Consider the following 230,520-nt stretch of genomic DNA (forward strand, 5'->3'; position numbering starts at 1 on the left):
AAGGACTGGAGAGCTGTGAGCTCCCTGCATTGTGCGCAGATCCCATTCTACGTGATCCACGGTTTTCTGTATGTGTCAGTGCCACCTGAGCTCTATTCACTGCGGCTGAGCAGGGGACAATGCCATGTGTACAAGCCCTTATGAGGCGACATTATGTTCTAAGCTTCGTGTTCTGGAAGAGACGCGTCTGGGAGTGATGGCTTCCTCATTGTGTACCCAAGTAGGCAAGAATAAAATGTGCTGCAGGGAGGGTGCATGTGTCACTCCGATTCCAATAATTAACATCACATATATGTAATTATTCTAAATAGGCTGGTTATATTCAGTGTGTGCTGCCCTGGATTATAAGAATGGATTAATATAGACTCCAGGGAACGTCCATACGAGATGTAGTTTTCCACAGCTGAACTACTACTACTGTAATATCTGCATGTGTCACATATGGATTTGCGACGGGATTCACCCTATTTATTGGAAAGGGTTAAAATCCACAACATAAATTGGCATATTCCAGATCTGAAACCAAATCCACCCAGCAGCTCAATTTCTGTACAGGTTTATTTCCTTTGCATCATGTGGATGAGATTTAAATCCCCTCCACTTGGCCTGTAGCGTAATATACGGTGCACTTTCTGAACGCAAACCTGCCCATATATGTCACATGGAAGCCTATCCTAAAGGGAGCTTCCACCTAAAGGCACTTGTGCCAGATGTCCTGGTTCCCTAAACAAGGAGGGTAGATGCATCCTTAAAGCGATCCGCCAGTCCTGGAGAAACAAAGATGGCTGCACCAGCCTCTCTGACTGGTATAGACTGTGCATTAGTATGCATCATTAGTAAAGATGAGCGAGCGTACTCGGAAAAGGACTACTCGGTCGAGTAATTTGCTTTATCCGAGTATTGCTGTGCTCGGGTCTGAAGATTCGGGTGCCGCTGCGGCTGACAGGTGAGTCACAGCGGGGAGCAGGGGAGAGCGGGCGGGAGAGAGGGAGAGAAAGATCTCCCCTCCGTTCCTCCCCGCTCTCCCCTGCAGCTCCCCGCTCCGTGCCGGCACCCGAATCTTCAGGGACGAGCACAGCGATACTCGGATAAAGCAAATTACTCGAGCGAGTGGTGGCAAATCTATGGCACGCGTGCCAGAAGCGGCACACAGAGCCTACCCTGCTGGCACGCGCTGCTATCGCCGCTCACCACTAGTGAATACCGGCAGGGGCCGCGGCTTCCCTGCTGGTATTCACTCACAGCGCTGCTAGCCGTGCTGATCCAGATGCACACTGTGACGTCAGTATGCAGCCTGGATCCTCCCCCGGCAACTCCTCCAAGTTTTTCTTCCCCACTTCTGCCCTAATCAGCAATTCCAGCAACCTGATTGGTTGTTTGGGGAAAGAAAAAGTTAGGGATCATCGCTGAGCAGAAGAGAAGCTGAGCTTCCAGGAGGAGTAGGGGGTCACTATTACCGCTGGGGCCGCTGTGGGGGTCACAATTATCGCTGGGATGGGTGTCACTATTATCGCTGGGGCTGCTGGGGGGGGGGGTCACTATTATCACTTGGGCCGCTGGGGGGTGTCACTATTATCGCTGGGGGGAAGGGTCACTATTACTGCTGAGGTATGTTTACACATGGTGTAAATGGGCAGGGCTGTTTCAAAATAGACAGGGTACAAATTTTGACAGTTTTTTTGGATGCGGAAATACTGCAGAATTTTTTGCCGAAATTTCCGCTGAGGACATTCTGCAGTATTCCCGCATCCAAAAAGCAGTCACAATCTGCACTCTGTCTATTTTGAAGCGGCCCTGTCCTTTTTAGAACGACGGGGGTAAAATCGTACGTTGTGATAAGCCCCGCCCCCTGACGTGTTGGCACTTTGCCATAAATATGTGGGTTTTGGGTTGCAGTTTGGGCACTCAGTCTCTAAAAGGTTTGCCATCACTCATTTAGTGACTCCTGCACTGAGCAGGGGGTTGGACCCGATGACCCTGGAGGTCCATTCCAACTCTAACATTCTAGGATTCCACAGTCTTCTCAGCGCAATGTATTTGCGCAGTGAATGAGGTTGATTTGCATACATATCGGCGAATAGAACTGTACGTTTTTGCGCACACAGGGCCTGTTCATATGTGTGCATGACACTCTCGTGGCCTGATTTAAAAGGCTATTTAGCCTAATGAGGACCAGATGCATTCTAGACTTAACGGAATTGCCCTCTATGGAGGCCTTTGGTGTGCAAATCACTGGGAAGATGGAGCAGGCACTATTTTTTTTCTTTTTTTTTGTGCACAACCGAAATATGCCCCCCAAAAATGTTAATGAGAACGAACCTATTGACTTCAATGGGTTCTATTCTCTGTGTATTGCGCGCGCTATTTCCGAGCATGCAATGAGTGGCGCGAATATGCTGGTGTGAAGCCGCCCTAGGGGTGTATTCATACATGGCATTTTTTGCTACGATTTTCAACCACTATTAAAATCCACATTAAAAAAACGCATGCTTTATGATGTGTTTTTTAATTGCGATTGAAAACCACAACTAGTAATGCCCTGTGTGAGCGCAGACTGCCAATGCCTGCTATGTACAGTGTGCATCCAGTAGTCAAAAAAGTGGTTCTCCAGTCCCAGAGGGTCGCTGTAAACGTGCCTTCACATGTGCTGGAATATTCTACACGATGCTGCGGTTACACGGTCATGTGGAAAAATCCGCGTGTGTAATGTGGATTTTGACGCAAATTTGAAGATTGCAGAATTCTACCAGGAGTCCCACTTCAAAATCTGCATTCAGACATGCAGATTTTGACAGTAGCATATTCTCTTACGTGTGAAGGCACAGTATCAGAGCAAAAGGATCATTTATTGCGGAAAACTGACCCCTTGAATAGAGGATCTACCGTCGTACCTTGTTGTACCGCCTCGAGCTTGTATACAAGATATGATACGGGTAGCCATGGAGGCTCTAGTACCCTGTTGTACTTCCTATAGCTTGAATACAAGATGTGATACAGGTGGGCATGAAGGCTCTAGTACCCTTTTGGGCCACCTCTAGTTTGGGTTCAAGATGTGATATGAGCTGCATGGAGGCTCTAGTACCCTGTTGTTCCGCCACTACTTGGATACAAGATGTGATACGGGTGGACATCGAGGTTATAGTACCCTGTTGCGTCACCGAGCGGGCATGGAGGCTCTAGTATCCTATTGGGCCACCTCTAATGTGGATACAAGATGTGATACGGATGGACATGGAGGGTTCTAGTACCCTGTTGGGCCACTTCTAGCTTGGATACAAGATGTGATATGAGCAGGCATGGAGGCATACATGTTCTGTATGGTATCCTGCGGCTGATCGCTCAACATTCGTGCAAACTTGTGGGCTGTCGGAAGTTGCCATCCCAGATGGTCCAACACTATTGCTGATAAGTCTGGTGACCGGACGCCCACAGAAGTGTGACAATGTTGTGGGGACATTCCCGTGACCCCCTTGTGTGTGGGACCGATCATTATCCTGCTGGGAAATGCCTCTTGGAAGCCGCCATGAGAGGAACACATGTGGCTGCAGGATGTCCTGAACATATCGCTGAGCTGTCATTGTCCCTCGTACCACTACTAGGGGGGACCAACTGTTGTATATGATGGCCCCCAAGATCACCACACCAGCAGGGGACAGTGTGCCTTTCCACAGCAAAGGCAGGATTGACAGCTGTCGTCAGTGACCAAACTAAACCTGGATTCATTGCTGAAGACAACCTGGTTCCACTCTGTAGCATCCAGTTTCATCGTTCACGACACCACTGCAAATGGAGGTGATAGTGGTTGGGTGTCAAAGGCAGTACAGGAAATGGGTGATGTTATATCAAGTGTCCTTCAGGCAAGTGCCTGGAAATGGTCCAACAGAACGGGCCTCTAACATTTGATGCCAATTTACTTTGAAGAGCAGACAACTAAACAGTTGGACTATCAGACACCCCTCTCTACTGGTGGTCTGTCGGAGGGTCCTGGGCCTGATCACCCTGTGTGCTGCCTTCATGCATCCACTGGTCCCAACACCTCCTAACAGTCCGGTCATAATGGCGGCAATTCGTCGATACGACCATCCAGATTCTTGTGTCCCAATAATGCCCCCCTCTCAAACTGGGTGAAATCTTTTGGATTGTGTCATAGAGGCGTCTAGTGGTCAATAAGCTCTACACAAGCGGAAGAAGAGGTCAAGGGGGAAACCAGATTTAGGGCCTCAGATGGCAAGACCGTTCATCTAATCACCCCACAACTCTAATCATAAACATATCTGCCTGAGATGTAACTGCATACCAAGTCTTGCAGAAAAACGACAACTTCTGGGGGCTGGATGTTTTTTGACAAGAGTATATTTATGCCAAACAGTCCTCACGCTAGGGCCAGCTGATGCCTACATCCTGTTCCCACCTTGAGACTATTCCCACTTCTGTGCCCATCATGCAATTTAGCCCAAATAAAACACATACCATTGTGCCTACCAATTTCATAGCAGTGCCCGTAAGATTCTTACAGCTATGACGGTGCTCATCTAAAAAGTGCCAATTATTTTGTTACTCTATGGCTGTCTCAATTTCTGGGCACTTACTTGGCATGGGGTTGGGAAGTCATAAACTGCATATATGGTTCCCTAGCCACATTGCTGCCAACCTAGACAATGAACTATACAGTCATATAATGAGTTGGCACCATCTAGTGTGATGACATCATTATGCCTCTATTGAAATGGTGGGGTGCCACTTTGTGGACCATCTTTGGTGGGATCACACAGGCCACTTGACCTCCACAGACGACGGGCTTATGGCTGCACATTGGAGTGTGATTACCGCTGGCAGTAAATACATATTTCACAGGAGAGGCCTGATATACATGGACTCTGCGCTTCCTGTTGCAGAAACCAGGAATGCACTGAATAATTGATGTGACATGTTGGAATCAATTAACTCAGCTTCGGTTGGCGGAATAGTAAAACGTGGGAAAAACAAGTGTAGACATTGTGATGCTAGTTAGTATATCTGCGGGCATTTAAGGGCGCATTCACACAGGTGGTTTTTCCGTCCGTGTGCTGTCCGTGTATTTCTGGGCCAGCACACTGACCCATTGGGGTCGTTCACACGGGACTGAAATCTTGCGGAATGACCTTACGGAAATACCGCAAGGACGCGGTTTTTGTAGCAGCTTCGCTGCCACAGAGAGGAGGAAGGCCGCCGTGGAAACGGGGAAAGAATTGACATGCCGCATCTTTGATTTCCGCGCATGTCAATTTTAGCGCGGCTTGGCCGCAGCATGTGGACGAGATTTTTGCAAATCTTGCCCACTTTACTGGTTAATCCCAGAGTAAAAAGTCGCAGGCGCAATGTCCGTGCTGAAAGTCCGCACGGACATTCTGCGGCAATTACACCCCATGTGAACCCAGCCTTAGAACCCAATTAAGTTATTCAGATGGGCATTTTCACACTGGTCCGAAAAAATGGAAGCATGGCGTATTCTGGTTCGTATCACAGACCAAAATCGGATGTGCAATGTCCTCTGGCCATGGGTATCGGGCAACAGACGGATGTGTCCGTGTGTCGTCAATGCAAAGTGTGCCAAGAGTATCTGGCGCAACTCGCGCACACCCATGTGAATGCGCCCTAAATGTGGGAAATAAATGGATCCCACATTGTGGCAATCATCACCACTGACGGCGGGCAATGCCAGGGGTAAAACAACTAAAGTGGGGCAGCTCCTATGGCCTCAAATATTGAGAAAGTTTTATTCCTAAGGCTGAATTCACAGGAGCGTAAGCATATTTGCGCTTGTTTTGGCGGAATGGACATTGCAAATTCGCGCACGCGAATAATAGCCTATTTCAATGTAGGCTTTTGTGCACACGCAAAAAGTCCAGTAAAACACACGTGTGCGCACAAATATGCAACACCTATTGCGCAAATGTGCGGTGTAAATGCGCTTATGTCTGTGTGACACTGGCCTAACCCAGGTTCGTGACAAGATGGCTGTTTGCTGGAAGGCCTTCTGAATCACAGCCCCATTTTTATAGGGATTTTTGTTTTGTCTGTGCTTGTTGCAGGGGAATGTAGCTGCAGGTTTCTGTGCCCATGGCAAAGGCTTTTATTTATGACACCCACTAATCGCAGGGTGTGACACAACACCCGCTTTTCAGCTGGGATTCCGTTCATGCCTATGACAATTGCAGACTGTTAGGCCTCATTTATCAAAACTGTCTTTGTTGCCCATAGCAACCAATCACAGCGCAGCTTTCAGTTCTGAGGTAAAATGAAAGCTGCACTGTGATTGATTGGTTGCTATGGGCTTGCACTAGGAACTGATGTTGGATGACAACCACTAATGCCAGTCAGTCCAGTAGCCTGCAGGGACTGCCACCCAGCTTTCCACAGCCTATGAGTGACAGGACCCATTCATGCGGGCAGCTTTCCTGTCTGTGTGCTTCACGGACTGCTCACCAAATAGGCTGCTCACACAGGCATTTCCCTACATGGAGATAGCCTGTGTGAAGAAAGATGCGCTATTCTGGCCGGTATCACGTACGAGAATGGCCAGCCAATGCCCACTGCCCGCAAAGGTCGGACGGCAAGCGGACGGCAGTCGTCCGTGTGAATGGGCTCTTAGGGCCCTTTTATGCGGGACGACTGAGCCTCCCAGTGATAATCCTGCGCCTTCACACAGGAGCGAGGATCACACGGAATACGGAGTACTAAAACTCCATTGATTTGTATTGGGTGTCCAGACGTGTTTTTCATACGTTTATGCGTGTGAAGAGACTCGCGGCAGGACCTATTTTGATCCGTATTATGAAATGGCCCATTAAAGTGGGATTGTGCAAATACGCGGTGAATATACCCGATTACTGCGCATTCACAGTGTATTTACACAGAAAATGAAGGCTAATCTCACACAGGCGAGTGCGTTATCGGGGTGTGAAACTCGACCCGATATTGCGCTCAGGAACACGCGAGGCGTTTTCATGTCAAAAACACCTTGCATCACTTCAGGGAAGTAGCGAACCTCCGGCACGGCGGCATATGTTTCCCATTGAAAGCAATGCGAAACACTGCATCGCATTCGCGGACAATGTTTTTGCCGGCCCTTTTGAAAACAATGGGTGAGGCCCAAAGATGGGGCATGACACGATTTTTTTTTTTCCCCACACCACGATGCAATGTGGGGAAAAAACCGCTCATGTATATGACCCCATGTAAAAGAATGGCGTTCACATCAGTGCGGATTTGTGCATCTCGCAACATGTAAATCTCACGTGATTTTCTCGGTCGGGGGAAAGCGGCCTAATGGGGACTACCTGCGTTTTTTTTACGCTCGCAAAAATAAATACGCACTGTTTCGGTCAATGAAAACATGCATATTTCATAGACTGAGACGAAATCCCCCCATGTGAATGTGCCCTCGCACCGAACGATCAATCATTCAGATTGCGGCGATCCAGTGAGAATCTGAACGAATTATTATTCACTATACAAGGGCCCTTAAGCAGTTACACCCGCCACATTCTCTCTGTATGTGTGTCAGTCTTCACTGTACTTCTGGCATTCCATTCATGAATCAGGATGAGGATTAGGATGAACCAGGTCTGGGTCAGGCAGGAGAATATCATAAGGGCATGACACGGACAGTGACGATGTTGGGTGGGCTAGATGAGCCTGTTGGTATCCGCCTGTGCCGCTGTGTACTGCCGGCCATGTGGCACTGTCGGGTCACATCGCTGCACACAAGGACGGTGTTATATAACAGCACAGGTATTATAATACACACAATCCTCCTGGGGAATGATGTCATGGAATTTCACACCGAACATCCAGCTGCTCTGCGCCCAGGTGTTATTTCCCAATCACAAGGTGTACCCAGGATACCAGCTCAGCGACAGGTGCCCGCCTCGGGCCTGGTTACACCTCGTCCCTGATCTTCTACAGAGATGAGGGGCCCTGGGACGGCAAAAATCATTGTAGGATGTTTATAGCAAACATCGCTGGAACGCCACGTTGTACTGAGACCTCATGCGGTGGCACACGAGGCAGAGGGGAGTCTCCACGTACCGCCATACTGGCTCCATGTACACTGCTCTGATCTCTGCATGCCAACTTAAAGGGATTGCTCCATGAAAAGCATTCCAACTGGGTCCTAAGTGTCCCTGCACACTTCAGCTCCATTCATTTAAAGAGAACCTATCATCACTTTTGAGCTCCATTATGGGACTCAAAGATGAGCGAATGGGGAGTCCGTAGAGCGTGTTTTATACTCGCCAGGCTCAGCAGAAAGAGTCAAGCTGCTGGCGGGCGCCAACTTCGCGGGGGACACAGTGCTGAAATGGGGCGCTCTGTGAATATTAAACATAACTTCCTTGACGCCGTGTTTCCGCACCTTTGACTCCATAATGTAGTTTACGGGGCTCAAAGGTGATGACAGGTTCCCTTTAAGTGGTAGTGCCAGAGATAGCGGGGCGCTTGTACTCCGCTATAACTGGCAGTCTCATAATAATGAATGGCATGGTTGTGCTCACAAGGGACCATCGCTCCATTCATTCAGGGATGCTTGGAACTCCGTTTTCTAGACTGGTGGGGGTCCCAAAGGTTTATACCTCCACCAATCAGATACTTATCCTGTGGGGAGGGGTAGGTTCTTTTTGTGGACAACCCCTTTAAGCCCTTAGTGATGCGGCCTATTTTAGAACTAAGGGCGCAATGATTTTTTGAGGATTGTCATCTTTGCTTTTCAAAAGCCATGACTTTTTATTTTTCCATTGACATGGCGGTATGAGGGCTTGTTTTTTTGCGTAGTGAGCGGTAGTTTTTAATGGTACAATTTTTAGAAACGTATTGTATAGCTTTTATTTTTTTTGGAGGGCAAGTAGAAAAAAAACACAAAAAAGTCGGAAAACCTAAAGAAAACGAAAACTTTTCTTTTGGAAATTTTTTTTTTTTTTTGCATCGCAGCATTTCAAGTCCCATAACTTTTTACTTTTCCATTGATGGAGCTCTGAAAGTATTTGTTTTTCTTTTTGGCAAGCTGCAGTTTTTATTGGTACCATTTTGGGGAACATATGGCTTTTTCAATTACTTTTATTACATTTTTTGGGGAGGCGGAATGAACAAAAAAATGCATTTTTTTATAGTGTTTGCTGAGAAGGATAAAAAGTGTGTTCAGTTTATTGGTTGTTACGGAAGTGACAATACCAAACATGATTTTATTATTTTAATTTCAAAGTTTTTTTGTTTTGTTTTGTTTTTTTAATAGATTTTTAAACTATTCTTATTTTTTTAATGTCCCTCTTTGGGATCTGAACCTGCGAACTTATGATTGCTAATGATAATACATTACAGTACTTCTATACTGCAGTGCATTATCGCTATTCATAGCAATCATAGGCCATGGCAGCACTGGACACTAGACCAAACCTGGATGGCATTGTCTGGCGTCCGGTTGCCATAGCAACCCATCAGCCCTCTGCGATTTTCATAGAGGTAGGGCCCTCCCTCTGTGAACACTTTACATGCCGTCCCCCAAAGACAGTCCACTGACTGTACCCCAGAGATTTCCCACCTGGTAAGGGGCAGATAATCTGATACCTTAAGGGCCCATTCACACGGGCTGTCCATGTATTCCACGAACAGCACGCGGCGCCATTCTAGCCTATCAGGCGATTCACAGGCCTGATTTTTCATATGGAACGATAATCTGTGTGAAAACAAAATCTCTGTGTGTCCTATATTCACAAACAATAAAAGGACGTGAAAATCTGCAGCATCCGTGGAGATCAGTGGGACCAAAATATTAAACAATCGATTAGTTGCTCTGGCGCAAATCTTATGTGGCCATATGAGTCCATGAAGGACCACCAGCGATCAGACACTTGTCGCCTACCCCAAGGACAACCTCCTAGCCACCTATGTAGAAATCTATGGGCTATTTCACACTGATGTTTTTGCTTTTCGTCCAGCTGTTCCGTCACGGGAGCAGCATAACCCCCAAAAACCGTTTCCGCTGTCCCACCCATAGACATGCAATGAAACTGAAGACCTTTAGTTTCAATCCTTTTCTCGTTTTTTTTTTTTTATTTTTATTTTTTACACTGGATCAAAAGCGCACTTTTGTTTCCAGTTGAAAAAAAACGGAACACAAATGGATCCAAGAATAATTTGCATTAATTTGCTTTTTACTTCCATTTTATTAATTTATGTATCTTGCCAAACATGATTTGCTTAAATCCCAATATCGCGGATGCATGAGATACATACAATCCCGTTAATACACCCATTTTCTGCACGCGCAATTCCTGCGTGTGGTAAATCTGCATAAGACCCTGACAGATGTTGACAGGTGATTAAGTGAGTGCGAACAATTCAGCACTGTAGTAATCTGGCGTTACGTTTTTCGGTTCCGCTGAGGATATATTCACACGGGTGTTATTTTTTCGGTCCTACAAATTTTAATTGGATTTACATGCATTTTTTTTTCCTTTTCTGTGATTTCTCTGCACGTTTTATCTGATTTTGCATCCGATTTTTAATTTAATTTAAAAAAAAAAGAGAAACCGCATGATGGGTTCTGCATACTTTTTTTTCTAAGGTTACCATGGTTACATGCAATAAAAATGGATCGCAATCGCATTAAACAAGTGGAATCTGTTTTTTTTAAACTCACCCACAGAACTGAATAAACTGTTTTCAATCAAAAATCGTTATAAAATGCCCTGTTTTCCCTAAAATAAGACATATCCTGAAAATAAGCCCTACCTTGATTTTTCAGGGAGCTTGAAATATAAGCCCTATCCAAAAATAAGCCCTAGCTATATTACATTAAAAAAAGGAATACATTACCTAGCAGGGTCGGTCCAGGTCTCTCCCGCTGCTGTGTGGAGCTCTTATGCGCTTCTTGCAGTCCTCGGCCGCAGAAGATCACTTCCTTGTTCCGGGATTCATAAATCCCACCTCTAGGCAGCGATGGCTCTGATTGGTTCTTGAGCATTGTTCAGCCAATCAATGCAGTGCTCGATGAACCAATACAATGCTAGTGATTGGTTCATCGAGCGCTGCATTGATTGGCTGAGCAGCTGTCGAAGAAACATCAGATTTTGGATTTACGAATTGGCCAATCAATGTGACAGCTCAGCCAATTCATAAATTCCACCTCCACAACATGATAGCTGTGATTGGTTCTTTGACTGCTGCTCACCCAATAAATGCAGCGCTCGATAAACCAATCACCGCCATCGCATTGGTTCTCGAGCGATGCTCAGCCAATCAATGCAGCACTCAATGAACCAATCGGAGCAATTGCTTTCTGGAGGCGGGATTTATGAATTCAGCGACTAGGAAGTGAACACAGTAGAACATGCTGCATTTTGGGTTTTTTGTTTTGCTCGGATGGTTCATCTGATTAAAAAATTACACGTGTGAATATAACCATTTAAAATTAATCATCTTATTTATCAAGAAAAGCATAATTTGCGCACGTTTTATACTAGTTCCCTACAGGTGTAATCTGTGATATATTTATGAAATTCGTAAACTGTGCATGTAAATGTGGTGAATTTTTAGAAGTGCCAAAAGTTTTGAAATGCATCAAAGTTTGAGAAGTTTAAGAAAGAGACGCACGCAGGGGAGGAAACCGTGACTAGAAGAGGCATAAAAAGTCGGGATGCACCACAATTTATGCTAGGTGCGCTACAATTCACATACATGTGACAAAATGGGAATTTGTTTGACTTGGCTCAAAATTTACCTCAGAGCGCCGGCTGAGGTGATTGTTACACTGGGTGGCTGAGCGTCTGGATTCACAGCCACATAAAGAGTGTTAGGCTACCTACTAGAGATGAGCGAGCATACTCGCTAAGGGCAATTACTCGAGCGAGCACTGTCCTTAGCGAGTACCTGCCCACTCTGAAGAAAAGATTCGGGTGCCGTCGGGGGGCGGTGAGCGGCGGTGGAAGGCAGGGGGGAACGGGCAGGTACTCGCTAAGGACAATGCTCGCTCGAGTAATTGTCCTTAGCGAGTATACTCGCTCATCTCTACTACCTACACAACGGCGAGCGCGGTATCGGGCTGTGACACTCAACCCAATGTCGTGCTCGCCAACGTGCAATTCACCCATGGATGTGAGGCGATTTTTCTGTCAAAACCGCCTCCCATCACTTCAGTAAAGTTCCGATCCCCTGGTGCGGCTCTCAGCCTGGTCAGAGGATCGTCATTGTTTTCAGTGGGAACCCCCGCATGGCACGCCGTGAGATGTCTTACTGCCCCATTGAAAACAATGGGCGATGCGTTCCGAGGTACGCAAAAAGACAGGTCATGCGTCGCTCATGTATATGACTGCGTTCAAAAGAATGGGATTCACGCACAAATTGCGCACAAGTTTCTCAGTCCCGTGATTTCACATCTGCATTGGAACCTCCGGAGGTACCTTCGCCGATTTCAACACAAGATACCGGAAGAAAGAGTGATGCGTGCAGCGCTTTCCTTTCCGGCTAAAAACTGGGCAGCTGTGGGGAAAGCGAAGGACTGCGTTATGGTTAATGGCGCCAGTTTGGCGCTGTTCAATTCCGCCCTAAGATAGAGCCGTTCGGTCACAGGGATTCCCCTTTCCTTCTTCCCAAACAGAGCAGGAAAGCGGACCGGCCGACACAGATGTGAAGCAGCTTGTGCCATTAAGTAAGAAAAAACGTTTGAAGAGTTTATAAAAACAACAGCAATCTGAGCGCCGAAATGACGAGAAATGCGCCAAAAATAATGCTTAGCTGCACTAAATACCAGACAGATGCGCCCGAATGATATGGCTTTTCTGACCGCGCTCTAAATTTACCACAGAGGCTGATAGATTCCGCAGTAGAACTGCATCATCCTCAGCCTAAAATGTGCCAACGCATCGCCTGTGCTACTGCGCTCACTTTTTGCGCGTTCAGCTTCATAAATCCGTTGTAAACATGCGACGCACCGCGGCACACGGAACACAAAAATAAACGGGCTGAGACGTTTATAATTTTTAATTCGTTTAGGCGCAATTCAGTTGTAAATATGTCGTAAAAATAGTACAACGGTTTGAGGCGCAAATTACGCCCCCGATTTGTCGGACGAGGCTTCATTAACGAGCCCCTATAGGCTTTATATAGTTTTTTCATTCGATTTTGGCCCAATTATTAAGGGCAGCACATTTGTGGATGTGAATCTACGGAGATCCAGAATTCCAGGTACCATTTCTAGGGGAATGCTGGGATCGTCCTCCTCCCTTCATCCCCCATTTGTGTGCTCATCACCCCACATCACATCCACAGGCTGCTCCCTCCTCGGCCCCCTCCTCCCTGCTCCCTCCTCTCGCTCCTCCTTTTTCTCCCAGCCTCCCTATCTCAGTATCCTGCAGTCTATCGGATGGAGGTGCCGCTGGATTCCCATTCTCGCCCGCTGGACGCCCGTAGCTCAGCCTCCAGGCCCCCTTCAGCAGCGCGGTGATCCCATCCCTGCCCTCCGCGGCTCTCCCGGGACGATCGCCTTTGGATCTGCTGCACCTTGCAAGCGACACTAAAGCGGATTACTGCTCTGCTGCAAAAATGATGGCCCCCAGGACAGGCGAGGGCCACTGGCACTGACCCCCTCGGCTTGCATTTGGAGGAGGAGGGGGCATTACTGAGGAGCTTCTGTTATTACCAAGCATGGAGCATGATGGAGAGCACTGGCTGAGGACATGATGAGCAAGTGCTGAGCCCAACACAGCTTCTTCCAGCTACCAGCCTGCAGGCACTGATGAAGATGGAGGGGGACCCTCATGTGACTGCCTGGGGTGTCATGAGGGGGCAAGCTCTGGATCTGATCACCCCCCAGCAGGTAGTGGGGGGCTTGTTTCTCATGAATGCAGAGGAGAAGGCTTGCATTGCACTGCAGCCTAGGCTAGAAATACTGGATGAGCAGGGTGAGCTCATGTCTGCTCCCCACCCTCTCCTGTCCCAGCATGATGAGTCCTTTCTGGGGGCAGGAGAGGGGCAGCAGCTGGGGGCTGGGTGCTGCCAGTCTCGGTCGGTCACCGCTGAGCCCTGGACTGGAGAGGAGGATGGTAGGCTCACTCTTTGCACTTTGAATTTATTACCCCCAGACTCCGCACAGAATCCCCCGTCTCTTATTTATAAACCCTCTATGGACGATCAGATACCTCCGCTTATTATTGTACCATCTGAAAATGCCCACCTGCCCCTGTGCCCGTCTCCCTTCAGCCAGGAATCGGAGCATAATCTGGAAGTTAACATTCCCCATAGCGATCCCTTGTCAGCTGATTACTTCCTAGATGTCCACTCCTTACTTCTTCCTGACCAAGACGCTTGCAGTGACTCCCTGGCATCTGCCTTTGATTCTCGTCTGATTCCGGTGCCCATGAATAGTTTATCATCAGATTTGGAGCAGATCCTGCAGTTTACAAGCAATGGGCACCAAGGTAGCGAGGTACCACTAGCAAATGACCAAATTACCCCCCTGGAGTCTTGTCTACCTCCTAAAACTGACCAGCCCTCTTTCGTTGGACCCTTGTTAGACCATGATATAGAATTGTTGCCCCAGTGTAACGGTAATCTTTATTTGCCCCAGTTAGAACCCGGTTTGGAACAATTGCCTGTGTCTGAAACATTGGTGGACGTGCGGAATACTGAGACTGAACAATTGCCCCAGCCTGAATTTCAATTGGCTGCTGTTTTTGACCAATTGCCCCAATCTGAGTCTTTGCAATTGCCCCACTATACTCCTTGTTTGGCCCCTAATCCTAATCTGTTACCCTGTTCTGAAACCTATGTGGAACCTGACACTAAACATTTGCCCCTAGCTCATATAGTTCAAATAAATTCATGTTTGGTTCTCGATGAATTGCCCCAGACTGAATTAAATTTGGACCCTGACCAATTGCCTTCATCTAGGTCCATTGTGCACAGAGAAGAGTCAGCCGATCCCTTTTTGGATCCTGATGCTAATCAGTTGCCCCAGTATGATTCCCAACTGGACATTAACCCCCACCAACTACCCCTGTCTGAATTCTCTGTGGTCACTAAAGAGATGGCCCAGTCCATATCCCATTTAGACCCTGACGTTGAGAAGGTGGCAGAGTCTGAACCCAATTTTGACCCTGTAACTGACTATTTACCCCAGTCTGAAATTGAATCGTGCTTGGCCCCCGACCATGACCTCCCTCATCCCTCTGAGACCTCTGTTGACTGCTGTGTAGATACAGTCGAGCCTGAATCGTTGCCTTCACCTGATATCTCTCTGACGTCTGGTGTGTTGGCCCATTCCATATCCTCTTTGGAACCCAGCACTAGCCCGTTGTCCCTCTGTGAGAAATTTTTCAATCATGAGGATTTACTCCATTCCCAATCCCTTAGAGACTGTGAAGCCGACACATTAGCATATTTATGCCCCGAGATACCCCAGACCAAATCCCTTTTAGATACCAATGAACTTTTTGAATGTGAGTTGAACCCTCCTATTGACAAATCGCATGACTGTTTAGATTCGGACATTGAAATTTTCAATCTAGCTGAATCCTTCATCGCCCATGATGCAGAGCAGTCAATAGAGTCTTTGTCCTCTTTCGACCTTAGCACTGACCAACTGACTCAGCCAGAATTGTTTTTGGACTCTAACCAACCTACATTAAACCCTGACAGCATACATCTACAAGAGTTACCCTATCCTGAGTCCAACGAGGTTCCCAGCGGTGATCCGTTGCCCCACTTTGACCTATTTTTGAATATTGACCAAATTTCTAATTCAGAATCTATTTTGGACCATGATCCGGACCAGTTGCCTTGGTTTGGACATTCTCTGTGCTCCAATACTGCCCTTTTGCCTTTCTCTACACACAATGTGAGTGAGGGAGAGTCATCAATGGCCCATGAGGCTGATGAATTGTCCCTTTGTGACCCTTTCCTGGCCCCTGATCATTATGAGTTATTTGTATCTAAATCTACAACCTCCATCGCTGACCAGTTGACTTTAGGTGATACGTCTGGTGATAGACAGCCATATACATGTGTGCCGCCTACTGACATGGACCATAAACCTGACACACAACATGTCATTCAGTCTGAATCCATATTGGACCTTGACTCTGACCCACTGACTGAATCCTGTTTAGAAAATGACCAGTTGCCAAAGGTTGAAAACGTTTTGGATTCTGACTATGTACCCGTACCTGCACCCTCTGGGACTCTTGACGTCGAACAGTTGCCTGGGCTTGAATCTGATTCGGTCAACAGTTCAGACCAGTTGCAGCTATATGTTTCTTGTGCGGACCCTTTTACTGACCAGTTGTTACTGGTCAAGTCATGTGCGGAAATGAATGGTAGACCTGAGTTTGAGTCTTGTGTGACCACAGATGATGATTTGTTCTTTCTGTCTGAAACTTTTTTGGCTCATGAAATGGACCAAATTTCTGTACTTCATGACTCCATGACTCCAGAAAATAACCAGTTACCTTTGTCTGAACCATGTTTGAAACTAGAAGATGACCATACTGAACCTTGTAGGCTCCATGATCATGACCAATTGCACCAACCGGAAACCTGCCTAAGTGAACATAATGACCAGCTGACCTTACCTCATAATGACCAGTTGACCGTGTCTGAATGTCCTTTGATTCCCCATAATGATCTGTTACCTAAATCCTATTCAGACCCCAGTATGAATCCGTTGACTGCATCTTGTATGTACACTAAAAGTACGTTGCTCCAGTGTGAATCCCTATTAAGTCTCGATGACCAGTTGGCTCAATCTAAACCCTGTTTGAATGCTAATGATGACCTCTTGACTGAGTTGGAACCCTGTTTGAGGACAGATATTGACCAGTTGCCACAAGTAGAATCCTGTTTGTGCCAAGAAAATGAACAGTTGCCCCATTTTGAACCCAATCTGGGTCCAGGTGATGATAGTTTGTCCTCTTCTGATGCTTGTTTGGGCTCTGATAATGATCTAACATCCCATTTTGAGTGTCCATTGTATTTCAGTAGTGACCAGTTACCCCAGACTGAACCTCATTTGGGGCAAAAGATCACCATTGGGGACCATCTCGAAACCCATTTAGACCTTGAGGGCAATGAAGTGTCCCATTGTGAATCTCATTGTGAACGCTCACATTCAGTTCCTTATACTGACCCAATGAGCCAGTATGGGGAGTTTCCTCTTCCCGAATGCCTACAAGCCCCCAACACAACTGAATCCAATGTTTATGAATCAAATGGTACCCCTGACCAGAACCATTTAGCTCCTTTCTGCCCCAGCACTGATGTTTTATCTTTGGCGCATAACCCTGACCCTTTCTATAGTATTGAGAGCACATTAGTTAAATCCCATCTGACACAGGATATTGACAAATTGCCTTTGTCCAAATCCTTTGTGACACCAAGTTTAGATATGCCACCTGTAACTGACCCTACTGGAGAAATTCTCTTCCCTAAATCTTCATTATCATCCAGCATTGATGACTCTGAGTTGTTAGAATCCTCTGTGCCACCTAATAATACCCAATCACTACTGCTCGAACCCTCTGAGCCACATAGCACTGTGCATTTGTCCCTGTTTGAACAGTTAAATTTTTCTGAACCCTCTGAGTCGCCCACAACACCCCATTTTCCTCCATCTGAACCCCCTGGGACACTCAACAGCACCAATGTGTCCTTGTGTGATTCCACTGTAATGCTCAGTGCATTATCTAACACAAATTTGCCCAGTAGTACTCCAGAGGAATTCGAGTTTCCTTGGGACTGGACATTAAATTTGCACCCGGTGAATCTGTCGGAGGTGAGCCTTTGCGATGAGCCTCAGCAAACGTCTACTAAGCAATACAATGAACCCGAGGATTGTTTTTCAATATTTGGTTTAGATACCCCTCCAGACTCTAGCCATGTGATCTCTGAACCTGAACTCGCCCTATCAGATGACTTATTGTCCCTTTGTGATGTTTTTTCACATTTACAAACCAATGATATAAAATATTCACAAAGTGACCAGTCTCCCATTTCCACCAATGATCAGACAGACTATCAGATTGTAGGCGACCAATTCCTTAATGCCAATTTCCAAAAAGAGCTTGAATCTGACCCACCTTCCAAACCATATACCCTTCATAATGTCAGCCTACCCTTCGACCATGATCTCCTCAATTCTGAGAGTGATCCTTTGGACTCTTATTGCTTGGATTTATTGTTTGAGCACTCCAGGGAGCACAATGAAGTGGAAAGGTTTGCCAATGAGCCACTTCAACCTAATCCAGGGGCATCTACTGAAAGTGTGTTGAACTCCACCAATTCAACTAATCCTTCATGGTTGTACTCCGAATCACAAATGTGCAGGGATGGGTCGCCTTTTATGGAAAAATCCCTTACTATAAACAATTCGGATGAGTCCTTGTTGTCTGATTCTCCACTTATGTCAAACCAGCTTTGCCAGTCCAGCTCACCGTTGGTCACTGACATTTGTTCTTCAAGTTTTGAACCACTGAGTGAGAGTACGCAGTTGCCCATGATTGTGGTAACAGATTCTGTGGAGTTGCTGAATGACTCTGTTGACCAGACGGATAATATTTTGGCTACAAATGCTTTACCATCGGACATTTCTACGTCGATGGAACTTGAAACAGATGCCCATCTTGAGGTTGTGGAGGTGCCATCATGTGATGTAGAAGATCTACCTGAATTCAAGCCGGACATGTCTGAAGTTAACCAGTTGCCTACAGAGTGTCCGGACTCCTCTGACTTGTCCTTATGTGATGATCCTGCCCTGCCGCATCAACCTCAGTCGGACTCCATTCTTGGGACTACTTTGCCCTCCTTTCTATCCACTGGAGAGCTGCCATTAACATGTACAGGTTCACCTTTTGAAGGTATCAAGCTGAGATCACGTGACTCCCAGGATTCAACCTCTGCCCTCATGCCATTCGCGGATGGCGATCCACTCTTGGCATTTTCTCTGGACAATGACTCTTCTTGTGCTGGGGACGAGCTGGCCCGTCTCCGAGCGGTATTTGATGCCTTGGATAGAGATAAAGATGGCTTTGTGAAAATGGAGGACTTTGTTCAGTTTGCCACAGTATATGGGGCGGAGCAGGTAAGACGAAATGGTTCTATAAGTAGTGTATGACTATGGATATTCGTGTATTTCCTGAATTAGTGGTAGTTCTCATGCATGGATTCTGTAGAGGGGTACTTGTAATTCCTATGGTGTGTATTATGGAACCATGGGTGCTGCCTATGGCGTCGCTGGCGTTCCTTAAGGAGCCACGCTTTTAGCGTCACATGACTCCTGAACTCATGTAACGATAATCTTTCAGTGTGAATGCTGTCAGCGACTGAACGACAAATGCTAATTCATTCACTTCTTGTTCGTCATTCAATTTGTGCAGGCATGAAAATCAAACAATGATTTTCCCGAGTAAACAGGCAGTCGTTCATCTATGAATGACTGCCTGTTCACTGTGAATGGAGGCGGGCAGCCAGAGGAGATCTCTGGCCTGATCTGACTCCGTTTACTGAGCAATCATAGCTTCTGTATGAAAGCGCAAGAGTCGTTATCGCTGGGACGACTATCCAGCACTTAAGAGCTGTGTGTTTATAGAAGAATTTTTTTTTTTTAATGGAAGGCCATGGGATCAAACAAAAAAAGTGGGTATACTCCTCTGTCTTCGGCCTCCTGAGTTCCCACGCCTCTGCACCCAGAGCAGACGCCCTCTGGAAGTCAGGTGACCGCTGTGGCCAATCGGAGGCTACAGTGTCACCCACCAAACTCCTAGCATCATGGCGCCCAGGATATGAGTGCTGATGCCAAGAGTTTGTACGGTAACACTGTCCTCTGATTGGCCCAGTGGTCACTTTGCTTCTGAAGGATGACGGAGTCATGGGAGCCACTGGGCTATGTCCGAAAACAAGTGAGTATGCCCTCTTCTGTAATTGAAAAAAGTTTTTTCTTTTTTTTTTTTTTGTAATTGCACAACCCCTTTAAGCTCCGGACAGCCATCCCATGTAAAAGGACCTTTAGGGTATGTCCTCAATATCAGATCAGTGCAGGTCTAATGCCTAGCACCATGGGCCCCCACCAGTCTGTAATTGGTTATCCTAAGTATTGGTCATCCATATAAAAGTCCCAGATAACCCTTTATGGGCTCATGCACAGCTGCATATTACTGGCTGATTTTTTGGGATGAAAAGCATGGAGTGGCGGCAGCACACGGACTGTCATTGCTGCCTGACGTCGCTGTTGGAGGGAGAAGCATCACTGCAGTGACATAAGAGGGGGACACGGGATCCCCGCTATCAGTGGGGGGTCTCAGCGGCCAAACACCAACAATAGGCCTCTCTCATAAGGCGCTTTTTATCGCAATTAACACGGCATTTTGAACACTGCGTTAATTGCGGTAAAAAGCTTCCATTGGAATCAATGGGGCCTCGAAGACATGCGTTCAATCGTGGTGCTGCGATTTTCGAGCGCTGTCTGCTCTATTTTGGCTGTTTAGCACACGTCATCACCCATCACAAAGATGAGGTGCGCTAAAACATGCTGTCAGCCGCAGGGAGCTGCGGCCAAAAGCAAAATCGTGGCAAGACGTTCATTGTGAGAGGACCCCAAGACTTATATCACCTACTCTATGTATAGGTGATAAGTCTAATTGGGTAAAACCCCTTTAACGAGGGAGACCAGCCACGGCTCTTGCTGGAATGTAAGAGACCCGTTCACCCATGACACAAGGTGGCCATACACATTAAATATGTATTGGCGGACCGGCCGACCGCCTGATGCCATGTTTACATTGTCATCCTGGTCAGAATTTTTTTTTTCTTATAATGGTACAAATAAAAGGAACAAATCTAAATGAAAAACAGGCAAATCGACACAATATGGGACAAAAATGGGGCAAATTTTTAAAACTTAATTTCTTCAAAAATAGGAGTGGATTCAAAAAAGAGAAGTATAAGGTTTCTTTCACACGCCAGAACTTCATTGCAGATTTTGCACTCAAATATATGTCACAATTAGAGATGAGCGAGCATACTTGCTAAGGCATGTTACTCGAGCGAGTAGTGCCTTAGCCGAGTATCTCCCCGCTCGTCTCTAAAAATTCGGGGGCCGGCGGGGGGCGGGGAGGAACTCCCTCCCCCCCCCCACTCCCCGCCGCAACTCTCCTGTCACCCGCGCCGGCCCCTGAATCTTTAGAGACGAGCGGGAAGATACTCGGCTAAGGCACTACTCGGTCGAGTAATGTGCCTTAGCGAGTATACTCGCTCATCTCTAGTCACAATCCATGCCATGCGTCATAGTTCATGCGGTGTGTCCTGTCCGCATGTGGATTCTGAAGTCCGTGTTGGTGAAAGAACTGACATGGCCCTTCTTGCTGCGGTTTCATGTGAAGCCCGCGTCGGGCAGCTGAGCTTTGGATCTGCCCCACTGACTGATGCCAAACCAGTGAGTGAATCCGCATGACCATCTTCAGCAGAACCCCGAGGTGCCGCCCTTTGAGTTCTACCATGGATTAAGTGTCAGATCCGTGTGTGACACATACAGTGATTGCGTGAACAAAGCCTAATGGCCCTTTTACACAGGCCGACAGTCTGGTAAACGACTCCACAAGTGCTGACGTTACCGCTAAGGTCATTCGCCCTCGTGCAGAGCGTTTACACTGACAGACGTCATCGCTGGATTGCGGGATTCTCACTTGCCTTCTATGTGAAGCGCTGAGCGGGAAGTGTGTCCATGAACCGGCAGAGCCGCGATCCAGCGACTAGTTTTTAAGCTGACTGAAAGTCAGCGGTAAAAACCTGTGAATGAAAAGTGAGCAATTTTGTTTTTTTGTGCACTTACACGGCACGAATATCGGTCAGATTTGTTTATTTAAACGAATTTTGAGAGACAATCATCCCGTGTAAGTGGCCCATTAGGTTATGTTCACACGGAGGGGTACATGTTGGATTGTAATTTGTAATACATGAATCAGTAAATCATTTAAATATGACGTATCGCTAGAAAAGGCCGTATATTTTCTATTGAATTAGGGCCCTTTTTAGATGAGCCAATTTATCGTCTGAACGAGCGAATGACATCATCGCTGGCTCGTCCGCGCGGGCAGCCAGGGTTAGACGGGCGGCTGCGTCGCTGGCTCGTCCGCGCGGGCAGCCAGGCTTAGACGGGCGGCTGCGTCGCTGGCTCGTCCGCGCGGGCAGCCAGGCTTAGACGGGCGGCTGCGTCGCTGGCTCGTCCGCGCGGGCAGCCTGCTTAGATGGGCGGCTACATCGCTGGCTCGTCCGCGCGGGCAGCCAGGTTTAGATGGGCGGCTACATCGCTGGCTCGTCCGCGCGGGCAGCCAGGCTTAGACGGGCGGCTACGTCGCTGGCTCATTCAAACAAGAAATCATTCTGAATTGTTCAGTCGTTCACATTCGCTGTATAAGTGACTGATAATGACTGAACGATCAGTATTTAAATCGAAGGATTAACGAACGAGCCAACGATGATTTTTATGCCTACATAAAATGAATGAAAAGTGAAGGATGATCACTCGGTCGTCGGCTGCGTTTAGACTGAACAATTATCATTCACATTCACTCGTTTGAACGATAATCATTCCGTGTAAAGGACCTTTACTGCAATCTCCTCCAATCCCAGCCCGTCCTCTGCAGTCCCCGGACCAGCCATGCTTGGGTGCTTGGCTTCAGCAGTGTTTGTGTGCTGTTTGGTCTTATCAGCTTGTACCATGGAGAACAATGGAGTAATGTTTACCCACGCTTGCGCTTGTTTGCATACCACATTGACTCGCTCTGTTCTGTGGCGCTTGTTGGCTTTTTTTGTTTTTCCTGTCGCACCACTCATTACTATTTATGACATCTTGCCAAATAATTGGTAATTGATGGTGATTGCTCGGGGTACCATGACGCCTTATGACCTTACCACACATCTATTAGAGAGCGGCATCATATAGTGCCCGTCACACACGATCACAGTGATATATCTGCTGTGTGAATCTGTGCAGTAGTTTGGGAGAAACTTGCCTTATATCCGTGGCAGCACATGCATAACCGCACCGTACAGAACCGTTCTAGTCCATGGGTTCCATTCAATGTCGTTCAGGTCTCGCCGGTGCCGGATCCAGCACTTCTGCCTTTGCCAACTGTGAACGAGTCCTGTGCGGCCAAGCAGGTTTTTCAAGCGGCCATTATCCTGCATAGTATCAATGCTCAACAAATGGCAGATAAAGTGATGTCATCAGGGCAGCCGGCGGTAGTGGGGGAGGGGGTGCTATTATCATCATCGATGATGGCTATAGCATCATCCTATTCTGTAGCGAGGTACAAAATAACAGTGAGACGATACCATTCAGTGATCTGCCCTTTGTTTTAGCTGGAAAGTCTTTGAACTGACGTCTTGTATCGTGGCTGGATCAACACTTACGTCTTCGAAGAAAACCTCTAGTCTTAAGGCTATAAAGCCTGTGAAGAAAAGCTAATTATAGCTGCTGTTACTTCTGCAAGTGGGAAGAGGGTGGATATTCTGCATTTATACAGTGCGCTGCTGCGACGGCTGGAGAACATCAAATACTCATCGCCGCCCTGCCAGGCAGAGGATGGCATGGAATGATGGGCAGTGAATGCCACCAGAGCTGAACCAGCTGTAAAGTGGCAGTCAGGAAGCCTTTCCTGTTCTTGGTAGCCTGGGCTGTGAGGGCTATACGGGGTTAATGACACTCAGATTTGTCAATTTGGCATTAATGGAAACCGCAACTCAAAAATGTTTTCCCCATAAGTTGTTGAAAATGGCGGGGAAGTGGGAGGTAAGGAGGGTGGGAGCGCTCCATCCTGTTGGAGGATGAAACCTGGGATTTCCTGCGGCAGAAGCCATATCTGCAGCGTCCGGTATGGATTCCCCAGGATTGTTTCCTTCAGAGAAGGGGTCGTACGCTTTCCTGCATCCACCTGACATTATCACAACTCTCGGCGCTCAGACCCCCCCCGTCCGCATGCTGCGCGATGCGTGGGAGACCGCATATCTGCATGTTCCATTCTCCTGGAAGACGCATGCGGTAATAGAACATACGTAAATACATGTAAATACAAGCACTGCAAATAATAGGTTGTATTTTCGTGCGCATTTTGTGCGTCTCACAATAAAACGCTCTCCTGTCGTTGGCAGCCATTTTGTCTCATGTCCCACTAGCAACAACTACAGCACAATAAAACTTTTTGGGCCCCATTTAGCAAAACTGCCCACAATTGAGACGGTCTTTGCTGCCCCTAGCAACCAATCACAGCGCAGCGGCAGCCCCCCCCCCCCCCCCCCGACCCACGCATGCGCAGAAGAGCTGTAGCGGGGAGCACACTGAAGCGGCTCGTGCTGAATGGAGAAGACCGGACTGCGCAAGCGCGTCTAAAAAAGCAAGCTGCCGGCGAATTTAGACGGAACCATGGAGACGAGGACGCTAGCAACGGAGCAGGTAAGTGGAATAACTTCTGTATGGCTCATATTTAATGCACGATGTATATTACAAAGTGCATTAATATGGCCATACGGAAGTGTATAACCCCACTTGGTTTCGCGAGACCACCCCTTTAATGTAATTAAGGGGGCTTTCTGTGGAAATACTATTGATGAGCTATCATCAGGATGGGTCAATAGTTGATTGGCTGGGGTCTGTTGCTAGACCGATCAGCTGAGCAAGCGCATGCTATCGGTGCTGCCATAACAGAGGTCGCAGTGGAAGCAGCGGAAGTCTCCACGCCGACCTCTGTGCAGTGGCCAGCGCTTGTAACTATAGGCACGGCTCGCGTTGATTTCAATGCGAGCCGTGCCTGCAGTTACAAGGGCCGGTCACTACACTGAGGTCGGCGCAGGGGCTTCCACTCCAACCTGTGTGTTATTGCGGCGCTGACAGCATGCGCCCACTCAGCTGATTGGTTGAGGTCCTGAGCGATGGACCCCGCCCATCAACTATTGATGATCCTGATGATGGCTCATCGATAGTATTTCCACGGAAAACCCCTTTAAACAGGAGTTATGAGGGATAAAAATGGGGAAGCTCATTTGTAATAACTGTGTATATAGCGTGTGACCCTGCCAAATGTATGAGGGGGCTTATATGGGAACATTACGGGGTGACCAGAGCTCCGTGCGGCCCCCATCCCGCGGGTCAGTGCCACAACAGTGCTGCTGTCCTGTAGGAGGGGATCACCTCATATGGTAGCCATCTGTCTTATTGACTATAATGGTGTCCATTGGATATCCACTTGGCTGTCCGGCATTTTCGCGCCTTTTCTTCCGGTATTTTGTGCTGGATCTGCAACAGAACAGCGCTGATGTGAAATCTGGAAGGTTTTTGGGTCTCTTTCTTAATAATGACTTATCTACAGGATAGGTCAGCACTTGTAGATCGGCTGGGGTTCACCTCTTGAACAAGCTCATCAGCTGTTTGGGCGCCCGCTGTCGCTGGCAAAACACAGATAACGGAGCGGAGGCAGATGGCTGCGCCCCCTGTGTGGTGGCGGGCGCTGGTAATGTGAGACAGAGCTGTAATTGATTGAGCTGCGCCTGCGGTTACCAGCGCCGAACACTACATAGGGGGCGGAGCCATCTGCTTCCTCTTCATACCTGGTGGTTTTGGCGGGCGCCTGCATACCTTATCAGAGCATTGGATCACAGCCGACCAATTATTGATAACCTACCCTAATAAGGATAAAAATACTCCGGAAATACACTTTAGGGTGCGTTCAGATGTGGATCAACACCAAAAACCACATCAAAATCCGCACCATTTGGCCTCATGTCTACAGTTGTTTTCCACTGCGTATTTCGCGTGCGATGCACAGCCATGTGATATGCAGTGAATGGAGTCAGTGAAAGTGAATAGACTTTCATTGATACATGCGCATGTAGATACGCGCAATAAATAGATCGCAGCATGCTCTATTTCACGGCATGCCACGCTGTCCATACATAACACATTGTATATGGGCGGCCATTCATATGCAAACCCCGCTATGAAACAGAGCGGGGAATTAAAGAAATTATATTAGGTTTCATTGTACGGTATATGCGGGGGGCGGCCATTGGTATGTGTACCCCGTGTGGAAGCCAGTCGGGGTTACTACTAGCCGTGATGGCCTTGGCACCCAGTCCCGCCATCTTGGCATACTATGGTTTATTGACTGGCGATGGTATTTGGGCACCCTCTGGTATACCGGTGTATTATTTGGCACTCCTGTTGCTGCAAAACTACAACTCCCAGCATGTCCTGGCAGGCAGGGCACACTGCTATTATCGAGTCCCCTGTCTGGCGTCGGACAGCGGGACATGACATTCGTAACATCCCTGTCTGTACAGGTGAGTTTCCTCTCAGTGCGGCAGCACAGCGCTGTTCTTGGTGCGCCGCCCTGCGACGGGCAGCTTTTCAGCATGTCATTGGCTTTTGTCTCCACAGAATGGTTTTTGTCCTGACGGAATGTAGCCATTTATTTTCTATCCCCCGTACAATAAGTTGTTTGCGGCCTCCTGTCGCCTTTGTGACTCCTAACAATGGTGTCCTGTAGTTCAGCATTTCCTGCTGAGAGCACGCAAGTCGTTTTTTTTTTTTGCCATCAATAAGAAAAAACTTTTTTTTATACACTTTGTTTTCCCCTTTTTATACTTTTTTTCAGATTTTTGTTGTCATTCATGTCCTGTTTGTCTAGGTGACGTGGCCAGCGCCAGACGATGGGAGTGATGACAGCAGCAGTACATGAGTGTGGGCTGCTGGTGGAGGAGGCAGCGACCGATCCCCCTCATGTCATTGCCTGAATAATCGCTGGAAACGGCAAATTCGGGCAATAGTCGTTCTGTGTACACACGGCCACCTAAAAACCATCAACTTTTGTAAACAGGCAGTCATTCATCTATGAACTACTGCCTGTTTACTGTGAATGCAGGAGCGCGCCTCCATTTTCTGAACGACTATCTCCTGTATGAGATAGCGATAGTCGGTGGGACGGCTTTCGGGGGCTTATGCGCTTAACAGTCGTCCCATGTAATGTGGCCTTAAGGGACCAGTATTGTAATGTGATGGATAGGAGTGGAGCAGACAAATAGTGGAAGGAGCAGGTTCCTCAGTAAGGTTGGCTGCACACGGGCGGATTTGCATTGCGGAATCCTAAGCGGGCGTTACGGAAAAAACGCTTTTTCCTCCACAGTAGTGGAAATCAAGCACTTGCGAAGGAAAAATCGCAGCATGTTCTACTTTTGCGTGGAAGCCATCCAATCCGCAGCCCTTCCACAATGACAATGCGAAAAGATCGCTAGGTGATGATGCGGGAAAAGGAGGAGTTAAAAAAACTGGACTGTGCATGACAGACGACTCAGCGTGCGGACCATCCGCAGTACAGAAAAAGAAAAGAGAAAGCGGGTACGTGCAGACGCCGCCGCCAGAGCCGGATTACGCTATGGAAGTTTGAATGCGAATCAACCCGCCCGGTGGCAGCCGGCGAACACGGAGTATTTCAGGAGAAAACTGGGCTGATGCGGTGTGAAGTATGATTTAATCAGGTCAGGGATGTGTGACGCGGTCGCACAACCTGACGTATGTAAATCATTGCGGTCAGTGCCGAGCAAACCGGAAGAGTCCAGACATGTTTCAGGTGGAACTTTGCTAAAAGTTTGGTTTGGCACAAACCAGAATCTTGGGTGGTTCATTTTGGCCAAACCCGCTAAAATTCGTCTTCTTCTTTTCCTTCTTCTTGCTCATACGCAATAGGCTCTCTTGCACGTAATATGCGGCAATGCAGAACATGCGTTCTTTTTTGCGCTCGCACATTACGCAATTCTTACTCTCAAATGTGAGCAAACTAGCTTAAGGCAATGCATTTGATTGCCTGCGAATTACCACGTATCACACCGCGTAATATGCGATTGACTTGCTGTTGTGTGAGCCCGGCCGAAGGCAAGTTTCTCACAGGCGAGTGCAATATCGGGCAATGAAACTCGTCCCCATATGGCTCTCGCCAACATGCCATGTCCCCACGGATGCGAGGTGTCTTTAGCTGCAGTGGATGATAGCGAAGTGTTTCCCATTGCTTTCAATGGGAAATGTCGTATCGCACTCTTGCTTACCTCGCGCGCCATGCGATGCTTTGCTGGCCCCATTGAAAACAATGGGCGACGCAAGGCATTCCGAAGGAACTCCCAAAGATAGGACATACCGCGATATTTCCCGTGCTGCAGTGTGATGTAGGGAAAAAAAATCGGCATATGTATGACCCAATTCCTAAGAATGTGGCTCATATTCGTGCGGGATTTTTCGGCTCCGTCCTTTTTCCTGCTGTTTCTTCCTCCTTCTTTCCATGTCGTCTTCTTCTTCTTTTTTTTTTCTTCATTAGCTTTAAAAACCACTCAGAAGTCCTTCAGATACCCTCCTAGGTGCCCCCGAGTATTAGAGGGGCTTTTATGGCTCTTAGATAGTGTTATACACCAGTTTCGGGGATATTGGTGAAGTTCGGTTCAAACTAATTTGGACTGCAATCAAACTGTTTGCTGATATTCGTTGAACCAACCAAACAGAACTTTTCAAAAGTTTCCCTCATCACGAACGGTGGATTTGCGGTGAGATCCATGCGGGACCTTTACTGCTGCGTATGGACGTACCTAAAGGGGAATGGAAGTAGAAGCTCTTTCCACAGTCGCTCCATTGTGTTGCTGTGAACACCTGGGGGGACACCTACCTGCAGGTACAATGGCCATGGCCATATGCAGACTATTTTCCTAGACTATATTGGGTGTCGGGCATTGGCCAACACTACGTGATGTTGGTGGTACATAACCGGCATGCGGGCGTCTGCATGTACTGCTGTTGGCTCTGACTCCAGGTGAACGGGCGGACAGGATATAATCACAGGGATCGCTGGTCTCCAAGGTAAACGTTCTGCGTGTAACACAATGCAATGTGTAGAGACCCGCATTGTGCCTGTTGCTGCGGTAATTGTTGATGGGACCCCATAATTACAGACCTGATGGAAGACCTATGTATGGAGGTGACACCAAGCTGTCCCTTATTATCATACTCTCTATAACAACAGACCCAATTTTCCGCCTCCGAGGCCAAAGGTTTTCGGTGGGACAGTACCGCGTGACAGGTATAGGGGGCGCAAGCGCTGCTTATTGGTAACAGTTGTGTCCCTACTAGTGTTTAACCCTTTCCAATCCACTGTCTGACGTCTGAAGACATTATATTTCAGGCTGTACAGCTCCGATGTTGGAAGACGTCCGTCGGGGTTCTCTTACTGTATATTGCCAGCCTCTCTGCTGTCGGAGCCTATCCAACGTGTCACCTCATGCAGTACTGGCTTTAGCCAGCAGATAGCGCCATTGTATAATGGCAGAAAAAGAGTAAGCCCCCTAGGAAAACCAGGATACAAATTGGATTGGAAAGGGTTAATTGTATCTGTGTTGCTGACTGGGGACACTTAAAGGGCTTGTATCAGATTAGACCTTTGTCACCTTTTTACAGGACCTCCGCCAATCCTGTGAACAGTGTCTCCTCGTCACTGCGGGGTCGTGGCACCGCCCACAGTGGCTTCACATTGAACGGCGCCATGGTTGTGTGTGCGCATTGCCGCTCCATTCATTTCACACTATATGGCTAGATATATACAGGGTGGGCTATGGATAAGTAGCTGGTCCCGGCCCCACACTCTTATGAAAGCTGCCTAAAAGAAAATGTCATAGTTGCCCATAGCAGCCAATCACAGCGCAGCTCTCATTTACCTCAGCAGTATAGGAAATGAAAGCTGCGCTCTGATTGGTTGCTATGGGCAACTAAAATGGATTTTCTTTTAGCCAGCTTTCATAAGAGTGTGGAGCTGGGATCAGAGGTGGGCTACTTTTCCATGGCCCCCCCTGAACTACTGATATCACATCTTTTATGCTGACATGTATGCTTTTTCGTTCTGGTGATGACCAAATGTATCTCTTAGGGGTTATCTGGGCAGCCCTGTAATGACAAAATTGGATGCCATGGACCCCTACGTAAGAGCTTAATCCGGCCCCCCACCTGCTATGTGCCATTTATAATACTGCTGTCATCTTAGGTGGCAGAGGGGTTTGGGCATCGGAGCTGCGACTGCTACCTCTGCACCCCCTGTAGCTACGCCTCTGGCTACACCAGGATATAAGTACATTCTAGGCAGTCAGTCCTTCCGTGGATTTATAACCATGGTGGCCATGTTGGTAGCCCACTAACTTTTTCAGACCCGATAGATATAGCTACGTTTTCCTTCCCCCTTTGTGTTGCATGGAGCAATTTGCACTTGTCATAAGCAGTGACGGGGTTAAATGGCGTGAAAAGGTCTCCTCTCAGCTTCTCTTATGGGACTCAGTTAAATCTATACCATTTTCCGCTGGGTATCAGTATTGTATGGTTAATGCCCAGAGGAATTCTGGGAGGTAATGAGATCCCAGTGGGAGAAGATCCGATTTCTACGCTATTGTCACCGTTCGCACGTTGGTGTCTTGCACATTACTGTGCTAGGCAGCTAGCGAAGGAGAACGTATTAAACCATGTGACTAGTAAAGAGCAAACGTTATTCGGAAGATCACCGGTTTATAGGGTACTCCTTACTGCAAAGCGGTCCCATCTGTCACTCATTGGGCAGCTTTCTTTATCATCTCTTAAAAGACAATGGACTCACTTCTGTAGCTTGACAGCGCCACGACAAAGGCAACTTTTCAGGTAGATGTATTGACCCCAGAAATGTTCTTTTTAATTTCGTGTTGTGACGTTCCTCTGTTGTTCCTCCTGGAAATGGATGAATAAATTGACAGCTGCTAGATAAAGCAATCCTCTTTTCCCAGGACAACTTTTTGTGCTGGGACCTAATGGGGGAGGCGTATTATTTGCTCTACATTCCCTGTCCTGGTGTCCCTCATATTTGATGGATCCAGGGGCCGTTTTCGTTTTTTTCGGTCACACTGTGTATCAGTAGTCTGAGACCCTCATGTTGCTCTTAGATTGGTCAGCACTAGAGATGAGCGAACGTACTCAGATAGGCACTACTCGTCCGAGTAATGTGCCTTATCCGAGTACCGCTGTACTCGTGCTGAAAGATTCGGCACGTGCTGCGGAGCGGGGAGCTGCAGGGGAGAGCGGGGAGGAACGGAGGGGAGATCTTTCTCTCCTTCTCTCCCGCCCGCTCTGCCCCGCTCCCCGCTGCGACTCACCTGTCAGCAGCGGAGCGCCCCGAATCTTTCAGCACGAACACAGCGGTACTCGGATAAGGCACATTACTCGGACGAGTAGTGCCTATCCGAGTACGTTCGCTCATCTCTAGTCAGCACTGATCTAGAGAGCAGCATTGACCAATTGGAGAGCATGCTTATAGCATCTGTAGACTAAAGGCCCATTTACACACAAAGAGAATCTTTCAAATGATTGGAAATTTTAACGATCGTTTTGCATAAAGTGTTAATGGACACTAATGTCTATTAGCACTTTATTATCTTCATTTGCGTGTAAATGGGCCAATGGAGCTGTTTGCAGAACACCGCATTTGGGCTGGGCTCTGCAGAAGCTGCATTGTTTTAATAGGGGCTGCTGGCAGAATACAATGTAATCTGACTGCTGTGGAGAACACAGCATGTGGTCTGTTGAAAGAATACGTAACAATTATCACTCATATGCGGTAGTTTGAACAACTTTTGAGCAATAATTGTTGCATGTAAATGGGCCTTTAAACTGCTAGTAAAAATGCATGTCTAAATACACAAATTGACAAAATAGTGTTACATGCTGTCCGTAAAAAACATGGATGCAATACGGACAGAAAATATGCTTACATCCACGAGGCCTAACACATTACTAATGTACAGCTTTCATTAAAGGGGTTGTCTCGCGGCAGCAAGTGGGGTTAAGCACTTCTGTATGGCCATATTAATGCACTTTGTAATATACATCGTGCATTAAATATGAGCCATACAGAAGTTATTCACTTACCTGCTCCGTTGCTGGCGTCCCCGTTGCCATGGATCCGTCTAACTTCGGTGTCTTCTTGCTTTTTTAGACGCGCTTGCGCAGATCTATCTTCTCCATTCGGCTCGTCTCGGCATCACCGGCATTTTGGCTCCGCCCCCTTGTACGCGTCATCGCGACGCTCCGCCCCCGTCACATGTGCCGATTCCAGCCAATCAGAGGCTGGAATCGGCACATGTGACGGGGGCGGAGCGTCGCGATGACGCGTACAAGGGGGCGGAGCCAAAATGCCGGTGATGCCGAGACGAGCCGAATGGAGAAGATAGATCTGCGCAAGCGCGTCTAAAAAAGCAAGAAGACACCGAAGTTAGACGGATCCATGGCAACGGGGACGCCAGCAACGGAGCAGGTAAGTGAATAACTTCTGTATGGCTCATATTTAATGCACGATGTATATTACAAAGTGCATTAATATGGCCATACAGAAGTGCTTAACCCCACTTGCTTTCGCGAGACAACCCCTTTAAGTAGTCAGAAGGTTATGGAAGCCAACGTGAAAGACCGAAAACGGGGCTCGAAACCAGTAGACCTAAGGGGCAACGGTGCGGAGGATGGACAGCAGATAATATAACTTCCCCCTCCGATTCCAACAGACAAGAAGTTTGTCGCAGGACTGGACAGTCGCGTTTACATTTGGCATTTCAATAGGCTGTGTCCGTAGAGTCTGACACTGTCAGCACTAATTGCATAGTGTCCGTAGGACAGGACACTACACACTGTGCTGACAGGGGGAATGATGGAACCAAGCTGTCAATGCATGCATACAGTTCCAGGAAGAATAATAGAGGAACGACATAATGCTGAATTCTAAGAAAAAAATGCCCCACTATTCCCATTTCAGCCGGAATGCAAGTATTTAGGGAAGCAGCCGTGCCAGGAGGTCGGAGCTCTCCTCCGCTCCACCGCGGCTCGCTGGGTTATTATTTTCAGAACTTGAAAGTGTTGGGATTATACTTGTATTATAAGTGATGACTCCGAAAAAAAAAAGATCTGAGCGCTGGTTTTTTAATCTTGCAGCAATTACGGAAGAGCGAATCCAAAGATCATTAATAAGCAAAGTCAGGATCAGCGGCATTAACAGAAGAGCTGAGATACAGTACTAACATACTGTCATATAGGCAAGATGTCTGGCGGGGACCCAAGGGCCCGTTGTCATTTAAAGGGGCTGTCCAATAAGATTTAGCTTATTAAGATCAGAGCCAAAAGGGTTAAAACAAACAGAAAAAAAGGGCACTTACCTGAATTCTGACCCAGAGATCCATCACTGCAGCCCTCTGGTCTCTGTTGATAGCAGAAGTCAGGTGATCGCTGCCTACCAATCAGAGACCACAGCGTCACCGCCCGTTCTTCTGGCATCAGCGCTCACATCCTGGGCACCATGATGCCAGGAGTTTGGGTTGGTCACACTTTGGCCTCTGATTGGTAGGCAGTGGTCATATGACTTCCACTGTCAAATGTTGTTTTTAACCCTTTTGGCTCTGATTTTAAAAAAGTTCCTTCTAACTGGACAATGCCCTTTAAGCTTGTTTTAGACTCCTTCATCCTATGGAAACCCTTCTTTTGGTGCTGAAGTTGCTCCTCTGGAACCTATTAGACATTTACTTGACTGGTAATCCTCAAAATGATGTGATCTTGGAAACCTCTCCCGTAGCAAGAAGGAGCATTGCAATGATATCTCAAATTCACTAAGGCTGCCCTGAGGAAGCAGACGCCAGATTGTATAGGAGACAGAGGCTGTTCTGACATGCTGACGGGCACTGCGCCAATTTGTGCCAGCACCGCATTGTCGGAATACAAGCAGATTTGAGGCCCGCTTGTCTTGGATATCTTAGTGTACATATTTATGGAAAGATGTATCAATCGTTCGGCTAGCTCTGAAAGTGCTGCTCCAAAACTAGGAACCCTAGTTAGAGAATGGGTCTATGATATGCATGGTCACAGTCCAGGCCTGGTCATAGGGATGAATGAGCGACTACTGGGTTCATGGCCGACCTTAGCTACACGCGACCCATGCAGTTACACAGGATGCCGTCCACCAGCCTGGGGTAGGGCACCAGGTGGATGTAAGCTGCGGCAATAGCCCCCCCCCCTTAGGTCAGGTGATCTTTCTCCTCCATGCTGCAGTCTTGTGGAGCTACATGAATCATTCTCCTCCTGGCTCTGTCCCCATCCCTCTGATGTTCTGGTGTGCCACTGTCTGCCCAGCCACACCCCCTGCAACATCATTGCTTAGTTTTGCTACTGTATTTATGTTTTTGAGCTTGGTTCTGGTGCTATATTTATATTATGAGCTTGGTTCAAATGCTGTATTTATGCTATGAGTTTGCACTTGGTGCTGTATTTATGTTTGGAGCTTGCTTTTGGTGCTGTATTTATATTTGGAGCTTGCTTCTGGTGCTGTATTTATGTTATGAGCTTGCTTCTGGTGCTGTATTTATGTTATGAGCTTGGTTTTGGTGCTGTATTTATATTATGAGCTTGGTTTAAATGCTGTATTTATGCTATGAGGTTGCGTCTGGTGCTGTATTTATGTTTGGAGCTTGCTTTTGGTGCTGTATTTTTATTCTGAGCTTGCTTTTGGTGCTGTATTTTTATTCTGAGCTTGCTTCTGGTGCTGTATTTATGTTTGGAGCTTGCTTCTGGTGCTGTAATTATGCACTGAGCTTGCTTCTGGTACAGTATTTTTTTCACTGAGCTGTTCTGGTGTGGGAACTCTATCTTTGTTTTCTGCACTTCCTAGCAGTGCAATATATATTGTTTCCTTCTTATGACGAGGCGATGCAAAAAAAATATAAAATTCTGCACAAGGTGCTGTCTAACTTGATGCCAGCACTGACTGGGTTAATGTGCAAGGCCGGACTGAATGAGGTCAGTGTTTGCGTGAGGTGTAGTATCACCTAGCATGAGAATATACCGTACTCTTATGACAATGACCCCTCTGTACATGGGGGAAAAAAACCTATGAATCCATCTTTTTCATGCACCGCTGGGCTTGGGAGCGGCTATATTTATCCTTCCTCTTTCTCCGGTAATAGCAGTTCTGGGTTGCGTTGCACTCGTCTGCGCTGAATGAATGTGGCATTGAAACAGGTCGGGGCTAAATGTAGCATTGGATTAAAGAGGACGGTCGGCTCTCAGAAAGTAACAATGCCGAAGCAGATTCTCTTATAAGTCTGCATTGTGATGTTCCTTTGTTACTCCTCCTGGAAATGTGGGAATAAATTAACAATAAGTGGACAATGCCGCTCACTTTGTAAGTAAAGTGTGTCCATACGTACTATAATGGATGCTGATAGTGTCAGATAGAGTAGGTATAGGCCTCATTGACAAGGCGCTAAAGGTACCATTACAGAGAGCGATTATCACCTAAATAATTAATTGGCGCTGCAATTTTCGGCGATAGTCAGTTTGACAGAGCGCTTAGCGAGAAAACGCTCAGTAGTTGCTTCGATTCAGCTGGCTGAAATTAAGCGACTATCGAGCGACTCTTCGCTAGGTGTAAATAGGGGCCCGAAAATCTTTGAGCAACTGTTTGTAGTGAATGAAGGTTGGTGGCCGGAAGAGATCTCTGGCGCTCCGCCTGCATTCTCTGAGTGATTATTGCTCCTGCGTGAGAGCAGAGGAGCGGCTGTCATTGGGACAGTATTTGGGCACGTATGCACTCGGTAGGTGCCCCGGGTAAGGATACCTTAAGTTTAGGGTACCACGTAGGGGTGAGACGCGGCTAGGTACTGGGCGCCTTGCCACAAAGCGTTCCGCTGCCATGCAGGTCTGTGTAGTTTGCAAATGGATTGTGTTATCTGAATTGGGCCCCATTCACATTCAGAGCCTCTGGTCCCGGTCTGCTACAGATCTGCAACAAAATCCACAGCCAATCAGCGAAGTGTCTCGTACAAAAGCAGGACCTGACGGGTACTAGGCAATAAATCGCTCATTAGTCGCTAGTCACTTAGTTTCAGCTCACTGTAACGAAGCGACTAATGAGTGACTTCTTGCTCTGTGTAAACAGGCAGTCGTTCGTCTATAAATGGAGGCGGCCAGCCGGAAGAGAGATCTCCTATGTAAAAGCACAGAAACAATAATCATTGGCACAACCATTGGACACTGTTAGATAAACATGGCTGCTTTCTTCCAAACACAGCGCCACCCTTGTCCGTGGGCTGTGTCTGATATTACAGCTCAACGCCCATACACTTCAATGGAGCTGAGCTGCAATACCACACACAACCCACGGACAATGGTGGCGCTGTATTTGGAGGAAAGCAGCCATGCTTTTCTAACTATGAGCAACCCCTTTAAATGCCATGTAAAAGCACTTAGGGGTTAAATTTTCGCACGCAATACACAGAGAATAGAACCCATTGATTCACATTTTTGCGCATGCAAAAAAAATAAGTGTCCCCATAGAAGTCTATGGGAGGTATGCAATGCGCAGATGCGTGAAACACTGCGCAATTCTGTGAAAAAAAGGACAACTCTGGAACTCATTAGGCTAAATAGCCATTTAAATCGGGGTGTGTGAGGGAACCCTTAATCTGTGCAGCTGGTAAGTCAACACCGGCTGCTACATGGTCCCTACCCTAATTTTTAATAGATTTCCAGGAGGGGTAAAAGAGGAACTGCGCCATGCAGAGCTATCAGAAAAGATCGTCTAGAATGTTATCACATGGGGAACACAAGTATTTAGTGAATGAGACCTATCAATAGGGCGAACTACTACAGGCGGAGTGATAAACCTGGTGATCATTAAAATGGGATTGATCGTCTATGTCTTCCGCCGACTAATAATAATATTGCGGTTATCATCTCGCAGGTTTCCATGATGTGATTATAGCTACAGATCTGCGATCCTTTGGGTAGGCTTAGTATAAATGGGCCTTTAATGAGGAGATGGATTGTGAGCGGCGCCCTTCTTGTTGCCTGCGTCCCGTCAGGTTTAACGCGCATTATGTTAAGATGTTTTCTTCCTCCTCTTCTCGGCAGAAGCTGCAGACGAGCCGCTCGCACAGGAGGTGTTCGCCATCAGAGCCGTGTCTCTCGCTGACTGTGTTGCTAGGCTGCGGCGCTGTGTGGGATAAAGACACTGATTTCTTTACCGCACATGTCCCTGACAGGACTAGGTCAATGACAAACCGCTTGACTCATCAATTCATTCCCCAAATTCCCCTTTTCTTTGCCTTGACGGCCATTTTTTTTAGTTTAATCCACTGAAACTCCCCTGGCAGTGACTACGGCGCTCCTCTTCCACCATTCTCCTGTCAGACTATATTCCAGTCAGGGGCATCTGTGGCCAGTCACAAGGGAAGCGGCCATTTTGTGGGTTTATGAATTGGGCCTCACATATATCGCCCTGTACCGGCCGTGTTGCCTGTAGCAACCATTTAGAATTCATCATTTAAACTGCGTTGAAGAAAGGAGATGGGAATTGGTTGCTATGGGCAACATGATCGCTTTTACCCGTAGGGATCTTTCACAGGGGACGGAATATTCCGCAACCGCCTTGTGGAATGTCGTGACTGAAATCCACAATAAAAGCCACATAAAAACTGCTGATTTTGACACAGAATTGTCATCCGGATTCTGCCGTTTTCCTCTCCGCACACAAACGCGCAGATTTTGGCGCTAATTATTCCACAGGCGGACATATTCCATAACGCTATTGCAGAATATTCCGTCCTGGGTGAAAGGTGCCTTTGGGTCCTGCTAGACGATTGTTTTGAACGAGCGAGTGACATCCTCGTTCCCTCCCTGTTTAGACCTGCGGATACGTCACGCGAGAAATCGTTCGGACTCGCCCTGTCTGTTACATTCGCTGTATAAGTGAATGACAGGAACTGAACGAGCGCTGGTTAAACCGAATGAGAAGTGAACGAGCCAACCGTGATTTTAATGCCTGCATAAGCTAAACAGTGAACGATTATTGCTTGTCTTTGGCGCACGTTTAGACCGAACGATAATCGTTCCGTCTAAAAACCCCTTAAGATGTCTATGGCTGTCTATAGGGTAGGTGATAGAGGATTGATCAGTGAACAGAGCAGCGGTGCGCATGGGTGACCCTATTCACGGTCTCCAGTGCTTAGCTTACCTCCCTCGGGGCTCATTCACACAGGCGTAAATATCCTGTATTATACACGTATTTCTAACGTGAGTGATACAGGGTGCTGAATCCCCATTCATTTACATTGGAGTAATCATACCTGTGTTTTTCATGCACATAACCCCCCCCCCCCCCAAAACGTAACAAGTCCCATTTTAGTCCGTATTACGACTCAAATCATTGGCATATGTGAACGCGCATGATACATCCGTATTCACTACGTATTTACGCATTAACTCAAAGGAACTGCTTACATTTTATTTTTTTGGCGTACGTAAACTAAAAAAGCCCCATAAGCGGGGCCAGAGATGTAGGAAATACACGGTCTATGAAAGTGCTGCGTATTCACGGACCGGAAGCTGCATACGCCTGCGTGAATGAGCCCTCAGTCCCGTAGAAGTGAATGGAGTGTTAGTCACACATGCTCCGTTGATTAGGTGGTATGCCGTTCTCGTGGTCCTTGGGAGACCCTAGCAGTCGACCATTTATCTGCAGTCCTGTGGATAGATGCTAAATGTTGGTGGGGCAACAGTGCCACACCTGTCCGCAGGTTGCATCTGGTTTTGCAGCCCAGTTCATTGAAATGAATAGGGATGAGCTGCAATAACACACACAGCCTGTAGGCACGTGTGGCGCTGTTTTATAGAAGAAAGCAGTCATGTTTTTCAAATGCTATATAAAGCCTTTAAAGGGGAAATACTATCCGCCAGATAGATCATCAAAATAATTCATCGGCTGGGGTCACCTGCTGATTGGGCGTTAGCGCCACAACACATGGGTACGGAGCGGATGCGGTTAGCTCCGACTCTTGTCTAGTGGCTGCTGCTCGTTACTGCAGACATGGCCGTCATTGAAGGTAATGAGGATAGGTTTGTCCAGAAAACCCGTTTAAAACTATTTGCTATGTAGTTAACTCTTTATATGTTACTTTCATGGTGTTATATCAGCGCTAGATGCGGTGAATATGGCTTTATCAGATATAGGTCTATACGAGCGACAATATTGATAGACCCCTCCCCCTCCATTTATTAGACATTTTGATGGGATTTTCCGTCAGTCTAATGTATGGGAGGAGAGAATTGCTATCGGGACACCAGGATTAGACAACGTGTACCTGTCTGGGAGATAAGCAGCGCTAGGACGACAGCTTGTCTCCATCCCTCCGTAGAAATTCCGTACATGTTTATAGGACAGTTGGGGAACAATATGGCTGTCAGTCAGACGATTGTTCAGGCATCAACTAGCCAATGTTTACGGCCATTTCCTCAAACGAAAGCTCCCCATATGGCCATTATTCACTTGAGTATATAATGTTATGATGCCATCCTGGGAGCTTGCAGTGCAGATTGATCACCCGCTGTGTGTGGGTGGGTGCCAGCCTGAGCATGGCATGTAAGAAATTGCATCATGATTACTCTGCTAGTGCTGAAGACCTGCAAGCGCGGGGTTAATCTGTTCCGTCTCAATGACAACCCGTGACTCTGCCTTTGGAGCTCCCACATGGGTTGTCACCCAGCTGTCAGATTCTGATGCGTCAAGTCACTGATGTACTTGCTATTCTGGAGTATGGGACGCTTGCATGACGAGCCATGGCAGCGATCACCCAACTTTACCAAGAGGTGAAGGAGTCATGTGAAGGGTTAATTCCGAGGGAGCCAGGATGTATCTGCTCTGTACATCAGATCTTCTGGAGGCATATAGGAATCGTTGTCTTGCCTCGCCCGGGTTATCTGGTTTTGAAAGCACATATTCAGATTGTAGAAATGTATGCGGACATCGATATGGCGGTGGTACAGGCTGAATGTATTTATCAGCCCTAACCTATACGTACATTCAGCTTAGGGTACTTCACGTCTGAGTTCGGAGGCTCCGTCGGAGATCCGACATAAGCTGTCAGGTGAAAAAGTCCTGCGTGCATTCGTCTCTTAAAACCCCGGACAGCTGAACAGCAACCAAACTGACCCCTTTATAGTCATTGGGCTCTGTTGGGGGAAGTTCAGTTCCATCGTAAAGCAAATCCATTTGGCCGGGGGATTCCCCTTTCTTACTTTCATTCTGGAGCAGGAAAATGGAATCCCTTAGCACATGTGTGAATATAGCCTAAGCAGAACGTGCAAGTTCGGGTTAATAGAGTGGGGATAAGCGGCTACTGGGCACCTCTCCATCACTCATCTCCTATCAATGGATCCATTAAAAAAATGAAACTAATAGCAAAACAGATTTATAACTAAAACAAACGAAAATGATAGTTTGCAGTTTTGGGGTTTTTTTGTACCAGAACTGGTAAAAAAAAAAAAAAAAAAAAAAAGGGCCATTTCTATCAGTTTGTTTTTGTTTTGTTTACTTCCATTTTTGATGTATCCATTTTGTCTTTTCTTCTTCGCACACGCTCATTTAAAAACTGAACGGACAACAAAAGCGGAGCCAAACAGAACCTTTTTCTGTTAAGGCTCATTTACACGCAAAGACAGTCTTTCAAACGATTAACAGTTCTAGCGAGCATTTTGCATAAAGTACTAATGGGCACTAATGCCTATTAGCACTTGATCAGCTCCATTTGCATGTAAACGAGCCTCCAGCAGCTGTTTGCAAATCCCAGCATGTGGTCTGGACTTTGCACTCAGCTGCATTGTCTTTGCAAGGGCTGCTACAGGCTGTCGGCTGAATACAATGTAATCCGCTACTCTCGTGGAGAACATAGCATGCTGGGGGCCCCCTGCTATCTTTCCGGCTCAACGATGGATTTTATGCTCACCTAAAAATCATCGTTCAGCCGAAGAGTTTGGATGAATTTTAAGCGTTAATCGTTGCATGTAAATGGGGCTTTAGTTGTGTCATCCATTGAAGGAATAAAAAAAAAGCAGAAGAGTCCTTTTCGTTTTCTTTCAGTTTTTTTTTTTTTCTGTAAAAAAAATAAAGTGCTGCATTCTGCGCTAATTTTTTCTGTTACAAAAATGGGGAGCAGATGGAATGGTACCAAACTGAGCAGAACTGACGCTACGAAAAGCCCATTGAAAGCAATGGGAACTAAAACTAAAACATTTTTCTCCGTTTTGCTATTCTGCTGATGGAACAGCAGAACAGAAAACAAAGACCCCGATGTAAACGAGTCCTGATAGTGTCTGACCGGATACTTTTAGTTCTCCTGATCATAAACGGGTATCTAGCAGCCGCTTATCTCCTGATGTTCTATGCACAATCCAATAATCAGATGTGTGAGCGGCTTTAGATTTGTAATCTCAGATCTGCTTTAATCCCTGTAATTCCATTTTCTTTCTCCTAACAGGTTAAATATCTCACTGGTTACCTGGATCCAGCTGGCCTGGGGGTTATTAATTTTCGTGACTTTTATCGAGGCATCTCTGAAATCCAGAGTGAAGGTGCGTACTGCCATATTTGTCATAACATGCTGCTCTCTGGGGTCCGGGTTTCAGGAAATGTGGCTATTTTCTAACATACTTTGGGGCTTATTTACTATTGAAAATGTGACAGTTTTCTGGTGCAAATTGCAGTAGGAAACTGTCCCAACATGCTTTGTGCCACATTTACTATGTGTAATAGACACTTTTGGACATTTTGTTTTTAAATTTGTGGTGTCTGACGAAGGGGTGTTCCTTCATAAGAAAAGGTGGGCATGGCCTAAATTGTGCAAAATTGCACCAAAATTTTGGTGTAATTTTTGGCGCAAACTAAGCCAACTAAAATGTGGTCTACTTAGAGCTGCACGGTCTTGAAATTCACCAAGTTTATCATTCAGCAGAGCTGCTATGATGAATCTGGCGCATTTAACACTGTCTCGTGTAAAGGCTCTTTTACACGGGGCAACTATATCATTAACATTCTCGCTGGATCGCGGCATCTGAATGATAATTGCCGAGTGTAAATGCTGCCAGCGACTAAATGACAAGTGATAAGTCGTTCGCTTACCTTTATTGTTCAGATCGTGCAGGCATAAAAGTGAAACGACGATTGACCTGTATAAACAGGCAGTCGTTCATCAATGAACGACTGCCTTTTTATTGTTAATGGAAGTGATTTCCAGCGTGCTCCGCCTCATTCATGGAGTGATCATCGCTCCTGTGTAGAGATGAGTGAGCATACTCGCTAAGGGCAAATACTTGAGCAAGTATTGCCTTTTGCGAGTACCTGCCCGCTCGTCTCAAAAGATTTGGGTGCCGGAGGGGGTGAGTTTCGGGAGTGAGCAGGGGGGAGTGTGGGGGGGGAGAGAGAGAGAGAGAGATCCCCCCCCCCCTTCCCCTGTTCCTCCCCGCCGCCACCCGAATCTTTTGAGATGAGCGGGCAGGTACTCGCAAACGGCAATACTCGTTCGAGTATTTGCCCTCAGTGAGTACGCTCGCTCATCTCTAATCCTGTGTAAAAGCATCAGTGTGATTATCGTTGAGACAGCTGAAGCGTGTACCGTAACAGTCATCTGTTTTTTTAAAGGGCCATGAGGCTGGGTTCCCATGGGACGGAAATATTACAGAATGTCTGCAGCGGGACCGCATTGAAATTCCGCAAGTTTTCCGCAGCGGAAAGGCTGTTTCAAAACCTGTGCTATTTGGCGTGGGTTTAAAGTGGCTCTTCCGCCTGCATTCCACTGCAGAAGTCTCTCCTCGTAGAGAGCCCGCAGCGGAAACGGTAATACAATTGACATGTCGCGGATTAGAATTCTGCGCAGCTTGTCCTCAGTGGGCTGTCTGCAGTGTGTGAACTAGATTTTTGCAAATCTCGTCCACTTTGCTGCTTAGTCTCAGGTTTAAAAATGCCTGCGGAATTTCCGTGCGGAACCCAGCCGTAGGGTGCATTCAGACAACCATATATCGGCCGGGTTTTCACGCTCAGCCGATATACGGCGTCTCTCTCTGCAGGGGGAGGAGGCTGGAAGAGCCAGGAGCAGTGCTCTGAGCTTCCGCCCCCTCTCTGCCTCCTCTCCACCCCCTCTCTGCCCCTCTGCACTATTTGCAATGAGAGGAGGCGGAACAGGGGCGGGGCTAAGTTTCGGGAATTAGCTCTGCCCCCTTCCCGCCTTTCCATTGCTTATATCATGAGGAGGAGGAAAATCATGTGATGATCACACAGATACAAATATCAGAACTTGTAGCAAGCCATCAATCTGTGTGAGGGTGCCTTCACACTTGTGATCGCGATATCACTGCGTTTTTTTTAACACAAATGTCAAGAGGACTTTCTGATGTTAAAAACACATCACACAAACATCGCAGGTTTGTGCTTTGCGATTTTTGTGCGATGCATTTTTAACATAAGAAAGTCCTCTTGACATTTGTGTTAAAAAAAACCTGCAGCGATATCGCGATCGGCAGTGTGAAGGCACCCTGATCGCTACATGACCTGAATGAAATTTCAACTTTGGCAAGTATTGAAGATCCTAATTCAATGCCGGCAAGCAGAGATCTTGAACACTGCGAGGAGCTGATATATAAAGTATAAAAATAACAAATTGCTTCATTTTTCATTTTATAATCAATAATTTGTATTTGCTGAAACTGGTAAACTGGCCGCCATTTTTGCATATAAATAAATTTTCATGGCTAGTATAGGTTGAAATACGAAACAGTATTATTCTATCAGGATGATACAACCAAGATAGAACATTTGGTGCATTGTAAGACATCTGACCATGTGTAACTGTAACTAGCTGGTGTTTCAAATTGTGCTGAGATTTCCCACTCTGAGAGAGGCAGATAGAGCTGCTTGGAGAGAGAACTGCACATGAACGATGATATGATGGCTTCTAATAATTTTTGTCTCCTTCTGGACACTAGCCAGAATACAACTGCTCATGTTTATAGCCATCAGCCTGTTTTCAAAGGCCCTGACTAGTGGCAGATAGAGTAGCATCTAGAATTGGATGGATAGAAAAGACTGAGGACTTCTTTAGAGTTCATTGGAATGAAAATAGGTGCAGCCATTTCCATACTAAACTCTTGAGCCAGAAATATTTGCCTGTTCCTCGCCCCATCCTCATCCCCACGTGTACATGAGGCAGATCCATTAACCATTAGCGGCTGAAATTTGCATTTGGAAAGTAGCAGTGAACAAGTCAGTGGTTTGTTGTAAGACTGATATGATCAGCGAGCTGGGAGACCGGTTTCCTATACACTCCCATGCCTGTAGGAAACCTGAAAAGGCGTATAAACTGCTCTGAGAATGGGTGGGTCATCTTCCACGGCTGCCAAGGCAGTTGTTCCTCTTCATGTTTAGCCCTTCAGAGGACCTTACTTCAGAAGAATCGCATGGTTTGATTTCCAGTCCGAGGAGGAGCATTGAGACAAAGACCTAAAATGGGCTTTTGGATCCTGACTGATTCGTGACTGATTGGGTATAGATTGTACATTATATTGTTCATAGGCCACAAGAAGATAGATTAACCCCTAAACGATGCTGTCCGCTGTTTTTTTTTTTCGTTTTGGTTTCTCCTCCCCATGTTCAAAAAATGATACCTCTCTTCTATTATTCCGCCGTTTTAGCTATCTGAGAGCTCATTTTTTGCAGGACAGGTTTTATTTTCCAATGGTACTATTTAATATACCGTATGATGTGCAGAAAACCTTTTAACATTTTGGAGTACATACAACTTTTTGATCGTTTTTTATTAGATTTTTTCTTGGGGACGAGGTGATCAAAAAAGCGCAATTCTATCGTTCTGTATTTTTTTTTTATTATAATGCTGTTTCCTGTGTGAGATAAATAATGTGTTACTTTGATAAACTGAACATTTACAGACATGATGATGCCAAATATATATTTTTATACATACAGGGAAAGGTTGTTTTTTTTTTTGTTTTTTTTTACTTTTAGTATCTTTTATTATTTACAATAACCAAAGAACTTTTGTCACTTATTTTCACGTTTTTTGTTTTTTAGGTCCTCTAAGGGGACTTTAATTTGTGATTGTTTGATTACTTATGCCATATACCGAAATACTTCAGGATTGCAGTATATGGTATTGTATTAACACATGTTGCAGGCAAGTCTAAACAGGCAGAAATTCATGGCAGCCCTAGGGGACTTCAGAAGAAGACAATGGCATTTAAAAGGTTAAGAGCCGTGATCAGCATAAACATTGATTTGCAGTTGTTGCGGTTGGATGTCGGCTTTCAAACACCTTTTGGCTCCCGATCTCGCTCCATACAAACCCCACACACCCAGGACATACGTATACGTAAAGACATATAGTTTATGATAACGTATCATTTTATCTTCATTATTGCAGTGGCCCTAGTAGTAATAGTACCTCCTCTCAGTGGCCCCAGAATTAATGGTGCCCCCTTTAGTGGTCCCAGAAGTAATGGTGCCCCTTTAGAGGTCCCAGAAGTAATAGTGGCCCTTTTAGTGGATACAGTAGTAGTAGTGCCCCCTTTTAGTGGCTACATCGGTAATGGTGCCTTCTTTTAGTGGCTGAAGCAATAATAGGGCCCCCCTTAGTGGTCCTAGTAGTAACAGGGTCCCCTCTAAGTTCCCTCCCCACCCGAGCCTCCAGTGGGACAGCAGCTGCATCATCAATCAATGTAATTCACTCTGACATTTCTGTTGGGACACCGCTACAGCCCTCAGAAACCATCCTCATTCCACCCCCTGGCATCTGCGCTGAGTACGGTACATGCGAGAACGCAGATGGCGGGGGGAAGGAATGATTAACTTCTCTGAACGCTACAGCAGCGGAGGCGTCCTGACGGAAACTTCAGAGTGAGTTGATGATATGGTTGCTTGCCGGCCAGAGGTGCTCACACCGCATAATTATTTTTTATCGGCTTTTAATATGGCCGGTAAAAGATAAATACCGGCATTGACCTCCAGAATAAATTACCGGCCAAGTGGCAACGCTATGTACAGAGCTGTTTTTTTTGTCTCTGTATGTTGGTATTGTTTGAGCACTGTATGGCGGTGCCCTGATTATAGTTCTCAGAGAGGAGTTAAAAGGAGGGCAGCACCTTGAAGGAGACCCCTATATAACTAGAATTTCTAAAACCTTGCTCCATGTCAACTGGGTGGGGATGAAAAGCCACAAGAAGGCTTAACTCCTTGCCGTACATAGCATTTAAGGTTGTATTTATGACGGAAACCACCTCAGACCTGGCAGCGGTTACCTCATCTTTATGACTTGAAGTTTCCTTTAAAGCCAGCATTAGAGCGCCTGGAGACTGTATATCATAAAATATTATTTCTGGCCTCCAGCTTGGAAATTTAGGTAGATCAGAATGTTCTATTCTCCAGCTTCAAAAAAAAAATCCTACATTTTAGTAAATTCTCTTCACGTTTTCCTTAGCCTGTAATAACACAATTATAGGACTGTATAGTGGGGCATATTAGGAAGGGTTTGCCTGGAATCGGGTAATTTTCATCTCTGCAGGTTTAATAGACCCGCCAGGCAAATGTTTCCTTTTGTTAGAATGCTTCCCCATGATAAGCGGGTAAGAGTGACCTTCTGCTGGGTTCTCCTTCAAACATGTGCAAACTGCAGGGTGACCTGGCAGTAGAAGCGCAGTTTTCCTGCAGCACCTCCGCTGGAGAAAGGAAGTATTACAGATTCCCGATAGAAATCCACATTCAGATATGTAATGAACTGACATATTGTCTTCCAGAGCGAGAAGCTCTATGTGTAGCTGTTCTCGCTAATAGTTGAGGGTCCTAAATTCTCCCATTTTTTCCACATTCCAAATTTAGGTCTGTGATAAATGCCCAGTGAGTACGCAGTTTCGGTCTGTGAAAACGCTTCATGTTTCACGGACCAAAACTGCATACTTCTGTGTGAAATGATCCCTCTTTAACATGGCTATGGAGCTTTATGCACTATGATGCTGTTTTTCCCCTTCGACCTCTTCAGCACGAATTTTCCTACCTTGGAGGGTAGCTAGGGTGCCCGGTTATAGCTGGCAGAGTTGTGCCACCACCTGTGTGGTGGTGTAAGGAGCACGCCACAGGTCAGAATCCAAGATGGCACCTGCTGCCTGTGCTGGCATCGTGCTGGCTATGTCCTGTAGGGAAAGTGGAGAACCAGTTCTTCTGCCCTGGACTTCGCGGGCCACATAAAATGATATGGTGGTCTGGATTCCACCCGCGGGCATTGAGTTTGACGTGCTTTAGAGTAAGTGGTGGCAGTACTGAATCCTGTTTCATTTGATATTATCTGATTAGCAGATTTCCTTATTAATGATAACAATCTCATTCTAATTCCGATTTATTCCACAGATTTGGACATGCAGCTGTATGACATGGGATACCCTTCTGAGGAGGAACCAGCCTGCTCTGTTGATTTTGATGACCTGGCAGCATTTGAGGTTAGTTTTTCTGGCTGCTCGTCTGGCCTTAGGTGCATTACATCTAAAAATCCTCTACATCCTGTATTATACTCCAGAGCTGCACTCACTATCCTGTTGGTGGAATCACTGTGTACATACATTACTTATCCTGTACTGATCCTGAGTTACATTCTGTATTATACTCCAGAGCTGCACTCACTATCCTGTTGGTGGAATCACTGTGTACATACATTACTTATCCTGTACTGATCCTGAGTTACATCCTGCATTATACTCCAGAGCTGCACTCACTAGTCTGCTGGCGGAGTCACTGTGCACATACATTACTTATCCTGTACTGATCCTGAGTTACATCCTGTATTATACTCCAGAGCTGCACTCACTATTCTGCTGGTGGAGTCACTGTGTACATACATTACCTATCCTGTACTGATCCTGAGTTACATCCTGTATTATACTCCAGAGCTGTACTTACTATTCTGCTGGTGGAGTCACTGTGTACATGCATTACTTATCCTGTATTGATCCTGGGTTACATCCTGTATTATACTCCAGAGCTGCACTCACTATTCTGCTGGTGGAGTCACTGTGTACATACATTACTTATCCTGTACTGATCCTGAGTTACATCCTGTATTATACTCCAGAGCTGCACTCACTATTCTGCTGGTGGAGTCACTGTGTACATACATTACTTATCCTGTACTGATCGTGAGTTACATCCTGTATTATACTCCAGGGCTGCACTCACTATTCTGCTGGTGGTGTCATTGATGCATCCATACCAGCTGAGCTTCTATCTAATGGAATATACATATTTCTGGGTGATTTCAGATCTGCAGCCTGCACGCCGCTCTGAGATATAATCCGGGCTGCAGCTGCTGTATTAATGAGCACAGCGCAGATGATGGACTGTCTCCTGTTTGTTGTTACACCGCAGGTTGTTCAGTGACTATATTTATACAACAACTACAGATGTTTTGGCTCTTTCAGGCTGTGTTCACATGCACATATGTTGCACATCTACAACAAATCTGCTCCCTGCGGGTTCTTGATGTGGATCTGCAGTGGATTTCACTCCTACAATTGAACCTGGCACTTTGTGTGCATTTCTTCCACCGTGTAAACTCCTCATCAGATCTGCCCGGTGTGAGCGCCCCCCCAGAGAACTAATACATTTGTAGTTGCAGACTTGAAGTGAACGCACCATAAGGGCTCTTTCCCACGAGCGTATATCGGCCGTCGTTTTCACGGTCGGCAGATATACGCCATCATCTGCGGCGTAGAAGCTTGTGAACGGGGGCACAAATGTAATGTTTGTGCGCCCGTTCGAACGGCATGGGGTCTGGTGCATATGCGCCAAGGTCACCATTCCGTCACCACTTCCCCTCCCTCCCCATCACAGGCTCACCTCTGTTATCCTCCCCGCTCGTTCTTTGCAATGGGGGTGGGGGCAGAACTAAGCACTGCCCTGTCCCACCTCCTCCCATTGATGGCTATGCACAAGGGGCGGGAGAGGGCCGTCACTTAGCTCCGCCCCCTCCCATTGCAAAGAACGAGCAGGGAGGAGAGCAGAGGTGAGCCTGCACAGGGGAGGAGAGCAGAGGGAGGAAGTTAAGCAGCCACGCTGCTAAACTCCCTCCGGCCACTGTCAGGGGCTCGCAAAGAAGCCCATGCAGTGGTTGACGTATTCCGGCCCAAAAGATAGTTCCGGGACTATCTTTTGGACCCGACGTAAAAACGCCCGGAGCTATATTGGCCGGCTGGGTGCTTTTACTTCTCAGGAATACGGCCATGTGATCTGATGCATTAGAATCCAGTGCATCAGGTCACAGCGTAAAACGTCCGGACGATATACGCTAGTGGGAAGATCCTTTAGGCTGCCCATAGACACTTATGTCCCCTGACATCTGCTGTTGGAGGAGACCCCCATACACGCAAGATGGTCTGCCAAAATTGGTGGCTTCAGCTGATATACACCTAATACGTATGACCAGCTTTTAGCATGATGTGGACACCACACCGTAAAGGCTTTTGCCTGTCTCCTTTTTCAGAAACCGCGCCACTCCTGTTCATATTTGGTATTGCAGCTTATCTCTATTCCAGTGAATACTAGCTGCAATACCAAGCACAGCCATGGGACGGACGTGGTACTGTTTTACATTTTGGACAGTCCCTTTTAGATCTATGTGACATGATGGCTCCTGACGCATCACTGTGCCCTGCAGGAGCGCTTGTGTGATTATTGCATGGACTCCCGCCAGGCCTTCATAAATCAAGAGGCTGGGCGGTATCATTGCATTGCAGTCACCTATGGCCTCCCTTCTGATATCTACTATTCTCCATCGCTGTGTTGATATGCTGAATACATTGAGTATATACCCTGGAAGTTTGCTGCCAGTATTTCATCTTGATTAGCAGGTAAATAGTCCTGTCCATCACATCTATACGCTCCATACTGAACTCTTAGTGTTTACCTCTGCTGCCCTCTGCTGTCCTGAAGTGGAGTTGTATGATAAGTGACCCCATTCTATAATTGTGTGCCCCTAGAGAGAGCAGGCAGACCAGGCATGATCGGCTGACAATAATACAATGTAGTTTCTGAAAGCTAACAGCTCTGGGTACAGCAAGCAACAGGTTAACATTTAAGCCTTTTATAATAGGATTTTCCCTAGAATTAATTGTGTTTCCGTGTTATTTCCTCTTTCCATAATGCTGTTTGCTTTGCTGCAGCCTTTACAAGTAATGCAGCTTCTACACTGAACGATTCTTGCCTGCACGAGAGAGCGGCGTCCCCACCAGCTTGTTCGCTCTCGTGCAGCTTCATCGTTAACTCGTTCACCGAGAATCGTTAATAGAGATGAGCGAACGTACTCGTTTAGGGCGATTTCGCACTCGAGCACCGCTTTTTTTGAGTAACTGACTACTCGGGCGAAAAGATTCGAGGGGCGCCGGGGGTGAGCGGGGGGTTGCAGAGGGGAGTGGGGGGGGGGGGGGAGAGAGAGAGCTTCCCCTGTTCCCCACTGCTATCCCCCGCTCCACAACCCCGCCCCCGGCGCCCCCCGAATATTTTCGCCCAAGTAGTCAGTTACTCGAAAAAAGCGGTGCTCGAGTGCGAAATCGCCCTAAACGAGTACGTTCGCTCATCTCTAATTGTTAACTATCGTTCAGTGTTTCTCATTTGCTGTGTAAGTGAATGTGAAACGCTGAATGATTAGTGTTTGAAGTGAACGAGGTAACAATGATTATTACGCCTGCAGAAAATGAACAAGGAGCAAACGATTCTCGTTCATCGCTGGCTCGTGTTTAGACCAAACGATAATCGTTCACTTTCGCTTTTTTTGTAAACAATAATCATTCCGTCTAATAGCAGCTTTAAAGATAACCCGGTAATAAGTTGAGTAAATTGGGTCCCACTGCGGAGACCACTACATGATCAACTGTTAAGGCCCTTTTACATGCAACGATTATCGCTCAAAAATGAGCGATACTTGTTACTTAAAATCCATCATTCAGCGGCTGAAAGACTGAGCAAATACATTCCATTTGAATGCTTTTGCTCATTTTTCAAAAGGCTGCAGGATGTTATCCTCGCGGCAAGTTTACACTAGCTGTGAGGAGAACAATGCAATCTGCTGGCTGTTTAAACAGCCAAATGTGTTTAAACACAGGCTGTGCTCAGCAAACAACTCATAGAGGTCTTTTTACATGCAAATGAAGATGGTAAAGTGTTAATAGCTATTAACACTTTATGAAATAGATAGCTAAATCTTTCAGTCGTTTCAAAGATTATCTTTGCGTGTAAAAGGGCCTTCAGCAGGAAACCCAGAATCTGTAGTTTGTGTCCCCATGACAAAACTTCCTGTTTGCATTTTAGGCTTTCTATAGAGCTGCACATCATCCTCTAGAGGAAGAGGACATAGGTGTGGAAGGTGATAAAGACGCATACAATGCCCTGTCTACAGCAATAATTACCACAATAGAAACTACCAGTGTTAACTTATGCACATGCATAGGGTTTCACAAGAAGGTGGAAATCCCCATCAATTACACTGGTAATTAGGGAGACAGACACCTTTTTATAAAGGTAATTAAGTGTAAGAAAACATCAGAGACCAACATATATATATTTTTTTGCTAGTGAAAACCCCTAAGTATCTGAATCAAAGTGGAGCAACCTTCACAAATACTCCTTGTAAAGGCCCATTTCCACTGAAAGATAATCGCTCAAACGACAGTTTGAGTGACAGTTTTGAGCGATCATCTTTGCATAACTCTAATTAGCTACTTAAGAGTTAATGCAGGCCGAGCGGGACACCACCGCGATAGCTGCGAAAATAAAGCAGCTGTTTTGTATATGCAAACAGCTGCATTGTACTCAGAACTTTTAGCTGGTGTCCCGCTGAGAACTGCCAGCGGCATACCAGCTGAAAGAATACTACCGTGTTTCGACGAAAATAGGGTCCTCCCCCAATAATAAGACCTATAGAGTTTCAGGGGTGGCTTAAAATAAAAGGCCGCCTTCCCCAAAATAAAAAATAGGACCTAGCTCAGGTGCCCCACAAAAAACCCCACAATACTCACCTGCTCTGCGGCGTCCCGATGGTCTTCGGCGGCGCTGCTGTAAGCTGCGACCTCCTCTTCTCACAGCGGAGCTTCTGCTGGTGACGGGGCTTTGAATACCCCGCCTCCAGCAAAGCGAGTGCTGTGATTGGCTAATTGGAGTACCGACAGCCAATCACAGCCGGCGCTCGATGAGCCAATCTCAGCCATTCAGTGATGTCATTTACTGAATGGCTATGATTGGCTGATTGAGTGCCGGCAGCCAATCACAGCCGGCGCTCGATGAGCCAATCACAGCCGAAAATAAGACACACTGCCCTTTTTGGGGCAAAAAATAATATAAGACAGTGGCAGCGCGTTTACACAGAACAATTATCTTTGAGCGATAATCGTTGTGTCTAAATGGGCCTTTAATCCGCTAAGTAATTTTCTAGTATACTGCACCCTATATAGAATATAATTCCTATAATACTGCCCCCTATGTACAAGAATATAACTACTATAATACTGCCCTCTATGTAAAAGAATAGAACTCCTATAATACTGCCCCCTATGTACAAGAATATAACTACTATAATACTGCCCTCTATGTAAAAGAATAGAACTACTATAATACTGCCCCCTATGTACAAGAATATAACTACTATAATACTGCCCCCTATGTACAAGAATATAACTACTATAATACTGCCCTCTATGTACAAGAATATAACTACTATAACACTGCCTCCTATGTACAAGAATATACCTACTATAATACTGCCTCCTATGTACAAGAATATAACTACTAAAATACTGCCTCCTATGTACAAGAATATAACTACTATAATACTGCTCCTATGTACAAGAATATAACTACTATAATACTGCCCCCTATGTACAAGAATATAACTACTATAATACTGCCCCTATGTACAAGAATATAACTACTATAATTCTGCCCCTATGTACAAGAATATAATTACTATAATACTGCTCCCCATGTACAAGAATATAACTACTATAATACTGCCCCCTATGTACAAGAATATAACTACTATAATACTGCCCTCTATGTACAAGAATATAACTACTATAATACTGCCCCTATGTACAAGAATATAACTACTATAATACTGCCCCTATGTACAAGAATATAACTACTATAATACTGCTCCTATTTACAAGAATGTAACTACTATAATACTGCCCCTATGTACAAGAATATAACTACTATAATACTGCCCCTATGTACAAGAATGTAACTACTATAATACTGCTCCCTATGCACAAGAATATAACTACTATAATACTGCTTCCTACGTACAAGAATATAACTACTATAATACTGCCCCTATGTACAAGAATATAACTACTATAATACTGCCCTCTATGTACAAGAATGTAACTACTATAATACTGCTCCTATGTACAAGAATATAACTACTATAATACTGCCCCTATGTACAAGAATATAATTACTATAATACTGCTCCCCATGTACAAGAATGTAACTACTATAATACTGCTCCCCATGTACAAGAATATAACTACTATAATACTGCCCCTATGTACAAGAATATAACTACTATAATACTGCCCTCTATGTACAAGAATGTAACTACTATAATACTGCTCCTATGTACAAGAATATAACTACTATAATACTGCCCTCTATGTACAAGAATATAACTACTATAATACTGCTCCTATTTACAAGAACGTAACTACTATAATACTGCTCCTATTTACAAGAATGTAACTACTATAATACTGCTCCCTATGTACAAGAATATAACTACTATAATACTGTCCCCTATGTACCAGAATATAAGTAGTATAATACTGCTTCCTATGTACAAGAATAGAACTACTATAATACTGCTCCTATATACAAGAATGTAACTACTATAATACTGCTCCTATGTACAAGAACATAACTACTATAATACTGCCCCCTATGTACAAAAGTATAACTACTATAATACTGTCCCTATGTACAAGAGTATAACTACTATAATACTGCCCCTATGTACAAGAGGATAACTACTATAATATTGCCCCTATGTACAAGAACATAACTACTATAATACTGCCCCTATGTACAAGAATATAACTACTGTAATACTGCCCCCTATGTACAAGAATATAACTACTATAATACTGCCTCCTATGTACAAGAATATAACTACTATAATACTGCCCCTATGTACAAGAATATAACTACTATAATACTGCCCCTATGTACAAGAGTATAACTACTATAATACTGCCCCTATGTACAAGAATATAACTACTGTAATACTGCCCCCTATGTACAAGAATATAACTACTATAATACTGCCCCCTATGTACAAGAATATAACTACTATAATACTGCCCCCTATGTACAAGAATATAACTACTATAATACTGCCCTCTATGTACAAGAATATAACTACTATAATACTGCTCCTATTTACAAGAATGTAACTACTATAATACTGCCCTCTATGTACAAGAATATAACTACTATAATACTGCTCCTATTTACAAGAATGTAACTACTATAATACTGCCCCCTATGTACAAGAATATAACTACTATAATACTGCCCTCTATGTACAAGAATATAACTATTATAATACTGCCCCCTATGTACAAGAATATAACTACTATAATACTGGCCCTATGTACAAGAATATAACTACTATAATACTGCCTCCTATGTACAAGAATGTAACTACTATAATACTGCTCCTATATACAAGAATATAACTACTATAATACTGCCTCCTATGTACAAGAATATAACTACTATAATACTGCCCCCTATGTACAAGAATATAACTACTATAATACTGCCCCCTATGTACAAGAATATAACTACTATAATACTGCCCCCTATGTACAAGAATATAACTACTATAATACTGCTCCCTATGTACAAGAATATAACTACTATAATACTGCTCGCCTATATACAAGAATATTACCACTATAATACTGTCCCCTATGTACAAGAATATAACTACTATAATACTGCCCTCTATGTACAAGAATATAACTACTATAATACTGCTCCTATGTACAAGAATGTAACTACTATAATACTGCTCCTATATACAAGAATATAACTACTATAATACTGCTCCTATATACAAGAATATAACTACTATAATACTGCTCGCCTATGTACAAGAATATTACCACTATAATACTGTCCCCTATGCACAAGAATATAACTACTATAATACTGCTTCCTATGTACAAGAGTATAACTACTATAATACTGCCTCCTATGTACAAGAATATAACTACTATAATACTGCCCCCTATGTACAAGAATATAACTACTATAATACTGCCTCCTATGTACAAGAATATAACTACTATAATACTGCCCCCTATGTACAAGAATATAACTACTATAATACTGTCCTATTTACAAGAATATAACTACTATAATACTGCCCCCTATGTACAAGAATATAAGTACTATAATACTGCTGCTATGCACAAGAATATAACTACTATAATACTGCCTCCTCTGTACAAGAATAGAATTACTATAATACTGCTCCTATATACAAGAATGTAACTACTATAATACTGCTCCTATGTACAAGAATGGAATTACTATAATACTGCCCCCTATCTACAAAAGTATAACTACTATAATACTGCCCCCTATGTGCAAAAGTATAACTACTATAATACTGTCCCTATGTACTAGAGTATAACTACTATAATATTGCCCCTATGTACAAGAACATAACTACTATAATACTGCCCCTATGTACAAGAATATAACTACTGTAATACTGCCCCCTATGTACAAGAATATAACTACTATAATACTGCTCCCCATGTACAAGAATATAACTACTATAATACTGCCCCCTATGTACAAGAATATAACTACTATAATACTGCCCCCTATGTACAAGAATATAACTGTTATAATACTGCCCCCTATGTACAAGAATATAACTACTATAATACTGCCCCTATGTACAAGAGTATAACTACTATAATACTGCCCCCTATGTACAAGACTATAACTACTATAATATTGTCTCCTATGTACAAGAATATAACTACTATAATACTGCCTCCTATGTACAAGAATATAACTACTATAATACTGCCTCCTATGTACAAGAATATAACTACTATAATACTGCCGCTATGTACAAGAGTATAACTACTATAATACTGCCCCCTATGTACAAGAATATAACTACTATAATACTGTCTCCTATGTACAAGAATATAACTACTATAATACTGCCTCCTATGTACAAGAATATAACTAGTATAATACTGCCCCCTATGTACAAGACTATAACTACTATAATACTGTCTCCTATGTACAAGAATATAACTACTATAATACTGCCTCCTATGTACAAGAATATAACTAGTATAATACTGCCCCCTATGTACAAGAATATAACTACTATAATACTGCCCCTATGTACAAGAATATAACTACTATAATACTGCTCCCTATGTACAAGACTATAACTACTATAATACTGCCTCCTATGTACAAGAATATAACTACTATAATACTGCCCCCTATGTACAAGAATATAACTACTATAATACTGCCTCCTATGTACAAGAATATAACTACTATAATACTGCTCCTATGTACAAGAATATAACTACTATAATACTGCCTCCTATGTACAAGAATATAACTACTATAATACTGCTCCTATGTACAAGAATATAACTACTATAATACTGTCTCCTATGTACAAGAATATAACTACTATAATACTGCTCCCCTATGTACAAGACTATAACTACTATAATACTGTCTCCTATGTACAAGAATATAACTACTATAATACTGCCTCCTATGTACAAGAATATAACTACTATAATACTGTCTCCTATGTACAAGAATATAACTACTATAATACTGTCCCCTATGTACAAGACTATAACTACTATAATACTGCCCCCTATGTACAAAAATATAACTACTATAATACTGCCCCCTATGTACAAGAATATAACTACTATAATACTGTCTCCTATGTACAAGGATATAACTACTATAATACTGCCCCCTATGTACAAGAATATAACTACTATAATACTGCCCCTATGTACAAGAATATAACTACTATAATACTGCTCCTATGTACAAGAATATAACTACTATAATACTGTCTCCTATGTACAAGAATATAACTACTATAATACTGCCCCTTATGTAGATGAATATAACTACTATAATACTGCTCCCCTATGTACAAGACTATAACTACTATAATACTGTCTCCTATGTACAAGAATATAACTACTATAATACTGCCTCCTATGTACAAGAATATAACTATTATAATACTGTCTCCTATGTACAAGAATATAACTACTATAATACTGTCCCCTATGTACAAGACTATAACTACTATAATACTGCCCCCTATGTACAAAAATATAACTACTATAATACTGCCCCCTATGTACAAGAATATAACTACTATAATACTGCTCCCTATGTACAAGAATATAACTACTATAATACTGCCTCCTACGTACAAGAATATAACTACTATAATACTGCTCCTATGTACAAGAATATAACTACTATAATACTGCCCCCTATGTACAAGAATATAACTACTATAATACTGCTCCTATGTACAAGAATATAACTACTATAATACTGCCCCCTATGTACAAGAATATAACTACTATAATACTGCCCCCTATATACAAGAATATAACTACTATAATACTGCCCCCTATGTACGAGAATATAACTACTATAATACTGCTCCTGTGTACAAGAATATAACTACTATAATGCTGCCCCCTATGTACAAGAATATAACTACTATAGTACCGCCCCCTAATAAGTGTTGGCCTGTTGTCTTGCTGCTATTTCCGCTGTCTCCTTTTCCTCTTTACGGGAAGGTTGAGCTGCACACGTCTGGCTGGGAGCAGCTTGTATTTTCTGCAATCCTTTCCCCTTTCGCCGCCTGAGGTACAATGTAAACACTGCAGAGACGTACGAGGAATTTGGCTTGTATTCACTTATTGCAGTTCTTTGGTAACAGAAAGTCTATACAAGGAGCTCCGCTGTGTTCCACCTTGGTCAAGTCATACTTATATTTTTCATGCTTTTCTCAAGGCTCTTGGGTTTCCCCTATTGAGGTAAATTGGGGGGAGAAGATAGTTGCGGTTTGGAAATAAACGCCGTGGGCCCTATAAACCATGATGTTACCTAAAAACCATTGTGCTAATGACGAGAATTCTGCTCCCTTGATTGTGATGTAGTGGCTGCTGTGCGTGAAGGCTATAGATGAAGGTTCACCAACGGGGTAGGGTCCACCGTGTATGGGGTCCATAGTGACTAGAGAATCGTAAATCTGATCTACTGAATCAGTTATTGTATAAGAAAAGTTTTTGCAACTTTGTAATATAGTTCAGTGTTCATTTCTTCGTGGTCTTAAAGAGTTCTGTTTGCTTTCAGTGAATGGAAATGTAATTGTTTGCTTTCATGGATAAAAAAATCTGTATAGCTTCCTAGGTTTTTTTTTCCAGAAGTCGCTGTGTCAATCTACTGATTGATGTGGGTTTTGGTTCCTGGAACCCCGGATGACCAGTTGTGGTTGCGGGGGTGGGGGGGATTGCCACTGCAGGGTGTAGTTGTATGTGGCATTTATTCAATGAGCCACACCTAGTCCTCTAGAAGAGGAACCATTCTCCATTCTGGCTAAGGGTCTATTCACGCTCCCTCTGATGGATGTTTCCACATATGCAATTTGAAGGGATACGTTTAGCGTATGCGCTGGGAGCTTTACACAAAGGGAACACTGCAAATTCAGTGTGAATAGACCAAAATAGTGGGGTCCTGAGAGCTCCCTTCTAGTAATTCACAGCTGAGGGTCTCTTAAAGGGGTTTTCCAACCTCGGAGACTTTACAGCATAACTACAGGACATAAGACCCTGATGGGTATGGGTCCCACCTGTGGGATCCGCATCCATGTTAAGTTTTGTCCTCCCTTACAGTATATGCAGTGGTTGAGATTACAGAAACAGCCAATCAGGTTGTGTTACATTTTTTCCGCAACTCCCATAGAAGTCTATGGGAGTCACCAAAACAGCATAGCAGAACGAGCTGCGCTTTTCCACAGTGTGCGAGTTACGGAAATGTTGTAAGATAGCCCGCTTATACTCAGACGGAGAAACATTCCTATTCTGACCATGATTGGCCAAGATTAACATTGCCTTTTTTGTGACTTGCTGTAGAGAGTAAGGCTCCAGCGAATCCCGTTAGTCAAGTGATCGCATCGTTCATGTGCTGCCGACAGCGATGATTTTAGGTGCCCTCAGCATTGGAACAGTATGGCGGAATGAACGATCGCTCATCACTGATGCATCTTGAATCTGCCATGCGAAAATGGAAACATTAGCGCCAATCAAGCCGTGTAAATGGAGCCTTAACAGCCTAGACTCCAGCTTGATACATTGTAGCAAACCCTTAGATATGAGAGTTACTATGTTTTATCCTCTGATAGCAAACGGAGGTGAGGAATTGAAACACAAAGTTTGTAAGAAAGTTTTGGAACTTTTCATTGTACGATACGAGGATGGTTGTATCCGTGGTGCTATATATCTATATACTCAGGAGGCTGCGGTCTGTCCAGCAGGTATCGCTCTGTACTGGAGGAGTTAAGTACAGGAGGAGTGTACCTGGGTGCACGTGACACCGGACAGGTTTGTCCCCTCCCAGTTCAAAGAGACGCTGCTCCAAGTTGCAAGGTCAGAAACAGCAGCCACTTTCTTCTCCACAGTCGCTTCCTGGCCTTCCGAGCTGTTAGTCATCCTTCCCAATTAGTCTCTCCAGCACAGCGGATAGTTCTGTTCTGCCCGGGAATGCCATGCTGGTACAAGAAGGGCAGGCACTTGGCCCTGTGAGGATGGCACTACAGGTGAGTCACCCAGGAAGGGGCACCTGCGCTGTTTCGTATACACAGCTGTTGCCGGTATAGTATAGATGCGCGCACATAGCACCAGTCGTGTGTAAATACGTTTTTTTGTTACTCTGTATCAGCCTGGGTATGTGACATAACATTTACATAGGCTGTCTGTATTCAGTATTACACATAACAAATTCAGCTCTGCTACATCTTTATCATTTCTCCAACATAATGTAATACGCTTGACGAAAGTCCTATGTAAATCCATAGGCAACATCCTGTGAAATCGCATAATCAACTCTGCTACATCTGCATGCACAGTAATTTGTGGGGGCTTGCATCTAAAAACTTTAACCCTTGACCAGGCTCACGATTATTGTATTGGGGAATGTTCACATGGCAGAATCTGATTTGGATTTCGCCTCTATAAACGGCGGCAGAAATGTGTAGCTGAGCCGTGGATTTCTCCCGTGGCTATGGAAGTCCACGGCTGCGGATCAGCATGTGGATGTAGCCTTTTTCAATGAGCGTGTTCATGCATGGATTTCCCAACGGGGATTCTGTATGGAATCTGCGTCAAGAAGTGACATCAATTTTTTTTTTCCGCACGTGGGCTTCAAATCCTGCGCCAAAACAATCAAGCGTGGTTTAGCTGCAGCAACGGGTATTGATGTTGGTCCCTGCTGCCTGCATAGCACCATGTGCATGTATGTGCCCCCTACTGTGCAGGTAGCTGGGACAAACGCTGCGCCTTGCTGCTATCATTGAACCAGCAGTGGAGGCATGACTGCCCCCTGGTGGGCTCTCATTGGGGTAAAGGGGTTCTCTGGTCAACAGACGATTTTTACTTTTTTTTTTTAATTATAGGTGCAAATGGGTTAAAATAAGAAAAGTAGTGATACTTGCCCATCCTCTGCCCCGGCGATCTAGCACTACAGCCCCGTGGTCCTCTCAGTCTTTGTTGTGGAATGACTACCACTTGTTGCTGCAGCCAATCAGAGGCCGCAGTGGAGGTGTGTTGCAGTTCTCATGGCATCATGGCTCGCAGCATCTCAGTAGTGATGCCAGGAGAACGGCACCTGACCGCTGGGGCCTCTGATTGGCTGCAGAGGTCATGTGGTAGCTGTTCCATAACAAAGACCACGATGACCACGTGGTTGCAGCGCTGGATTACCAGGAGAGAGGACGGGTAAGTAACACTGCTTGTGCTATTTTAACACATTTGCACCTAGAATTAAAAACAAAGAAAATTCTCCGGCAACCGGACAACCGCTTTATGTAACTTTAAGATGACACTCTGGCAGTGACGGTTGTGGGGGGGATGGTTTTATGCTGGCACTGTGGGGGGTAATGTGGTGGTGATGGTTGTGGGGGCACTTTGGCAGTCAGGGGGAACTGTGGCAGCTCAGGGTTTGTGTGTTGGGGTATTGTGGCAATAATGATTGGGGGCCACTATGGTGGTCTGGGTTTTGTGGGGGTCACAGTGGCAGGTTGGGGTTTGCCTGTGGAGGGCAGTTAAGGTTTTGTAGGGTGCTGTGGCAGTCACTGTTGTATGCTCAATGGGAATGGTTTGGGGGTCACATCCTATACTTTAAGGAGCAAGGACACCATACATATTATATAAGACAAGTATGAGCTATTTAAAATGGGGGAATCTGCATTGTCCGGGCTGATCAGTACCCCAAGACGCTGTCAGGTTGTGGTTGGGGGAAGCATCACACAGCAGTATTAGTGTTATTGTGTCCGCTGCTGGGAGAAGATCTGGTTGCACTGGGATTAAATGTCTCGTAGAAAACTCCTCTAGCAAATGTTCAGAGATCTGTGGATTACCTCACTGCTCAGAGATCAGTGGCCAGTCTATAGTCCTGGATGTATACAGGTATATGCTGCGCACCACTGTGCGGCCATCTTTCCCCCTGAAGCGCTCGCGTCCAGAAATGCTTGTGAGGGTTATCACTATATGCCACCAGCGGTCAGTTCTTCGCTCGTAAGACAAGTGACAATGGAGTATGGACATTGCTGTTGTCACTTGTTACCAGGGGCATTTGTAGGTAAGGGACACGCCGGGCATTATATGCTGATGGGCACCATAATGAATAGTTGCTATGGGGGATTCTGGGTTCTTTAATGCAGTTTCCTTTTAAGGACCTCCTCAGTAGATTACAAACACTGAAATGACATAATAAATGAGCAGCTTCTCACTCAGTGTAAACAGGCAGTTGTTCATCTTTGAAGGACTGCCTGTTCACAATGAAGGGAGGCGGCCGGAAGAGATCTGAACGACTATCGCTCCTGCGTGAAAGCACAGGAACGATAAGTCTTGGGATGGCTAAAACTCTGCCCATCGGCAGCAGCCAATGGCCGCACAGTGTTTCCAGAATTATCTGCAAGATCATGCGGCCATTGGCTGCAGCAGGTGGGCAGAGTTTCCTTTTAGGGTTTCTCTCTGCAGTGGCCTGGTATGGTATTGCCTGGATACTTCCCATTCACTACAATGGAGGCTAGGCCATCGATCGTTAAAAGCTGAACAAGCCCTTTAAATGGTCTTTCTGAAACTGTTCATGGGATAGGTCATTAATGTTAGATCAGTGAGGATCCTGATTCTCAGGACTCCCAACTGATCAGCTGACTGAAGGGAATGAGACTGAGCTGCAGTACCAGGCACAGCCCCTACAAAAGTTACAGCGCTATGCCTGCTAAATAGTGAAGGAAATATGGCTCACGCCAGAGCACTAACCCACTTCAGTTAATTGATTCATTAGGATGCTGTAAGTCAGCCCCCACCAATCTGATATGGATGTTCTATCCTTATCATAGGTCATCAATATCAAAGTGCCAGAAAGCACCTTTAAATGGCAGTTGTATACATTTGTCTTCAGGAAGCTCCCTCTAGTGGTGGCTGCAGGTGGAAAATATTTTATCATCTAATGCAGGGAATTTGAAGGGAATACATCAGAAAAATGTATTTCACTATCAGAGATGGGGATTGGAGTTGTGTTACTTTTTCATCCCACAAGTAACACGATAGTTGGGCACACGCAAACAATATGAGTCTTATCCCTGAGGTTGGAGGTCCCTCTGTAATATACCGCCTTCCTATAGTATTGTGTATAGGTTATGGAGGTTTTGACTAGTGGACAGGGTATCGTTGTCTCCTCCTGAGCACTGAACTTTGTTCTGATAAGGTTTACGCTGAGTAAGAGCATCCTACAAGGCCAGGAAGGGCAGCGAGAGCCTTATCCTTCCGAGCGCTTGTTGCCGTTCCGCTGACTGAGGACACAGACCTCTCGCTGCTCGGGGAACTATTAACAAGCCTCCGGCACAAAATGTTTTAATAGTAAACCCAACTCTGTTAATCCCATTACCTATAAAGACTCTACAGGAGTTGGGAAGAAGACTTGTTGTACCAGACTAGCGGAAATCAACTCTTTCATTGCCTGGGAGTTAATGAGATGTCTTTCCCCTTCGGTAAGGTAGGAAGAGTCAGTGGGAGAGGATCAGGGCAATGTGTTACATTAGTAGTTGCGGTGACAGATTTCTCCTGTGTTTCCTGACAGGTTACGGAGGTGACGGACAGCGCCTATGTGGGTTCAGAGAGCGCCTACAGCGAGTGTGAGACCTTCACTGATGAAGATACCGGAGGCTTAGCTGCGCAGGAAGACCCTGAGACTGAAGGAGATGGGGCAGGGTCTCGTGGACATGCACCAGCCACGTAAGAGCAATTACACATTTAAAAAAAAAAAAATTGCGCTCAGAAGGATTTGGTGAAAATTATGGTTTTGTAGCAAAGAAACGTCTGCAGAACTAGTGACGGAATGTTTACTGTGGATTCTCGCTAAAAGGGCTCATTCACATGTGCGTATTTGCGCAGTGTATTACTTCCACAATACGCTGTACAGGATCCCCATTGATTTACATTGGGGTATTCAGACAAGCATATTTTTCATGCTACTCTTCCAATTTTAGTGCTTTTTACGGGCAAAATAGACCATTGAGGTCAATGGACCTGCGTAAATACACAGTGAATGCGCAGGAAGCCCGAGGATTTTAACATCTAAACAATGGGCCCTTCTGCTGGTTTTTTTTTTTGTGCGCGTAAAAACGCTGCGCATTTATGTGCGCAAAAAGTACGCAGAGAAGCCTAAAAGCACAGGAAATATACAGCTTTTGGCCACATAAATGCCTTGTGTATTACGCGCCCGAAAGCCGCATAGGCTTGTATGAATGAGCCCTAAGGGTCCAGCCATGCGGAGTGCAGATTCTACCACAGTTTTTGTTGTATCTGCAGCAAAATGTACATGAAAATGCACTGCAACTAATTGGCATCCTAAGGGTGTGTTCACATGGTGTAATTGACGATGCGGAAAATGCACGGATACGCATCAAAATACGCGTCCAACCTGGCGTCGCATATTGTGAGGTTTTTTTTTTTTAGTCCCATTGGTTGCAAAGCCAAAATCAAAGATAAGCTATCATATGTACAATCATTCATCACCCATGCATTCTCAATCAGCTTTTGTGAAGGACAGGTAAACGGATGCCAATCTCATTGATCAGTGCTAGTCATCCAGCTGAAGTCAAGCCATGTAAAACTACCCTTGGTGCTAGTACGCCGCAGCGCTTCCCTGCCACAAAACTCGGGCAAAGCTCCGCTGTTTGCGCCTGACTCCTAGACTCCTCATGTTGTTTGAATTGACAAGCCTAGGTTCCGGCCTCAATCAGCGTTTCTCCGCCTGTGTTTTGCGGCGTAAAAACACTGTGTGTGCTAGCAAACTGTGCAAATTGTTCCACTTAAAGAGGTTTTCCAGGAAAATACCATTAACGGCGTATCCTAAATAGTTGATCACTGAGATCCGCCACTCGAGACCCCGGCTGATCGAGTGCCCGCAATCAGCACCACGATACACAGGGATCAGAGTGGAAGCCGCTGCTCCGAACCCTGCTTTAGTGGTCTGCGCTTGTAACTGCAGGCGTAGCTTCCATTAAAATCAGTGAGCGCTTCACTTGCAAATAGCAGCACAGCTACTACATAGGGGCCGGGGCAGCAACTTCCGCTCTGACCCCTGTGTATTGCGATGCTGACAGCAGGCGCCTAATCAACCAGAGACTTGAGTGGTGGACCGCAGCCAATCAACTATTGATGACCTGCCATTATAATATATAAAGCATTCGATAGTGGGCAGTGAGCGTACCTTTAGGCACCGATGAAGGCAAAGGGGGTAGGGCCGAAATAGCTATCCTGGGTTAAACTTCTGTATACCACTCCCAAGGCTTGTATCCTGGTAAATGGGAGATTGACACCAGAATTACAACTAGGTAGAGGCAGGGATGCCCATTTTCACCACTGCTATTTGGTGATAGAACCACTGGTGATCCAGATAAGGTCCCATGAGGGCATTTGGGGATTGAAACGTGAGCTTTCAGAGAAGATAATCACATTATATGCTGACTACATGCTTCCCTTCTGGAGTACTCCTGTAAGGTGTCGGAGCCCCCTATTATGGTTAGAACTTACAATTAACTGGGCTAGTCAGTTGTTATGCTAGTTGATATAGTAGAACTAGACCTTACTAGCCTCCAGGTTCCTTGGATGGTTTCCTCCTCCTTTAAATATTGGGTTGACAAGGGTCATCCTGTATTCTGGAAATCTATATATCTTGCCACTTCTTCCCAAATTCCAACAGATATGAGATGTATGGTGTAAATTGCCCTTGTCTGCAGTGGGGAGAGCAAATCTAATCAAAATGGTGTGGATGCCATCGTTCTATTATTTACACATTTCACAGATTAGCAGACCACAGCGGATGTTCTACAAGGTTAACAGTCTTATTTTAGAGAGCTTATTTGAGACAAACAAACCTCCTCGGATAAAGTTGGAAACACTACAACTGCCAAAAGTTGAAGGTGCTTTAGCAGTTCCCAACCCCTATTTATACTATCTAGCCTCCCAACTGCAGCATGTAAGGGTCGGATTGAATAGATGGAGTTTTAATTTACTTAATTTAGTTATTTTAATTTACTTAAATACTAAATAAACGCCATTCATTTATTTGAGGCATTAAAGGCTGGTAAGTTTAAATGTGCTCACCACAGATTGGCCACTCTACACCTTACTATATGGGGGAAGGTAAGGATGATGATGATGGGGGGATGGGATATACACCAATTTGGGGAGTCCCTTGGTTAGCTGAACCTAACCGGCTTTGATCTGCGGAGTAGGGCTGGCCTAGAACGCCTTGTGCAATTAGTATGGGCAGAAAGTATTAGATCACTTGATCAGCTCCAAGTTTGAGCTTCCGCATCCGCAGTTCTATGAAGATCTGCAATTTATGCTTTTTGAGCAAAGACCCTTATCATGCCATTTTCAGGTGACATGATTGACCCCAGCAGAACTCGTATATAATGCAAGTTCAGCAGCAGGATGATATAATCATCTGCTGAATACATTTATTGAAGCGTCGCCCTCTGCTTCGAAAAAAAAAAGTGGGAGGGGAACATGGGTCCTACTAATAGTGATAACTTGGGAATATACTGCAGGAGTTCTACATGAGGCACACCGTGTATCCTATCTCTATATGATCCATAGGGTATATAGAACTCCAGGAGTTTTATATGACACTGGGGTGCGAGATACCATTATGTAATTGTGGGAAAATACATGCTGCGGGCCTTCTTCATATGTTGTGGATGTGTCCCAAGTCAGGGTGCTTTCACAGCTTCGCTGGGGATTCCGCTTTCCTGTTCCATTCGAGGAGCAGGAAAGGGGAATCCCCATGGCCGAATGGTTTCATCTCTGGACAGAAGCGAATAACGCCGGGTGGACCCCAATGACTATAATCGTGGGACTGGCGTGCTTAGCTCTGGTTAGAGAGAGAGTAGGACTGGGCTGAGTGGGAGCGCTGCGCTAGTTGCACTGACTGCACATACAGCATCGGGTCTGTTAACCCTTTCCAATCCACTGTCTGACATCTAAAGACATTCTGATTGAAGGCTGTACAGCTCCGACGTCGGAAGACATCCGGCAGGGTATTCTTACTGTATATTGCTGGCCGCTCTGTTGTCGGAGGCCTCTCCAGCAGGTCACATACCACAGTACTGGCTCTAGCCAGCAGATGGCGCCATTGTGTACTGGCAGAAAGAGAAAGCCCCCTAGGAAACCCTGAATCCAAGATTGGATTGCAAAGGGTTAATGGTGTCTATAATATATGCAGGATATTTTTGGAGTATAAGATGTGGGGCACGGCTGCGGAGATAAAGGACAAACACAACAGGAGTGCATAGAAAGTGGATTTCAAGCCTTTTATTGAGTATCTGTAGAGCAGCTTTTCATCCTATGTGTATTGATGGGGTAATAGGATACCATAAAACACTTGAGGCGGGGGGGGGGGGGGGGGTGTTTTGGTTTGGTTAATTATATGTTCATTGAAAGAGCCATAAAAAAAATATTCAAGCAAAAACAAATACTATTGCTGACCTATTTAAAGGATCCGTCAGCAGTAATATATTTGATACTAGAGCTACTGTCAGTACTTTGACAATAGATTATAATGGCCAACGCTTACAAGGCTGAAGCCTGTCGCTGAGGAGCAACTAACTACATTTTTGCTGCTATTTGACAAATGGCTATACTGGACTGATTGAGAATGATGCTTACGGCGCCCCCTCTCTTGTGCACCCCTTCTGTATTGTCTGTTGCAGCCCTGAGGGATTGGAGCTGTCCCTGTGTGACATCTCGGGGGTCGCAGTCACTGGACAGGAGGAACAGTTTGAAGATTTTGGCGAAGGAGCAGAGCCGGACCTGTTCAACAGCCACTGTGAGGAAGAGCAGGAGAGCTTCACCCAGACGACAAACGCCTCCCAGCGTCTCCCCTCCAGGTGCGGTTATAGCCATTAATAACTCAGAGGACGTTACAAGTTCTGAAGACCGCGCAGGAACTTGCCGCAGCTTGTCAGATTCTGGCACAGTCTGTTCTACTACAGCACATATATCAAACACAAGGCCCGCAGGCCGAATCCGGCCCACCGCATCATTTTATGTGTCCCACTTGCCGTGTATTAAACCTTAAAAGGGTTATCCAGGATGCGCTGGGGTCAGAGCGGAAGCGCTGCTCCGACTCCTGTGTGGTGGCCGGCGCTTGTAAGTGCAGTCACAGCTCTCATTGAAATTAATAGGACACCAGCCTGCAGTTACAAGCACAGGTCCCATTGATTTCAGTGAGAGCTGCACTTGAAATTCCGAGTGCCGGCCGCTACACAGGTCAGAGCAGCACTTCCACTCTGACTCCCATGTATATCGGTGGGCGCTGCCTGGATAACCCCTTTTAAAGAATTCTACTCACCCCACCTGCAGCTCCAGGTTAGCAGCGCAGTGCAGAGTTTATGAGCGCTGTTGACTGCACCAATGTGAGAGGTCAGTGGTCGCAGACTCGGCAGCGGCTAGATCCAGAACTGCAGGCAGGGTGACTGTAAAATCTGTAAGCTTGCTGTATGGCCAGAGGCCAATAGGAAGGTTGCTATTGGCTTCTGGCCTGGCAGCATCATTGAGGCTACTATGAGGGTCACTGTTACTACTGGGGATTATAGGGGACACTTACTTCTGGGACCACTATGGAGGTCTCTCTCACTATTGAGGCCACTATGGGGTCACTATTACTAGTGGAACCACTATGGAGGTCACTGTTACTACTGAGGCCACTATAGGGTCACTGTTACTACTGGGACCACTATGAGGTCACTGTTACTACTGGACCACTGTGGGGTCACTGTTACTACTACGGCCACTGTGGGAGTCATTATTACTACTGGGACCACTATCGGGGCATTGTTACTACTGGGCTACAAAAATACTAAAATTTAGGAAGGCAAAGTTCAAACCGCTTAGAAGTGCCCTTGACCTTTTTGGCTGGGACCATCTTAAATACTTAGTGAGCGGTTCATACCCCGGAATAAAGGGTTAGGAATAGGAGAAAACCAATGCTGCTTAATAAAGACGTAAAGGGGGCAATAAACAAAAAGAAAGTGTTTAAATTACCAAAAGAAGGCAGTGTAGAAGCGCTAACAACCTTTAATCCTTTCCAATCCACTGTCTGACATCTGAAGACATTCTGATTAAAGTCTGTACAGCTCTGATGTCGGAAAACGTCCGGCAGGGTAATCTTACTGTATATCACTGGCCCCTCTGTTGTCAGGGGGCCTCTCCAGCATGTCCCACACCGCGGTACTGGCTCTTCTCAGCAGATAGCGTCATTGTATAATGGCAAAAAGAGAAAGCTCCCCTAGGAAACCCTGAATCCACAATTGGATTGCAAAGGGTTAAGGAAAAATATAAATGATGTAAAAAGCAAATAAAAGCATCAAATTGGTGACAAAGAGACTCATTGCCAAAGTGAGTAAAACTAACTCTAAACTGTTCAACAACTATATAAATGGAAATACTGAAAATGTTGGCCCTTTAAAAAATAATGTAGAAAGAGGATGAGGAGAAAGCAAATCGGCATTAAGTAGGCTTTTCCCCAGCGTATTCACAGAGAAAAATAAAATGTCAGGTGAAATGCAGTGTGATAAAGTAAACTCTACACTAAATGTCTCCAGTCTAATGTCCCATTTAGATGGGACAACAGTTGTCTAAACAACTGCATGAGTGCTGACGTCACCGCTAGGTTGTTAGCGCTTGTGCAGAGTATTTAGACCAGCAGATCGCCACTGGGTTCTTGCTGGCGTCTCGCTCAGCACTTCACATTCTTTGTTAAGCGCTGAGTGGAGAGCGTTTACACTCAGCGAGAAGTAAGCGATTCAGCAGTGATTTTAATGCTGGCTGAAAGTGAGTGACCAACAAACTGTAAATGAATAGTACACGATGACTGTATATTTCGACTAATGATTATCGTTGAAATTCATTCTTTTGATCGAATTTTGCCCAATTAATCATCCCGTGTAAATGTCCCTTAACCCAGGGGTAAGTGCAGAGCCGCCTTAAAAGAATTACAAAAGACAAATCGATGGGTCCTGATGGCATACACTTCTGGGTTTTTGAGGAATTAAAGGGGTTGTCCCGCGGCAGCAAGTGGGTCTATACACTTCTGTATGGCCATATTAATGCACTTTGTAATGTACATTGTGCATTAATTATGAGCCATACAGAAGTTATCAGAAGTTATTCACTTACCTGTTTCGTTGCTAGCGTCCTCGTTTCCATGGAGCCGACTAATTTTTGGCGTCTAATGGCCAAATTAGCCGCGTTTGCGCAGTCCGGGTCTTCTTCTTTTCTCAATGGGGCCGCTCGTGCAGGATGCCGGCTCCGTGTAGCTCCGCCCCGTCACGTGCCGATTCCAGCCAATCAGGAGGCTGGAATCGGCAATGGACCGCACAGAAGCCCTGCGGTCCACCGAGGGAGAAGATCCCGGCGGCCATCTTCAACCGGTAAGTAAGAAGTCACCGGAGCGCGGGGATTCAGGTAAGTGCTGTGCGTTTTTTTTTTTTAAGTCCCTGCATCGGGGATGTCTCGCGCCGAACGGGGGGGGGGTTGGAAAAAAAAAACCACGTTTCGGCGTGGGACAACCCCTTTAGGTAATGTGATAGACAGACCCTTGTTTCTTATACTTAAAGGGGTTTTCCCATGACTTAAATTTGCTTCACAGCCACTCTGTAATTCCTGGTGGTTGCTGACCAGGCCATGTGACTTCTGCAGCCAATCACTGCCTATAGAAGGTCACTGCTGTGGCCAATGATTGACTGCAGCAGTCACAGGTCCTGGTCAGCAGCAACCAGGAACCCCTTTAAGGGGGCAGAAGTCTGTTCCATTGGATTGGCGCATAGCAAATGTGTTGCCAATATTCAAAAAGGGGTCAAAAAGCGAACCTGAAAACTACAGGCCGGTAAGTCTTACTTCTACTGTCGGTAAAATGTTTCAGGTGTTTCTAAGAGAAAAGTAAACTAATATGTGATATGATGAGTGAGTAACCTTTTGTATGTGATCTGTGTCCATTGAATAATATATAGCATTCCTTGTGATTTACATAACCTTTACATCCCCTATAGTGGTGCACCTGTGTCAGAGCGCCAACTTTTGGCACCACCACCTTGCCCAGGCCTAGGGGGGCTGTACTGCAGCCAGTGTCACAAACATATCAACCGTCTGGAAGATCTGTCCACCCGTCTTCGATACCTCGAGATGGACAGGTGACATTGCACGCCCGTTACCCACAAGGGACAGGGGAAGGTGTTATATTAATGGAGACTCTTATACAAGGATGTGTTCTAAACTCACTACTAGGATCCAGTCCAACAAAATGGCCTATTCAAGCTGCTTGGATGGATCTTCTGGTCAGGATAGAAGATCTCTATCACACATTTGATATGAAGGAAGGGAAGTGACAGACACTTTGAGTACCCTCTAACGGCACTCAAGGGGTTGCCATTTCTTTAGTCCCCTGCCATTGATTTAAGTGAATCCCCTCCCAAAAAATCTCATTAGCTCTTCCTGGTGGAGCTGCATGATAACCAATATGGCTGATTCTGTAGGGTTTTCAGCCATTTTTCACAGAGCAATCCACAATAAAGCAAGGGGTAAAATATCATTGCAATCCCCAAAACGTAAGGGTTTTTCCATGTAAATACTAATGATCCTCAGGATAGGTCATCAATAGTTGATCGTCTGGGGTTCGTGGCTTGGAACCAGGACGATCAGCTGATTGGAGTCCGCTGGCAGCGCCACAACACACTGGGTACGGAGATAGCTCCAACTCCTGTTTAGTGGCCGGCACTAGTAATTGAAGGCACAGCTGTCATTTAAATTCAGTGACAGCTATGCCTGTGTATTGTGGCGCTGTCAGCGGGCGCCCAATCAGCTGATCGGCCAAGGTCCCAAGTAGCGGGCCCCAGCCGATCAACTATTGATAAGCTATCTTCAGGATAGGTCATCAGTAGCATTTGCATGGAAAGCCCCATTTAAATCTTTCTGCTTATAAGAAAATTGGGTGACAACCAATATAGCTCCTCTAGTGATTGCCACACAGCTTTCCCAGAATCCAATTTCCCAGAGATCAGACTCCAATATTGCTTTATAGTTAAGAGAAATTTAATTTTCAGGGTTATGGAAAAAGCTGGGTGATGACCATTGTACAGGCTATAGTGGCTGCCATATTGGTTGTCACTCACTTTTATTAGTAACAGACAAAATCAGAGAGTCCCCCACATATCCCTCTAGTTTTGAGAGATGTCCCTCTTGTAAAGGGTCTCCATGGCACCTCTCCCTGTCCCGTCTTGGCTGGGCTTGCTGTGCATGTATGTAACATTGCATGTGGAGCGGTTTTGCTTTGTTAGCTTCATCACCTGAGATGTAGGGGGCGCTATACTCACTATAGGTGATGCATATGATGTGGTTTAGGACGGTCCTTCACCAACCCTATATAATTCTTGCTGGCTCCCAGTGCAAGAGATGACAACATAATGGACAGTGGAGCTGGGGGTGCGGGGCAGCGCTGTGGTTGGACATACTTCTCTCTTGTTATTTCCTGGGGCAGGAAGCTAGAATCACCCCAGCTCTCCTGATAGAGAGATCCCAGAGCTCATTAACCCTCGCCTCTCCCCAGCTATCTGCAATATCAGCATTTTCCCTTCCACCTGTCACTCAGCATTTCCTCTCCCGATGCACTAACCCGCCGTGCACAGGACATCCGTGTTGCATTCGCGACTCTGGGCTTTGCATGCTATTGGTGTTTCAGTTCATTCTTGCTTCCATGTGTGAAGTGTTATCGCTGGGGTTTCCCTCCCCTTTTTTTCTTAATACTTCCCTTCTAGTCGTATTTTCCACTCTCACTTATTTCGATTTGTCTTTTGTTTGCATTGCAGCCCAGACAAGAGGACTTCAAGCAGAAAGGAGGCACGGTGAGTGATACATCAAATGCTCTAATGTTAATGTCGCATGCTGGCGCAGTAATGTGGATGTAAATGGAGGAGTCCTAGAGTGAGTCACTAGTTATGTGGGGGTAAGTGGAGCAATGCTCTGCAGGACGTGAGCTTATGGTGGTTGTGTCAGAAGAAAACTGCGCAGAGAAGAAAGCTGCGTCCGAAGAACTGGAATATTTTACAACAAGGCAACTGGTTGCAGATCAGAAAATACGGACATTTGGCGGGATGTGTGTTATCTCCATATATTAGTATTTATTCTTGTCTTTTGTCTCTAGGAGGCTTCATCACACTGGATTTCTAGAAGACCAAGGAGAACAGCCGCTCACAAACATGTCTTGCGATGACACTGATCTCATTGATAAGGTAGTACAATCATTTCAAGACTGTCTTAAAGCGACCCTGGAAAAACAAAGATGGCCACACCGGTTCTCTGACTGACTGTTGCACTATGGGAATAGTATGCATTGGCAGTCTAAGACACTACACGCTGTTCTCACCGGCCAGTGCTGCTCAGATGGGCAGAACTGATTAATCAAAGTAGGTGTAGCGTCTAATGACATAGTGTACATCAGTCAGAGAAGTGAAACATCCATCTTTATTTCGAATGGCGTGGAGGGTCACTTTAAAGGAAGTCTGTCAAGTCCATTTAACACATGCAAGTTACCAATACATGTGATGTGCCAGTAGCAGATGAATCTAACTCTATCTTTATCGTGCTCAGTGCTTTCATTCACCGAAAATACGGTTTTCCACGTTTCCAACGTAGTATGGAAATCACTCGAACCGTCCAATAGGCGGCTCCGGCTCAACTGCATAACTTGTCTGGACTGATTTCCCCTCCATACAGTCAACGATGCCAACACTGCTGTTGATTGAAGTTCCTAGCTGCCATAAGCTGGTGGCGCCATGCATAACTGAAAGATTGCGCCAACACCGCACTTCCTGCTTTGGCACATGCACGGTGATGTCCGTTTGTCTCTTCTGTCGACTTCATGATGTCACGCATGTGTGCAGAAGCAGAAAGTGCGCACATTTTTCATTTTACTCGCAGGATTTGCAGCTCAAGGGAGATGAAGATGTCAGTCAACAGCATTGGGGCGAGGTTGAGCGCATGGAGGAGGAGAGAACCTGGTCAAGTCACGCGTGAAGCGTGGAAAAAATTATTTTGGGGAAAATAAAAGCAATGCGCAAGATAAAAAAGAAGGGTGAGGGTATTTTTACACTGAAAAAAATCGCTGAAATTAGTGATTTTTACCAATAGCTGTCCCCTGCAAAAATAGGACCTGACAGGGTGCTGAGCAAGAAATCGCTCATTAGTCGCTAGTCTCTTTATTTCAGCTTACTGAAACAAAATGACTTGTGATCTAATTCTCAGGCAGTGTAAACAGGCAGTCATTCATTCATGAAGACTGCCTGTTTTTTTTTTACGGAATCCCATTTTTATTGAAATTTTCAACAGGCACGAATAACCGGTATGGTTCCACTCACGTGAATACAGAGGAAGTAATGAAAGAGAACACAATACATGCTGGTTGATAAAAAAGGATCATTGCAATCGACATAAGAGAAAGTTACCAATCAGAGACAAAAGTACCAAGCCCTGCTAGTACTTGATATCCTTTAACCCAAAGTAGGCAGGAAAAAATCCTTGCAAGACGTTCCCCTTCACAAGACACTATGCCAAAAAACATATAAGTAAAAAATGGCATCAAACTACCTCGTAATACTGAACATAAGAGGTAACTGCGCTGGGAATTGTGGAGCGACACAAGAGGAGGGGCAGAAAGCAAGATGGAATAGTAGGAAAACTATTGAGAGAGAGAGTGAAGAGGAAAAAAAAAAAGGAGGGGGGTAGGTAGTAGGATAAAAGTACCCATCATTGCCGCATGAGCTGGCCCGCGATATAACTAGCTGCAATGAGGTGGTGATCCTGAATCGGCTCTTAGTGTAATTAGCTGAAGTGAGATATTGATCCAATTCTACATTTGAACTGGAAGCGATCCGACGGGAACACGTGCCATAAAACTGTTCGTGTTTATCATTATCTTCTGCTGTAAGTTCTTCCATTAGCATCAGATAATTAAGTTCAGAAGCTTGGGAGAGTCTGTGAGGTCCTCCAGTATCTAGGGATAATGGAACGGGCTGCAGTCAGGAAATATATCGGAGACCTTTCTTTGCCACTGAAATCGGACCAGGGATAGCAGAGAATAAAGCAAGTTGAGGCGAACTGATCATTTCCCTCCTGTAACTCAAATGTATAGTGCAAAGATAGCTTTCCAGAGGGCAACTTCACCAAATGTGAGATTTATTGCCCAGAAGAGATATAGAGGAGTGCCGGTACCCTGTACCAGTAAAGCCCCATTTACACAGCCCAATGATCGCTCAAAGATCACTCAAACGACAGCTCTAGTGACAGCTTTGAGCGATCATTTTGTATAAATTGGTAAGTAGCTACTCAACTACTTAAGAGCAATTAAGTGTGCAGATGAAGCCTTAGCTGAACGCAGTTAAAGGGGTTCTGTCAGCAAAATAAAAAAAATTATACTCCCCTCTATCCTGCCCTGCATCACTTTACAGTCTAAGAAAAGTTGAAAAAAAGCAAAGCATACTCGCCTAATGCCGTTGTTCTTGGTGCCTCCATTGCGAAGGGGCCGAGTGCAGGGTCATCTTCAGCGGCGCATGCGCGCTCCCGCCGTCCTGGCCACGTCTAACCCCTGCCATCCACGGAGAATTGACGGTGAGTGCGCATGCGCGCCGGGAAGGGGGACGCATGCGCACTCGCGTTGACTCTCCCAAGGACAGCAGACGTTAGATGCAGCCTGGCCAATCAGTGGGCGACGCGTCACTTGTGACACGTCGACCACGGTCCCGGGCGGCAGTACTTGCTGTCCGGCAGTGGTCGGAACAGAGGCGGAAGCTGGCACTTTGCCAGTTTCTGCCCTGTGATCGGACGGCTGCCGGAGGGAGAGGAGAAGACCTGCAGGATCCCGGTAACCAGACCTGTACAGCACAGGTGAGTATAATTTTTTTAATTTTTCTAACAGAACCCCTTTAATAGCCCGAGGGCTCTTATCTGCATTCAGATCCTTTGTTCTCCACTTGGAAACAGGGAAAGCAATGCTATCAGCTCGCCCTGTGGAGGACTGCTGATAAGGCTGAAGGATGATTTTTAGGTTGGACTGAATTTAACGATCAGCCAGCATTGCACGAAACATGCACGATGGGCGCACATTTAGACACAACGATTATCGCTAAAACAATCGCCTTTTAGCGTTTTTTTTTGGGGGGGGGGGGTTTAATCGCTCTGTGTAGATAGGCCTCTAGGAAGAATCTTATAATTTTGTTTTTCTTATGCTAAGCCCAATTCTTTCTCTCTAGAATTTGTGAAATGGGGAGAGCACTGATAGAGGATTGTTGGAGAACGGAATATAGTTGAGAGAGAACCTGTCGTAAAGGGACATCCAGAACCAGCAGCTCTTCAAAAGAGGTTTTAGGATAATGTAATTTAGCAGAGTTATGTACAAGCTTAGCGAATGACCGTAGTTGCATGTAAGCAAACTACTCAACTGGACACTCTGGGCAGGACTCGCGCATCTTCCCAAAAGATTTAAGGCTCCTTTAACGTATAACGAGTGTCCGGCAAACGATGCCCGACACTCATCCCCATGTATATTAGCTGCCTAGCTGTTATTGCTGGATTGCTCACAGGGCAGCCAGCAGGGGGCTGGGGCGGCTGGAGGAGAGTTCTCTGCCTGCTCTCCCTTGCCCCTCTCCATTCACTGTAAGCAGCGTCCGTTCACTACTACTGCTGTTTACACCAAATGATGTGGTGTTTGGATTTTAAGCTGCTTTAAAGTGAACGACAGGACAATTCTCGTTCAGTTTCTGCATGCTTTTACATGGGACGATTATCGTTTAAAACCCCACAGGAGCACAGGGGGTTTTGAACAACCAGAACGATAATCGTCTTGTGTAAAAGGGCCTTTAGTCACTCCTGTAAAGGAGATAACCTGATTCAGAAAAGGGAGCTCATCAATGGTGTATTTAAAAAACAAAAGCAACAAAAAAACGGTTTACCAAATGCGGGCATAAAATCGGTGTTATCAGACGAGGGGTGGGTTGATGGGCCTAGAGTATTAGAATTTTTTGTGAAAATCTTTCCCCCATACATCTAAAGTATATCTAGTTAGATCTGGCAAATCAGAGTTCCTAGGGGACAATCCACACCATGTCCAATTAAGAGAGCGCAGTGCCTTTGGAGCAATAGAGGCCCGTCCCACCCCCTAATTTAGGCCTCTGAAGGATCTCCACTGTTATTCGTGGTCTAGTGTTACCCAAAACAAATTTGCTGATGTGAGTTGTTTAAAAAAAGCATGCTGGGAATAAAATTGAGACAGCTTGAAATATGTACAAAACTCGCTGGAGAATGTCCATTTTGATAAACATTAATCTGCCCAAACTGGGATAAAACTCTACGGTCATAGGATTTCAAATCTGATATTATCTGATTCAATAACTGGATGTAGTCGGATGCGTAGAGGTTAGTGGCCGGGCTCGTCATCTAATCCCCCAGGTATTTAACAGATGTGGAGATCCATTTAATAGAGAATCCATTTAATAGAGAGGCCCTGAATGATGTGTCTGGATAACGAAACAATCAGGGCTTCTGTTTTAGAGTAATTTAGTTTGAAATATTGCTTAAATTCTTTAATCAAGATTGGGAAGGAAATGCTAGGATCAGAAATATATAGAAGATCGTCAGCATACCATGCTAATTTATATTGATGCCCCCCCCCCCCATGTTTATACTGTGAAAATGGGTTGATCAGGGAAATACGGTGTATATAGTGTATCTTAACTTTAGTAAAGCATTTGACAAAGTATCTCATACCATACTTATTGAAAAAATGACCAAATATGGGATTGACAAGGCAACTGTTAGGTGGATTCACAACTGGCAGATCGTACTTAAAGAGTGGTCATAAATGGCTGCACATCCAAATGGAAGAATGTATCAAGTGGGATACCGCAAGACTTCATCCTAGGCCCAGTGTTGTTCAACATTTTTAGAAATGATCTTGAGAAGGAAATTGATGGGAAACTGATCAAATTTGCCGATGACACAAAGCTAGGAGAGATAGCTAACACTAGCGAAAAGAGAGTATTCAAAAAGATCTAGAAAAGCTTGCATGGTGGAAAGCGACTAACAATGGTATTTAACAAGGAGGAATGCAAAGTTTTACATTTGGGCAAGAAAAATGAAGAAAGCACATACAGAATGGGAGGACTTGGGCTAAGCAGCACATGTGAAAAAGACTTGGGTATACTAATAGATCATAGACTGAACATGAGTCAACAATGTGATGCAGCAGCCAAAAAGGTAAACACAATTCTGGGATGTATTAAGAGAAGCAAAGAGTCTAGATCACGTGAGGCAATTATCCCCCTCTACTCTTCCTTAGTCAGACCTCATCTGGAATACTGTGTCCAGTTCTGGGCACCCCACTTTAAAAAAGACACAGACAAACTGGAGCAAGTTTGGAGAAGAGCTACCAAGATGGTGAGCGGTCTGCAAATCATGTCCTATAAGGAACAGTTAGAGGATCTGGAAATGTCTAGCTTGCAAAAAAGAAAGCTGAGAGGAGACTTAATAGCTGTCTACAAATATCTGAAGGGCTGTCACAGTGCAGAGGGATCAGCGCTATTGTCATTTGCACAAGGAAAGACTAGAAGCAATGGGATGAAACTGAGAGGGAGTAGACAAACATTAGATATTAGACAGAGTGGTCCGATCAATGAGTTGAACGGGTTACCACAGGAGGTGGTGAGTTCTCCTTCAATGGAAGTGTTCAAACAAAAGCTGGACAAACATCTCCCTGGGATGATTTAGTGAATCCTGCATTGAGCTGAGTGTTGGACCCGATGACCCTGGAGGTCCCTTCCGACTTTACCATTCTATGAAAATCTGGGTTATTTCGCATAGCATTAGTGAGGTGTTCTATAGCAATGCCGTATATTAATGCGGAGGGTTGGCAGCCTTGTCTGGTGCCATTTACATATCTGCGAGGGTTCCGAAACAATCCCATTGACTCTCACCCTGGCAGTAGGGGTTCTGTGTAAGGAAAAGATCTGTTAAAGCATGAAAGGGGCTATTCCCATTTGTCACAAGGCACTCTGTAAGAATGACCAGTTGACCCTGTCAAACTTTTCAGCATCCATAGATACAAGGGCTGCGGAATATGTTGGCGCTATACAACTAAAGATTATTATTCTAATTTCTAGGCAAGTGGGGAGATTCTTCTTTTGAATCTAGTGTAACAACAGCAAAGTTTTGTTGGTATTATCTCTAGCTTTTCGGCGTTTGACAAAGCCAACCTGGTCGTCAGAAATATATTTGGGTAGTTTAAAGATGCCAGACACAACGCTAACAGTTTTGAGAAGATTTTGCTATCCATATTAATCAATTATAAGATGGGCTTATAATTGGAACAATAAGAAGGGTCTTTCCCAGGTTTGGGGAGAACAGTACTGTGTGCCTCCAAGGAGGGTGTGTGAACACCTTGGTATCAGAAATGGAATGAAAGCTCTAGTTAGAAACGGCGTCAATTGAGGAGTAAAGGTTTTGTAAAACCTATTAGAGTCGTCAGGCCCAGGACTCTTACTAGGGGGAAAGATTGGATGGCTTCTTCAACTTCAGACTCGTTGAAAGGAAGTTCTAATGAGTCTATATTATTCTGCTTAAGCACAATAATGGAGGTGGACTCAACATAAGAGTATCCATTTAGATGAATCACTGGTAGTCATACCATGTAAAGGGCCCTTTAGTTGTTAGAGAGACGTATAATATCACCTGAATTCTTCTATTATTTGCAATGGATCATGAATATCTATATTGTTGCACCCCTTTATCTTAGATATATACACTGCTGGCGCCCTCAGGTGTATAAAATCTGCCAAGGACCTCCCAGATTTATTTGCAAATTCATAGCTGTGCTTCCTACCAATCTCACAGCGGCACATAGCTCTTAACCCTTTATGGATGCGGAGCTTTTTTTTTGTTTTTTCCTCCCCATATTTAAAAAAAAAGAAAAGCAAAACTCTTATTTATCCACCGACGTCGCTGTCAGCGCTTGTTTTTTGCAGGATGAGTTGTATTTTTCAATGGTACTATATAATGTACAAAAAAAGAAAAATTACGCCATCTTTTGGAGAGTCTTGTTTCTACGGCGTACACACTGCAGCAAAAATGACATAACTCTGTCAGTACGATTACTACAATACAAAATTATTTATATAGTTTTTGAGTCTTTTTGCTATACCTCTTTTAAAAAAATAAAAGATCTTTGGGAAAACAAATAAAATTATTTTCTGCTGCTTTCTTCTGACACCCATAACTTAAAACAAAAAATTGACATAGTTGTATGATGGCTCATTGTCTGCGGGACGTCCTGTAGTTTCTATTCCTATCATTTTGGAGTACATATGACTTTTTGATCGCTTTTTCTTACATTTCTACTTTGAGACGGGCTCGCCAGAAAAGCAGGGTAAATAATGCGTTACTTTGATAGGTCTGACTTTTATGACTGCAGCAATACTAAATTATGTTTTGGGGATTTTATTTAGTTTTTTAAATCTAAATATGGTAAAAGGATGGGGGGCTAACTTTTATTACCTTTTTTATTTATCCTTTTTTTTTTAGTAATTAATAGAAACTTTTTAAAATGGATTTTTGCCATTTTTTTTTTGTAGTCCCCATAGGGGACATGAACATGTGATGGTACCATATTATTACATCATACCGTGATCTTACAGGTACTGTATCAATCCATGCCACAGGCATGGCTGTATAGGCAACCTGCAGTGGCAGCCCTAGGGCTTACAGAAGGGCCTCTGAACTGCAATCAGGGCATTTAAATGCTGCTGTCAGAATTGAAGGCAGGATTTAAAGAGTTAACAACCGCAATCCGCTGGAGTGCTAATCGCTGCTGTTGTGGGCCAAAGTCATCTGTTAAAAAAAAAAAAAGACACCGCATTGTATGGAGCGGGATCGACTCCCGATCACCTTCCATACAAACCCCAAACCTCCATGACGTAACTGTACATCATGGAGCATTAATGGGTTAAGCGGCAACAATCTAAATTTCCCTTCTTGTTTCCTCCAGACCACTGGATTAATACAACATTTATGGAGGGATTACATTTCTGTAATCTTTTGGGAAAATCTAGTAATTTGAAAAGCCTGCTCCTTCTTGAGGTGAACAACTGCCTGTTCACAGTGAACGGAGGTGGGCAGGCAGAAGAGGTCTTCTTCGTTCTTCGCTTCCATTTACTAAACGACTATCACTCCTGTGTGATGCAAGAGGACCAACACTTGTCCCGTCTAAAAGTACCCTTCGATACATATATTAGTACATCGTATGTAGTGATGACTTGGAGATGCTAAAAGGACATAGCCGACTTCCTTTAGAGAATTTTGTGGGCAGAGACATTTAGGCTGGGTTCCCACGGGATGGAAATCTCATGGAATGTCCGCAGCGGAACCGCCTGAACATTCTGCAGCAGAAAGGCTGCTTCAAAACCTACGCCATTTGGTGCGGGTTTGAGGTTGCTTGTCCGCTTGTATTCCGTTGCGGGAATCAATGCCCATAGAGAGAGCCCGCGGCAGAAATGGCGATACAATTGACATGTTGTGGATTTGAATTCCGCACCACATGTCAGTTTCCACTTTGCTGCTTTGTTTCAGGCTTAAGAATGTGTGCAGAATTTCCATGTTGAAATTCTGCCCCGTGTGAGCCCAGCCTTAGTCTGCTATCATAGTTATTCATTCTTAGTTTGTTAGGCTTCCTTCTCATGGGTGTACAGAAGAGACCCTTTTTAGCGGATTCTTTATTCTGTACATCATATACCCTACAGGTTCTGTACCTGGAACAGCGGGTGAGTGAACTCGAGAGAGACGCTGCCATGACCGGGGAACAGCAAAATCGCCTTAGACAGGAGAACCTGCATCTATTACATAGGTGAGCTACTTAACATAGGAGCCTCTGCCTCTAGCAATCGGCCATCCCCATTTTTGACACTTTATGTTCTTTCTTGACTTCTTTCTTTCTTATGAACAGGGCCCACGCACTTGAGGAGCAGCTGAAAGATCAGGAAGTACGATCAGATGAGGTGCAGAGTGAGGAGACACGAAAACACAGAGATGAGCTTCGAAAGATGGAGCGTGACCGAGGCTTCCGCTTGAGCAGTTTGAAGGCCAGGTACACATTAAGAGGGGTTTTAAAAAAACTGCAAAGTTGGTTCAGATAACAGCACAAGGCGATCATAAGAAGTATTTATAACTTGGCTGATCCATTGGATAATGAATGGGCAAAGGGCAAAAGTATCATTTAAAGGGGTTGCCCAGGATTAGGCAAACATGGCTGCTTTTATTCGGGAACATCAAAACACCTGTCCACAAGTTGTGTGTGGTATTGTAGCCGTCTGCAGTATCCCATATTACCTGCGGACGGGTGCTGTGCTGTTCCTGGAAGGAAGCAGCCATGTTAGTCTAATCTGTTAACTTAGTTAAGACAACATGTTGTAAATGTGCGGAATGTGGTCCTGGTCTTTAATCCCATGCCATTGTAGATGTACGGTGTGGAGTTAAAGCTCCTGCAGTCTAGCAGGAGTAGGTCAGGTTCTCGCTGTCTGAGACTGAAGTAGTTTACAACTGCTTCCGTAACTTTTGATAAGTCTCATTAGACCCGGTGATCATGGTGTCCGCTGGCATGGCAGAGCTGTTAGTAGACCCAGATCTCCTTTGTCAGTGACTAATGTCACCACAGGGGGCTGTTTTTCCATATGCAAGTTACAGTGGAAAGCGGCAAAATAAAAAAAAACATTAATAAAGTGCTCATCTGGTTCCAAGATGAACTTCTGTCCAGGAAATGGAGGGGGCGGGGGGCATTTGTCCTCTGCGCCAAGAAAACTATTGAAATCTGCTTCTATATTTGCGCTGCAAATAAGTTATGTACCCCTAACCACACCTAATACCAAATGCAGTATTTACCACATAAAAAAAGGGCCTCATACAGCTACGTTAGTGGAAAAAATAAAAACCGTAATAGCTGCTGAAATGCAGAGGCACAAAAACAAAAAAAAAAGGTCATTAAGGGGTTAACACTGGTATGTTCATCATATCCCAGCCAAATCTTTGGCTCCTTAGAAGCCATTCACACAGGAACAATTATAGCTCAAAATTCGTTCGATTGAACGAAATTGAGCAGTAATCGTTTACTATTTGTTCACGTCTCATTATCGCCGACTTTCAGTCAGCATAAAAAAATGGCGCTGGATTGCGGGATTCTCGCTCAGTAAACGCTCCCTGCTCAGTGCTTCACATAGAAGTTGTAGCGTTGAGCGAGAAGCCCACGATCCAGCAGTGATCTGCCTGTCTAAACGCTTTGCACGAGTAACTTCAGCGCTCGTGCAGTCGTTTAGACAACTCATCCCGTCTAAATGGGACATTGGCCTCCTTTGGTGAGATGGCCATCTACAGTGGACTAATGATCTTTTTGTGTTCCTCAGACTTCAAGAATTGGAGAATGAGAACGTGGAACTTCGCTCTCAGCTGCCCAGCGCAAAGGCAGCAACACAGAGACTGGAAGAGGTGAGCATCATCTAATGAATGACCGTTACTGTGTATCACTGGATGCAAACAAGAATGTTTCCATTCACTGACTGTGGGCAGGGGCAGGGGTGCACTTTTTTAATAAACATTTTGAAAAGCGCAAATAATTGCATACTACAGAACCAGTGCCTTTATGGACAACCCCTTTAAGAGCGTCTGGCTTATTTAATTGTGTCTGTAGGAGAAACATAAACTGTTGGATCAAGTGGAAGAATTGCAGCGCCAGCTTAAGGATCACCAGGAGCAGAACAAGAAGCTGGGAGGGAAGCTGAGCAAGGAGAAGCATAAACAACAGAGTGAGAAGGAGCGGTGCCAAGAGGTAAGAGTGACCACACTGTGTGCCAGTGTCCCTGAGTGATCCTGGCCTGATTTCTCTCTTTATGCCGCCTGAAGCATTTTACTTATTTCTGAGAGAGATGAGAAAGATGTCAAAATAAAACGAGGGAGTTATCAGACCAGTAGGCAACGGTGTGCAAAGACAAGCAGCAGCTTATCTCCAGCATAAACAAAAAGGTTAAATGTGTGACAAAAGCTAGATACTTCAAACAGTTTATTACAGGACAATGTTCTCTTGTTTTCTCTGCTATCTGCCAAATTAACAAAAGAATATAGTGTTCTTCATTCTATATGCACTGATGTGCCAAAACTCATGGGATAGAGGTATGTCAATTGATGATGCAGTGGTGTTACCTTAGGGGACGGCTCGGGAACACCCCACCTGTATAAGTTGTGTGGTTGAACACTGGCCAAACATGTTCATGGCGAGGGAACGTGAATTATCAGAGTTATAAGTGGTGTGATAAAGGACGTCAGATGAATGGGATATTACATTTCTGATGTTGTGCGGGCATTTAACGTTCCTTGATCCACAGTGTCACGTGTACCGGGAAAATGTCATTGAAGACATTGCCGCCCACAGTGGACAGCGCAGTGGTATTCCAAGGGTGCTTAATGATTACAACTGGTGGTGTCTCTAGAGTTATCCATGCGAACAGACAGGTGACTCCAGCAAAAATCACATCAGCGTTCAGTGCAGGAGCCTAACACATATCCCACAGGTCAGCGCAGCGCTCTTTAGCTTCCATGGCATATGAGAGCAGAAGACCCACCAGAGAGCCTCTGTTATCACAAGCACACCTCATCTGGGCTCATCAGGTTAACTGTAGCCTAGAGGAGTGGGAACACATGGCGTTGTCCGATGAGCCACAGTGCCAGTTGTCTTGAGCTGATGGTAGGGTTTGTGTGTGGCAAAGACCTCATGAAGCCATGGACCCCCATTGTCAACAAGGCTCTGTGCAGGCTGGTGGCAGTTCCATACTGGTGTGGGGTGGGTTGTCATGGCATGGGTTGGGTCCACTGGTCCACCTAAACACGTCATTGGCTGATTTCTGCTACACTTCACTGCTTGGTGACTATTTGCAGCCCTCCATGGACTTTATGTTCCCCCACAATGATAGGATATTCCAGCAGGATAATGCACCGTGCCATCAGACCCAAGGAGCATTCTGGATAGTTCCTATGAATAGTGTGACCTACATGTTTAGCCAACATGAGCCCAGTAGAGCATTTATAGGATGTGGCAGTGAGGTCCATTCCGACCAGAGATCCTAAACCTACAAATACCACAGAGCTGTGGGTGACTATCCAGATGGCTCAACATCCCTCCAGACATCTTCTGTCCACTTTGAGGAATGGATGCCATGTCGCGTTGCTGTACCTACCCAGGCTAGAAGGGTCCTATACAATATTAGTTCCTGTCCCATGACTTTTGGCATGTCAATGTATATCGGGTAATGCTAATCCTATATCCTTCTCTTGTAATTCCAGGTAATAGAGGAGCTCCGGCGGGAGCTAGAACAGACACAGCTGCTGCGGCTTGAAATGGAACAGAGAATGGGACTGGGAAATAGCGCTGCCCTTCAGGAGTACAACAGCCGCACCAGAGAGGCTGAGCTGGAGCATGAAGTCCGGAGACTTAAACAGGTAATGCTATGGCATCCTAGCTATGAGTTTATGTACAGTACATGCAAATCCAGTAGATCTAGAGTGCCAGCAGTGGCGGAGGAAAATTTGGATAGATGGGGACATTGAATCTGTCACCTGTGGAGGAGGGATGCGGAAGATGGTGATAAAATAATGGCTGCACAGTAATGGTCTATATAGTGATTGATGTTTATGGCTTTTATGTCTCTCGTCTTGTATTGTCTGGTGGGGGGGGTCTGTGATGATAAATGACAACTCTATTATATGAATCTTTCCATTGTAGGAGCAACGACTTCTCAAGGAACAGAATGAAGAACTGAACGGTCAGATCATTAATCTCAGCATCCAGGGAGCCAAGAACCTGTTCTCCACCACATTCTCCGACTCGCTGGCTGCTGAAATCAGCAGCGTTTCTAGAGATGAGGTAAGTGAAAGACGAGTAATTATATACATCAACTAGTAACATCCATTTGGATTTGGTTGAGCTGCAATACCAGACATGGACAGGAGTGGCGCTGTTTCGGGGAGAAGCACTTTTTTTTTCTAAGCGTGGACACTTAAGTAACTTAATTTAGTTCAGTCACCACATATGGTGATCGCAGCCTCACACAAGGCAGTCTGTTCTGGAAGGACCTTGCTGACTTTTACATTATATAGTCCATCTGAGGCTTTCTCCATAGACTACATATGAATGTAAACCAGGACAACGGGTGCCTATAAGCACACATTTCTTATTGCATCACCTTTTTTTTTGCAGCTGATGGAGGCTATTCAGAAGCAGGAGGAAATTAACCTTCGATTACAGGATTATATTGACCGGATCATCGTGGCAATTATGGAGACCAACCCAGCCATATTGGAAGTGAAGTGAGTTTAGATAGCATGCATATATGATAATGTCTAGGGTGGGCCCCCTGTCACCCTGCCCGTAACACAATCTCAGGCCACCAGTAGATTGCCATGGCTAGCTGGGGTCTAAAGAAGACCTATAGGTCTGCGATGTAGGTCCCTTCACTAAGGGTATAGAATCATAGAATGGCAGAGTTGGAAGGGACCTCCAAGATCATCGGGTCCAACCCCCGGCTCAGTGCAGGATTTTACTAAATCATCCCAGACAGATGGCTGTCCAGCCTTTGTTTGAACACTTTGAAGGAGAACTCACCACCTCCCGTGGTAACCTGTTCCACTCATTGATCACCCTCACTGTCTAACTTCTAATCTGTGTCTCCTCCCTTTCAGTTTCCTCCCATTGCTTCTAGTCTTTCCTTGTACAAATGACAATAGGGCTGATCCCTCTGCACTGTGACAGCCCTTCAGATATTTGTAGACAGCTATTAAGTCTCCTCTCAGCCTTCTTTTTTGCAAGCTAAACATTCCCAGATCCTTTAACTGTTCCTCATAGGACATGGTTTGCAGACCGCTCACCATCTTGGTTACTCTTCTCTGAACTTGCTCCAGTTTGTCTATGTCTTTTATAAATTGGGGTGCCCAGAACTGGGCACAGTTTTTCAGATGAGGTCTGACTAAGGAAGAGTACGCAATTAGGCTGGGTTCACGCGGGACAGAATTGCCGTGGAATGTCCGCATGGCAATTCCACCCACTGCTCCTAATCCCGGGATTAGCCAGCGTAAATATTGTCCACACGCTGCGGCCAAGCCGCACTGAAATTGCCATGCTGCGCGGAAAACAAAGCCGCGGCATGTTAATTCTTTTTTTCATTTCCGCAGCTGCTCTCTTCTCTCTATGGGGAGAGATGGCCGCAGCGGATCGCAGTCGGCGAAGCAGTTTCAAAACCCGTGGCTAAAGGTTTTGAAGCTGTGCTTATCCTGCGGAAATCTCATGGTTTTTCGGTGCGGTCATTCCGCGAGATTTCCGCCCTGTGAGAACCCAGCCTTACGTTGCTAAGAGACAATAGAAGGAAAGTTTTTTTAAAAACAAAAAAAAGATGAAACCAGGAATCCGTGCGTGAGAGTCATGTATGCGATCACAAACTAGGTGACCGCAGTTCCACACGCTGGTAAAACGCTGCGTTTTTTATGCAGCATTTTACCATACGGTCGTTGAGCCAGGCCTCAAGGGTTAAAAGTTATACACTCTTGAAAGCAATTCTTTTTATTGCTCCAAAGATTCTAAAATAAAAAATAAAGTAATTTTACATACGGTCTTAATTAAAAAATCTCCTACTGTTTTATGTCTGCAGCTCCTATGCAGATCTGTGTCTCCTTGTAACACATTACAAATAAACTCTGTATGTCTGATCCTGTGGTCACATTACCTTCTAGCTGTCTCCTACTTTGGAAGGGAGTGTCACTGCAGGATCAGACTACATAGCTTGTTTGTATTCTGTTACCATGGAGACAAATGGGTCTGCATAGGAGCTGTAACAGAAACGCATGCCTCAGCACTCATGCACATGTATGGAGGCAGATGAGACCTGCTGAGGCTGAAGGGGCGCATAAGTCATGGCTGTGCCAAATGCAGTAACAGAAACATGAGCCTCAGCTCTCACACACATTTAATATCTGAATGAAATTGTACAACTGCATAAAAATGTGGGGTTCTATTGGATTGGTGGAGCATTCTATTTACCCATATGTCTCAGCTGAGAGTAGATAGCCTGGTATCCAGCTTTTCCTTTCATTTGGAGGCTTTTTTGCCCAAAAAGAGGTGTCTTTAGAGCTAGGAACCCAGTTTTGCCTGGACGTGGATGATGGGCCTGCATGTTTTGATCAGAATGTGCTCTAAGAACCTTGCATTTGTATGTTTTAGTATATTTTATTCAGATATTAAATGTGTAGGAGTGCTGAAGCTACTGTGACTTGATCTTTGGGAGCAGCATATTGGGGTAACGCAACCTCTATCCAGTTGGGGGACTCTTAAAAAAAAAAAAAAAAAAGGGGGGGGGGGGGTGTTAGCCCCTACAGCATTAGTGTAGCTTAGGGAGGCCTGAGAACAAAGAGCTGGTTCGCCAACCTTCAGTTTTGATGAGCCTGCTTTCCAGGTATGGTGGGCTTTACACAGCGGCAGGGTCTTAGAGCAGACTTTTACGGAGACCCATATATATATATTTTTTTTTTTTAATTCTTTCTTGCAGGATACATTAATCCCACAAGTCAGTCCACAAGTAGAAGCAGCTCTGCCCATGATCCAGAAAGCAGAGGAGGCAGATGAGACCTTGACCACTGGGCACTCGGGCTGATCAGCTCTGGCGTGTGAACCTTCCGGGCTTCCATGGAGATAGCTGTTGTGCGTCAGAAAGTCGTCTTTGTCTTACACTTGTGTCTGAAAGAATGCAAGAAGAGACCCTGGGGCTGAGCAGTGCCTTTTGGAGTCATCAGGACTGAACCTACGGTAGACCTCCCGCATCTCTTAAGGAACATCTTGAATCTGGTTCACCTTGAAGACCCTGGCTCACTGCTTAAACGCCACCATATCAGAATGTATAACTGTCCACCATTGTGGGCTCGGCTTATGAGATTCCTATGAATGTGGATTCTTGGACCACAGACTTATAGGCCATGAATGATTGTGTATATATTGTTGTGTCAATGCACAAATGTATATAGGCGTCATATAAGTGCACACGGGATCTGTATGTCATAGTGGCACTGGGGATCGAGAAGTAATAATGTTAATAATTTTACAGGTTTCACGTTCATTTTAAGTAAGGTCTTATAATGAGATCGTGCTGTCATCAACACACCTGCTCTGTAGCAGAGTCTAGAAGCTTGCAGCTCCCAAGCCCCTACCCCAGCGAGCACTCCCAGCACAAGGACTGCATTCTGGGATTAAGGCCTATGCCTGCTATTTTTAAATGCTGTCTATAAGGAATCTACCTTTTTTTCCCTCCGAAGAACCCCAGTGATCTTACGTATGCGTATAATTTGCACAAAATCCATGTCATTCCGTCAGGTACGTGAATAATAAGGCTCATAGTCCCCTGTATACATAGCAGGCTACTACTGTGAATACCCAGCCCCCTATATTTGACTTGATGGTGCTGCATCTCACCCCCTGACCACCAGCCTGTCCTGGCACCGAGAGGGTGAAAATGACACATGAGCTTAGTGGGGCTTATCTTCTCGCTTTCTCCTCTCTTTTTATATGCAGACAAATCACATTTTTAGACACTTTTGAAGAAAGTTTCTATATGTGTATGTACATAAGTAGATAAAACAAAATTCTATATATATATATATTGAGCTGTAAATATATAAGGAACTGATGGGATCCTCCGGGATGACGCATTCCTGTCCAGTCACTGGATTTGACCATGTTGTGGCCAAGGGCATAGCAATACAATCCCCTGGGTAATTAGTGTTTAAAGGGTTGTTCCGCTCTGCAGCAATGACGTGGTTAACCTGGCGAGTGAGGAAGAAGTCCTACAGACGCGTCTCCAGTATGGTGCACAGTTGCAGGACGGCAGCCATTTTCTTGAAGACAAAATCACTGGACCATGCAATGCATTTAAAGCTATAGGATATTCCTCTAGTGCTGACAACTCTGGGATATATGTTTCCTGAATTTAAAGGGGAAAAAAAGGTGTCGTCAAATGTTGGGATGACTCCGCCTACTCTATTTTAGTGTCCCTTTCTACTTTTTGCACTGTACGCATTCAAAACTTGTTGGAAGTCGTAGTTCTGTCACCAAATAACGCACATGCTTCCAAGAAAGGAAATATGCGTAAGGATGAGGGTCCCATAACATACATCTTAAAGGAACCCTCTTCCTGGTGCTAGTTCACCCCACAGCACTTTACTTTCCCATCCTGACACAAGAGGGCGCTGCATTTGTTTGTCCTTGCACTATTTCCAAGCCAGTTCCTCCTCCCACTCACATTGCTGCACCTATGGAGACACGCTACATATATAGAACCACCTACTGTACCCCCTCTATGATGAAGACCCCTTGATTCCAATCCCTCTTACCACATCTATAAACGTCAGCCCAGATATCGGTGTTAGTCGTCCCGTAATGTGGAGGAAATCGCATACATTCATCTACAAATTCGACAATATTTCCAGGTTCCGTGACTTGGTGACATCACTGGCTTCATACACATGGGCTGATGACAGTCGTATGCTGCATTATGTAGCTGAGCAGACAGAGGGCGCTATGGAGCATGAAAGTTCATTACGTGTACAAAGAACCATTGGTTTAATTTAATTCTGAAATCATTTGCTTTATCTTTGTGTATTTTCAGAAGTTTCTGGTGAGGAATAAACTGATTGCAGTAACTTCTCTGTGTGCTTGATTTGGGACCCCTCTCTGAAGAGACGGGAGAACTTGGATTTGAACTTGCATGCTGTTGCAGCTCTGCAGAGATAAGCGGCCATGTGCGCTGACACTTATCTTAGCAGTGGATTGGAAGAGTTAAACTTGCATCTGGCAAACATTATATGCTGAATGGCCTCTTTATTAGAGACCCCATCTAGTAGCGCATTATACCTCCATTGGCCTTCAGAACAGTAGCTGTTTGTTGTGGCTTTGGGCCCTTTTACACGGGACAATCTGTTGGGCGCAGATGCCAAACAGCTCCTCCCAGCAATAATCGTTTGTACACAGAAACGGGCATCACTCTATAAATGGAGATGGAGCGGGCCGGGGATCGTTCTAGTCCGTCCGCCTCCATTCACAGTAAACAGGCAGTCGTTCATAAGTGACCTACTGCCTGTTTACACGGAACGATACGTCATTCGGGTTTCTCTATGCAGCCACTGAAAGACTAATGAGAAGCAAACAAATTCTCGTCCATCGTTCAGTCGGGGTATGCCTTTACACTGAACCGATAACAGATTCCCCCGCAGGATGTGGGAATCTGAACGATTTATCAGTTTGTGTAAAAGGACTCTTAGATTCCACTGGGTGATGAATTGTTCTGTAGGAATATTGGCCCCTATGGACAGGAAGCTGCTTGTAGTTGCCGCAGATTAGATGGAGATGCTGGCATGTTCTGACCAGCTGACAGGAAGGGCTCATCCATTCATGCTGCTAGTTCCGGGGTCTCTAATAAAGGAGCCATTCAGTATACACAGTTAAGGAATCACGACTAGTAAAACTGAATGTCTATGACCTGCATAAGTATGGAGAATTGGCATGAGAGGAGTGTAACTTCTCGAAAAATTGTCACCTGCCCCCCCAATCTGCTTCCAATCCCCCAGAAACGGCGCCTCTCTTGTCCATGGCTGTGTCTGGTATTGCAATTCTGTTCCATCACTTGTAGATATTAAGGAAAATGCTCTGTGAGGCTTTCTTAGGGCATTTGTTAAACGTTTTACTTTAGGCTTCTGGCGTATAAAAATCACCTTTTTAGTGCGCGGCATCTCGTGTGCCAAAATGTGTATCTTTTTGCTCTTTTACTCCAGCCCTGTCCTCAGCGTTGGGGCATGTGGAGGCTCCCAGCCCATCACTGTATCATAATTCACACCAGAAGCTGGCGTATATTACAGCTGATGTTCAGGCCCTTTTACACGGGCCGAGAAATCCTTCAGATTCCGGTGATCAGTGAAAATCTGAACGGTACCATTCTGTCTAAATACACGCACGACGGAACGGCGAATGATAAATTAGTTCATTCAGTTTCTGCAGGCGTAAAAATCTGAACGACCACCGACCCGCGTAAACAGGCAGTTTCTCATCTATGAACGACCACCTGTTTACTGTGAACGGAGGCGGGCGGCCCAGAACATCCCCGACGCATTCGCCTCCATTCACGGAGCGATATTCGTTCCTGTGTAAAAGCACCCTTATACCAGTTTTATAGTTGGTATAGTTTTCACATTTGGCACATGAATTAAAGTTGCGCCAAATGTATTAAAAGGTGGGCGTGTCTCTAAAGGGTACCGCAGATCAATTTACGCTGCTTCTACAGTGAAATGCAGCAGATTTTCCGCAGCGTGTAAACCTACCCTTATACATTTGTCGCACTTTATGCCATCGTTGTGTTTACTGAGGTTGCCATATAAAATCCCAGTCTGAGGCCTCATGTCCACGGGCAAAATTGAATTGCCCATAGATAATTATTGGGCATCTGCAGTTAATTAACTACCTGCGGAAGTCACTTTATCCCGGCGTGCGGATCGCACGCGCGGGATGAAAATCGCAGCATGCTCCATTTGCTGCAGATTCTCGCACTGACAGCTTCCAATGAAGTCAAAGGAAGCCGTCCAGTCCGCGGCACGGTTGCAGCTGACACTGCGGATCCACGAGAAAGCAGGAGATTTGAGAAAAAATAAAGCACCGCACTTGCACGTGGCATGCCCGCACACATCCACTGTGCAGAAGAAAAGAAGATCCGGCCGCGACGGAGGAGACCCGCACCGCATCCGGACAGGGGAGAAAATGTCCATGTCTGCGGGCACAGGTGGAATCCGCTGCGGGATTCTGCGCTTGGAATCCGCACATGCCAGTGTGCATGAGGCCTTATGAATCTTATGAGTCCATCATATCCGGACCCTTGAGATACAGGGGTGGTCCGGGACTTATAAATGTTTTCTATTGATGAGCTATCCTCAGGACAGGTCATTAGTGATTGTCGGTGGTCTGCTGCTGGTGACCCCCACCTGCCGATCAGCTGATTCCCGATGCTGCTGTCACTATGGACAGCGCAGGAAGCAGATGGTGCTGACCGCAGCGGCCCGGGTTGGTATTGTAGGCGCAGCTCCTATTAGATTTAACGCAATACCAACCCATGGCCGCTGTGCTACAGTCAGCAGGATCTGTTCGTAGTGACTGCGGGAATCGCGAAACAGCTGATCATCGGGGATCCCAAGCAGTGAACCCCCACCGATCATCTACTGATCACCGGTCATTAGGATCGGTCATCAATAGAAAAAGTCCCGGACAATCCATGTAGGGGTACGTTTACAAGGAGCAGAAATGCCGCAGCATTTCCACATTAAAAACAGGTAAAACCCCGCCCCCTAGGTACGTGAAAAAGTGGGAAAAACTGCACGTAGTATTAATATTTAAAATTGAACAATCGCATGAAAATCACGATTCCCTCGGGCTGCCAGGTGATTTTTGGGGGGGCTCCCATAGGAAACAACGGGCCCTTCTTCAACGGAATCGCCCCAAAGTGCGAGCGAGAAAAATCGCTGGTCTATATTTCCCCATTAAGAATAGTGGGTTCTTTTCACGTGTGCATCTCGCAGAAATCCCGCATGAACATCGCCCGTGGAAATACAGCTGAAGGACAGATTCACACCAGCTTGTTTGCGCACAATTTGGTCGTGCAAAATAAATACGCAGCATGCGCTATTATCCTGTGCATTCACGCCGGAAAAGACAACATGGTGAACTGCTGGGACTATCGGACGTTTCAATGGCTGAGAGCGTCTGTGTTTTTTGCGTGTACAATTGCGCACGACTTTTACGTGCAAAAACTACAGTAAGATATGCCAATGTGTGCGCAAATACGTAACGCCCATTCACATATTTTTTTACTGACTGAATCAGGACGCAGTGACTTAAATTTGTGCGTTTTCTACGCATCTGTGTCCGCTGCATTTTTTCTTGCGCACGCCGTTCTCTGCGGCTTGTGACACAACTGACAATTGCATTTTTTGTGTGCGTGTAAAAACAGATGACACACGGACGTAAGAACAACCACACGTACGCAACAAAAATGCATGAAATGCGCACGTGTAAAACGGTGTTTTTTACGGACCAAAACTGCCTCCGCCCGTGCGAATGAGCCCTATTAGGTCTGTTTTGGGGAGTAATTAAAGGGGGAAAAACAACCTGAGCTTTGTACAAGGCATGGAGCTGTTGCCCCTGGCAACCAGTCACGTGCTGGTTGCTATGGTTAGGCAGTCAGTTTAGGTGACCGCCCACACGGGAGCTGTAAGGGCGGCCATATTGGTTGTCACCCAGCTTTCCCAGGAAGAGAGAGAACTAAGAGTCATGTTCCTGAAGACCATGAAGGGCTGACTGAGCTCTAGTTCCGGCGGCCACTGTGGAGGGAGGACAGTGGCGCACACATAGCGGTAGTGTACCTCCATGTCCCCGGACTGGAGACGGAGCGCGGTGGCTGACGGGATTTGTAGTTCGCAGTGCGCACTGGGCGGTGCTTGCAGTCTGCCGCCGGGTGGAGCTGCTGAGCTGTGGAGACCCGGAAATAGAGGAGAGGAAGGAAACCGGGTGAGAAGGAACCGGCAGCGATCGGAGCGGTCCTGGGAGTCCTCACGGTACGTGATATATGGTGAGAGCCGGCATTATTAGACAGCGGGCAGCCGGACAGCATCTCCGAGTCATGGTGACTCTCACTTCACCTTCTCTTGTAACCCCTGCTGTGGGAGACCCCATCATCTACACCGCTGCATGCAGGATGCCCCTTCATCCACCTTACCTGCATGCAGGACAGCCCCCTCCCGTGCACCCCTTGCATGCAGGACAGCCCCCTCCCGTGCACCCCCTGCGTGCAGGACACCCCCTCCCGTGCACCCCCTGTGTGCAGGACACCCCCTCCCGTGCACCCCCTGCGTGCAGGACACCCCCTCCCGTGCACCCCCTGCGTGCAGGACACCCCCTCCCGTGCACCCCCTGCGTGCAGGACACCCTCTCCGGTACACCCCCTCCTGTGCACCCCCTGCGTGCAGGACACCCCCTCCTGTGCACCCCCTGCGTGCAGGACACCCCCTCCCGTGCACCCCCTGCGTGCAGGACACCCCCTCCCGTGCACCCCCTGCGTGCAGGACACCCCCTCCCGTGCACCCCCTTGCGTGCAGGACAGCCCCCTCCCGTGCACCCCCTTGCGTGCAGGACAGCCCCCTCCCGTGCACCCCCTTGCGTGCAGGACAGCCCCCTCCCGTGCACCCCCTTGCGTGCAGGACAGCCCCCTCCCGTGCACCCCCTTGCGTGCAGGACAGCCCCCTCCCGTGCACCCCCTTGCGTGCAGGACAGCCCCCTCCCGTGCACCCCCTTGCGTGCAGGACAGCCCCCTCCCGTGCACCCCCTTGCGTGCAGGACAGCCCCCTCCCGTGCACCCCCTTGCGTGCAGGACAGCCCCCTCCCGTGCACCCCCTGCATTTAGGACACCCCCTGGGTGCAGGATACCCCTTCCTCTGCACCTGGGTGCAGGATACCCCTTCCTCTGCACCTGGGTGCAGGATACCTCTTCCTCTGCACCCCCTGCGTGCAGGACACCCCATCTTCTGAATGCAAGTCACCCCCATTCTCTTCACCCCGCTGAATGTAAGCTCTACCACCCCCTGCATGTAATTTGGCCCCGTTCCTGTCCCAGTCTCTTGATCTCAAGATGCCCCACCATCTCGCAACCCTGACCGCAAGGTGCCCCATCTCTACCACTTTACGGGCTGGTTGCCCTTTGGTATAATGTGAAGTCTTGTATGCCGCTGTGGTGTGTGGCACCGGCCGGTGTGTCATGGACCCTTGTGTGGGTAAAGTTCAGAGCGCTATAAAGTTATTTGCCAAAACTGGGATCAGATCCAAAAGGAAGGAGATAGAGATATATATGGTGAGCTGTATACTCCCTCATAGAAGGAGGCTCTAGTTCACGTATGGAAAAGGACTCCAACCGAGATGTTACCCCCACCCCGACCTTAGACATCTCCCTTATTCTGGGGGCATACATTCCTGCTTACCAAACCTTTAATCCTCCCTGTTTTTCCCTAATCCACTCTTATTTGGCCCAAGAGGTTGTCTAGGATTAGAAAATAGAGGCTGCTTTTTCTAGAAACAGTGCCACCCTTGTCCATAGGTTGTGTCTGGTACTGCAGCCCTATTGAAGTGGATACTGCAATATCCAACCACATGGGTGATGCCGCTTCTAGAAGAGCAAACCCTTTCAGTCTCATAAACCCCTTGATGTTTTGGTGGACGTTGCAGACCGAGACTTATCCAAATACCATCTTCGTAAAAGTCTTACAAGACGGACTTCCCCTTATTTCTTAGAATCTCGTTGCCGTCTTGCCCACAGTATCCGATCTATAAATGTGTCTTGCTAACGAGTGTTTCGTGCGGTCTTCAGTCCTCCCGATCTTCTTGCCCTGCCTCGTCGTCATCTTGCTCACATGAGATACCCAGTTATCAGCGGGTGGCAGTGGGCGTTCTATCTTCTTGGGCCTTGTGTGTTATCTTGCTTCACACTAGGAGTATTTACGAGTGTTACTCGAGAGTCCGGGTAACGGGTCATGTATAGGGGATATATATGTCCCGATGGACAATCAGGTTTACTATGAGGGCTGCTGTGTCAATCAGCTGGTCAGCGAGGGTCCAGCTCTTGATGCCCCTCAAACAGCTGATTTTGCTGTGGGGGCATTTGCTGCCAGCTGCTTATGTGCCCTGCGGCGTTCCCTACAGTGGGCAGTCCAGAATGGAAACTACTCTTTGGCCCTGTTTGCACAATGGATTTTGCTTTGGATTTGATGCCAAATCTGCGCCGATTCGGCATCCAATTTGTGGTGGAAATCTGCATCCAAAAGCATCTCGCTGATGTCAGTGGGAGTCTATTGGCTACGGCACAGATGTCTCCATGATGTCACTTCCTGCGTGACTGTCTTGCAAAATCTGCGATGCGTTTTCCCCGTGGGGTTAGTGAATGCTAAAGATGTAAATTTGCAGCTGAAAATGCGTGGATCTTTGCCGTGGATTTTCATCGAAATCCATATCAGAAAATTCCAGTGCAGATGACTGTGAAATAATGGGGATTCTTAGTGGGGAACCCTCACTGTAACGTCCACATGCTTTAGGAGAGGGGCTTCCTAATGCTACTTAAGTTGTAAATTCAAGCTTAAGGCCCCCTGTCCACGGCCGAGGTGGAATATCGCTAGTGATATTCCGCCGTGGGGGAGCAGGGGAGAACACTGACAGGCTCATCACGGAGACCTATCTGACAGGCTCATCACGGAGACCTATCTGACAGGCTCACCACGGAAAATCGCAGCATGCCACAATTTAAATCCCGCGAGCAGAGAATCGCTATAATTGGGCTGCGCTTTCCGTAGTTAGCCTATGGAAAGCATTCACTGCCTTACCCACTGCCGTATTATCGCCGCGGGTAACGCAATGACAACTCGCCCGTGGACAGGAGCCTAAAAGTTCTAGCAAAGTGTTGCTACAACTGTTGTCCCACAGGAAGCTGAGATATGGAGAGTTGCTTGGCAGGGACTCCCCTGAAGAGTTCGTTGTGTGAAGGCCCTGCCAAAAAACTAATCTCCGCTCCCTGGACCCTTGCGAGTGTGACATAGCAGAGGATGGGATAAGAATTGCATTAGTGTTATACGCTGCTGTGCCAAAAGTCATGGGATAGCAGTATGTAAATTGATGATGAAGTAGTGTTCACTCAGGGGATGGCTCCATTGGTCCTTCTAAACACATCGGTGGCAGATTCCCACTACGTGTCACTGCTTGGCGACCATTTACGGCGCTTCATGTTCCCCCGCAATGACTAGCAGGATAATGTAAAAGCCCAAGATGTCCAGAGTTGGTTGGAGGAGAGTTCCTATGGATGGTGCGGCCGGCACGCTCACCTGACATGAGCCCAATCAATCCGTTATGAGATGTGGTGTAGAGAGCCATTCACACGTGAAATCCTACAGCTACAAATGTCACAGAACAGTGAATGACTATCCAGACAGCCCAACATCCCTCCAGACGCCTTCCAGCCACTTGTGGAATAGAGGCCATGTTGAGTTGCTGCACTTTGGCTGGCTAGATGTGGTCCTACACTATGTTAGTTCCCTGTCCCATGACTTTTGGCATGTCATTGTATACAGAGAGCCGTTACTGTATGAACAGGAAGTACCTTCTCCGTGTATTACCTGAAATGCTGAGTCACTCCTTGACTCAGCTGGCACATGATCTGTGAGTCCTCGGGTCATATGTGAAGATCTTCGTAAGAAAAGTGACTGACTTAAAGGGGTTGTCTCGCGGCAGCAAGTGGGGTTATACACTTCTGTATGGCCATATTAATGCACTTTGTAATATACATTGTGCATTAAATATGAGCCATACAGAAGTTATTCACTTACCCACTCCGTTGCTAGCGTCCCCGTCGCCATGGTGCCGTCTAATTTCGCTTTCTTCTGGCGTTTTTAGACGCGCTTGCGCTGTGCGGTCTTCTTCCTGGTGAATGGGGCCGCTCGTGCCGGAGAGCTGGTCATCGTAGCTCCGCCCCATCACGTGTGCCGATTCCAGCCAATCAGGAGGCTGGAATCGGCAATGGACCGCACAGAGCCCACGGTGCACCATGGGAAAGGACCCGCGGTGCATCGTGGGTGAAGATCCTGGCGGCCATCTTGGTGAAGGAAGAAGTAGGAAGAAGGAAGACGTCGCAGAGCGGGGATTCGGGTAAGTAATATGTTTTTTTTTTTTTTTAACACATCCATTGGGGTTGTCCTGCGCCGAACGGGGGGGCCTATGGAAAAAAAAAACCCATTTCGGCGCGAGACAACCCCTTTAATAGTCCATCATGTACAAACAGTCAAAATGTATTTAGTATATTAATGGCCCCTAAAGGTGACCTGCACATACACCTGACAAGGCACTGGTTACAAGGAGATTGTTGCTTGACACAACCATACATACTTTGTCACAAAAAAAATTCAACACCTAGGAGTTGTCATTTTTCTGCAAAACTTGGCATGCAGTTACATCTCGGGCAGATATGAGTTGTGGGGTGATTAGATGAACGGTCTTGCCACCTAATACCCTACAAGTGCTTTCCCCCTTGGCCTATAAAAGGCTCTCAGAGGCTCCTTGTGTGTAGTGACCTCTTCTTTCGCTTGTGTAGAGCTTGTTGACGACTAGACGTCTCTACGACGCAGAGACTAATAGGAAAAGTTTTATTAAAAAGTGTGAGCGGAAAAACTGATAGCCGAGCTCTCCTCATTTTGGCCTGCGGGGTGCACAGTCAAAAAGCTCTGGGCACTCAATGTGTTAAGAACTTGCGTGTTCATATGTCCTTCATCGACACGTCCTGGCCTTCAGTACATCCTTCAGTATAAATGAGGTAGTAAATAACGATGACACAAGCAAAAAAAAAAAAAGTGAACCGAAACAGGAAAAGAACGGGAGCTATAGAGAGCGGGAAACAGGTGGCAGGAAGCACTCCAGGGAAGAGCCGTGGAGAGAGATCTATGAGGGGTAGGCGCCCCGATTCTCAGAGGGGTAGAAGGTCTGGTGTCCAAATCAGAAGACTTTGTAGTAACATACAGAAGATGTGTAATGGTCATAAGGGTCTGTCCACGGTGTCTTCAAGGAAGTGGTCATGCTCTTGCATCATCTTACCCATGTGTGTAGACTTGGCCAGTCAGAGCAGCATGTAATGTCTTAGACTAATGATGCGTACTAATGTACAGTGTGCATCGGGTAGTCAGAGGAGTGGTGCGGCCACTCAGGACCAGAGGCTCGTTAAAGATGGCTGTACACATAAGATACATGTCTCTCGGTTGACCAGTCATTTGGCTGATGACTATCTCTCCTGACAATCCCAGCTGAGCGTGCATGTGGTCTGAATGTAGAGAGGGCAAAAAGCCAAAGCTTATCTCCATGAGAGCAGAAGGATGGGGCAAGTTGAATTCTAACTGCCCAATCCTTATCTACCCCATCTGCTGTTTTGGGAGAGTCAGGAGGGCCCCCCCCCCTCCACATACATATTAGATAGTTTGCCGATCTCACCTGAGGCTGTATTCACATGAGAGAGGCGGCAATGAATATCAATGGGTTCAAGTTGGTCCTCGAGGAAGAATTCATCAATTCTACACCTTCGCTTTTATACGTACTTTCATGTCAGACACCATTTTGTCGGACTGCCCCTCTGCTGCCAAATATCACACAGCAATAAGGCGGGAAGTGTTGAATTCTATAGCTACACTGCCAACATCCACCTCTCACGTTGTGTGCCAACCTAATAAGATGGGCATTAGTTTTGGATTGATCCTCGTAGATCATGGTTTTTAGCGGGCCACCGCTAGAGTGGAGTGTCAATTCTTGAAATCTATGGTGCAAGACCACCTTTAAATTACTTGTTGATGCTTCGGTTGGGGTTGTTCTATCTTTGTTGCACAGTGATGGTCAGGTGAGGTTACAGTCGAAGGAGAATGGACCCACTATCTTCGCAGCCCCCACACCGCACCGTGACTTTCAGTGCGCGAGCCACCTTGGAGGGATCTGTCCATTGCGTGTCGGACCGGTGGAGAAGGTTACTTACCGTTCACAAAGACGTTTGCTTCACCACAGTACTGTCTCAGTGAAATGTGGGTCACATTGCATTTGTTGTGACACATCGGGGTCGTCCTCGTTGAGATGATGCAGGAACTCTATCTTGTACGGGTGCCAGTATCTGTGACAGACGCCGGGTGCTATAATGTAGGCTCTTGCCGGAGGACGCCAGGATGACCATTATTGTTGCTTCGTCTGTGGCAGTTTTATTCCATCCAATTTTTGGCAGGTCCAACACAAAACCTTTTTGCCGAAATTTGGCAAGCAACTTGCCAACTGTGCTATGGCAAATGGGTGGTCTGTTTGGGTGCTGACCATTGACATCCACTGCAATGACTCGGGATCGGCACGATCTCTCTCCTATCCTTGTGTGTTAATCTCGAATCTATATGTGTCTGTAACAAAGAAAAAAAATGATAAAAACATCACATTTAAGCCCAGATTTAGACTCTTCATCGAATGCTCTGAGATATATATGTCACAAGCACCAGTTCGCATTTGAAAATATCGATTTGATTCCAAGATGGCGGCTTTCAAAATGGCTGCCGCGTTAGATGTCACCCCTCACAGATTTACCCCATTCCCCTTAGCAACGTGCCACACACAGGATGGCGTTCCCAACGACCATTTTCTATTTATTCGGGTGTTTCCATACCTTTGGACCACCCTATAAGATTACTGTTGCCGGTAACACTACCCACGGACTGTAGACGTGTAGGGTGCAGCAGGCAGGGATTCCCTCTGCCATGTCACCTAGTGCCCAGACAGTTTGGATGCCCTGCCTTCATGTGGGTGCATTACTATAAGTTGTTGTCAGCATCTGGCATGTTGGGAGTTGTAGCTTTGCGACAGCCACATTATGATATTACTGCATACTGGGCTCATTGTGGCGTTGAGGATTTTCTTAGGCCTCATCTCCACGGCATGCATGGGGAATCCCACAGGGAATCTGCCCATGGCCGGCGACCCTGCATTCCTGTCCGTGTCTTCTTTCTGTTGTGCTGCGGACGTGCCAGCCATCGTGCTGGCGCACATGCGCAGTACAGATTTTTATTGCTCTTCCCACAGATGGCTTCCATTGACCTCAATGGAAGCCGTCCGTGCGGGAACCGTGAACAGAAACCGCAATTGCTGTCCGCTTGTGTACACGAAGAATCACTTTACCATAGCATGCTATGGAGGGTAATTGCTGTGGTATCTGGAGGCGTACGCCCGCTCCGGATTCCGCAGCAATAATCCGCTTGTAGACCTGAGGCCATAGACTCGTCGGTTATATCTAGCCAGTATTTCCATGCCCGAACCGGGCACAACTGATGCATTTTTGGTGCACTTTTTGCACCGATGAAGCATCCATAGCCGGGTAGATAAATGCCACATACAACGTTTCTCTTTCCAACGCATGGAGACATCCGGCGTCTAAACTGATGTGCCGGATGCCTTGAACTGCCCACATGGGATGAACCCTGGCACCGGAGTGATAACAGCCGTCTGCCCGGTATAGCAGTACCCATCCCAATAAGGCTGGGTGACAACCGTTGTAAATGTGGCGTTGGTTGTCACCCGGCTCTTCCTAGAAACTGATATAATTACATTCCAGTATATCCAGTTTACTGATTGCTGATGGATCTCCCGTCTCGCAGATCATTCGTTTTCGCGCCAATGATTAATCGGCACATTTCACAAGACTTTATCTTCACCTATAAACTCCGGATGGTCTGATCGTTTTATTTTTTTGCCTGGCCTTTTTCCAGCTCTTCTGATAATCCATTGCAAAGCTGTGCTATAAGAAAGCGCCAGATTATCAGACGTTCTGGCTCCAGTGGGACCGAATGCTTTTCGGATTATCGGACAGTCTAAAACTGTTGGGATATCTACTTATTATAATCCCACAGTTGCGGCAGAACTATCTTTTTTCCACCAAGTAAGGCCGGTCTCACGCAACCGGATTTCGATTGTGAAACCGTGATCTTCACCCGCGCGGACGATCCGCGGTATTCCGCTCGCATTAAAAAAAATTCAGATGAGCGGACAGCGATTGCGGCTTCCACAAGCAGATTTAAAATCGCAGCGTGTTCTATTTGTGTGCGGACTCCGCACAGACGGCTTCCATTGAAGTCAATGGAAGCCGTCTGACCCGCGGCCCGTCCACAGTTGACATTGCGGATAGGCCTCAGGTACCTGCATCATCGCCTGTACTGAGCATGACCAATGGCGCGGTCATCCGCTGTGCCGGAAAAGAAAATATGCTGGATCGCCGGCCACAGTCATAGCCGAATTTAGCTGCGGGCTTGCGAATGCGGAATCAGACTCGTTCATGTGAGACCAACCTTAGGCAAAGTTTCACGTAAGGCTTTCCTTACTCTTCATGAAGAGGTTCTGCAGCAGCCAAGGGAGGGTGTGACTTTTAAAAGGAGTCTGTCACTTTGCTGAAGCACCATAAAATGGCTTATGATGCTGTTAGGGCAGGTGATGGGAGCTTGATCTAATGAGCGATTTGCAGGATGATCGCCCCGTGTACAAGGGGCTTTACTGTAGTATTCCCGTATCCTCTGGCTTGCGGCCTCTTCTGCGTTCTGGAGGCGGACAATGAAGCTTTTCTACTTTCTGCAGTGTGGAAACAATTACTGCGCTACCTGGAAACCATCAGCAAGCAGTTGGCAACTAACGATCATCCAGTGTAATTATCCTATCAGTGGCTCATCTTGGCACTGGGTACTTATGCTAATGAAGAGGTTAAATAGGGTGTCAGCTCTGTTCCTTAATTGTATTTGTCATGAATTAACAATTCTGGAGTATCTTTTCTGTGTTGCCTAGTTCCTCTGTTGTTCCTCCTTGAAATCTATGAATGGACTGCTGGGTGTTGCCTTCTAGCGGAGTGTCTACACAGTCTAACATTGGCCAATCGGTGCTGACTCTGCAGGGAAATGGTACTGCCCAGTTACCAATGTATTCACACACTTGCAGGAGGAATAACAGAGGGACGGTGCAATGCAGAGAAAAGGTGCTCCAAAATGATTTCATAGGGGGTATAAGGTGTTACTAAAACAGACACGACGGGAAAGATGGCAAGTGCTCTTTAAAGGGGTAATGTCATACTGGTCATATGCCCGAGTAGGGCAATGCCAACTGTTTGCTGCAAGTTGGCCCCGCGGCAGTCCCTGCTGGGTAGTAACCCAGCGGAGGACATTTTAGTCCTCAACAATATATCGTTTTTTAGCTTTTATGATTACTTATCGTCGCTGCTGATGGATCCCGTACAGATGTGTCTGGCAATCCCGATCCCCTATGTAACGGACTGGAGCCTGAACTATAAGACAACATCTGTGCCTCTTAGCCGGAAGAAATGCGCTACGAGAAGACACAAAGTGCGGTCAGGGGTCCGTACTACGAGTTCTGACCTATTCACTCACTTGTAATGACCCTTCCCGGCCAGGAAGTGCAAGTGAGGTTTACGAGCCCCGAATGGACGCTCCTCCGCGCTGGACTCGTTCAGGTGCCATTCCGTTCTGTTTCCAGGTAACAGAACAAATGGCGCTGCGGACCTAATGGAAGCAAACGGACAGCTTTCTGTACTTTTATCTTTTTGAAAACTCAATGAGTGCCGTTTTGGGGGGGAAAACTGAAATGTTGAATTCTGTTTTTTCAATCCAAAAACCTAACAAACAGGCAAAATGAAAATGAAAAGCCCCAACACAAATGTGAATACAGCCAAAGCCTCATTAAATGGGGCTAATCTGCGTGCGGAAAGGCATGTCAAGAAGTCACGCGCCACTTTTTTTGTTTTCTGTGGCACGGACTTCAAATCTATCAAAAAAGCCAAATAAACTAAAGCGCAGATTCACAATCAAATCAATAGGATGCAATTTTGATGCAGGATTCGGCGCGGATTCTGTGGCGAACGGTGCCATGTGAATACCGCCTTAGAAGCACCCTTAACATCCCCCCCAGAAACAGCACCTCTTTTGTCCATAGGATGTTTCTGGTATTGCAGTACTCACTTAATTGAGAATCTGCCGCAGTACCGGACTCAGCCTAGGATTAGGAGCGGTGCTGTTTCTGAAAAACAATGAATTTCAATGTCATAAAAGTGGCCATGAAGCTGGCAGTATGTAGGTGCTGCTATAGGGGTGGACCTCCATACACCTATAGGACTGGACTCTCGGTATCCGCTAGTATTAGTGCGATGCTCTGTGTTCATCTATTCCCTGGCATCTGTATGGAAGAGGCACCTCGGCTGCAGACCAGCACTTGCAGTAACGTCTCCAGCCATGCCAGCTCCTGTCACTCTTCTATCGGGGGTAATGCCAAGCGCCCAGTTCTTCTCCTGCTGGTGTTGGCATTTTCCTTTCCCATGGCAGTTGACATTAGAACAGGACACTGTTTTAGTTCAGCATAATAAGGCTGCCGCGGGCATTCTCACAGTTGGTGCCCACTCTGTAGGACGGGTGCATTTGATCTGCGTGTTTGCAGACCTAATGCCAGCCGCTGTGTACATACAGCGTAATACTTCCTGCAAATACTGTCTGCTAAAGTCTTAAAGAGGAACCGTCAGCAGGGCGCTTCATGTAAGCAGCGCTGGCACATCTGAAGATTTGGGGAGCGGTACTACTGTCAGTAGCTGGCATACACTCAGGGTAGTTTCACACGGGCGATGTGTGTAAAAACGGAGAATTATGAAACCAATGATTTCCAATAGTTTCCTTCTCATGCGTTGTTGCCCAGCATGTCCCATCTTCACGTTTTTCAATTGACTTCCATGCTAAAAAATTGCAAGCGATAGCCATGTTTTTGAGCAAAAAAACCAGCACTGATGTGCAGAAATTGGGGGAACAAGGACGTGATTTTTGCCGCAATTTTCTCAGTGATATCGCGCTCGCCCATATGAAACTACCCTACCTTCCTGATTAGCTTGTGCCATAACTGTACTTATACACCGCATCCAGGCTGAACAATTGGGGCTGCAGTGTAAAGCATGAGGGAGAGACAGGACAGCACACTTATGAGACCATATGTGTTTTTCTGGCTCCTTCTAGTCATCGCTGTGATCGGGGTTATCTGGGGGAATTAAGTTCTTCAAAGCTGCTCATCTTGCGGTAAAAGAAGCCCTATTGGTCTCGCTAGCTCGTTCGCGCAGCCCGTTTATACCGCAGATACATCGTTGGCTCGTTCAGAGGAGAAGTCGTTCACATTCGCTGTGTAAGTGACTGAGAACGACTGAACGCGCGCTGGTTAAACCGAACAGTAAGCGAACGAGCCGACGATGGTTTTTATGCCTGCATAAAATAAACAAAAAGCAATCAGTGCTCATTCGTCGTTCGGTCGTTGGCGTGCATTTAGACTGAGCGGTTATCGCTGACCTTCGCTTTAAATGATTTTTTTTAACGATAATCATTTCGTCTAAAAACACCTTGCGTCCGGCGGTACGCGGCTGGATTTGAATTGCGGAATCTAGAGCCATCATCCGCCTCCGGATTCCGCAGCAAATACTGCCCATAACATGCTATGGAAAAGCGGTTTTTCCCGCGCACAAGCGGAAATCAATTGCGTTTTTTGTTTTGTTTTAAGAAAAACAATTGAATCTGAATCGGCACATTCTAAAACACATAACATTTTTATTTTTCCGCCAGTGGATCTGTAAGGCCGGTCTCGCACAACCGGATTTAAATTGCGGACTATGCGATCATATGATCATTGGAATATATAGCCGCTATACATTAGCGGGGCGGAATCCGCTCACAGAAAATAGAACACAGCATGTTCTATTTTACAGTGAATATCCGTGACCTAGAGCCCATTGTGCTCCATGGTCGTAGATATACCCGCAGTTCATACACAATTCCGTTGCGTTTGGGCTTTAGGTACGTGGTTATACGCAATACAATTACGTGGCCGTATGCAGCGTCACGGCGGCGCTCATAGCTGGAATCCGCCGCGGATTCCGCATTCAGCTGTGTTATCCGGCCTAGGAGGTCTTGTTTTTTGCAGGAAGAGTTGTAGTTTTCATTGGTACTGGTCTGATGTACGTGGGACTTTTGGATTGCTTTAGATTTCATTTTTTGGGAGGTGAACAAAAGATAAATGGCAATTACGGTATTACTTGTTAAACTCATTCACCCTGCGCAATAAATAAAATATTTAATATTCTGAGTTGTTACGAAGTCAGTAATTCTTATTATGTGGTAGTTTTTTCTGGGGGAGTGCGAGGAAGGGGGGGGGGGGGTTCCTTTAAAATTGGTTTTCGTGGGTTACACTGGATTTTTTTTTTTTCCTTTTTAAATTAAACTTTACTTAACTTTTTTTTATGCCATTTTTAAGTCTTTGAAGGGACTTGAAGATTGGCTTGTTTGATCACTAGGATTCCATTAAGTGCATTCCACTAAACGTATAACTTTAGGCTTGTATTGGTACCTTGTAATCGCACTGTGGGTGCCAATGGGTGACATCCCCTTCCATCCTGTCATCCTGCTTACATGCTGCTGGTAATATTTATTATGGCATCCGTCAAGAAATAACCTCCCAATCCCAGACTAGCCCTGACCTTAGTCTTGTCAGCACTGCAGCTAGCTCCTGCTCACTGTCTGTACTCAGACCAGCAACAGAGGAAGAAGTCTCCAAACTGCTCTTCTCTGCTTGCCCCACCACCTGCGCTAGCGACCCTCTCCCCTCACACCTCCTCCGATCCCTCTCCCCAGTGGTCATCTCGCATCTCACCACTATATTCAACCCCTCTCTGGCCTCTGGCATCTTTCCCTCTTCTTTCAAACATGCCATCATATCCCCATTGCTAAAGAAGCCGACTCTTGACGCAACTGACGTTGCCAATTACCGACCCATCTCAAACCTTCCCTTCATCTCCAAATTACTAGAACGGCTGGTTTACTCCTGCCTTGTAAGCTATCTATCAGAGAACTCTCTCCTCGACCCCCTACAGTCTGGCTTCCGACCCCAACACTCCACAGAAACTGCCCTTACAAGGGTATCAAACGACCTACTGTCAGCCAAATCGAGGGGTGACTACTCCCTACTGATCCTCCTCGATCTCTCTGCAGCATTTGACACAGTTGACCACAAACTCCTCCTCAGTATGCTTCGCTCCATCGGCCTAAAGGACACTGCTCTCTCCTGGTTCTCCTCCTACCTATCTGACCGCTTTTTCAGTGTCTCCTTTGCTGGCTCTACCTCTCCTTCTCTTCCCCTTGCTGTTGGGGTCCCCCAAGGCTCGGTCCTTGGCCCCCTCCTTTTCTCTATCTACACAGCCCCTGTTGGACAAACCATCAGGAGCTTTGGCCCCCAATACCACCTCTATGCTGATGACACCCAGTTATACACCTCTTCCCGTGACATCTCTGCACCTTTCCTCCAAAACATCACCAACTGTCTGTCTGCTGTCTCTAACACCATGTCCTCTCTCTACCTAAAACTAAACCTCTCTAAAACTGACTTACTGGTGTTTCCTCCTTCCACCAACCGACCTCCTCCTGACATCTCCATCTCAGTGTGTGGCGTCACCATAACTCCTAGACAACATGCCCGCTGCCTTGGGGTCATATTCGACTCAGATCTCTCATTTACTCCCTACATCCAGTCAGTGGCCCGAACATGTCGGCTGCACCTAAAGAACATCTCAAGAATCCGCTCCTTTCTCACCATAGACACGCTGAAAACGCTTGTTGTTGCCCGCATCCACTCACGGCTCGACTATTGCAACTCATTGCTGATCGGCCTCCCCTGCACCAGACTCTACCCTCTCCAATCCATCCTGAATGCGGCAGCCAGGCTCATCTTCCTGTCCAGCCGCTACTCGGACGCCTCTGCCCTGTGCCAGTCACTGCACTGGCTGCCAGTTAAATACAGAATTCAATTTAAACTTATTACCTTCATCCACAAAGCCCTCCACAGTGCAGCGCCCCCCTATATCGCCTCCCTCATCTCAATCCATCACCCAGCCCGGGCTCTCCGCTTGGCAAACAAAACTAGACTGCACACCCCTCTAATTCGAACTTCTCACTCCCGCCTCCAAGACTTCTCCAGAGCAGCACCGGTCCTCTGGAACGCACTACCAAAGAACATCCGGGCAATCCAGGACTCGAAAAACTTCAGGCGTGCTCTAAAGACGCACCTCTTCAGGGATGCATACCGCATTCCCTAAACAAACCCTTCTGTACACCGCCTGATAACATGCTCCCTGACCTACTGACTGCAATCCCTGCTAGCCATCATAAACCGCTCCTGTAGTCATATTGATCCTGCCGTCGCATAGCTAAATGTCTGACTGTTGTCTGTATATAGCATCCCTCACTCTCCAGCACGCAATACTGTGCACACCTCCAGCCATTTTACCTTCTGTATCACCCCATTACTTGTAGTATGTAAGCTCGTTGGAGCAGGACCCTCACCCCTATTGTTTCCATCAGCTGATTACGATTGTAACCGTGGTTCTGTAATTTTTTGTACTTTTGTCTTTCTGTATTTCCCCTGTCTATGTAAGCGCTGCGGAATATGTTGGCGCTATACAAATAAAGATTATTATTATTATTATGGCATGTAAGGGGTTAAACTGACAGGATCTGAGGTTTCTCTCTTCTTGGTAGTTATAGCAGGAGCCTGGCTGTTGGTAGTCAGCCAAGCCATCGCCTTAAAAAGATGTATATGCAGGTTCTAAGCCCATTAGTGACCACCATAAACCGTTATGTTGGTGGTCACAAATCAGCATACCACTGCTCATCCTGAACCTCCTGGTTCATGAACAGAATACCATATATTCAGTGACGACTGGAAGAAGCAAGCAAGAAAGAACTTGTGTGTGTGTGTGTGTGTGTGTGTGTGTGTGGGGGGGTTTGATTAAGTCTATAGTGGAAAATCTGCTGCCAGAATTCTGCGGCAGGTTACACGGGTCGGCACACAGATTGTCAATAAGCAAAATACACATGCGGAATTCCAATATGGAAAATTGCAAACTTCACATGTAGATTTTGCCCCATGTTTTTGTTTTTTATTTGATTATTTTATTTTTTTTTTAGGTGGAATTCATACAGAAAGTTCCGCCACAGTTCTGGCCTTTGAACATACCCTAACTGAGGCTTCAAATGCCATTCAGGGTGGCGCAATTTATGGGCACTGTAATGATGGGCATTAGCCGTTGTCTCCCGCTTTGGCTATGGGTTGTGTTGAATATAGGTGTAATATCTGTGTCAGAATAATACCGCCATGTTGCTTCCAAGTAGTTACATTCCAGGAAACGGTCTCTTGCACATCGCTGCGGGTTTACACACCCTTTTATAGGTCGAAGTGCGACCAATGAAATCCAAGTTTAAGCCGTTTACTTATGTGATCAGTGACGTAACAATGTGTCAGCGCTTTTAATTGCTTGTGAATGCTGAAAGACAAGTTGCGAGTCTTTCCCTTCCGTCATCCTGTAACAACATGTGGAGTAAATACCTTGAGTCGGCATCACACGTATAGCTGGCAGCGCCAGAGCTGGCATCCTCCTCGCTACAGTCTATCCTGCGTATTCTCTTCTCACTTCTCTCTCTTCTCCTTCCCTCCCTCTTTCCCTAAAGGTGATTCCTTCAGCCTGGTGCCCTCCTTCACCCACCCTCCCTTCTCTCCTAATGTCCGTCCCTCCCTCCCTGACAGCTGTGCCCTCCCTGTGTTAGCTCTCACTCTCTCCCTGTCTGTCTGATGCCCTCTAACACCTTTTGGCACTCTCTGCTTGTCTGTCTCGGATCTAGCCCGGGATAAGTTCTATCACATCGGGACACACAGATGGGGAGTTCGGCATCTTCCCTGGCAGCAGAGGGCAAATCACACCATGGCTCCATGGGCACTGCTTACCCTGGACTCAGCTTGCTGGGCTGGCATAGAAACGGGCACCCAGGGTCTGTATGGCAGGGCACAGTCATTCCAATGTACAGGACACACAGGTAAGAGGCGGCTGTGCGTGGCATTTGCAGTTTTGTCTCTTGTTCATTCTATATCATCGGATGTAATCGTGGCATTACCTGGGCGCAAGTGTTAATTGTTGGTTGTATGTGCCATGGGAGCTTGGCATGGGTGGCACAGGGAGGGAGGCTAATGCGTGATAATGGCAGCATACAGCTGTTAATGTTTCAGTGCCCTATTTATAAGTGACTGTCCGGGTGCAGCTGTAGTGTTAAATGTCAAGCTTTATTTATTACTCACTAGTCATATGGTGCCAACATATTCTGTGGCATCGTACACCTCTGTGGTGGTAAGCAGCCAAAAGTTGCCCACACACAAGGGACATTATAGGCATTAAGATAGACCGATCTGATAAGAGGATTAAAACTTCCCCCTTCTCTGGGATGAGCGGCCCTGAAGATGGCAGCCGCCCTCCTCCCCTTTGGCGTTGAGCATACCAACATTCATGGTACAGAGTGAGCCACGAAAAAGTATCCTGGCACCGCACTCTTGTGAAAGCTGGCTATAAGAAAATCTGTCTTGCCCATAGCAACCAATCACAGCGCAGCTTTCATTTTACCTCAGCAGTATAAGAAATAAAAGCTGCACTGTGATTGGTTGCTATGGGCAACAGATAGATTTTCTTTTAGACCGCTTTCATAAGAGTGTGGTGCCAGCCTACTTTTCCCTTGCCCACCCTGTTCTTGACACATCAGACATAATGGTTGCGATGCTTCAAACAGCGTACATCTGTGCTTAGACATTACATTTCTGGCACTGGATGCCATTTATCTCATCACCAACCTTTAAAAATCTAACGTCATTGGGGTGTAGCAGCGTTTTGGGTGCTTTTTAGATGAGCCAATTCTCGTATGAAGCAGCACGTGATGTCACCGCTAGCCGGTTCGCGGGCGCGGCTCGTTTATATAGGTAGATACATCGTTGGCTCGTTCAAAGGAGAATTGTTTAGTTTACTGTATAAGTGGCTGACTGACTAAATGAGCGCTGTTTAAACACAACGATAAGCGAATGCGCCTACGATGATTTTTTTCGCCTGCAATAAGCAATTGAATGAAAAGTGAGCGATTCTGGTTTGTCGTTCGTCATTGGCGCGCTTTTTTTTTTTTTTAAGAATATTCGTTTTATCTAAAAGCGCCATTAAACTGGCATACTCGCGATGATCAGCAGAGGCGTAGATCCTTGGGATCCATCGATGATCTCTTTTGTAAGTGTCCGGTGACAGCAGATATTTGGCTAAGATCAAGAGGGATCGGGGACGTTGGATTTCACCATGCTGCGGGGTTTTTTGCCAATGGGAGATTCCGCTCTTTATCTTATTTATAGTGCCGCCGGAAAACATGGCCGCTATGAGCAGTCGCCTGCCAGCTATTTCACGTGTATGGTCAGTTTAAAGGGGTTTTTCCACAAAAAAAAAATGTATCCCCTACCCTGGGAAAGGGGATAAATGTCTGATCGTGTATCTGATGTGGGACCACCACTGCTTTCATGCAGCAGAGGGAGATCATTCTCCCTCTGATTGGACGCCGCTGCCCCTTACATATGGAGCATTCGGGGTGCGCCATTCTTGGGATACCTGGTAATATATGCTAAAGGTCTGTTCACATAGAGTGGAATTGGTGGCGACAAAAAATCAGCACTAAATCCACATCAAAACCTCTTAAATTTTGCGCACTGGATGTGGATTTTGCCGCAGATCCGCAGCAGACTTTACACCTTCAATTGCGGTGTGGATTTTGACATTTTAAGTGAATTTTGGTGCAAATTGTCCACTGCAGAAATTCCAAACTGCTACATGTGAAGCATCCTAGGGGACGTTGGCACAACGGAATCGCCGTGGAATTTCCGCGGCAAGTTCTGCCTCAAAAAAAAGAGTAAAAAACGGCAGCTTTCTCATGGGGAGTTGCTTATAAAGGAGCGTTATCAGTGTGAGGAGGGCCTAGGGGTCTGTTCACACACAGCAGATCTGAAGCAGATTTCACCACTTCAATTTTAATTCAGTTGAAAGCGTGAAATCTGCAACAAAATCTGCGGCAAAACGGCGATGTGTGCGCACACTGGAAGGGTGGTGATCACGCGGTGGATGTCGCCATGGAATCCGCCTAATTCACAGCTGATCTGTCGTGGATTTTGCCCTGCCCACGGGCAACATCTGTGTGCAGATCTGCGTCAAGAAGTGACATGTAAGATATATTACGTTCCGATTTTGCCCATTGACGGGACAAAAAAAAAAGATCCGTGACAAATATGGCGCAGATTAGTAGTCTTTTTCTACTGTGCTTTTTATAGGATTTTGTGAGCATAATACGCAGAGAATAGAACCCATTGATTTCAATGGGTTAATTCACATTTCCGTATTTTGCGCATGCAAAGAAAATAGAACATTCTCTATGTATTTGCGCACCAAAAGTCGGCTCTGTCCTCCATAGTGTTCACATTTCAACCGGAGGCACCAGCTATTGCGCATCTCTGGGCAGCTTATGACCAGGTCTACACGGCAGCCGTTACCAGAGGTAACAATGGATCTTGTGTACAAGTAAATGGTCTTCAGTGTGACTAATAAGCAACAACTGCCGAGGCCGAATCAGCAGCTGGTCTATGAGTCAGGTGTCTGAATGCTGCTATAGAGACTAAGGGGCTTCACCCAACATGGCAATGCCAGCATGTGGCCATAGCTGGGGGCGGTGGTTGACAACCTGTTATAAAACTGTAGGCTGGGCCACTGAGAAGTAGGCCGCACCACACTCTTAAGATAGCTGTCCAAAAGAAAATCTTGGTTACCCATAGCAACCAATCACAGCGCAGCTTTCATTTCTTATACCACTGAGGTAAAATGAAAGCTGCACTGCGATTGGTTGCTATTTTTGAAACTGCTGAGGTAAAATGAAAGCTGCCCTCTGACTGCTTGCTATGGGCAGCAGAGACAGCTTTCTTAAGACTGTGGTGCGGCCTACTTTTCCGTGGTCCACCCTGTACAGTTCCATGGCTACCGGCATGCTGGGAGTTATAGTTTTTCAGCAGCCATAAACTGGCAACCACTGGCATGCCAATGACCTTGCCAGTAGTGTGTGAGGGTGAAGGCCTTACCCAGATACTAATATGGTAGAATGTCTTCTGGTCAGAGGTCTTCAGTGGGTCAACACACACAGTGCAGTTCCTGGCCGGGTGGGTTATGATGCCCACTTCTGGGGTGAGGGCACCTGTAATGGAGGCTTCATAGTGGTATAAATAGGAGTCTGAGCCGCTGCACGTTGTTAACCCTTCTCACTCCAAGCTCTGTAATCTGATTATTCTGAGCCGTACAACTGCTTACGTTAGGAGAAAGTTGCTGTAAGCCATGACACATGGGAGGAACAGGTGCCGATGTAGCGGTGACTTCACCAACTACTTCTTAGTCGGAGGTCAGCGCCTTGTGATGCTGCTGCTAGTCATCCCCTCTCACTGAAATTGTGTATTTTTTTTTAAATTGTTTTTGTTAATTACGACAAGTTAGTTTCTTCTCGCCATTGCTTAAAGGGGCTGTCCCACCATAACTACTTTACACCTACCAACAAGATGGGTGATAAGTGTCTGATCAGTGGAGGTCTGACCTTAAGACTCTCACTAGAATGGGGGATCACAGGTCTTCCCGTAGGAATTGAGCGAGTGCCGTAACGCTCCATCGCCTCTATGGGACTGCTGGAGATCGCCAACTACTTGTACTCGAGTAAAAGTGCGTTTACAAGGGACGATTATCCTTCAAACTAGGGAACGATAATCTGTCTGAACTCGAGCCGACGACTAACGAGAATCCGTTTCTGCAGGACACATAATGACCGTTGGCACGTTCCGTTTAAACACTTTTCATTCAATGTTCCACATTGGTTCCGGGTTTCACATTCCTTTCTCATCGAACGAGTCAACGGTCAATCTGCTTGTTTAAACAGGTTGCACGAGTGCAAACGACCTCGTGATTACGTCACTGGCTCATTCGCTTGTGTAGACGACAATCGTGCTGTCTAAGAGGAGCATATTTCTTGTAGTCCATATAGATGGTTGGATTGACACGTGTGATCACAGCTTCATTTGTATGGGAAGATTTTGGGAGTCCCAGGGGTCAGTCCTCCACAGATCAGACACTTATGGCCCCCTGTCCATGGGCGTTGCGATATCCCACCGCGGGAGCCGCTGCCCAGGAGCCGGTAGACAGATCTCCGCTGGTCAGCCTATCTGACAGGCTCACCGCAGAGAATCGCGGCAATTCGCAGCATGCTGCAATTTGCCGGTCGCGAGCGAAGAATCACTAGGATTCTCCGCTTGTGGACAGGTGGGGTTGCCCTTTCCATAGCAACGCTATGGAAAACGTGCACTGCCTTCCCCGCATCCAGATTATCGCTGCGGGTAACACAATGCAAAAACGCCCGTGGACAGGCAGCCTATCCTGTAGATTGTTTTGGTGGGACAACCCCAAGTCTCCTGACTGTTTCAGTAAATACTTGCATTCCTCATTGGAAAAAAAAAAACAATGCCGATGCACTTTTTCTTTGAATTCTGCCTTGTGTTGTCCCCCTGTTATTCCTCCTGGAAAAGTCTTACCGGATGTTATCATCCCCAAGCAATTAATGCGAACTGTATATATGCATACCCTATAGAAAAGGGGCATGGTAACAGAGGAACACCGCATTAGAATGTGCTAAGAAAAGATGCGCCAGAATTATAAGCATTTACTGTAGTGGACCAGTCAGGAAAGTTGCGATAGATATATTTTTTTTCTACCAACTTGACAGATCATCAGTTTATTAGGAACCGGTATAATTATGGCGCCAGGAGGCACAGAGTACCTCCAGCCTTAGTGATGTTGCTTGTTATTCCGCACACAGGATGGCTGTAGGTGTTTGGCGTCTTCCTCCTATACTGATGCATTGCCCTTCACCTGAAGAACCGCTGACTCTTAGCAATGTCTCGCTCCAGCAGCGAGGACCCATCCAGCGATATCACACGTCTTGTTCCACTGATACATACGTCTTGTGGTTGAAAAAAGACACCGGTAATTCAAGTTTGACCTTTGGCAATTTCTTGTTTCTGTTGATCCTTAAGAAATCATAAAATCCCAGTGGTGCTATTTTCAGTCTTGCTTGAGGAAGGGAAATGCACTCTCCTCCTATCAGGACTTATGTGTCTTTAAATTAACCCCGAGGACTCACAGCTGTCGTGACTGAGATGTGCACGTGCGGAGCACACAAATTAAATTAGTTCTGTATATCCTAATGGCAGCCGCTTCCTCTCACATTTATAATATATGGACATCTATAAACTTAGACCAGATGGACACTGTAGACTTCCTTAAGCCTGGATTTCATGGTGCTGGGGCTTGGTCCGGGTCCTAGAAGATCAGAGGTACAAAAAACAAGGTGTACGCTTGTCAACATCAAGATTTGCATACCAGTAGTTACCAAAAAATACCTCTATATGAGGTCCAAATATTACCGCTGTACAGTGATCAAATATTACCTCCACACTGTTGCCGGACAAAACGCAATATTCAAAAAATAATGTTACCGTTATTCTGACTATACAGGGCTTAAATAATACCACAACACCATGACCACTCCAGTTACCCCTACATAGTGGCTCAATAATCCTACCATACTGTTGCCGAATAAAAACCACTATACAAAAACTAATACCACTGTACAAGGCCTATATAATACCGCCACACCATGACCATTATCGTTACCTCTAAATGGTGGCTCAACAATGTTACCATACATATTAAGTAAAAGAAAAAAAATCATTATGCAAGGCCTAAATATTACCGCCACACCATGACCACTACTATTACTGCTACATAGTGACACCCTACTTTTTCGTATAGCAGTTTGTATTCAGTAACCGTAATCTAATGACGTATAATACCCCCATACAGTGATAGATACCAGGTCTATACAGGATACAAGTGATTTACAGTAAATTAAATTCAGTGACTCACAGGTGACATTACTTGTTCAATTTTGATGTCTTTTCAATCTGGCCCAGACCATCATGAAGACTTCTTCCAGCAGAGTTTACTAGCCAGACATCGTTGGCTCCTCCCTCTTCAGCATCCTCCCTACCTTTTACACAAACGCGCTGCTGCCCTGTCTGCTTTTACTGTACTTTTTGTGTTGCACAACATCCCCAAATATTAATGTATAATAACTAAAGTTGCACCCAAAAATTAGTGCCATACAGGCTGTGCCCACTGGATGCCCGATGCTAGCGGCACCATTGACATGCTGGCTTTATGCACTTTGTTGCTATCGCTACTGTAAACCTGTAGGTGCTTGAAATCACATGTCCTTGCGGTTGCTTACGCCTCCATAGGTTACATTAGCGACAATAACACAATTGCAAAGGAGGTAATCTCTGCGCGTAAAATCGCCATGCAGCCTTTACAGAGGACCAGACATGTGTTTTAGTAGATTCTTGGATCCCCGATGAAGTAACAATGCTGGAAAATCTTCTCCACATAATTCTGCCTTGTGCTGTTCCTCTATTATTCCTCCTGGAAATGTAAGACTAAATTTACAACCTGGGTGTTACCACTCTGCCTTGTCAGATGGTCAGTGCCAGTCTGAATGGGGCACACGCCCAATTTGGTCACACCAAGTTTATAAGGTATTCATTTTTTTTACCCCGTATGTCCTTGTTGTAGGCTCTGAAACTTGCACGTCACAGTTTCCCTTTGCAGAAAGGATCTGTTTTCACCCGGAGAAGTACTAATTACCTGCTGTTACATAGCAGAAAAAAAATATCAGAGTCTCGCTCGGTCATAGATTTCCATTACGGGTTCTGCCAGGAATAACATATCAGCATTCCTAGAACCTGAAAACAATTCCACCCAGGAGTGACATCTAATTGTGCCAGAACATCAGCAAGATGATTCCCGCTAATGAAGCTTAAAGGGAAGTAAAGGCGTAAAAACAGTTCTGTAGGACAGTGTGTTTGGGGCATAAACTCCCATCCCTGAGAAGCAGCCTGCTGCAGCAGAAACCTGCCCTACTGCACTGTTTACATTAAGACCTAGAAAAAGCCACACCTCTCTAGATAAGCTCCACCCATCCATCGCTCCAGATTAGAGGTGACCTACTCCCAGATTTCTTCTGAAGTTGACCTTCTAATGATTCCATTTAGAGTCTGTGAGAACTAAAATATACCCAGATCTAAAAAGAAACTGCTAATTGGACTAAAAGGGGTATTCCAGGACTTTTACCCCTTGTACTCAATAGTAAATCAGGAGGGATCTACTTCTCAGGGCCCCTGGCGATCAGCTCATCTCAGCTCCCACTCTCATTGCAGTGGGGCCGATGATGAGAGCTCCATTCTCATTGTGATTGGAGCCAAAAGTGTAATAGTATGTATCCATATAGGTATAGTGTAATAATGTGTTTCCTCAAAAATAAGACCCTGTCTTATATTATTTTTTGCCCCAAAAGAGACACTAGGTCTTATTTTCAGGGGAGTTCTTATTATATTTACCTTGCAGGCTCGGTCCACGTCCCTCCCGCTGCTCTCCACAGCTCTGAAGTGCTTCCTGCAGTCCTTGGCTGCTCTATAACATCACTTCCTGGTTATGGGATTCATAAATCCCACCTCCAGGAAGCGATGGCTGTGACTTATTCTTCGGCCACTGCTTAGCCAATCAATGCAGCGCTGGATAAACCAATCACAGCCATCGAACTGGTTTATCCAGCGATGCATTGATTGGTTGAGCAGTTGTCAAAGAACCAGTCACAGCCATCGCTTCCTGGAGGCGGGATTTATTAATCCCATAACCAGGAAGTGATGATTTATGAGCGGCTGAGGACTTAGAAAACCGTGCTGAAGCTGTAGAGAGCAGCGGGAGGGACCTGAACAGAGTCTGGTAGGTAATATATATATTTTTTTATGTAGTGTAACTAGGGCTTATTTTCGTGGGAAAAGCTTATATTTCAATCCTTCCTGAAAATTGGGCTAGAGCTTAGGATGGAGCTGTCCAACATTGGCTGAGATCAGGTGATCACCAGGATCCTGAGAGGCAGCTTCTTGCCAATCACCCCGAGACGACTGTTGGGTGCTTAAGCGCCCGATGGTCGTCCAAGCGATAATCGCTGCTGTGCTTTCACACAGAAGCAGGGATCGCTGAGTGAACAGAGGTGGAGCAAGCCAGGGATCGCTCCGTCCCGCCTGCATCCATTCACAATAAACAGGCTGTCGCCCATAGACTAACAACTGCCTGTTTATATGGACTGATCATCGTTTGATTTTCATGCCTGCAGAAACTAAACTTTGAACAAATTGTCGTTCCGTTGCTGCTGGCATTTACACCAAGCAATACTATCCAGTGAGAATCTGAACAATTGTCATTCAGTGTAAAAGGGCTCTTGAAGGGGTTGTGCCATAACTAAAACTTATTCCATATCCACAGGATGACTTTCTGACTGGTGAGGGTCCAAGGCATGGGACCCTGAATCAACACTGAGAACAGGGCTCTGGCATGTCCTGAAGTGATTGCTAAGTTTGAGATAAATAGAACAGCAGTGCACATGTGCAACCACCGCTAACCTCACTTCAGGACCAAAGGACCCTTTTCTGGATTGCTTGGGATTCCAATGATTGGACCCCCAGTGATCGCCTATCCGGCATACAGAGACTCTGTTACTTACTTTTAGTCATATAAGCTAAGCTTTTGGGAAGAGTTTTGAGATGTAAGTTTTATACTCTCCGTCCCCATTGTTCCCCCGATGAGAGCATTGAGCGGCACTGCTAAGTATTGCGTCCATTGTAAAATTAGAATGATTAGACTACTTTGCAGCGCCGCTCAGCGCTCATCGTGGGAGCGACTGGGAAGGAGAGTATAAGGCCGGTTTCACATGGGCAACAAAATCCCGTGATTTTCTGGCGATGCGACACTGCTAAACATGGCATGTATGTGAGGCCCGTGCTTTCATCTTCACATTAGCGATGTTTTGTAGGCTGCTACATTGCGAGAAAAAAAATATTGCGGGTTGCTGAATATTGACGCGATTTACTACGTTTTGTAATCTGTTTCCCTATGGAGCCTTCCTTCCTGTTGCATTGCACGAAAACGCGGTTTTCATGCGGTGTAATCCTACTGTTTCCTCTAGAATTAAAGATGTTGTCCCGCGCCGAAATGGGTTTTTTTTTTTCCAATAGCCCCCCCCCCCCGTTCGGCGTGAGACAAACCCGATGCAGGGGTTAAAAAAAAAAAAACGGACAGTGCTTACCTGAATCCCCGCGCTCCGGTGACTTCTTACTTACCTTGTGAAGATGGCCGCCGGGATCTTCTCCCTCGGTGGACCGCAGGTCTTCTGTGCAGTCCATTGCCGATTCCAGCCTCCTGATTGGCTGGAATCGGCACGTGACGGGGCGGGGCTACGAGGAGCCGCTCTCCGGCACGAGCGGCCCCATTCAGAAAAGAAGACCGGACTGCGCAAGCGCGTCTAATCGGGCGATTAGACGCTGAAAATTAGACGGCACCATGGAGACGAGGACGCTAGCAACGGAACAGGTAAGTGAATAACTTCTGTATGGCTCATAATTAATGCACAATGTACATTACAAAGTGCATTAATATGGCCATACAGAAGTGTATAGACCCACTTGCTTTCATCTAAGAGTACAAACAATACATCACTGGTTTGCAGTCTTCATGGAGCGCTTCCTGGTCAGGGGTTTCAAAAACCCCTCTAATTGGCTGAGCCTCAGCGGTCGAGGGAAAATCAAAACCAGCGCTTGATGAACCAATCGCATTGACTGGCTGTGATCGATTCATCGAGCGCTGGCTCTGGTCCTCGAGCGCCCTGCCCCATCAACCAATTGGAGGCAGCGCTTCCTGGAGGCGGGGGCTTTGAAAGCCCTGACCCAGGAAGCGCTGGCTGAAGACTTAAAACAAGTACCGGAGCTGCAGAGGAGACGCGCTGCAGAGCCGACAACGCCTCTTAGGTGATGTATTGTTTTTGCTTTGTTTTTCATGCAGCTAGGGCTCATTTTTGGGGTAGGGCTTATATTTCAAGCCCGTGTGAAATAGGCCTAAAACTTGCATCCCCGAACTCTGTAGACAAGTCTTCTAATAAGACTTGCTGGTGTGGTTCCCAAGGAAGTTGCGTTGGTAAGCCGAACCTGAGTCTCCTCCATTTTCCCAGACTTGGACTGTTATATATAACTTGTGATAAATGTACGGGTTTTAAAATTAATCTCAACTAAAAGCCTTGAAGAAGCAGCATGAGGATACTTAGTGTAATGGAGAGGAAAGGCAATAACTGCTAACTAGAATGTGGAAACGGCAATTGAAAATCAATGTTTTTGATAAATGGGGGCTTAGATGAATAGAACATATATTTATAGGACACTTCAAAACTTTCCTAAAGTCCTATGAAAGGACATATGCAACACACGCTCCATTTCCGGTCAGTACATTTTCTACCCACTCCATCCTCTACAGCCTTCCTCTACGGGCGAAACGTGGTATTGCATGCAGCCGTGCATGCAATGAATGGGAGGCAGACCAGGTTATAGGTGCTCAGGACCTCCTCTGATAGGACATACGGACAGGGGGTCGAGATCTAGTGGATCTCGGCTGCCCCATGGGAAAGATACAATTCCTCACTATATGTGTGAGATTGTGTTTGTCCAAGTAATGTCTGCAAACTCCTGCGCTGTCCACACCCGGATTTATCTTGCAGGCTGACTGTTAACATGTAGATTAAGTGCAATTAAATAAATAGAGTTTTCTATAGACTTGCATAGTGTTCTACAATGCCAAGTTGACTCATGAGACGCGCCACCTGGGAACTGCGGCTTCTGAAGAGTCTCAGAGCTGCCACGGCCACTCCGAGGAGTTGTTAAAAGGGTGCTCCCGTCTTGTACAGTGATGGCGTGTCATTGGGAGGTGCTGCTGGGAAGGGGTCGTAGTAGTACAGCCAGGGGCGTAACTATAGTGGATGTAGGGAATGCCGTTGCACCCGGGCCCAGGAGCTTTAGAGGGCCCATAAGGCCTCTCTTCTCCATATAGGTAGCCCAGTACTACTAATAAAACATTATAATTAGGGGCCCTGCTACACATTTTGCATTGGGGCCAAGGAGCTTCAAGTTACGCCTCTGAGTACAGCCCAGTCTTCTCAGGACCAGTGGGGTCTCGGACGTCAGACCACCCACAATTGCCATCACTTTATAATATAGGAATAACCCTTTAGGGTGGGCAGGGATGGTTTTGGTTTTTGCTACCTTGACTGAACCTGCTACTATGACCATAATCCACCGTCTTGAGTCTTCGGTTCTTTTGCGGAGTTGTGCGTTCCCATTATTACAGACTGCAAACAGATCCTCCAGTTACACTCCCTTCGATACTGAATGGCCACAATAGCAACATATTGCACCTACTTTAGCTTTTAGAACTGCATCATTTCGTCGTGGCATCCATCCACTGGCGTCAGAGTGCCCCAAGAAAACATTCCCCACATCATAACTGCACCTCCACCAGCTCACAAGAAGGGGTCATCGATTCATGCTGCTTGTGCCAAATTCTGACCTTCCCATCAGCAATAGAAATCTGGATTCATCTGACCAAGAGATGTTTTTCCGCCTCTCAGTGATACAAGTTTTGTGCTCTTTTGCCCCCCGGAGTCTCCTCTTTCTGTTTCTCTTAGACACAACGGTGCTGGAACTGGTCGTCTGCTGTTATAGCCCATCTGTGCTAAGGAACGGCGGGTTGTGCATTCGGACATGTTACTTGGAGCACCAGCGCTGTACACAGCTGCTCTTTACTGTGCAGCTCCTGTTCGGCAGAACAATTCCTGACATCCTCCTCTGACCCCTTTCTGTGATAAGTTGTTTCCATCCATAGATGCCTTTTTTGCCTCGATTCCACCATTCCCAGTATACTCTCCACACCGCTGCAGGAGAAAAACCCACAAGGTTTACAGTGAAATCCCGCCCAGCTAGTCTATCACTGATGACCGGGCCTCGTTAGAAGTCGCTCAGATCGCTCTATTTTGCCATCTAATGTGGATTCACACTGAAACTGGTCCACAGAAAACTTGTCACCTGATTTTATGCTGCACGCCAGGGTCACGGGGAGAATTTCCATACAGGGAAGCGCCAATCATGAGAGGCGTGGTCCCAGTTAAGTGGCCATTCAGTGTATCCGCCCCCTATGTCGTACTAACAATCATTCGGTAGGTTAGAAAGAAACAGTAGACCTATGAGAGCGCAGAATTTAACTTTATAGCCTGTAACCTTGAAGACGCAGATTCTACATAAGAGCTAAATACATGAAAATGTAACAACTTTGCCAATGGTTTTTATTAAAAATTATCATTTTAAGTCAAAAACGAAAAATGGTAACAAATGTGTACATAGCAAACAGGTATTCACAGGGCCTCATTATGATCAGCTGGGGTCTGACTTCTGGGACCCCCACTGATCCTGACAGTGCTGCAGCCACTTCTATGTTTTCCCTGCACAGCGGCGCTCACTGCCACCTGCAAACTGTGGCATGGCACTGTTCACTTGACTGGGTTCACACTGCACTACCCCTGCAGCAGCGGGTTGTCAGGGCCTTGCTATCCAGAGAGAAGTGGCAAAGGGGATGCAGCACTGCAGCCCTCTTCATTGTCCCGGTCGGTGGGATTTCCAGAGGTCAGATCCTCGATGGTCCTAAAGGGGTGGCATATACTAGTGATCTGCCATCGCTCTAGAAGACGGGAATACCCCTTTAAGTGAACCAGTGGTTAGGAAGTATTTATCTTGGAAGTTCTGTATCATTGTGTATCATTAATTTGCTATGTACAGTCAGCAGGATTGTTACCATCTACAAGGCCACGAAAGCTCAATGGATACAATACGTGGTCGGTCTGCATCTCTTAGATATTATGATGACCTTCACATAATAATCTTTATTTGTATAGCGCCAACTTATTCCGCAGCGCTTTTCATATCATCTGCTCTTGATATGGATGGTGGGAGTTGTAGTCGCACACCTCCTTTATGATGACCGCCTTGCAGACTGTTTGTTTACTCTGTTGGATGTTCCATAACCATTTTATATGTATCTTACTTAAGTGATTATAGGAAATTTCACCAGTTTAGAGCTAGTAATCGCCTAAGTCCATAATCATGGAAAGCTTACTGATCAAACTCTGTCCACAGTCTTGGATCTACAAGATGTTAACAAGCTGCTGTTGGTGGAACCTTGTATAATACGTGTTGCATATGTCTACTTACTGCTTTTATCGCAGGTCGGTCACCTCTGTGGGATTGCAGTAACACATGCTTCAGCACTCATACACATCTGAATAAAATTGCGCAACTGTTTATACTCACTGCATAAAAATGCAAGGTTCTGAGTGCACATGTGATCAAAACATGTGCCTGGATGGAGCAGATGGGCACACATGTTTTGATCTTAAGATACAATAAGAACTTTGCGTTTTTATGCGGTTATCATAAACAAGCACGTGTTTTGGTTACTGTATGTGTCACAGCCGTGGCTTATGTGCACCTTTTGCATTAAATTTATTTGTAATGGAAGTGCTGACTTTGTTGTTTGTTGCACATCCATTGGATTGCCTGAGAAATTCTGTCCCATAGGTTTGGTATCTCATTTCAGCCCATTCAAGCGAATAGGGCTAAAGGTCCTTTTACGTGGCTCGATGCGAGTCAGATAACTAGTGCCAATTGAGGATATCGGCGTTCGTTTAAAGGGCATTCATACAGACCAATGCAGAATCATTAATGCGATTGTTTGCCCCTCGTACACTTTCATCCCCGTTTATACATGGAAAATATGCTGTCAACCATGATGATGATTTTTGTGGCACCACCCAAAAATCCAATTAGCAGACAAATGAGCGGTTGCTCTTTTTTTTTTTTTTTTTTTTTTTTGTGCTGATTGGCACCAATTCTGCTACATATGAGCGTACCCTAAAGGAGTATTCCCATATCATACATTTATAGCATATCCATAGGCTATGCCATAAATGTTTGATAGATCTGGACCTCTGGGACATGCATCTATCGCCAGAACGTGGATCCCACAATCCCCTCGAGGCACACCTCCACAGCCACCGGTGGCTGGATGTACAAAAACAACCGAAACGGACTGTTCTACTCCGTTTCTAGAACTACCATAGAAGTGAATGGGAGTTACAGAAACATTATGCCTCACTGTGCTATTTTGTTTGTCATTTCCATCTGCTTCATGTTTGGCTGAGATGGGAATACCCCTTTAATAAGGTCCGTCAGCAGACCCTAGCCTACTTTCTGACTGTTTCTATGTAGTAACAGAAGACTGCAAACGGATTCAACAAAAAAACAGTGAAAAACGCAAAATACGTAATAAGTTACATTACAAAGAGGCTCTTTGACTAGACTTTGTGAGCTTGCGATGAGTTCATTACACCTCTACAGTAATTTTCCTGTTAACGCTGATATGGTCTGACATTTATTGCATGCTTATCTTTACTGCTGCCCTTTGTTCAAGGTGTTTTATAGCAAAAATTGCTATATGTATCATGAACACTTGCTGATAACATGTAACTTATCTTTTGGTGCATGCGTAAAGTCTGTAGGCTAACTAATCTTTTGATGCTTTTTGCCCATAGGCTTCCAGACCCCATGGCTGCCCCCTCACCCTGTGGGGAGTGGTCATGCTGCCGTTGTACATTCCTAAATCCCCATGGGCAGCGACATTGCTCTATATGTGAAGCTCCTCGCAATCTACCGGATCTCAACCACATCCTACGACTGAGCTCAGCCGAACAGCGTTGGTCTTGTAGTCGATGTACCTTTTCCAATCTTGCTCCAACCAACCCTTCACCTCCGCCAACCGGCTGTCAGCTTTGTGGGTTCCTTCCACCTCCTGCCGTTCCCAATGGCATCCTCCGTGGACCACATGAAGATGCAAGATCCCCTGTCCAAGAATCCGACCCGGAGGATATAACTAGTCCGACTCAGCAGCCTATATTAAATTCGGGTTGGAGTTGTGCTCGTTGTACTCTACATAACACTCCTGTGTCCACCTCCTGTTCGGCTTGTGGTGGACCACGGAAATTGTCCTTGCCCAAAATCCCACCGGAGGCGTTGGTAGTTCCGGAAATCCTTCCACCTCCTGCTGCTTTTCAAGGCTCAGATGAACAAACAACCGCTCCTCTCCGTGAGCCGGACTCTCCCAGGCCCTTACCTGCACTACCACTTTCACCGGGACCACATAATATTCCTGTTCCCAGAAGCCGGAGAGAGGTGGCACCAGATAACCCACTCTCTCCTCCTCCTTCTGCCCCAAGTCGTCTTCCCAAGCGCCTGAGCGTCTTGGAAGAAGAGGTTACAGCCATTGAAACGACTCCATCCTCTGTTGCGCCACAAAATTCGGACACCAGTTGGTCTTGTGGGAAATGCACTTTGCGTAACCTTGGTAGTGCCAGTAGATGTTGTATCTGTGGAGCGTTGCGGGCAAGCGAGAGTGACAATAGTACAACCGGAATGGAGAGCTTGCCATCCCCATCCAGCACAGTAGTCCTCCCTATGCCAACTTCCCGTAGGACAGAGTGGGCTTGCCCAGCATGTACCCTTTTGAATGAGACTCGTTGCACTCACTGTGTGGCATGTCACACGCCACAAGGCTATGTAGCCCAGCACCGTAATGTGGGGACACGGATGTTGTGTCGCAGGGAGAGCGTTAGGGCCGAAACCAGACGGCAAACAGATGAAGGCGAAGCTAAGGAGCTTTGGGAGAATATTGTCAGCTTCTGCCGAGAGGTGAGCTCTACTATCTACAATATGGATTTTTATTTATTTATTTTTCTTCTGTACAAATGCGCAGGCGCCATTTTTGGATGCTTTGGCTTGGATTTACGTACTACTAGATATATATCTTAATTTCTTCCACAAACTGCACTACTTTTGTCCATAGGCTAGTACTAGTTTTGCCGCTCAGTCCCATTTAAGAAAATAGGTCTGAGTTGCAATACCGGAGACAGACACGAGTGGCGCTGTTTCTGGAAGAAAGCAGCGGTGCATGTACAACCCCTTTCATACAGTAAGTATATTAAGCTACATTTATGAGAATTGGTGCAAAAGAAAATTGAGGTTTTGTCATAGTGCTATATTAAAGGGGTATTCCGTAATATCACGTTAGGAGATAACACTCTAATCAGCGGGGTGCAACTGCGGAGATCACCACTGATCACAAGAGTGGGTGTCCCGAAGACCCCTGAATGAATGGAGCTGCAGTTGAGCATGCATGCTTCCACTTCATTTCTTTCTATGGGACTGCTGGAAAGAGCTGAGTATGGCACTTGGCTATCTCTGTCAGTCCCATAGAGATGAATGGAGCTGCAGTGTGCCTGCCCATCCGCCACTTCATTTAAATAGGAGGGGGGGGGGGGGGACAAGCCCTCCATTCTTGTGATCGGTAGGGGTCCCAATAGATGGATGCCCTTTCCTGTGAACGGGATAACTTGATTTCACTAGAATACCCCTTTAATGGGCTCCTGTATATTTCTTGGTCACTTTTTCGGCTATGCCAATCTAACTGTGGCTCTCCAGCTATTGGGACACTACAACTCCCAGCATATCCGATTATCTTAGGTTGGAGACTACTGTCCTTCAAAGAGGCAATTTCCCCTAATGACCTCAGGATAGTCGATTGACTGGGGTCTGCCTCTCGGGAACCCCTTCCCTCCCGTGTAGTGACTGGCACTGATAATTGCAGGTGCAGCTCCTATAAAAGTCAATGAGAGCTGTGCCTGCAATTATCAGCGCTGGCCACTAAACAGGGGTCCAAGCTATCTGCTTCCACTCTGTACACTGTTGCAGCGCTGACAGTTGATTGGCTAGAGTCCCGAACGGCGGACGCCAAGCGATCAATTATTGATGACTTATCCTGAAGACAGGTCATCGGTAGAAATTGCTCAGAAAGCCCCTATAGAGGCTGAAACCTTGATTTACAGGGTAGCCACCTATAGGTGGCGCTAAAGAGTCATATTTCTTCTGGAGGAGATCTGTTCTGCATACTTTTGTTTTTTTCTCCCAGGGAGCATTGCACTTCCTACTAGCTGGATCTCCTCAAGGAGAGTCCGTACCTTCAGAGATGATATGTCAGATATTGCCACCCCATGCTCGGGTAACAGTTTGGTGTTGGTTCCAGTGTCCCTTATGGGTCTTTGTGCGTTGCCCACATCTGTTCTTCCGTCATCTCGCCCTGAATGACCGCACAGTGTTTGTTCTGTGAGCTCTCCGGCTCAGCAGGCAGTGGAAATAAATCCCTGGCACCGTTTGCTCTTGTTCATTGTTGCGAGCAACGATCCTGGTAACAATTGTGAATGTGGCCACGTTCCAGTAAGGCTTCGTCACCTGCGGTGATGGAGGACTGTCAACAACGAGACGTTCGACTGTGAACTTGACACCAAAGACGAACCTGACACTGACGGTATTCTACACGCTATACAGCACATGACACTACCATGCACACAATAACACAATGGCTTCTATTTAAAGTGCACCTGCCGTGTGACAAGGGAAGGAGGCGGCGGGGCTTAACCGTATAAACGCTTGCACAAAATCTTACCCTGAGAATAGCGGGCTTCAGACCTCTGTACTGTACAAGTATGGAGAAAAGGGCTGAACACCCCACTGATTGGAGGAGGGGGAGCGTAGCTGAGGGCAGCTGGGCAGTGTTCATATATCCTATCAAAAGTAATTGGACACCCGATCAAGAATCAAATGCAGTATTTATTTCCATATGTTACTACTTAGTGGCGCTCTTTTGACCCCAATGACATCATATACTCTCCGTGGTATACTTTCTACTAACGTCTGATACACTTCAAATGGTATTTCCCTCCATTCATCCTGCAAACGTCTGGCAATTTCTCTCATAGAAGATGGGAGCTGTTCATATTTCCTGACCCAACATTCCAGTTCATCCCAAAGATATTCAATAGGGTTCAGACCAACCTCAAACCAACATAAAACAGCATTGGAGTAGTGATCAGGTGCGTTGCCTTGTTGGAAGTATGGCCGACCATTCCCAGAGTATTACCACATTGTCAGCAGCACATTGCTGTCTAGAATGTCAGGGTACACTTCCGTGTTCATGGTTCTTGTCACTATACCCAACGGACCGAGCCCATGCCACGTAACACATCCCCAGAACATAACCGAGCCTCTGCCGTAATTATCTGTTGGCACAACACACTCAGGCAGAAGCCGTTCGCCCATCCTCCTCCACACCCAGGTACCTCCATCTGATGTGAAGGTAAATAAGCATGATTCATCACTTCATAGAACGTTCTTCCATTGCTCAACTGTCCAATGATGACGCTCCTTGCACCACTGTAGACAGGACAATGCATCCTCTTTGAGAGAACTCGCCAAACATTTGCTGGATGAATGTAGGGAAGTACCAGCTGAAGTGTATTAGACGTTGGTAGACGTGGGTAACAAATTAATTACTTTAAAGTGCTGTGGAATAAGTTGGCGCTATACAAATAGCAAGATTTATTTTACATTCAAAGCTCCATTCAAAATACTGCTGGTTACCTCAGAGCAGTGCATTGTGGGAGCTCTGTCGATGGTAAGACAGAACTAAAGTCACAGAATCTAGCAGAATTTAAGCTCTCACTTCGGATGTGAAAGGAGAAGATGATACACTTTGCACATGTATGGCCAGTGTTAAAACATGTGGTTGCCAATATGAACTAAAATATGTATGGCTGCATCTGCATACTGAATGTTCACCAGGCGATCGATCATTCAATGGTTGTTCAAGTTAGGGACTTGTACCAGAATCACAAGTTATCCCGTGTCCCCCGTCCTCCTCACTATGGGATTTCTGCACCCCTTGCAGTAAGGAGGAGACTGAATGGAACGCCATTTGGGCAAGCATGCTGCTCAGTTCATTTTCAATGGGACTGCCAGAAAGTGCGGAGTGGTAAGCTTGAGTGGTAAGTGCTCGGGTATATCCACCAGCCCCATTAAAATGAATGGAGCGCCAACTGTGCCTGCTTAGACGGCACTCCATTCATTCTGATGTCACTGCTGACCACCACAATGACAGGCACAGGGGGACCAATGGGATCCCCACCAAGAATAAGGTCCGATTAGTCCTTGAGTAATTGCCGTTCCGATGCTCCATTCACTTCAGTGACCTTACTGCTGAAGCGTTTGAACTCCGTAATCTCCAGCCCTCTCATAGAGCCTGTGCCACCTCTACTGTAGTCACTTGGGGACCAACTGGACCCTGTTTTTGGGAGCGGTGGGGTCCCAGTGGTCGGACCCTCCCCTTTCTTAAAGTTAAAGTCCTGTGGGTAGGGGATAACTTCATAACTTGGCACAAACTCTTTAATGTAGGTTTCCACTTAAGGGTGGTAATCTATTAAAGCAGAATTCCGCTGTTGACTGATCTAGTATTGTATTTTATATACTTGTGTGATTATATGTGGCTTCCCCTTACTTCAGCTCCCCTCAGTGTTTCCTCTTTTTGTTGTATTGTCTCCTTCCATGGATTGTAGCGGCCGCGGCCCCAGGTGCCCCTACACCACATTACTCCCCGCTCATTGCACGCAGCTGGGTGATTCTGGCGGATCATCCTCTCCTCCTTTACTAACCATCTCTCATTCTTTCCCCCCTCCTTCCCTTCCTGATGTAATATACTAATACCCTTCCTGACAGTTGTCCTCTTGGCTGTCCCTATCCCAGAACAGGGTGAATTTTGTGGACGACAGTTTTCCTCCCGGGCCTCGTTCTGTTGGCTTTCCAGAGTCGGATAGCGTCCAACAAAGGGTAAAACAATGGCTGCGACCGCAAGAGATTAACTGTAGTATCTTCAAAGACCGCGGAGTGAAGTGGTCTGTCTTTCGCACACCAAGACCTTCTGATATACTGCAAGGGCTACTAGGAAACTGCTGGTAAGTACTAAATGTCATACATGATGTCATCAGCTGGGGGGCGTCCTCATTTATCAGGGAAACATGGGGCAATAGATATTTCATGGCACGCAGTGCTAGGGCTATACTTTAGGGATATGCTATAAAGGGGTTCCTTATTGGTAGGACCATTTTACAAAAGCTGCAATACCAAGCATGGCCCATGGACAAGGGTGGCGCTGTTTATAAGGGAAAGAGAATGCCAGGTTTTTCTAATCCAATTCAATTGCTTTAACCCCTTAGACTGGCCGCACATGGTTTTTACGGCAATCACTAATGGGCCTCTAAGTCTGACATGTGAGTCCCTTGTCTGCAAGAACCAGGGCTCCACTGTCTGGCGGCCAGGCTCCTTCTCTAATGGACGACTGTTCACCCCCTTGCATGCCCTGCCATGATCAACAGTGATTGCTGCATGTAATTGCGTGACGGGGAGCAGCTCATCTTGTCATCTGTTGGCACCCTACAATGCAATCGTGAGGTGCTGATGGGTCCCCATGACAGTCGTAGACCTGATCAAGGCCTCTGGTTCTGCCAGGTGTGCCAGCCTATCAAATGTTGCCTGCCACAGGAGCTGTCAGAAGTACGCTGCGCTTTATTATATAAATAGTGCAGTGTAGTATACCAGCAAATCTGCAATTACATCCTCAAGCCCCTTTGAGGGACAAAACTTATGTGTAGAAAGAAAGTTAAATGAAGTTTACAAACAAGAAAGAAAGGACTTTTTAAAAAAAAAATTTTATTTTTTTTATTCAGCGGTCTCCCAAAAAAACTCAATAAAAAGCAATCAAAACGTCCCATGTAAAATCCCTCTGCATAAACCCAGAAGCACATGTCCACATACCATGAATCGTAAGTGACAAACTATCTAGAACTCTTAACCAATGTACGCATTCCTCTCCAGGGACTTAAACAGTTATTATATATGTGGTAACACAAGTTATTGGTCCTAGTTACTGGTTTATACACTGATGACCTATGTTATCGTTCTCCAACAACTGTTTCTTAACCCTTTCTAATCCACTGTCTGACGTCTGAAGACATTCTGATTACAGCCTGTACAGCTCTGATGTCGGAAGACATCCGGCAGGGTATTCTTACTGTATATTTATGGCAGCTCTGTGGTCGGTGGCTTCTCCAGCATGACACATACTGTCATGCTGTACTGGCTCTAGCCAGCAGATGGCGCCATTGTATAATGGCACAAAGAGAGAGCCCCCTAGGAAACCCTGAATCCAAAATTGGATTGCAAAGGGTAATCCTTAGCAGATTTGAATATGAACATTTAGTTCAACTCGAATTCACAATGTATCTCGTGTTCAACAACATGCATGCCATTATGCTGGGCCTTCACTCCATTAAAACAAATAGAAATTTATTCTGGATTTTTCTTTTTTATCTCCGTTAAACATTAAAACCAATCATTTTTTTTACGGGGGGAATGGAAACGACCGCTCATCTCACAGTTAACAAGGCCTCCCACAGCTCACTTGCCGAAAAGATAAAAATGTTATGGCACGTAAAAAGAGGCGATGCAAATACAATTTTTTTTTAAAAAAAGGGTTTTATGGTGCGAAAGAAGAAATAAAAATGAGTTTTGGTAATGCCGTAATCGTATTGACCCAGAGAATATAGTTGGCATGTTATTTATACCGCACAGTGAGCGCCGCAAAAACGAAACACACATTGCTATTTTTCGTTTATCTGTCTCAAAAAATGTAATCAAAAAAGTTTACATTTACCCTAAGATGGTACCGATAGAAACGACAACTCATCCCACAAAAATCAATACCTTGTACAGGTCCTTCGGCAGAAAAATAAAAATGTTATGGACTCGGGATGCGGCAATGCAAATTGAATTTTTTTTTTTTGTTTTTAAGTGTCTTTTATAGTGTAAAAGTCGTAACACATAAAAAGCTATATAAACAAGGCATCGCCATAATTGTGTTGACCTGCAGAATGAAGACTACATTTCACTTTTACGGTTTAGTGCACCCTCCGGAAAAAAACCTAAAAATATTGGTGAAATATCTCCAAAAAAATTTTTCAGATCCTCAAAAAATGTAATAAAAAATTAAGCAATACATTATATGTACATCAAAATGGTATTATTAAAAAATAATTCAGCCTTCAAGCAAACAAGGCCTCCTATAGTTATGTCGACAAACAAATAAAAATGGTATTGGTCTTAGAACGTAACAACGTAAAAGCTAATAAAATTGCCTGGTCATTAAGTCGTCAAATAGGCCGCTCATTAAGGGGTTAAATTACCCAGTGGTATGGAAAATCTGATAAAGGGACTGGCAATGTGCCCATCTCATCTACTTCGTGTTATTCCGGTGGTGACTGACTGAGGTCTGCCCGTTTTTCTGTAGGTTTCTCAGTGCGCTGGCGGTGTTGGCAGAAAGACCTGAGCTGGTGGAGAGGGTGATGATCACAAGGACAATATGTCCAGAAGGAGCCTATCAGGTGCGACTATGCAAGGATGGCACCTGGAGCACCGTCCTGGTGGACGACATGCTGCCATGTGATGAAGCTGGGTATCTACTCTTTTCTCAGGTGCGTGAAAATCAATATTTCGAGGTAGTAAGGATACGGCGCTCAGGATATGGATGAGCAGAGTGTGATTTGTCCTCCATACAGGCTCAAAGGAAGCAGCTGTGGGTGGCACTGATTGAAAAGGCTCTGGCAAAGCTTCATGGCTCCTACTTTGCCCTCCAGGCGGGTCGTGCTATTGAGGGCCTGGCCACTCTGACTGGAGCGCCCTGCGAAAGCCTCATGCTTCAAGTCAGCTCCACCAACCCTCGGGAGGAGACGGTAGATACAGACCTCATCTGGGCCAAGATGCTGAGCTCTAAAGAAGCCGGGTGAGAGCAGCCGAATGTAGACTAGATCTGTCATTTTCCAATACTACCAGTAGCTGTCTATCCACCACCATATTGGCTTTTACAAGGGGTAATGTTTTGCCTTACCAGTGTGAAATGTGGTGACTTTAAACTGAAGTGACCATATAGCCGTCAGGCTTTTTTATTTGTCCCGGGGGTTACTAGAAAGCTCTGATGCATGGAGTTAAATTGTACTTGTCTCATGTTACACCAGGTTTCTAATGGGAGCATCCTGCGGAGGTGGAAACATGAAGGTGGATGATGCAGCTTATGAAAGTGTTGGACTAAGACCTCGACATGCCTACTCCATACTGGACGTTCGAGATGTCCATAGTCACCGGTGGGTCTCCTATCTTTTCTATGGGTACTGCGTTCACGTTAGACGCTGAACGCACGACATGTCGCGTTTCCTTTTCTGGACGCGACCTTCGTGTGTTCAGCGCAGCCCTCCATCTTTCATTTAGAAAGCATTGCCCACAGCCATCGCGTTAGACGCAAGCGTTCAGAACCTGCATCTAACGCCATGAACAAACGCGTGTGGAGGAGGGGCCGAAGACCCCACTTTTTCTGCGAGTCGTTTTGCCGGGGCAAACCTTATTGGTGACAAAGAGTCACTTGACACTTTCCAGAAGTTTCTAGAACTTGTTTATAAGTTCATTAGTGCCGCGAGCAAAACTACATCCTGTACAACACAAAGGGAAGGGCGGAATGTAAAGAAAGAAAATCTGGTCACCGGACCACAAGACATGATTCTTCTTTACAAAAATCACTATTATATCGCCTTAAACTATCGATGTTACCGATATATCGGATATAGCAATATCTATGAGAAGTATCGCCAAAGCATTAGCGATATTTCGGTTTTCGATGTCCCAACCTTAGTGAAGAGTGAGCCTTAAAGAAGTTGTGCCACCAAATGAAGTTATCCCCTTACCACAAGGTCAGGGTTAACTAGCGGATGAGCAGGAGGTCTGATCGCTGAGACCCCACAGATCCTGAGAACGGGGTCCCAAAAGTCCCCGCATAAATGGTGTGGTGGTTGAGCATGTAGACCACATTCAAGCTCTTGGCTATCTTCAGCAGTCCCACTCAGATGAATGGAGTAATAATGCACTAGGGTGATGTCTGCTGCCCACACTTCAGGACTCGCCTGCTCTCATGGTTGGTGGGGATTACAGCGGTATGGACCCCCATCAATCTGAAACTTATCCACTATCCTTTGGATACAGGATAACTTTCTATCATGGCACAACCCCTTCCTGATGGCGCTGTGCATGTACGTCTGGTGTCTGTGTATGGAGGAGCCGGCTTGGGAGCAGAGTCTGTTCCATATACAGGGAATGGCGGTCGTCTTTGACAGTCATCTCCAATTGCAATTGATGCAGGCAGATGTTAACACTGGGTGTTAGCCCTTTAAATGCCTGATGGGGGCCGTGAGTGACCGCCTGTGAGAATGCATTATACCGTGTAAGCGATTAAACAATTGCAAGTTCAAGTCCCCTATGGGGACTAAGGAGAATGAGGTTAAAAAAATTAAAAAAAAAAAGTCAAATGAGTAATATAAAGTTTTTGTTCTTTTTTTAATTCCTGTTAAGAAAAAAATAATAAAAGTTTACAACACCCCCCTTTCCTAGTCATTGCATTAAAAAAAATTGGTACCACAACGTCCGCAAAGGCCAATTTAAATATCATTTTTAATCCCACATGGTCAACATCTTGAGGGGGAAAAAAAGTACATAATGCCAGAATTGTGGGGGGTTTTTTTTGTTTGTTTTGTTTTTTTATTACCCAGACTCTAAAACAAAATTATATAAAAAGTGATCAAAAAGACTCCAACATGGTATCGATAATAACCACATGTTATTTTGCAAAAAAACTGATCCCTCATACAACTCCACTCACTGAAAAATGTAAAAAAAACGTTATCGGGTCAAAAGTTGGCGCCAGAAAGCCATTTTTAAAAAAATTTATTTTAACTGCTACAACAAAAAAGTAAATAAGCTTGGTATCGCTGTAACTGTATTGACGCACAGAATAAAGATAACACGTCCTTTTACTGCACTGAACATCCTAAAAGCAAACCTCTCCACCCCCAAAATGAATGGCGTAATTCCTTTTTTTTTTTCCTTTCTGCCCTCCTAAAAAATTTTGGAAAGTTTTCCAAAACACTCTGTAGTGCATTTAAATATTGATATTGAAAAATACAACTCGTCCTGCAAATAGCAAGCCCTCATGTCATCGTAAAAACAAAATAAATGAGCTATGATTTTTTTGAAAGTGGAGCAGAAAAAAATTTGAGAGGGAGTGGCATCATTTTTAATGCCGTATTCTGTGCCCTATATCTGTGTTTTCTCATCTTGGTGAGAAACGGAAGGATTTTTTCAGCACCAGGAATAATCGCCTGTGAAATGTATTATTAAGCATTAAAATGCAGCCCGGCGGAGTTGCCTATATACATACGGATTTCAGAAGCTGGTCCACATCCTCCCTGGTGCTGGCTAAATTCTTCTTTTGCCCTGTGTATTGACACATGGCTTGTGCCCATGAGGGGGCATGCAGCATGGCACAGTGAGCTGGTTCGTTTCCCCTCTTAATCCGGACCCTTTTTCCTTTGCAGCCTTCTTCGTCTCCGTAACCCTTGGGGTCGCTTCTCTTGGAACGGAAGCTGGTCAGATGATTGGTCCATGTGGCCGGTTTCGCTCAAACATGAACTGATGCCCCATGGTAGCAGTGAAGGCGTCTTCTGGATGGAATACAATGACTTTATCCGGTAAGCGCGTGCTGTTCTCATGCATTTTTTATGTTCACATTTACAGAATCACACAAAACCACATTTAATGAGTCCACAGTCAGATTAGCGGTTACCGGTTACGTTCCAGCCGTACCTCCCACATGGCACAGAGCACATTTTATACAGGACGTATTTGTTAGCTCATATGAGATTCTGATGTTACAGAGAAACAAGGAATGGGCTATATTAACAGAGCGCTACATTTTCATCATGCAATCCATATTGGGCATTAAGGTCCGTGATGATGATGACGACTGTGATGATGATTGTGAATTTCTAAGGGGATTGATTCATGAAAGCACATTATCCATTATTCACAGGATAGAACTGATCAGTTGGGGGTCCGACTTCTAGTACCTAACCAATCCTGAGAACTAGATTTCGAAGTGTCTTGCAGTGAAGGCAGCGGCCGTCACACCTGCACTGCTGCACTATTCGTTTCAGTGGGACCACCAGAGGTAGTTGAGCGCTTGAACTCTGCCACCTCCAGTAGTTCTGCATGAAATGAATGGGGCGGTGGTTCACATGTGTGACAGTCGCTACAGCAGTTATTGCAGGGTGCTTTAGACTCCAGTTCTCAGGATCGGTGGGGGTCCCAGCTATCGGATCTCCACTAATCAGTCAGTTATCCCCCTATTCTGTGGATAGGAATAACTTGCTTTCATTAGCTAACCCCTTTAATTTGCTTAAAGGAGCTCTGTCAGTAAAATAATTTTTAAAAAAAATGTATACTTGCCTGCATCCCTGTAGAGTGTAACCTGTAAAAAGGAGAGTGGGGGAAAAAAACTAACTCCCCTAATCCTGTTTTTGTTCCCTCCGTTGTTTAGGTGCCGTGTGAGGGGTAATCTTCTAGCGGCTCCTGCGCATGCATGCGCACTCCCACTGTCCTGGCCGCGTCTAACTTCTGCGGTCCAAGTATAGTTGACAGCGAGTGCGCATGCGCGCCGGGAAAAGAGGATGCATACGCACTCGCAGTTGACTCTCCGAGGATGGCAGACGTAAGATGCAGCCAGGCCATCAGTGGGTGACGCGTCACTTGTGACGCGCCGACCATAGACCCGGGCGGCAGTATTTGCCGCCCGGCATGGCCGGAGCAGCGGCATAAGCTGGAAGTTTGCCAGCTTCTGCCCTGCGATCGGACAGCTGCTGAAGGGAAAGAAGAGGAGCAGCAGCCTCCCGGTGACCGGCCCCTACGGCACAGGTGAGTGTGGGGTTTTTTTTTTTGTTTTTGTTTTTTTTTTTTTCTGACAGAACCCCTTTAAAGGGAAACTCTATGAAACCTAAGGTACCCATGTGAATTCCAGCTTAAATCATGATCCTTGAAACAGGTTGTTTCTTGTGACTTTCTGCATAATAAGATGTACTGGGATTTGTATAACAAAAGAACGGCACAATATAGAGTTGTGAGAAAAGGATGTTCCAAAATTTTATTGGGAATACAAGTATTTAAAGGGAATCTCTCACCATGATGTTTTAGCCCTCATTAACAGCACCACAAGGTAGCACCTGTCACACTGATTACAGTGATGCATCTACTGTGTGTATCTATGCAGTAGTTTTGGAGAAACTTACATTTTATTAGTAGCAGCCAGACACAGAACTAGTCCTGCATATTCATGAGCTGCAGCCCAGCCACACCGACCCCACCTTCCAGCCAATGATTGGCAACTCTCTCTATGCCCTTTAAGGCCTATTTACACAGGACTAGTGTCGGGCAAACAATGCCCGACACTCGTCCCTGTGTCTCCGCACTCCAGTTGCTCCTGCACTGGAGCTAGCACAGCTGGCTGGGTCATGGAGTGGCCAGCAGGGGGGTGAGGTAGTGCAGGAGATTTCTCTCCCCACGCTCCCCCTCTGTTGAGATACACAGCGGCCGTTCACTACTGAACAGCTGCTGTTTAAACTAAACGATGAGCTTCATCGCTGATCTTTCATGCTGAATAAAGGATTAGCGATGAAGTTCATCGCTCATTGTGCAGTTTAAACAGCCGCTGTTCAGGATCAACAGGAGTGCGGAGACACAGGGACGAGTGTCGGGCATCGTTTACACTCGTCCTGGGTAAATGGGCCTTAATAAGCAGATAGCAATCAATCGTTGGTCAGAGGGCGGGACGAGTGTAGCTAGTCTGCAGCTCAGGAATATGCAGAACTATTTCAAGTACTCCTCTATGCATATGCTGCTCCTTGAAAATGCAAGTTTCTCCAAAACTACTGCACAGATCCACACTGCGGACATATCATTGTAAAAAGCGTGACTGTCACTACCTTGTACTGCCCTCAGATAAGGGTGCAAAAAGATGGTGACAGTCTCTTTAAAGGGGTATTCCCATCTCTGATTTTCATAGCAGAGATGGGGAAACCCCTACTTTTAGTTACCAGCCACCTGGCTGAAGTCTGCGGCAAAGCAGAGCGCTTCAGGCCAGCACCGTTTTCTGTAGCTCTTATTGAAGTGAATAGGAGCTGCTGAAGCACTCAGCTATTTCCGACACGTGGTCAAAAAGAAATGGCCGAGTTTTTCCATTTTGGCCATGAAAAGCCAAAGACACCCCTTTAATAAAACACACGTCCGGTGAGGTAACAGGTTCGGTTTAATACAAAATAGATCTAAAATCTTTAAATTTAACTTTTCGACAAAAACAAAAGTACCTAAGTACAGGAGAGGGCGCAAAATAACAAACTAGGCCATACTTATCAGTTATGACTCCCTGGGTTCAACGCAGCCACTTCTCCAATCTATTAAGTTGCTGTAGCAGTTATGTGTCATTTACATTATTTTTTTTAGCCAATCACTGGCCTCAGTGGTCATGTGTGCATGAGCATCATGTGACCACTGAGGCCAGTGATTGGCTGCAGCGGTCACGTGAATGATGAACAGTTCGTGACTGCCACAGCATTTCCTGGATCAGAGTGGTGGCAGGGGACCCAGGGGTCATCTGACTGGTGAGTACGGCTTATATTTTATGCCCTCCCCAGCCTTCAGCTGCTGTTTTTCTGACTGTCAGAAAACCTTTTAAATATAAGAAAGCTAATATTCACAAGTATATATGCAAAAGTTCCCCTATTGTGGCTGTACTCAAGTTCTGCCCCCACAATCACTGCTTTATGAGTTCTCTTGCCAGCATTGCATTCAGTGTTCCTGCAGTTGCTTCATGCTGTCCTTCATATAGAATAATGGAGAACAGAGCTGAACATAAGCAGCCAAAGGTATCAAGTGAGACCTCTGCCCACACTCTGAACTGTAAGCAACAGGGTAGTCGATGCTTCGATTTTAAGTACTTTTTATACCTAGCCGTATGTCACCACCATCACCACCCGCAGCTTTATGTTTCATTGCACTTCTAATCTTTCTATTGTGACCCCCACAGGTACTTTGACTCTGTTGATATCTGCAAGATCCACACTGACTGGCATGAAGTTAGAGTTCAGGGCACTTTCCCAAACAAGGCCTCAACCCCCGTGACTGTAACGTCCCTCACTGTGGTGGAGCGCACTGCCCTGGAATTCTCACTTTTTCAAGAAGGCAGCAGGTAAAAACACCGTGGTAAAGGGGAACCACTTTCAGTTTGACGGGTCTGCCAATGATAAGTTATTCACTGAACGTCCAACTGCTTGGACCCCCAGTGATCAGCTGTAATCTCTGGAGGAAACCAACAGTAGGTGTTTAACTTCTCTGCAGCACCTCCGCAGGTGAAATGAAGTAGTGCACACTTCAAATTGAACTCGACCAATAATGACAGAAACAATGTTTGCAGTTGCTCTTTCTAAAAGCAGACAAACCCTTAAAGTACCATACCTGTAGTTTGTTTAGTCGCTTCGGCCATTGAGCTTCCGGTCTATTTGTTTATAATTCATAAGGAGCGGATTTGCCGTGGATTTTCTGTTTAGACCCTCCACATGGAAAATCTATGGCATTTATAGTAGCATAAAAATGTTATCCATAAGATGCTGAAAAAATCTACACAAAATCCATGTGGAAATTAACATGTAGTGTGGATTTTATATCCACAGCATGTCCATTATAGCAGCAGAAATCCTGTGCGAATCCGACATCTTCAAATGAGGGGGTGATTTTCTCCCCCACCCCGTCCTTCCCCAAACTGCTCCAAGTGGTACAGCTCTTGACGCAGATTTTTTTCCAGTGCCGATCTGCTGTGTAATGTCTACTGGGGACACTTTGCAGTAAATTCCGTGTGTGTGTGTGTGTGTGTGTGTCTGTGTCTGTGTCTGTGTCTGTGTCTGTGTCTGTGTGTCTGAACAAAGCCTTAGGGCTCATTTACACAGGTGAATGTGTACAACGCGAGTAACCTAGTATGTTAGGCTGAAGGAAGACAATGTCCATCTAGTTCAGCCGTCTCTTCGCCCTCTAGTTGGTCCAGAGGAAGGCAAAACCCCAAGAGGCACACACATCCTCAGGCAGAGGGTTCCACAGTCTCACTGCTCTTACAGTAAAGAACCCCCTTCTGTGTTGGTGATGAAACCTGCTTTCTTTTAGACGTAGCGGATGCCCGCTTGTTACCAACGCAGTCCTGGGTATGAACAGATCATGGTAGAGATCCTTGTATTGTCCCCTCATGTACTTATACATGGTTATTTGGTCGCCCCTTAACCTTCTTTTTTCCAGGGTGAATAATCCTAATTTTGTTAGCCTCTCTGGGTATTCCAGTCCTCTCATTCAATTTATTAGTTTAGTTACTCTTCTTTGAACCCCCTCAAGTGCTGCAACATCTTTCCTGAGCACCGGTGACCAGAACTGTGCGCAGTATTCCATGTGGGGCCTGACAAGTGCCTTATATAGTGGAAGAATAATGTTCTCGCACAAGACTTTATTAGCTTTTGCAGCAGCTGTCTGGCATTGGTTGCTCTAGTTAAATCCACAGTCCACTAGTACCCCCGGGTCTTTTTCCATTTCCGTTTTCCCTAGCGGTACCCCATTTAGTGAATATTGGTGACATCCTTTTCTCCTGCCCATGTGCATAACCTTACATTTATCCACATTGAACTTTATTTGCCATTTATCTGCCCAAGCTCCCAGCTTATCTAGGTCTGTTTGTAGCCGCACATTGTCCTCCGTTGTTTTAATTGTCTTTATATAATTTTGTGTCATCTGCAAATATTGATATTTTACTGTGCATTCCCTCTATCAGGTCGTTGATAAATATATTGAACAGAATGGGGCCTAGTACTGACCCCTGTGGCACCCCGCTAGCGACGGTGGCCCAATCTGATTACGAACCATTTATTACCACCCTCTGTTTTCTATCTCTTAGCCAGTTTTGTACCCAGATACACACGTTTTCACCCAGTCCGAGCTGTCTCATTTTATATGTCAGCCTACTATGTGGCACGGTGTCAAATGCTTTAGAAAATCGAGATATACGAAATCAATAGACTCTCCCAGGTCCAGCCTAGAACTTAATTCATCGTAGAAACTGATCAGATTTGTCTGACATGATCGACCCCTCATGAACCCACGCTGGTGAGGAGTTATTCCGTTGTTTTCCTTGAGGTATTCTAGGATGGCGTCTCTCAGAAACCACTCGAATATTTTCCCAGTTACTGAAGTGAGACTTACCGGCCTGTAGTTACCAGGCTCATTTTTGGACCCCTTTTTGTAGATTGGAACCACGTTGGCAATGCGCCAATCCAATGGTACAATCTGATAGTGCCCATAAATATAAGAAATAGTGGTCCAGCTATCACATCACTTAGTTCCCTTAGTACCCTTGGGTGTATTCCATCTGGACCCGGTGACTTATGGGTTTTTTTTTTTTTTTTTAATCCTCTTTAACCGGCCCTGCACATCCTCCTGTATTGGGTATGCTATATGTAGTGGGAGGTTGGTTTTATTCCCCTGCATCCTGTGTGACATTTCATTTTCATTCGAGAATACACTTGGAAAGAAACCATTTAATAGATTTGATTTCTCCTGCATTATTTGTTAAAGGGCCAGTGCTCTCCCTGCAAATCTGTTTGCTGTTAATATAGTTGAAGAATAGTTTCGGGTTGTTTTAGCTCTGTTTGGCGATCAGTCTTTCTACTTCCTCCTTGGCAATCTTGATCTTTCCTTTGCATATTTTGTTTGTTTTTTTCCCGGTGTGATTTTAGCGCTTCTTCGCTGCCTTCTTGTTTTAGTAGTTTAAGCGCTTTCTTTTTATTTTTTATTGCCCCCCTTACAAACTTGTCGAGCCACATTGGTTTCCTTCTACTTGTGTGTCTGTTTTTTTAAAGGGTATGAACTGCTCACATGAGCTAATCAGGATGTTTTTAAACTTTTCCTATTTGTCCTCTGTACTGTTATTTTTGAGGATGTTGTCCCAATTAATGTTACAGTAGCTCTGAGCTGATCGAATTTTGCTTTACTAAAGTTTATTTTATGTCGCTCCCTGATAAGGCTTCTTATTGAATGACAGCTGGAAGTTGATTATATTGTGGTCACTGTTCTCCAAGTGCCCCTCAACCTGTACCCCCTTTATTCGGTCGGGTTTGTTAGTACTAGTCCAGAATGGCCCTCCCTCTCGTTGGTTCCCGCACAAGTTGGGTAAGGTAGTTCTCTTTAATTGATCTCAAGAACTTATCACCCTTGTGAGATTTGCAGGTTTTGTTTTCCCATATTATATCTGGATAATTAAAGTCTCCCATGATAATTACTTAGTTGCGGATTGACACTTCTATCTGCCTTAGTAGTACGGTTTCAGTTTCTTCTGTTGCCTTTTGGTGGCCTATAGAAAACCCCTATCAGGATTTTATTATTTTTTTCCTCCCTGTATTTCTACCCACAGAGATTCCACCTGTTCATCTCCTGCCCCTATATCCTCCCGTAGCCTCAGCATTATGTACGATTTTATGTACAGACATACCCCTCCCCCTTTCTGTTCACCACGGTCTCTTCTGAAAAGGTTGTAACCCTGTAAATTTACCGCCCAATCGCACTTATCATCAAGCCATGTTTTCATTATTCCGACTATATCGTAGTTTTCGTTGGTCATTCTCGCTTCAAGCTCACCCACTTTACCGATCAGACTTCTGGCATTCGTAGCCATACAATTTATACGGTTGTTTTTGTTCTTTAAATTAATTTTGCTACTAATGGTACTATTGGCTGTTCTGTCAGTTCTAGCTGTACTGACCCCACCCCCTTCTCGACCCCCCCCCCCCCCCCCCCAATTCCCCTTGCTTAGACCCGGGTCGCTATCGACACTGTCTACCTCCCTGTTTATCTTTTTGCCGACCCCCCCCCCCCCCCCCTTCCTCCCCCAGTCCCTAGTTTAAACACTCCTCCAGCCTTCTAGCCATCTTCTCCCCAGCACAGCTGCACCCTCCCCATTTAGATGCAGCCCGTCCCTACGGTAGAACCTGTAGCCGACAGCAAAGTCAGCCCAGTTCTCCAGGAACCCGAACCCCTCCTTCTTACACCAACTCCGGAGCCACTCGTTTACCTCCTGAAGATCCTGCTGCCTTTCTAGTGTGGCTTTAGGTGCAGGTAGTATTCCTGAGAAAACTACCCTGGAGGTCCTCGCCCTGAGCTTGGACCCTGGGTCCCTGAAATCGTCTGAGGGCCCTCCAGTGACCTCTAATTTGTTCTTTGGTGCCAACGTGCACCATGACCGCTGGATCCTCACCAGCCCCTCCCAGTAATCTGTCAATCCGATCCGCGATGTGTTGAATTCGAGCACCAGGAAGACAACACACCGTTCGACGATCCCGGTCTTTATGGCAGATTGCCCTATCTGTCCCCCTTATAATTGAGTTCCCCACCACTAGGACCTGTCTAGCCTGCCCTGCGCTCCCCGTCCCCATCTCACTGGAGCAGTCATCTCCCTGGCGTTCAGAGGGCATGTCGTGCTGCAGCTGATCTGGTTCTGTAATGGCATCCCCCTCATCTGCCAACTTTGCAAACTTGTTGGGTTGTGCCCGTTCAGGACTAGCCTCCCTGATTCTCTTCCCTCTACCCCTTCTAACTGTTACCTAGTTTACTGCCTGCTCCCCATGCTCTTCCATACCATCCACCCCCGCCTCTACCCCAGCGAGTGCCTGCTCAGTGAGCACCAAACCCCTTTCCATGATGCCAATGGATCGCAGTGTTGCCAGTTGCTCATTTAGATCCAGGATTTGGGCTTCCAAATGTGTGACGTCCACGCATCTTGCGCAAGTATCTCACAGCATCGTACTCCTCACAGCCCATTCGCTCTGCCGGCAGAGATCGCATTCGAGCTGTGATTTGGCACTACACATGCACGAGATTCTGCCATCGTGGACATGCGCAGTGTGACTTTTCTTCTTTTCAAATTCTCCACTCTGTGAAGAGTTTCGACTGTATTGAAACGCTGCCCCTTCTCAATACCTCCGTATGATACACTGAGAAATAGAGCATGCTGCGACTTATTTCTCCTGTCTATTATACACAGTGTCCACTCGCAGTTCAAACGCAGGTGTGAATAGAAGAATGAAAGTCCAGAGACTCTTATTGCCTCCATTCACCATGTGTTATGCACAGGATATATGCATGCGTAATACGTAGTGACAATACGCCTGTGTGAATGAGCCTTTAGGGTGGGATTTCTGCAAGCGCCTTGTGGCAGCCCCTTTCATAAAGGGGACACATGAAGAAAGAAGAAAATTAGAGAACTGCCGATAAGACCGCTTCCTAATATCCAAGTATTTATGCCAACAATGGTAAGCCTTTGCATTGACAAATGGTTCTTATCTTCCTAGGTGTGTAAAGGCACACCCAAATGGCACACAGCAGATGTGCTGATATAACAGGAACTGCACGTGTTGCAAGGCATTCCTGCCACTTTTGAGAAGTTTGATGGATTTTTACCATAGGGTATTGCATTAATTCCTACATGAAGAGGCAAAACCTTTCAGAAGGGGGGGGGGGGGGGGGTGACCATCTCTACTCACTGATTTCTGGCCACCACACACTCCATAGCGTTCAATGCAGAGGTGGCTCTCTATTATAGTCCATGGGAATTACAGGAAGGGCAAGGCAAGCTGCTCAGCTCTTCCCATGACACCGATAGACCTTGTTGGTCAGGGAGCCGCACCTATGTGGCATTTGTGGCATCTCCTGCGGACATGCTATATAATACGCTTAGTATGGAATTACCCTTTTAAAGGGACATTTCAGCTTCAAGAAGAAAATCCTATTTGCCATATAGTAGAATAAAACATTTTCTCCTGATTTTTATAATCTTTGCTTGTACAGAAAACTATGAACCCCTTTTCAAAGCAGTTGAACAAGTTTAGGAAAAAATCTGCTTTCTTCCAAAGACAGCACCACACTTGTCCACAGGTTGTTTGTGGTATTGCAGATCAGTGTCATTTACTATTCTCAAGGAAAGCAGCCATTTAAAAAAAACAAAATCTATTCAACCCCTTTAGAGATATGCTTACATATTGCAGATTTGCTCCGCAGGGAATTCCACAGTGGTAATTCACAACTTCTTGGTGGAAATTTGCTGCTGCGGATTAGGACTCAAAAACAAAAAAGTCTCCTTTCTCCTGAAGTGTCTTGCCTCCCTCCCCACCGGCCGTCTGGCCTCTAGCAATCACATCTCAACCCATGTGAGATCTGTAGGCTATGTCACATGTTCATACAACATGTCATCACTGCAGTCCAGAGATATCTCCCCTCTGTTCTGCCCCGCTCTCCCCCGCAGCTCCCTGCCCGCTGCCGGCACCCGAACCTGCAGTCTCGAGCGGGGGAGATACTCTCTAAAGGCAAAGGCTCGCTCGAGCAATTGCCTTTAGCGAGTATACTCGCTCATCTATAGTCTCCTCAGTCACTTACTGTCTAGGTGGTCTCCCTAAGGAGAAAAGATAGCGTTCTTGACCCACATCACAGGCCTCTTGCTAGCCAAGCCAGAAACTTACTGCACACTAATGAGGGGCAAACACCCTGAAACAGCTGTCTGTGTATGAATTCTGGCTTGGCTTTCAATTCCCAGTCATTGTTACAAGGCTTGTATAAAGAGTCTAACATTGACTAGCAGGAATGCGGCCTTCCAATAGGTGGCGATGCAGAGGTATTGTTTCATCTCCCTTATTTGCCCCATATCGAACATACGCTAAATCAAGTGTTCGGACATATGACCCTCTCCCCTTCTTTCATATTCGCTTTTCTTTGGGGTACTCTCGCTCTTTGGTATTATTTCTTGTAGCACATGATCTGGAGTTATTTCCTTGCAGTAAGCCAACTGTTCTTTCTGTCTATAGACGATCTGACACGGTGGACAGTCACCTCCTGGACCTCTGCATCATGGTTTTTCGGGCATCTCATAGCGGTACAGGGAAAGTGATGCTGGGTCGGCTGATGGCACACAGCAAGAGGGCGGTAAAAAAATTTGTAGGTTGCGATGTAATGCTGGAACCTGGAGAGTACGCTGTGGTGTGTTGTGCCTTCAACCACTGGCAGACCTTAAATCTTGGTGGATCATCTACAGTTCAAGGTAAGTTCCTATGTCCGCTCTGGTGGTTATGTGCCCAGATTTTGAGGATTTATGAGATCTGACTTGTGTTTTGTATTTTAGCGTCCAGCCCTACCGGTACCAGTAATAATCGCCGCTCAGCTGCAGACCCCATGGGGTACATCTTGGCCATTTATAGTTCCCGGCTTGTTATGGTTGAGCAAGTGGAAGCACAACCAACAACACTTGCAGATGCCATTATCCTGCTGACAGAGGACAAGGGGGAGCGGCATGAGGTAGAGACTTGCCGTGATAATTTACTGCCTCTGTGCAGAAATCGATAATTCATTATTTCTCACATCACTAGCTTTATTATTGCACTTTCTTCTGTCTGTCTAATCTTTCTCTTGTGCTGTAAGGTGTTTTCAGTCTCCTATGTTAAGGGGTATCTCTCCTTTTTCCATAGGGTCGGGAGGGGATGACCTGCTATTATCTAACACACGGATGGGCTGGACTCATTGTGGTTGTAGAAAATCGCCATCCCAAATCTTTTCTGCACATCCAGTGTGATTGCACAGACAGCTTCAATGTTGTGTCCACTCGAGGCAGCCTCAAAACCAGCGACAGCGTCCCCCCTCTTCACAGGTGAGTGTTCTTTATTATTATGCACCTCACTATAGGGCATCCGTAGGAACTCCATTTACGGGGGAATAACAGCCCCGGTGGTGGTAAGAGCTGCTGGCAATGCTGATCTGGATCTAACCCCAGCAATGCCTTGCCAGGGGTGCTCGGGCGTTTTAAAAAGTGGGCAAGGCTTAATGGTAGGCGGGTGGCTGATCATGGCCCAGAAGATGTAGTAGACTTTATGGCAAAAACTGGTGAAATTTACACCAGTTTATAGCTGCCGTAGATTTGCCCCAAATGTATTAAGAAGCTTTTTTGCCTTTTTAATAGGTTTGTCACACTTTACTTCAGCATAATTTTGAATGGATTGCGTGGATGCGCACCAGACTTCACTTGAAATATTGAATTCACTTGTGTATTCACATCACAAACTGCACCAAAGTGGTGCGGATTCTGATTTTAATGCAGATCCACACGAAAATCTGCAGCATAAAATATGCAGTGGATTTTGCACCAAAATCGGCTACTTGTTAATATACCTCAAGCTGGCCTATAAAATGCTGGTCTAATTAAGTCTACCCCATTGAGCACTATGTAAACCTCCAGAAGAGAAGACAGAAGCCGTTATATACCTCTTATGTCTTCTCCTCAGATTACCTAGCAGTCTCGGACGTTTGGGCACCCGACCTGCTCCCACTAAATTGCAGGTGCATTAAAGGGGTTGTCCAGTTCTAAACTGTTGATGGCTTAACCTTAAAACAGGTCATCAATAGTAGATCAGCTGGGGTTCATTACCCGGTATCCATACTGATCAGCTCTTTGCAGGGTCAGTTCACTTATGCACTGAGCTAATTTCAGCAGGAAGCAGACTGCACTGTTCCTACTGCAGTGGTCAGGTGTGGTTTGGTATGGCATGCAATACCAAGCCTGGCCACTGCAGTAGGAACGAAGCTGTCTGCTTATGCAATGAGCCGATTTCTGCAGGAAGCAAACACATGACCGCTGTGGATCCCTGACGATGGACTCCCACTGATCTACTATTGATGGCCTTTTGTAAGGATAGACCATCAATAGTTTAAAACTGGCCAACCCCTTTTAAAGAAGTGAGTAAAAAGACTTAACTGCAGACTCGGGAACTGCACCACCCACCATCAAAAGGTGGTGGGCAGTTATTAATGAGGTTAATGTGTATGCCCACAGTCTGTTCCATCACAGGAAGCTACGGTTGGATGAATTTGATTTTAAGCCATCAGACCATTTGTTTTCTGGGATATGAGCCTAACAGTAGTGTCCGTCAGCTGCTTATCTCACTTCCCCTTTTTGAAACAAGAGGCCTGTTTATGAGTGAGTTGTAGCAGACAGTTGACCTTCTGTGTCCGACCGGCTGTAGAGACTCATTCTCTCCGTTTAATCTGCTATCTTGGGATTCATCCATAGGTAGTCAGTCCTCTTGGTACATCTAATGTGTGGGGTATTCTGTAGGAATATGCCTTCCTATCGCAGGTAACATAAAGACTTGGTCCCTACCACTTTGTAGCTTGCAGTCTTTGTTCCTGAAATGTCTGATATAGCACCAGAATTCACATTGCTTTCATTATAGACTGATCTAAGGCCCATTTAGACACAACCATTATCACTCAAAAGTTGCTTGAGCGACATCTTTTGAGTCATAATCGTGTCATTTACAGCACAAGATGATCGCTCAAGATAAGTGATCACCTTGCGCTGCCAGCGGAGGAAGCAGAAGACAAGCGGCGTGTCCCCACTTGTCTTCTGCATCCAGCTGTTCCCCGCTCTAAGCACCCGGCTGTTATACAGCCAACGAGTGCTTGGAGCGGAGGATACAGAAGACAAGCGGGGTGTCCCCGCTTGTCTTCTGCATCCAGGTATTTTCTGCACGGAGCGCCCGGCTGTTATACAGCCAAGCACTCCGTGCCAGGTATGGCAAACAGAGCTGGACCGCTCTGTTCTTCATACTCAGACTGTGATCAGGGAGCGGGATACAGCTGAAACAATAGTATCAGCTGTATCCCGCTGTGAATCCCTGATAAGGCTCATCGTTGTCTTTCAGCAGGCTGAAAGACAACGATGAGCGATGGTAGAACGAGAACTGCACGATGTCAGTGCAGTTACACACAACGATTATCGCTCAAAAGACGGCTTTTGAGCGAATTTTTGGCGATAATCGTTGTCTAAATGGGCCTTTACTCTGTGTAATCTTATTTAATGCTCTATATGGGTTCTTATTTATATCCTCCTTCCTCACTTTCCGATCCCAGGCAGGTGCTGGTCATTTTGTCTCAGTTGGAGGGGAACGCTGGCTTTTCTATTACTCATCGACTGGCACACCGGAAAGCTAACCAAGCTTCTCTGAATGACTGGATGTCCAGCAAAGGCACCCACAGTCCTCCATTGTCTCCAGAGGTGTCTGGCTTGCATGGTCCCCGACCTCTCTGACAGATCCACAAGGAGGTATCCCCTGGGGGGCTTGATTGCCTACGTTCAGTGGGAGCACTTTACAGACTAATATACAATTCCCGGAAAATTACACTTGAAAATCTACTCAGGACTTTTATCCTGTGTAAACAGGGACCCTATCCCATCTTGGAAACCTGCCCCGATACCCCTCCATGATTTTGTTTCATGCATTTGTTTTTACTGTACCACACTGTAAACCTGAAAGCAGGATTGTCCCACGTTCTTAGGCCTCAAATTAAGTACATTCTGCTCTTTGTTAGCTTATGCATTTTGGCGGCCATTTTGTTTTTATGGTTAGGTCATTTTTGGCCTAAGAAGTAGACTTCGTTTTCAGATATTGGTCGCCACTCCAAAATGTCTGTCAACAGTAAGTAGTCCTCTTCCCCTACAAGATGTAGATACGTTACCTCTTCTTTTAAGATGTGCATTTTAATTGTTCTTGGATCTCTAAAACAGGATGCTATGGCTGCTAGTTCCACCTTAAAGGACAACCCCTCTCATTCTTGCAATATGCATGGACGCAAGCTTTAACTAATCCAATGGAGGAGAAACAGAGTAAAAAAGACTGCTGCACCTCTTCTGTTCGCGAAGCGCACAGTGTAACAGTCCGCCACATTCCATTATTTGCATCCTACCGCCTTACAGAGTCTTAATGATCACATGGAGCTTAACGATCATACATCACAATAAGGGCGATCTTACCACCCATCATGCAATAAATCAAGAAGCTCATATTTTTTTATAGTCCAGTGAGGAAAATGCAGCCATTTATGGAAATCCTGCACATTTGCAAAACAGGGTAAGCATGGAAACTAAACTTTTTGTCACGTCAACAAGTTGTACCAATTTTCGAATCGCACATAATAGTCTTTAAATGTAATTCCTCTTTAGAAATTCTGAACTTAACCCTACCGACCACTTCTTATAGTCATGTCACTTGTCACGCCAGCAGACAAGGATGTCATAGACTACTGTTCTGAACCGCCAAAGTCCCCGCAATGAGAAAATATCCCTAGCTATATCCCCATATCAAATAATATAGCCTATCTTATATTCTTGACTACAGCTACCATCCACATCTGGGTGCAAAATTGCTGCTTGCATATCACCAAAATGTGCCCCCTTACAACCAACACCGAAAAAAAAAAAAAAATGCATTAAAGAGGTTTTTCATCTGCGGTGGGGTACTTTTACATGGGATGACTATCACTCAATGTGTTTTCACACCGGAGCGATAGTCATTCAGTGAATGGAGGCAGAGCGCATCGGAGATTTCTTTCAGCCACCCGCCTCTATTCACAGTGAACAGGCAGTCACTCATAGATGAGCAACTGCCTGTTTACGCGGAGCAAGAAGTCACTAGTTGCTGAAATGACTAGCGACTAATGAGAGGTTTCATGTTCAGTACCCTGTTGGGTCCAACTTTTACACAGGACAATTATTGCTGGAAATTGCTCGTTTGAGCCGGTTTTTGGACGGTAGTCGGCTTGTTTAAGAGTACCCACAAAGATAAAGAATGGCATGGTTTATATCTTGCCAATCTTCCTGGTACCCCCTCTTTTCAGTGGCAGTTCTGTATTGCACTGACGTCCTGATTAAAGTTTTTTTGAGGGGTAAACGCTATTGACTTATCCTTAGGATAGGAGATCCTCAATAGGACATCAATCAGGGCTCACCGCTTGGGACCCCTAGCAATCGGCTGATGGGAGCTGCTGTCACCTGGCCTAGCAAATGCAACTGCAGCACATCCCCAAATAAGTGAATGGAGCCAGCTGCAGTTGCAGCGCTGGGTGACCAGGAGCATACCGAAAAACGTGAACGGGACACCGCACTAAATCAGCGCCGCAGCCCCTTCATTCTCAGGAGCGGTGAAGGTCTGAGGGGTAAGATCCTCGCCAATCATAAAGTGAAGACATAGACTAGCAATATGTTATCACTTTATAAGATGGGAGGACCTCTTTAATGTTATAGGTACACATTTGCACCCAAAAATGGCAAATCTGTCCATAGGTACCTGTATTGAGTGCAACTAAAACTGTATGCCCTTCAAACTCTGAACAGCATCCATAAATCGTGGGCAACACATGCCGGCTCACAAGGTACAAACCCACTGTCTCTATACCTTACAGGGAATGGGGGGGTTTGCTGCTTCACACTTTATAAGTCTCAGGGAAAGAAGGGCTGCTCACTCATTCCCATCCCATATAGGATTACCCTGCTCCACCGAAAACATGCTGAATTCATGTACACTGGGTTACGTTTTTTTTATACTATGTTATGTTCATGTATACGGTTTACGCTGGAGAGAATTGTAATTAACATGCTGTATATAATGTGAGGTTACACCTGCCTGGTCTAAGACTGCCAACTGTGGGCACTAGATGGGTGCATTCATTGCTGTGATTCCAAGACTGGCGAGAGACCACAATTCTTCTTACAAATCTTATCAATTCCGTATCCTTACTTTCACCATTAGTCATTAAGGACTATGCAAGATGTCTGAACCACCTCAATGCTTTTTCATCATTGCCATATTGGGAGGGGGGGGGGGGACATTTCTTATGTATGAATAAAGGGTTTTTAGTACTTTTAGGGAGTTGTATGCGCCTCCGCGCTTTAAAGATCTGAAAAAATGTCGCCATGGAGTAATATAAGTCCCTGAGTTGTCTTTCTCTCAAGGTGTTAATTCTAGCCGTCTCTTGGTTATATCCTTTTCTGGGAAATCGGGGTGGCAAGCGGAGTGGCCACTAGTACAACTTCCTTAAGTGTTGTCAAATAAGCCTGCATTTTAACCTTCGTTTTCAGACACAACACTTGGGTACAGACCCATGTCTCCTCATGACCGGGTTGTGACATCAATGTGGGCAACAACCCTGGCAGTGGTGCAGGTCCGTGCGGCTTGCTAGCAATTTAAGTGTTAACTACCATGTTTCCTCGAAAATAAAACCTACCCCGATGATGAGCCCTAGCTACACTTGATTTAAAAAAAACAGCATTACTCATCTAGCCGGCGGCGTCTGGGTCCCTCACGCTGGTCTCTGGCGCTGCGGCAGGTGGCAGTGTAATCCTCAGCTTTGACTGAGCGCACTCTTCCTGGTAACGGGGCATTGAATACCCCGATTCCAGCAAGCGAGTGCTGTAATTGGATCACGAGTGCCTTGGCTCAGCCAATCAGAATGACATCACTGAATGGCTGTAATTGGTTCATCAAGAGCCAGGTCTGATTTGGCTGAGCAACGGCGCTCATGATCCAATCACAGCACTCGCTTGCTGGAGCCGGGGTATTCAAAACCCCATTACCAGGAAGAATGTGCTCCGTCAACGCTGAGGATTACGTTGCAACCTGCCGCAGTGCTGAAGACCAGCGCGAGGGACCCCAGACGCCACCGGCTTAGTGAGTATAAGACACACCCCCAATAATAAGACCCAGAGCCTCTTTTGGGGCAAAAATTAATGCAAGACAGTCTTATTTTCGAGGCAACACAGTAGCTGTAACTTTTTAATGTCCCTTCACTTTGCCTAAAACCGAGGGGCCATTAACCGCTTACAGCTAGTAATTTGCCTAAACTGTGTGGCCATTAGCAGCTTGCCGTTAATACTTAAAAGGAACCTGCCATCACGTTCGAGACCCATAAACTACATTATGGCGCTCATACGTGAGGGAGCAGGAAGCCCGCGGAGCGTTGTTTTATACCCCATTCCTGCACAGTCTCCCCATGCTGTTGGCACACGCACATAGCGTGACTCTTCTCCGCTAGCTGTGTGCGCATGCTCTTTCATTCATCCCTGTGGTAGAGCATGCGCACACAGCCGGTTGAAGAGAGTCATGCTTTGCTGGGACACGGCGCAGGAACGGGGCGCCCAGAGAGTATGAGACACGGCTCCCCCGGGGCTTCCTGTTCTCTCATGTTTAAGTCCCGAAACATAGTTTATGGGGCTCAAACGTGATGACTGGTCCCCTTTAGATTGTTGACGAGCCGCTCGGACCTGCATCACCGGCTGAGTTGTCGGCCGAATCACTGTCGCAATCCAGCGTCCACTACGTGGGACTGTACCCATGGGATCCTTTTACACAAGTCAATTTCAGGCCTATAACAAGCCGATTGTCACTTGTTTAAAGGACCTTCATCCAGGCCAATGCAAACCGTGCGAGGGGGTCTATGATTGCCAGTCTGATCGTTCCTCCTCCATACACTCTCGTTCTAGTCGGCAGTATGACTTCCCTGGTTACACGGGGAGGTGTGCCGCCGGCAATGATGATTCTTTCTGCCTTTAGACAATTATCAGAAGGGCCTTAAGAACATACGAGCTTCTGCCCCCGCTGCTGCTTTACAGACACCTCAGTGCAGGGTGTCTGGGAAAGATGGGGACAACAGTAATGGTGGCCATATTGGCTGTCGCCCAGCCTTCCCAGAATCGGGTATAACTTGGAAGTGGATAAAAAGAGTTTTTAACAAATGGAAAGAACAGGACGACTCAAATACTTCTATTTAATCCTAATGCTCCGTGAAAGTCCAGCAACATTATTACACCAGCAGCGTACACGATGCATCTTTTTCAGAAAAAATGGCAAAATCCATTTACGCAATTTTCTTACTTTTTATGGGGGCAATTCATTGTACAAACACATCCCTGTACACAGTTCCATGTATAGTTTACCCTATACCCACGTGGCTTTATAATTCACTTATCGGAGGACGTTTCTGATTGGACATTAAACAAAAAGGCAACATATAATTTTTTTTTTTTTTAAAGGAAGCATGCTAAAAGCCGCCATTTTGTGGACCGGACCTCTTGTCACAATTCAGTAGAACAAATAGACAGGAGTTTTGCTTTGCAGCCATCAATTTCAATCCACAAGATGGGCGTTTCTATTGTGTGTAGATAACAAACGGCCTTCATGTATAAAAGCTCTGGTTGTCCATAGTAACCCATCAGAGCTTAGCTTTCATGTAGAAGATGAGAGGTGAGCTCTGATTGGCTGCTGTGGGTCACAAGGTCAGCTCTTCCCTGAGGTAAATGAGGCCTAGTGTTTCCTGAAGGCCTCGAGCAGACATTTTTGGTATTCGGCTGATTTTAATGATTGTCACTTCCACCGAAGCTGCTGAACAATTTTGGGCTGTGCGCTACATTTATTTAACGTCCTATATTACTGCCAACAGTGTTTAATCTTACAGCGCAGATTACAGGAAACGTGATGCAAAAATGGCGCCTGCTGGTGACTACAAAGAGTCAGACATGAGTCCATGCCGTATTTTTGCCTTTGTTAAATGGGGTTTATGACTCCTACAAATAACATTCAAGGGGTTAAAAAAAAAGAGCTTCAGCTTCTAATGAAATTTAAGGAATGGCGCCAAATTTAGGAGAATTTCTCACTTTGGACCACCCCTATAAACGAATCCGTGAATGGTATAACGGACACCGATTTCAAATCTGTACAAAAACTACATTTTTGAAATTGGCGTCCAGTGTAAAAAAGATCTTGTTGCTGGTAGCAACCTATCGGAGTCCGGTTTATCTTCCTAGCACAGCTTAGAAAATGGAAGCTGCAATCTGATTGGTTGCTAAGATGAACCATGCGTTCAGTCTTAGTACATAGGGACAGAGCATCTTCTATAACACAACGTGTGAATCCAGTAGTCTATGCGTCGCCATCGTTTTCCTAGCAGGCCTTTCTTCTCCCGCCAGCTGTATATTAGGGTCCCTGGTCTCTCTCCGTCTGCCACAACTGGGAAATATTTGAAACTTGTATATATTGTTCAGCTGTAATAAAACAGAATGCTATTTTATCAACTTATATTCTCAGATTGTATAGATAGATACATTTTGGGTGCCTACGCTCCCATCTCAGGTTCTTTCGGACCAAATAAAGATTTTGTTTTTTAAAGACGTGTCTGGTGGTTTATGTCTGGGGTGGTATACCAATGTGCTTCTCATGAGAATTAATGTGTCATTGATGGGTCCTGATCACTGGGACCACACTGATCCGGAGATTGAGGCGATCAAGATCATCGTTCCCATTGGAGAAGAGAATGACAAATTTGCATAAGCCATGCCCCTTTTTTGAGGTCCAGACTGTTAGCAGGTGGGTATTAACCATCGATGGGCTGTACAGAGGGAGAATCCGTCTGCCTAGCTTCTTCTCTAGTGCGCTCCCAGTTGGGGCCGATTGGGGAATAATGCAAGAAAGACGGAATTTGGTTGGAAAGCCTTGTAGGACTTTGACTGGGCTCACACGGGCCTTTTACGCCTGTGGCGCCAGCAGTGACCCAGCGTACTAATGAAAGCGTATCTCATGTACACTGTCATGCGCAGTCTACCGGTGTGTTTTTGTTTACATTTCCTGCATCGTCGCTATGCAACCACACGTATACATGCCACTCGTACACAATTACATTGCATATATACAATGAGAACATTGGGTTCTCATCTAGCAAAATAGAACATGCTGTGTTCTTTTTTTCGTGCTTGTATATTGCGCAATTCTGACACGCTAATGTAAGCAGAGCTGCGTTAGACAATGTAATTGATTGCCTGCGAGTTACTGCGTATCACACGGGCGTACAGCGCAAATGTAATATCCAGTAATGCTACACCTGTGTGAGCTGTCTAAGGCTGTAGTTACTTGGTGCGATCTTTATCGTGCAAGATGCACTGGAATAGAACCCATTATTTCCAATAGCGTTGCTTTGAGACAAAACGATTGCAACATGTCCTATTTTTGGGCAATATTGGCCATTTATTTTCTATAGGAGGAAAAAAAATTGCATTGCATGCCCTGTGCGAGTGTGATGCAGTTTTTACAATTATGAGTACTGGAGCAACAGGCCTGTGTTTGTGGGTGGAGAGGGTTAATCAGCGAGAAAAAGCACAAAGATAGGACGTGCGGCAATTTGTTTCCCACATCGGTGCGGGGAGAAAAAAAAAAAAATCGCTCAGATATACGACTCCATTCAAAAGTATGGGGTTCATATTCATGCCAGATTTGTGCGACTCGCAACGCACAAATCTCACGTGGGAATCTTCGCTGTGTGAGAACAGCCTACCGAATAGTAATGCAGTCCTAATAGGAGTGGGTGATGGAACCGACAACTAATGAGCAGAACTCCAGTTCATAACTGTGGGGTCAAGTATGTCCGATCAGAGTAGAGAATGCTTAGATGGTGGAGGTTGCCACAACATGTAACTTGGAGGAAGCTCACCTTTACGGTCGCTAACCACAACAAGATGGTAGAATCCAATGAAACATTTTCGGTGTGGATTCTACCTCCAAAAACACACATTTCTGCCCCGTATTTTGCTGTGGATTTATCCATGCCAATAGGTAAAATCCGCATGCAGTATTTTTGACATGATTCTGGGCGGATCCGCGTTGATGTCGCTACTTAACATGGATCTGCACGGAATCGTGTTGGAAATTCGGCGCACAGATATCGCCCTTTGACAGACCGAAATTCATGTTTGAATCCACGGCAGAAATTTGCAGTTTAGCTGCTGCTTTCTGCCGTGGATTGTAGAGGCGGTAATCCATGTGGCAGATTCCGCAGTGTGAAGGTGCACTTACAGTACTACTCGGTATGCTCAAGCACATGGGTCTCAGCCAACAGAACTAGTTTCAGATCCGACAGGATGTTTACGGCCGGGCCGATCTCGTATGACCGGATTTGAATTGCGGATTCCGTGATCGTATGATCCGCGGTAATACACTTTTCAATCATATACTCTGGTTACACCATTCTGCTCACATTAGCAGGTTGAAAATGCAGAATCTGCTCAGGGAAAATAGAACACGGCATGTTCTATTTTACCGCGGATATCCGTGACACCGAGCCAATGTTCTCTATGGGTGCAGAGATACCCGCAGCCCATACGCAATTACATTGTTTCATTGACTGTGGGTACCCGCGTCATCTCTAAGCCACGGAATGGGAAATACTGAAAAAAAAACCTGCTGTACTGTGGATGACCACCTGCATGAGTACATGGTCGTACCTAGCCGTATGCAGGGTCACCAGCTGGGATCTGCAGCGGCCGTCCGCACGCAGAATCCAATCCGCTTATGTGAGCCAACCTAAGTCAGAGGTGTCCAACATTTTGGCGTCTCTGAGACACGTTACAAGAAGGGTTCTCTTGGGCTGTACGTTAAATACACAAATATTAACAACAGCTGATGAGCAAAAAAAAAAAAGTCTGTGTATAATTTTTGTGATATCTGCCACCACATATAAGCAAAAAAGTCCTCATATAATCCTAATTATGCAGCGGACTGTTCAGAAAGTCAAGCCTGTCCCAAGTTTGTGATCACTAATGTAGAAAATGTACATAGCTAGGTTATTGCGTCAGGTTTTTTTTAAAAATAGTTTTTTTTAATATAAAAGAAAAGGTGGCTCACATGCAGTTCCCGTTTCTGACACCAGGGGAGGGACACATAATGTTGGCTGCCCATGATGAGACCGAAGTCTCTTGTCCTTACTGCAATACTGGATAGGAGTGGTCTAGACTTGGGAGGACAGGAAGGAGAAATGCCGCCACACGGACACAGGGCAGCACAAAACTGCAAGTGCAGCCCATTGACTGATGAGCCTGTCTGAGCGGAAGCCCACTGCCAGCTGCCACCTGTGGCCTCTCTCCCTCCAGGCCTGGTCGCAGTCGCACATGCCCCTGCTCTTAGTAATCAAATAAGAATGCTTACCCGCGTCACCGTGGGCTCGTGTAGAAACAATCTCAGAATTGTTTTTAATGAGTTTACGATTTTTTTGTTGGGTCGCACTCATAGCCATCCTGGTCCGCGGTTTGGACACCCCTGCTTTAAATGGCTTGTCTGACTTACATCGTCCCATTTGTTTTTAGGCGTCCCTACTCTGACTATAAACTGATCACATGGTGTCAAATGCTTGGACCATCCATGATCAACTGTAATCTGTGTGGAAAATGGCGCCTCCACAGGGGGAAATAAAGTATTACACAATTGCCATTGAAATAAACGGAGTGTCCAGATAATACATGGACATGTTTGGTCTCCTTTTTTTTTCTAGATGCTCTCGCATCACCCACGGTTTTCAATGGGGCCGATGGCGGCACTGCACCATGTGCGAGGTGCACGCGGTGTGATGCGAGGTCTCCCATTGAAAACAATGGCAGAAACTCAGCAATCCTCTGCCTCAGCTGGCAGCCGGGGCAGGGGATCGCTACTTCCCCGCAGTGATGCGAGGCGGTTTTGATAGAAAAATTCCTCACATCCATGGCAAAACTGCATATTAGCGAGCATGATACTTCGCTGTGATTCACGGCCCATTATCGCCCGTGTGAAGTTAGCCATAGGAATCTAAACCCAGCTAGTTACACTGCCATCTGCTATTATCTCCACTGCAACAACATCATTTTAGTATGAACCCCACTGCGAATGTGGAGCTCGCCAAACTATGCCCTCTATATAGAATGGTATTAATCCAGTAAAATCTAACAATTTTTTAAAAATCAAATCCTCACCACTTTTAAGATCTCCGCTTGCTGTCAGTGAATGGAAAGCGGTTTCTTCAGTATAGACCTGAACTAAGGTTGCTTTCACACCTGCATCCGAGGGTTCCGTTTTCCTGCTCCGTTCCGTCAGCAAGAAAGGGGAATCTCTGTGGCTGAACTGCTCAGTCTCAGAACGGAATTGACTATAATGGGGTCCGTTCGGTTTTTGCTCAGTTGCCCGGCTTTTAGGCTAAATTCACACGGGCGTGGGCAATATCACGGCCCAATATCGCCCTCGCCATCCATGTGAAATCCCTTAGTAAGTGAGGCGGTTTCATGTGAAAACGCTGTCTGCTGCGGCAGAGTTTCTCACATTGCGTTCAATGGGAGACCTGACATCACATCACATGGAGCGTTACTGCCGCCGACTCCATTGCAAAAAATGGGTGGTGCGATGCGAAAGCACCCGCAAGCTAAAACATGCCGCGATTTGATTTTCACATCGTATCGCCATGCAAGATAAAATCGCTCATGTGTATGACCCCATTCAAAAGAACGGGGGTTCATATTTGTGCAAGATGTGTGTGTGGCGCAACGGACAAATCTCAAGCGATTTTTCTCGCCCCTGTGAAGCCGGCCTTAGACAAAACATTCTTCCGGTATTTTGAGCCAGATCTGCAGTGGAACCTCCAGCCCGAGGTTCCTATGTAGATGTGAAACCACCCTCATACTTCTCATAGCTGAAGGTTTGCTACAATGTCTTTAATTCTTAGCCATGCTGTTTGTGTTCTGGCCTTATAACCTAATGCTATTCTGCATCTGTCCAGCAGGGGAAGTACTTGCACCACAGAATCTATTCTCCATCCACAGCCTGCACCGATATCCCAGACTAGGTACAGCATAGAACTGCAATTACTAATGCAGATGATTGTTAACCTTCTACTGGACTGATATATAAATCTTGTATACGCATGCTGAAGTCAGGGTTAATGTCCTGTATGTGGGAGAGTGTCACATATAGCTCCGTGTCCATCTTTGCCATCAGCAGTGTTCTTGTTTGGTTGGAGGACAAAAGTATTGATTTTAAGGAGTCAGTTGCCCATGGGACTCGCTGCCAGACTGGCATGCCAGCAGGTCCATGCAGGAATTATAATTGCAATGAGTGTACTGAGTAAAGACCGGAATCAACTTAATGGGCACAATTCACAGGGGTAGAGTTGTTTATGACACTTATTTTTTTTTAAAAAGGCATAAACTATTTGTTTCCTAAGAGTCTGTGTCCTGGAAATGTGATCTTTTGCCCACGGCACCCAGTAAAATGCCAAATGCGATTTTCTAAATGCAGGTTGCTGGGCTGCTATGAGCAACATCCCTTTAATAGAACATGTTCAGTACTATACAATACAAGTAGAGATAAAGGATTAAGAAAAAATAAATAAAAATCTGATTTTCGTCCAGAAACAGCACCAGGTATTAGTGTATCTTGACGCCACCAGGAATTCCTGGTGGGGTCAAGATAGACAGGGGGGTGATGCCCCCTGAACGTGATTGGCTGCACTAGGTGTTGGCCTGCAGTTCCTGCAAGGCAACTAATGGTTCAGAGCAAAAGCATACAGTGGGTGCCGCCGCTGCAGGCGCAAGCCCCAGGGAGAAACTGGCTTACCCACTGCCGGCGGCGGCACTAAAGTGGCAACACGCCCTCCCTGTCCAAAGGGTGCACTGCATCGGCAAAAGGAAGCACCACTCTAGTCTATAGGTTTTGTGCAGTATTGCGGTTTAGCTATATTCCACTGAATGAAGCTAAGTTGCAATACCACACACAGCCTGCAGACAAGAGTGGTGCACTAGTATGAAACGTTCCTTATGAGATTTTACGTTTTGCTTCACTGGGCGCCGGACCCGGCTGCAATTAGGTGGCTGAAGCCGGAGTGCCCCTTTAAAGGGAAAATGATCTTATATATATATATATATATATCCTACATAACTTGATGGATCCCCACCATGTGTGGTGGATCCAGAATGCCTCTGGGGGAAAAAACGGGGAACTATCAGATAAGTCCAGCTGAAAGCAAAGAAAGTAAAATTACTGTGAGAGAGTGAGACAAGTAACTATTGTGACAAACTGCTTAAAGGGCTTGTCCCACTTCCAGCTGTTTTGCAGACAGCCCTGTACATTGTGCAGTGGTCCAGGCTGGTGCTGCAGGCATCATTCATTTCAATAGGACTCAGCCTGTAGTACCTGCCTGGGCCACTGTATAATGTACAGTGCTGTCTGCTTCCTGCAGCAACACCGTTAGAAGTGAGACAACCCCTTTTAAAATGAGGAGAAAAGAGCCAAGACATCGAGGGCTGCAGAGACCCTGGAACAGCATCAGTCCCAAATTCTAGATGAAAAAGACAAAGCCCTGCAGCAAGCATTCCAATTTGTTCATGGAAGGTTTTTGAGTATGATCCTTACAAGGACTTTGATCAGCATCTAAGTGCTATTAGATGAATGGACCAAATATGCAGCTACTGTCACACCAGGAAATTTAAAATGGAATGTGCTGTAGGAGTGGAAACCCGGGCGACACTGGGTATATAAGCTAGTTTTTAAAAAAGTTTTAAAAATACTGCAGTTTTCCCATTGACCCCTCAGGGCTTTTGCTCACTGGCGTATGTATAAAATGATCTCCTGTGGCATATTACACATCCACAACCCATACGCTCTGCTGGCAGAGACTGCCTATGGGCTGAGTATGGCACTGCGTATGCCCGGGAATCTGACGTCATGGACATGCACAATTTTTTTTTAAATTCCTCGCTCTGTTCAGAGAAGGGATGCGCATCGAAACGTTGCTCTACGCAATGTATTGCATATGGGCAGTGTATCATACGCAGAGAAATAGAGCATGCTGTGATTTATTTCTCTTGCATATGGAATCGCTGTGTCCACATGCTGGTGTGCATGAAACAAAAAGTCTATTTTCATTAACTCCATTCACCACGTATCACATATTTGTGTAATGCACCCATAATACCGTATGTGGTAAAAAAAAACGCCCGTGGACACGAGCCCTAAGGGGCCGGGTTCATACCGGGCGGATTTGCTGCGGCAAATCCGCCTGCGGCCGCTAATCCTAAGGTTAGTCAGCATGTCTATATATTTTTTTTTTTTTCGTTGCGGCAAATTGCAGCAAGTTTTGAAGCTGCGCTTTCTCGGCGGAAATCTCGCGGTTTTTTCGCTGCAGCACCCGCTGAGAACCCAGCCTTAATCCCTTAATAGTCTGACACCTCACAGTAGTCATCTCACTATCATCAGGATTACACTGACAGGTAACACCTATGTACGGATAACGCAGGATCCACCATAAGGGAAGTTTCACAAGGGCGATTGCGATATTGCCGTGGGAAATTTGCGGTAAAATATACGGTAATATTCTCGTGAGAAAGGCAATAGAACTTTCTAATGTTAATAGTGAATCGCACACATTGCACGAAAATCGCAACTTTGTGTGTTGCGATAAAACGAAGGCTCCATAGGGAAACATGGGCAATAAAAAAGAGCCAAACACAAAAAACATAGGACATGCCGCGATTTTTAAATCTCGCAACATCAAATGAGTGAAAATATCACAAATGTGAAGGAAACCATTAAAAAGCATGGGTTTCATAAATCTGCATTTTCACACGCTCTCGCATCGCACAAAAATTGCGCGATTTTATCGTCCCTGTGAAACCAGCCTAAGAGTGCTTTTAGATGCAACGATTACCATTCAATGAGCTACAGGGAACGATAATAGTTTGGTCTAAACACAACGAGCGGCTGAATGGCGAAGGACAATCAATCGCTTTTCGTTTGTTGTTCACTTAATGTAGGTATAAAAACCATCGTTGGTTCGCTTATCGTTCAGTTTAAACAGCAGATGTGAAAGGCAGAACGATTCTCGCTTGAACGAGCCAACGATGTGTCTGCCTGTCTAAACAGGCTGCATGAGAGCGAATGAGCTGGTGGCGATGTCATTCGCTCGTTCAAATGAGAATCAGCTCATCTGAAAGGTGCCTGCATACGCCCGCGTCAGATCCCGCAGCGGAATCCGACCCGGTGCTCGGTTGATGACCCCCTGCGTACTTGTCCGGATTCTTTTCTTCTGCGCTGCGCATGTGCCAACCAGCGCATATGTACAATGCAGATTTGACCACACTATCGCTAGGCGATGACGCAGATCCTGCGACCTTTCCACAATGATGATTGCGGAACTACCGCAGGACAGGCGGCTTCTATTGACTTCAATGAAAGCTGTCTGTACATAGCCCACACTAAAATAAAGCATGCTGCCATTTTTCCCCCGCGAGTGCAAAATTGCAATTGATTTCCACTCGTGCGCAAGGAAAAGCTTTTTTCCATAGCATACTATAGCAGGTATTTGCTGTGGAAACCGAAGACGGCCTCCCGCAATGCAAATCCGTCCGTGTGCATTCGGACAAAAAGACCATAACATCTATGTATAGATACCACAGAATCCATAATTCACAGTAGGTGATGGGCACAACTCACCTCCTCCTCCTCCCTGCACAGGTCGCTAAGCATCCGCAACACTATCTTATCAACCCTTTCCGATCCACTATCTGACATCTTCCTACATTCTGATTGAAGCTTGTACAGCTCCAATGTCAGAAGACGTCCGACAGGGTATTCTTACCATCTATTGCCAGCCACTCCGCTGTCTGAGCCTCTCTGGCGCACACACACTGGCTTTAGTCAGCAGATGGCACTGATGTATAACAGCAAAAAGAGGAAGCCTTTTAGGAAACCTTGGATCCAAAACTGATTGGAAAGGGTTAAAGTCAGTGGGTCCACTCCTATCTGTTGTGTTTGTGGTCCATGAGGCTGCTGTAAAGCAGATCTCTAAATGCTATTAACTGCGGCTCAGGAAAGCTGGCTGCCTCCATCGTCACATACAGACAACGGAATAAAAATATCTACAATCAGAAAATAAAAATAGATTAGAAAACGTGAAATGTTTCATTATCTGGCATTAGTAAAAGAACACAAGTGATACCTTCCCTTTAAATAACTGCGCTCTATACGGTAATGTGTAACTAGAACTTGCTGACAAACAATGCCGTGTAAGGAATTTGGCTGGCAGAACCAAATCAATGCTTTAGTCAGGCCTTAGGAATTATTTATACCGCACAATACAATTGTACAGGTCTAGAGATACTATATAAAAGAGATCAATCACAAGATGAAATCGGTCTATAATTCCATGAAAAAGAATCACCTGGTATGACCTGAACATTTCACAGCAAACTGAAGACGTACCAAAGAAAAGTTCACTTTTCAAGGAAATAGATGGAGCTGAGTTGCAATACCTGACATGGCCATGTTCAATAGTGGCGCTCTTTCTTGGGGGAAAAAAAAAAATCTGGACAGCAGCTTTAATACAGCAGGGTGTACTTTCTGTGTAACACTGAGGGATATCTAGAAGTAGATGTCCGCCCTAATTAATTACCAGATATGGAAGATGAATTGGCAGTGAAATGGAGGAGAAAGTCATAGTAAAAGAGAATAAAGATGGGGTCCATCCTGGAAATGCTTGCGGGGTTCAGCAGACGGAGCTATGTCCTGTCTGTCTTAAAGCAACTTCTTCCCATGTTGTCTTCCTGAGAAAACAGATTTGCCGTCAGAAGCCTCTGTCATCTCCAATTATGATTAGTGCAAACGACGTCCAGCTGGAGTCGGCCAGGCTAGGACATGGGAAGTTTCTGCGCACAGAGTAGCGGGATATTAATATCATTAGTATGCTCTTTGCATGCAGTAAATCATGGCCGCCTCGCCTACAAATGAAGCCCCCCGTGTATGCACCTGGGTTCCTGCAGGGTCGTTCATCATCTTCATTTGGACATGGGATTTATCATTTCACCGGGCTGATTTCTCACATATTACTTCCTGTTCCAGAGAGCTAGCAATCTGGTTTTTGGAGTTTGGCAAGCCGGGAGATTCTTAAAGGGACATTCCAGTCAAAAATGAACACATGGGGGAACTTATTAAGTGGTTTTACCAGTTTTGTGGTACAAAAAAACACCCTGAAATTACGGCACATGTCATGGTTGTGACTTTTCTTCGACAATCTGGTGTGAAAAGTAGAAGGGGTTAACCGGAGGAGGAGTTGTCTCCATAGGTCCACCCGGTTTATTAAAGCTTCTTCATATCTGCCTTGATGGTTCCATTAAATTACTGGAAAAAATAGCACCACATATAGGGTTGCCAACCGGACGGTAATTCACCGGCCTGGCCGGTATTTCTTTTTTACCGGCGATATTATAGGCCGGTATTTTGGGATACCAGCCGTGCCGTGTCACCCATCTGACACCGAGGCTGGTATTCTCAGTGATTCCCAACCGGGGTGCTGCAGTTCCCAGTTGGTAATCGCGTGGGGGGGTCTAATACTTGCCTACCACTGATTTTTCCAGTAAAATAGTGTACACTATAGCGGGAACCTGATGGTAGATAGTACTGCCTCCCTGTTTCTCCCTGTAAATGATGTAGGTACATATAGTACTGCCTCCTTGTTTCTCGCTGTAAATGATGTGGGTATATATAGTACTACCTCCTTGTCTCTCCCTATACATGATGCAGGCGCAGATAGTACTGCCTCCCTGTTTCTCCCTGTAAATGATGTAGGTATAAATAGTATTGCCTGGCAGAAGTGAGGTGTGGGGAGGGAGTAGCTTTTATCTGTGGTTAGGAGACGTATAGTCCTAGCTCATGTGTTATATACATAAATATAGGATTTGATTGAAAGCCCAAATATGCATTGACACAGTAATACAACTAACGGCAAGTCGGCTCAGCATCAAGTATTTCACATCATCTAGTTTGGACAATTCCTGTTTGTCAGAAGAGTCCTCCATAGACTGATTCACATCAATCAGCTGAAATTTTTGAGGGCAAGTCCCCAATTTACCCACAGCACCACCACAGGAGAAAGAAAATATTGCACAGTGCCCATTAAAATCTGTAGACTGTTTTTTGCGCACACCTCAGCACAATGTATTTGCGCTATGAACGGGGCTTTTTGTGCATGCATTAGTGCATTCTATTGTATTTTTCGCACATGCAGGGCATTTTCATTTGCGTGGAGCAATCGAACACATCCTGATTAGAGATGAGCGAACGTACTCGGATAAGCACTACTCGTCCGAGTAATGTGCCTTATCCGAGTATCGCTGTACTCGTCTTGAAAGATTCAGGGAGCGCCGCTGCTGACAGGTGAGTTGCGGCGGGGAGCGGGGGAGAGCGGGCGGGAGAGAAGGAGAGAAAGATCTCCCCTCCGTTCCTCCCGGCTCTCCCCTGCAGCTCCCCGCTCCGTGCCGGCACCCGAATCTTTCAAGACGAGTACAGCGATACTTGGATAAGACACATTACTCGGACGAGTAGTGCTTATCCGAGTACGTTCGCTCATCTCTAATCCTGATTTTTGAGCGTCGTTCATTGTATGCAGCATAAAAACCATTGTTGGCTCATTCACTTATCATTCAGTTTAAACAACGCTCATTCAGTCGCTCTTAATCCACTTATACAGCGAATGTGACGACTGAACAGCTTCTCATTTGAACGAGCCAACGATGTATCCATCTGTCTAAACAGGCTGCCCAAGCGAACAAGCTAACAATGACGTCATTCGTTCGTTCAAACGATAAATCGTCTCGTCTTAAAGGGCCTTAAGCTTTGAACAAAGGAAATTTATCCTAAATTGCTGCTGGAAGTTTGAAAACACAGTTGAAGTTCAAAGATAGTTTTAGACAAATCCACCGACGTGACTTATTATATCACTCGAATTAGAGATCAGTTTGAAGAAAGGAATTATAAAATCAAGTGTCCATCATATTTTACAGCATTGCCATTGGAAAACGTTGATTTACCCGGAGTTACAGAGCGGTGCGGCTTATCAACAAAAGGATTAATTAGACTTTTTTCTTAATGCTTCTGTGCTTGATGCCATTTACTTGAACTTCAAGAGGACTTTGAGGATAAAGAGTTTTATTTCCAACACGATGGAGCACCACCACACTACTATCATGATATAGGGGTTTATATCTGCCAAACAGATGGATTGGAGGAAGAGGTTCAGTAGAATATTCCTCGCGTTCACCAGACCTCACAGCACTAGACTTTTTTTTTTCAATCAATCAATGAAATACAAGAACATTTGCATAGTAATAACGAAGTGCATCATTTTACATATTGATCACACAGGATTATTCGCATGGAAAGTAACATCTTACTTGAACAAACACCAATGATAATAACTCTTACAGCATCTTCCTGCCATCAACTTTTTGTTTCTTACTTAGTTTCTACATTCTTTTTTTTTTGAGAACCGGAACAGTAGCATCTTGTCCTCTTTACCATGAGGGATGGTCAGAACAGTTTTAACTCATAATGGCCTTGACCCACCCCTGGGTTCCAGTGAGAGGTGAGGGTGGACTATATGGATTGTGGAGGGTCGGGGAGAGGGTATTTGAGGTGAATATGTCTACTACATCAGGGTTCTCCAACTCCAGTCCTCAGGGACCACCAACAGGTCATGTTTTCAGGATTTCCCCAGTGTTGCACAGGTGATGTAATTATTGTCAGTGCCTCAGACATTGCCACAGGTGTTCCTACTATAGGAGATCCTGAAAACATGACCTGATGGTGGTCCCTGAGGACTGGAGTTGGGGACCCCTGTACTACATAAGAGACAGACCAGGAGTTGTTTTGCCTTATGGTTGGGATTCCCTGCCCCTTGCTTGCTCTCTGCTAGCCTGCCCAGTGTTCCCCTCAATTCTTCTATTAGGTACCATTCTGTATATCTAAAGGGGGTTACTATAGCAGATATTTCAGCTTCTGAGAAGTGGGAAGTGAGAAATCCCTTCCATTTTTTTAAGTGTTTTTTTTTCCTTTCCTTGCGTCTCTCTATTCTTTCCATGGTCATTATGTGAATGAGTTGGGCCAGTACTTCTACTACCTCGGGGGGCATCTGTGACAGTCAGTGTTTCAGGATTGTACATTTGCCCGCTTGGAGGAATACATGCACAAAGGGTGGGATGGGTTGTTGCTCGGTCAGGTCTGTTGCGGTTCAACAAGGAAAAGTAGTGAGACTTTTCCTTGTTGAACCGCAATTCTAACCATTTCCAACAATTTCTATCTTCCATTTAGTTTGGATGTATTGTGCTATAGATCCCCAGAATAGGTTTATTTGTGCGCATCACCATATGCCATGCTCAAAGTCTGTGGCAGGAATGCCATATTTTGGGCACCTTGCCCTTGCTGGGATCTTAACTCTTTAGTGACTTCCCCATTGCCTTTTTATGTCCTGGCTTTGTGGGCTTTCATCCGTAAGAACACGAGAGCATGGAGCTGTCAGGGGGGACCGCAGTGAGTGACCCCCGGTAATGCGATAGCCGTTATCCAATAAATACAGCGACCGCATAAAAATGTTTAAAAAGTTAAATAAAGTTAAAGATTCAGCTCCTCTCATGAATCGGATCCATGAGGGGAGCTGAAATTACTCATCTCCATCCTCCGCAACGTCCAGCGACGTTCTGGTTCGTCCAGGACCTTTTTTTGTCTTCTGCTCATGCGAGCCAGACGTAAACAACGGGCAAATGCATAGAAGGGCTCTCTGCCCGGGAGATTTAAAATCTCTCTGCTCCCGGCTAGCATGTGTGGCCGAGAGCAGAGCGATATCACCGGAGACTGCTGTATGTGGTTCCCTGTCACTGTGAAGTAAAACAAAAATAGGGGAAAAAAAATGTAAAAAGTTTAAGTTTCATCTCCCCTCACAGATCATATGCGTGAGGGAGATGAAATTACGTACCCAAGGCCCCTGAATTGATCCAAGATGGCGGACGCATGCGCAAAAGCCAGGGTAATTTAAAATCTCCCTGTTCCTGGCTACTAAACTTAGCTGAGAGCCTGGAGATTTCACAGGGAGCGACGGTACGCGGTCCCTGGTCACGTGATCCAATGGGTAACGGTGATCACGTAAAAGTAAAAACAAGTTAAAATTTAACCCCCTGTCACAGATCAATCCATGAGCAGAGGTGAAATTACTTACCTAAGGCCTCTGGCAATCTCCTCCGACAGGATCTTTATCCATGGACCTTTTCCCAACTTCAGTGCATGCGCCCGCCGTCAAAATGGCGGACGTAGGTGCAGAAGCTAGGGAGGGCCCGGAATATTTAAAATCTCTTTGCTCCTGGCTACTAAAGGTAGCATAGAGCCTGGAGCAGTGACCAGAGGCCTGGTTGAGCGGTCCTCGGTCACGTGATCGCCATTAACAAACAGATAGTTGAAGTTTAATGCTCCTTTCGGTTTGGGCCCTGTTGTGCATTTGGACATAGGATAAGGGCCACAATGGGTATGTCTCCGAACACGGGACAAACAGGGGGATCCATTTTGGGGTGAAAGTCTTCATGTGTGCTGTACAAAAAAAGCTGTCTTTAAAAAAGACACAATTGCCAAACATTTCCTTTGATTTGCTTAGATTCATTCAAAAACTATGGGGTCAAAATACGCAGTACACCCCTAGATGAATTCGTTAATGGGTTTGGCCGCTCAAGGGCTCTACAAGTGGGCAATGGCGCCTAAAACACCTTCAAGCAAAAGTCTGTTCTGGAAGTAAGCAGCTATTCTTTTCAGTTTGGGCCCCATTGTGCATACGGACATAATATTTGGGGCCACAACGGGTACGTTTTTCAACACAGGACAAAAAGGGGTATTTATTTTGGGGTGCAATTCCTCATTTTCAAGTGCACTATAGAAAAATTTCTCCTCTAAATTGTGTTAACTCCTAAAAAGAAACTGTGAGGTCAAAATACTCATGACCCTCCTCAGTGAATATATTAGGATGTGTATTTTTTTACTATTGGGTCATTTGTGCGGGTATTTATCATTCTGACACCTATAAGCCTTTGCAATCTTGGCTTGGTGTAGGAAAACAAAATATGCTTCGAAATGTTAATCAATGTTAAATTTGTACGTCTCCTACATGGTTAAAAAAAATGAAGTTTTTTCAATGTGCATCCAGAATAAAGTAAACAGATGGAAATGTATATCTTATCCAAAATCTGTACAGTGTGTCTGCTCATATTTGACATATTGCAGTTAAAAATGTGAAAAAATGAAAATGTTTTAAAATTTTTTCTAATTTTGGCGCTTTTAATTAATATACACAAATTCTATTGGTCTATTTTTACCACCTAAAGGAAGCACAATATGTGGCAAAAAAACAATGTCAGAATCACTTGGATATGCAAAACCTTTACGGAGTTATTCTATGTTACAGTGACACGTCAGATTTCCATCATTTGGCTTCACCACTAAGGCGCAAACAGCCTTCGTCACTAAGGGGTTAAAACCATAAATGGCATAGTGCATTATTTTGAAAAATGACTCTCTCCACACCTCGCTCTGACTGTGTTCGCGTACCATGGTTCAGCTTCGGAGAAGCTCTTTCACTAAGTCGTCGTTTTATATGACTTTTCTCCATTGTGTGAAGAGTTCATGTGTATCTGGCTCATTGAATTTGCCTCTAATGTTTTTCTGTATTCTTGATAACAAAGGGTTTTGTTATGGTGGTTGGGCCAACCGAGTGACATCCATAGCATAGTAGGGCAAGGCAAGCCTAGTTCTAGTATCTCACTTTTTAGGGGGGTTTATTTTATAGCCTGAGAAGGACCCCTATTCGGTTAACATTTTTAATAGTTGCTTCAGATGCATTACTGGGTGTTCTTGACTCAGTAGAATGTTGTCTGCGAATAGGGTAAGCTTCAATTAGTGGGAGCCTATATTTATGCCCTTATACACATCTGACTCGGGCAATCTTTAATCTAGTGGCTCTAGTGTCAGGTCGAATAGTAGGTGATAGCAGGCAACCCTGTCTTGTGCCCTTTTAGAGCTCAAATGGGGTTGAAAAAAAGCCTGGCATATGTATTCTGGCTCTGGGGTTGTGGTATAGGCTGTCAATTCTAAAACTTCCTTTGATGTTCGGTTAGTTTAGAACTATGTTCAGCCAGTCCCAGTTTACATTATCGAATGCTTCTTCTGCATCCGTTGCTAATAGAATTGGGCTTTGCCTCTTAGATTAGGGCGAATGATTTAGGTGCATTCGTTGTGTGATAAGTGTTGCCAGGATTTTGCGGATGTTTGTGACTGCCAAGCGGCCTTTCACAGCCTGACCTGTGCCGGACCTACCCACGAAGTTATGTGTTTGCTGAGTCTGTCAGCCATGATTTTAGACAATAATTTGATATCCTGGTTGGTGAGTGATATTGGGCGGTATGATTCTGTCTTTGCTTGGTTTTGGGATTAGTTTTATGTGTGCTAGGTTGGCTTGGTCAGACTGCCCTCTGGTTTGCAGTATTTGGTTGAAGAGATTTGTTAGCATGAGGGGATATCCAGGTCTTCAGGGACATGTAAAATTTCCCCAGGTATCCATCTGGACCTGGTGCTTTACCGTTGGATAGTTGTGTCATTGCCTGTTGGACCTCCTGCTCTGTTACTTTTTCATTTAGTGATGCAAGTTGTGTTTGACTTAGACAGCGAAACCTACTTTAGGAATTCTTTCCCGCGTTCTGCATTGTTTGTCTGGGGCTTGTATAGTGTTGCAAAATATTTCTGGAGTATTGTGTTTATGTGCCTCGGGTGCTTTTGTTTGACCGTGTTCGTCTCTCATGGATGTTATGTGCATGTTGGCATGCTGTCTAGAGATGAGCGAACGTACTCGTTTCGAGTAATTACTCGATTGAGCACCGCGATTTTCGAGTACTTCCGTACTCGGGTGAAAACATTCGGGGGGCGCCGGGGAGAGGCGTGGCGAAGCGGGGGTAGCAGCGGGGAACAGGGGGGAGCCCTCTCTCTCTCCCTCTCCCCCCCACTCCCCGCTGCAACCCCCCACTCACCCACGGCGCCCCCCCGAATCTTTTCGCCCGAGTACGGAAGTACCCGAAAATCGCGGCGCTCAGGCGAAAAAGGGGCGTGGCCGAGTAGGTTCGCTCATCTCTAATGCTGTCCTTTCGCTAGTCTCTCTAGAAGCCAGCCTGCTTTATAACTTGCTTGTATAGTTCGGCTTTCCGGTACTTCTGGTGTGATTTTTCTTTCCTATATAGCCAGAGTTCGAAAACAGCTTTAGCAAGACACAGTTTTTCTTTGTCTTGTGTCGTTTGTGTCTGCAAGAATGTCGTGCATATTTCGCGTAGTTTGAGACTTGCCTCATCATAGTGTGTGTTCATCTTTTTGCGTAGATTGGAGATGTATCCCATTGCAGCCAGCAATGGGAGGAGGCAGGGTGGGGCAGTGCTTAGCTCCGCCCTGCCCCCTCTCATGCATTCAGCCAGAGGGGAGGAGAGAGGAGGTGAGCTGGCGAGGGGGAGGGAAGGGGAATTGGCAATGGCATGGCGGCCTCGGCGTATATGTGCCGGGGCCCATGCCGTCTGAACGGGCCCACAAACGTTAGATTTGTGCGCCGTTCACAAGTTTTAACTACTCAGACCGTGAAAATGGCGGCCGATATACGCTTGCGGAAGCAAAGCCTTAACCAGTTAGGAATAATAGGTAAAGCCAGACTGAGGATTCCTTCAAATGGGCGTATGTGTTTTTGCCAACACCTCAGCACAATGTATTTGCACTATGTATGATGTTTTTTTGTGCATGTATTAGTGCATTCTATTGTATTTTTCACACATGTTCATTTGTGTGCAGCAAACAAACACTCCCTGATTTAAATAGTCATTTAGCCTAATGAGTTACTGATATGTTCGTTTTTTCACAGAATTGTGCAGCGTATTGTGCACACGTGCGTGCATTTGCGCACATCTTATAGATTTCTATGGGAACCTAAGAGCTGGTCCTATTTTTTTGCACATAAGAAATGCGTGCACAAAAAAAGAAAATATAAATGAAGCCATTGAAATGAATGGGTTCTATTCTCTGCGTATTGCACACACAAATGTTGTGCATGCAAATGTGCCCTTGTGAAGGAGCCCTTGGCGGCTTCCAGATGGAACAATTATCATTTCAAAAAATGTTCAAACAAGTAAAAGTGAATGTAATCATTCAGCCTAAGGCTGCATTCACACGAACGTATATCGGCTCGGTTTTCACGCCGAGACGATATACGTCGTCCTCATCTGCAGGGGGGGGGGAGGATGGAAGAGCCAGGAGCAGGAACTGAGCTCCCGCCCGCTCTCTGCCTCCTCTCCGCCCCTCTGCACTATTTGCAATGGGGTGAGGCGGGACAGGGGTGGGGCTAATTTGCGGAACTTAGCCCCGCCCCATCCCGCCTCCTTTCATTACAAATAGTGCAGAGGGGCGGAGAGGAGGCAGAGAGGGGGCGGGAGCTCTGTTCCTGCTCCTGGCTCTTCCATCGTCCCCCCTTGCAGATGAGGACGACGTATATCGGCTCGGCGTGAAAACCGAGCCGATATACGTTCGTGTGAATGCAGCCTAAAGGCTAGCCAATGAATGAATGATGAACGATAAATATTCACTTTTCATTCATTGTAAGCAGCATAGAAATCATCATTGGCTCGTTCACTTATTCACTTTAAACAATGCTCATTCAGTCATTCTCATCTACTTATACATCGAATGTGACGATTGAACAGCTTCTCATTTGAACGAGCCAACGATGTATCTGCCTGTCTGAACAGGCTGCCCAAGCGAATGAGCTAACGATGACGTCATTCGCTCGTTCAAACGATAAATCGTCTCGTCTTAAAGGGCCTTAAGCTTTGAACAAAGGAAATTTATTCTAAATTGCTACTGGAAGTTTGAAAACGCAGTTGAAGAGCAAAGATGGTTTCAGACAAATCCACCGACGTGACTTATTGTATCACTCGAATTAGAGATAAGTTTGAAACAAGGAATTATAAAATCAAGCATCCATCGTATTTTGCAGCATTGTCATTGGAAAACGTTGATTTTCCCGGAGTTACAGAGCGGTGCGGCTTACCACAATTTTCTCAATGCTTCCGTGCTTGATGCCATTTACTTGAACTTGCAGCGATCTGCCATGCCGAGTATTCAAAAGGACTTTGAGGATAAGGAGTTTTATTTCAAAAAGATGGAACCTCCCCACACTACCATCATGATATAGGGGTCTACCGCGATGACAATCGGCCAAACAGATGGATTGGAGGAAGAGGTTCAGTAGAATATTCCTCACATTCACCAGACCTCACAGCACTAGACTTTTTTTTAATGAGAATACTTAAAGATAAAGTTTATGACATAAACCAGCAACAGTAAACTAATGGAGGGCAGCCACTGATGCGCACTAATACCAAATGATTCTGAAGTTTGCCATTTCATTGCTTCATGTTATTTGCAGTTCCTGGACCAGAAAACAGCCAACAATTTGAAAAAAGGCGTGGACAAAAAGAATTACTCATTTCTGTATGAATGAATGAACTTATGTTAATACAGTAAATGGGGACTTTATAATCATTCATAGTGTGACACATTTTTTGGGCACCCCGTATATAAAGATCCAGACTGGGGTATCTCCTCCAGTAACTCAGAATTCCGTAATATGCATTTGCAAATGGGTTTTCTAACCTAGACAAACACTGTATAAAGAATCCGTCACCAAATAGGTCCCTTTATTACAGCATCTATCGCACGGTTCTGCAACTGTTATCTGTCCAGCTGTCAGGGCATGCTGCAGGTTTAGGCCTTATTCACACAAGCGGTTTATGGATTCCAATGCATTCGTTTAGATGGCTGATTTTGTGGCGTGTAAAATCGTCCATCTTGAAAAAATAACACATACGGTGCTGATTCCGGTGGCCGCTTTTACGCGTGGCCAGAAAAGATGGGACTTGTCATATCTATTGGCCGCGATTAGCCAATGGTAGCCGCCTGCAGGCAGAGGGGGAGGGAGCGGGTAGGAGTTTAGCACGACTAACTCTTCTAAGCTCCAGCCACATCCCGCCCCCTCCTCTTGTCGGAAGGCCGGCTGACGGTATTCTGGGCTGCGGTGTATATATGCCGCAGCCCTGCTATCTGAATGGGAGAAAAAACAGGAGACGCAGCCGTGGCTGCCTCTCATTCATGTGATTTTCGGACGCGATATGGGCGGCCAAAAATCGCAGCACCCATCTCAATTAAGCCTTAGTTTCACAGTTGTTGAAAAGATGCTAGCTGCAGACTATTAAAGGGGTTGTCCTGTTATGAGCCATTGATTTTGCCTATTCTCAGGATAGGTCATGAATAGTAGACCAGCAGGGGACAGCCACTCACGACCCTCATAGAACAGCTATTTCTTAGGGAACTCAGCCACAGAAGTGATTTCTGCCAGAAGCAGACAGCTCCGTTCCCACTGCGGTGGCCAGGCTTGGCATTGCAGTCTAAGTTCTTATTAAGCGAATGCATTGGAAACCAATGGCTCAGATGGTCGCATAGATCAGCCTGCCATGAAAACGCAACAACATAAGCTAAAGCCTTATCCTGAGGATAGCTCATAACTGTATAATCCCTTTAATCTATAACAGTGAACTAATGGGCTTGTTGTGCGGTGTCGCACCACTGTTTCCATGTAAGCAATACATTTCCGATCAAGGACAATGTTATAATCTTATGTAGCAGAGCTATGTTTGTCATTTGGTACAGCTCAATATGGGATCACAATGAGTTATTAGTAATTTTACATACCCTGTTTCCCTGAAAATAAGACATACCCTGAAAATATGACATAGCATGATTTTCCAGAATTTTTGAGGATGCAAAATGATTTTTCAGGCTTTTTGAGGATGCTTGAAATATAAGCGGTACTCCAAAATTAAGCCCTGCTAACAGTTAATTTAAAAAGTCAATTTGAATAGTGTCCAGGCAGCTATACATGTAAAAAAGTTAAACCTTTTTGAACAAAAATTAATATAAGACACTGTCTTATTTTGGGGGAAACACGGTAGTGCGGTTGGGCTACCTGCACTTCTATTCTGAGTCACAAATAACACAGAACGAAGAAGAAATAGACAAGGTCAGCTCTGCTACATCCGTAGCTGGATTCCCACCTTCCACGTATCCCCGTGACTCAGTATAGATTGTCTTTCTGTTCTCCCTCTAATATTCAAACATAATTGCACTCGAGTCACCTCTCAATCCTGCGTAGATCAGTCTATAAGCCGCCTCTGACTGTTACACCGAAGTCTATTTCTGTCTGCTGCACTCATTACTCCGGCCTCTTCCTCCTCTTTGGGAGGCGAGCATCTCTCGCCGGTTTGAGTTGGGTATGTTGGGGTCACTGTGTTGTGTGACGCACCCCCCTCCCTCTTGCTTTGCTCAGGTAGGGGTGCAGTGCTGTGGGGCGAAGCACAGCCAGTATGAGGCGCGGGGCTGCGGATTGGATGTGAAAGCAATTAAAAGGGCCGTGTTGTGGTGGCTGCAGGCTGGCTCCAGGCGCTGGGGGGAACTGCCAGGACCGATAAGGTGCTTCATTTCTCTGTCCTAAACACTCCCCTCTGAGGCCAAACTACATCTCGCAAAGTCCTAGAGGTTCACTAGTCCTAGACAATGCTGAAATGTGCTCTGATTCATTCAGCACCTCTCCCTCCCGCCTTCCTTTTAATGCTGCCTTTAATTTTAACCATTTTGCTGCTAGGCACCTATGTGTACAGCTCAGCGCTGCAGGACCCCCTCGCAGAACTGACACTATTTTAGGAAGCCTTTATATTTGTCGCACAGGTTGCCGTGTGATTGACTTACTTAATGATGGGTTAAGGTGAAGCGATCGGCCCGACAACATACTAACGTACTGGGTGCTAAGTGGCTGCGGCCAACTGGTTCCTATAGAATGCACTGACTGGAGAGTTTCCTGTAGGGATCTGAGCGGTAAAGTCAATGGGGAAGGTTTTGCCAAAAATGTTGTAGATCGCAACGGTGCACACTGCATCAAATGTACCAAAAATTCGCACGTTATTATGTATTTAGTGTAACTTGCTTGGTACGTTAGATTTCTCTTGCTTATGTCACAGATCTATATAGGCGTAGAGAACAACACAAGTCTTAGGACTTTAAAGGATTTTAGAACTTAACGGAGCTGAACCTCTTCTCGAGACAATTGAGGGAATTTATTAAAGACTTTACACCACTTTTAGGGTTCCCGCACACTTGGTTAACACGATTGTCAATGGGACTTTCTAATGTTAAAAACGCATCGCGCAAAAATTGCAAAGCACCAACTTGCGATGCGTTGTTAATAGAGATGAGCGAGCATACTCGCTAAGGGCAATTGCTCGAGCGAGCATTGCCCTTAGCGAGTACCTGCCCGCTCGAGAGACAAGGTTCGGGTGCCGGTGGCGGGGGAGCAGTGAGTTGCGGCAGTGAGCAGGGGGGAGAGAGGGAGAGAGAGATCTCCCCTCCATTCCTCCCCGCTCTGCCCCGCAGCTCCCTGCCCGCCACCGGCACCCGAACCTTGTCTCTCGAGCGGGCAGGTACTCGCTAAGGGCAATGCTCGCTCAAACAATTGCCCTTAGCGAGTATGCTTGCTCATCACTAGCTGTTAACATTAGAAAGTCCCATTGACAATCGCGTTAAAAAACGCAAGTAAGAGCCCTTATGCTATTAAAAAAATCACAAATTAGGGCACCACACCATATTTAACCTATGACCTGCAACTTTTCACACCTCTCCTTGCTCCTCAAGTGGCAAAAGAGTAGACAGGCTTTACAAAGAAAGACAGGACTTCACACAGATTGACAGATTTACCTGTAAGGTAAGTATCTGTAAGGTTAGTTTCACACAAGCAATCGCAATTTTGCCGCAAAAAAATTGTGTCTTTGTTCCTGCGATTTTTGGGCATCAGCAATGCTTTTTTAGGAATTATCTCACATTGCACTGCTGCCGCCCGCAATACAATCCTGCGATAAAAACGTGTGATTTTTTTATCGTAAAAGTCAATAGGACTTTCTAATGTTAAAATCACATCGCAACACAAGTTTGTTGCATTGCAAGGTGATAAAAGGGAGGCTCCATAGGGAAACATGGGAGATAAAAATTTTAAATAAAAAATCGTACATCACAGAAAGATAGGATATGCCACCATTTTTTGTTCTCTCAACATTGCATCGCAGATGGGAAGGTACCATTGCAAATCATTGGTTTCATAATCTGCTTTGTTACTGACTTTTGCATCTGGCAAGAATTGCGCGATTTTCTCACCTGTGTGAAACCACCCTTATGTTCGTGTGAAGCCGGCCTATGTGTATTTGCCGTTTCTTTTTTTCCCACGCACATTGATGTATTTTACTGCACTTTTTCCACGCACAAGGCATATGCATTTACACACGCTCCCCAAAAAAAGCACCGATGCTCCCAGCCACTGAACCAGCTAGTCTATTTCCAAAGCAATTACGCAGTGTTCCACACATCTCCTAACGTATTGCGTGTATTTGCGCCTCCCCACTGACTTCTATGGGGACTTTTGCAAATACGCAGGAAAATAGAGCATGATGCATTTTTTGTGCGACTGAAATGGGCAGGTAATACGTGCATGTAAACAAATCCATTTACATCAATGGGTTCTATTCTCTGTATATTCTTCACGTAAATTTTGCGTGTACAAATAAGCCTGCGTGAAGTTTGCCCAACAACAGAAATGTTTGCAAATTATAGCGCAAATCCATGCCTCCTCATAACAGGTGTAGATATCAATTCCTGGGGTTAGGACAGTCCATAGTAAGCTTTTTAGGAGATATATATATATATATATATATATATATATATATATATATATATATATATATACAGTATGTATATATATATATATATATATATATATATATATATATATATACACACAAGCTATAGATATACCACACAATTATGGCAAATAAAGTGTATAAATAGCAATACCGTACACCTACAAATACATACACTCCATCCCAACAGTTACATACTCATAAAACTCATAAAATACATAAAGGATGGCACAAAACTCATATAAAGCCACATCACTTGTATAATTAATCACAAAACATGATCTAAAGGGCAATGGACCAGTAAAAAGATCCCGCAACCTGATGCAGAAAAACAACCTTGTAAATGACATGTAATGACATAAAGTAGAATGCAGCCGCGGATGACCGCTACACCCCATAGGTAGACCCATAATTGAATCGTATTCTTCCCTTTTAAGGGTGACTACCCACTACAGTTTTTTTTTCACAGCGAAATTCGCAGTGTTTTTTCTTCTGCAGGGGTCTTGTAATTTTTAAAATTGCGATCGCGCAAAATCGTGACTTCGTGGTAAATTGCAATTTTGCGTGATCGCGATTTTAGCATTACAAGTCCCATAGACCCCTACAGAAGAAAAAACACTGCGAATTTCGCAGTGAAAAAAAACTGTAGTGGGTAGTCACCCTAACATTGGAGCCACATTATGGACCCCGGGTAGACTATGGGTACTCTAAGGGCAGTTTCACATGGGCGTTAGCGATTTTGCCTTGAGTAAATAGCGTCTTTGTTTCTGCGATTTTTGGGCGTCAGCAATGCTTTTTTTTTTTTTAACAAAAATTAGACATTTCATTGCTTCCGCCTGCGATAGGATCACGCTATGAAAATGCGCCTTTTTTTAAATCACGAAAGGCAACAGCACTTTCTAATGTTAGAATCGCATTGCAACTTTGTTGTGTTGCGATGCGACAAAAAGGAGGCTCCATAGGGAAACATGGGAGATTAAAAAAAAACGCACATCGCAGAAAGATCGAGCGTGCTGCGATTTTTTTTGTTCTCTCAACATCGCATCAGTAAAAACATTGATTTCATAATCTACTTTTTTACTGATTCTCACATCACATGAAAGTCGCTAAGGCCTGTGTCAAATAGATGTACTTGTGCGCGGAAATTTTAAAAGCAACGTGCCGAAAAAAGAACCCATTAATTTCAATGGGTTCGTACACAAGTGTGTATTTTGCATGCGCATTTCGGTCGTGCAAAAAAAATTCTGCATGCTCTATTTTCTGTGCATTTGCAGGGAATGCATTTTGAACTCATTAAAGTAATTAGCCATTTCAATGGCTAAAAGTATTGGTGTGAATATTCTTGCGCTCACGATTGCACATGGCTTGCACGTACAGAAAATACAGGAAAAAACACTGTTGCACTCGTAAATACGTAACGCCAGGCCTAGCACACGTATACCAGACTGAATTCAGCCTTAGACCGGCTTCACATGTACTGATGTGTATTTGTACGCATGAGCAAAGTGTTTTTGGAGAACGAACTATGTTTACTTTGGCGCGTACATCGGTGTATTTTACTGTACTTTTTGTGCCCGTAAGACACGCTCATTTGCGCACGGCAAATAAAGATGCGCCAATTAAAATGGCTATGTGTTCTTTTTCCTGCGCAATTACATAGTGTTTCACTTATCTGCTTGCGTATTACGCGCGTATTTGCGCACAGCCCATTGACTTCCATGGGGAACTTTGGTACACAAATATGTAGAAAAATAGAACAGGTTCTATATTTTTGGGGGCAACCAAAATGCGTGCGCAAAATACAGAAATGTGAACAAAGCCATTGAAGCTACAAAATACGCGTGTAAAAAACGGACATGTGAATGCATCAATGCAAATCTATGGTGGTGTATGCTGTCCATGATATGTCCGTAAAAAATATGGACTTAATATGGTCAAAAAATACGTTCTAACATGGGGCTGATGGCGCAAATCCCTATCCAGGCCTCCGGGCTGACTGATCCCTCGTAACAAACCCTCGGCGAGGAGTAGAGTAACCAGCAGAATTTTGAAAGTAAATATGATGGGATAACCGAAAATGACGGAACAGCGCTGTAATATGTCATATGATGGAGTCTGCCATGGTTGATGCATATGGAGGGCCTAACAGGGTATGGGGCCCTTTTACAAATCTCTAACAACGCGCATCCTTAATACAGCCATGTGCGTCAGTCTTTATACTCCGTCGGTCACTACCTGATCAATAATAAACGTGAGGATGCCCTTTAAGAGACTCACGCAGCAGGCGATGAAAAATCGCGGGTTACTGCGTCGATCACATAGGTCACTATGGATCTGATATAAGAACACGTACGCATAGAGGAATATACATCTCAGTAAGCGTTTGCGACCGTCTCCCTATAAGATATCATTACAGCAGCGAATAGTTTACAGTAGGAATTTACGGATCCTTCTGCCAAGGTGTTATGTGGAAGTTTCCTCCGGCAGGCAGAGGGTTAAGCAGAAGTTCAGGCGCACTGACTGTTAAACTCTTTCTCCAGGCGCACTTGGTGGCTCTTCACTTGTGAAATGTCCCTGTCACTTGACGTTAGGCTCCACATTACCAGAGCAGGCCGCGCTGTGCGCTCGTTAACGCCACCCCTGCTCTTGTCAGCGCTTGTAAACGAGAGGTCAGGGGCAGCGGCCTCAACAACATGGAGCCCCGAGGGAGAGTGAGAGGTGTCAGCGAGGATGCAGGAGAGGTGTGCGTAGGAAATGTCTAAAGTGAGCTAATCTCTATACTCTAGTTTTTTTTTTATTTTTTAAAAAGCCGAAAAAACAAGGACTCATTCTACAAGGTGCATTTTGTGCGTGTGTGAGTGTGTATATATATATATATATATACACATATATATGTATACGCACAAATATAAAATGCACCTTCTAGAATAAATCCATGTTTTTTCGGCTTTTAAAAAAAAAAAAAAAAAAATGGAGTATAGAGATTAGCTCACTTGATATATTTATACAATATTGTGCAAATGTTTTAGGCAGGTGTGCAAAAAAGAGTAAGAATGTTTAAAAAGTGGAAGTTAATCTTTATTTTTCCCAATTACCAAAATGCAAAGTGACTGAACAAAAGAGATATGTAAATCACATTAATATTTGGTGCGACCGCCCTTTACTTTCACAACAGCATCAGTTCTTCTAGGTACACTCGCACAGTCAGTGATTTTGTAGGATTATAGTCAGGTGTATAATTAACCAATTATACCAAACAGGTGATGATAATCATCATTTTCATATGTAAGTTGAACCACAGTCATTAACTGAAACAGAAACCGCTGTGAAGGAGGCTTAAAAGTGGGTGAAAAGCAGCCAAACTCTGTTAGAAAGGTGAGGCTGTGGAAGACAGTTTCATGTCACAGATGATACACCATGCAAAGACTAAGCACTAGAGTTGAGCGAACATACTCTGCCGAGCTTGATGCTCATTCGAGTATTAGCGTACTCGATGGTGCTCGCTACTCGAACGAGCATCAAGCCATGTTCGACCCCGCCCCAGTTTTTGGCTCCTCCCCGCTGTGGCGTGCCTGTTTTGGCCCCTCCCCGCCACGATGCAGCGCACGTCATTGGCAAATTTTTTTGTCTGGCAGGCAGGGGGGAGAGAGAGAGAGACGAACCTAGGGGAAAAAAATGCTCGAGTCTCCCATTGTAGCCAATGGGGTTCGTTACCCGAGTAGAGCTCTCAAATTTTACGAAAAGCTTGACTCGAATAACGTGGAACCGAGCATTTGGGTGCTCGCTCATCTCTACTGGGCACAGCAAGAAGGTAGTTATACAGCATCAGCAAGGGCTCTCCCAGACCAAAGCGAACTGGGGCTTTAAGATGTGTTGTTCAAGTTCTTTTAAAGAAGCAAAACAAAATGAGCAATGTTTAGGACCGTAGACATAGTGATTGGCCGAGGAAATCATGCGTTGAAATCAGAAGTAGAGATGAGCGAACAGACTCGTCCGAGCTTGATACTCGTTCGAGTATTAGCGTGTTCGAGATGCTCGTTACTCGAGACGAGTACCACGCGATGTTCGAGTTACTTTCACTTTCATCTCTGAGACGTTAGCGCGCTTTTCTGGCCAATAGAAAGACAGGGAAGGCATTACAACTTCCCCCTGCGACGTTCAAGCCCTATACCACCCCCCTGCAGTGAGTGGCTGGCGAGATCAGGTGTCACCCGAGTATATAAATCGGCCCCTCCCGCGGCTCGCCACAGATGCATTTTGACATAGTTCAGGGAAAGTGCTGTCTTGCTGGAGTTGCTATAGGGAGAGTGTTAGGAGTTATTTTAGGCTTCAAGAACCCCAACGGTCCTTCTTAGGGCCACATCTAACCGTGTGCAGTACTGTGGAGGCTGCTTTTTGCAGTGTTGCACATTATTTTTTTTTTTGTATATCGGCCGTGCAGAGCATTGCATCCTGCAGTAATTTTAAATTTTCCAGGGCCAGTAGTGGTGAGGCAGGGACAGAAGACATATTTAGTGTATATGGGCAGTGGGCCTTTAGAAATAAAATTTGGGAAAAAAAATCTATTTGGGCTGCCTGTGACCGTCCTCAGTGTATTGGGTCTCTGCTGGGGGTAGTTGTCCTAATTCATACGCAGCCAGCTAAGTGTTACAGCAGGCTTGCGCAAAATTCTTTCCTGGGTCTGTGTTGCCTGTTACATCACCACTGTATTCCTGTCCACAGTGAAACAGTCTGCAGTAATTTTACATTGTCAAGGGCCAGTAGTGGTGAGGCAGGGACAGAAGACATATTTAGTGTATATAGGCAGTGGGCCTTTCCAAAAACATTTGGGAAAAAAAATCTATTTGGGCTGCCTGTGACCGTCCTCAGTGTACTGGGTCTCTGCTGGGGGTAGTTGTCCTAATTCATACGCAGCCAGCAAAGTGTTACAGCAGGCTTGCGCAAAATTCTTTCCTGGCTCTGCTGTGCGTTCCGTAAGCGAAGTCAGCCTCCAACCACAGGCCAATAAGCGGCACATTTAATTACAGCGTTCTGTTTCTGCACTACTGGTAATACACCATGCGGAGGGGTAGGGGTAGGCCTAGAGGACGTGGAAAGTGCCGAGGACACGGAGGCCCAAGTCAGGGTGTGGGCACAGGCCGAGCTCCTGATCCAGGTGTATCGCAGCCGACTGCTGCGGGATTAGGAGAGAGGCACGTTTCTGGCGTCCCCACATTCATCTCACAATTAATGGGTCCACGCGGTAGACCTTTATTAGAAAATGAGCAGTGTGAGCAGGTCCTGTCGTCGATGGCAGAAAGTGCATCCAGCAATCTATAGACCACCCAGACTTCTGCGCCGTCCACTGCTGCAACTCTGAATCCTCTGGCTGCTGCTCCTCCTTCCTCCCAGCCTCCTCACTCCATTACAATGACACATTCTGAGGAGCAGGCAGACTCCCAGGAACTGTTCTCGGGCCCCTGCCCAGAATGGGCAGCAATGGTTCCGAATCCTCTCCCACTGGAGGAGTTTGTCGTGACCGATGCCCAACCTTTGGAAAGTTCCCGGGGTCCGGGGGATGAGGCTGGGGACTTCCGGCAACTGTCTCAAGAGCTTTCAGTGGGTGAGGAGGACGATGACGATGAGACACAGTTGTCTATCAGTGAGGTAGTAGTAAGGGCAGTAAGTCCGAGGGAGGAGCGCACAGAGGATTCGGAGGAAGAGCAGCAGGACAATGAGGTGACTGACCCCACCTGGTTTGCTACGCCTACTGAGGACAGGTCTTCAGAGGGGGAGGCAAGGGCAGCAGCAGGGCAGGTTGCAAGAGGCAGTGCGGTGGCCAGGGGTAGAGGCAGGGCCAGACAGAATAATCCACCAACTGTTTCCCAAAGCGCCCCCTCGCACCATGCCACCCTGCAGAGGCCGAGGTGCTCAAAGGTCTGGCAGTTTTTCACTGAGAGTGCAGACGACCGACGAACAGTGGTGTGCAACCTTTGTCGCGCCAAGATCAGCCGGGGAGCCACCACCACCAGCCTCACCACCACCAGCATGCGCAGACATATGATGGCCAAGCACCCCACAAGGTGGGACGAAGGCCGTTCACCGCCTCCGGTTTGCACCGCTGCCTCTCCCCCTGTGCCCCAACCTGCCACTGAGATCCAAGCCCGCTCTGAGGACACAGGCACTACCGTCTCCTGGCCTGCACCCACACCCTCACCTCCGCTGTCCTCGGCCCCATCCAGCAATGTCTGTCAGCGCAGCGTCCAGCCGTTGCTAGCGCAAGTATTTGAGCGCAAGCGCAAGTACGCCGCCACGCACCCTCACGCTCAAGCGTTAAACGTGCACGTAGCCAAATTTATCAGCCTGGAGATGCTGCCGTATATGTGTGGAAACGGAGTCCTTCAAAAGTATGATGGCGGCGGCGGCCCCGCGCTACTCAGTTCCCAGTCGCCACTACTTTTCCCGATGTGCCGTCCCAGCCCTGCACGACCACGTCTCCCGCAACATTGTACGCGCCCTCACCAACGCGGTTATTGCCAAGGTCCACTTAACAACGGAAACGTGGACAAGCACAGGCGGGCAGGGCCACTATATCTCCCTGACGGCACATTGGGTGAATTTAGTGGAGGCTGGGACAGAGTCAGAGCCTGGGACCGCTCACGTCCTACCCACCCCCAGAATTGCGGGCCACAGCTCGGTGCTGGTATCTGCGGCAGTGTATGCTTCCTCCACTAAACCACCCTCCTCCTCCTCCTCCAACGCAACCTCTGTCTCGCAATCAAGATGTGTCAGCAGCAGCAGCACGTCGCCAGCAGTCGGTGTCGCGCGGCGTGGCAGCACAGCGGTGGGCAAGCGTCAGCAGGCCGTGCTGAAACTACTCAGCTTAGGAGATAAGAGGCACACGGCCCACGAACTGCTGCAGGGTCTGACAGAGCAGACCGACCGCTGGCTTGCGCCGCTGAGCCTCCAACCGGGCATGGTCGTGTGTGACAATGGCCGTAACCTGGTGGCGGCTCTGCAGCTCGGCAGCCTCACGCACGTGCCATGCCTGGCCCACGTCTTTAATTTGGTGGTTCAGCGCTTTCTGAAAAGCTACCCACGCTTGTCAGACCTGCTCGGAAAGGTGCGCCGGCTCTGCGCACATTTCCGCAAGTCCCACACGGACGCTGCCACCCTGCGCACCCTGCAACATCGGTTTAATCTGCCAGTGCACCGACTGCTGTGCGACGTGCCCACACGGTGGAACTCTACGCTCCACATGTTGGCCAGGCTCTATGAGCAGCGTAGAGCTATAGTGGAATACCAACTCCAACATGGGCGGCGCAGTGGGAGTCAGCCTCCTCAATTATTTTCAGAAGAGTGGGCCTGGTTGGCAGACATCTGACAGGTCCTTGGAAAGTTTGAGGAGTCTACCCAGGTAGTGAGCGGCGATGCTGCAATCATTAGCGTCACCATTCCTCTGCTATGCCTCTTGAGAAGTTCCCTGCAAAGCATAAAGGCAGACGCTTTGCACTCGGAAACAGAGCCGGGGGAAGACAGTATGTCGCTGGATAGTCAGAGCACCCTCCTGTCTATATCTCAGCGCGGTGAGGAGGAGGAGGAAGATGAGGAGGAGGGGGAAGAGACAGCTTGGCCCACTGGTGAGGGTACACATGCTGCTGGCCTGTCATCCTTTCAGCGTGTATGGCCTGAGGAGGAGGAGGAGGAGGATCCTGAAAGTGATCTTCCTAGTGAGGACAGCCATGTGTTGCGTACAGGTACCCTGGCACACATGGCTGACTTCATGTTGGGATGCCTTTCTCGTGACCCTCGTATTACATGTATTCTGGCCACTACGGATTACTGGGTGTACACACTGCTCGACCCACAGTATAAGGAGAACCTTTCCACTCTCATACCCGAAGAGGAAAGGGGTTCGAGAGTGTTGCTATACCACAGGACCCTGGCGGACAAACTGATGGTAAAATTCCCATACGACAGCGCTAGTGGCCGAAGGCGCAGTTCCAAGGGCCAGGTAGCAGGGGAGGCGCGGAGATCAGGCAGCATGTACAGCACAGGCAGGGCAACACTCTTTAAGGCCCTTGACTGCTTTATGGCTCCCCAGCAAGACTGTGTCACCGCTCCCCAGTCACGGCTGAGTCGGCGGGAGCACTGTAAAAGGATGGTGAGGGAGTACGTAGCCGATCGCACGACCGTCCTCCGTGACGCCTCTGCCCCCTACAACTACTGGGTGTCGAAGCTGCACACGTGGCCTGAACTCGCGCTGTATGCCCTGGAGGTGCTTGCTTGTCCTGCGGCTAGCGTCTTGTCAGAGAGGGTGTTTAGTGCGGCTGGGGGAATCATCACAGATAAGCGTACCCGCCTGTCAACCGACAGTACCGACAGGCTAACACTCATCAAGATGAACAAAGCCTGGATTTCCCCAGACTTCTCTTCTCCACCAGCGGACAGCAGTGATACGTAAGCAATATGTAGGCTGCACCCGCGGATGGAAGCATCGTTCTCTATCCCCATCAAAAACGGGGACCTTTTTGCTTCATCAATCTGTGTATAATATTCCTCCTCCTCCTCCTGCTCCTCCTCCTGAAACCTCACATAATCAAGCCGAACGGGCAATTTTTCTTAGGCCCACAAGGCTCAGTCATATAATTTTTCTAAACAATTTTTATACATTTCAATGCTCATTAAAGCGTTGAAACTTTCACCTCAACCAATTTTTATTTTAACTGGGCTGCCTCCAGGCCTAGTTGCCAATTAAGCCACATTAACCAAAGCGATTAATGGGTTTCACCTGCCCTCTTGGTTGGGCATGGGCAATTTTTCTGATGTACATTAGTACTGTTGATACAGCAATTTTTGTGGGCCCTCGCCTACAGTGTAATCAAATTAATTTTTAGCCCACCTGCATTACAGCTGACGTTACATCAGCTGTGTTGGGCACTGCAATGGGATATTTTTATGTACCGCCGGTGGCTTCCTGGCACCCACCCATGCTGTGGGTCCACAGGGAGTTGTAAATGCATCTGTGTCCACTTCTAAAGAACCCCAGTCTGACTGGGCATGCAGTGTGGGCCGAAGACCACCTGCATTAAACATGACATTATTACCTCAGCTGTGATGGGCAATGCAATGGGATAAATTAATGTACAGCCGGTGGGTTCCATGGAGCCACCCATGCTGTGGGTGCACACGGAATTCCCATTGCGGAGTTGTACCTGCCTGTGACTATTTATAAAAAACCACGGTCTGACTGGGGCATGCAGACACCATGACAGAATGAATAGTGTGTGGCACATAGGTTCCCCATTGCTATGCCCACGTGTGCAGCTCCAGATGGAGGTGGCACAGGATTGGATTTCTCATTGCTTCTGTACAGCATTGTGGACTATCGCCCCGCCCCTTTTAAAGAGGGTCGCTGCCTTGCCGTGCCAACCCTCTGCAGTGTGTGCCTGCGGTTCCTCCGGCAGACGCACTTATAAATAGACATGAGTGTGGCGTGGCATGAGGGCAGCTGAAGGCTGCGCAGGGACAATTTGGTGTGCGCTGTGGACACTGGGTCGTGCAGGGGGGGTTGGTCAGCATGTAACCCAGGAGAAGTGGCAGCGGAGTGTCATGCAGGCAGTGATTGTGCTTTGTTGGAGGTAGTGTGGTGCTTAGCTAAGGTATCCATTGCTAATGAGTGCTTTTCAGAAGTAAAAGTTGTTGGGGGGGGAGGGGGCACTCTTGCCGCTATTGTGGCTTAATAGTGGGACCTGGGAACTTGAGATGCAGCCCAACATGTAGCCCCTCGCCTGCCCTATCCGTTTCTGTGTCGTTCCCATCACTTTCTTGAATTGCCCAGATTTTCACAAATGAAAACCTTAGCGAGCATCGGCGATATACAAAAATGCTCGGGTCGCCCATTGACTTCAATGGGGTTCGTTACTCGAAATGAACCCTCGAGCATCGCGAAAAGTTCGTCTCGAGTAACGAGCACCCGAGCATTTTGGTGCTCGCTCATCTCTAGCTAGAACGCCTAGTTTACTCCCGCCTTATAAGCTATCTCTCAGAAAACTCTCTCCTTGACCCCCTACAGTCTGGCTTCCGCCCCCTACACTTGACAGAAGCTGCCCTTACAAGGGTGTCAAACGACCTACTGACAGCCAAATTAAGGGGCGATTACTCCCTACTGATCCTTCTCGACCTCTTCGCAGGATTTGACACTGTTGACCACAAACTCCTCCTCTGTATGCTTCGCTCCATTGGCCTAAAGGACAATGCTCTCTCCTGGTGTTTCCGCCCTCTACTAACTGACCTCATCCTGACATCTCCATCTCAGTGTGTGGCACCATAACTCCTAGCACGCCCGCTGCCTTGGGGTTATATTCAACTCTGATCTCTCCTTCCCCTATATCTAATCTCTTGCCCGAACATGTCAGCTGCACCTCAAGAACATCGCAAGAATCCGCCCTTTTCTCACTGTGGACACGCTAAAAACGCTCACTGTTGCCCTCATCCACTCTTAGCTCGATTAGTGCAACTCACTGCTGATCGGCCTCCCCCGTGTCAGACTCTACCCTCTCCAATCCATCCTGAATGCGGCTGCCAGGCTCATCTTCCTGTCCAGCCGCTACTCGGACGCCTCTGCCCTGTGCCAGTCACTGCACTGCTGCCCGTCAAATACAGAATACAATTTAAACTCACTACTTTCATCTATAAAGCACTTCACAGCATCGTACCACCCTACATGGCCTCCCTCTTGTCAGTTCACCACCCAGCCCGGGCTCTCTGCTCAGTTAACGAAATCAGACTGTGTGCCCCTTTAATTCGAACCTGTCATTCCTGCCTCAAAGACTTCTCCAGAGCAGCACCAGTCCTCTGGAACACTCTACCCAAAACCATCCGGGCAATCACTGACTCACAAAGCTTCAGGCGTGCCCTAAAAACGAACCTCTTCAGGGAGGCATACCATATCCCCTAACCCAAACCCCTCTGTACTCTGCCTGGTAACATGCTCCCTGCCCTACTGACTGCAATCCTTGCTAGCCACCATCAACCTTCCCCTGCAGTCATATCGATTTGGCCACTATACGGCATAAGTATGACCATTGTCTATGTGTATAGCATCTCTCACTCTCCACCTCGCCATACCGTGCACATCTCCAGCCCCTTTACCTCCTGTATCACCCCACTATTTGTAGTATGTAAGCTTGTTGGAGCAGGACCCTCACCCCTACTGTTTCCATCAACTGATTACTACATGTAATCGTGTTTTTTTTGTCTTTTTGTAAGCGCTGCGGAATATGTTGGAGCTATATAAATAAAGATTATTATTATTGAAGGGAGGCGGCTCTAGTACCCTGTTGTACCGCCTCTAGCTTGTATACAAGATGTGATACAGGTGAGCATAGAGGTTCTAGTACCCTGTTGAGTCATCTCTAGCTTGGATACAAGATATGATACGGGTGGGCATGGAGGTTCTAGTACCCTGTTGTACTACTTCTACCTTGTATACACGATGTGATATGGACGGGCATGGAGGCTCTAGTACCCTGTTGTACCACTTCTAGCTTGGATACAAAATGTGATACAGGCGGGCATGGAGGCTCTAGTACCCTGTTGGGCCGCCTCTAGCTTGTATACAAGATGTGATACAGGCGAGTTATGTAATTGCCCCATAGCTATACTAGTGCATCCTGAATTCTGTTGAGCCTAGTAGATTCTCCTCATGGTTATGCTAACCATGTTCTTACACACTGTCATAATACAAGGCGTTACTCAGAAAGTGATATTCATATAGTAGTCAGAGAACACCGGAATGGGTTAATCTTTGTATGAGTAATTGTATGCTGCAAAATGAGTAATGAGGCGGCGTGGGACTGGGGGCGGGGGGAAGTAAGTAAGTTTTTGAATAGCGAGCGGTTAGGAGGAAGGGGCGGAGTTATAGACAGGAAGAGAAGAGAGTGGGGAGCGGGAAAGGCAGTACGAGTGGAGCTAGTGAGAGAGAAGGAGTAAAAGAGAAGACGGATTAAAAGCAAAAAGAAACTGTTAAAAGAGCAGTGGAGCGGATTGAGGAAGCGGCTGGTTAAAAGAGGAGGAAAGACCAGGAATATCGGGTGGAAGAAGAGGCCGGCGAAAGAGAAGAAAGAGCAGGACTATCGGGTGGAAGAGGTGTCCAGCGGAGGAAGAGGATCGTGAGAGCGCAAGCACAGAGGAAAAGGCATCGGAGGATTACAATTATGGAGGACTTACACGGGATGATAAGAGAAGCGGTGAAGAAGGACGGTACCCGTTGGCTCGAGGAGCTGCTGGCGACATGCAGGACACCCACGGAGCAGGCAATGACCACCGGGCAAGAGGAGCAACACCAAGCAGCGGGGGAGGACGCCGGTATCCAGGACGAGGCTCCGCGGGGACGGCCGCGGCGAAGGAAGCAGCCTCCGGCAAGGCTCAGCCCGAGCCCAGCGAGAAAGAGAGGAGGACTAAGGGACAGCCGCGCCAGCGATTGCCCGAGAGGGTCCGGAAGCCCTAGCGGAGGAAGGGCGCCGGTACCTAGGCGCGCGGCGGGGAGACCGGCAGCACAAGCACTACGGTCAGCAATTTCCGGGGGTCCGGAAAGCGGAAGACACTGTTCGGCAGCCAGGGCAGGCTCTGGACGTTTGCAGGAGCGCGCATCCGGGCGCAGGACTACAGCGGCAGCGAGAGGTGAGCTCAGGCAGAGCGGAGAGAGGCAGGGGAGCACGCGGTTAGGCCGCCCGTCCTCACAAGATGGTGGCACAGCACGTGGGGGGGAGGGCAGCGCTGGAGGTGCGCAGCAGCTTAGCCACGTGCAGCAAGAGTATGGAAGGTAGGGGCAGCAAGAGGGGGAAAAGAAAAGCAGCCAGCAGGGCCACATACAACCCCCCATCACATAGCCCAGAGAGCTACAGCAGTGGGTCTGGCAGCAGCAGGGGGGGGGAAGCAGTTTAGGGGAGTCCACAGGGGAACTAGCCAGTTCAGGAGAGGAGGGTAACATAGTCTTGGAAAGGGGGGCAAGGAGGCGACAGTACATTCCCGCCAGCAGGCCTATTAGTCGCACTCTGCAACAGCCCCCCCGACACGTATTAATCCCCCCGCAGAGTATGGCCGTAGCGGGGCCGCAGCGGTTGGGCCAGTTAACATACAATGACCCATATGAGCCACCAGGTTCTTACCGGCGATGTTATATTAACCCCCGATACATTGCCCCACCAGCCGAGTACTCAGACTACCCCCATTCACAAACCCAGGCCCCTCGCAGGAGTTCCAAGAGGCAGGGCCAGGGGGCTAGACAGAGGCAGAAGGCGCGAGCCAGGCAGGAGAAGCAGGAGCGGTTAGAGCGTGAGCAAGCGCAGCAGCCAGGATTTGCACGCGGCAGCAGTGGTAGGGCGCGCGAGTCAAGTACCAGCAGCGGGCAAGAGGAACCACAGCGATTTGTGGAACAGCCACGGCGGTCGGACCCGCAGTCATCCCTCTATCGCGAGGACCGGGAACGTCGAAGTTGGCAGGACCACACGCAGAGTCGGTTAAGATGGGACCAGCCTGGTATGTCGCAGTCTGAAAGTAGAGGAAGGGCTCTGTATCCAACATGTCTGCAGCCCACGCACGAGTCGGTCAGGAGCCGCGGGAGCGGTACAGCGGGGACATCACCCTTGGCAACGCCGGAGGTCGGTTCAGCTGGTGAGTCCGAAATATATGATGTTTTAAAATGTGTGATGGATCCCGCAAAGGTTGCGGAAAAAAGTGATTTGGTAACGTTGTTGCGGTCGCTGCTGAGCAGGATTGAACCTAAAGAAGGGCTTTTAGTGTCCTGTGTGGCTCCAGGGGGTTCAGGCCCGCCTGTGGAAAATACCGGTGTTAGCTCAGCAGCCGGTGCAGATGTTGACCCGTCAGTTGGTTTGCAATATGGTGATTCTTTATATTGTGGTGTCGCCCCGCTGGGGGTTGGTTTGACGGATGACGTGGTGGAAAAAATTAAGAGTGGTGTTTATGTGGATATATGGTCCTTGCTTTCAGCGGACCACGTAATGGTCGATAAGGAACGGAGTTCAGAGCGTGGAACTGACAAAAAACCTAAAATAGCAAAGACCTTTGGTAACTGGCTGCAGGCATACATGGTAATGGTACACGTTACGTGCCAGCATCAGCCTGCGAAAGGTCCAGAGATGATGGTGTACTTAAACACCATCTATAGCGCTTATCGGCTACACGGGGGTGCGGCCTGGTGGCGCTACGACGAGGACTTCAGACGTTGTATTTCGGGTAAAAGTCACATCAGTTGGGCCTCTAAGGCCACTGATGTGTGGATACAGTTGATTTTAGCACAGCGGCCGGCTAAGGCATCCTTTCCAGGGGCAGCCGCGGGGAGCACATCTCAGCAGCCCGCGGCCTCTCCTAGACCAAACGGCTCTTGTTGGTTATACAATGAGGGCCACTGCAGGTTTTATGCCACCTGCAAGTTCAGGCACGAGTGCTCTGTATGCGGGGGACAACACGCGGCGGTTCGCTGTTTCCGCAAGCAAAGAGCAACGCCCGCGGTGGGTGGTGCCGGCGGCCCAGCGAACGCCAGTGAAAAGCCGATACCTGGATCCGTGGTTAGACAGGTACCACAGGAAACAGGAAGCAAAAATCCTTAGAGCTGGATTTTTGGAAGGCTTCAGAATACCGTTCTTTGACCAACCAATTACGACGCTATGCCCTAACTTAAAGTCGGCAAGAGACGATATTGAGTTAGTAAAAGAGAAGGTTATGAAGGAGGTGGAGCTGGGCCGTATGGCTGGGCCATTTGATGTCCCTCCATTCGAAAACTTGCGGGTGTCCCCGTTGGGCCTGGTGCCCAAGAAGGAATCCGGAAAATTTCGACTCATCCATCATTTATCGTTCCCAAGCGGTGAATCGGTAAATGACGGCATTTCAAAGGAAGAGGCAGCAGTGGCTTACACTTCGTTCGACTGCGCGGTACATTTAGTGAGGTCGGCGGGCAGGTTTGCCCAGTTAGCGAAAACTGACATAGAATCGGCGTTCCGGCTGCTGCCGGTCCACCCGGATTGCTTCCATTTGCTAGGGTGCAGAATCGAGGACAGGTTTTTCGTGGACATGTGTTTGCCGATGGGATGCTCCATTTCATGTTATTTTTTCGAGTTGTTTAGTTCATTCTTGTAGTGGATGTTACGTTATGAGACGGGCATCACATCGGTAATACATTACCTGGATGATTTTTTGTTCGTCGGTTCAAAAACGTCAGGGGATTGCGGTTTTTTATTGACAAATTTCCAGAGACTCATGCGGTTAGCGGGAGTCCCGCTGTCGGTGGAAAAGACGACGGGCCCGGTCACGTGATTAACTTTTTTGGGCATTGAAATTGATTCGGTAGACATGGTCTTCCGGCTACCAGAAGAAAAAGTGGCGAAGCTACGCCAAGTGGTTGGGGACGTGGCGCAATGCAAAAAAGCTACATTGCGGCAGATTCAGGTTCTGCTGGGTTTGTTGAATTTCGCTTGCAAGGTTATCCCAATGGGTCGAGCCTTTTCAAGGAGATTATCATTGGCGACGGTGGGAGTTCGCGAACTGCATCATTTCGTACGGGTGACAGCAGGAATTAAAGCAGACCTGCACGTATGGAGGGTTTTCCTCCATTCATTCAACGGGCAAGTGGTATGCCCTAAGGAGGATGTGGAAAAAAAGGGTTTTATTGCTCCATAAAATGGCGACGTTTCGACTTAATCTAAGTCTTTTTCAGTCTTAGATTAAGTCGAAACGTCGCCATTTTATGGAGCAATAAAACCCTTTTTTTACTATCTTTACACCGTTGATGCTGCCTCCTCCTTGGATACCATTGCATTTATTTGGGGTTTGGTTCATGACCCCACAGGTGGCTTGGCATATACAGACTGGAACCTCTGCACTGAAGTGCATGTGTTAGGTGTGCTGCGGGATTTTCCTATTTCTACTGGTTTTGGCTTTGTTGAGACACGTGGTATTGCGATGTTTGCAAAGTAATATATATTTGCGTGCGAAACATGTCCCAGGTTGTGACAACGGAGCGGCTGACGCACTCTCTCGTTCGCAGATGGAGCGGTTCAGGGAGCGGCACCCACGGGCGGATGCCGAGGGGGTACGCTGCCCGCCTTCCTTGTGGAATCTGGCCGAGGAGAGCTGCTGAGGCTGGTGGAGTCATCGGTTGCAGTGGCAACGTGGAGAAGTTATAACTCAGTCTGGGCAACATGGTTAAGATTGGTGGGAGGAATGGTGGTAGGGGGTGTAAGAGCGAGGGCGGCGACGCTGGACATGTTGGCGGAATTGCGGGATAAGAGGTTGTCCGTCGGTGTGGCGAAGAAACACCTTGCTGGGGTGGCTTTCCTCTTAAAATTACACGGTGTGGCAGATGTAACGAAAGAGTTTGTGTTCCAACAGATTATTCGGGGTTGGAAAAAAGAGAAGGTACTAGCGGACACACGGCGGCCCATTACGTTGAAATTGTTAATAATGTTATTGTCGGTTTTGGAAAGAGTATGCTCGGATGCATTCGAGGCGTTATTGTTCAGATCAGCATTTTCACTCGCGTTTTTCGCGGCATTGCGCATCGGTGAGCTGGTGCCGGCAAGCAAAGCGAAACCCGGGGGTTTAGGACAAAACGATGTGATTGTCACGGAGTCATCTGTCAGAGTTTGCGTTAGGAAGTCAAAGACGGACTTGTATGGTAGAGGCGACTGGCTAACCATTAACAGTTCGGGCGACAGATGGTGCCCGGTGGGCATGTTGAGACAGTTTATCGCCAGGCGCCCTGCAGTCAGCAAATTTTTGGCCCATGCGTCGGGGGCACAGCTCACCCGTTTTCAGTTTTCGGCGGTTTTGCGTTCGGCTTTAAAAAAGTTGGGCCTGGATCCGGCGGAATTTGGAACCCATTCCTTTAGGATTGGGGCTGCGACGACTGCGGAAGCACACGGTATGACAGAGGACAGTTTGAAAAAGTTGGGAAGATGGAAATCCCAAGCGTATAAGTCGTACGTTAGGCCAGATCGGATTGTGGAAGGAGCCTTGGTCATGGATTGAGTTGCAGTAATATAGTTTTGGTTTTTCGGGCAATTGGAACCCGAGAAAATTTTTGGGTATACCAGGGTTTTGTTTTTCCTATGTTGATTCTTTATTTCAGCGCACGAACCATGGCATGTTTGGATTCTGGGACACTCGTTCATCTATTGGGCCGAGAGGAGAGCGGCAATGCGACCCATGGGAAGGAATCTGGGTCTGAGCGGAGCACTGGTTAATTGGATTGGAGTGCGGGGGCTTCAATGGCCCCGGTTGTTACAGTTGGTACTAAGGATAAGCAAGTGGACCCCCCGGAAAGTTATACTGGTCGTTCATGCCGGGGGGAACGACTTAGGCAACACAAAGATGAACGATTTGTTGGTGCTCATGAAGCAGGACTTGCTTCGGTTCCGGGACTGTTTTAACGACTGCATCTTGGTCTGGTCAGATATAGTGGCTCGGAGATACTGGAGAGGTGCCAGGGATATGGACGCCATTGAGCGAGTAAGGAAATTAATAAACTTACGAATGTCCAGGTTCGTGCAATCACTGGGTGGAGTGGCAGTCCGCCACTGGGAGCTGGAGGATAAGGAAAAAGGAGCTTTGAGAATGGATGGCGTACACCTCAACGAGGTGGGATTGGACACTTTTTTGTCCGGACTGCAGGACGGGGTGGAGATGGCTTTGGAGAGGGTTGGCGGGGTGGGGCGGTATGCGCCGTAGGCGTACGGCGCATGCCGTGTGGCCGGGAGCTTCCCATGCAGGCTACGGCGCAAAGGAAGGTTTTCAGGCCCATGGATACAGGGGCTTACGAACGTCCTATGGGCCGTTACGGTATTAAAAATAGTTCAATTAGGCATGGGAGGTTTATAGTCAGAGAAAGTTAATAAAGTTAAATTAAATAAATAAAGTTAAAAGTATATGTTTGAAAATATTTAATAAAGCTGTGGCCAACCCACGTTTTCACCAAGAAGTTGTTAGTATGTTTTATTATAGGTAAGTGAGCTAGAACTAAGTTAAGGTGCCCCCAGTCTTGTATGCCGCAAAATGAGTAATGAGGCGGCGTGGGACTGGGGGCGGGGGGAAGTAAGTAAGTTTTTGAATAGCGAGCGGTTAGGAGGAAGGGGCGGAGTTATAGACAGGAAGAGAAGAGAGTGGGGAGCGGGAAAGGCAGTACGAGTGGAGCTAGCGAGAGAGGAGTAAAAGAGAAGACACCCACCCACCCGCCCGGTGGAGGGTAGGAGGAGAGGTGTTTTCTGGCGTAGGGACATTTAGGGAAGTTGTCACAGCGGAGGTAAGGCCGGGAGCTTCCCATGCGGGCTACGGCGCAAAGGAAGGTTTTCAGGCCCATGGATACAGGGGCTTACGAACGTCCTATGGGCCGTTACGGTATTAAAAATAGTTCAATTAGGCATGGGAGGTTTATAGTCAGAGAAAGTTAATAAAGTTAAATTAAATATATAAAGTTAAAAGTATATGTTTGAAAATATTTAATAAAGCTGTGGCCAACCCACGTTTTCACCAAGAAGTTGTTAGTATGTGTTTTGTTATAGGTAAGTGAGCTAGAACTAAGTTAAGGTGCCCCCAGTCCCGGAGGGTAGGAGCTGTGTTTATAGGTTTCGCCTTGCACACTCCTTGTCTGTGTAGTGTTCCTACAGGTGAATTGGATTAGAACACTGAGATATCCCTTCTCCGGATATTACACTCTTCTTTTAAGGCGCCGGGGCTGGCTTATTTTAAGTAGGGGGGAACTGTAGTGGCCCGAAGTCAATGTTTCTGGCCCCTCCATAAATGTCATACATGTCATGTCTCCAATGTAGATGCACTGTGCAAAGTGTCTTGTCTGCTGTTATGTGTATTGCACAGCTGTAGCATATGAGAGGTTAATGTTTGAAAGTGGCTGGAATATGTCTGGAAAAGTATCAATATCTGTCTAGTCACGTGATGTCTGTACCCTATAAATATGAGTGATTGGGGTATGGCGAGTCGAGCTGAGTCCAGGATCTTCAACGGTAGAGAGAGGAGTGAGAGTGTCGGCCGCATGGGGATACCTTTAACCCTCATGTGGTGAAGAGCATGGAGGCTGAGGAAAGGTATCCTGATGTCCCTATCCCAGGAACCTTCATTTAAGAGTGAGAGCTGAGTGGAGAGAAGAGTCTGCCATGCAGTGATCCAAGTTCTGAATCAAGTGAGTATTTGTGGAGTGATCCGACCCCCACCCTCCTCCTGAATGTTCCCCTTCCAGAAGCGGTACCTTACAGATAACATGGACTGTAGGACCGGTGTCATCCTGTGTCTCCTCCCTGACATCAAGTCTACTGTCCTACCTGCACTGGTGTGTATTAAGGTGTACGCTGTCAAGTTACAAGTAAAGTCTTTCCAGCCCCTGTCTGTTCCCAGGGACTGAGGTACTAAATATAATTGTGTGTGTGGACTTCCTTCATTTCTATGCCGAGTATCATACCGGTGTGTAAGGAACGGTGGCGTCACGTGGGACAAGTTTACAGTCTACCACACGTATACAGGTAATCGCTGTCCCAGCGTTGCCTGGAAGAGGCCTAGCGGTACTTGGGCCAAGGTTGCGTGCGTTCCTCCAGGCAGGAGTCTGGTAAGTGCCACTCTGACAAGTGCCATCTCTACCTTCCCAGCTTCTCAGCGTGGGCCGCTTGTCTGCGTGGCCGCTAGGGCACCACAATATCAGTACTGATATTAACAGTTACATCAGTGTTCTGAAGCTAAAGGGTACCCAAAGGCCCCTCTAGTGCCTATGAGGACTGCGGTATAGGGATATAATAGGAATCCATGGCTAGGTACAGATCAAGTATGTCAATTGTAACGGTGCTGTTCATGCTAATTAACAGGGGTATAGATAGAGTCTCATGGGCCCTGGTTTAAAAGTTTAGCCTGGGACTTCCCCTCACCCGACTCTCTCAGCAAGCATACACCTCCTCTTCAGGCCACCAGCCACGGCTTGTGCATGACTTTTAGCTGCCTTGCTTGGTGTCTTCAGTGACCAATCAATGCTGCACTAGTAGTTGGAGGTGTCGCTAGTCTTAGAAGGTATTATGCACACACGCACATATCGAAAACATAAGGCAACTTTGATAACATGGCAGGCTCAGATAAAGCAGCTTAGCTCTAACGTACCTCTAAATAATGCATTAATGAAAATAAAAGTCAGTTACCAGTTCTACACAGGAATAGTGATTACAGTTCAGTTACCTCGAGTGATCATAAGTGAATATTTCCTCCAATTGATGTCTATTTTCCTTTTCTTCAACTGGGCTAGACAGGCGTACTCACCACGTTTTCCCAACCGGCTCCCCTCTTACTCTGAATGAAAAATTCCATGCAAATTGGCTTTTTAAGTGGGGTAGGCCACAGCTTTATTAACTTCCAAATTTTATAAAAAACTTTAACCCTTTAAACATTTTCCCTGCTCGAAGAACCCCCGATTTCCTTTGATTCCAAAAGGCGTTGGAAAGCCCCGCTATGAAGCAGGATTGTAAACCATCCTTCTCCTACTACCACTGCTGGCATGGAAAGAACTTTCCGCCTACGCCTACAGCTGTAACGACTTCCAAATTTCTGAATCCCTTATACCACGGCTCCGACATGAACCTTCTTGTCCTCCTCTAGTGGGAGGGTGGGCAGGTGTCTTCCGCTTGGATCCCTGCTCCAACCGCTTCTTTCTTCTGCTTCTTCTTGTTTTCTATCTCCACCCTTTCCACTGTGGGTTGCTGCCCCTTCTCTCCTGACCAAACCCCCAGTCCATGGCAGCTGCGTTAATCATTCCGATGCAATTGCATCCGGGTCCAGGAGCCCATAAGGCCACTCTTCTCCATAGAGGGAGCCCAGTACTATGAATAAAGCATTATATTTGGGGCCCTGCTACAGATTTTGCATTGGGGCCCAGAAGCTTTAAGTTACGCCTCTGCTTACAAGGCAACATTTTCCAAACACAACTTGTCTCTGCACACTCTCCCTATCCTACTGCTACAAACAGCCCCTCAGTATCCCATACGTAGTACTAGTACCCATGTTTGTGTCCCATAAAGTAATGTTGCCCCTACACGGTAATAATTTTCCCATTGTGCCCACTACCAAATAATAGTGTCTCTTTATGCCTCACAATTATAGTGCCCTTCTTGGTACCCCCGCACAGTGATATTCTCCGTTTGTGTCCACAAGGTGATATTTCCCCCTTAGTATGCCACACTTATGTTAGCCCTTTTGTGTCACCTACAAAGTAATAGTGCCCGCTTTGTAACCCTTTCAAGGTAACTATGCCCAGGTGCCTCTCTTGTGTTCCTCACAAGATAACATCTCTCTATGCCTCCAATAATGTAAAACTCTCATCATCGTGCCTTCCACAAGGTGATGGTGCGCCCTTTCAGTCCTCAAGAAAGTAATAATGCCCTTTTGTGCTTCACAGAAGATAATAATGCCCAGGTGTCCTGCAAGATAATAGTGCCTTTTTTGTGCCCCCACAAATAATGCCCCTTTACTGACCCTTTTATGCACTTTTGAATAGTGTCCCTCTTATGTCCTCAAAGTAATAAAGGACCCTTTGTTTTGGCCCTGCACACACACACAAAGTAAGGCCTCATGTCCACTGGCTAATTCTATTTACAAAATCCGTGCGGGTGTTCCGCATGTGTGATTCGCGCCCCATAGGGATGCATTGGACACCCGCAGGTAAGTAAATACCTGCAGATGTCATTTTTCCCTGCCGTGCGAATCGTACGTGCGGGAAATCACCCGCAGCATGCTCCATTTTCTGCGGGTTTCCCGCACAGACGGCTCCCGCAGGCTTCCATTAAAGCCTATGGAAGCCATCCGGATCTGCGGCACACCCACAGCTGAATTTCTGCCCTGCCGCGGCAGCATGGGAGAGAAGGAGTTTAAAAAAATGAGTGCACGGCGCATGTGTGGTACGCTGCCGGCGTGCCAAGCATATCTGCTGGGCTGAAGAAAGGAGATGGGAGATCTCTCTCTCTCCCTACCGCTCACCCCCGCCGCCCCCCCCCCCCCCCCCCCGCATTTGCTCGGACGAGTATGCAGATGCTCGAGAAGAGCAATGCTTGCTCGAGAATCTGCCTTAACCGAGTGTGCTCGCTCATCTCTAGTAGTCACATAAAAGGAGTGTGAATGTCAGTTATACCCTTGGAGCCTTTTCTTGGAGCCACAGAGGGCAAATTGAATTGGTTATGCTGAGAACCAAAATCTAGGGATGTATCACGGCCGTATGCACATTGCACTTGAGGTAGTCGGGTGCAACTTGCTTTGGACAGGACACGGACATCCCATGTGGGGGTAGTCGACATTTGACGTCCTACTTTCATTTATGATACAGAGCAGAATAGGACATGCTGCAATTTTTTCAGACGGACCATCGATCAATGTGAAAACTCGCATTTGTGAACAGCCTCATGAAATACACGGATGGAATATACAGCTGTGTGAATAAGGCCCTAGAGGTGCTGTAACTAAGCAGACTGTGCTTTCACAAATCTAGCAGTAAAGTGTTTCCCCCGACTGATGTGCTGTTAGTAAAGCAGGTTAGTGCTCCTAGTTAATCTATCTAATGGGTTCTGGCTGGCAGAGAGATACTCTTGTGATTTCATGCAATACTACCAGCCAGGCAGGGAATGAGCACTGACAGGCTGACAAGGGTGCGCCCCCTGAATCCTCCGCAGGCCGCAGACCTCAGCTAGAACATATGGCACCGCTCAGCTGCCCCCAGCCCAATAATTACTGCTAACCACCAAGCTGTAGAGGGGTGCGCCAAGCTCAGACACACACACTGCTATAGTGCGCTCAGAGCAAGAACACGAGGGGAGGGGGGCGAGAGAGACGCAGGGTTAACTTATAGTGACAGAAATATATGTATGTGTAATAACATCATGTTTTCTAATCTTCAAACATAATCTGCAAATCTGCACAATGGGATGACATATAAAATAATGATGTGCCGGGTATAACGATATTACTCAGGAAATGTGCCCAAGTAGAGGAAATACCGCACAAAGCGCAAGTAATTTAACTGGTTTAAAACCTAAAATTACAAAAACAGCTTCCCTTAAAGGGAAATTACAGAATTTACTCTACAGGGCCTGACTATAGTGTGTGGGTAAAGAACGTAACCAACTGTGCCAAGTCTATTGACTGCCTGGCAGCGGCTTATGGCAGAACACAATGTATTCCATTCCAATATCAACCATATTGTGGTCGGGGTCAAATGGAGCACTAGGTCCCCTGGTAGGCCCAGGATCTGACACATTATTGAGTCTCTAGTACAACAGCTCCCCATAGGTGTGGTACAAGACACCCCAATTTGCAGTTGACTTGGGAGCTGTAGAGGAGCCTCAGTACCATTTCCTGCACAAGAAGCCCCAGTCTGACACTGATTGGGATTATGTAGATGGACCCAGGCAAATGCCCCTTTGGGCCACATGATAGGATATGAATGAGATACACCGATCTCTTCCATATCTTTTCACAGCAGTGATGGAGAACAGAGCTCTCCTAACTTCAGTGCCATACTGCAAAGGATTATGGTAGTTTTTTTTATTGTGGGCATAAAAGCATCTCTGCTTTTTTTAAATAGGGGCACAGGGAGACGCAAAGACTTATCAATAATGTTGGAAACCTATTTATTTACACAATATTTGGAATGCATTTGTTAAAATTTTGCCAGGGACAGAGTTAAAGGGTGTTTCCAGCCAGCACCTCCTGTCAGTTCTGGGATATACTGGGGTCGGAGCAGAAGCCCCCTGTATAGTGGTTGGCACTCGTAATTGCAGGTGCAGCTCGCATTGAAAATAGTGGCAGCCCAGCCTGCAATTACAAGCGCAGCTCCCATTGATTTCAATAAGGGCTACACCTGCAATTATGAGCACTGGCCAATACACAGGGATTGGAGCAGCGGCTTCTGCTCCAACCCCGGTGTATCCTAGCACTGACAGAAGACGCTGCTCAGAGGACCCATTTAACCCACCCAGGCATTAAAGATCACAGGTCCTATCCCAACTACTATGATCCTGAATGTTGCAAAGTAAAGGTCTATAATAATGCTACAAAATTGTATAAAAGGGATTGATTATGGCCTCCTTCAAATATTTGGGAATATCCGCAGGCCAAGTCCCTGAACGTTTATGTAGGTTGAACTACCCTACAATAATACATAAACTTCATAGGTGGAATAACCTTCTATTATCCTTTATAGGACGCTAGTCACTATTCAAGCTATGACTTAGAAACAGAATTGTTACACCCTTGGAGCTATCTTGCATACGGGGTTCTCCAGCCTCCCACTAGAAGCAAAAAACTTGATAATGGCGAGAGATACCATAGCTGTCTGGAAAATTACCCGCAAAGCCTATAGATTATCAATTAAACTATCCAAACATATGGATATATAGGGACACCCGGAGTTTAGGGAGGGACAAGATTACAAAATGTTGTACTATGGCGCAGTAGAGGGATCAGGAGGGTTCAGCACCTTCTACACCATGAGGAACCTAGATACAGAACCTTTGTATTTATCTTGTAACTCCCCAATCATCCCCAAGTCACATTTTTTACCATATGCACAAAAACGGGATTTTCTGCAATCTAGACTTGTTGGGGTCTCAAAAGAAGCAATTAGCAATCCAATAGACATACTTTTGCAAACACCTCTACAAAGTCATTCCATCTCGGACCTCTAGTCAGACGATGCTTCAATGTTTAAAAGGTAGGCACGGGAACTTCGGGACCCAGAGATACCTCAAAAACTTGTTGAAGGCTAGATATCCATAAGAAAGGCCATAACAAATGAGAGATGGCTCAAAACCTATTTCAAGATCATGCATGGTGCGATATATGGCTTTAATATTCCTTCGCACCCTAGAGGCCCTGACAGACTACAGGCATGCCCTAGGTGCGCTAAAACGAAATCTGAATTTTTTTTTGGACAGTATTTGGAAATCTTCTAAAATCAAAACACTTTGGATGGAGGTTAAAATACGAGTGAAATCGGCGAGATATCTATACCTTTTACACCACAAGCCTGCATATTTCACATTATTCCCAATCGCACCAAAAACATCAGTATGATCCATACCATTCTCATAATTAGCAAAAAGATCTTTGCTGACGATTTGGTTGCAAGACAAGCCCCCGACCATTGTCAGATATACTGCAGCAACTAAAATACCTTTTAAGGGTGACTACCCACTACAGTTTTTTTTCACTGCGAAATTCACAGCGTTTTTTTTTTCTGCAGGGGTCTATGGGACTTGTAAAGTTAACCCTTTGCAATCCAATTTTGGATTCAGGGTTTCCTAGGGAGCTTTCTCTTTCTGCCATTATACAATGGTGCCATCTGCTGGCTAGAGCCAGTACTGCGGTATGTGACATGCTGGAGAGGCCCCCGACAACAGAGCGGTTAGTAATCTACAGTAAGAATACCCTGCCGGATATCTTCCGACATCGAAGCTGTACAGCCTTCAATCAGAATGTCTTCAGACGTCAGACAGTGGATTGGAAAGGGTTAAAATCGCGATTTCATGGTAAATTGTGATTTTGCACGATCGCGATTTTAACATTACAAGTCCCATAGACACCTGCAGAAAAAAAAACGCTGCTAATTTCGCTGTGAAAAAAAACTGTAGTGGGTAGTCACCCTAAGGATGGAGAGAATGGAGACAGAAAGGTGTGCAGAATCTCAAGCACCAACGTTTTTGAAGAAGTGGCGAGTCTTCATAGAAAAGTTCCTAGGCACAAACAAGATCGCCAAATGCATGCGTACGTTTAGTAATACATCCTGGTACTATGAGCAGGCAAACCACTTAGGGAGGCTAAAATAGCATGATCACCATTACTTGGCTATAAGGGGGGACCCAACCCAGATGTCAACTATAATGGGGAGCTCTGATCATGTGTAACCCTTACCCATACTTAAATCACAAGGAACCAGAGAAGGTTTACGAGGACCTATTCTTAATAGACACCTTATTTTAGTTTTATTTTATTTTAAGTAATCAAATTTAGGTCAATCTTATTCAATTTCATTTAATCTATTCTCATCTATTTGGTTAGTTTAGCTTAGTTAAGGCCCTTTTACATACAAAGATGATCACTCAAAAGATGGCTTTTGAGCGATCATTTTGCATAAACTACTAATTGGTACTAATGCCAATTAGTAGCTTATTAATGTGTGTGAGCCACCGGGAGCTATATTCAGAGAACAGCGGGTGGTCTGTTCTCTGAATATATTCCTTTTGTTCTGCCGCAGGCCTGACAGCTGAGACAATGTTATCAGCGCTCCTCGCGGAGAACACAGCGTGAAGTCCCTGCTATCAGCTCTTCTGTCCAGCCATGGATTTTATGCTGAACATACAATCATTATTCGCAGAAAACTGAAGGATGGGCACACGATTATCGCTCAAAAGATGGATTTTGAGCGAATTTTGAGCGATAATCGTTGTGTGTAAAAGGGCCTTTAGTCTACTTAGTTTATTTAGTTACGTTAGTAAGGGAGAGGTAGATAAAGTAAAGAATTTGGTATACCAATGTAGGTAATTCTTTGGAAATGTATACCAACGTACGCTGTTATGATTATTGTATTTCCTGAGAAATTCTTATGTTCTGTTAATCAGAAAATGCAATAAAAAAGTTTTGAAAAAATAATGGATTGATTATTCTGCCCATCCATCTGTTCCCTGCAGTATCCCGTTTCCATAGAGAAATGCAGGGAAGACAGAAAACATGCATCCTCTACAACAGAGGTCCCCAACCTTTTACATCTTGTGTGCCACATTCAGCTTTGATTGATGGTTGCGAGTCACACTCAACTAAAAAATTTTTGAGATAGGGCTACATGGCATCTTCAGCTGTGAACCATTTTATGGGCCCAAAGATCACATTATGGCCCTGCTATATCGTATGTTAATGTAGATGAATGCAGTTGCGTTGCGACTCACAAGTTGCTGTAACCAGCCAATCACAAAAAAAATCTAAATGTTATGGGTTTCCTGTGATTGTCGGTTACAACAACTTGCAACGAGACTGCATTCATGCACGTAAGGATACGATATAGCAGGGCATTAGTGCAGTCTTTGCCACGTGCCTAAAGACTTCATATAGCTCTAGCCTAAATGTGGTGAAGAATGATATTGTGAAACTGCAAACATTAACAATAAATATTTCAGTGTGAAATTCGATTCTAGTATAGTGCCACCCAAATTGGCACTGTTTGGTGGTTAGGATGCCTGCAATAATGTAAATTGCCAGTATACATGGTCCTAATGCAGAACTACCATGGCAAGCTACACTGCAAGTGCATGCAAGCAATATGTGGCGCCTGAGACACTAGTTGGGGACATAGCGGAGTCCCCATTATGATCGCATTTGCCCAAATTAAGAACACCCCTTCAATTAACAACCCAACTCCAAAAGAACATTCAAGTAGAGGTTTGATACTGAACATCTATATTTAATACACTATCTTGCATTGGAGGACTGGTATATAACACAGGCAGCCATTGACTTCAATGAAAACCGTGTAATGCTTCATTTTTCCTGTGGAGGCACTGCAGGAAAATTGAACGCTTGTTGCCAGGTTCCCCGCAGTTTACAGTTGATCATTGGAAGACACTATGACCAGCTTAATGCCAAGAGACCCTTCTATCTAAGAGGCATTGTCCGAAGCAGACAGCCTATCTTTCTTAAAAGTTTTCGAATCTTAAATATCGGACAAGTTACTAAAGCAGAATTTAGAAAGGACAGACTAAAAAGAAATATCTGTAGTTATTTTTTCAAAAAAATTTCCTATTCCATTGAGCAAATTTTAGGTTTTTATTGTGACTTTGCCACATGCGGGGAATACAGCCCTACTTCAGCGGCCAGCCCGCCACCACTAGATGCATGTGTCTGCCCAGCATGCCCTGCATCTCCTTCTCCTACAGAGCTGATACAGTCTGACGGCAGTTTGTCTGGAAGGAGAGAGGTGGCTCAAATAGACAGCATCATTGGACAGGCCTCCCAACACTCGGCGCCCCCTCCGCCGCCACACTATGCACCCGCAGGAGAGATCATTTCCATTGAACAGATGTTCGGTGTCAGAGCGAGTCACTGTAACATTGCAAGACACACGAGACACAATGCATTGAGATTCCCCAGCAGCCACGATGCACCTCTAACACGGAAAAGTTCACATTCACCCAGGGTAAAAAAAAAATTAACCTTAGAAATGCCAAATGTGCTGTTTGTAGTATTTATAATGCCATTGCAGTATTATATACCGGCCATTCAAATGAATGTCTTACTGTATAATACAGACATGGACTGCTCTTAGCTTTAGTTAATGGAAGGGGCTCTCAAGCAGAAGACCCTGAGTTTCATAATACAATACATTTAATAATGTTCTATGTGTTAGGGCGTTAATAGATAAGCACCTCTAGCGCTTGCGATTGACCATTAATTGCCAGGGTGTACCTGGACATGAAGGTTCAGCCCGCTAAACGCAAGTACTTGTGCAACTGCTAATGGTCGTTTAATATCACAATTAGGCGCAATGTCCATGGGCGGATTTTTGCTGAGGAATCCGGAGTGGGCGTTCCATTCCAGATTCCGCAGCAATAACCCTCCATAGCATGCTATAGAAAAATGATTTTTCATGTACACGAGAGGAAACCAATTGCGGTTTCCGCTTACGGATGAAAAATCGCAGCATGCTCCATTTCACTGCGATTCTTGCACAGGCGGCTTTCATTGAAGTCAATGGAAGCTGTCCGATTTGCGGGCCCATCCGCGGGAAAGCAGGAGTTTAAAAAAAAAAAAACAGTACTGTACATGTGCAGAGGCCAGCACTTCCAGCACAAGACTAGGACAGGCATGCAGGGTCACCGGCAGCGGGCACGGGCAGATTGTGTGCGGGATTACCCATGCGGAATCCGTGTGTGTCTGTGGATATGAGGCCTTACGTAGGTTGAAAACCCGTACAGATCTAATGCTCAGAGCTGTGGGTTTGTTTCCCGTGTATCCCATCTAGGCATACCTCTGGACTCGGGGTTTATAACTTTTACCTGCACTGATACATTGTACCAGGATCGGAGAGAGATTTATAGAGCTGAAAGATTAGCATAGAACTGTAGCAGCTATGAAAAGTATCAGTTCATTTTGATTTACAGCCTCTAGATGAATGTTCCCATTCACTGACAGCAAGCAGATATTAGGAAAATAGTGAGGAACTGATACACAAAGTATATTAGAAAGTTATGATACTTTTCATTGTAAAATCATGAAGATTTCTTTACATAAAATGGACAGTTCCTATGAGGAATTGTTGCATATGCAGTATAGCACATGTGCTTCGTTCACCTGACATAAAGATGATCTTAACACATTCTGCTTGAGATAACGCCATCATTTACATTGCCTGTAACGAAGAAAAAACACTGTGTTAACATGAAAATAAATAAAGTTATGATAAAATGAAGCACACCATTGTTTTCTGGTGAAATTCTTTGCCAGTTTGATATATCACACACCTACCTTCCCACTTTAAAAAATTACAGCTGAATCCAAGATGCTAGCATTCAAAATGGCCGTCATGTTGGTGAAATGGCCTAACAGGTTTCATTCTGTATGACTGTTTCCACACTTTTGAGATACCCTGTATATACAGTATGCAGTGTGGTTCTAAGCTCCCTCTAGTGGTGGCTACAGGCAGACAGAATTTTATGCTTATGCATTTGGAGCGCAGCATCTGAAAAACGGAGCTCAAATTGATATAAACCTGTATTAAGAAATGAATCAGTACAGAATTATGAATCTAGTTAGAATAATGACATAATGGGATGTTCAGAGGTAGAAAGTCACTTTAACAGATAACTGAACAATGTGACTTCCAACTGCCATCTCCTCTGGGGCGGGGACCTCAGCGAACCTCAGGGGACCTCCTCCTTACAGTGTTGTGGGATATAAGATACTAGATCAGTAATAGATAATTCCATTGTTTTTTTCCTGTTTGCCTTGTCCCACAATCTTGCCTCGGAAACACCAGATGGCCGCCTACATATTTAAAGGTGAGGGACCTGGCAGACTTGAACACATCCCTTTGTATTTGCTATATGTCAGTGAACCTGCTGCACATCCAGCACTGATATACCGGCAGGTTATTTTTACATTTGTCACAACCTGTACCCAGTTCACATGGCATTAGGAACTGAAAAGAGTCCATGTTGCTTATAGAAGCACTCCATCATCTTTTTACCTACCCAAGTTTAAAATTACTCAAGACTGCATCATTATGGTTATACCCTATCTATAGGGGCAGTATTACAAGCATTACAGATTACACAGAAATGAATTTGTCATGTGGCCGCTTTGAGGCTGTATAATTTAATGTATCATGAGTACTTAGCAAGTTAAAGGTGAAGCTAACTTTTAGCAACCCCTTTCCAAAGAAGGATAGTCATTAGAGATGAGCGAGCATACTCGCTAAGGGCAATTACTCGATCGAGCATTGCCCTTAGCGAGTACCTGCCCACTCGGAAGAAAAGGTTTTGCTGCCGGCGGCGGGCGGGGAGCGGCGGGGGAGAGCGTTGAGGAATGGAGGGGAGATCTCTCTCTCCCTCTCTCCCCCTGCTCTCCCCTGCTCACCACCACAACTCACCTGTCACCCGCTCCGGCAGCCGAACCTTTTCTTCCGAGTGGGCAGGTACTCGCTAAGGGCAATGCTCGATCGAGCAATTGTCCTTAGCGAGTACGCTCGCTCATCTCTAATAGTCATCTATTAGATCTCATGTCCACAGGGAAATTATATTTAGCAAATCTGTGTGTGAAAAAAAAAGCTAATCCGCATCCCATAGGAAAGCATTGACCATATATGGTTAATTAAATAACCGCGGATGGTATTTTGAGTGATTTGTGGATTTCACACACACGAAAAAAAAACGTGACATGCTCCATCTTAGTGCGGATGATGCCTGCGGGGGCTCATAGAGCTCATATCTCAATTGATCTCCTGCATGAAAAAAAAAGACAATTATAGTGCATCCGCAGCAGATATCCGCGCGGGCCCAAATTTCCCCGTGGATATGAGGCTTTAACCAGAGCGCTCTGGAACAGTTGGACGACTATGTACTACTTGGAAGTCCCTTTGATTTCATTGGGTGCTGTGTAATGCTTCATTGTGACTGAAGTATACAAATGATGAGCACTACAGTTGGTCACAACTGCTGATCATGGTGCATCCCAGTAGTCAGGGGCGTAACTATAGAGGGTGTATGGGATGCGGTTGCACCCGGGCCCAGGAGCCTTAGGGGGCCCATAAGGCTTCTCTTCTCCATATAGGGAGCCCAGTACTATGAGTAAAGCATTATAGTTGGGGGCCCTGTTACAGGTTTTGCATTGGGGCCCAGAAGCTACAAGGTATGCCTCTGTGCAGCATGGTTTAGGTATGGGTACGGGTACAGATACAGATAGAGGGGGGCCCCAGCTCACATTTTGCATCAGGGCCCCTGAGCCTTTAGTTACGCCCCTGCCAGTAGTCCTCTATTTTTGTTGCCTTTTCTTTCCCTTTATTTTTTCCCCCCTTCATTTCCCATGTGTTTGCTTCTTTCACTAATTTTCCTTTCCTGTTTCCTTTTAATTTGCCTTTTGCTTTCTTTTCCCCTTTTCTTTTATTTCCCCTCTCCTTTCCCATTTCCTTCTTTTCCTGTTTTCTTTTTCCTTTCCCCTTTCGTTTCCCTTTATTGCTTCCTTTTTCCTTGCTCTTTTCTCTTTGCTTTCTCCTTTTGGGCTTAGTTTCAATTAGCTTTTTCCTTTCCCCTTTCCCTGTTCTTTTCCTTTCCTTTTCTCTTTCCTTGCCCTTTTCCTTTCTTTTTCCCTTTAATCCTTCCCTTTCATTTCCTCTCTCTTTTCCCATTTCCTTCTTTTTCCTGTTTTCCTTTCCCCCTTTGCTTTCTCCTTCCCTATTCCTTTCTTCTCCCCTTCTCATTTCCGCTTGTTCCTGTTCCTTCCCCCCATATCTATCTCCATATCAAATCATCTGCCTATAGATACACTTTTAGCAGCAAAAATCCAAAGAGAAACTTTTAGAATAAACTATTAGTCTTCTGAGAAGAATGGGTTAAAATCTGGTCACCAAGGAGGAATGAGAATGCCCCCCTCCTTTTCTTCTTTTTGCCGAACTCCTAAAACATGAAAGGAGGGGGGGTCTTGGGCTTATTTTTTTACTGCAAGGGGGGATCCCAGACCCTTTTTTTCCTATCTCAGACCCCAGTGCATTATTTATGAGAGACAGAAACCTTTACAACATGCTCCTCTTTATCTTCCACGCTCCCTAAAGCGTTGGTCTGCTCCAGTATCGATCTGGGGGATTTGGGATTTTAACATAGGCCTGTACATTGCAGATTCCCTCCCTGAAAAACGAAGAAACAAGATTTCGCTTCCCTGTTCACCTTGATGTTTGTGCCTCCTCCAATTGGCTGCAAGCATGATATACTTCTTACAACTTTCATTGAGAAATGCACAGCGCACAGGATGTCTGGAGTACTGGTACTTAATAGACAGTTGTATACATTCCCATACAAAAAAGGAGAATTGCTACCATAATGCAGAAATTTACAACGTGTGGTTTCATCTGTCATAGGATGTCATATTAATACCAAGATAACGTGTTCAAGACAACAAAAAACTGCTCTATAGTGCGCAAGCATCAGTACCGTGCAGTAACCATAATGCTATACATTGCCCTAACAATGCCACCAGTGTCCAAATAATGCTGCCATACAGTGCTCTAATAACAGTGCCATATGGCATATACTGTCAGGATAACATTGTTATATACTGTAAATGCCACAGTGCATAAATAATACCGCTATATGCTGTTAAAAAGCAGTGTTTAAGGGGTAGAAGTATTAGTCCTGTTTATTTAGGGAAAATGTAACACTCTCTAATGTTTTGTGTACCACTGTTTTCATCCAGTTTATGTTACAGACCCTTTTGAGGCATCAGGGGCATGTGAGTCTGGCGGACGAAGGGTGGGGCATGACTGAACCTGCAAGGAGGTGCTGGTGAATTCCCACTGAAATTCTGCCCCGTGTGAACCCAGCCTAAAACCGCCACCTCAGTCGGCAGTCTGTAGGACCTCACAGGGGCAACGGTGGGTTGCCACCCGGCCAGTGTTTGTTTTTTACTGGCAATATTAATAACCCCACAACCATTGGACTCTCTCTGTCTGCGCTGTTGTAATCAGTCTCTGATCCCTGACAATCCCCTAACATCCGCGCTCCTTCACGCAGTGCAGATGCTGGGGGGAGAGATCAAGGGTGGCAGACTGATTACAAGAGTGTTGCCGCCAGTAGAGAGCTGTGGACAGAGCGAGTTCAGTGCTTGTCGGGTTGTTGCTTGAGGTCCACTACGCAGGACATTATTACTACTGGGGCCCACTATTACTACTGGTGCCACTATGGGTGACACTAGTACTATTGGGGACACTGTGGGGGCACTATTACTACTAGGACCACTATGGGGAACATTATTACTTCTGGGGCCCACTATGGAGGACTTTATTACTACTGGGGTCACTATTAAATTTGGGATCCCTATGGGAGTCACAATTGCTACTTGGGTAACTGAGGGGGCACTATTACTACTGAGGCCACTGTGGGGACACTTATTACTGGAGCCACTATGTGGGACAATATTACTACTGGGGCCACTGTGGGCCCACAATGTGGGACCCCATAATCACTAAAGCCACTATGGGTGTCACAATTACTACTAGAGTCACTATGGGGGGCACTATTACTACAGGAGCCACTATGGTGGTCACTATTACTTCTGGGGACATCATAGGGGTCACAATTACTACTAGAGCCACTATAGGGGTCACTATTACTACTGGGGCCACTATAAGGGTCACTATTACTACTGGGGCCACTGTGGGGGGGGGGCACTATTACTACTGGGGCTACTGTGGGAACACTATGTGGGACACTATTACTACTAGGACCACTATGGGCAACACTATTACTACTAGGGCCATTATTAATTCTGGGGCTATCACAGGGGTTACAATTACTACTGGGACCACTATAGGGGACACTATTAATACTGGGTCCACTATAGTACAGGGACCCCTAATGGGTTCCATTTTACTACTGGGACCATTAACAAGTTTATTATTACTACTGGGGCTACTAACATACTCACTATTGCTACTGGGGCCACTAAAGGGGTCACTATTACTACTGGGGTAATTGGGGGAGGGTTACTGTTACTATCCTGTGTATTGGCACTTTTAATGCCTGTAAATTAGTGGGGGAGGTTGTGTTGGGGGGGATGTCACCATTTCACACTTCGCCTCAAGCAGCATGAAGGGAAACCCCTGGGTAGTATAAATGGTGGTGTGTGGTACGCTAGCATGATCAAGTGAGCCGCTGGCTTGGAGTGCCTAGTAAGTACAAGAGGTCTTCGAGAGAGCAGTTGAGTGCAGCTGATGGGTATGAGCTTCCTGGCCACAGGAGTAGAGCGAACTCCAGCCAGTTAGCTGCTGTATTGCTGAGAGCCTGAAATGCTCGTGACCATAAAGATTGTGAGAGCATATCGCCGTATGCTAACGATTATAACCCCAAAGCCATGCAGGGCCTGTTGTGTGCCTAAAGAGACAACTGGACCCTGATCAAGCCATAAGGTCGTGACTGTGATGCCAAGTTCTAAAGTCTGAACTGGGTTCTAAAGACTGTGTGCTACTTTGCTGCCAAGTAAAGACTTCTGTTTAGCACAACATGTGTTCAATCTCTTAACCTACCTGCCTGCGGGGTCCCACAAGCGCTCATTCCCCAAGTTTCTAAATCTGTTGCTGATGCACCCAGTATAAGACCCCCCTGTAAATTATCATGAAGGAAATTATGGGACCCAGGACTTTTCCATTTATTTTGTCCTGTTCCTGTAATCAGGCCAGCCTATAAGTGTAAGAGGGTCGTCTTTATAAATATATAGCAATTCCCTACAAAAAGTCTGATTCTCAGCTGTGTCCTGTATACCCATTAGCCAACAAAAACCTGAATATTTCCAGTGAAACTGCAAGAATATGCTGAAACTTTAAGTGATTTTTTTTTGGGGGGGGGGGGGGGGGGGGGGATTGAAGAAATTAACCCAACAGGAGGAATGGTGATAAATTAAACCAAAAACAAAGCTTTACTCATGTGTTAAATCTCCCAGCTCTTCAGCATTGCTGCAGAACATTGTTTATTTTTCTGTAGAGATGACGTGCCGCACATCCATTGGTGCATTAGCAGAGATGCCTACATTTGTGGCACAAGACTGCTGATGCCAGTCATTTTTTATATTTGCTCTTGTTAAATTTCTTTAAAACCTGGACAGCCATTTAAACCCATGAATTATGTCCCCTGTGGCTAAACAGAGTATCTCTGACAATTACACTGTATCATGCATTGTCCTCCACAATCGTGAAAGAGCCAGTGCCTCTAATAAAGGAGCCATTCAGTGTATAAAGCGATTGTCCTTTTTGGTAGAAGATACCAAGAACTGATTGAATCTGTTTCCCTGTATGGAAATTCTCCCCGTGACCCCGGAGTGCAGCATAAAATCACGTGATAAGTTTTCCATGGACCAGTTTTAGTGTGAATCCACATTAGATGGGAAAATCCAGCGATCTGAGTGACTTCCAACGAGGCCTGATCATCAGTGTTGGACCTGCCGGGGTCAGGATGTCACTGCCAACTGCGTGGGGTTTTCTTGTGCAGCGGTGTGAAGAGTTGTTCTTATGAACAGACGCTGTACAGTCAATGAAACTGCATTCAAATACAACGCTGGTGCTCCAGCTAATGTGCCTGAACACACAACTCATCGTTCCCTATCATGAATGGACTATAACAGTAGACCATTTCCAGCACCATTGTGTCTAAGAGAAACAGAGAGGTGAAATTCCGAAAGGCAAAAGATGACAAAAATCAGATCACAGAGCAGCGAAAAGCATCTCCTGGTCAGATGAATCCAGATTTCTGTTGCCCCATGCTGATGGGAGTCAGAATTTGCCACAAGTAGCATGAACAGATGACCCCTTCCTGTCAGCTGGTCGGAACATCTCAGTACCTCCATCTGCAGCAGCAGCTGTAATAAGCTTCCTGTCCGCAGGGGCCAATATTCCTGCAGAACAATTTCAACACCTAGTGGAGTGTACATCATGACAAACTGCTGCAGTCCTGAAGGCTAAACGAGTCCAACGCCCTACTAGATTGGGGTCTCTAATAAAGTGACCATACACTATATATTTTTGTAGTTTAACCATAAGTGAATGCACATTCAATGTTTACATATCCCCTATTGTTGTTCTTTATTACGCAGTATGGACTTTATAATTACACCCCCTTCCTCGCAGTTCAGGCTATATTGCCCCATAAAGTTGGTTATTACTATCAATATTATTCCTTGGTTAGGTGACAGATCCTCATGGGACACTGGATGGTCACTTGACCTTGTCGTCCTGGATCATTAATTTTTATTTTATTTTCACTTGCTGGACTTACTTTTGTACTGTTTTGTGATACACACCGACCTGTGCAGCTTCCTTTTCATTTTCTGTCTGTTCTCCTGGAAGTCCTCTACATTTATGAGTACATTTTATATATTTTTGTGTGACCTTTCAATAATCCAGAATCTTTGATAGTCCACTACCTATCAGGTCCGGATTAAAACATTTTACTGTTTATACAGTAGTTATTGACTATGTTATATCTAAGCAACTCACTGCACAACCAAGAGCTATTAGCACTTCACTGTTAGGGAACCAGCCAACAACAGGTTCACTTATCATACTATCAAGGTCAAAATGGGAAGGAGGGAGAGCAGACCCCCAGGAGTCTAGGGCATAAAGGTTTATGACCTGGACAAGTCTTGTGGAGCCGACTGCTGAGAACTGTGTGGAACTGGTTATTCTCATTCCTTCGTATCTACAGATCATTGTCCCCATTATACAATTTCAGAATAAAATATCTTGAATTTGGACTGTCATACATAAGGTTGTGGTTGTGTCCAGTACTGCAACCAATGAGACTGAAGTGCACTACCAGGCATAACCACAATCATAGGTATGGCACTGTTCCTGTGTAAGTAATGAAGGGATCATGGTGCTACTAAACAGCAGGGTTCCTGGAATTGGACTTGAACTGCCATCGATCAAATATTGTCGACTTATCCTGTTTAATCGTACCAATGCATCTTAAATAAAATTGTCTTAAGATCTCCCCCGTTCTGTGTATATAACTCCTATGCAGACCTATGTGTCTCTATGGTTGCAGACTAGATACAAACCCTATGTAGTCTGTTCCTGCACTTATATCTTGTTCCATTCTCTGTGCCCCATCTTTCTGCTATAGAAGAGTGGACATAAGAGCAACACATAAGTGGAATTTCAGACTACACAGGGTTTGTTTGTGGTCTGTAACCCTGGAGACACATAGATTTTCTAGAAAAATAAGTGAACCCATTGAAATTCCCTGGATTTCTGCACTGAATACAATCTAACTAATAACACACAAAGAGTTTTACTTTTAACGTCTTTTGAGGATATAAAGTAATCATCCACAGTGCAGGGACAAAAAGTAAGTGAACCTCTGTGTTAATGACCGAGGTGTTTCATTTAAGGTTCTTACACATGAGCATATATCGGCTGCCGTTTTCACGATCTGATAAGTAAAAACTCGTGAATGGGCGCACAAATCTAACATTTATGCGCCCTGTTCAGACGCCATGGGCCCGGCGCATATACGCTGAGGTTGCCATGCCGTTGCCCCTTCCCACCCCTCTCTGGCTGTTTGCAATGTTAGAGGGTGGGATGGGGCGTAGCTAAGCTCCCGCCCCCTCCCCACCCCTTGTCCGCTGCCAGCAATGGGAGGAGGTGGGATGGGGCTGTGCTTAGCTGCGTCCCCGTCCTGCCCCCTCCCATTGCAAACAGCTGGAGGGGAGGAGAGAAGGGGGAAGGCCGAGTGCTGTTATGTCGCTGGAATACGGCCATGTGATTTGATTGGAATCCAATGCATCAGATCGTGGCGTATATCGGCCAGCTGTGAAAACAGCGGCTGATATACGCTCGTGTGAAAGAGCCCTTAAGGAGATGAGATTGGAATTCAGGGTTTCATAGGTGCTCTGCACAATTAAATAACTGCACACAACACCTGGTTACTGACAAATCTGTTCTCAAAAAAGATTGGTTAGTGTGAACCATGCCTCGATACAAACAACTTGCAAAAGGCCTCAAAAGATATTTATAGAGATGCATGATGCTGGAAAATCTTACAAAAGCATTGCTAAAGATCTCGGTGTACATCAATTCATGGACAGACAAACTATGAACTAATAGGGAAAATCAATGACTGTTCTACTCTCCGTGGGAGTGGGCATCCCCTTGATAGGAACTTGTCAGCTTGAGCATGTGGTCCAAACTTTGATTGATATATGGTCTTCTGGGGAAAGATTCGGTAGAAGTTTTATTTTATTCAGTCAAATCTCTGCTCATTCTGGGCTGAACAGTCCAATGGGCGGTCTTACCAGTGACTGACAGCTACCCCTGTATGTATAGTCATGGACAGCTGTCAATCACTAATAGGACCGCCCTCTGGACTCCTAAGCCCAGAATGAGCAGAGATTTAAATGAATAAAATACTGATTTTTTTCCCACAATACTATATATCAGTCCGCTCAGCTCCTCCTGCTGTATAACATCATGCCTACACAGTAGACAGCATTTTCAGGCATGTGACAGGTTCACTTTAAGATCACTCCAAGAGCACAACTGGCAATCCTTAAGAGATGAGAAAGAAGATGAAGAACAAAGATCTACAGAAAAAAAACAGTTCTTGTGTCCACTATTTAAAAAACACAATATGAATGCTGTTCTTGCTGTTTTCCATAGAAGATTTTCCCAGAAGCATTTTGGAACATCCAGGTGGTCTTGGGCAATCCTGGAACGGGCACAATTGTTTTGGTGGGATGAGATAAACATGGATCTATTTAGGACAAATGCACAACGTTGTATTTGGAGGAAAAAGAACACCATACGCTAATACTAAAACCTCTGTGAAGCCTGGTGGAGGGGGCATTGTGGTTTGTGACTGCTTTGTTGCCTCAGGGTCTAGACACCATGCGGTTATTGAGAGAGCAACGCATTCTAAGGTGGATCAGAACATCTTACAGGAGAATGTAAAGACTGCCGTCCATGACCTCCAGCAGAAGAGACATTGGGTGATGCAACAAGACAATGACCCAAAACACACAAGTAAATCAACTAAAGAATGGTTGAAAAAGAATATTTGTGTTTTGGAATGGGCAAGTCTAGGGGCCCCATAGCAAAACTCAGCATTGGGCCCCCAGCATAAAAAAATTATACATATATAGACAACTTTTATAATATTGCAGGCTTATATACAAGAGCTCAGCTCTAGTGTAAATCTAAATATTGTAGTCACCATATAATAGTCAGATACAAGTTCTACACAGTGATAGTGATTACAGTACAGTTACCTCCAGTGATCACAGGTGATGTCTTTTCTGATTGTGACATCCAGCTTTCCTTTTCTTTTCTTTCTGGATCCAGACCCTTATGAATTCTCCAACCATGATTTGTATCTGCACACTCTTCCCATTCTGCCACTAGCCACAATGCCACTCACAATGCCCACATAGTACTAGCTCCCCCCTGTGGCCCCAAAAAGTAACAGTGCCCCCTCTGTGGCCCCACTTAATAATGGGACCCACTTAGTAATAGTGTCCTCCTTTGTTGTGCCATTAAGTATTTGCCTCTCCCTTTGTTGCCCAACTTAGCATTAGTGCCCTGTCCTTTAGCCAGTAGTAATAAATTTTCTTCATACTAACACAGATAATCACACTTCTGAGCCTGATGCTGGCTATGCACTCCATGCATCATCTGACTCCTCCCACAGTCTCCTGCACACTGTACTCAGCAGGAAGGGGAGGAGTCAAATGATTTACAGAGCGCAGGGCCAGCATTAGACTCAGAAGTGTGATTGACTGTGTTAGTAGGAAGATTCTTTCTTACTGGAGACTAGAAGTTCCCGGAACAGAGGCTCAGTGAATGGGTCGGGCGCCATTAAGCACTGGTCCACTCTGCCCTGTTTGCTCTACAGCATTCATATGATCGGCTGGCAGTATGCCACTGGCTAAGTCAGAGTCCTGACCTTAATCATATGAAGATGCTGTGGCATGACCTAAAGAAGACAAGGCATCCCAGAAATATTGAAATACACATTTGCAGGGAGGAATGGTGCAAAATTCTTTCACAACATTATGCAAATCTACAGCAAACATTTGATGGAGGTGATTGCTGCTAAAGAGGGGTCTATAGGTTATTAAAGGGGTTGTCCCGCGGCAGCAAGTGGGTCTATACACTTCTGTATGGCCATAATAATGCACTTTGTAATATACATTGTGCATTAATTATGAGCCATACAGAAGTTATAAAAAGTTTTTTACTTACCTGCTCCGTTGCTGGCGTCCTCGTCTCCATGGTGCCGACTAATTTTCGCCCTCCGATGGCCAAATTAGCCGCGCTTGCGCAGTCCGGGTCTTCTGCTTTCTTCTATGGAGCCTTTCGTACAGGATGCCGACTCCGTGTAGCTCCGCCCCGTCACGTGCCGATTCCAGCCAATCAGGAGGCTGGAATCGGCAATGGACCGCACAGAAGAGCTGTGGTCCACGGAAGAAGAGGATTCCGGCGGCCATCTTCACAGGTAAGTATAGAAGTCACCGGAGCGCGGGGATTAAGGTAAGCGCTCCGGTAAGCTTTCTGTACGTCCCTGCATCGGGGTTGTCTCGCGCCGAACGGGGGGGGGGTTGAAAAAAAAAACCCGTTTCGGCGCGGGACAACCCCTTTAAATTCAAGGGTTCACTTATTTTCTCTTCCTGCACTGTAAATTATCAGACCTCACATTATTAGTAATCAGTGTAAAAATTTGGGTAATTCCAAAAGGTTCACTTACTTTTTCTTTCAACTGTATGTGAAATATTCTGAAGAAGAGATTCCATCAATCGAAACCCTTGTGACCAGCTTTATTTATAAAAATTGACTGTCCACTTTACAAAGATGCCTCCCCTCTAACCTGCCCCCTACAGTCAGTTAAGAACAAGAACTAGTTATGTTCTTAAAAAGCCCCTGAGCAAGAGTTAAAGAGTTGTATATATATTAGCCGAGTAAATGATTACAACCCAGATATAATATTTTATAAACAGAGATTTCTTTTTTCCGTTCCGCTCCAGCTGCCGGTTATAGAGAAGTGGAATGCTGTAAAACACATAATTTTAGGTGACTGGCCTAACAGACCAATACCTAGAGAAAAATAGGTCAGCAAGTCTGCCGGAGGAGCGTCAGCAGGTAAGTGGCAAATGCGATGGGAAAAGGGGCTTGTTTTTCATGTCGCTGCCGGTACATAAACTATTAGAACCGATCTTCTCTTCATTATCTCATTCCACTCTGCTTTATATAGATCAATGTCAACTTAATATTTCTGTGCATAAAGCATACTTACCTTTTAGGATTCATGGGGCTAAATCAGATTTTCCCTGGTCTATTGGGTCTGGAGCGCTCAAAAAAGTTGGGGGCCACAACTGCCCATTGGGCTACTAGATGGATGGCCACATCTGAAGTCACGGTGTGAATTTTTTACCCCCATGACAAACACTTCTGAAAAGATATTGAAATATGCAGAAGAAGTCCATGAAGCTGGGATCTGTGCTGCTGTTTGCAGAGTTCTATCACCGTGAAGCTGCTCTAAGTGTCTCTGCTAGTACTTTTTAGATGGAGGGAACATTGAGGTTCAGAGACATTTGGAGGAGTAATAGTACTGGTCTCCGTATATGGGGTAGAGGAACTTTTAGGGCTCAGGTTTGCTATAACTACGAAGTGTCTGTCTTTTGGAGGGATAGTCCCTATTTTTGATCCACATCCCTCTGTTCCTCTTTGGCCATTAAGATGTCTTTTAAACGACTTTTGAGCGATAATCGTAGTGTCATTTACAGCGCAAGATGATCGTTCAAACGTTGAGCGATCACTTTGCACTCCAGCGGTTCTCTGCTCTGAGCGCTTGGCTGTTATACGAGCGGAGGATGCAGAAGACAAGCGGGGTGTCCCCACTTGTCTTCTGGATCCAGCTGTTCTCTGCATGGAGCACCCGGCTGTTATACAGCAGGGCGCTCCAAGCGGGGTATGGAGAACAGAGCTGGACCGCTCTGTTCTTCATACCCAGCCTGAAATCAATGGGAGCTGAACCTGCAATTACAAGCGCCAGCCAATACAGGAATTAGAGCATTGATGAGAGCTGTAAAAGGCCCTTTAGAATCCTGCACCTCCAATGAGCTGTGACTATGAGTTACCTAAGGCCTTGTTCACCTGCTAAGAAATCCGTATTGAAAAAATCTAACATGGATGTCAATGCAGTTGCCGTGTTTTTTTAATATGGATTTTAAATTTCAACATGCCTCAGATCCGCATACAGATCAGCCCCATTCAATGGGTCTTATAAACATGTGGATTTTCCAGTGTGGATTTCGCATTCTGAATGAACAGGTCAGTTGTTTTTTTTTCCGTGTTATGGATTTCAGAAACTCGTGTAGAAGAATCTGTGTTGTATGAACTACAGCATGGTTTCTCATTGAAGGGGTAGAAAAATGATGCTGATTTTGACACAGAATCCACATTGGAATCCGCGTTAATAAGTTCATGCACATCAGATTATTATCCTATCCTATGACTAACAGAATGGTATTTAACAAGGAGAAATGCGAAGTCCTACATCTGGGCAAGAAAAATTAAATAAGCTCATACAGAATGGGAGGAATTGGGCTAAGTGGCAGCACATGTGAAAAAGACTTGGGTAGACTAATAATAGATCATAGACTGAACATGAGTCAACAATGTGATGCAGCAGTAAAAAAGGCAAACATATTTCTGGGATGTATTAAGAGAAGCATAGAGTCTAGATCACGTGAGGTAGTTATCCCCCTCTACTCTTCCTTAGTCAGACCTCATCTGGAATACTGTGTCCAGTTCTGGGGACCACAATTTTAAAAAAAACATAGACAAACTGGAGCAAGTTCAGAGAAGAGTTACCAAGATGGTGAGCGGTCTGCAAATCATGTCCTATAAAGAACGGTTAAAGGATTTGGGAATGTTTAGCTTACAAAAAAGAAGGCTGAGAGGAGACTTAATAGCTGTCTACAAATATCTGAAGGGCTGTCACAGTGCAGAGGGATCAGCCCTATTCTCATATGCACAAGGAAAGACTAGAAGCAATGGGATAACGCTAAAAGGGAGGAGACACAAATTAGATATTAGGAAAAACTTTCTGACGGTGATGGTGATCAATGAGTGGAACAGGTTACCACAGGAGGTTATCAAAGCGCTGTGGAATAAGTTGGCATTCAAAACAAGATTATTATTATGAGTTCTCCTTCAATCGAAGTGTCCAAACAAAGGCTGGACAAACATCTCCCTGGGATGATTTAGTGAATCCTGCACTGAGCAGGGGGTTTGACCCAATGATCCTGGAGGTCCCTTCCGACTCAGCAATTCTATGACTCTATGATCCAGTGACAATCTATCATGTGTGGAGGCAAACCTGAAAATTTGTGGGGAAATTTGCAGGGGATTTTTTTCCTGTACACGTGGACGTACATTAAAGGAATATTCTGGGTATTTAACCCCTTGAGTCATTGATGATCTATCTTCAGGATAGGTCATCAATAGTTAATTGGGGGGGTCTGCTACTTTGAACCCCAACAATCATCTGCGGCCACACTCACTGCAGCATCGGAGTCGGAGCAGGAAGTGCTATAGGAGGTATAGCTCCCACTGATTTCAATGGGAGAGAAGCCTTCTATTGCATTTCCGGCGGGAGCTATACCTTTCATTGCACTTCAAGCTCCGACCCCAATATGAAGAGAGCTGTCAGCATTCGGCCCGCTGCAGTGAACGCAGGGGCTGAGATCAGCTGATAGCTGGGGGTCCTGAGCGGCAGCCCCCTGCGATCAACTATTGATAGTCTATTCTGAGGATAAGTAATCAAAATTGCAAGGGGTTAAATGCTCGGAATACTCCTTTAACATGTCTAAGATTTTAATTAAAGGGATTGTCCTTTAATTTTTTTTTTACTAAAAGCTTAGAATACTATAGAATAACATATGGGATATTACTCACTTTACCAATCCCTGGACGCTCGTTGCCACTGCTTCACAGGTCTCCTGACCATCTCTAGATGTACGTACTCAGCAATGGAGATATGTGGAAAACTAGTGAACATGGGGCAGGGATTTTTCTGTACCCCATGTCAGTCATAGTTGGAGAACATTACAGTCATCTTTTCCCTAGATTTAAGTAGATGATAACAGGGAACAATAGATTGAATTCTATACCACAGCACATGGAGATAAAATAGACTTTTAGGTTCTGTGTCCTTTTTGGATTTGTTGTTTCTTGCAGCATTCAGAAGTTACTATTGTCAGTGCTGTAGTATATAGAGGGGATCAGGAGCCTCCTCTTGTAGGTAGTGAGTGGGGTTGGATTTGGCCAACCAGCTGCACAGAGGGAGGCTCCACACTTGTCCGCAGCTATCTTCCTACATTAAAAAAAGAACACATTTTTTCTAAGGGAGAGGAGCCAGGGAAGGACTGGGACTGTGGATACTGCCAGCACTGTAAGTACTTACAATATCACTTCTCCAATCTTTAGAATTTTAATGTAAAATTAATGCTAGAAGGAAATTCGGAACATTAATATGATAGAAATCAATAAAGTACAGCATTATTCTGGGAGAATTACAGATAATCTATAGAATAGTTTCTTCATGCTCAAATGGGTAATATTGCAAATGATAAGAATTCTGAGTACATGATAGTATGGTTATCAGAATATTCCACCTGTCTATGTAAATGTAATAAGCTGGGTCAGAAGTTTATATTACTTGTAATTGTGTGGACTGAATATTTTATGGCATAATAATGGTTATAAAAATGTATAGATTTTAAATTGAAGATAGATCGATAGATAAAAAGATAGACAGATAAATGTAGATGCTATACATCGATAGATAGATAGGAGATAGATAGATAGATATGAGATAGATAGATAGATAGATATGAGATAGATAGATAGATAGATAGATATGAGATAGATAGATAAAAAGATAGATAAATGTAGATGCTATACATCGATAGATAGATAGATAGATATGAGATAGATAGATAGATATGGATAGATAGATAGATAGATAGATAGATAGATAGATAGATAGATAGATAGATAGATAGATAGATAGATAGATATGAGATAGATAGATAGATAGATAGATATGAGATAGATAGATAGATAGATAGATAGATATGAGATAGATAGATAGATAGATAGATAGATACATATGAGATAGGTAAATAGCTAGATATGAGATAGATAGATATGGGATAGATAGATAGATATGAGATGGAGACATAGATAGATAGGAGATAGATTGATAGATAGGATATAGATAGATGAGATAGATAGGAGATAGATAGGATATAGATAGATAGATGAGATAGATATTAGATAGATAGACAGATAGATACATATGAGATAGATAAATAGATAGATATGAGATAGATAGATAGATAGGAGATAGATAGATAGGAGATAGATAGATGAGATAGATATTAGATAGATAGATACATATGAGATAGATAAATAGATAGATATGAGATAGATAGATAGATAGATAGATATGAGATGGAGAGATAGATAGATAGGAGATAGATAAATAGATACATATGAGATAGATAGATAAATAGATATGAGATAGAGAGATAGATAGATATGAGATAGATAAATAGATAGATAGGGGATAGATAGAAGAAAGAAAGACAAATAAAGATAACAGGACATAAAAGAGCTTTTCCTCATGTGTAGCTATGAAATATCAAATAAATATTTCCACCACTCTTGTAGCTCATGGAAAGAGTGTAAAAATAATAAACTAGTTGATTCTGGAAGGTTGCTAATCATCCCAGTGTATGAGACTGTAAGAAACTTATTCTCACTTGGTTTGTTTGACAATCTGATCTTTCACAATGTGACTTATGACCAATCTGAACTGGCATTGGTGCATCTCAAGGAATCAGACTACATGACAGCAAAAAGGTTAAAGTTAGAAGGAGCTTCAGTTCTACAGTTGATGGATAATTTATTACTCATTACTTCTCTGTTTTTATTGATTGGTACTGGTGATAAGTTATAGTCTCCACACACTACAATCAGATTGGACAAACTCATAGTACATGGAGGATGTGGAGCTGGTAAGGGTTGGTGATATGTGGATTACTGTACAGTGACTACATTTATCAGGTATTATCCTTTCTTTGTAATCAAAACAATTTGCATATACTGCGTGATTCATGTTTTATGGGTTCATAAAAAAACAAAAATGGGGAACGTGTGAGACTAATGAAATAATCAAATATTACCCAGTTCTGCTTAGTTATTTTGTTCTATTAATGGTTAATTATTCAGCCTGATTACACCCCTCTAAGATAGATAGATAGATAGATAGATAGATAGATAGATAGATGAATTATAAAGAGACATTAGATAAATTATGAGATATGTAGCTAGATGGACATTAGATAAAAGACAGATAGATTTAAGAGATAAAATATTAGATGAGTGATAGACATTACATAAATATGATAGATAAATACTAGATAAATGATATAGATAGATAAAACATAGACAGATAAATATGATATAAACAGATAGATAGATAAAAATAAAATAGGTGAAGTAGGTAGCTAAATAGAAATCGAGATAAAAACACTATTTGAAAAAAAAAATCAAGACCATAGAAGGAGTTGTCATTTAGCTGCAAAACTCGGCATGCAGTTATATCTCCGGCAGATATGCAAATGATAAGAGTTGTGGCGTTATAAGATGAAGGGTCTTGCCACCTAAGGCCCTAAAAGTGGTTCCACCCTTGGCCTATAAAAGGCTCTCGGAGGCTCCTTGTGTGTGGTGACCTCTTCTTCTACTTGTGTAGAGCTTGTTGACCACTAGACGCCTCTACGACGCAGTCCAAGAGATTTCACCCAATCGACAGAGTTTTAAAGGGGGCGCATTATTAGAATGGGATAAGCTGCATGGTCGCATCAACGAGTTGCCCACCACCTGGGCCGTTCTGACCAGACTATTATGCGGTGTTGAGATCAGCAAATGCATTAGGTCACGCATACAAGGCCACCGGGCTCAGGACGCTCCACAGGACACAAGTAGAGAGGATTGTCTGATCTTTGACAATCACAAGCAGCTCTAACTGTTTCATTGTCCACCATCCAGAGACAGGCTTATGTATCTTTAGAACCATTTCCAGGCACTTGGCTGAAGGACATTTGGTCTCACGGCGCCCATTACATGTATTGGCTTTGACACCCACTGTCACCTCCGTTTGCAGTGGTGTCATGAAAGACCAAACTGGACGCTACAGAGTGGAACCGGGTTGTCTTCAGCAATTAATTCAGGTTTACTGTGGAAACTGACAACGGCAGTGTTCATGTCTAGAGACCAAGGGGTGAGACCCTCAATCCTGCCTTTGCTGTGAAGCAGCACACTGCTGGTGTGATGGTCTGGGGGGCCATTGCATATTACAGATGGTCACCTCCATAGTGGTATGAGGGACAATGTCTACTCAGCGATATGTTCAGGACATCCTGCAGCCACATGTATTCCTCTCATGGCGGCTTTCAGGAGGCATTCTCCAGCAGGATAATGATTGTCCACACACAGCAAGCATGACACAGGAATGCCCCCCATAACATTGTCACACTTCCGTGGCCTGCCCTGTAACCAGATTTATTGCCAATAGAAAATGTATGGGGCAATCTGGGATTCCAACTTCGACAGCCTATGAGTTTGCATGATCTGAAGGCTCAGTTACAGCAAATGTGGAATGAAATGCTGAAGTATAGCACATAAAACCCCCTGTGTGCCTCCATGCCTACCTGTATCACATCTTGTATCTAAGCTAGAGGTGGTACAACAGGGTACTAGAGCCTCCATGCCTACCTGTATCACATCTTGTATCCAAGATAGAGGCGGTACAACAGGGTACTAGAGCCTCCATGCCCATCTGTATCACATCTTGTATCCAAGCTTGAGGCCGTACAACAGGGTACTAGAGCCTCCATGCCCATCTGTATCACATCTTGTATCCAAGCTAGAGGTGGTACAACAGGGTACTAGAGTCTCCATGCCTACCTGCATCACATCTTGTATCCAAGCTTGAGGCCGTACAACAGGGTACTAGAGCCTTCATGCCCACCTGTATCACATCTTGTATGCAAGCTAGAGGTGGTACAACAAGGTACTAGAGCCTCCATGCTCACCCATATCAGATCTTGCATCCAAGCTAAAGGCGGTACAACAGGCTACTAGAGCTTCCATGCCCACCCGTATCAGATCTTGTATCCAAGCTAGAGGCGGTACAACAGGGTACTAAAGCCTCCATGCCTCAGGTGGCAAGACCCTGCATCACATCTTGTATCCAAGCTAGAGGCCGTACAACAGGGTGCTAGACCTCAAAGAGTCAATTTTCCACAATAAATGATTGTAATCACTTACATCAACATTATAATCACACAGGGAAAGTGTCATTCAATTCCGAAAACTCCTTCTAGGTGCTTGATTAATTTATTTACCTAATATCTATCTAGTGTAGAAATTAGGTTAAAGATAGGTAGATAGATAGATAGATAGATAGATATGAGATAGATATGAGATAGATAGATAGATAGATAGATAGATAGATAGATAGATAGATAGATAGATAGATATGAGATAGATAGATAGATAGATAGATAGATAGATAGATATGAGATAGATAGATATGATAGATAGATAGATAGATAGATAGATAGATAGATAGATAGATAGATAGATAGATATGAGATAGATATGAGATAGATAGATAGATAGATATGAGATAGATAGATAGATAGATAGATAGATAGATAGATAGATAGATAGATAGATAGATAGATGGATAGATAGATATGAGATAGATAGATATGAGAGATAGATAGATAGATATGAGATAGATAAAAAGAAAGACGGACTTGTAACTTGAACAACAATTGCTAAATGTAAAACCTCAAGAACAACGATAACAACTCTTTGAAGCAACTATTTTGAGTGACTATTTGGACAATAGTTGTCCCCTGTAAAGCCATACTTACACAGTTAGTCAGCAAAGCATTGTCTTGTTAGCCTACCCACTAGACCACAGGGTAAATCATGCTACAGAATGGCTTCAAATGTAGGATAAGGGTAAGCTTTTCTGCCTTTTAACATCTCCCCACTTCCGATCCAGGTGAGAAAACCTGTAAGCAGCCCTCAAAGCAAACCTGCCACCCTGATTAGCAACAGTGGCATCAGAGCTGGTGGCCCGCAGGATCATGGAACCCAAGTTTTGTTTTTTCTGGGCAGTGGTTCAGGTGAATGGAACGTAGACAGATATTCCGATGGATTTGTAGAACAAGATGGCGTTATTGAGGCTGCTTAAGTCTTAAGTAGGTCATTTGTGAGATCTCTGAGGAGGTGTAAGGCTAATCCTTCTTACTCTTCACCCAATGTCCCCTCCTTCAGACTTTTTTTTAACTCCAAAGACGAGGAAAATTCAAATAGAAAAATAGAAATACATTTTTGGCTTACAACGATCTCTCAATATAATCCCAGACATGACCCAACTGTGTCCAAGATGGTTATATACATAATGAATATGAGATAGATAGATAGATAGATAGATAGACATGAGATAGAGAGATAGATACTTTAAAAATATGATTGCGTATCTAAGAAATTATTTCCTCCTCTCTTCTATTGACTTAAATCTTGAGAGGAAAGAGAAGTAGTCCATTTATCTCTCATAGAAATGGATAAGGTTTGTTTTGGAAGGAGCCTAAATCTTCTAAACTAGCTGAGGATTTCACCTGGTATGTGGTGAGAGTGTTTGCTAAATCCTATTCAAGCGATTTAAAATTAAGCTGATCGGTGAAATTGCGAGAAACTGATAATTTACAATGTTTAATTAGCAAACATAGTAGATGAGATAGATTCCTATGTAGAATGTTCTTGGAGTTTCTTGCTCCGTGCCCTCAATATGATGATTAGTAATTACTGGCAAGGAGAGGGTTAGCAATGTTCTCCGTTGGTGCTCAAGATGTAACCAGCAGTCTGTGCTCCCCCAGGGGTCTTTGTCTGGCCCTCAGGGGTCCCATACACAGGAGGCTGCACCATTTGGTTGTTGTTAGGAGCAGCCTGTAGCATTAAACTGTGGAATATGAAAAATGGGTCTGTACCAGGCTCTCTCACCAGCAGCTGCTGCGGGAAATGGGCATGTCCTCCCCCAACAACATCAGTGCCATCCCCCGGGGTGCAATCTGTGTGTACCAACACAACCCTCTACCAGGCTGCTTAAAGACTTTGTGCATGCATTTACAACCCTTTTCTTATTGCTCATATTCATCTTGCTATTTGCTAGAACTTGTAATTTAGAATTAACCTATATACTGATATGGATGGTCCAGTCGGACCTGTGCCGAGTCTTCTCCTCTCATCTGAAGGTATTCCTATAGTCAACTATCCTCAAGAAAGAGCTTTGACTGACTGTCATCTAATGTGTATAGACACCTATATAGTATATGATTTTAATCCTATGCATATGTCCACTACCTCACCAAATATAGTGGATCTGGAAGAGGAGGAGTCTACAATTTGACATGAGAAAACCAGAACAAGGGACCGAGAATAGAACAAATAAGATGGGATGCAGAAGACATTTGAGGCTTTGAGGTCCACATGGTGTTGGCTTAGGTTTTCTGGATTGTGGGATGAATAGGGATAGGAAGAACTTAAATGAAATCCATCTAAATTAAATTGACATGGCCATTCGTCATAGACTTGATGTTCTTCATCCTCACGGAGATCAGCACCATCTTGTCTTGATTTTTAACCTGTGTGTCCTACAACCATCAATGTCATTATGAATTTTGATCGATTACAATCCACCATGATCTCTTAACACCCTGTTTTATCTCTTCCCGTTTTTGTAACGTTTTGCATCTCTCAACCTCTTCAACTGCATGTCTAGTCTTTTCCACCTCTTCTCTTTCCCATCACTCCATTCAGTTCCTCCTCTTGCCTGTCTCTCCCCCCGGCTGGTTAGAGGCTGCCCTCAGTGTGAGACTGTGCAGTGATACAGTAATTCCCATGCACAGGTGCAGGGTCCCTGATGCTGTGTTACCCTGAGGCACGTCCCCCCGTGCCTTGCCTGACAGACCAGTGGAAGTAATGTCTTGTGGCAGGTAGAGGAATCCAACAGACCAAGAAGATATGTTAAGGAAGTGTTCTCAGAAACCACAGCTCAAACACCTGTCTCTCCCCCCTCCGTCTTTCATCTTTATACTGCAAGACTCTGTCAGAGATATTCAAAACACTGGAGTCAAAAAGAAGTTGAGTTATCGAAGAATTCCATAGTTCTTGTAAGACTAACTATACGGCACCTTCCATGACATTTGTAATCTAAATTCTTCTCTAGA

General features: G+C 45.6%; 2 protein-coding genes across 6 annotated transcripts; both read left to right on the forward strand.

The window, feature by feature from the left end:
- The first annotated feature begins 13,377 nt into the window (after positions 1-13,377).
- Positions 13,378-90,673, forward strand: RAB11FIP3 (RAB11 family interacting protein 3). Of its 2 annotated transcripts, XM_066576515.1 has the most exons (16): positions 13,378-19,105; positions 41,407-41,500; positions 47,334-47,422; positions 63,432-63,586; positions 67,573-67,749; positions 70,912-71,052; positions 72,724-72,759; positions 73,059-73,146; positions 81,697-81,800; positions 81,900-82,040; positions 83,350-83,431; positions 83,634-83,771; positions 85,280-85,435; positions 85,719-85,859; positions 86,193-86,302; positions 88,531-90,673. In XM_066576515.1, the coding sequence occupies exons 1-16, from the start codon at positions 13,769-13,771 to the stop codon at positions 88,538-88,540; spliced, it is 6,999 nt and encodes a 2,332-aa protein (XP_066432612.1). In that variant the 5' UTR covers positions 13,378-13,768; the 3' UTR covers positions 88,541-90,673. The 2 variants fall into 2 exon arrangements, with proteins under 2 accessions (XP_066432612.1, XP_066432613.1); XM_066576516.1 differs by lacking the exon at positions 70,912-71,052.
- Positions 90,674-94,502: 3,829 nt separating this feature from the next.
- CAPN15 (calpain 15) lies at positions 94,503-155,572 on the forward strand. Of its 4 annotated transcripts, none has more exons than XM_066576519.1 (12): positions 94,503-94,624; positions 125,180-126,332; positions 130,248-130,483; positions 132,874-133,057; positions 133,142-133,365; positions 133,598-133,723; positions 136,001-136,153; positions 139,540-139,701; positions 146,393-146,625; positions 146,707-146,879; positions 147,050-147,228; positions 149,487-155,572. In XM_066576519.1, exons 2-12 carry the CDS (start codon positions 125,193-125,195, stop codon positions 149,662-149,664), a joined length of 2,988 nt encoding a protein of 995 aa, XP_066432616.1. In that variant the 5' UTR covers positions 94,503-94,624; positions 125,180-125,192; the 3' UTR covers positions 149,665-155,572. The 4 variants fall into 4 exon arrangements, with proteins under 4 accessions (XP_066432616.1, XP_066432617.1, XP_066432614.1 ...); XM_066576520.1 differs by having other exon boundaries at positions 94,539-94,638; XM_066576517.1 differs by lacking the exon at positions 94,503-94,624 and adding an exon at positions 110,050-110,542.
- The last annotated feature ends 74,948 nt before the right edge of the window (positions 155,573-230,520 follow it).

This window comes from Eleutherodactylus coqui, chromosome 8 (assembly GCF_035609145.1).
Source record: "Eleutherodactylus coqui strain aEleCoq1 chromosome 8, aEleCoq1.hap1, whole genome shotgun sequence".
Taxonomy (NCBI): Eukaryota; Metazoa; Chordata; class Amphibia; order Anura; family Eleutherodactylidae; genus Eleutherodactylus; species Eleutherodactylus coqui.

Coding starts and splice junctions, on each gene's coding strand:
- CAPN15 (XM_066576517.1), top strand. CDS start 110,385: ATGGGGAGTTCGGCATCTTCCCTGGCAGCAGAGGGCAAATCACACCAT. Junction 126,333..130,247: donor TTGTCAGCTTCTGCCGAGAG/GTGAGCTCTACT, acceptor CCTTCCTGACAG/TTGTCCTCTTGGCTGTCCCT. Junction 146,626..146,706: donor TGGATCATCTACAGTTCAAG/GTAAGTTCCTAT, acceptor TTTGTATTTTAG/CGTCCAGCCCTACCGGTACC.
- RAB11FIP3 (XM_066576515.1), top strand. CDS start 13,769: ATGAAGATGGAGGGGGACCCTCATGTGACTGCCTGGGGTGTCATGAGG. Junction 71,053..72,723: donor CGATACCTCGAGATGGACAG/GTGACATTGCAC, acceptor TTTGCATTGCAG/CCCAGACAAGAGGACTTCAA. Junction 83,772..85,279: donor AGAAGGAGCGGTGCCAAGAG/GTAAGAGTGACC, acceptor TTGTAATTCCAG/GTAATAGAGGAGCTCCGGCG.